At 37.9% G+C, this 288,358-nt stretch overlaps 4 protein-coding genes across 6 annotated transcripts in view; 3 read left to right on the top strand and 1 right to left on the bottom strand.

Annotated features, from left to right (window-relative positions):
* The window catches only part of LOC121296434 (lymphoid enhancer-binding factor 1-like), a 67,248-nt gene extending 45,120 nt beyond the window's left edge, over window positions 1-22,128 (top strand). Inside the window, exons 3-11 of one of the 3 annotated variants that reach the window (XM_041222008.1) lie at window positions 4,293-4,425; window positions 9,072-9,168; window positions 9,500-9,583; window positions 10,897-11,016; window positions 12,235-12,397; window positions 14,558-14,665; window positions 16,179-16,227; window positions 16,969-17,009; window positions 21,988-22,128. In XM_041222008.1, the coding sequence (XP_041077942.1) occupies window positions 4,293-4,425; window positions 9,072-9,168; window positions 9,500-9,583; window positions 10,897-11,016; window positions 12,235-12,397; window positions 14,558-14,665; window positions 16,179-16,227; window positions 16,969-17,003 (789 nt within the window). In that variant the 3' untranslated portion in view covers window positions 17,004-17,009; window positions 21,988-22,128. Of the gene's footprint in view, window positions 1-4,292; window positions 4,426-9,071; window positions 9,169-9,499; window positions 9,584-10,896; window positions 11,017-12,234; window positions 12,398-14,557; window positions 14,666-16,178; window positions 16,228-16,968; window positions 17,010-18,540; window positions 20,759-21,987 lie in introns of those variants that run through there. The other 2 variants (XM_041222018.1, XM_041222027.1) reach the window with 2 other exon arrangements.
* A 26,186-nt stretch (window positions 22,129-48,314) lies between these two features.
* LOC121296427 (phosphatidylcholine:ceramide cholinephosphotransferase 2-like) lies at window positions 48,315-124,400 on the bottom strand. Its single transcript, XM_041221997.1, has 6 exons — window positions 124,335-124,400; window positions 67,396-68,062; window positions 65,539-65,656; window positions 60,474-60,627; window positions 52,343-52,509; window positions 48,315-49,836 (listed from the first exon to the last, which is right to left on the bottom strand). Exons 2-6 carry the CDS (start codon window positions 67,869-67,871, stop codon window positions 49,651-49,653), a joined length of 1,101 nt encoding a protein of 366 aa, XP_041077931.1. The 5' UTR covers window positions 67,872-68,062; window positions 124,335-124,400; the 3' UTR covers window positions 48,315-49,650.
* A 10,077-nt stretch (window positions 124,401-134,477) lies between these two features.
* Window positions 134,478-171,008, top strand: LOC121296422 (bifunctional 3'-phosphoadenosine 5'-phosphosulfate synthase 1). Its single transcript, XM_041221984.1, has 12 exons — window positions 134,478-134,714; window positions 137,716-137,830; window positions 142,268-142,503; window positions 144,190-144,328; window positions 144,852-144,970; window positions 151,002-151,115; window positions 151,733-151,844; window positions 155,118-155,323; window positions 159,888-160,023; window positions 160,624-160,892; window positions 165,205-165,434; window positions 170,256-171,008. The coding sequence occupies exons 1-12, from the start codon at window positions 134,655-134,657 to the stop codon at window positions 170,392-170,394; spliced, it is 1,875 nt and encodes a 624-aa protein (XP_041077918.1). The 5' UTR covers window positions 134,478-134,654; the 3' UTR covers window positions 170,395-171,008.
* Window positions 171,009-248,998: 77,990 nt separating this feature from the next.
* LOC121296417 (dickkopf-related protein 2-like) lies at window positions 248,999-277,973 on the top strand. The gene is made up of 4 exons (XM_041221970.1): window positions 248,999-249,605; window positions 270,624-270,774; window positions 273,106-273,252; window positions 275,403-277,973. The coding sequence occupies exons 1-4, from the start codon at window positions 249,393-249,395 to the stop codon at window positions 275,651-275,653; spliced, it is 762 nt and encodes a 253-aa protein (XP_041077904.1). The 5' UTR covers window positions 248,999-249,392; the 3' UTR covers window positions 275,654-277,973.
* The last annotated feature ends 10,385 nt before the right edge of the window (window positions 277,974-288,358 follow it).

The raw sequence follows: 288,358 nt of genomic DNA, 5'->3' as shown, positions 1-288,358 counted from the left end.
TAGTTTTTACAGCAAGGGTATTCTCAAACAGCTACAGAACCACAGGCACCCTATCGGCCGCAGGGGTCGTGGTGAGCCGTGGATTCCCCTGCCGACCTAAGCCTTCCCTACCCGTTCAGCGCTCGGCCAATTGTGCGCCACCCTCTAGGAACACCCAGTCACGGTCAGCTGTGACATAGCCTGGACTCAACCCTGCGATCCCCAGACTATAAGGCACATCTTGCACTCCACGTGGAGTGCTTTTACTGGATGCACCACTCGGGAGACCCCCTCGATGGATGTCTTTTGTGTTAGCTGCAGAGTTGTATGTTGTTCGTCTTAACTGATTTATGGCTGTCTGTGGTTGCTTGTGTTGCCTTGCCCCTTCCACTGGTTGTAAGTGGGTGGGAGGGAGTGCATAGTTAGGGTTAATCCCTACTTTTGTCGTTTTTAAGATCAACCCTAACTGATGCATTAACAAAGTTTTTTTTGAAAAGAATATATAACAGTGCCATGGGAGAATGCTATGGATGAGGTGTATGAGAGGAAGAAACTTCGGTATGCTCAACTAGCTGCTGAAGCGGAACAGCAAGGATGGAGAGTCCGGGTTTACCCAGTCGAGGTGGGTTGTTGAGGATTTGTGGCACACTCTCTCTACAACCCAGTTTCTCAGAGACATCAGATTCAGTGGTCAAGAGTTGCGATGCACAGTGAAGAACTTATCTGAAGCAGCAGAGGAGCAACAACTGGCTGTGGTTGAGACTGAAAGATCTGGTTGGGGATTTCAAGCACAATTGAAAGAAAGCAACGTTGATGCATGTGTACGTCAGCTGGACTGAGCTGAGTGGGGGACAGAGGAGGGTGATGCTGTGATGCCAGAGTCACCGTCGAGCCCTCTTGAGGTGTCATGGGCTTGTCGACGAAACACCAAGGATGGAAGGTGCCCACTTGAAGACCCCAGAGATGTACTCTACTGAGCTCAGTCCAGTCTGTTGTCATGCTGAGGCGCTGGGGAGAGCGTACTGTGGTTGATCCCCAGAGCCAGCATCACAGCTGTTGTGCAAAATAAAGCTGATCCCTTGAGCCAACATTACACTATAGCCATCAACACCAGGCAGAAGGATACCTATATCATCAGAATGAAAGGAAACTCAAATGGGTCACATCATTTTACTCTAAAAATGCATCTTAGTTGGGGCTTATCTTGGCGAGAGCCGAGTCTAAAATCAGCGTGAAGTTTTAACACCTACTCTCGTGTAATGGAAATCCTTGTATAGAATCATTATATATACAGTGCAGAGAAAGTTTGTGAATACCAATGATAATTATGGATATTCCATAGTTTTACTTGAATCAAAACCAATCTTTTCTTTAATATACAATAGGGTTTATATTAACCAATTCCATGTCTTTTAACCCTTTGCGGTCCATTTATTCAGCTCCTGTCAGGCACATCAGGTCCAATTTATTTTCACACTAAGGTTTATTTTACACACGCTGTTTTAAAATATATTTTTCCCAAATAACTGGTTTAAAGGTTGCAATGCTAGGCGACATCAGTACTGCCTCTCCAGCCAAGCCCCACCCCGTGGTCGCTGTATTTTTCACATACCTCTTTATAGACGTGCATACTGATCAATCCTCTCTTGATCACTCGTTTTATCGCCAAAGACCTCAATAATGCGATCCAAGTCATTATTTTTTTACTGTAACATCTCAAAAAGCTCTGCAAATGTCTGTGATATTCTTTGAGCGCTGGATGACTGGAAAACTTCTAGAGACCTGTGCTTTACGTCTTTTCGATGATGTCGGACAGGGTCAAACATTGGACTGGAAAGGGAAAATCGTAATGTCGGACCTGGTCCGGCATTGGATCACAAAAGGTTAAAACAAAATGATGTACGAATTAGACAAACAATAAGTACTTAAGATTCAGGGTATGTGAAAAAGTAAGTGAACCCCTGGATTTATCAGCTCAATTAAGGGGATAATTAGAATCAGGTGTTTAAATAATTAGGCAGATCTTCAGGGGTGAGTGTGGGAGGCCCCACCCTATATAAAGATCACAAACTTTGGGCTTGGTCTTCACCATACAGGTGTGTGGAAACACATCATGGCACTATCAAAAGAAATCTCTGAGGACCTCAGAAAAACAGTTATTGATGTTCATCAGTCTAGAAAGGGTTACAAAACCATTTCTAAGGATTTGGGGCTCCACCAATCCACTGTCAGACAGATAGTCTACAAATGGAGAAAGTTCAAGACCACAGTCACTCTACCCAGTAGCGGTCGTCCTACCAAAATCTCTGCAAGAACAAACCAGAAAATCATCAAGGAAGTCACAAAGAACCCCAGAGTAACATCCAAGGATCTGCAGGCCACTCTCGCCTTGACTAATGTGAGTGTTCATGACTCAACTATCAGAAAAAGACTGAACAAGAAGGGTGTTCATGGAAGGATAGCCAGGAGGAAACCACTGCTCTCTAAAAAGAACATTTCTGCCTGTCTGAAGTTCGCCAAAGAGCACATAGATGATCCACAGGACTTCTGGAACAGTGTTCTCTGGACAGGCGAAACGTTATGATTGGCAAAAACCAAACAGTGTGTTCGAACAGAAGAACCTCATCCCAACAGTCAAGCATGATGGTGGGAGTGTAATGTTTTGGGGCTGCTTTGCTGCCTCAGGACCTGGACGGCTTGCCATCATTGACACAACCATGAATTCTGCATTGTATCAGAAGATTGTAGAGGAGAATGTCAGGCCATCAATCCATTAGCTGAAGCAGAACAGAAACATACAAGCAGATCTACAAATGAATGGCTGCAGAAGAAGAAATTCAGCGTTTTTAGAATAACCTAGTCAAAGTCCGGACCTAAACCCCATTGAAATGTTGTGGCAGGACCTGAAGCGAGCTGTCCATGCAAGGAAGCCCTCAAATGTCACAGAGCTGAAACAGTTCTGTAAGGAGGAATGGGCCAAAATTCCTTAAAATCAATGTGAGAGACTGACCAACAGTTACAGGAAACGCTTAATTGAAGTAATTGCTGCTCAAGGGGATGCCACCAGTTACTGAAATCTAAAGGTTCGCATACTTTTTCACAAATGGATATTGAATGTTGAATTTTGTGGATAAATAAGTGTTGAAAAAGAATCATGTTTTTGTGTCATTTGCGTAATCAGATTATCTTTATCTATTATTATGACTTGGATTAAGATCTAATAACATTTTAAATTTTAAATCTGTGAAAATCATAAGGGGTTCACAAACTTTCCCGGCACTGTTTGTGTAATTTATTTATTTATTTTTATTTATTTATTTATTTATTTTAAATAAATAAATCTAGAACATATCAGATTTCCAGTGGGGTCCTAACTTTACAGCTGGTTGTGACTGAGGGAGGTAAAGCAGCTTGCCCAAGGTCACACTGCAGTCCTGATTTTGAAAGCAATGTGCAAGGAAGTACACAGAGTTCCTGCTTTTTGTGAGCTTGTGTACTCGCTCATCTCTTGATTCCCAGCTAGTCGCTCTTTCCTTCTAAGCACCACTGTCTCCTTAAATTTTCGATCTTGGAAATTCATTGTTCAGTTTGGCCAATATTTAGCGAATTCTTTTTTACTGTAGCCTACTTAGTACACAATTAATAAAAAACAGAACAGAAACAGAAGCGCTACAGAAATCATTTTTTAATTTACATAAAAATATAATTGTACTTACTGCAATTTTTAATTTTATTTTTATAGTCTTTTCCTTCTGTTTTTAACATCCAGATTTGTGTTTCTTTTTATTTGGAGGGTCCAGAGGTTGAGCAGGTTTCGTTTTTGATGGTTTAAAAATTATAATAGGTGTTATGACAATAAACTTTATGATAATGACAAAATGCCTGTCAAAAGAAAGTCTTCATTGTTGGAAAGTATGACAGGAATGTGCCAATTATAGAATGTCTTTAATTGGCATATTTTGTATAATTGTATGTCAAGATCAGCCAATAGCTTTTGGCTTTATGAAGAACTGAGGAGGATGGAAGCCAATTAGGAGTGAAAAAGAGATGGGACTAAGGGAACAGGACACAAGCAGGAAAAGAGAAAAGTGGAAAAGAGTGAAAAGTTTCACTGCGTGCATACAGCTTAGTTTAGTAACAACTAAACATTTCTAGCCCTAAAGGCTGTTTTGAGTAGGATAGTCGGCACAGAAATAGTACATTTTTTACAATTTTATTTCTGTATGTGTGTGGCTTTGAATAAATGTAGTCATTTCAGCCTAAGAAAAGCTGCATATTTCATGGCCACTCTTTCTTCTGTCTTTCTGCTGCAGTCAAACAAGGTACCAGTGGTCCAGCCATCGCATGCAGTTCACCCACTTACTCCTCTGATCACCTACAGCGATGAGCACTTTGCACCCGGGCCTCACTCGGGACACCACCCCCAAGAAGTCGACTCCAAACAAGGTAAAGCAGAGACGCATATCAGATTTGCCTACTTTGGCAAGGGGTGATTCACCCCAAGGGTCCATCAGCATTTTTTGCAAGCTCTGCAAATATACTCTCTGATGGTAAAACTTGTCAAGAATGCAAAAATATTTTGGCGCTATCTTTTAACATTGCTAAATTTATTAGCTAAAACTTTGTAAAATTCTGAAGTAATACTAGAATAAATCTAAGAAATAAGATTTCTTATTGCAAAGCTGTTTGAGCCATTCCAGGTTTTACTGTGAGCTTTATTAGCAACAGTGTCTAGGTAACAAACTCTGTTCTTTGTAAGCCCTGTACTCAGACCTTTGTAAAACCTGTCAGCTTTGCAGTAAGAAATCTTATTTAGAGTCCTGATTTTCTTAGATTTATTCTAGTTTTACTTCAGTATTTGATCGAGTGCTTTAATTGAAGAGTGAATGTACTTTAACAATCAAATACAGCACAAATTACATCCTGTACTGCTTCAGTATAGAACATGGATTGGTTTGTTAAAATTAAGGCACTCCATATTGTTTGGGACTTGGGAATCCAAGTTAGTAGGTAGCCGATTTGATCCCAAGGAGAGAGTTGCATATGGATCAGTCTAAAATTAGCATCATAAACATGATGACTAGGGAGCTGCCAGTCTCCTGGAGAAAATACCAGTACTATAAAGCCATTCAGTTTGCTATGTGCTGCACAGTAGAATTGCAATAGGGTTATTAGAAAATGTATTATAAAACAGGACATGGTGAGATATCACAGCTGCTTTCTAACACTGGAGGTTTAACAGTGTGTATTTTCTTGTTTTTAAAGTAACATTCAGTTTCACAGCTCACATTTTATTGCACAAGTTTAAAACATTTGTGTTAGTTTTATTTAAACCTATAATTAAGGTACATGGTAATGTACAGGTGCACAAAATTGGCTTTTCTACAGCAACCACAATGTGTTAAACAAGGTATATTCCACTGTATTTCACACCTCATTATAATTACTGTTTTCTTTCTCACAGGAGTTTTGTGGTCAGCTATACTTTAAGCACACATGCTTTTCATTTAGGTTAAAAAAGTTAAATGATACACCATTTTGCCAGAAGAAGAGTTGACCTTGAGTAGGTTTCAAAGCCATTTACCCTATTATTGGCAGTAGTTCCTGCGTCTGAGCCAGCTCCACGTGTGTGTGTGTGTGTGTGTGTGTGTGTGTGTGTGTGTGTGTGTGTGTGTGTGTGTGTGTGTGTGTGTGTGTGTGTGTTTGTTGTGTGTGTGTGTGTGTGTGTGTGTGTGTGGTGTGTGTGTGTGTGTGTGTGTGTTTTTTTTTTTTCCCCTTCCACCCAACATTCACCATATACTACTTTAAAAGCAGAATCAACCAAACAGGATGTAATTTCACAGTTACTTTTCGGGGTATAAAATAGCCAGTCAAGGCCAAAAGCATTAAATATTTCATAGATATCATCTAGAGGCAGTTATATAGTGCTCACTCGCTAACAAGGCTCTTGGTTATAACAGCATGTCTGTATTACCTATACTAGTGATTCATGAAATAACTTCTGTTTCTGTCTCTCCCTTTTGATACAATATCTGAACTAAAGAAAAGCTGTGCTGGCACTTTATAACACAGGCATCTTATTCAGCATTTGTTTTATAACTAAGTAAATGTTAGGCCTGTTACATGGTTATCTTTCCTAATGCATTTACTTTTTTGCTGCGAGAGGAGCTGTGGGTTTCTCCAGGAGACGAGACGCTTCCGCTTCACTTCAGCCCCGCTCCGGCAGCCAAACCTGGGGCGAGCTCATTCCCTCTTCCCCTCTCCCAGCCCACTCTCCTTCTCGCACTTGGTTTGCTTGTCTGCCGCTTTGAACTGATCTCCCGGGCGCTGATAAGCCAGGCTATTTTATAGTTTAAAAACTGCTAATTAAAATGATCCATGAGTGGGAATGTTACCTTTTTTTTGTTTGTGAAAAATATATAGCGTTGATTACATGGTGCTTTATGCATGGTTAATTCACAAAAAGTTTCATTTTTGCTTCACTATATGTGCATTATAGAGAGGAAGTTATTTTATTTTGTATTTGACAGATGTGTTTGTGTCCCATGGTGCCCCCCCCCCCCCCCCCCCCCCCCCCCCCCCCCGTTTATAACGCTCTTCGGTTATAATGCTTATGTTGTGTGTCCTCTGAGACCCACATTATAGCGAGGGAGCAGTGAGTGTGTGTGTGTGTAAATGTGAAATATACTTAAAGCAAAATAACACATTACACTCAAAGGTTTGCAGTGGCCAACTTTCCTTTTCCAAAATCATATTTGCATTAAAATAATGATCTTAAAAAATGACTTTAGACAGGTGCTGGTTTCAGATAAACAGACATGATATTTTAAAGAGTCTCTTCTCTGTTTATTCTGCAAACAGTCTCAATCTCCTGACTATCAAACTGTCCACTTTTCAGAGAAGAGCAAGGGGTTTTTCATCGTATTATCAAAAATAAAATTCATTTGTACAGTTTGGTCTTTTTCCTTAATTTCTTTTATGGAAGGGTGTAGCAGGGTGGTAGGAAAGCCCTGCTTACGTGTATTGTTTGTTTATTTTAGAACAGGGTTTCCCCCTCTGCCCCTGTCTTATTTCGTGGTTTGTTTATTATGATTTGTGTTTGTATTTATTGTATGATGGTGAAGCACCGTGTGTGTGTGTGTTGTTTTTGCAGCGTGAATGGGAAGCCCATCCACGTTTTAATTAAAACTTGTGCAGAAGGTGGCCATATGTGTTTATTTTTGTTTAATTATTTTATTTAATTTTGTGTTATTTAATAAACGTCGCACGCCGTGCCTGTAAACTGCAGTTACCTGTGTGCTTCCTTCTTCTGGTATGACGTTACCGCTCGGCCATTTCCTGCCACAAAGGGATTAGTGGCATTATTGATGGAATTGTGGGTCTACTTTTATCCAGCTTTTGGACAATGCACAAAGGGGATGAACCAAATATAGCTAGCATGTGACTTACTGGTATGCAGAAATTGCCTTTTAAGAAGTATTTATCGACAGATTGCCATTGATTGGTACTGAACTGTAAATGAGGGAAGGGCAGCGTTTCTTGTTTTGAAATCAATAGATTAGTGAATGGATTTATTGAATACAAGCCAGTAAATACTACTTTTAAAGTTCCACATGTGATAAAAATGATACTTCAGCATCAAGGATTACTTAAAACAACTTTTAAGAAAACTTAGCTTCGAGAATTCATGCCAGCATACCATTTTATTTAAAACCCATTGTGCCTTCTGTGGTTCTGTTTTCTCCTTTTGTATTTCCATTGTCACTGTATCAGCAGTGGCAAACACCAGGAGGCACAAATCAAGATAAGCCACCAGGAGGTGCTCATATGACCATCAGTGGGGGACAAGTTGATCATGGAACTAGAATTGTATTCCAAAAATATTAACCACAAACTACAGGATAATCAAACTAACAAATGCTAAGTTCTGTATTGTAGAATATGTGTCTCCAATAGGGAGTAGGAGTCTTGACTGGGGAGTAACAGGTAGAGATTTAGTATGGTTAAATCATACCTTGTGTTAGTTAGTTATTTATTTAGTTATTTATGTATTTTTTTAAAATTGTGTGCCTGTGTTTGCAGAAGTTTACAGTTTGCTTCACTGTACAGACCAGCTCTGTATCACAACTGTAAAATGAAGTTTAAAACTAGTGCAGCATCCCTGATTTTGAAGTCACTGTATGTTTTGTAATTACAAACGGATTGTTCTGTCGGACCTTTAGGGGTTTGTCTTTGACAGGTGATCTGTTACTGTTTCTCCCTTGCAATGGTGTCCTGTAACAGTGCCGCCCCTGCGGTAGTGTAACACCTCAAAATGCTGATGTTCAGGACAGGTATAAAGTAACGTCAGGAGGCTTCCTTTTTTTGTGATTGGAAATGCTGCTGGCGAAAGTACTCCCCCCTGTTACATCTCTCAACCAACATGCCCGGGGGACATGAGTTTTTTATTTTTTATTTTTTAGGTAAATCATTAAAACAAAAAGAAAAAAAGGCAGCGATCAGTTTGGGATTAGGATTTTGTTTTAATCTCGATGCAGTTATAGCTCTAGGGCTTTGTGTATATGGGATGTCAGTTGATGGATCCTTTTTGGTGAGGCTTTATTTTCCTTTTAAATACTACACATGCAAAAGATGTTGACCTTGAAGCCCAAAGGAATCGGCTTGATGAAGCGCTTAGTGTAAACTGTAGTGACAATCATGAGCCAAATGAATCGTATCAAGTGTGAGCAATGTGAGACAGAAAAGGATTCTTAATTAACTACTGATCCTTAGTGGTAACGAATTTCAAAAACCTGTCTAGCCTTTAGGGAAACCGCAGAAAACAGACAAGGTCTCATTTTCTTTCCATCTTGCATCTTGCTGTTTGTGTTGTCGTGTCTGTGTAATTTACACGTAACACTGTTTATTTTGTATATTTTAGCAAATCTCTTTTTTTTTTTTTTTTTTCCACTAGCAAATTTAACAACTGCTCAGACAAAGGGAAGCTAGAATGTCACTGTAATTTTATGTATGCTGGAGAGGAATGTGATGGTTTTTGTGAACGGCGATGCTTTTAACTGGCTTGTTTGTCCTACTGTCCGGCTTCCTTCTAGGCATACATAGACATCATCATCATCCTGTTCCTGACATGGCCAATTTTTATTCACTGTCGCCTGGAGGAGTTGAACAGATTACCCCGCCTCTTGGGTGGTAAGTTCCTTGCCTTTATTTCTTATGACATTTCTGTGTTTTTCGCTTTTTTTAAACCGTACAACTGGAGCAATTGTCATGGATAGCAGAAAAGTCAAGCATTTCAGAAACTAAATTGTGTTTGGCTGGTTTTGGTTAAGTTATTTTGCTCACTCTCTAGGCTAATGGGTAATACCTAGACATTTCTCTCCTTCTTTTTTAAACCTTAAAACTAAATGTTTTGCACTCTATCAAAACAAAAGCACTTAACAGCATGGGTAGGTCAGCAATTCATGATTGCACAGGATCAAGGATTCAGTGGTTTGATGGGCCCTTTTCTTTGTGACCTCAGGCAAGGTCAGCCTATGTATCCAATCTCAAGTGGTTTCAGACAACAGTACCCCTCCACTCTCCCAGGTGACACCCCCATGTCCAGGTAGGTGCAGGAGGCGAGGTGGTGCAGGCACTTTCCTGCTTTTATCTCTAAGCACCTCTGCTTCACTGCAGCAATGCCTGGGCCACTCAGCAGCAGAACATACCCACACATATAGTCATGGTGGTGGTTGTTGTTGCTACTCCTTATTACTCACTCTGATGCCTCTTGGGAGGGTGTTCAATATTAATAACGAAATGTATATACCAACATATAGTATGTTATACTAAATACATCTAGGGATTTTTACTGTCATTCAAAGGGAAGGGAGAAGAGCAGCTTTTTTGGTTATTGTTACTTTGTTGAGGGATCACAACCACTGTTCTCGTCTACCATCTACAATATATGACTGTTTTTAATTGTTTTTATAATACGGGTACATGTTTAGTTAGTGTTCTATTAACACCTCCCTATGCAGTTTTATATTATTATTTAAGAAATGTTAGCAACCCTAGTCACTTGAATAGTCTTGCTGGTAGCAACCATTTACATTAATAGCTGAGTGGAGGGGAAGCAGCAAATTGTCTGCTTGCTATGAGGGAAGGTGTAATTCAGGTATGTGATTCCACCATACTGTTTCTGCTGTGTGACTCAAGCCTTCCTTTATTGTTTACTAGACATCTTGGCGATAGTTGATTTATGATCTGCAGCATTACTGAAGGTTTTACATGTCCAATAACTATCCCTTGAAAAATTACCAATAGAATAAAGAGGGGTAGCCAATCTACAAAAAATCTGCAACTATATATGTATATATAATTTTTTTTCACCTAAATATATTTTACATTCTCTACCAAATTTGATTTCTGTTTTCTTAAGTTAAACTGTGTAAACTGTCGCACAAAACAAACAGGAAAATGTAGTTTCTGTGAACTCAAGTTAGCGTGTCACTTGTAAGAATGACTCCTTGAACAATTTTTAGTCATTCTCCCTCTGATTAAAACTACACCTTTTTCCAAGAACAAAGAATTTAACTGGTTTAAAATGATAAAGAATTAAGAAATATCAGAAATCCATAAGGTTTGCCTGTTTTAATGAGCCCCAACATACAGAAAACAAATGTTTCATTTCTGAAAGAGAGTTTGTTTTCTTTTTTGCATTCCTGTGCTGTGTTGGTGGGCGATGGGTATAAAGGAAGTGCTGTCTTCTGTATTTTAGTGGCAGACTTTTTGTTGAATTTGCACCCTTGCAACAATTCACTTGCTGGGGCTGGGTGGGATAGAATGAGCTAGCAAAACTATTTCTGTTGCTAAAGCTATTGTAAGGCATTTGTTTGATACATTTTAGTATGTTTTAGATTTGTATTCATTTTGTAGGTTTTCACATCACATGGTGCCAGGTCCCCCTGGACCCCATGCAACTGGCATCCCTCACCCTGCCATTGTGAACGCTCAAGTCAAGCACGAACACCCGCACGACCATGACCTAATGCACATGTAAGTGGCTTGCTGTTCCTGGGGGGGGTGCACAATGGAGTATTTTATGCCTCTTAGTCTCCCAGATCTTACAACTAAGGCATGCTGTCTCTTTTCTCTGTTGGTTTTTCGTGTTATTGTTATAACCTGCTGCGAAAGTGGTAATATTATAAATCACAGCATACTGGGCTAGAGTGGTTACATCAAAGCCATCAATAAATATTTTCTGTGGGGATGCACATTTATTTGGTGCCATCTGAAATAAGGAGTTGCTCACCTTTTTTAAAGCCTAAAAAAGAAGCACTAGCACGGTAATAGCTTTTTGTGATTATTCTGACTTGGCTTTAAGTACATTCCAACTCGTCCCTTCTAAGCAGATTTGAGACCCGCTATAAAAAGGCAGACTTTCTGTCTTTGGGTGTTTTTCATGGGATGTAGATGTGATTTTTGCTACCTTAAATTGCTTTTCTTTGCTAAGCAATTTTGTTTATTCTGTAAGCTTAGAAGTGCAAAGGTGTTGTGCAAGGTGCATTTTCTTTTCGTCTCAGTAGAACTATATGACATGGGAAGAATTGAGCAGTTTATCTTAAGTTAGTTAAAAAAAAAAAACAAACAAACAAACAAACAAAAAAAAACACAAGCATATACCAGTATAATTACCAAATCCTTAAATACAGAATTCCTTTTTGATAGATATTTGCACGTCTCCTCCATAATCGGTTGTTTTTTTTTCTCATCAGAATGTAGACATTGCAAAGGTATTGCACGCTTCAGGCATGATTTGTTCTGTAATCTAGATGCTGTATTTGTCCTGACATTTTGTGTTATGCACTGCTTCGAGCTCCTCATGGGAATGAGACTTCTGCATCACTAGGCTTCCAAGCAAAATAAATCAGTAAGATATGGACACTCAACATGGGTACATGTTGTATTTGTTACATTCTAAATGACAGAAATCAAATTGAAGGAAGTACTAGATTCTTTGCTGGCTAGATCACGCCAGCAATTCTACACAAAATCTAACTAATAGAAAATATAACATTTGAGTCTGATGGGTGTGCATTGTTCTCATCTGCGCCTATTTATCCTCATTTTATTTTGCACAATTATCACATCAGCCTGCCACCTGTTTGTTTATTTTTATTCTACACTTTGTTGTCTCCATGGGAGCTGGCATCTTTATCTGGCATGTGTTTTCATTTTCTTTTCTCTCCCCCCTGCCCTTATTTTTTCTTTTAGGAAACCTCAACATGAACAGAGAAAAGAGCAAGAGCCCAAAAGACCTCACATCAAGAAGCCTCTAAATGCTTTTATGTTGTACATGAAAGAAATGAGAGCAAACGTAGTAGCGGAGTGTACGCTGAAGGAAAGTGCAGCCATCAATCAGATCCTGGGGAGGAGGGTGGGTACCGCCAGGCTAAGTCATATAACCATTGAGGAGTTCATGTTTTTAATTGGCATCTCTTTAGGAAACAATATTATGCATAATTGCTTGTACTTTCCGTCTGAATTTTAGCCCAAAATATACCTCTATAAAAAAAAGCTAAATTAAAGAGCTGAATCTGCAACTTATTATTATTATTATTATTATTTATTATTATTATTATTAACAAATAAAAAGAAAACAATACAAACTTGATTTATAAAGCCCTATTGTGCTTTTATAAATAACTACAGTGGCTTGTGAAAGTATTGACCCCCCCTGGCAATTTTCCTATTTTGTTTCCTTACAACCTGGAATTAAAATGGATTTTTATTTGGATTTCATGTAATTGGACATACACAAAATAGTCCAAATTGGTGAAGTGAAATGAAAAAAATAACTTGTTTCAAAAAATTCTAAAAAATAAATAACGGAAAAGTGGTGCATGCATATGTATTCACCCCCTTTGCTATTAAGCCTCTAAATAAGATCTGGTGCAACCAATTACCTTCAGAAGTCACATAATTAGTTAAATAAAGTCCACCTGTGTGCAATCTAAGTGTCACATGATCTGTCACGTGATCTCAGTATATATACACCTGTTCTGAATGGCCCCAGAGTCTGCAACACCACTAAGCAAGGGGCACCACCAAGCAAGCGGCACCATGAAGACCAAGGAGCTCTCCAAACAGGTCAGGGTTGGGTTATAAAAAAATATCCGAAACTTTGAACATCCCACGGAGCACCATTAAAGCCATTATTAAAAAATGGAAAGAATATGGCACCACAACAAACCTGGCAAGAGAGGGCCGCCCACCAAAACTCACGGACCAGGCAAGGACGACATTAATCAGAGAGGCAACAAAGAGACCAAAGATCACCCTAAGGAGCTGCAAAGCTTCACAGTGGAGATTGGAGTATCTGTCCATAGGACCACTTTAAGCCGTACACTCCACAAAGCTGGGCTTTACGGAAGAGTAGCCAGAAAAGTCATTGCTTAAAGAAAAAAATAAGTAAACAATTTTGGTGTTCGCCAAAAGGCATGTGGGAGACTCCCCAAACATATGGAAGAAGGTACTCTGATCAGATGAGACTAAAATTGAGCTTTTTGGACATCAAGGAAAACGCTATGTCTGGCTCAAACCCAACACCTCTCATCACCCCAAGAACACCATCCCAACAGTGACGCATGGTGGTGGCAGCATCATGCTGTGGGGATGTTTTTCATCGGCAGGGACTGGGAAACTGGTCAGAATTGAAGGAATGATGGATGGCGCTAAATACAGGGAAATTCTTGAGGGAAACCTGTTTCAGTCTTCCAGAGATTTGAGACTGGGACGGAGGTTGTCCTTCCAGCAGGACAATGACCCTAAGCATACTGCTAAAGCAACACTCGAGTGGTTTAAGGGGAAACATTTAAATGTCTTGGAATGGCCTAGTCAAAGCCCAGACCTCAATCCAATTGAGAATCTGTGGTATGACTTAGATTGCTGTACACCAGCGGAACCCATCCAACTTGAAGGAGCTGGAGCAGTTTTGCCTTAAAGAATGGGCAAACATCCCAGTGGCTAGATGTGCCAAGCTTATAGATACATACCCCAAGAGACTTGCAGCTGTAATTGCTGCAAAAGGTGGCTCTACAAAGTATTGACTTTTGGGGGGGGGGGGTGAACGCACACTCAAGTTTTCTGTTTTTTTGTCTTTTCTTGTTTGTTTCACAATAAAAAATATTTTGCATCTTTAAAGTGGTAGGCATGTTGTGTAAATGAAATGATACAAACCCCCAAAAAATCAATTTTAATTCCAGGTTGTAAGGCAACAAAATAGGAAAAATGCCAAGGGGGGTCAATACTTTTGCAAGCCACTGTACACAGAAGGTATTAAAGCTAGGCCTTTTTTGCCACAGCAACATACAGTTGCAGGCATGTATTTGCTAAAAACATTCAAGCCTGATAAATTGAAACCTAGTGTTTTTGATATCAAATCAGTTATAACTGGTGCATTTTGTTAACTCGATTTGAAATTGAAACAGTTTACTGTAATAACACCACAAATCTTTTTTGGAATGAATGTGAAAGTACATGCAGATTAACAGTTTTGTTTCTCTCTCCTCTCTCTCAATCACTTTGTATGAAACAGTGGCATGCACTGTCTCGGGAAGAACAAGCTAAATATTATGAATTGGCCCGCAAGGAAAGGCAGCTTCACATGCAGCTTTACCCAGGCTGGTCTGCAAGAGACAATTATGTAAGTACCTATACAGATTGGAAAAGGAGAGGTGAATGGCTGTAAACTTCTAAACTATATTTCAGTACAGGGTTGCATAAAAAGTCGCAACAACATATAGTATTTATTTTTGAGCCTTATACCTTTTTTTAGACAAGTTTTATTTCTGGTCCTAATTAACGTACGATAGTGATCTATGTGACATTGCAGCTAGGTAAAACGGGTTTGTGTTATATAGTAGTGATTCTTTTAATGAGCTAAGGCCCTTACACTTGATAACCTTGGCATAGATGCCACTACCTTTTTAGGATTCATTGAAAAATGTCTCAATTGTACCTTTTTGAAATACTGTTCTCTTTTGGTGGGGTGTGTATAATTCTAGGTCATCCAGTTCTATATGTTTATTAGTAAAGCTAGATAAACTTAAGGGTTAAGATGTACTCGCCCACTGCTCATCACACAGTCAAGTAACAAAGCTCATAAACAAATGTTTGTGTTTGTCAAACCATTATTTTGGTATGTATGTATGTATGCCTGCATGTGTGTGGGAACGTATGAGTGATGTTGTCAAAAGTGTGGCTCCAGCACTCGTATTCACTACACCGTTTAGAGTTAGGCTTGTGGTGTTTACCTGCCTCCTTTGGGTACCTTGGGCATTTTCCCTTTTTTTTTTCTTCACTTTCACCCCCACCCTGGTTTTGTTGCTGCGTGGCAGTGTTTGCAGCGTCTGCTTTTAAAAGATGGGTTTGAATATGCCGCACACTAGGAGCATAGAGAGGCTAATCACTGCAACTTCAGAAAAAAAAAAGAATTTATGCAGATTCATCAGAAGTCAGTTTTGTTTGTTGTTCTTGTTCTTGTTTTATTTTTATTTTTTCCAAACATAGAAACATATGCATTAAATATATACATTGGATTTTTAAAAATAACTTAATTGAATCAACAGTGAAAACAATAACTGATATATGACTGTTAAAAGGCATATTCACAAATAGTAAATACGATTGTCACTCAGTTCACAATTGATAATTGTTTTTACCTCTCCCAGTGTACTGCAGTGTAAAAGGTATTGTTCAGCTACTTTCAAAGCCATTTTGTTGGTAACATGGTTATTCTTGTATTAATTAGGGTTGAGGATGTTGATACTTTTGGCTGATTTCTTTACCACTTTCCTTGTTTTAAGTATCAGTTTTTCTTCAGTGTGCTGCTTCATGGTTATCCATTTTATATATATATATATATATATATATATATATATATATATATATATATATATATATATCATATATAATATATATAAAACTGACGTTTGCAACGTTAGATATAGATATGACTGCCTAGTAACAAAAGGTGGAAACAGTAGGGGTTTCCGGGGTGGAAAATATTCCAGAACAAAATGGGGAGAAATTTTAGGGCTGTCCAACTGGTGGTGGGTAAGCATTGCAAACTTGAATTAAAAAATAAAAAAAAAAAGTGGTTTAGTGAGTATGAGTGCTGGAGCCACACCTCAAGTGTTCACCTGGATATTTTAAAGGGAAAGAAGAAGAAGAGGAAGAGAGAGAAGATCCAGGAAACCACTTCAGGTAATTGCACAGCCTTCACTTCAGTCTTCACCATATCCAGCTGTTTAAACATGCTGCACTGCTAGTTAGCTAATGTTGTTTTCTAGTTCTTAGCTTGAGTAAAGAAAAAACTATTATAATAGGGGATATTGCAGTAATGTGAATTATAAATAATGATTTCAGCTAATTAGATGTGGAGTTTTATTGTGTGGATTTTGACGCTTTTTCTTCTATTATTGTTAGTATTAGAGTTCCCTCTTGTCTTGATTCCATGCTTTTTTTCCTCCATCTGTCCAACCTCTTAGCCTCCAAATGGAGGTGTTTGGCCTTCATGGAATAAATATGTGGCGCCCGTCTTGCAGGTATATTATGGTGACAGGTCCTTGTGTGACTTGATTCACATCCAGCACCGTTGTGCACACTACTGGGTTTTTTTTCTGTCGTCGTCTCCAACCACCCCAGTGCTCACCACTCTCTACAGTACGTGGCCTTGTGGGATTAGTCTGTGAAGACATTTTATTTTAACTGGTGTAATGTTTTTATAAATTCCATATCTGTGTAGTAAGTCCCAATATTTACCATTCAGAAAGAAAATCATATGATGGTTTACAAAGCCAATTGGGTGCGGAAGACCCATTTAAAAGGTCTTTTCATGGTTTTAAGTCCTCTTTTGCTTAAAACCCAAAAAACTATGCACAGATGTAGGGTATATTTCTGTATGCAGAAAAAGTTCATTATTAAAAAGGACTGAATTTTCTGCAGGTACAGGCCAGAGAATGAAAACTGCGTACATCTGAGCAATGGTAAGGAAATCTAAATTATTTCTCCCTGACATTCTTCTATGTGTTTGTTTTTATTGTATTGAGTTCAAGAAAAGTTTTTAATCTTTTAAATTGAGTTAAAATGCACTCTAATTGACAGTGGTTTTACAGACTAATCCTTAACGTCTGCCTTAAAAACATAAAGATTGTATCTTTAGAACCGTCAAAGTTTTTTTTACATTCATTATGAAGATATAATGAGGAGAACATTTAAAATAAATATTCTGTGTTACCTGGGAGTAGCAATGTATGATATATTTTAATTTGCAACCACTTTGGCGAATATCTTGCTCTGAGCAAGTCATTTTTGTGCTTTTGATAGAAAAAAAAACACAAAAAAACCCCATATAACATAAAGTTTAAAAACAAGAGGAGGCCTTTCAGCCCATTTTGCTCGTTTAGTTGTTTTAGTAGCTTATTGATGCCAGAATATCATCAAGCAGCTTCTTGAAGGATCCCAGGGTGTCGGCTTAAACAGCAGTACTGGGGAGTTGGTTCTAGATTCCCACGATTCAGTGTTTTAATTTATGTTTGGGTGTAGCGGGGTATTTATTGTACCTTATCTTGAACTTGACACAGAATAAGCTAGTTTTTTTTTGTTTGTTTGTTTTTTGCTTTGTTCTCTTTGGAAATAAGGGGAAAACAAATAACATTAAATAATACTGAGCCGGCCATTAGCAGTGCCTGGTGGAGAACAGATTGCCATCCAGTTTGATTCATTGTAACATACTAAAACTAATATGCATAATTCCAAGAATACAACAAAACTACACAAAAAATACACAATTTGCATATCCTAATAGCAGGATTGAAGTTGGCTTGGCAGACTGCATTAACATCACTACATGAACACATTTTTGGCTATTTTTCTTTTATCCTTGCTCTCGCTTTTAGTCTGTAACATGGATTGCATTAAGTGGTAGTTTTATTTTTTGTTGAACTGATGCTTTTATGTTATTTTTTTAGTTCAAGTTTAATTTCTTACCACATCTTGCATTTTGTAAAGGCAGTAATGGGTGTCTTTATTGGCATTCTCTGGAATTCCCAAGATTAAAAAAGTGTCAGGGGCTGATCTTCCCCCTTAAAGTCTTAGTTACAACTCTTGCTGTTGGTGTACCAGCATGGGCAGAAAATTTACTCCACAGTGACTGTGAACATAATATACAGATGGCTGTAAAATTAAAATTAATTTAATGTACTAGCAAATAACCACCTGTGCAGATTTTAAAAGTGCAATCAAGAATAAGGGTATATAGTTAATAAAACCTAAACAGTGTAATTTTACACGTGCCACTCAAGTAAGTGAATGAAATGGTAAAGATGGAAGAATCGGCAATGGGGATAGCCCTTGTTCGCTCATCGTTCCAGCAATCCATTTGTTTAAAAGAAAAAAAAATGTATTGCTTCATCAGATGTGTCTATTTTTAAATTGTAGCGTGTAGGGCCAATTTAATTTGCCTCCCACCCACAATTGTAGTTCACCATTGTTAATTTCCTCCCTTTGAACATGCAGTCTGGATGAAAGTCATCCAGGTGAGAGAGAGGAAGCAGCGTCTGTTTTTATTGTGGGATTTGCGTCTGCTGGAAGTATGTGTTTGGAGAGACTGCGCCTCCTTTGTGGATGCAGCCCAAGCTTCTTTCCCCCCTCCCCTCCCACCACGCTGCAGAATGCGACTCGCAGCACTTTCTTTGAAGCCTAACCGCAGCAGAAGGAGCAGTCATTGTGCTCTTTGATTGTGCCGCCTTGGCCTGTGGATTGGGCCTTGCTGGAGCTTGCCTGGTTTGGCTAGACTTCAGCTACGGCCCCCAGCAACGTCTCAGATGTGGGCAATTCCCAGTCTATTCTGCACATGCCTGTGGTTTCTTGGAGGGATCCTGATGTGACCCTTTTTTTATATGTCTCTGATTTGTGAGACGGGGAAGCTGGCTTGTCCCAACTGAGACTCAAAAGGATTCCATTTGCTGAACATTAAGCCAAATGTATTTTTTGTTAATTTCAAAGGAAACACTTACATATTACATGCTTAGTTGGTCTGTTTTAAGTTCTTTCACCTTGTCTGTCAGTTTTTTTTTCAGCTTGAATCTTTTTGTCTCTTGCCTAACTTATGTACACATACATATATACACAGTATTTTTCTATATGAAACATACCTTTCTTATTTTGCTTTTTTCTGTTGCTGTGTTAAACTTCAGTTGGGATTTTGTAAATTCGCCCGCGATGGTTTATTCTTCTAGATGACTCTCGCTTGTATACAATGAGCTGCAAACAGCTGCCTGTGGGTTAATAATGCTCTTGGCCTCTGGTACCCAAAGATTAAATGTGACAAACATCCAGTGCAGATATTTACTTCTCTTCTGTAATGCCTCCTATAAAATGAAGTGTTTCAAAGGCAGTTAGTAATGAGTGTTTTACAGATTACATCACCATAATTGGTTGCATGTAGATTCCAAGTCTGTACAGAAACCATTCTCTGATTTCTAAAAGATATATAGGAATAACCATTTTGATGGATAGAGTTTTTCACAATAAACTAGAATATTGACCTCTTTAAGAGGTGGCTTCTGTTTTTAACAGTTGCAGGGTCAAAACTCCATCTATCATTGTAGGTTAATCCATGGGATGTCAGTACCATGTTTGTTCTAAAAGTCTTTTGTTTAAATTAGATATCAATTTTCCTGTAAGCTGGTATTTTATACAAATAAAATATCTATGTGGGCACTTCTTTGATGTGCTAATCATGCTAATGGAGTTTTTTCCAGATTTAGAGTAGACATGACAACAGTTTTCATTCAGTGGGATAAAACTAAAAGTCCTGGAACTGAAGATGGAGAAGGGAGTACCGCAGCTCTTGCTTGATTCATCTTAAGGGTAAAGGAGGCAATTGAGAAACGTGAGGCCGCTCTAGTTATCTTAACTTCCCTACTTCAAAGGTAGCCTACTGCCCGACCAGGAGAAAACAGATCTTAAACAGAAGAGTGTTTCATTTCCTCTGCGTCAGCCAGCATTCCTGAGTGCTAATGGGGAGTAGCTCTGAATCCCGGAGTTTGTGTCGAAGCGGCTGTGAAACTCTGGCCTGGCGCCCCAAGGCCTTTCTACAACAGGAAGTTGAGTGTTTTCATCTGAGGCAGAGAGGAAAACCTTCCCAGGAAGAGCGAGTCAGACTAGAGCTTTGAAATCCTGGGATGAAAAGGGACGGGGTAAATAAAAGCGGCAGGGTGCTCTCTTCAGCGAATCCTGCCTGTTTTCTAAGATCAGGGTTGGGAAAGGTACCTCTCCTACCTCTCTTGATCCACATGTGGTTAAGTAGTCTGGACATAAGGAAATACTGAGGCTTTCAATCTCATCTCAAAGGGTGGGATGGAGTTGTAAATCTCACAAATAGTGTGTGTGTGTGTTTAATTTGGACATATACTCCTGTGAAAAGAAAATATGTTTGTATTGCTAATTAGTAGTTTGCTTTGAAAAATGATTTCCGTTTTGTATTTTATCAGGTATGAACACCTAAAAGAAGTCACACTAAATATACATGTTTCTTTTATTTTCAAGATTTTTGTTTTGGCTTGCAACGTTACTAGATAATCCAACACTTTGCTATTCAATACAAAGATTTGTCTGTGATCTCAATTGTGATAGGTCATTGGCCTGGCCATCTAGAGCAGGGCTTCTCAAACTCAGCCCTGGGGACCCCTCGTGTCATCTGGTTTTCATTCCAACTGAGCTCTCAATTACTTAACTAAACCCTTAATTAAACTGATAATTTGCTTAATTAGACCTTTCTGCTTGTTTTCAGCTGTTAAACAGTTGCAGATTTCAGGTTAGCTATAACATTTTATAAGTACCTTGAACTCTGCAGCTGTTTAAGAGCTGAAAATAATTAAGTCTAACTAAGCAAATTAATAGTTCAGTTAAGGGTCTAGTTAAGTTATTGAGATCTCAGTTGGAATGAAAACCACAAGACATGGGGGGGCCAAGGACCTGGTTTGAGAAGCCCTAGATGAAAGCCATGCAGTTAAACAGTGGATGTGGCAGGTTTGTTATTGTCCATGTCCTGATGGAAGTTCTTTTGATTATGTGAATATTGGCATTTTATCAATTTGTCTACTATTATTGTGTTTTACCAAAAGCACATACTGTACAGTAACCACGGTGGAGGTCTAAAATTACTAATAATTGTGTAACAAGCACATGAGTATTTATGCTATAAAATAACCTTTGTTGTGACATGGGAATGTCCATTTTTTACAGTTTTAAATTTCAGATTGACTTTTTATCCCAGTAAATATGATGTTACTCGTAACAGAAGAGAATATTCCTCCCGAGACATCGTTGATAAATGATGCAGAATTTGCAGATCAATACTCAATGTGTGTCTGCAGACACTGATTTTGTAATTTTAAGGGAAAATAAGAAATAGCACTCCACAGTACAATAAAGGAACAGTGTCGGGTCTGCTACCCAGGTTTGTGTGACCTGCAGTCACTGGAGCTGGAGTATTTGAAGTCTGTTGGATTTTTAAATGCAGTGTACTACTTTACAGTAAATAGCAAATTGTAAAATAAAGGCTGGGTTTTGTTTGACTTTTAATTCTCAAAGGATCTGTATTCACTTGTGAACTGGATAGAAAATAAATTAATGCATTTTATTTTCTGACAAATGCAGAAGTTTAGGGTTTGAATAGTAAATTGAGTTCTAAATTGACAAAGAATGGTGTCTGTTGTACATATAGCTGGGTTAATCCTGAAAGATCTGAAACCCGTTCACTCTGTACATGCAGCCTGAACTACTACTTGTATTGTACATTATTTTTAACCCTTGGATTTGTTTTGTGTTTCCCCTCACAAATCAATATTATTGTACAGATACATTGTCTTTGGAATGTACTATTCTACATAAATTCAATGCTGTTTTAATCTGGACGTGAGATGTTTTAAATATCTTTATTTATTTTTTTTTTGCCAGGAGGAAATATATGTGTTCTCCACATGCAAATCAAAGACAGCAGCTCTGGGCCACCTTTTAGAGATGGAAGCCTGCTAGATTCAACTGCACAGTCACTCCCAAAGGAAACCAGTGTTTTTTTGTTTTTTTTTCCCCCAACTCTGCAGTGTTCCTCACGGTGCTTTCAACTGCTTGAGAGACACTGAACTGTACCCCTACACATTTAATCGTCTGAAGCATCCCTTCCTGTTTCCACTTGACAACTGTTAAGACCTTACAGTCGAACTGATCCCCCAGGTGACCGCTGATGAATGAGCACACCCCCAGGTTTCTCCTGTTATGGACCATGGGTTCTCCACTGCCTTTTACAATGTTACAATTACTGAACTGGGGAACCTCCACCACCACCACTACCCACCCACCACCCCCCCCCCCCCCCCCCCCCCCCCCCCCACCCCACCCCCCCCCCCTACTTGAGACCACACTTGACATTACTGACCTTGAACTAGACAAATGACTGGAACCATCTGCTTCCACTTGGGTCACACCGGGCACAGACTACACTGCCACACAACACGTTAAAGGGATATGTGTTCTTGTTTAAAGAAAACAAACTGGTTCAAAAGGATCCATATTGATTTTTAGCTTTTGTTTTTAAATTTAAGTTGAATGCTTTTTATATTTGAATTGTTTTAGTTAATTCATGGTGTATATTTTAGTGGCTGTTTTTTATTTTATAATATGTTTATTATTATTATTGTTGTTGTTGTTAATTTTTTTTTTTTATAAAAAGAAATAAGCTTTGGAGACAGGAAGGCCCAACTTTTTTTCTGCTGGTGTCTCAGAGGAAAGGAGAAAGGATTTTTTGATAACTATTTGTAACAAATAGTGACCTCTCAGTCTTTGCAAAGTGTACAACAGAGCTCAGTATGTGTACTTTTTTTTAAATTAGTTGTCAGGAGTTGTCAGTTGCTGGTATTTTTTTGCAGGTGATTTTACAAAAACGTGCTGCTTAGCTACGCAAAGACTTTTTTTTTTTTTTTTTTTTTTTTTTTTTTTTTTTTTTCTCCACAAACAAATTGAAAAAATACCCCAGCACTTGGCAATCTTTGTTGCTTTTTATTGTAATGTATTTATGTTTTTCATAGCTTAGTGTCTTATGGCATTTCTGCTCCATGCAAGCATTTCTTTATCATTTTATTTTAGTATTTTAATGATACAAACTTTTTTTTTGTTCAACTTGATGCAGCCTTTTTGTCATGTTTCAACATTAAATGTGCTGAAAGTAAATGTTTCTCGTTTTTTTAAGAAAATTCAATAAAAAGCCACATTGACTGAAAACTGAGTTCCAGAAAATATTTTTTGTAAGTTAATATTTTGGCAGATGCATGGAAATTTGTACTATTATTTTGCCGCACTTGCCTTGCTCCCCATCATACTTCTGAAACTTTTTGCCTTGTATTGCCACCTGCTGATAGAAAACCATAACATATTGGTGGTTTCACCTTGAACTAACAGGTAACGTTTACAGCACCTGTCAACTGAGCATCTACTATCCACACTTTTGAAAGTCTGCAGATCTTGCTGTTTTGCCCTTCATGCCTGAAACTGACATACAACAGCAAATCACAGCATTTATGTATTATATAAAAATAATTATTTGTTTGTGACATTGCAGAGATCCTTCTTCTTTTGCATATTGTTGCTGAATAGTTGAACATGACAGCCACAGCATACATACAGGGGTTCACATAACCTTTATTATTAGGTTCTCACATCAGTACCAGCAGAAATTATTTGGTATTTGCCTGCTTGTAAATATTATATTACAATTTCAAATACATTGTGTGGGGGCTCCCAAGTGACGTATCCAGTAAAGGCACGCGGTGGACGGGAGTTCCCAGTAGGTGGTACACAGTTGGCCAAGCGCCACCCAGAATGGGAGGGGCTTAGGTTGGCCAGGTTGTCCTCGGCTCACCGCATACCAGTGACCCCTGTAGCCTGGCCGGGCGCCTACGGGCCTGCCTGTAAGTGGCCTAGAGCAGCTTTGGTCCTCCTCCGCTGTAGTTCTGAAGGTAGCTGTATGGTGGGCCTGCAGAGTGAAAAGAATTGGACGGCTGATGGCACGTTTCAGAGGACGTGCGTGCTCGTCGTCTTCCTTCCTGAGTCCGCACAAGGGTTGCGGTGGTGAGCCATGCTTAAAATTAGGCATTTCAAATTGAGGAGAAAATAAGGTTAAAAAAAACAATTGGCGACTCCAAGTTTATAAATAAATAAATAGTGAATTGTGTGGTTTGTGTGTGGGTGGGGATTGGCAGTGATGGGGTTAATTTCCTATCCCTGCCAAATACATGGGAGAATGTGGCTGGAGCCTTAATTGAATGGTTAATTAGTCTCCAACCACATGGCATTTAAGGAGAGGAAAATCCTTTGTTGGAGAGAAGGGAGTTTGGTGAGTGTTTACACTGTCAGTTTTTGCTGTTATTATTTTGAAACTCAGCCTACAACTGTTTAGTCTTTTGTTTGAACCTTTACTTTGGCCCTTGAGCAGGTTATTTTGTTTCTGGGTTTGTTTGTGGTGTTCATGACTTGTTTTGTTGAACTGTTTTATTTTGCTTTGTGAGCAGTGTTTTTTTTTTTTTATTATTTATTTGTGTTAAATAAATGCATGCCCCAGCACTTAAACCGACAGTCCAATTCTGATTCTCCTTCATACCTTCAACACCCAGCTAGCCTGTCACTGGTCATTATCGAAGTCTCTGTCTAGCTCCACCTCCTTCAACAGTTCAGATAATTGGGATGTCAAGGATCAGAGGTGCGACATTAAATTCTGGCACCATGTTTAATTTATTGTTGTTGTTATGTATTCATTGGTAAACCTAGATGACAGTTTTTTATTGAGTCTAGACTACTCAAATGACACACCTGCACACATACACAGGAGAGGAGGTTTCTGTTGTGTGAGAAGTTGTAAGGGGGCTTGATTAGGGCGGTATTTAATAATTTAGTGCCAGGCAGAAGGCCCTCTGGATGACCCAGAAGCTCTCTTGCACATCCATTCCAGATCGTTGTTAGAATTTTGTTGACTGATTTACTGGTTGACAGGAATCAATATCAGCAATGGTCAGTTTATATAATGGATAGGTGCCTAAGCTATTTAAAACAAGCCTTCAAAGAGAATACATCTTTTTCATAATTTAAAACATACTTAACCTTGCTAGGCTGCTATCGGATTTATAAATCCTCTACCGACTACTGCACGCAATTATTTTGTCTTTTTTTGTTATACTCTCTTGGTCTTATTAATAGGAACACTTGTCAATATTAATAATGCAGATATCTTGTTTTTAACAGCAAACCAAAGAATAAAATGAATGCTGCAGTGTGTGTCTGTGTACAAAAGTTAGTAAATACTGTAGTAGAAAATATTCATGCTGCTTGAGAACTGGTAGTGAACCTACATTGAATACATAAGTGCCTTCATCAAAAAAGGAAGCAATCTACTCAGAAAAAGAATACTCGGGTTCAGAAGCATTTAATCTCGAAAGGGGGGAGGGAGAAATCAACAAAAAAACAGAAGGAAGACTACATCAAATCAAGGGCAACAACTCAGGTAAGACAGCCATTAAATGTGTTTATCTAAATGTTAGAAGTCTCAAAAACAAAATGTTAGAACTTGAAGCTACTGCACTAACAAGTAACTATGATGCGATACGTGTTACAGAAACATGGTTATACGACAGTGGTGGAGATGAAAATAATATTAGTGGGTACAGTGGCTTGTGAAAGTATTGACCCCCCTTGGCATTTTTCCTATTTTGTTTCCTTACAACCTGGAATTAAAATGGATTTTTATTTGGATTTCATGTAATTTGGACATACACAAAATAGTCCAAATTGGTGAAGTGAAATGAAAAAAATAACTTGTTTGAAAAAATTCTAAAAAATAAATAACGGAAAAGTGGTGCATGCATATGTATTCACCCCCTTTGCTATTAAGCCTTTAAATAAGATCTGGTGCTACCAATTACCTTCAGAAGTCACATAATTAGTTAAATAAAGTCCACCTGTGTGCAATCTAAGTGTCACATGATCTGTCATCTGTCACATGATCTCAGTATCTATACACCTGTTCTGAAAGGCCCCAGAGTCTGCAACACCACTAAGCAAGGGGCACCACCAAGCAAGCGGCACCATGAAGACCAAGGAGCTCTCCAAACAGGTCAGGGACAATGTTGTGGAGAAGTACAGATCAGGGTTGGGTTATAAAAAAATGTCAGAAACTTTGAACATCCCGTGGAGCACATTTAAATGTCTTGGAATGGCCTAGTCAAAGCCAGCGGAACCCATCCAACTTGAAGGAGCTGGAGCAGTTTTGCCTTGAAGAATGGGCAAAAATCCCAGTGGCTGGATGTGCCAAGCTTATAGATACATACCCCAAGAGACTTGCAGCTGTAATTGCTGCAAAAGGTGGCTCTACAAAGTATTGACTTTGGTTATGCACGCTCAAGTTTTCTGTTTTTTTGTCTTATTTTCTTGTTTGTTTCACAATAAAAAATATTTTGCATCTTCAAAGTGGTAGGCATGTTGTGTAAATCAAATGATACAAACCCCCAAAAAATCAATTTTAATTCCAGGTTGTAAGGCAACAAAATAGGAAAAATGCCAAGGGGGGTCAATATTTTCTCAAGCCACTGTATAGGAAAGACAGGCAGGACAGAAGACACGGAGGGGTAGCGCTATACATCAAATATAGACTTGAAGCCCAGGTGCTAAATCTGGAAAAAAAACTAATGCAGAATCAATATGGGTCCAAAATAATGGACAAAGACTCAAAGGGCATAATAATAGGGGTATGCTATAGACTGCCAAATTAAAAACACTGAGCAAATTAATCTCTTATAGAATGACATTAGAAATGCATGTAGCAAAGGAGAAGCCATACTAATGGGGGATTTCAACTTCCCCATGTAAAATGGGAAAACCCGATGGGGAGCATGACAGCTGACAATGGCAGAAACGAGAAATGACTGCTTCCTAGCGCAATTTGTCAATGAACAGACTAGAGGGAGGGCGTGCCTCGATTTTAGTCTTTTCAAATAAGGAAGACAGAATAAGTAAAACAGCGGTTAGTGAACCATTGACAAACTCTCATTTGTAGTGTTAATTAAAACCCGAAAAGTAACAACTAAAGCTAAAGTTTACAATTTTAAAAAGGCAAACTATGAAAGAAAGAATGAAACAGACTAACATAAGTAGATTGGAGTAAAATAGAGAAAACATCCACAGGAAAAGGATGGCTATTTGTAGTAGTACTATAGGTGCAAAACAGTTACATCCTAAAAGTAGACAAATCAAAATCTGAAAGAAAATGGTTTAATAGATCAATTTAGAGAAAAAAAGGCACTTTACAGAGCATTTAAAAAGGACCAAGAACAAAGTACTCAGAAAGAGTACATGGAACTGCAAACACAAGTCAAAAAGGCCAAGAGAAAAATCAAAATGAGCATTGTCAAGGGGGCTAAAACCAATTCCAAAAAGCTTTTCCAATATTATAACAGCAAAAGAACATTCAAGGAGAAAGTAAACTGTCTAAGAGATACAAATGACAAAATCATAGATGAAGAGAAAAAAAATAGCAAATATATTAAATAATTTTCACACGTTTTTATAAAGGAGGATATGGACAACATGCCTCACATGTCAGATTGTTCCTATCCAGTTTTAAACAACTTTAGCATAACTGTGGCAGAAGTGTTAAAGGAACTAGGAGCTCTTAAAATAAATAAATCCCCTGGGCCGGATGAGATCCTCCCAATCGTACTCAAACATATGAAAGAAGTTATTTACAAGCTGCTAACCAAGATCATGCAACAGCTTCTTAACACAGGGGTTGTACCGACAGACTGGAGAATTGCAAATGTAATACCGATCCACAAACAGGGAGACAAAACAGAGCCAGGTAACTACAGACCAAAAAGCCTGACTTCTATTATATGTAAACTTATGAAAACTATTATAATATCCAAAACGGAAAATTATCTATATGGTAATAGTATCCGGGGAGACAGTCAGCATGGTTTTAAGAAAGGGAGATCGTGTCTAACTAACTTGCTTGATTTTTTTGAGGATGCAACATCGACAATGGATAATTGCAAAGGATGGTTTATTTAGATTTCCAGAAAGCTTTTGACAAAGTCCTGCATAAAAGATTCATTCTCAAACTGAAGAGAGCATTGATTCAAGGAAATGCATGCACATGGGTTAGGGTGTGGTTATCGTGTAGAAAACAAAGTACTGATGAGAGGAGAAAGCTCAAAATGGAGCGAGGTAACCAGTGGAGTATCACAGGGATCAGTAATAGGTCCTATGCTTTTCCTAATCTACATTAATGACTTAGATTCTGGCATAGTATGCAAACTTGTTAACTTTGCAAACAACACAAAAATTGGAGTACTGGCAAACACTGTTGCAGCAGCAAAGGTCATTCAAAATGATCTAGACAGCGTTCAGAATTGGGCAGACACGTGACCAATGATATTTTAATAGAGAAGTGTAAGGTACTCCACGCAGGCAATAAAAATATACATTATAAATACCATATGGGAGATTGGATATTTAGTGAAAACTGTTGAATTTAAATCAAGGGAAGTAATGTTAAAACTGTACAATGCATTAGTAAGACCTCATCTACAATATTATGTTCAGTTCTGGTCACCTTGCTACAAAAAGGAAATAGCTGCTCTACAAAGCCTGGGATTGTATCATTTGATACCATGTTGCTGTGTATTTTTAGATATTATGGCTCCCTCATGAGACAACAAACTAAATTGCAGCTCATAACATATATCTGAGAATTGCATGTACAGTAGAACCCCCAGAGTTATTAACACCAAAGTTACAAACTGACTGACCGACCTACTGAATCCTCCACTTTCAACTGGAAGTGTGCAATCACTCAACCATGAGTGCAATGCAACCATAGGCAGTCATGAACAAGGCTAAATTATTGTACCAGTAAATATATCCAGAAAGGTGAGGCAGATTTCATAGCAAGTACAGGCAATTTTACTAGGAACATTTACTTTTAAGCAGTTTTTTTTTTTTTTTTTTTTTGATAAAGGAGGCAAGCTGCATGATGCTAACCCAGGTTTATATGGATGTTTAAATCTGTGTCTTGCTACAGTTACGATTTCAATGGTAAATTTAAATGCAGTCCCCCCCCCCATTTATAATACTGTTTTAAAGACTTTAGAACCATAATAATGAGTATTGTATTACTGTACTGTATCCTTGTATTATTCGCCAGATTGAGGGTGCAGATAGCAGATAGCAGGTGCAGGGGGGCGCAGATCTTAACCTATATATAATGCCTATAGAAAGTCTACACCCCCTTTCAAAATGTTTACTTTTTGTTGCCTTATAGCCTGGAATTAAAATGCATTATTTATTTATTTTTTTCATTTATCTACATATCCTACCCCCCAACTTCCAAGTGAAAAAAATATTCTAGAAATTTATATAAAATTAATTAAAAATAAAAACTGAAATAGCTTGGTTGGATAAGTGTCCACCCCCCTTGTAATAGCAATCCTAAATTAGCTCGGGTGTAAACAATCGCCTTCAAAATCACACACCAAGTGGCCTCCACCTGTGTTAAATTGTAGTTATTCACATGATTTCAAGATAAATTCAGTAGTTCATGTGGTTCCCTCTGTTAAGTAGTGCATTTCAAAGCAAAGACTTAACCATGAGCACCAAGGAGCTTTCAAAAGAACTCCGGGACAAAGTTGTTGAAAGGCATAGATCGGGATGGCTATAAAAAAAAAATATCAAAGGCCTTGAATATCCCTTGGAGCACTGTCAAAATGATTATTAAGAAGTGGAAGGTGTATGGCACCACAAAGACCCTGCCTAGGTCAGGCCATCAATCCAAACTGGATGACTTAGCAAGAAGGCGTCTGATCAGAGAGGCTACCAAGAGGCCAATGGCAACTTTGCAAGAGCTATAGGCTTTAATGGCCAAGACTGGCCAAGAATAGTATGCATGTGACAACAATATCCCAAGCACTCCACAAATCTTACCTGTATGGTAGGGTGCCAAGAAGGAAGCCATTACTCAAGAAAGCCCACCTTGAATCCCGTTTGAAGTATGCAAAAAAACACGCAGGAGATTCTGTAGCCATGTGGCAAAAAGTTTTGTGGAACTTTTTGGCCTAAATGCAAAGCGTTATGTTTGGCGCAAACCCAACACAGCGCATCACCCAAAGAACACCATCCCTACTGTGAAGCATGGTGGTGGCAGCATCATGCTATGGGGATGTTTCTGATCGGCAGGGACTGGGGCACTTGTCAGGATAGAAGGGAAAATGAATGGAGCAAAGTAGAGAGAAGTCCTTGAGGACAACTTGCTGCCCTCTGCAAGAAAGCTAAAACTGGGACAAAAGTTCACCTTTCAGCATGACAATGACCCAAAGCACACAGCCAAAGGTACACTGGAGTGGCTAAGGAACAAAAAGGTAAATGTCCTTGAGTGGCCCAGTCAGAGCCCTGACCTACATCTAATTGAAAATTTGTGGCATGACTTGAAGATTGCTGTCTGTCAAAGCTCCCCAAGGAACTTGATAGAGCTTGAACAGTTTTGTAAAGAAGAATGGTAAAATATTGCAAAATCTAGGTATGCAAAGTTGGTAGAGACCTATCCCAATAGACTCACAGCTGTAATTGCTGCCAAAGGTGCTTCCACCAAGTATTAACTCAGGGGGTGGAGATCCAATTATGATCTTTCAGTTTTGTATTTTTAATGTACAGTTTTGTTCTCTATAAAACCTTTTTCCCCTTAATAGTGTCGAGTATGGTGTGTAGATAAGTGGAAAAAAATCCTCATTTAAATGCTTGAAACTCTGAGGCACTCAAACAACAAAATGTGAAAAAAAGTTCAAGGGGGTGTAGACTGTCTGTAGGCACTGTATATATTAACTTAAAGCAAATCTTACTGCTGACATGTCGACGTTTCTAGACTGGTGCCTTTTATTTGAGCTTGTCATTCTGTAGCACACAAAAAAAGCCACAGTCCCTCCCTCAGCTTCTGTTTTACGTTGAAATCTCCTTTCTTGGTAACAGTTTACCACATTCTTCCTTAGACTTAGTCTTTTGAGAATGCTATACTGTCTGATAGAAGACTTTGTTGGCTTTCATTTAGTTTATATTCCCTAAAGGTACTATCAGCTGTAGGTACACAAACCTCCATCTTTCAAGTCATCTTGACTTCCCACTGTAGTTCAGGAAAGCAAAGAAAAATAATTTTGTTGTAGTGATTTGGTTTTATAGGAAAACCTTTTGGAAATGTATAACAACTATTTTAAAAGTATCTATGAGGAAATATATATGACCTAAGAAATACATTTCATTATAACACAGTAATCATTTTCATGAACAGAGAAGATATTTGTGTCATTAGCATAAAGATCAATTAAATGACTGTATCTTCATCTTGTATTCTGTAACTATTACGTGTTACTGATATTACATTTCCAATCATTGTACAAGCCAGTGACCACAATCTACAATGTCGGAGCACATTTTGTATGCTTCCACTGTCTGGCACATGATAATCATTGACATTACTATGATGGGTTTAAGGAATACAAAAATCCAGGTAGTGGGCTGCAAGCTGCTATGCCGGAAGTAATTCGTGAAGTTACTGCACCAGGAGTTTCGGTTGGACACATAGTGTTGTCCCGTCTAAGTGAATCCTTATTAAACATCACAGAAGTGTGTAAGATTTGTATGTGTATATGTACTTCATGAAAGGATTAGGACAACTAATGTAGGTCAGCAGTTCATAAATTAAATAGTGTTTAATGTTTTATGGACATTTAATTTATTCACATCTTTTGTGAATTGAGCCTTAATTCCAAATTGTATGTGCAATCATGCTTTTGAAATATATATATATATATATATATATATATATATATATATATATATATATATATATATATATATATATATATATATATATATATGTGTGTGTGTGTGTTAATAGCCTAATACATATTAATAAATGCAAAAGGTTTTTACAAGAAATATATATTCTTCATTAACTAAAGTGTTGCTGTTTGCAAAACAAGTACTTGGTAACTGACTTGTTTAATAAAAATATCCTTGTCATCTAAAACATATTTTATAATTCCTCATTCATAGTGTTATGTTATACAGCTAGAGCACTATCTAATTCATTTCTGACTTAACAGCAATTGAGCAAATTGCCATGAAACGGCTCAATTCAGCAAGAAAGTAACAAAGACAATGAATGTTATTTCAGAGACAAACTTGTTTTTATAGGAGCATCACATAATAAAGGACGCTCTAGCAGCAAGTAAATGGGTGGAGCAAAACAAGCATCTGTTTTTAGGAAATGTCTTGGAGCCATCGGTACTCGCAATGGAGAAGAGTGATGTGAAAAATGCCATTTAACTATCAAAATGTACATCTGGGCGGTGAAGAGGGCGGTGTACCATTCTAGTACACTTTCACGGAGAGGGCAGATATGGACATGTTCCTCTTGGAGATGAGAGCCAAACAGGGACTTGTTGTATGTACATCTTTGAATGATGATTAAGAGTTAGAAGTAGAAGCAGCTTAAGTAGAGCAGTAGGATATATAATTTGATTTGAAGAACTAAAATCACATTTAATTGAGTAAGGCACAATGCACATACCATTTTAAAAATACTGCAAAGAAAGGTTAGTGTACATAAGAGCTAGCAATTCAATATGTTGGGAAAAAGACAATGTTAATGTATTAGTATATTCCTGTATATAGTTTTGGACTGTGATATAGTTTTTATATATCAGAGTGGCTTTGACAAAGGTATAGGTATTCACTGTCTTTAAAATCAGAGCAAGAGTACTTTTCAATAATAGGACTAATACAAAAGACACATTCTATAGAAAATAAAGCACAATGTTAGTAACGATGCATTTGTTTCTGCGAAGTTCAATCAGAACAATACCCTAGGCCGAGAGAGTAATGATGAAGGAAACTAGTTCACATATTAAATGGACAACAGTGTGGAAACATACTTGGGGGCTTGCAAGAATTCCTCAGTGGGAAACGATGAGTCAGGTGGCACCTATATATTGAGTGGATTAATACAGTAATATAATACAGCTGGGGGGGTCAACTGCCAGAGACATTGGTCCACAAAAACAAAAGTATACATGAGAACATTAATGAAACCACAAACCCCCCAGCATGGTGACTCCTATCTGAAAGAATTGGTAAGCCATTAAAATCACCTAAATCAAAAGGTTCTGTGAAGATTTCTTTTCTGTTGTAAAGTCATCTGTCAAAGTGCCTACTCTGGGATATAACCCCTGAAATACCCAGTTACTTATTCAATTTGTGCTGCATTTGCTGTTCGTGAATAAGAAGCTGGAATGTACTATCTGTGCCATGTTTGCCCGCTGTTGTCCTATCAAAACCAGTTTTGGGCCGGGGTAAATACTCATGGGTGAATGTAGAAGGGGTGTGAGTAATTCACTGACCAGGAGACAGACAGGTGTAATTGAAAACACTACACAGGTGCCCAGTTTTATTTCAGGGGCGCGTTTGGTTTCTTTAGCCCGCAGAGGGCGCTGTTCGTCCGTAGTCTGCTTACCAACTATGGTAAACAGAACCGTGGGAATACCAAGCAAGGGTAAACAGTTCAGGTGCACTCGCAGGTTCTTCAAAACAATACTAAAAAAATCGAAGGCACAAAGAAACAGGAAAAATAAAACAGTAACAAAACTACAAAGAAAAGGTGTTGCACTCTGCAGCAATATCCCGGTTGCCGCTGCCCGTGCGACCCGGATCACCGTCCTACACTGCCGGCTATCTAGCCTGCTCAGCTATCCTTATTCAGGGATCTGCCCAAGGGTTCCCCTCCCTCACTGTCTCGCTCTGAACCTCCATTCCGTTCCGTTCGGTCGTGGACCAGCATTTCCGCGCACTCTACGCGTTTAAAAGGGCAGATCTGAGGAAAAAACAGAGCGTTAATTTATAGGGCTAACAATCTCCCAAGACGCGCCTCTCAGCCATTCAGAGAGGGGGAAAGTCCACACACCCACTTTCCCACCTCCCCATGTCACTGCGATGTCACTGCGAAGTAGAAGTGCTTATAGTTAATATATGAACTTAGAAAAAGTCAAGAACAGACAACATCGAATCTTTAACACAGGCAGAGTAATTTAAATTTTAAAAGTGAAAACCTTCAAAAGGACTACCGCAGCGGTTCTAGTTTTATAACCTAGACAATCTGAGTTGACTAGACGAAGACTGACCCTAACAACATCCATTGACAAACTCGACTAAACATCTCACCATTTCAGTCAACTGGACGAAAAGAACAACAATTAGACCAGACTAAACTTACAGAACGTTTTCGTCAACCTGACAAATAAAAAAATGCAGACTGAATTAACACTGTGGTGTATATGTATAAGTGTATGGAGGAGAAGGGGTGTCAGGTACCACAGACAAGTGTTAGGGGGCGTGGTCCAAAAAGTTTGAGAAGCACTGATCTAATGGATATTCTTTGCTAGTTGATGCTATAAATACCTGACCAAAGTGTGATTATTTTCAAGGAAGGTCCAAAATTAGCTGACAATGTTAAATGGTTTAATAAGTATCACAAGTAACTATCTTACCTCTTTCATGTAGTCTTATGGCTTCCATCATTAAGGGCACGAGTAGTCTGTTTACAATAAATCCAGGGGTATCCTATAGGGGAGAAAATGAGATCGATAGATAGATAGGTAGGGAGGAAAGAGAGGCAGCACTTATTTTAAAAAGTGGAATACTTCAATGTTTGACTAATATAAAGCACCGATGAAGTTTTTTTTTTTTTTTTTTTTTTAATCTGAGAATTCAGTTTTAATTAAACAAACAAATGATCTTGGTGGGGAACATAAACAACAATTCATACCATCCATGTTACGTACTGATCTCAATTCCACCTACAGGTACAGTTAGATTTTAGACTGCAGCAAAATGGTATGTGACAATATTGTAGAACCCAGAATAGTGTTGCTGCTAAATAATAATTTAGATTCTGTACACACTCATTTCAATTATTACTTTTGACAGCTTATCGAATGAGTAGAGTGGGGCATTGTCTCTTCCAGATTGCTTGCAGAGTCTTAGAACCCAGGCATCTTGTCATTTCTGTCAAAGATTGTATAAAAGTAAAATAGGTATAAAGGAAGCTCTACTGATCTTACTTTGCAAGACACAGGATATTTCCCTAATGCTTTGCTGTAATCCAGCAGAGCATCAAACGTTTGACTTGTCATCAGTGTCTGAATGACCTAGAAATAGAAATAAATGTTCAGAGTTATTGTATACAAAAATATGGATCTGTCTTTTTTTTTTTGTAAAGGGAGCAAACCGACAACTAAGCTAACTACTATCCAGGTTCTTCTGCATGTGTAGTTTGAAGTTTTTAACCCCATCTCACATACATGGGTCTGAATTTGCCCTTCCCCTGTGTGTATTTGTGTGTTATATGTTGCATGTGGTGTGTTAATATTGGTGTATAGGTATTGGTGCACAGGATATCAATTGATCTGTGTAGCACAAGTGATTTAAAATATATAGCTGTATTTAGGCACAGGGATTGATCACTTCATGTGTATTTAACGTATTTAATAGTATGTGAGCATGGTGTTGCACAAATTAGTTCACGTGCTGGGATTCATGTGAACAATTAATTAGTAATTGAATCCCGGCACAACAGTATATATATAGATGCACATTTTACTCACTTGGAGTTTTGTGTTCAGTGAGTGGAGAATGGGTGTGGAGAAGGAGAAAACAGAAAAAAGAAAGTAAATAACAATTGATTTGACTCACTGTGTTTGTTTGTCTGTTCATCCACTTTTGGTTTAGCGTTAGTCCATTTTGTTTGTCTGTTTTGGCCAACACGCCGTTTTCTTTTAAAAAGTGTTTTTGTCTGTTTAAACTTTTACAATAAGCACACTGAGCACCACAGCGTCTCAGTTTTTACCTGGCAGTACTGTCTGCGTGTGTACTTCTTTCTGGCCTGGCGCCACTCTACAGTCAGCCTGTTCACAATCACACGTGCAATTTCTGGATCTTATCATTTCCAATCCATCTACTTAACTCCACCAGCTTCATTAAGGGAACTGGGCTGAAAAAGTGAAGGCCCCTAAATCTATCTTGTCTGGATGTAGAATTTGCGATTTCAGTGATAGGCAGTCAGTGAAGAGGTGTTGCTGGCAAATACAGTGTGCCTGGAAACGGAACAAAGATAAACCAAGTCACACCAGGGTGTTTTATATCCTTTACCTAAACCAGAAAAAGTATTAAGAATGAGTTGCACAAAACCTTCATATATTATGTAGTAACAGTGGGTCAATCCAGTAAAAATACACCAGAACCCAAAATAATAATAATTACCATTAGGGAATATACTGAGTCCATCACATAAACCACCACACAATTCAGCAACAGACTCCTTCACAGACAAAAGACAAGGGGGTGAGCCCTGCAAAGACGGAAGATAAAATAAGTTAAACAGGACAACTTGGCCCTCACTTTTTATTTGTATTGCTACTAGTTCCAACTGCTATCAATATGAGGGACCATGTCCCTTTTGTGGATCTCACATCTTTACATGGCTGGTCTATTTATTCTAACTTGCTGTTTCAGTACATGTGAAACGTTTTGGATAGGTGTGAGATAGAGGGGTACTTATTCTGGGGCAAACTTGCCAGAGTTTTGAAAAGTTCATGTCTAACCTGCAGGTTCTCCACAGCAGCCTCCAGCACCAGGTCAGTACTGTGAACCACAGACACAGCATCTGTGCTTGTTGTCAAGTTCTTCATGGTCTTCTGAATGAATGCTGCTCCAGCCTCAGATACTGAATCCAAAAAATACCAAACACAGACACAAAAAAAGGGTGTTTGTACTGCAGACTATGGAAACAGTCATCTTTGCTCCCCAGCATATTGTTTCTCACTTTGTATTCAAACAACCATGCTTTTATAGAGCTGCAACATTTTTTTTTTTTTACATAACACATCTTGCACCCAAGATTAAAAAATGTAAAAGCCCTATAATGGTTGGACTTTTCACTTTCACACTTAGTAGTCAGATAAAACCTACATTACAAGTTGTATTATTCCTTCTTGGTTGTGGCTAGTGCTTATCAACAGTGAGAGATAATTGCACTACAGTCAGGCACCATGACAGCTTCTCTCAGAGCTTTGTGAGCGTGCCTTAAGAATGACCAGAGCACCATCTGCCCAGAGCTTAAAGTGTCTTTTACGTTTTTCCAAATGTTGTGAAATAGTTTCTACATGACACACTTTTTTTTTTTTTTTTTTTAAGTATCAATAAACAGTTAAAGACTTTGATTTGTGAAATTTGTTGACAGTAATTTTAACTCCAACTGTAGGTAACTGCTTCTTGCATCACACATATTTTTTATAAGGGCCTACATTTTATGTTCCAAATGTTTATAGAATATGTGATTAAGTGTGGTTGCAGTGGGGCTTCTAGATATTGTAAATAAAGTTTTACTTGTCTACAAACTTCTTTGCAATTCACTTCAGACTGGCTTCGATACCGTTGGCAGATTTCTTCAGCATGTCTTCTGCCTGGTCCACCAGCACCACTGTGTGGCCAGTTGAACAGCAACCTAGTAATATAGAAAAAAGCGAGTGACACAGCACTCAAAGGTGTGTTTATATATATATATATATATATATATATATATATATATATATATATATATATATATATATATATAGTGCACCCCCCCCCCCCCCCCCCCCCCAGTGGCTCCAAAATTATTCCCCCCCCCCCCCCCCCCCCCCCCCCCCCCTTGGACTTTTCCACATTTTATTGTGTTACAATATGGGATCAGAATGGATTTAATTAGGGGTTTTTGCCACTGAGCAACACAAAAAAGTCCATAATGTCAAAGTGAAAAAAAAAATCTACAAGTTGTTTTAAATTAATTACAAATATAAAACAGAAAATAATTGATTGCATAAGTATTCACCCCCTTTGCTATGACACACCTAAATAAGCTCTGGTGCAACCAGTTGTCTTTAGAAGTAACATAATTAGTTGAATGGAGTTCATCTTTGTGCAATTAAGGTGTTTCTCATGATTTCAAGTTAAATATACCTGTCTCTGGGAGGTCCCACAGTTGGTTAGTACATTTCCTAACAAACACTACATCATGAAGATAAAAGAACATTGAAAGCAAATCCGGAATAAGTTTCTTCAAAAGCACCAATCAGGGGTAGGATATAAGAACATTTCCAAGGCATTGAATATCCCCCGGAGCACAATAAAGTCCTTTATTAAGAAATGGAGAGAATATGGCACAACTGTGAATCTTTCTAGAACAGGCCTTCCTCAAAAATAGTATCCGGGTGAGAAGGGCACTAGTCAGGGAGGCCACCAAGAGGCCTATGGCAACTCTAAAGGAATTATAGTCTTCCACGGCTGAGCTGGGAGACAATGTGCTTATGGTAACAATAGCCCCGGTGCTTCACAAAACTGGCTTTTATGGGAGAGTGGCAAAAAGAAAGCCATTGTTGAAAAATATATTGGCTAGAGTGCCAGAAGGCATGTGCGAGACTCTGAGACCAAGTGGAAGAAGATTCTATGGTCTGATGAGACCAAAGTGAGTTTTGTGGTGCAAGACTAACACCGCACATCATCTTTCACTTTGCCATTATGGATTTTTTTTGTGTTGATCAGTGGCAAAAACTCCTAATTAAATCCATTTTGTTTCCATGTTGTAACACAATAAAATGTGGAAAAGTCCAAGGGGGGTGAATACTTTTGAGAGCCACTGTATATATATTGTGAGCAGGGACAGGGTTAATTTCCTCCCTGCTAGAAAAAAAAAAAACAAAAAAAACATGTGTCGGTGTTGTGTTTAAGGGTTTAATTAATTATATTTGTGTTAAATGTTTTATTATTAGTTATCCCCTGCACCTGGTGATTATTGTAAATTATAACCAGGTGCAGGGTATTTACGAAAGACAGCCAGTTTATTCAGGGCTGCTTAGGAGACGTAAGGTGTAAGGTGTAAGGTGTGAGGTGTGTACCGTTTCTAAAGCAATTGCAAGCGAGTACTGTGTTTTAACGTGTGTATTTGTCTACCGGTAAACAGTTTAGCTGTCTGATTTGGTAGTCAGGGTGATCCTATCTGTGAAGGTAGTGTTCCAAAGGAGCTAGGTGTTTATTTTGTGTGTATTCTTAAAAAGTGCATGTCAGTGCTGGAAAAATCAATTTTTGTGTCCTGGGTCCTGTTTTAAAGGGGCAACGAACCGCAGTGAGTTGCAAAGCTCAGTTACTATATATATATATATATATATATATATATATATATATATATATATATATATATATATATATATATATATATATATAAATGTGTGTGTGTGTACCATTATATAGCTAGTTTCCTTCAAAGTTGAATGCATTGGTTACCAGAATCTAATATGTTTACTTGTATAGGTTTTGTATTAGCAAGGCCAGTTAAAAGTTAATAAACATCCTGGCAATAGGGTACATGTATCTATCTGTCCTACAGACATCTCCCTTGGATTTATGGTAGTTTTAACACCACCAATGGGATCAAAATCATAAGCATCAATTACAAAATAAAACCCAGCATCATGTTATCGTGTGCAGGAGCTGTACTGTTTTTAGACAGAATAATCACATTTACCATAGACTCGGAGTGGGAAGGTCACAGAGTGGTCCCGATCACATGTGCAACCACAGACCTGTGTTGACAGAGCCGTACCGATCATTGAGCGCCACCCCCCCCGGCCACCCTTGGAACGTGCAGTTAGCTAATAAAAAATTATAATAAAAATGGTTCAAAATCCGTGTAATTGCCCAATGGAATGCATCAATAGAAATGAAGATTAGAGCCTACAAATGTACTTTTATTGCCTTCAGTGATGCAAAGTCATTGATGCCACGGTCATCATTCAGAGAGTTGGCCAATGCAAACTCAATGGATATAATGGCTAGAGTAGACAAGCATTCAATTTCAGCTTTCTGAAACTTGTTAGAGAACTTGCAAACTTGCTGTGTCACTTGAAACCTTGACCTACCTGCTTGAAAAATCATACTGTTGGAAAATGTTTATTTGCATATAAATAATTATTTTATGTAAAGATTGGAATTAAGTTTAGGTTACCAATAATCACTATCGTAATTACAACTAGAATTGCCAGGCAGTTTCACGGCTCCCAAGCCCCAGTATCAGTACCTGTCTAAGCGTGTTTAGTTCTCAATATGCCAAGTTTAAAATCAGCAACTTCAACAGTTCCACAAAAGATGATTTTGAAAGTTATTTTTTTCCAGAAATGCATCAGGTGGTGTCACAAAGATGGCTGTAGTGGGTGACGTCCAGAACCAGGAAATAAACAACAGAGAGGTGGAGTTGGGTGGACCTGAGCGATTGGTTTCGCTCAGCATTTTTATTGAATGAACAAAACAGTAAATAAAAAGGTTGCAACAAACAAAAAACACAGGACACGGCACTTTCGCCAAATTAAAGAGACAAACAAAACGGACTACACAGACAAACACGGTGAGCTGATATTTTAACTATTAACTATTATTATAACCTCCGTCTCCAATCCTGTTCTCCACTCACTGAACAGACAACCCCAAGTGAGTGAAAACATGTGGCTTTATGCAGCTGTACCGAGACTCGATTGCTAATCAATCAGTCAATTGGAGTCGCGGTACAACTGCACTTGAATTAATAAAGTGCAATTCCCCATGCTCACATTTTATTACATTTTACTTGCACTTGAAGTGCTGTGCAATCCTTGTGCCTAAATACAAATATACATTTTAAACTCTCGTGTTACACAACCCCAGGCACTGCGGAACAACTGGCAACCCCAGGCGATGTGGAGCAACTGGCAACCCCAGGCGAAGCCAGACAGGCACCCTTGGGCGAAATGAGGCAGGCATCCTTAGGCGAAGATGTGTAGGGAGTAAGGACAAGCTGGGATGCAGGTTTTAGCCCACTTCTCGGCCACTGCGGCTGGGCGGTTCTTCCCAGTGCTTCCCTCAGCAGCCTATGTACGGGCTGCTGAGGACCACCAGCATGTATTCCTGGTCGTTCTGGTGAAGGGAGAGGCAGCTCCTGCTCCTCTCCCCCTGATGGTGATGGAGGCAGAGGCAGCTCCAGCTCCTCTCCTCGTGATGGTGGGGGAAGTGATACTAGCAGGCATTCATCCTTTGCTGGTGGGGGAAGTGATACCAGCAGGCATTCATCCTCTGCTGGTGGGGGAAGTAATACCAGCAGGCATTCATCCACTGCTGGTGGGGGAAGTAATACCAGCAGGCATTCATCCTCTGCTGGTGGACGGGGACCCAGTAGGCATTCACCCTCTGCTGGTGGATGGGGACCCAGCAGGCATTCACCCTGTGCTGGTGGACAAGGACCCAGCAGGCATTCACCCTCTGCTGGTGGACAAGGACCCAGCAAGCATTCACCCTCTGCTGGTGGAGGTGGCGGAGGCAGAGGCAGCTCCTACTGCTTTGCTCCTGCCAATGGAGTTGGTGGAGGCGTGTAGTCTCCTGGCGATGGAGGTGGGAGAGACGTGTAGTCTACTCTTATTACAGGGGACTGGTGCGGCTCTCCCTCACTGGCAGGGGACTGGTGTGGCTCTTCCTCACTGGCAGTGGAAGGTGATGGAAGCAGAGGAAGCACCTGCTCATCTCCTCCAGGTGGTGACGGTGGGGGAAGTGATACCACCAGGCACTCACCCTCTGCTGGTGGAGATGGGGACAGCAGACATTCTTCATCTGCTGGTGGAAGTGGGAAAAACTCCCTCTCGGACTTTGGATCCCCGCGGTCCCTCCATCTGGGTGCAGGACTTTCGTGGTCCCCCCATCTGGGTGCTGGACTCTCGTGGTCCCCGCGCCTGGGCACTGGAAACCCTGCTACCTGGGCTGCTGTTCTGTTTATAGCTGCCTCCAGGTAGCAGAGGACCAACTCCACACCTACCTCCAGGGAGTTTGGGGTGTGTTCCCTCTCATATGCCTCCCATCACTCCCTGTCCATCAGCCACAGGACCCGGGTGGCTATGGGCATGGACTGGGCCTCTAGCTCAGCATTGTCCTGGACCCAGTCCCTCAGCCTGATGGCATCTTCTGACATTTTTTTTTGTTGTTGTTGTGTTTTTTTTTTTTAATTTTTAAAATTTTTATTTTTTAAACAAGAAACTGTGATTCCTGCTCTGCGTCTAGGAGGCGCTGGTAATCCCACAATGACACCACGTGTCACAAAGACTGCTTTAGTGGGTGACGTCAGACCAGAAACAGGAACCAGGAAATAAACAACAGAGAGGTGGAGCTGAGCGATTGGTTTCTCTCAGCATTTAATGAATGAACAGAACAGTAAATAAAAAGGTTGCAACAAACAAAAATCACAGGACACGGCACTTTCACCAAATTAAAGAGACAAACATAACAGACTACACAGACAAACACGGTGAGCTGATATTTTAACTATTAACTATTATTATAACCTCCGTCTCCAATCCCGTTCTCCACTCACCGAACAGACAACCCCAAGCGAGTGAAAACATGCGGCTTTATGCAGCTGTACTGAGACTCGATTGCTAATCAATCATTCAGTTGGAGTCGCGGTACAAATGCACATGAATTAATAAAGTGCAGTTCGCTGTGCTCACATTTTATTACATTTTACTTGTGCGTGAAGTGCTGTGTAATCCTTGTTCCTAAATACAAATACACATTTTAAACACTCGTATTACACAGACCTGTTTATATTCCGTGTACCAATGACTATACACCAGCATTAACACACAACATACAACACAAAAGACACATAGGGGCAGGGCACTTTGTCACAGGCGGCCATCTTGTTTAACACACAAATGCCATTTTTGAAAAAGTAAATTTTACCGACACAGGCACGATGGTTTCCAAGGTTGGAGTGTCTCAAGTGAACTATTTTTAAACGGAAGCAGTTTTAAATATGAGAAAAAAATGTGGCAAAAAAGGAGTGGCAGCCATATTGTTTTATGAAACAAAACAATTTTAACATATTCGTATTCCGCTGTCACCGGAACAATGACTACCAAGTTTGGAGTCTGTTGGTCAGGCAGTTTTCAAATAAAAGCAGTCTGCTTTTAAGGGTGCGTTTTGGTGAAATTTGTGGCAGCCATTTTACTGTTGAATTGTATCACAGCAACTTCTGTTTTGCAAGCAGGTTTGGATGATGATAATATCTGCCAAGTGTCAGATCAATCACTTCAACTGTGCCAAAGAAGAACATTTCGGGAGGTTTCAAGAAGAAATGCGTCACACGGCCCCATTTCAGTTTAACACCAGTTTCTTAAAGGTCAGTTGTATTGCTAGTGTCAAGACACCACCCAGGGAACATTAATAATGTTGATGATGCATATTTTTGTTCTTGAACAACTGTATACCCATTCATAAAGTGCTTTACGACAGTCGCCTGTATTCTCAGATCACTTTATGAATAGCAATATGGAAGACTTTTGTTAGTTTTAAACAAAATTTGTTTTATTACAGCAGTCGGCAAGTACTTTTATGAATAGGGCCCTGTAACAAAAATAAAATGATCTTTGGTGGTAAATCTCCCTCCCCATCTGTGAGGGTGCTAAGTAATGGGAACAGTGTACCCTGGACTGTTTGGCTCGACAATTAATTCCCAGGGTTAAAAGGAAGTCGGTCATCTAGAAAGGGGTCGCAGCTCCGGTGCACTAACTCATCCACCATGAAGGGAAACGATGTGGAAGCCGCGGGTTGGCGGAGCAGCTGCAATCGTTTACCAAGGAATCATGTGTGATGTAATCTGTCCCTTCGTTTGGGTTAAGAACAACCTGGAAGGACCTGTGTCTGTGAAATCATATTGTGTGTATTTGTTTGTTTTGTCTCAAATTGTTTCTTGTTATTTTAGTAGACAGCTAAACATGCCCGGAGCTTTCGCCAGAGGCCAGCAGAAACCCGGACAGCACCACGAGCACTACAGCACTCACCCAGGACTGGTGACCGTGTTTGTGTATTGTGTGTGTACTATTGACTGTGTTTATTATTTGGAACTGCAATTACTTTATTGCCTGGGAAATATTATTCACGGTTACCAGACCAGGATTATAAATAAAACCACTTACACTTGGTTACCATTGTCTGCCTTTCATTTAATCACTGCATCACTCCTGCACCTGAACACTGCAAGCCACTTTGCCACAGAGACAAGATTGGTATGGTTGCACACTCATAATTCTCGTCTGGACTTGACCACTACAATTATGCATCAGATTCCTCTTGCATTTTGTTTTAAGATCTTTTTTTCATGTATTAAACCAAAACATTAAACAACACAACGCAGTTCGTCACATAGGGCCCGAGAAGCAAAGCGTTTACGACAGCCAGAGAGGTCATTTTTGGAGGAGATTCACCTTCACGACTGTTTTTCGTAATCTGAGCAAAACTGGTCAGGAAGGAGAACAGTCTGAAAACCCAGTTTCTGACACTTCGAGGACTGTGATGCAGATAAAGGCATGACCTAATCAGCATGACTCCCGTGCTAGAATTAAAAGGGTTGGTGCGGCTATTTCTTCCATTATACCCACTGCTCTTCTATCTTATCTTTCTCCTTACCCAGCAAGTCTAGTCTGTTTACTCCACCTATTCTACCTTGCATTCTCATCTGTGTATTGTTTGACATCCTGGAATGACGTAAAAAGTCATTTTCGTCATTACCATATAGGTTTCATTTACATACAGGTTCATTTCTTCCGCCACTTTTATGTTAATTTCACCCTTTCCGCCTTTCAGAAAACAACAGAATGGTCTTTGATTCTCTGGTGGAAAACACGGTTAGAATAAAACAGCTAGAGATGGTGAGCTCATAGTGTGTCTCCATCAGGTGTTGCAGCGATTGTCAATTAGAAAACATAGCGTTATCATATTATTTAAGTGGGCGACCAACCTCAGTTTATGTCATTGCTGTTAACTATGTCCAGACATTAATTTATAAAGTGCCTTATGGTCAGCACCTGTTTTTGGAAAAAGCTTTGCTGTGCATAATACATAATACACTTGTGTATTTATATTGTGATTCTACTAAATGTAAGCATTTTAACAGATTCAGGTTTCTGTGGCTTATGGAATATTAAATAATAATGTATTGTATCATAATGAAGTAAAACGAAAATGTAACCATCCAATTATGATGTGACTTTAAGCACAGGACGTTAATAGGCAATAGGAAGGATACTATATATGTAGCTTTGTAAAATCTGCACTGTGTCCTGAATTGAAATACATTATTTTTTTTTTTTTTAATCAAACAAGCCAACACCCAAAAGATATTCATCACAATAATAAGGGTATCAGTAAGGTTACTCAGGTAACACATTGAACTGTGAAGATAATCTTCAACTTTTTGTTTTATAGAGTTAGGGTTACCACTTTCAAATGACCAGAGGACTCCCTAAGGTTACATAACATGAGTCAGGGTATCCCATATCAAAATAATTGTCAGAGAAAGTATATTCCTAGAACATAGAAAAGGGTCAGAAAGAAAAAAAAAAACAAATACATGCAAGATAAATAATAATAATAATAATAATAATAATAATAATAATAATAATATAATAATAATAATAATAATAATAATAAATAGTTGGAACTTTCTTGGTTTAAATAGTACATTTTATTCTTAATAATTGGTTGGAAAAATGTTAACAGAACTGTAATAAAATATTACATTGAAGGTGTTTATTGTATACAGTATATTCACAATTAACTAAATAGAATAGTCTCACTAGTGTAGACTAGTCATCAACTGTTAAACCCTTTAAGACAAACATCAAAATACATTTCCACAGGATTTAAAGCTGATGTACAGTCACATGTAGGTTTTTATATAAACATTATTTATCAATGAGCATATATAACTTTATACATGTACACTAAAAAAATACTATAATACATATTAACAATGATTGTTGCATATCCATATGACTATCCCTTACACATTAAACATCTCAATTGATCTGTAAACGTTACATCTGTTTTCCATTAAAACAAGTGGTCAAACCCTTAAATTCCTTTTTTGGAAAATGCACAGGATTAAGCAACCGCAAATGCGATCCAGAACAAGTCTTAATAATTTAACTCTTTGTTTTAAAAAAAAAAAAAACTAAACGAAAAACAGTTGGTGCTTTTTTTTGCCCATAAACTATGTGACATGTTTTAAATATATCTATCTGCAAATATTCCCTTCACAGAAAATACTGTTTTCTGTTGATTGTGCATTGTTTCCAAGACAGAACTGAAATTAACCTCAATGGACAAACAGGATGTCATTTGAAGACACATATTACCTTGGCTGCATAGTAATATCAAGACAAGAGTTGTTAACACATAAAATAAATGCTTTTCCCCTGTGAGGAACATACCCAGCTGGCTTCAAAGACCCAGATTAGTATGAATATAGACTAGTAACATTCAGGGTTTGAAACCAGCTGACAGGCAAGTATGAACTGACTTGACAAGAACTTTTCCAGACTTTACTTTTTTTTTTTAATATAAGATCTCCAGAGCCAAACTACAAAGCAACACAGACAAATGTGGCAATTTGGCTCTGGAGTTGCAAAGTAATTCACGAGACATATCTGGTTTCTGTTACTAAACGGTTCAGATCACTAGAAACCAATGAGGTATAGATTAATGATATAAACAGAGAAGGATCTGCATGCTTCCCCAGGGTTGGCTTACTTAAACTTAAAAAGAAGAAATGCAGTGGAAAGAAGTACACGTGAGGGCAGGTTTTTCTGTTTAAGAACAGAAGTATTAAGATGTATCCCTGGTAAGATCATTAAAATTGAAGGTACTGTGGGTTCCACAGAAATCATATATATATATATATATATATATATATATATATATATATATATATATATATATATATAATTATACCTGTGACACGTGCTATCTGAGACTGTTTTCAAATTAAAGATTTCTTGCCTTCATTTTTACCATTATTCAAGTACCTTTGAAACTAAGCCAAATAAAACAATATACATTTCATGGTGCATATGTTTCATTTCAGTGTTAAAAGTGACATTTGGAACACTGTAAAATAACTAAACCTGCCAAATTACAGTGTGTTCTGGTTTTTGCTTCTTTTTAACACTCCATTCATCCTTGTATGACTTTGCATGTATCTTATGGAATTGCATAACTTGGGTGTAAAACCAATCGATTGTTTACAAAACAAACACAAAAATAAGATATTACTTACACAGAAAATAGTTCTCATGTAAACCACCGTAAACCTTTGGACAGCTCATTTTACTTTGAAGTTGCAAAAACCTATCAAAAAACAAATCTGTTTTCTACAAAACAAAACAGTTGCTACACAGTAGACTCCAAAAGAATTCAAATCATGGTTCTGCAGCTGGTTTTGCTATCTTATATGTCTATGGAATATAAGCTGTGTAATGTAACACAATGAACTCTTTTGCCTTCCTATACATGCTCTAACAGATATTTCAGCAGTATCTAAGTGGAATGAAGACCATCTCCCAAATAAAAAGGAGGCAATGCTTTAAGCCATTGGTCTCCAGCCCTGGTCCTGGAGAGCTCTCAGTTACTTAATTTAACCAAATATTGGCTTAATTAGTCAAGATTAACATGTGTTCTAGATATTCAGCCATTGATGATGTAAAGACACCTATAAAATCTGCACGATTGGGGCTTTTCAGGACCTGGGTTGGAGATCCCCGCTTTAAACTAACTGGTTCTGCCAAAATAAAAGATCCCAGGATGAGCTGTATTATTCTTTTTTTTTTTTTTTTTTTTTAAATACATTTTGGCACTTTTAAAATATAAGTATTTGCCTGGATTCTTAGCCTGTCTTGCAATCTAGTAACTCCTAAATTAACCCATTATGCCAAACTCATGTTATGTACAACAGTGATTTTTCATGTGATTAAATGTCTTATGGCCACTGGAGGTAAAATAGTTTTCGACTTCAGAGCCTATCTTTAAGGACATGATGAAGTAGTCATCTTATGCAAACCCCCCCCCCCCACCCCCCCCACCCCCCCCCAACCTCCCCCCCCCCCCCCACCCCCCCCACCCCCCCCCCCCACCCCCCCCACACCCCCCCCCCCCCCCCCCCCCCAACACCCCCCCCCCCCCCCCCCCCCCCACCCCCGAATTAAAGAAACCCCCCCGCCCCCCCCCCCCGCCCCCCCCCCCCCCCCCCCCCCCCCATTCTTTCTTTGTGGTACAGAGTTTCCAATTTCAGTTAGAATTTGATATGATATGCTAAGCCACTTTGCTTTCTGCTGTGAAAAAGGCTTCAAAAATGTTAAAAGTTATGATAACTTAATAGAATTGAAAGCTGAATGAAACAATAAGAGACAGTGGGCACTGAAGAAGGAACTGAAGCTAATAATATAAGCAAGGGAAACAGATGTTAAAGTAATTGTAGTTAACAAAATAATACATTTTCCACATCCAGCCCTATATAGACCTTAAATGTGTAGTTTTGCAAGAAATCATTTTTTTTTAGAAAACATGTACTTTAGTACATTTGGAACTACACTAGGTAAAAGAAAACGGATTGCGGGCCTTGCTTTCTGATGGTCTCGCACTTGTAATGTCACCTGGAGAGTGAAATTGTCCCCTTCCTTAAGGTATGTCTTTACTGTTAGTAACCAACCAGATGCCTCCCCTAAATAACTTCATGCTTTGCAGCCAGTAAGAAATATCATTCTGAGGTGAAATCACGAAGGAAGTGCAAGTGTCCTGTTATGGAAGGTAAGCATACTGAGAACCTTCTTTTATCTGTTGCAGTGGTGTTGGCCTTCCACTCTCCATCTTAGTTCTAAACCTGTTCTAAATTGTTTAACCAATTAAACCTCAATCAGTAATTGTACCCGATAACCCTACATATCTAAATTAAATTACATATTTTAAAATAAAAATACTGTACATGTTTGTGATATAATGTTTAGTTGAAACTGTACATTTGAGGCCTATATTGATCGGTATTTTAGATCAGTACTTATAGTAGTTTTTTTTTTTTTTTAGGGTACAACCACATTAAAAACACTTTACCTTAAAAGAAAGATATATATGTCAAGTTTAGATTTTCAAGTTCAAGTTTAACCTTTTGCCTGTTTTGTCTTTAAAATATGTAACAATATGGAATTGAGTTACATATTATTTTATTATTTTAAGTTTTACAGACACCCACTGACTCACTCAGTCTCACATACATTCTCAAGCACTTTCTCACAGAAATTCTAATATAAATAATTTTTTTTCCTTCAGTGTGTGTGTGTATATATATATAAATGAACAAACAAAAAGCAAATGCATTTAAGACCTGCTAGAAAAATATTCTTATTTAGCAGTTATTTTGTTTGTAGATCCACTTATTGGGTAATATATTATCAGCACTTATTTGTTACATTTCTTTGGCATGAACTGCCAGTGTTTTGGTCTCTAGTATTTTTCAAAGTGTTTAGTGTACTGTGAAAAAAAACCCCAAGGTATTCCACTCCACAGCAAGAGTTGTGTGTGTGTGTGTGTGTGTGTGCTTTACTGTCTCCTGGCGTTCTGAACCATGGAATAGTTTTTACAGGAGGACTTGAAGCAGCTGGGAGGCCAGCTGATTGGCCAAGAGAAGGAGCAAGGCACCCGGGTCTGCACGTTCTTCTCAAAGAACCAGAACACTGGGTTCCACCAGCTCCGAGTCAGGTAGTTTTGAGGGGAGGACCTCAGTGTCTGGAAACAAACAAAGAAATACATTATTTAAATAAGGGAAGAGGTGGACAGTATGGACATACATTACTGTCCTGTATTAATGGCTGTTTTAAATCAGTCTATCATGTTTTGGTAATAGGAAACATTGGGCCCTACTCAAAAAACCTTAGGGACAGTTTAGGGACTGTTTTTCAAAGAGTGTTTCTAAAAATGATCTTTGGTTAAACAGTGCTTTCTAAAATGAGAAACTCTCTCAAAACAACTTAGTGTTATATGGGCTGAAAAGTTGTTGTTTATTAGTCAAAAACAGTTGTTAACAAAACTTTGCTTACAACATTCAGTACACTGTGAACTGGCCCAAGAAAACATGTTGAAAAGCTGAATACCGGTACTTAATGTATTACAAAGGTTGTAGTATGTAGCTGTGAACAGTAGATGGCACTGAAGCACAATTACATTGTCTCAGTCAAGAGGTAACATGTTTTACCTTTGTGAAATATTAGCTAATCATAAATTCTATAGAGAAACTATTATGTTATATTATATGTTTTCTCTGAAGAGACTGGTCCTTTGGAAACCCAAGAGTTGGCTATTAAGTCATTTTTTACTTACCAAATTTGTGTTCCAAACATAGACGCTCACAGTCCAAAATCTAATTTTTTTAATTAGTTTATTGTAAATACTAAAAATCTGGAGCTGCCCTTCAGATCTAGATGTCTGACACAGACATACGCAACATAGGCTTGATCAGCCCAAGTGTTTTTATATTAGTAAACTTGATACTGCTGGCAGTTACTTTTATAGAGAACAATTTAGCTGATCTAGTCTGTGTCATGATATAATCTATGGCAAGCAACTAGAACTGAAGAGCAGCTCCTGAACGCCGGTGAAAACACCTTGACACAAGAAATAATAAATACAGTATTTCATTATTTGCAATTAAAAACACTCTGAATGATTGCAATCATATAATCAAATCAAAAACGACACAAAAAAAACTCTCACACAAAATCACAAGAGTTAAATTACACAAATAAAGGCTTGAATTATTTATGAGGCTTTTGAATTATACATTTGTACTAGGTATTTTAAATCCTAGTTTTTATCCAATATTTTATGTTAGATAATTACGTAGACAATTCTGGGTTGGGGGAAAGCTGCATTTGCATCAAAAACACATACAAGAAGGTAATTTATTTGTATGCGGTAAAATCAAACTTTAAATGAGTACTTGTGTGTGAGGCGAGAGTGTATTAAATGGAATGTCCAGACAGTAAATTATGTGTACAGAAATAAAATAATTTATTTTTATTATCTATACACAACAAAATAATTAAATAACAAAAGAAAACAAAATAGTGTGAGGGAAGGAGTGCAGGGGTGAAATCCAAAACCGATCGTGATAACTCGTCTTTAATCGTCTTCGTGGTAAGCCATACATAAACAAAAAAAGACAAAAGAAATGTTAGTGTTTTTTTTTTTTTTTTTTTAAATCCCGCTGCACCAAACTAGTCTCTCCCTCCACCCGTTACCTATTTTACTTTCGGACCAACCCCGAACACAGTAGTACATTCCCTTTAGTATGTAATGTCCCGCCTCTGTAGTCAGTGGAACACCAATCCACAACTGACAAGTGTCCTTATCCTTCACTTGACTCCAGTGGCTGGAATTTACATACTCGTACTTCCACCCCTCACCAAGATGCCGCCCCTCAAAAGATGACTTTTGCCATGGTCACGAGATCTTGGTAAGGGAAGTCCCGAGTTGGTTTGATGCCATCTACTGTTGGGAGGCTGAATCACAGACTGAAATCCCTTTGACTCATCACATCGTGGTACATCCGGTAAAGGCACTCCGCGTGGAGTGCATGATGAGCACTATAGCCTGGACGTCGCCGGTTTGAGTCCAGGCTATTCCACTGCCAACCGTGGACGGGAGTTCCCAGGGGGCGGAGCACAATTGGCTGAGCACCACCTGGGGGGGGCTTGGGTTGGCCAGGGTGTCCTCGGCTCACTGCCCATCAGCGACCCCAATTGTCTAGGCGGGGACCTGTGGGCTTGCCTGTAAGCTGCCCAGAGCTGTGTTGTCCTCTGAGGTGGCTGCATGGTGGGTCTGCAGTGTGAAAAGAAGCGGTCGGCTGATGGCACATGCTTCGGAAGACAGCATGTGTTCGTCTTCGTAGCTCCCGAGTCAGCACGGGGGTGGTAGCGGTGAGCTGAGCCTAAAAATAACTGTCTATTCCAAATTGGGAGAAAAAAATGATAAAAACAATTGCCGGCAACTCAATTAAAAATTAAATAAATAAATGAATACTCTTGCTCTTAAAGAAATCAGATCTGCCAATGAGAGAACCTGCTCTCTTTCAGCCACTGAAAATCTTATTAGATGGTATAGCCTGTCTCATTGCATTTAGGAAGAATGTATCTTTTACATGTGTTGCAACCGAACAATTCCATGTCAGTGACTGGAAAATCCTTTCATAGAGGTGCAAGGGAATTTAATTCAGTTGACTAACTTTTTGCCTCACCTGTATATTGGCCATGGTGTGGTACCACCAAAAGAGTCTGGTGGTGATGTAGTATGCAATGACCACATCCACAGTGTAGTGTTCGTGACCCAGCAGGATGCACACCACTCCCACAGCACTCAGCAGCCAGCACAGCAAGTGGTACCACCAGAAACGACTGGGTGAATCTGCAGGTGCAAAAACACACTGTATGAGCTAGAGCAATAGTATTGTTACTCGGGAATAAACACATGAAATATGATAAAACCCAGCAGCCAAGTTAGCTGAAACACACAAGATCAATTGTGCACTTGAAATGCTTACAGCTGTTAATTGATGCCATGAAACAGGTAAAAGTTACCTTTTACAGCAAGGATTAAAACTTTAAAGAATTAGGTAGCAATTTAGAAACCTACCAACCTTTTAATTATCCCTGGCTTATGGGAGCAGGTAGCTTTAACTTGATCTTATACTTTAAATACAACATAAAAAAGAGGTTAAAAAATACTGAAGCTAATGAAATAAAGAAAAACACGGATTTATAAAATGCTTGGACGTACACCTTTAGACTATCAGAGATTTTTGAATGAGATGTTGACAGTGGGTCTAAACACTCCTTTTCACACTGTGACAGGGTACATCCTGCCCCTGTGCATATTATGTTTAGTATTATTTTTTACTTGCACTATTATTTAAATGCAGGGCGAGCGAAGTGTTGTCCTCCATTGTGTGTTATTGTTTTATGTTTGTGATTTAGTACGCGAGAATCCTCGACTGTCAGCTAGTGTGGCCGAGGGGTTAATAAGATAATTGATAGCTAGTTAGTCACTCGGCCACCACTACAAGAAATCTATAGCTTTTGCAGACAAGGGAGTGTGTTAGAGCTGAGCTGAAGTGAGACGTGTCACATGTAAAACAAACTTCAAAAAGGTATTCCCAAGTGGACACTCATTTTGTTCTGTTTTTTTTTTTTTCCCCAGAGCATCGTCGCGCCGGTAAGAGAATATGGTATTTTCAAGCAGGCTGCTTTGTATCTAACGTATCAAAGAGGTTAGACTACTGTAGAGTAACAATAATGGCTCATACAGGTACTACTGTATTGCGTTGGAATAATTCTCTTCATCCTTGATATTTGTATATCTGCGTGCAAACGGCTTTGCTTTGTGTGTAGCTATAGGCGACAATTGCAGAAATCAACACTGTCATGTTGCAAAGTTTCTAATGCAGTGCACTGAAGCTTGTCATGGTTTGAATACTTTGTGCATCAAAATAGCTCATCACAACAACAGGAAGGCTGTAAAATATGACAAGAAAATATGTAAAATATTTTCTATTGAAATAAGTCTTTCAGTTCACTACAGATAAGCCTCTATGAAACATATGTTAGTGAATAACACAACATTTATGAAGTTGTTTTCACATTTGTGAAGTTCATTTCTTTAATGTACATTTTATGTTTTTAGCAATAATGAAATACAATAGTTTCAGGTCTACAGGTGCCAATTTAATTTCTTAAAAAAATGTACATTGATAGTTGAGTACTGTACATGATACAAATACTGTAGTTTAAAATTACAAAAAAGAATTACGCCCTTGTTTCACAGAAGTGTGTTTTATCATGTAAAGTTTAAGAAAATAGACAATGGAGTGTACTGGTATTCAAGATTAATGCTATTTGTTGCATACGTGTGTCAGCTTGTGAAAGCAATACAATGAATTCGGTCAGTACAATGAATAAAGACAATGAATACAGGAAATCAGTCAGTCTGGAAGAAGGCGAGACTCCGTTGCAAGAACGTATTGACCTGGAAACGACATAGCAGCCGCAGATTGTAAAGGCAGCTGCACTTGTTTACCAAGGGGTCATGAGTGACAGCATATAAGGGGGAATCGTAATCTGTTCCTTCGCTTTGGTTACGAAATATAACCCGGAAGGACCCGTGCAGTAATTGTGAGATATCGTGAGTGTTTGTTTGACTTGTCTATAATTGTTAATTGTGTTTTCATAGACAGCTAACATGTTTTGGAGCTGTCGTTAAGGGCCAGCATAAAACCAGGAACAGCACTACACTATTATCATGCATTAAACTGTAACACCCACCACAAGCACTACAGCAAACACACCCAGGAATGGTGATCATGTTTGTATATTAAGAACATAAGAACATAAGAAAGTTTACAAACGAGAGGAGGCCATTCGGCCCATCTTGCTCGTTTGGTTGTTAGTAGCTTATTGATCCCAGAATCTCATCAAGCAGCTTCTTGAAGGATCCCAGGGTGTCAGCTTCAACAACATTACTGGGGAGCTGATTTCAGACCCTCACAATTCTCTGTGTAAAAAAGTGCCTCCTATTTTCTGTTCTGAAGCCCCTTTGTCTAATCTCCATTTGTGACCCCTGGTCCTCGTTTCTTTTTTCAGGCTGAAAAAGTCCCTTGGGTCGACACTGTCGATACCTTTTAGAATTTTGAATGCTTGAATTAGGTCGCCACATAGTCTTCTTTGTTCAAGACTGAACAGATTCAATTCTTTTAGACTGTCTGCATATGACATGCCTTTTAAGCCCGGAATAATTCTGGTCGCTCTTCTTTGCACTCTTTCTAGAGCAGCATAGCGAGGTGACCAGAACTGCACACAATATTCAGTTGTACAGTTTTAACATTACTTCCCTTGATTTAAATTCGACACTTTTCACAATGTATCCGAGCATCTTGTTAGCCTTTTTTATAGCTTCCCCACATTATCTAGATGAAGACATTTCTGAGTCAACAAAAACTCCTATTGTGGGAGAGATACCTGTGTTTATTGTTTGGGACTGTAAGGAACTCTCTTTGGCTAAGTCACCTGTTAATCTCTACTTTCCTATAAAAGCTAGATCACAACACCCATGTTTCATCTCGCGTTTGCCTTTTGGCCTTTGTCTTTAGCATTCAGCAATTCAAATTCGCCTTGACTGACAAGCTATTAAAAAAAAATAAAAACACAAAAAAACAACATCTCCTGTCAAGTAACATCTTGAAAATCCAAAGCATTGATATGGACAACCTGTTTAATCAATCCTCGACGGAGTCCGAGGATATCCAGCCTGAACAGCAATCTCCTACCGGCAACTTAATGCCGCAGCTTGTTCAATACAATCTTTCACCTGCAATACCAAGCCCCAATCTGGTGCTGTCCCATCCAAAACGACAGGGTTCCAGGCAGAGACCGGCTCCAGCACCAAACCAACTCATCTGCTGGCTGGTCGCCAGAATCTTGAAAGCCCTCTTTGACTCCGGGACCCAAATCCCCCCAAACTGAGGAAGTAATGCTCTATTCCTAACGCTTTGCAAAAGCATCGCGGCAGGGCCCATCTACCCCCTTCCATCCAAGCACCACCGTGCAACTCCAAGAGGCCAGCAGGCCTGCTACGGTTCAGTAGCCGCCTCTGCCCCAGGTCCAGCAATGGAGGCTTACATAGCACCAACTCAAGTACAAACCTGTCCGACTGATTCAAACCTCCAGACACAGATTCCAGCTCCAGCCAAATCAGCAGAAATCAGTGTACCTCATCAGCAAATATTCAAGGACATTACAGCATTTATGCAAACATTTGCGGATAACATCTCAACCATAAATACTCGTCTCGATGGCTCCCTCCTACCCTCAAGCAGCACTCCTTCTTTATCTACAACATACCAAAAATTACACCAGTGTTCAGCCTGTCACCATCTACTGTTGCAGGAATTCAGTCAAGCTCCACTACCAGGCGCCACACCGTATCTGCTCCACTCCACCGCCAAATCATCGAGGGTAAGGATACTAATCTCATATAAATCCTCATTGCAGCATCCAAATTCATTGACCACTGGGTTGTAAATTGTGGAGATGTATCAGTCACCTTAAAATCCATTGACCCCCACCTGCTAAAAGATCTTACTTTTGGTGAATTTGTTTCAGCATTTTCAGTATACTGGGACATTTTGTGCACCGCATTTCTCCATCGCCGCGAGGACCTGGATTCATATTTAACATACGTAGTAGAGCTATCAGTGATATACGGAGGGACAATGTTTTAAGAGTATCATAAAAGTTTTTCAGCCAAGGCAGCAATATCGGACAACAACATCAACTGTGGCACACCTGATCACGACTTATTCAACCGGATCTTTGGTGGATTGCAGGCTCACTCATGCGGGGTCTGTGCGTCTACAGAACACTCCACTAACCTCTACCCAAAAAAAGCCATTGCAACCGGCCCAGCTCTACCCAATCTCCTAGGACCCCCCTCGCTTCAGTAGCAGACTGTCAGCCGCAAATCTGATCCACGCATCTGCACCCCCCCAACGCCTCATACAACAGGGACAAATACACATGACCAGTTAAGTTTGCTGGAGAAAGACAGATTTGTAATAACTTTAACAGGTCATCCTGTTTTAACTCCAACTGCAGATTCATGCACGTATGCAATTTCTGCAGTGACACGCACTCCAGGATAATCTGCCCTCTGCAAAGAAAAAAAAATGACAATCTTTACTGACAGTTTCCACACCCATCAATGCAGACGCTCTCACTGAAGCTCTCCACACCTGACTAGCAGTTCACACAGCACCAAATAGACAAGCTACAACACAGCTTACATACAGGTATCACCAGCCTCCTCCTTCATTTGCAAAAACCTCAGATCCGCCACTTCGGAACCACCCTCATTCAAAAAGAAATCGAAAAGGACTTTATTGCTAGCCCCTTCCCCTCCCCACCATTCCCGGAATACAGAATCAACTCAATTGGCATAGCTACATGAACAATATCAGGGAAAAAGCACATTATAAGCGATCTGTCAGCTCCTGGTCAATCCGCCTGCAGTATTAATCCACTAATTCCCCAAGAACAGTTCTCACTACAATACATCACTTTATCAGACGCCATTAAATTCATAAAAATAGCAGGGCATGCCGCATGGCTGGCAAAAGCCGACATCACAGACGAATTTAAAGTGATGACCATCCATCCCTCTCTAAGGCACCTATTCGGAATTTCCTGGCAAGGTGCATATTACTTTTCATTGCAATTAACCTTCGGCTGCTGGATCAGCCTCAAAATATTCGATTCACTTTCAGACGCACTCTGCTGGATCCTTTTAAATGAATACCACTTACCATTTCTCTTGTACCTTCTGAATAATTTCCTCCTCATACTTCTAGTATCACAACCTCCAGCCCAAGCTATCTCAAAACCAAAAATGTTGTTCTCAAGCCTATTAAAACATTCCAAAAAGCAAAAACAATCAAAAAGAGAGAACTCCTCTCTCTCCTCTCTGATTTCAATTATGCGATACACATCATTCCCCAAGGGAGGACATTCATATCACGTCTCCTAACCCTCTCTAATACCACGCAAAATCACAAGCCTCCATCCATATGGAAAAGGTAGGAAATGTCATCATGCAATTAACAAGTTTAACAGGCTCCTTTCCGTTTTTAAGTAATGCCCATCAGTTTACAGTGTGTTAAAAGGGGGGGATTTGGAAATAAACCTATTAGAAGAAACTTAAAGGGTTTGCCTATGTGGATTACAATTTACCAGACTTAATAACTACTTCAGAAGGAAATTCCTCTTTCCGCAATCAGGGCAGCTTCTAAACTAAACTCAGAAAAGCTGATTAGCGGGCTTCATTTACTGCACACAGTCAAGATAGGATATTTAATGCATTTCACCACCTAGTAATAGGTTAATAGTAGAAAATCCTAGTATCTATTAATCACGGCACACTAATGATCCAAGCATTAACTGCAATAGAAAAAATATACAGAACAAATACCATGTCATATTAAATGGTAAGAAATTACATATTTTGAGAAATATTCTATGAAGTAACCAGTTACAAATAGAAATTTTGAGATATGTTTTCATACAGGAAGGGCCTGGTTTGCAGGGCCTGGAGGATAGCATAGAGATAGAGTGAGAAAGAAAGGGGAAATCAAAGAGAGAAGATGCAGTTTCTTATGCAGAAAATGGACTAGATTTGCAGCAGTAATCAGCAATAAAATAGAATCTCAGAATTTGATATTATTGAATTGCTATTGTGTAATATAATAACTATGCTTGTTGTGTAGAAATGAAATTACAAAGACAATAAGATCATTGTAGCAAAGTGGTTTGCAGTGCGCAGGTTTAGAGGCGATGCTGTGCTTAAGAGAATGACAACAACGTTACTGGTAAAATCATTGTTTATTTTGTAATCCAAAGTCACTTGACAACAGTAAATAATAAAGTTAACTGGCAATATACAATGATGCGTATTGCTCAGTGACAACACAGGGTTCAGTCTAGAAATAATAAACACAGTTCTGAATCCACAAACAATATACAAACACGGTCCAAAGTCTAAAGTGAGTGCTGTAGTGCTCGTGGTGTAAATACAATTAATCGTGAAACAAGTGCAGAGATGTCCGTGTTTGTGCTGGCCTGTAGCGACAGCTCTGGATCATGTTAGCCGTCTAATAACAACAAACAAGTATATAATTAGACACAACAAAACACTCACAATATATATAACACAGTTCTCCTTCCAGGTTAGTGTTAACCATAACAAATGAACAGATCACCTCGCTACGTCCCCTTATATACCGTCAATCACACCCCCCCTTGGTTAACAATTGCAACCGCTCCTCCAATCCACTGCTGCCACACAGTTTCCCTTCCGGGTCAATGATTTACTGCACCGTAGCTCCGCCCCCTTTTCTAAATGGCAGACTTCCGCCGAACCCTGGGAATAAATTGTCTGGCCTTCCAATCCAGAGCACTCTGTTCCCTTTACATAGCACCCTCAAAGGTCAGGGGGTGGGGGGAGATTCCACTCTGAATATCATCATTAGTCTCTGCATTCACTTTCAATATATTAGATGAAACATTGCCAAAGTCAAAAAATAAAAACCCTAGAGTTTCCCCGTAGCTTGGAAGTTATTCACAATAGTTCCACACTGTCCCAGTTTAAGGACTTAAAAACCTGGTCACCTTATTCAAAGGAGCAAGACGAATGCTGTTTACTTTGAACCATGCTGAAGGTTCTCGCGTCCTTTATTTGTTTGTTTATTTTGGCTATCGTGCCGTTTTCTTTTGTTATTTTAACCTTTGTAAATATGGCTCCGGATGAATTTCCTGGTCTGACATCACCCCACAAGCCATTCTGCCACACACACCCATTATTCTCAGACGGGCTCTATTCCAGTAAAAATACTTTTTACTTAAAATACATAATCAGTGTGAGTGCCTCAGATTAAACCAAAAACTTGTATTCAATCAATGACAATGTACACATTGCAATGTGATTAGTAATTAATTATAAATATCTGTCACGTGAGCTGTTATTGTTGCTGTTTCTTGTAATGGAATCTTGCTGGAAGTTAAATGTGAATCTCATGTCATGTGAATAACTTCTGCAAAAAAAGTGTGCTAGGAGGTGGAGTTGGAACTGGTTTCAAACAATGCGAACTACAGTAAATACTCCCAGACAAGCTCAACAAAATTAGGTATTACGCCCCATAAGAGCATAAAAAAATCTGCCCTTTCTAACCCACAGAGGAAACACATTGAGGAGGGGCTATAATACTGTAAATCCTATTATAAAAACTTACATGTGAAATCTGGTTGTTGTTTTGCACTAGTGCAATCCACTAAGATTTTAAAACGAGTGCAATACAAAATCCACTGACTAAATAAAAATAAAATAGAAGTTCAGACTATCAAAGAGCTAAGAGCTAAGCATTTGCTAAGCAACTAATATAACTATTGGTGAAAGAAACCAACAAATATTTTATTTCAAGAGTAATAACCTACTGCAGTTTGATAAAGAAAAAAAGTCAGCCATTTTAGAGACTTCAAGGGTAACACACAACAAATTCACCAATGCACTATACCTGCAATGATTGAAGTTTGTAAAACAAAGAGACCTAAAGATGTAAGAAGTTCATTATTTGGCAACAGAGTGGATGGTGTCAAACAAATATAAATGTTGTAACTCCTTAACACCAAGGCTTAAAGGAGTTAAACTGCTGTTTAGCTTACTGAAAATGTGTAAACGTGGCAACAGGCATGGACCTGATGCTGCATGAGAGAAATCTTCCTTACTGTTTCTATTACACTCTATCAGGGGAAATGTCATGCAATACTTACATTCCTTGATGAACAAGTAAGTCAATGTCAGCATCACAGTGTGTCCGCTGTAGAGGAAGTCGCCACACAAGATGTGTGAGCCGGTGATGGACAGGCCGCCGCCCGAAATCAGTTTCAGAATCCTCTGCAGCTTGGCTTGGGAGTCTCCATGCAGCTGTGGGGAAGAGGGAAGGGTGTGTACTGTGCTGTTATTTATAAAATATACAGCAGCAAGTAAATTTCCCATTGAGTCAATGATGACACAATTTTACCCCAGACATCAACCTTCCCTTTCAGATAACCTTTGGCTTGGAAATAATGACATGGCATTCTGAGGACTTCCCTCCTTAACATAGTCATCTTGTGAATATCTTTAGTTCATACATAAATATGGACACATTAGAAATTATTAGGTTATTATCATAACCCTGGTTCCCTGAAATAGAAATGCAACTATTACCTAATGGGAGATATCTCTTATAGCCAGAATTACTTGAGCACTTATATCAAAGCTGCTCCTTTAAGAGCCCCGTATGTGTAAGACGTCATCTCCGCACCCAGGAGAAAAATAGGCCGGCAGCATTAGAGTGAACACAGTGACCTTAAAGGGTAATGTTTGCATTTCTAGTACGAAATGTAACCATTACCGAATGGGATACAATACCAAGCCATCGCAAGTGAAAGACTTGCAGCACCGGCAGATGTGCTAAAAAGGAAGATAAACTGCCTTAGCATTCTGGCCATGAGGTTTCATGGCCGTTGTTAGAGTCATGCCCTGAAAAGGAGGGCCGAAACAAAACTGTAGAGTAACCAGCTTTGATGGTGGTAAGCACCCAGGTGTTTGAGGTGCGTGATCATCAATAATCCTGGGAGGGTGGCAATGCTGGTGTAACAGAGAGTGGGGACTCTGTTGACCACACTGCAGAGGACGAATGGGGTGAGTCATGCTGCGCCAGTGTTAGAGATGTAGAGCGGTCCATTGAACAGCGGGCCAGCCTGCTTTCCAGTGTCCTCTTAACAAAATAAGCAAAAGACGTGCAATAGCTTCAGTCTTTAACTGCTCCTTCTGCATGCTCTCTTCACAGGCAGTGGATGCACCTATCATTCTTATCCTCTGCTGGAATGTTTGTTTATCTTGCAACAAGCACAAAAGTGAAACCCATGCATCGTGCAAGGTTGAAAAAACAGTTCAGCCATGCAATGTATGTGCATAAGAGCAGACAGTAAGATGACTGGTGCTGAAGCCTGATTTGTACACACAGTACACAAAAATGGAGCACTGGTAACAGTCTTGGTGTCAAACTGGACTAACCTGGACTAAATCATTGGTACAGATTATGATATGAACCAGATGGCTGGTACCAACCTTGGTACTAATAAAGGTGACTGGTGCCTACTTTGGTACCGACCAGGTCACTGGTAAAGGCTCTGGTAGCGGCACTGGTACAGACCATGTGACTTGTATAGGCTTTGGTACTGACTCGTACCAACCAGGTGACCAGTACCCGCTCTGCTACCAACCAGGTGATGGTCGCAGGTTCTGGTACCAACCAGGTGACTGGTACAGAATTTGGTACCGGTCAGGTGACTAGTACCGGCTCTGGTACCGACCAGGTGACTGGTACAGACTTTGGTACCAGCCAGGTGTCTGGTACCGGCTCTGGTACCGGCTCTGGTACCGACCATGTGACTGGTACAGACTTTGGTACTGGCCAGGTGACTGGTGCCGGCTCTGGTACCGACCAGGTGACTGGTACAGACTTTGGTACCAGCCAGGTGTCTGGTACTGGCTCTGGTACCGACCATGTGACTGGTACAGACTTTGGTACTGGCCAGGTGACTGGTGCCGGCTCTGGTACCGACCAGGTGACTGGTACAGACTTTGGTACCAGCCAGGTGACTGGTACCGGCTCTGGTACCGACCAGGTGACTTGTACCGGCTTTGGTACCAACCAGGTGGCATGCAGGTGAAGACCTGAAAAAGCCACTGGCAAACGGCAAGCATGCACTGTAAAACAGACAGGGGCTGCAGTTGCCTGCTAACTAGAAAAAATCTAGGAGTCTTCGTTGTCAGTGCAGCAAAGCTAATACAGCAACGGCACGGAATTCAAAAGGCTCCTGCCAATTCGACAGCACAGTGCAGATAAAAAGCCGTTAACACTGGGAGAGTCTCTGTAGTGTAAAAAGCTGACTGGAAAAAACCAGACCGCTAGCACAGTATACCGTCTGTGAAAAGAGGCAGACTCTAGGACAGGGAGACGGCCTACGCATGCGCTGGGTTCCTGAAAGAAAAACAGAAAATAATTAGAAACTATCTATCTATCTATCTATCTATCTATCTATCTATCTATCTATCTATCTATCTTCTATCTATCTAATCTAATCTATCTATCTATCTATCTATCTATCTATCTATCTATCTATCTATCTATCTATCTATCTATCTATCTATCTATCTATCTATCTATCTATCTATCTGTTTGCAGAAGTATTCACCCCCTACCAATAATGTCACATTTTGATAAAAATTACAAATACTGTATATAGTTTTTCAAACAAATTTTTTTTATTCAAAGCTATAGTGGTTAAACTGAACACTGTTCTATGAGGACGTTAAATGTCAGCAAAATTACAAAGAAAATGTACAAAATGAAATTTACTGGTTGCATAAGTATTCAGCACCTTTTTCTATATGTCTGTAGTATCATCTACATACTTTTTCGCAAACTCCACACGTGCTTTAAGAGTAATGGCTTCTTTCTTGCCACCCGTCCAGCTTTGTGTAGGGACTGGCTTATTGTTGATGTGTGAACACTGACCCACCTCAGATACAGAAATTTGCAGCTCTCTCAAGGTCACTGTTGGCTTCAGAGTGACATCCCAAACCAGTTTCCTGCTTGCCTGGCTGCTCAGTTTGGGAGGGCGACCTGATCTGGGTAGTGTCTGGTGGCATGATGCATATTCTACTTCTTAATGATGGACTTCATTGTGCTGAGAGGCATAATAAGCACCTCTGAAATTTTCTTGTACCCTTCTCCTGCTCTACTGCTTTATCCGACTTGTTTCGAAAGTTCTTTGGTCTTCATGGTTGCTTTAGTGGATCATTATGTGAGTTGCAGCTTGAAAGTCTTTATATACCTGAAGGAAATTATCTACAAGTTAAACCACTTTGAGTACACACAGGCTGAAACTATTTCACTAATTGTGTGACCTTTCAAACAAATCATTTGCACCTGAGCTGATTTAGGGCTGCAGTAGCAAAGGGTTTGAATACTTTTGCAACTGAGATTAATCTGTTTTTCTCTGTAAATCTTACTTATTCTATATGCATTTTTTTTTTTTAACTTTATCAATGTGGAGTAGTTTGTCTAATTTTGAAAGTGTTCTGGAGTATGCTCAGGTACCAACAAAATGTGAAAACTTTGCAGGGGGGTGAATACTTCTGCAAAGCACTGTATTTATGAAAAGGCATTAGCAAAAAGAGCCAAGTAGCAAGGAAGAGAGTGTGAACTTAGCCACAACAAGGTACTGAATCCCAGGGAAGGAGCAGGGAAAGCCGTCAGCTTCGCGCAGGGCACAAGGCCTCAAAACCTAAAGCTAAGAAGAATTATTGCTTAAAAAGCTACATAAAATATGAAATAAGACAGAGAAAAAGTGAATTAAATCAACTTCTCCATAGTTATGACTTAAAATAATCTACTTCACCGAATAAGCTGTGTAGGATGTGTGCAACCAGTCAGCAAAAATGATGGGAAAGCAAAAGGATCTATGTTGCAAGAGGTATTGTAGTGGGTGCCCACATATCCCTCAACGCAGTGGCTGCATTGACTAATGTGTCCAAGTAGACAATTATCTAGGTGCTCCTGGAATGGCAACATTAGCAGAAAATCACCACCAGAAGAAATACAGTGGAACTCTGAACAGTGGCACCATACGGCACTGACCAACAGACACCTGATACAAAACACAAAAAACAGAAAGTACTTTGACAGACAATACGGCACTGTACGGCATCCTTTTTAAAATCGTAGTGTGACAGGGCAAGTGAACTCTGTTCAGGAAAATGTCCACCTCCCACCAGCAGGAGGGGTCTGGGGAACTGACTGTCTTTGTGGCTCTGCCAACAGGGTTAACATCATGTAGGAGTCAGCCTGATAGGAGGCATGTGAGAGGTAATTGTCTGCGCCTGTCCCTGAGCTCACCCATTAGAGAGGAAGACTGCAGAGCTGGGGTTATGGCGCATATAAAGCCAGCTGCTTTACCTGTCAGGTTAGTGCTTCTGTCTTTACAGAAAGAAACAAGTTACAGGTTCCAGAAGAACTAGAGACCGGTACCTGCTTAACCTGAGAGATTTCTTTCTTTTCCTCTGCCGTCTTAGCAGAATAGCGCTCGCTCCGCAGCATCCTCAGTTGTATATAGTGTTCGTCCTTCTTTGTGAAAAAGATAATCACTTGTAAATATTGTTTTCCACCAGTTGTGGCTTAAACCACAAATAAAGACTTTTGTTGTTTTTGGACTCTGTTGTTATTGCTTGCCTTTACTGGCAGTAGGCTGTCTAGTAAAAAAACACTGTGTTGTAGCAGTGGCTCAATCTGCTTATAATGATCAAACTGATCATTTTATTGCAGGCAATTTACTTCAATCCATCAGTTCTTGTCACTTCCCTTTGTCGAATTGAAAATGGTTTTAAAACATCCATACACTACATAAAGAATCAGAGTTTATTTATTTATTTATTTTTTGAACTAACTCAGAACTTTATGCCCATCTACTGTAAATACAAAAGATAAAGTAAAAAAAAAAACATCTGATCACTCATTAAATGTAAAAACAAAATGTACTTGGATAAATGCCTGATTTTCACTGGAAAGGCACTACATCTGCCAGCACTATTTTAGGATGGCCCAGGCCTTGCAATCCTGGCAAGTCTTGCATGGCTAACTTCAAGTTAAGAAGCATTTCAACCCTTTAACCCTTTTAGCAGCCCAAGTAACCATGTATTTTAAATTAGAAAGTGTACACTGAAAGTTTTCATAGAATACATTATACAGCATAGTCTCCAGTCCTCTACTAGAGACAAATATACCTTTGGAGCACATTTCATGTGCATTCCAGGCACAGGTAGCGTTGTAACATACATGGTCATGCACCTGTACAGGTAAAGGGTTCCCATTATGAAGAAAAACCTTCTTGCTGCTATTGACCTGAAAAACAACAAAACAATACACACATATCAGTATTCTGTACAAACACCACAACACAAGCCACCGGTACTCTATTCCTACATTTTACAGCCATTTTACCATGGCCTGCTTACTGTATTGTTGTTTCATCTCAATATACAGTTAAACCTGTATAAACAGCCACATGAATTTTTCCCCCCAGGAAAATGGAATGGCAGAGGCACTTTGAATAAGTAGCCACAAATGTTTGGTTCTTTAATTCAGGTTTACTTCTAAAACACTGGTGCAGTGTTTACAAACTCATTACCATCCTCCTGCACTGAAACTGCTCCTGATATATCTTTTGTGTGATATTTGCATGCCTTTAGCTAACAATCAACAAAGGCATGCAGCTAACTGCTAGAGCTTGCCAGAGGAGTCTTTGAGCTGGATGAGTCATCTGCTAGGTGTTGTATTCTAATAAGCCATGAACACATGGTGCTGCTGGTTTTCTGTTTGTCATCAATACACCATTGGAGTATGTTGATAAAAATAATATTTCAGTGACACTTATCTACTAAACATGCCGTGAGTCATTCAATCATATTTTAAAATATAAAAATAGCAGTAAAATAGCTTCATAAAAAGACAATTAAGTCAAATTAAGGAAAAAAAGGATGTACTTTTCTCCTCATTTGAAATGTGCTACAAATCACAGGTTACAGTCAATGGCATACTCCTTATTTTTAGCCAAACACAATTTATTCCAAGAATCTCAAAGTCTTTAAATAGGGTTTACCCTTGCAGCTTTGTATCACTCCTTCAGTGTCATTTTATTAACTCCTAAAAATGGAATACTGTATGTAAAGGAAAGAACTATTGCAAACATCCCAAAAAAGTGAATAACCTATAGCTCTACTTATAAACTACAGGTCCTAATAAACATCACTAGTATACTGCTGTGTGGGAAAAAGATTAGAAAAATACTAACACACAGTAAAGTATAGTAAAAGTATGCTACACTGCCATAGTGTGTCATGAAAGTTGACTGTGAGCACTAGCAATGGAAGCTTTTCAGGTAGTGATGCTGATATGTACAGGTACCAGTAAATGTTAAAAAGCCCCTCTTACTTAAAACCACATATATTTTATTTTGTTGTTACTGTGCATAGTCTTGTAACACTGGTCTAAAGAAGAGAATAAATTGCTACGTTAATGCCAGAGCTTCTTATCTATACTGAACACCTGCTGAAACTGACACAAATTGTCAAATCACTGCTTCACAACATTTTACTCAACAAGTTCCAAACCCCTGAATATCTACGTGGTAAGTTTTTGGCCTGACAAAGGATCAACTATGCCAATAATAACACAAGATGTACTGTAATACATGGATATACTGTAGTTAATATAAAGCCCCTGCTAAATAGCCACCTGGGGGTCCAGTAGAAAAAAATACTATTGGCTCTACATTGACCGACATCTGGAGAGTCAAATCGTCCCTTCCCCTCAAAAGCCATCTTTTCAATTATTAATCAACCATCTGTAGCCCCAAATGACAGACATTATTTGCTGCCAGTGACATGCTTTGACCAAGCAGACAGTGCTGATGTGACCCAAGAAATGAAACAGTAACAGACTACCTAAAAATAAGGCATGTAAATCTGAGCATATATGCTCTGTATAAGGAATGGAAGAGTACAGCAAGTAAAATGTAGGTGATCGTAATAGTGAAAAGTTGCTTTTGATGCTCGGTATATAAACCAACATTTGATACTTACTTGTATCGGAGGAACAGCCACTGGCAGCACCACAGTCCTACTAAAATCATCCCATTTATTTCTGATATAGAAAAAGCCCATTCAACTCGACCAACGTAATCAAAAAACTTATCGGGCAGAGGTGGGCTGGTCTCTTTGGCTGGGACTCTCTCGTGCACCACAGTGATCATGACCGTGGTTAGTACCAGGTTGAAGAGGGCATAGACAAAGGCAATGCCTGTTTTCCACCATTCCAGTGGCAGCCGGTTCTTTGGTTCAGGCACAGAGATCTTAATGTAGTCCCGGTGCTTCCTGCTGCTTTTCCTCAGGCCGTTGGGTAAAGTGCTTTGCTTGGGCTGACTTTGGCTTCCTTCATCGTTGCCTGATGGGCTGCTCCTTTTGAATTCGTTCGAGAGGTCACTGGCATGCTGTTCCATATGCACATCTAGTTGTGTGTCAACAGAATGTACTTCGCGTAGGAGCTGTGGTGAAGCCATATATCGTCTTTAGGTTTAGGTGGTTGTTCAAGTTTTGTATGAGGTATAAAAGCTGAGAGCTTCAAATTGTAAGATCTGTCCCGTTCTTTTCAGGTATAAGACGGCTACCCACAGTATAATAAGGTTAATGGAGTCTGAAGCTGTCCTGTAATATCGTCAGGTCTTCCAGAGAAACAGAAATGATAAAACCCCTGAAACGGAATTAAAAATAACAGTGAGTACCTTATAAAAGAGGGAAATACATACTGAACCAGACACTATTTTTTTGCTATCTGAAGTTTCTAGATTATGAGTGAAGACATGGTAAGATTTTGTAAGGCTGAGTAAGGATATTAAGTATGCTATATTATTTGTAAAAAAAGGGCTATTTGCTCTAAGCATTCTTGAGAATGTCTTAAGGTTTTATGTACAGTGATGAGCTTGGAGCAGGTTGAGCAACTAACAAAAACTGCAGAGTAGATAATGCATGGAACTATTTTCACTTTTATTTTTAAGAACTGCTTTGTCTCCATACAATCATCAATGTAATTGCTCTGCTTCTTAACAGGCACATATAATGAGTAGGTGTCTTGCAATGAGGAAAAAAGAATAATCTTAAAGTATCAATGTTGTTGTTACCCACTACTAGTTCAGGGAGTATTTACTTATGCTTGTCTCAATGTGTACTCTTATGTACTTATGTTACTTTGACACACACCAATACATTCAAAACAGACATACTGCTACACACTCTCTTCTGAGGGGATACTTTATTTAAACAGAAAAGAGAGTCTCTCTCCAAAGACACATGATATATTTTAGGAAAAAGAACAATTCTGCAAAAAAGACCAAATTTAAGTGCAATGCCAATAACCCAGCAATAAAAAAAAAAACTCTAAATTGGTCTCCTGTTTCTATTTTAATCTACACTCACTCCAGCCAAGGTTGTGCTATTTGTGTATGAGTTATGGATTTGCTATTGAAAAGGAGCATTGATGCAGAACTGTGCGAATCCAGAACTGTGCACAGCTACTGTATTCTCCTTTGAATATCCCATATTTGGTAGCACTAGCCACTTGCAAAATTTGGTAACATTTATTAATTTTGTCCTTTTAAAAACAAACAAATGCAAATGTCAGAATATGTTTCCAAAATAAAGGACAATGGCCGGTTTTCCACGCAGTTTAGAACCTCGAAATGACCACTCCTGTGTCATGACTTATGTGGTCCAGCACACACATACCATACCATGCACATTCCTCAAGCTATAGGAAGTGCAAGCCTAAAACATTGTACAAATTTAAAGGGGGTTAAATCACCTTCAAACCAAAAAGCCATACATATGACCAAAAAAGTTTTTTTTGCATGGAAACATATCCAAAAGCCTTACATTATACTCACGAGACTTGAGTGAAAATACAGTTTGTGACGTCACCTCACGCAACTTTCTACTATAATTAAAGGCTGTATCAAGCAATCCTTAATTATCTTTATATACTTGTGTCTGATCCAGGTTGAATAATTTCCAACTTTTTGTAACAAGAGAAACAGCTGCACATTTTGCCGTTTGTTTACATGTCATTTTGTAGCAATGAGGTGCACTCGTGGAAATCAGAATACAGAACAATTCAATGATATGGAGGTGGTTCTGGAAAGATTTAATAAACCAATCATTGTCCCTCGAGACGCTGATTGGTTTATTAGACAAGTCGTTTTTTTTTTTTTTTTTTTTTACAAAACAGTACTGTATCCATTGTGAATAAACGGCTATTGGTGCAAAGAAGGTGTTCTTTTAAGTGAAGTTTCTGTTCCTTTAGCCACAGCATTTACAACGGGAAAAATCTGTTTAGAAGCGAGTAGTTTTCCAGATTTACAATTATACTGTATTTACAGTATAATTGTAAATCTCGAAAAACTACTCACTTCTAAATCTTTTGTAGTCATCTTTGTATTACTTTAGTATAAATATTTCATCATCTTTTCATTCATCTTTTGTTCTGAATGATTTTTTTTTTATTTTTTTTTTTATATAAGTCGTGCCGTGACAAAGTACTGTGGTAGCACACTCTCTGATTTGTAAATGTAACAAGGTCATTCACCTGCAAAGTAAACATCAATCAAGCATTTTTATATACACAATACACATAAATGCATTATGTTATTCATCTACTCACTACTTGAACATCATGATTAAGCCCAGTTTGTAAGGTTTTGAGTGTCACCGGAATGGATTTTTTTCATTATGCCATTTTTTTTTGTAAGAATAATAATTCATTTTAAATACGCTCCTAAAATGTTAATTGTAGCCTACTATGATTTCTCAATAAATGAACAGTCTCTGTACAATTAGCAATATTGACATTCAGCAGGCTGGACATGCAACTGCATAAAAACAGCCAAAAATTACAGTTAAAAGAATTGTTTGTCCCGCCTCAGCTAACTTATGATTGGACTGCTGCAGAGAAAACTCAGGTCTTTTGATTGGTTGATCGTATCACCGGTCTGACTTTAGGAAAACGTTATCATGCCTTTCACAGCAAGAGTCGGTGTTTGGCTCTCCGAACTGCAGCTGCCCACCCCTCACCCGTAATGCACAGCGACCTATGGAATAGCCAAATAAAGCAATAGGCCTCAAGATGGGTGTATGACGTATCTATACAATTCATTTACAGATGTGTGGCAACACACAGCAAAAATAACAGGCAGGACCCCCCTCCCCGCTTCATCCTTCTCTCAATCTACATTTCCATACTTTGATGGTACACGTTGGATGCCGATATGCCTGTATAGCAGTGAAGAACACACATAACTGTATATGTAAACACACTACCGCTGTCCATTATATCAACACAGTGATAAAACACATAACTGATCAGCCCATCTGGATTGGGGGGGGGGGGGAGGTTGGGATTGGGGTTCTGTACTATTGTACGTTTGTACTATTGTACCCAACTCCAGAGTGGACTGTTACTCCGACACTATTTGAGCCAGTGGTGCGCAGTTATTGGAACTAGAGCATCGCAATTATTGGTAAAGGATCATTTGCTTATCATGCCCCATGGTCCTGGAATAAGTTCCAGTCCAAACTAAAGCTGCAGACCCAGATATCTTTATTGCAATTTAAGAGTAAACTGCATGATTTTGAGACAGGGTTGTAATTGTTTTAAATAGTTGATTACTTTTGTGTATTTTGTTTTAAATGTGATATATTGTTTTAAATGTGATTTGCCTGTGTCTTAATTGTATTTTATTGTGTATCTGTTCTTGTTGTCCGATTGACTTGCTGCTACCTGCTTGGCTAGATCACACTCGTAAAAGAGGTTTTAATCTCAACGTGACTACGAAGTTATATATATATACCAGGATCACACATATTGTCGGCCACTCCCCCCATTATGCGCGATGCATATATTTTATTTCTGCACAGCACCGAATGGATTGTGATGTGCAAAAGGATGTTTCGAATCTGGCACCTTGGCCCAATTTCGGCACAATGGCCACATGCAACGCGAATACCTTTTGAATATCGGGCCCACCGTACGTTATGGTTTAATTTTCAAGCACTGGTTCTGTCTTTGTGAAGTAAGCTTCATTATGATTTACATGTAGCTCTGATTGGTGAAGTTTCAAAATCTAACTACAAATTGGTTTTGAAAGCCTATGACCATACACCCTGAACTGACTACATTTGGACATGAATAACCTTTAAACAAAATAGAAGCCGTGCCTATACTATTGTTATTTTTGGTCTGCTTTTAAAACTGTCAAGTTAATTCCCTAAAAGCATTAAACACAAAGCTTGGCACTCTGTGGATAAGTACAGTACACCAAATTGAGTTTAGATATACAGCACATTGTATCTCATGCATATTGGCTACTGTTAGAAAATACAAAGCTGCAGACTGAAAAATTATATTTTGAAATTGAATACCTACATGTCTTCAGCCATTTTCTTTTTTAGAAAGAAGAGCTTGTGGGCCAGTTTGTTTCTTAAGTTTTTTTTTAGCAAGAATGGCACACACACCCTCCCTCCCACCATATGTCACTCTTTGCTACTACAAAATTATGTACCTGTACATTAACATAAATAAAGCTAATATAAATGTAACACATAAAAAGCAAAACATTTCTACGTTGCCTTCTAAACCTTCAAAAATACTGAATGTAAACATTATTATTATTTTTTTTTTTATCATACATCATATTTTAAAGATGTCTGGCTTATCAGCTCTGGGGAAAAAAAAAATCTGTTATCTAACAAATACACAGAAATAACACATTCTTTCAATTGTTTGCATTAGTGGGGTTATTGGGTGGTACAGATCTCTATATTTAATCTAAACATGATTTAAAATGTTACTTTGATGACATGAAAGTCTTTACATGATATGCCAATTTCCTAATCTATGCTTGAAAAACATCTGTTGCTTGATAAAGTAACATCTTTATTGTTTTCAATTGCATTACTAAGGCAGTGTCAATGCATTTTCAAATTTTGTTTACTCTTTAAAATGAGAGAGAGAGAGAGAGAGAGAGAGAGAGAGAGAGAGAGAGAGAGAGAGAGAGAGAGAGAGAGAGAGAGAGAGAGAGAGAGCACTCTAAGGAAATATAACGATAATGTTGTGTCTCTTTCCTTATGAAAGCATTGTAAAGTACAGACAGGCAAAGCATATTAATGCACATGGCAAGCCATTGCAAATGGCTATGGTAAATGCTTAAACTACAGTCCTCATTTAACGTGGTAAACATTTATGAGACAGTACATTATTTACGAAGTACTGAATTATGCAGCCTCACTCTCTGTAACAGATTGATCTTAAAAAGGTATGTATTATAAACCTCAGGGATCCGCTCAGCTAAACATGTTCCCAGTAGAGCAGTCATTATTCTGACCAAAATATAACATTAACACATTTTAAAAATGTCTTCATACACAAAAAAAACATTGGTTCATTAATTATATATATATATATATATATATATATATATATATATATATATATATATATATATATATATATATATATATATATATATATATATAGCCAGTCAAACTCCCAACCCTGTTTCAGTTCTTTCAGCACCAGCCAATCCACGCCCCACCTCCAACAAGTTTCGAGTCAGACTCAATACTACACAGACTATTCAACAATTGTACATGTCCAGATAAATTATAATAAGAAAGAGTAAGACCCCAATAAATAAATAAATATGTTAGCAATAATAATATTTAAATAATACTACTATAATAATAATAATAATAATAATAATAATAATAATAATAATAATAATAATAACAACGTTTTATCTATGTGTATGTCGTTTTTGTATTTTTTTCTATTCGAATTAGGTTTTAAAGTTTTTTTTAAAGAGAAAATAAATAAATAAATCGTTTTCTAATAGCAACAGAGCCCTCTCGATGTGGGCTCTACCGTGTGGTAGATGACCACGACTGGAGTTATGCGCCCCGAGCCGAAGGCGAGTAGAGCTGCATTGACGGGCTCTATCGCTGAAATATATACAGGGGGCATCGCAAAATTAACTCTAATCAGAGACTGGGAGAGGGATGGGACTGTACTGTAAAATGTCCTGCATAAATGTTGAGTGTGAGTCTGTGCAAGAATGGCTAGTGCGTGCTGCTCTCTCTCTCTTTTACGTGGGTGACGGCTTGATTGGCCCGCTCGGGCGCTTTAATGTGTATTTTATTTTGTGTGAAAGAGAGCAGAATGTCACGTTAGCGAATAGGGAGAAGGAACCAAATCGCCAGAGCTCATTTACATAATGTGTTTTGAATGGACCAGTGGTGTGAGACATGGAGGGAAAGCGGGAGATATAAAAATGGGCAATGCGCTGCCGTCTGGCTGTTATGAGTGTGAGTAGTCAGAAGGAGAACTAAAGGCAATAATTAAAAGAGTAAAAGACAGCACTGAAAGAGCATTAACATTCATAAATAAAAACAGTAGTATAACTGCTTTTCACTGCATGTTGTCTCCGGTGTTTAATTTCTTCCCACTATGAACCCGCCTAAGGCAGATCGTTACACTGGTGTCAGAAGTAAAATGGGATCTAAATGGAAAACACGGAAGACACCAGACGAGTTCCACAGGAGGGAGCAGACCCAGAACCCGAGGTCCCATTCGGGAGCAGACATTGGGTGATGTCTTGGCTGAAGGTGACACCGGTGTTCAGGACACTCTGGAGGACAGAGAGGGAAGGACCGCCGGATGGCAGATCCAGACACCGTGACCACCACCACCCTCCCCCCCGGTAAGGGCTGAAGCACGGGACAGCTCAAGGAAGAGTGAGACACCACACGCTACATTGGAACCACTACCCCCATCGACAAGGGCTGCAACGCGAGACAACCCCGGAAGGAGAGATGCCTACTAGCACAGACTACCGACCCTCTTCACCGAAATGGCCAAGACTGAAACTACCCTGGTTCAATGTCACAGCCTCGCTGGAGGCCTTCCTTCGAGCTATCAGCCGTGGAACACGACTGGACGGAGCGCAAGAAAGCCATCTACCTAGCTGATCTTACTGAAGTGACTGTTCGGCAACTGTGAACCACACCTCACTCTTCAAGACCAACTCCAGCTAAGGAAGAGGGCACGGAGGGAGAAACTGGTGACATTGGCTGCCGCCATTGCATGATTAGCAAGACAGGCTTACAGCGACAAACCCAACAGCTTTAGTCGCACCCTGGAGGAAGAGGCGAGCCAAGAGATAACAATTCAGGCAGTGCTACAGGATGAACGGTTCACACCACGCTGCCGGTTGAACCACCCTGCCTATCATTCCCACCTTGACAAGGGAGAAGAACCAGATCACACCTCTACTCCCAGAGTGAGAGCCACCGCCAGAGTGGCAGGAAACTGGACTGAGCCTGTGTAGGAGGGGAATCACTGCCCCTTCAGCTCAACCCCCTTGCCACCCCTTACCAACCCCCATGGTGGGACGGACCGGAGAGGGAACCTTCCTTCATTCTGCAGTTCACATCTAAGGAATACCATGCTGTGAACAGGCTGGCTGTAGGGGTGACGTCAGGCCAGAAAGGAACACACAGAATGGCAGTACTGGCAGGTGAAACTGCCACATACCTCCCTCCTTGTGCTGACAGCTCCCAGGCTGACTCCTTCAACCGGGGCAGTCCTGGCCGCGGTCATGCTAGCCACAATGCTGCTGTCAGCAGATGTGCTGACAATGTCAAAGCTGGCTCCTCCAACATCGGAAGTCCCAGCACTGGTGCACGAGCATCCCTCTCCGATGGTGGACAGGCATCCCTGGGCAGTGAAGCCAGGAGGGGAGCCCCTGGCCCAGAAGGCAGCAATGGAAGCTCCACTTCTCCCTCTGGTGATGGAGTCAAGACCAGTCGTGGTGCTCTCTTCGCGGCTGGGGTATTTTCCCCCATGCTCCCCTCAGCAGCCTATGCAGTGGCTGCTGAGGAATGCTGCATCATGTCCCCCTTGTGCTGGAAGTGGGAGCATCAGGCAGTCTCCCTCTTGTGGTGGAGGTGGAAACAGCTCCCTCTTGGATTTGGGTTCTCGGCCTTGCCCCTTCTTGGGTGCTGGACACTTGTGCTCCCCCCTCTGGATGCTGGTAGCTCATGCTCCCCCCGTCTGGGTGCTGGACGTACTGCCCCCCCCCGGGCGTTGGACACACGGGCCCCCCCTTTTCTGGGCACTGGACGCACGGGCTCCCCCTTTCTGGGTGCTAGTTCCACGGCTGTGTGCCCATATGCCCCACAGCCGTGGCACAACTCCACCGTGAGGTTCCTTAAAAAGACATCCCAACCATCATCCCTAACCTCCTCCTTCTGTTGCTGTGGTTGCTGTTGCTGCTGTAGCCTTCCTTTCCCGCTTCTCCTCACCTTCCTCAGCTGGGATCGTTCCTCCTCCTCCTCTTGGAAGGGGCAGATCGCCACTCTGTGTCCGTACACCCCGCAGTCAAGGCACCAGTCTTGTTCCTCGAGGCCCCTAAGGAGGTCCTCCAGCTCACTGCAGCTATCTCTCCAGCTCCAGCTTTCCATTTTATTATTTTTTTTCCTCCGCAGTGCTCTTCCTGGCCTGAGTCTTGGAGGCGCTGTTCTCCCGGCACTACTGGTGGGTGAAACTGAGACACCGCGGTGCTCAGTGTTTCATTAACACTCAGACAATAAAAAGTTGAACAAAAACAGCACACAGCATTTTGGGCCAAAATAAATAGACAAACAAAAACTGACTACCACTGAACAAACATTGGATGAATAGACAAACAAACACGGGGAGTCAAAACAAAGAAACAAGTATCGTACTAGTCCTTCCAGCATAATATAGCAGTTGTTAAATTATTTTCTTTTAGTTTTTAATTCTCTCCTCTCCACACCTATTTTCCACTCACCGAACACACAACTCTGAGTTAGTGAAACACAGCATCTTTTATGCAGGTGTATAGAGACTCGATTGCTCTATCAATCATTCAATTTGGAATCTTGGTAAATCTGCACGTGAACTAACTTATGCACTTCCCCGAGCTCACATACAAATACCCCTTTTAATCTGTACGTGAAGTGATTGTGCAATCCTTGTGTCTAAATGCAATTATATTTTAAATCACTTGTGCTACACAGACTCATTTATATCACGTGCACCAACATTAACATACCACACGCAACACATAACATAAAATCCACACATGGGAGGGGCACACTGCCACAAATGCACAGCACTCATCGATACCGGGTCGTCCATCACGACTGTGATACACAGAGCCAGGACTGACTGGAAGGAGCGTGTCGACCCCATCTCGATACAACTGAGAACCGTTACTGGCAAGCTGGCCCCAATAAAAGGGAGAGGATGGCAGAAGGTGGAATATGGAGTAGTCAGCAGGTTCCATGAGGTCTGGCTGGCTACTGTACAAGACCCTTCCATCTTAGGTTTGGATTTCCTTCAGCGTAAGGGGACCTACTCGACTTGCACCATGGAAACACAGCAGCTCTGTCAGTCCGACTCCCGAGGGCTCCCCCCTCCAATACAACAGGAGGTGCATCATTAGCCAGGAGTTCAAACCCCGCACCCCACCCCTGCAGACAATGCAGACAGCCGTGGGCACTGCCAATTGTATTCCAGGTCACCTTCGTTGCATGGCCTGAAGAAACCGGCCACACTCACCTTGTCCAGCATGTGATCAACACGGGAAAAACCCGTCGTCTCCGCCAGCAACCATGCCGCCTCCCCCTGGCCTGGCAAGGAGCTGCGGATCGCATATTGAGAGACACTTGGATAGCCCCTGGGCCTCTGCGGTGGTGCTTGTACTCAAGAAGGATGGGACTTGGCAATTTACATTGATTACCGCCATCTCAACGAGGCCACAAAAAAATACTCCTACCCCCTGCCCTGCATTGACGAGTCACTGGACCTGGTTGCTGGTTCAGCATGGTTTAGCTCCCTGGACCTTTGCAGCGGGTACTGGCAGGTCGTGCTCACCCCTGAAGCCCGCCCCAAGACCGTCCTCTCCACTGGGGGGAGGATTGTGGCAGTTCAACGTGCCTGGACAAGAGCTCCAGGACTTGGACAATCTGAACCTTAAGGTCCATGATGTCCCATGCCTGCTTCGAGTGATTCACCCGTCTCGCAAGCGTGAAACTCAGCCTTGCTTGTCATCACGATGGAGTGTTCACCGAACATCAAATGCACTGAGCACTGTGTGCACTGACCACCACGTGGTGTTGGATGGCAAAATCGTATTCTTTGAGTTACCACGGCGATCACACACACTGTCATCCTTTCACATGAATGGGGTCTGAAGTACTACAAGTTCTTTTGCTTAAACACAAAAGACAAAATGATGTAGCCTAACAATCGTTTTGATAAGTAGAACTATAAAATGGCTTACTTTCACCTCTCAGTATAAGTACAGACAACTTCTAGATAAAGAATATTACAGTACTGTGTGTCCTGTGGTTTACTAGCAGTGCATTATGTGATGTACATTTTTATGTCTCTATATAATTTGTGGCTCTTGTAATTTATAATCTGCAGATTTCATCCCACAGAGCATATTTTGCTCATGCAAAATCCCATAGACAGCAGTAAACACTGGTTTTTCACGGTCATATTAGAGTCTGATCAAGGTCTACTACAAAATGAGTCTTGTGTGAATCATGTTGGGTTTTTGCATGTGAACTATAAATGCTTTCCATCTTAAACAAAATGGTTGTAAAACACAAATAATAACACGATATGCCCTGAAAGCAGAATCACTGTAATTTTGCTTTAACATAATGGCTGCCTTCCAGGGTGTGTTTATTTAAAACATCTGAGTATACTTTTCAGGGATGTGTGTTTAGTGTTTCCATTCAATACTTACTGTGCAGAGGAAACAGAAATGTGTATACAGTATAATGATGTGCAATTCAAAAATTGACCTAATGTAGTTTGTCTAAGTTTGATATAGATTTATGACCATGAGTCATACATTAATGGCACTGAGTGCAATAGTGAGCTGCTGAAAGCAACCGTTTTGAATTTCATGCAATGTTTCTTTCCTTATTTTTAGGTTAATAGTGCAAATGATTCATATAAAAAAAACTGAATGTATGAGTTCAAGTCTTATGCAATCAGAGTCCCAATTCAAGCCAAGTGGATAACACATAAATAAACGTGTTAATAAATCACTTTTTAATTCAATCCCAGTGGCAGGAAACAAGACATGAATCAGTTGGGTATGCAGTCCTCTTACTCAGAAGTGCTTACCCATTTTCTGGAGTTTTAGGATGAAGAACACAAAACAGCAAACAGGAAACACCTTAATACTTTGTTCAATTCTCAATTTCACATACCAAGGTATAATGTTAAATGACAACTTTTAGACAGGTGGTTGAATATCTCTATTATTGTTAAGACTGTGGCCAAAGCACAAAATGGTAAGTGAGGTGCATTGAGGGAACAATAACTACCACTAACTATGTTCATCCTACATAGTGGGAGATGGATCCCCCCACCCACAAGGAAAAAAAAACAAAACATAAAAACACCCACAGTACCATTCATTATGTGCTATCTGTTATGTTGTGAGTCGGGTTCATTGCGTAACATAGTTTTACTTTTGCTTTCTCTAAGCTCAACAGTAAATATAGAGTAAATGCATAAACAATAAAGATAAAAGTATATGAAAGTAACATTTGGCAATATAGGGACAAACACGAGCATGATAAGATTGTAATAATGTGCAAGTATTTTTCTTCAATGCTCGATCTAACATACAGTATAGGCTTTGTAAATTACTGATGTACAGTGCATAGGCAATAGACACAGTCCACATGTTGTGTGTAATTCATAACTGAAAATATTTTACAATTAATTTATTAACATAACCTTCTGCTGGCTATGTGTGAAGTCATATATTTCCTTCCACTTATTTCCACATTGTCCTTGTGTGATTTATTACACAATTCTTTATGCAAAAGGAAACGTTATTATGTGGTAAAGTGTGGCCAAGTATATTTCCCTGAGACACCAACTCTCAATCCACAGTTCCAATGCAGTTATCTCTATTTGCTACACTGTACTTTTCTCATCTGTAAGTGCCAAAGACTGCCTTGCAAGGCTCCCTGTCCTGAAAAAGCTCCCCTGTTCATGCACAAGTTTGGAGGACTTCTTAGCTGGAAGTGTACACCCATTTTCATGTGTCACTTCCTTAATTTTGAACACATATTCCCATTTTATTGTATTGACCAATTTGAGTGTGTAGTGGCCTGGGGATATAAACATTTGTAGCAAAATGTTTTAAGATTGGTAAAGTATATTCTAGCAGTATGTCATATGTGTTTTATTGTGTTTAACTCCATATATAGTGCTTAGTAAACAATTCAAATGTTATTCTGTTACCAATTCTCCTACACAGTACATCTTCAAAACCATGTAAATATATAGCAAATTAATTCTTTTTTTTTTTTTTTTTTTTTTTTTAAATGGATAGAAATTTGGCAAAACTGGTAACTTATCATGGTGGCTGACACAAATTCAAAATGTAACCTGTAAAAGGTGACATGAAATCTTGTTTTATCTGTAGTTTCATTTTTAATCCTTGCATATTATATTTATTAGAATTAATTTAATCTGGATTTTGGTTTAACTGAGGAATAATGTTAATATGGGTTACCAGCCCAAGCAGGCTAAATTCTAGGTTGGTCATTTGACCCTCTTAGAATTGTTATTTATTTATTTTAAATAAAAAGAGCAATAAGAGATTTTTTTTTTTTTTATTTTTTTTTTTTTAGTTCAAATTTCAAGTGTGTAGATCCAACTACAATTTGGCCAATTTGTGGAGAAAATTAAGTAAGTTTAATAGGCTTCTAACGATAATAATCACATGTTTATCGATTGGGACCCCATGATAACAAATTGATAATATTTTAATGAAATTGAATATTTAGAAAAAATTGAATACTGCTTTGAGGTAATCCATCCCATCTATCAACGCTCTGATTAGGTGCTATTGGAGATGCCATCATTTAAATTATCAACCAAATTAAATTAAATAAAAAATGTGTCTTGTATACACTACGGGTCAAAAGTTTTAGAACACCTCCATTTTTCCAGTTTTTATTGAAATTTACGCAGTTTAATATCTCAATGTACTCGGAAATTAAAGCATAGAACAAATAAACAATTGGAGATAAAAAAGAAATCATGGAATCATTTTGTTTAACAAAATGTAATCTAAATTTTTGACTCAGCAAAGTAGCTACCTTTTGCAGATATATCAGCCGAACACACTCTTGGCAGTCTTTCTACAATGGAAATCAAATATTGTTCGGAAAGTTCTTCCCAACACTGTTGCAGAAGTTCCCACAAATTTGTTGAACTCGTAGGTTGCTTTCCTTTCACCCTTCTGTCCAATTCATCCCAAACCAACTCCGTATTACAAAGGAGGATACGGACAACACGTCATCCAGTTCTTATCCAGTTTTAAATAACTTTAGCATAAACGAGGCAGAAGTGTTAAAGGGACTAGGAGCTCTTAAAATAAACAGATCCACTGGGCCGGATGAGATCCTCCCAAAATAGTACTCAAAGAAATGAAAGAAGTTATTACAAACCACTAACCAAGATCATGCAACAGTCTCTTGTCACAGGGGTGGTACCGACAGGCTGGAAAATTGCAAACGTAATACCGATCCACAAAAAGGGAAACAAAACTGAACCAGGTAACTACAGACCAGTAAGCCTGACTTCTATTATATGCAAACTTATGGAAACTATAATAAGATCCAAAATGGAAAATTACCTATATGGTAACACTGTCCTGGGAGACAGTCAACATGATTTTAGGAAAGGGAGATCGTGTCTAATTAACTAGCTTGATTTTTTTGAGGATGCAACATCGATAATGGATAAGTGCAAAGCATATGACATGGTTTATTTAGATTTCCAGAAAGCTTTTGACAAAGTCCTGCATAAAAGATTAATTCTCAAACTGAACGCAGTATGGATTCAAGGAAACACATGTACATGGATTAGGGAGTGGTTAACATGTAGAAAACAGAAAGTACTGATTAGAGGAGAAACCTCAGAATGGAGTGTGGTAACCAGTAGAGAACAGGGATCAGTATTAGGTCCTCTGCTATTCCTAATCTACATTAATGATTTAGATTCTGGTATAGTTTGCAAACTTGTTAAATTTGCAGATGACACAACAATAGGAGGAGTGGCAAACACTGTTGCAGCAGCAAAGTTCATTCAAAATGATCTAGACAAGATTCAGAACTGGGCAGACACATGGCAAATGACATTTAATAGAGAAAAGTGTAAGGTACTGTACGCAGGAAATAAAAATGTGCATTATAAATATCATATGGGAGATACTGAAATTGGAGAAGGAATCTATGAAAAAGACTTTTTGTTGACTCAGAAATAACTTTATCTAGACAATGTGGGGAAGCTATAAAAAAAAGGCCAACAAGATGCTCGGATACATTGTGAGAAGTGTTGAATTTAAATCAAGGGAAGTAATGTTAAAATTATTCAATGCATTAGTAAGCTCTCATCTTGAATATTATTTTCAGTTCTGGTCACCTCGCTATAAAAAAGATATTGCTGCTCTAGAAAGAGTGCAAAGAAGAGCGACCAGAATTATTCCGGGTTTAAAAGGCATGTCTTATGCAGACAGGCTAAAAGAACTGAATCTGTTCAGTCTTGAACAAAGAAGACTACGAGGCGACCTAATTCAAGCATTCAAAATTCTAAAAGGTATTGACAATGTCGATCCAAGGGACTTTTTCAGCCTGAAAAAAGAAACAAGGACCAGGGGTCACAAATGCAGATTACACAACGGGGCATTCAGGACAGAAAATGGGAGGCACTTTTTTACACAGAGAATCGTGAGGGTCTGGAATCAACTCCCCAGTAATGTTGTTGAAGCTGACACCCTGGGATCTTTCAAGAAGCTGCGTGATGAGATTATGGGATCAACAAGCTACTAACAACCAAACGAGCAAGATGGGCCGAATGGCCTCCTCTCGTTTGTAAACTTTCTTATGTTCTTATGTTGTTATGATGGGGTTTAAGTCTGGAGACTGTGCTGGCCATTCCATGATTTGAAGCCTACCATCTTATTCTTTTTTTCTAAGGTAGTTCTGACATAGCCTGGAGGTATGTTTTGGGTCATTATCTTGCTGTAGGATGAACCTATGACCAACTAGGCGTATACCAGAGGGTATTGCATGGTGCTGCAAAATGCTGTGGTAGCCGTTTTGGTTCAGGGTGCCACTCACTCTGTGCAAGTCGCCAACTCTGGATCCAGCAAAAGAGCCCCAGACCATCACGCTTCCTCCTCCATGTTTGACAGTTGGTGTCACACACCGAGGAACCATCCTTTCGCCTATTTGACGGCGTACAAAAACCCTGCGTGATGAACCGAAGATTTCAAATTTTGATTCATCGGTCCATAAGACCTTCTTCCAGTCTTCAGTAGTCAACTGGCGGTGCTTCATGGCCCAGGCAAGCCTCTTTTTCTTATTTTGCCATCTTAGCAATGGCTTTCTTATTGCCACTCGACCTGTCAAAACTGCAGCTCGAAGTCTTCTCTTCACAGTTGAAACTGAGACTTGCTTACTTCGACCAGTGTTAAGCTGTGCTTGAAACTGTTGTCCTGTGAGCTGCCTATAACGCAAGCTGTTGACTCTCAGAAACTTGTCTTCTGATTCGGTTGTGGCTTTGGGTCTGCCAGACCTCTTCCTGTCAGAGTTTCCTCCAGTTTCCAAGTGCCTTTTGATGGTGTAGGAAACTATACTCACAGATACCTTGGCTTTCTTTGCAATTTCTCTAAAGGAAAGACCTACACTTTTAAGGGTTATAATGGTCTGTCTGTCTTCCTTTGTTAATTGCCTTTTTCTCGCCATTATGATAGCAATATACTACTTCCTGCAGTACAATACTGTCCAAATAATGCTTAAGAGGGTGTAGTAACACAGTTTGTTCCAACACTGCTTTTATACAGCTAGAGGGTTTGTAAGTAATCAACAAAAGTTGGGACACCTGTAGGAATTGTTAGCATCAACTTTCAAGGCTTAATTTGCTTCCATTGCTGCAGAACAGCTGTAAGTTGTTAACCCATTACTTGTTCCCTGAAAAAGGCCTTTTTGTATAACTCTGAAATGTACATTACTTTTCAGTTTTTGGTAACCTAAACTTTTTTTTTTAACCTCTGGCAGTTTACCGCTTACCTTTGTACCATTTCAGGTTATTCACTGGACTTGACCTGCTTAAATTTCAATAAAAACTGGAAAAATGGGGGTGTTCTAAAACTTTTGACCGGTAGTGTATATTAACTTAGTTCTTACACATTAGACACAACAATGAAGATCTTCAATTGATTCTTTATACGCACACTTATACGCGAAACACTTGTTATATCCTACTACTACGTCTCTCGTTCTCATTGGACGAAACCGATTACACAAAATAAAATGTATAATGAAACAAAATTTAGTCAGGGTTGACATCGGTAGATAGAACTCGTTGTGATTATTATCAACTACAATGATGTTGACACTGCACGGCGACAAAGTCTATATAGATATATATATATATATATATATATATATATATATATATATATATATATATATATATATATATATATATATATATATATATATATATATATATATATATATATATATATATATATATATATATATCTTATATATTATATATATATTTTTTTTTACCTTTTCGTTTTGAAGCAATGCACTACCGCAACCTTTTTCGTTTTTGATTGCTGTCTGAGTCTAAATGACTCTGGTTCGACATATGTGATCCAATGAAACATTGCAGGTTATACAAAATAGTTTGCCACCAGTAGAATGCTAAATTAGTGTACATGATCTGCTGCAGTAATTATTGTACATTTTTTAATTAATTTTGGACACTTGTTCACTCGCTTAACAATATCAGTTGAGATCTCCTAGGCTACTAAACCCACCCCAGATGTCTATACCTACTAATCAGAGAGGAGAACACAGAGTAAGAAATCCTGTCCACCTGGACTGATACACAACTTAATTGGATTTAAGTGCAGGGTAAAAGTACACAAAATAGATATGAATTTCATGGTCCATGTTGCGTTTTGCATGGCCGTGTAATAGGTAAGGCCTTAGTAATGTACTGTATAAGTGCAAGCGAATCCACGTGGGTGAAATGCTTCTCTCAGCACTCCAGCATGTGACACATTTGTGGTTGTGACATGGTATGTAGCTTGATTAGGCCTATACATGTATAAAAGAGATATTCTACATGTCCTGGTTGCAATGTGGGCAATAAGTCAATTAATAATAAATTCACATACTGTATATATATGAAAGAGATATTATACATATTCAAGTATGGAGACACAAAATAAAATTATCAACTCTGGAGTTGTCATTGTTGAAAGTTCCGTTGCAGGAAAGGGTAGGCTACCTCTAATGCACTGTTTAGAAAAATGAAGATATAGTTGTATTCACTGAAGATAATGCAAATCTAACTGGCTATGCAAAGTTATGTAAAGTTCTGATTAAAATATGGCAGCAAAAAGTGAAATGCATCTCTGTAGCCGCGGCACACTGGAAGGGACTGCTGCTTTCAATAGCAGAAGCTAGGCCATTTACAGCACTATTTTTAAACACTGCTATCTTCTAGCCTGCCTGCAAAACAAGGAGTGCGAGGGCTCAGAACCAGAGGGTGTAAGTGGCATTTTTGTCAAAATGGCATATTATACATCAAATTAAAGCACTTGATGAGATCTATCTAGTGCCAAAAGAACTTACGTGAAATCACAAAATGCATTGAATAAAGTGAGAAAGTAATAAAGACACAACTGCAGAATCTAGGTAAACTTAAGTGTCAGGAGAGTGTAGCTAGCACACTTATGCCCTCCTGGCACCGAGTGTTGCATTGTGGGATGGCTGAGTGACATCAGATGAGTCAAAATGGCTGAAAAAAGTTGTAAAATAGTTTTATGTAAAAGTTTTGTGTAAAACAATATCTAACAATATTCTAAATTTTACTCAGTTATTGAGGATTCAAGCAATGAATTCATGACAGAATAAGAACCAGGCCATGTCAACTGTAGAGAATCTTGTAAATTATATTTTACAGTAGTATTTTTAAGTATAATTTATGAAATATGACTGTATATGTGAAGATTTATATTTTAAAAGATATATATTGATTTATTAATTGTTTTTATATTGAAGAAAAACAAGTCTGGGATAGAACTAGTGAAGAAAACCACACTTATCTGCAATGGGTATTTACTTCATTGTGTTATTATGGAAAATCGAACTTTTAAGCAAAATGTCTGTTGCTGTTCATACTTTTTGAAGTTTCAAATTCAAATATATTTTAAACTCTTTAATTTTGTTCAAAATCATACTGATACTGTGCATGTACTGATAAATGGCAATTGAACTCGAACAATCAAAATCTTATTTTTGCTCTCCTGTAAAATTATGAAAATGTCACTTACACCCCTCTGGTCCTAAGCCCTCGAATTATCATCTTGGGACGCTTGGAGTACACTGTCTAAATAAAGCTTTTTGACTCACATCATCATGGTCTTTATGTTTTGTTGTATTAAAATCCACTACCATGGCCACTGCCGTGCATGGAAGGGTTTATTATCCAAAGCACAGGGGCGGTACCTATAGCGGTTGTAGTGCTTCAGTAAAATATGTACTGAATACCTAATGTACAAGACAGTGTAAGAGAAGTGCCATGGTAGAATATTAGAAACATACAAAATATACGCCAACACTAATCATTTTAATTTCGAAAACTGAGCACCGTCCACCGTCCATCTATACAACGTATTTTTAAACTACATGTGAATGTTTTATTTAATTTATATGGATTACCTGTAAAAAACAGGATTTTCAATCAGATATAATTAAACAAGTAGCTATGGTGACGTCACCAGTAAATTATGCAAATTAGTACCAGCGAAGGTTCGAACCTTCCTTTGGTAATGTGTTCCGAAAGTTTGAAGGTCAAAATGTACCATTGCAGCCCTATTGTCATATTCAGTGTGACTCCTCCAGTGAAGGAAATGTATTATTATTTTTTTAATAACAATAATAATAATAATAATAATAATAATAATAATAATAATAATAATAATAATAATAATTTTTATATAGCGCCTTTCATGGTGGACCACCATCACAAAGCATGTTACAAGATATGAGACCAGGGTGTGTGAACTATGCATCAGCTGCATAATCACTTACAACAATGTCTCACCCGAAAGACGGAGCACAAGGAGGTTAACCAGGTGGTCACACAGCGAGTCAGTGTCTGAGGTGGGATTTAAACCAAGGACCTCCTGGTTAAAAGCACATTTCTTTAACCACTGGACCACAAAGCTTCCTTTGCATTGCATTCTTCTCAGTTGTATTTCCCTTTATATAAATATTACGCTAAACATATATAAACACTATAATTTGCCATACAAACATTCTCCTGTCACATTACAATCAATATGAAACAAAAGAAAACAAATAAAAACATATTTACAGCAACCTTTCAAATTAAGGTGTGTGTTTCTGCTGTGCAAAATATAAGTCGGCTTTTAGTGTTTCCAGATATCTCCATCTGGCTTTAAATGAGTACTAGGTGGATATTTTCCATTAAACACTGTATAAAGAAAACAATCCCTTGTGACACAAAACTCTCTGGTGTACTTTACTCTTAGAAAACCCTAACCACATGAGGAAAGAGGTTCCTTGTTACGAGAAAAAAAATTATAATATTACTACAAAAATGACATTTGAATAAATAATTATTTTGAATTTAAAAAAGCATTTTTGGCAGTGTGTTCATGTCTGAATGAAACACAGCTTTTACAGATTATAGACAAATGATCTTCAACGGAAGAAGCACTACCAAAGCAATGTACTGTACAGTACTGTAATTGATAATAAGGGGCAATGGTATCAACAGGGCTGCTGTAATAACATGACTCACAACGACAGACATATTTATCATGGTATGCATTCTCCAATATAATGGTAATGCATTTCAAGTTGGGCACTATAGCTTAAGTTGATCACAGTACAGCGTAAGGCAGTTAATACAGGTTTTGTTATGTTACAAAACCAAAAAGTACAACATAGCAACTTATTTTGAAAGATGAACAACATGTGATTTATAGTTATTACAAATACGTTTCACCATATCTCATTAAATGCCTTCTCACACAATAGGTCATCATTAACTAATCTGATCTTACCTTCATGGAAGTCATATAAAGGGCCACAAGACCTTTAATGACACCAAATTTATAGGCTATACTTAAGTGTTGCATATATGGCACAATTGAGCAGTGATACAGGTAGTAGAGCAATTTAAATTATATAAAGTCTTTTAACCATCCAAAACGACAGACTGCTAGTGCAGTATAGAAAAAAAATAAATAATGGAGCAAAACTATTAACTGATGAAGGCACAGGCTGACATTTGTCTACTTGACCCTCAGTAAAATAATAATTAAAAAGGGTTGGATTTTCCCCAATTTAAAACACATACCAGTGTATAATTATCTACAGCATGGACTGAAGACCACGATGAAACTGCACAGCTACACCCTGGAAAAAGCCACTCTGGCACTACTATTCCTTCAAGTAGGGATCAGCACATCACCATTATTACAGAGCAGACAGGCATCATGGGTGGGCACTGTTCTCAGCCAAAAAGCCTTGATTCTGTTCACACCAAATAACATGCTTCACAGCTTACTAATACTAGACTTTGCTAAGACCTTTCTGTAGTGGTTTTAATGCTATCAAGTAGCACTGGTATATTTTCCCTGAACAGCAATCAGAGAACAGCTTCAATGCACGTGGTCCAGCAGGGTGAAGCAGTATCCAAAATGACTGAGGAAATAATAATACTTGTCGTTGAAAAAAATACCCAGAGCTTTATGACAATTACAAAGATACAGATTTGAAAGACAATATATGGAAGCCCATTTCGAAGGAACTGGATAAGCCCGGTGTGTATGATTTATTGCCATAGGTGTTGAAATACAGTTAGAGAAGACACTCATAATTACTACATCATGTTGATGAATATGTACCAGTTTTGATCATAGTTTTGCCAATAGCAATTTTTAATAGTTTTATTGATCTGGCAGTTTTCAAACCTGTTGCATTGCCTCTGTGTCACTTCTGGTGTGTATGGTCACATCACTGCAAAAGTGTCTCGTCGCCAGTTAAAAAATGTGTGGAGACCGTAAGTCTTTGTGAAATACGTGGTTCAGCAATGAACATCTGTTTTTGTTTCAAATCAAACTTAGGCCTAGTATCCATACTTATGTCAGACTATTTCCAGTAACACAAAACTGTACTGTATGATTCAAAAATGAATTTTCACAATATATAGAGTTTCCTTTTAAAGGTATAGTGTTCCACACGGCTAAATATATTCTGCATTTGAGAAGGCTATTACTGCATGATCTAAGTCATTTACGGCACAATGGAATCATAAAGCATAGCATTATGTCCAATCCTGAGTTTAAAACTAAGTCTGAAAATGCTTTCTGATGAAGTTATAGACACATAAAGCTAACCATAAAGGACAACTTTCACTCACTTTCCAGCTGTGATTCCCGATCCTCGTATCATTTAGCCTTGTAATTCTTAACCTCTTTGCATGCAGATATATAATATTTCACATTCTGCATCAGTTTTACTACTCTCTGTTATAAACATAAAGGAAATGGAGTTATTATTTTAAATGTTATAATAAATTGTTGAAATGCCTTGGGTCAGGTGTGTAATTAGCCAAAATGAGTCATTCATTCACAAATAAGCAAACACAACTGCATAGCATACATTAAACTAGCACAGGCGGTTACAGATGGAGGTGGCTTAGACAATTTGTTGATCTTTTTAAATTAAAGACATAGTAAAATTATTGCCTTCTTACTTATCTGATACTCGTGATGTAATTGATTTACTTTCCAAACATTCTATACCTATACCTCGTTCTATTTTGCATGTAAGCCTAATAATCAGCCTACTAATTAAGTGAATTTATATTCTCATCTAATTATTTTTTATTTAAAAACAAATACTTTTTACAAATACAAAGTACAGCTATGGGCTCAGCCTTTGCATCAAATTAAGCAAATCTTTTTATGGGCTACTGGGAAAGCCAAAATATGAATGACATTGCCTGTAATCCACTCTTACAGCATGCTATGGTTTGGAAACGATACAGTGATGACATATTATTAGTATGGATAGGATCGGAAAAGATTTATTTTTGTTCAAAGATGATATAAATAACACTAGACCAACTTTAAAATGTAGTCTGAAATTCATTTTTTGGGCGTGTTGATCATGGTAAAAACCTCATGGCCAACTCTTAACATTAAAATGGAATTGCAGTAATACTTCTGACTTTCAAATTAAAGTGAACGAGATGCAAAACCGGTTCTATTCTATAGAGGCTATGTGATGGAGTGTCCCTCCCCTTTTGTATACTATTATGATATTGGATCTTGTTTATTATTTGCAGCGTGGATGAGTGAGATGCCAGCCGCCATTCTTATTTTGTGATTTTAAATGCAGGTATGAAAATCCGTGCAGAATGTGACCGAGGGATAATTCAATAATTAATAGCTAGTTTAATCCCTTGGTCACAAATTATAAAAGGCTGTAGCTGTCTGCGCTCAGGGGTTGAGAGGAGTTCAGGGGTGAACGAGAGTGGAGACAAGAGGTTAGAATTGCTAAAGGTACTGGTTCTAAAACCAGCATGATACTTATTATTTAGAATTATTTGTTTGTTTGGCCAACGCGCCCTTTGTTTTGTGTGTCTTTTGTTTGAGATCAAATCTTTAGCTTGTTTATTAATAAATATACTGAAAGCAATAGCGTCTCAGTTTTCACCCGCCAGCCCTTGTTGTGGAGTGTGTTTCAGGTCTGATGCCACCCCTGCAAAGCCATCTTTCTCACATGCTGCAATACAAATCTATAAGATATATCACTAAAAAGAATGGATAGTATAGGCCATAGTGAACTTTTGAACTCCAAAAAAAGTAACAATTTAACTACAGATAGAATTACATTAGTTACGGAGTACAATTATATTTCCAATGACATTAAAATAATTATTTAAAAACATTAGAAAATATTAGAATGTGATCCACAATTACGTCCGTTTGCTATTACGCCTCCTAGATTTTGCTATAGAAGGGGTAGGAAGATCAAATATTCTTCAGTGTTCTCATTGTATAACTCTCCAACTACAAATAGCAATTGGCTTAATAGAACAACCAAGATCCATAGTAATTGTCGATGTGCAAGAGGTATTAATTATTCAAATATTTATAATGTTAAATATTTTACACATCCAGATTCCGATTGTAAATATACCATACAAAGTGTTATCAACAGTAGCACAACCCATGTGGTATTCACGCTTAAGTGTCCTTGTGGCCTGATCTGTGTCGGCCAAAAAATCTGTATAGCAGAGCATAAGGCAGCTATACTGAATAACAACATGGACCATGCAATCGCAAGACACTATAAAGCTTTTAATCGTAGTTCTACATCAAGTCTCAATTTTATAGGCCTCAAGAAATATTCAGGCCCAAATTTATAAAAGGGGAAAAACCTACCACAAAAAGCCACGTAATGTGTGTGTTCAGTACGGCCGCACTCAGCGTCAAAATAATGACCTGTTTTATAAGACTAAATGTGCTTTCACACAGAGGAGTTACGACTGTTCAGAATCGCCACTGAAGAGGCACTGAACCGTCAATACTGCTTGTGTGAAAGGCTATACCGCCACTGAAGTGCTATAGTGGGTGTGGTTTCAAAGTCAACATGCCACGTCACTAAAGCGTAGTGAGGCAAGGGGTACTGAGGCATAGCCACGGAACCTCTGGGCGTGCAGAGTCACAGTGCTGGTACCGTCAGTTAAAAACTTCATAAAATGCTTTCTTTATAAAATCTCAACACAGCTGTATTAAATCTGCATGTTCTTGCGTGCGCTAAAAAGAGACTGCCAAGTTTGTAGATTTCAGGTTGAGTACCTTTAAATAAGATGACACTGGCTGCAACTCTATTTTTTTATATATATATATATATATATATATATATATATATATATATATACACAGCTCTGGAAAAAATTAAGAGACCACTGCAAAATGATCAGTTTCTCTGGTTTTACTATTTATAGGTATGTGTTTGGGTAAAATGAACATTTTTGTTTTATTCTATAAACTACTGACAACATTTCTCCCAAATTCCAAATAAAAATATTGTCATTTAGAGCATTTATTTGCAGAAAATGACAACTGGTCAAAATAACAAAAAAAGATGCAGTGTTGTCAGACCTTGAATAATGCAAAGAAAATAAGTTCATATTCATTTTTAAACAACACAATACTAATGTTTTAACTTAGGAAGAGTTCAGAAATCAATATTTGGTGGAATAACTCTGATTTTCAATCACAGCTTTCATGCGTCTTGGCATGCTCTCCACCAGTCTTTCACATCGATGTTGGGTGACCTTATGCCACTCCTGGCGCAAAAATTCAAGCAGCTCGGCTTTGTTTGATGGCTTGTGACCATCCATCTTCCTCTTGATCACATTCCAGAGATTTTCAATGGGGTTCAGGTCTGGAGATTGGGCTGGCCATGACAGGGTCTTGATCTGGTGGTCCTCCATCCACACCTTGATTGACCTGGCTGTGTGGCATGGAGCATTGTCATGCTGGAAAAACCAATCCTCAGAGTTGGGGAACATTGTCAGAGCAGAAGGAAGCAAGTTTTCTTCCAGGACAACCTTGTACTTGGCTTGATTCATGCGTCCTTCACAAAGACAAATCTGCCCGATTCCAGCTTTGCTGAAGCACCCCAGATCATCATCGATCCTCCACCACATTTCACAGCGTGTGCGAGACACTGTGGCTTGTAGGCCTCTCCAGGTCTCCATCTAACCATTAGACGACCAGGTGTTGGGCAAAGCTGAAAATTGGACTCATCAGAGAAGATGACCTTACTCCAGTCCTCTACGGTCCAATCCTTATTGTCTTTTGCAAACCTAACAGCCTGGCTCTTCTTTGCTTCTCATTGATGAAGGGTTTTTTTCTAGCTTTGCACGACTTCAGCCCTGCCCCTAGCAGCCTGTTTCAAACCGTCCTCGCCGTGCACTTCACCCCAGCTGCCATTTGCCGTTCTTTCTGTAGGTCACTTGATGTCATCCTACAGTTGCTGAGTGACATTCGAATGAGTTGGCGGTCATCCCGGTCAGTGGAGAGTCGTTTTCACCCTCTGCCGGTCTGTAGCTTTGTTGTCCCCAATGTGTGCTGCTTGACCTTGTTCTTATGAACCGCCATCTTTGAAATTTTAAGGATGGAAGCAACCTGACGCTCACTGTATCCCTCTGCCAGTAAAGCCAGAATTAAACCCTTCTTTTCCTCACTCAAAACTTTCCTTTTCAACTCTTTGGGCATGATCAATTGTTATTTTTTGATTCCAATTACTTTTGAGGTACTGCTAGCATTGTTTTGCCATCCAGCTGGTCCTATTGCAAGAGGATAGTGATGACCACAGGAGTGGTTTTTATACTTTTCCTCGTTAAATAAGATTTGGTTCAGGTGATCCCCTAATCAGTACCTCATTCAGTAGAATGAGGTGTGCCTGTGTTGGAATTCAACAGACACTGGAATGGAATGACTGCCATACATGTAGAGATGCTGATTTAAGAAAAATTTGCAGTGGTCTCTTAATTTTTTCCAGAGCTGTATATGTTGTATGTTTTCTCTTGACTCCTGGATGTAAAGCAAATTGCCCCTTGGGGATATTAAAGACTTAAAGACTTAATCTACTCTTCTACTATTTGGTTAACAATCAGGCCTGATTTAGCCAAGCCATGCCCAATATAAATCTGACTAACTTTGGCCCTTACCATCAGAGTGAAGTTGTCAGCACATAGGTTCTAGAGCAGAGCTTCTCAAACTCGGTCCTGGGGACCCCCTGTGGCTGCTGGTTTTCATTCCAACCGAGCTCTCGGTTACTTAACTAGACCCTTAATTGAACAGATAATTTGCTTAAACAGACCTTTTTACTTCTTTTCAGCTCCTGAACAGTTGCATATTTCAAGTTAGCTATAACATTTTGTAAGTAACTACAACTGTTTAAGAGCTGAAAACAAGTAAAAAGGTCTAATTAAGCAAATTATCAGTTCAATTAAGGGTCTAGTTAAGTAATTAAGAGCTTGGTTGGAATGAAAACCAGCAGCCACAGGGGATCCCCAGAACTAAGTTTGAGAAGCCCTGTTCTAGAGGCACATCATGCCACGATCAAAAGAAATTCCTGAAGACCTCCGAAAAAAAGTTGTTGCTGCCTATCAGTCTGGAAAGGGTTACAAAGCCATTTTTAAGGCTCTGGGGGTCCATCAAACCACAGTCAGAGCCATATTGTCCAAATGGAGAAAGTTTGGGACAGTAGTGAATCTTCCCAGGAGTGGCCGTCCTGCCAAAATCTCTCCAAGAGCAAGGCGTAAAATCATCCAGGAAGTCATAAAGTTCCCTAAAACAACATCCATGGATCTGCAGACCTCTCTCACCTCAGCTAAGGTCAGTGTTCATGACTCCACCATCAGAAAGACACTGGGCAAAAATGGGATTTATAACAGAGTAGCAAGGCAGAAACAACTGCTCACTTAGAAGAACATGAATGTTCATCTCAAGTTTTCCAAAAAGCACCTGGATGATCCCCAAGAGTTCTGGAACAATGTTCTATGGACAGATGAGCCAAAAGTGTAACTTTTTGGCCAACATGGCCCCATTATGTCTAGCGAAAACCAAACACTACATTCCACAGTAAGAACCTCATAACAAACAGTGAAGCATGGTGTTAGTAGTGTCATGATTTGGGGATGCTTTGCTTCTTCAGGACCTGGACGACTTGCCATCATTTGAAGGAACCATGAATTCTGCTCTGTATCAGAGAATTCTACAGGAGAATGTCAGACCATCCGTCCGTGAGCTGAAGCTGAAGCACAGCTGGGTCATGCAGTGAACAATGATCCGAAACACACAAGCAAGTTTACATCAAAATGGTTGAAGAACAAGAAATTTTAAGTTTTGGAATGCCCTAGTCAAACGTCCAGACCTAAACCCCATTGAGATGTTGTGGCAGGACCTGAAACGAGCAGTTTATGCTTGAAACTCCACAAATGTCACTGAGTTGAAGCAGTTCTGCATGAAGTAGTAGGCCCAAATTCCTCCACAGCACTGTGAGAGACTGATCAATAACTACAGGAAGCGCTGGGTTGCAGTTATTGCTGCTAAAGGTGGCGTAACCAATTATTGAGTCTAAGGGGCGATTACTTTTTTACACGGGGCATTGGGTGTTGAATAACTTTCTTTAATAAATAAATAAAATAAGTATCAAAAATTAGTGTTATTTGTTCACTCAGAGTCCCTTTTATCCAATATTAGATTTTGGTTGAAGATCTGATACCATTCAGCGTCAAACATATGCAAAAATGCAGAAAATCACAGGGGGCAAATACTTTTTCACAGTACTATATATATATATATATATATATATATATATATATATATATATATATATATATATATATATATATAAAATCTTGCATATTACACAGAGATGTTTTTCATTTGACCTTTTTGAAACGGCGGCATAACTTTTAGCGAGGCAGTAAATAAGTGCAAGGTATTTTTAATTTCTAGCAAATACGAACATCTAAATTTTATATCCGAATACATGTCAAAAAATATTCGTCACAATATTTGGATATTTGTCCCAGCACTACATTTATGTCGAAAACATGTAAGAAAAGTTTAATAATAATTTAAAGAAAAAAAAAGAAAAAACACACACACACACACACACACACACACACACACAGCTGAATTCCATTTTCATTACATTAAATTAGACCTGCTGAATTCCATTTGCATTTTGGCACCAACCTACCAAATTCCATTTGACCTGCTAAGTTCCTTTTTGCATTTTTGGTATCGACCTGGTAAATTCCAAAAGGAACTTGGTGCCAGAAACAGCAGGTGTGATGCTAATTAGCACACGCACGAACTTGCAGAATAAATAACTGTTGTGAATTGTAAGAAAATGCATTTGAGAGCAAAACCATTTTATGACATTTTTAACTTTCATAGCTGAAAAGGTGCAGGGGCTATGCCTTGTCAAGCCCAGAGGTGCCGGGGCTGAGCCCCAGCAAGTCCAGCACAAATTAACCACCGATTATATTACCTCCTCTTTTAGAAACTGAAGCCCAGAGTTATAAAAGGATTGCGCATGTTTTATAACCGTAAAACGGGCACTCTGGTTTCTGAATTCTTGGATGGGATTTATAAAACACACCCAATGGCATAAACATGCAATTAACACGTGATTTGCGGGGGCAATGTGTCTGTGAGCTGTAGCCCTTGATGCCTATATAATTCTGTATATGCATATGTAATTCTGGGGCATTTCTGAACGAAACCACTAAAATTGGGAGGGGATTCTGCAAGTGAGGCCTATTAAAAATTCTGTCTAATTTATTAAAGATGCCGGTAATCGCGGTTCTTGTATTTGCTTGATTATTTTAAGAACTCTGAAAAACAGGCATTAAATTTGCTGCAGTCAGACAGTAGGCTAAGTAAAAGGCAAGGTGATGTGGGAGACTTATCTGCAGCAAGAAGGAGACATCGTTTTTAAAAGGCAAACAAACATTTAATAAGATTTTGCAAAGAGCTCATTTTTTAACCCTTCTGATCAAGTCAGTTTTTAAATTACGGTTTATAATACCGGTACTGTATTGTTTTGCAAACTCCAATTTTCAATACATGTTTCATAGCTTACATGACAAAACAGAAAGTCTGCAAATACAGAACATAGAATCCATGTACAAAAGGTTGTTAGAAGCACCTAAAAAGGTCTCCCCACAGTGGCAAAGCAAGGGCCTAAAGAGCCTTTACTTCTTAGATTGTAGGCATTATTAAAAGAACAGTGGAAGAGATTAAGAAAAGATGGAATGATATTCCGTGGTGCACAAAATAAAAAGTCAGATATACAATGAGGGCTCACCCTCCATCGCTATTTTAGTAATGCCTACAGAATGTATTTTGGCATTCTGGTATTTAACAATAGTAGCTCAGGCAGTATTGTTAAATTCAAGATGAAAAAATGGTAAAAAAACAGAGGGACAGGTGACGCAGTTAGTTTGTAGCTAGAGCAATTATAGTTTTTCGACCATATATATCTACAGATATGCTTTAAAATCATACATATAGTAAGAAATACAGACAAACATTAGAAATAAGAGAGTGTAACTATATAAAACTTTAAGAAGATATAAGTCGTCATTAAACTGAAGACTGCTCATATGCAGCTGTATTGTTGCTGGACAACATTGGAAGGATTATCCACCTGTTTGACTGCCATGGATGTAAGTAATAAAACATATTGTTTCTGAAGTCTGAAAAGTCTATATGCCTGTAATTATTCTATACGAAATAAGAAGAACTAATATGCGATGCACAGTAAATGGATGATACATCGTAATGTATAACCAACCTCTGAAGTGGTACATTTGTTTATTAAGAAGCCACCAAGCATTCCAGATTTTATTTATTTGTTGTAACACATTTTCATGTGTTACAAGTACAGCTGGTACCCAACTCTCCAATTCCATATTGGTAAATTTCAGTTTTTGCTGCAGAGCATCCTCAGCGACAGCGAGTGGAAGCGACAGCGAGTGGGAAAAGTACAGGCGTGGAAAAGTACAGAGCAGTTTCGAAGCAGAAAGAAGAAATTGCATCTTGCATTGCTTTAATCAGAAAACAGAGGACATTGGGGAAACACAGCAGCAGCTCAAAGTCAAACAGCCGCGTGTGTTTTTCTGATAACAAACAAGCTGAAACTCGGAGCAGCTGATTCAAATTCAGCGCCGTTCTGAGACACGGGCGAGGGGAGGAGCCAACAGCACAGCAGAACAACGCAGTTAAACGAGGCAGTCTTCCCAGCGACAGCGAGTGGGAGAAGTACAGGCGTGGAAAAGTACAGAGCAGTTTCGAAGCAGAAAGGAGAAATTGCATCTTGAATTGCTTTAATCAGAAAACAGAGGACATTGGGGAAACACAGCAGCAGCTCAAAGTCAAACAGCCGCGTGTGTTTTTCTGATAACAAACAAGCTGAAACTCGGAGCAGCTGATTCAAATTCAGCGCCGTTTTGAGACACGGGCGAGGGGAGGAGCCAACAGCACAGCAGAACAACGCAGTTAAACGAGGCAGTCTTCCCAGCGACAGCAAGTGGAAGCGACAGCGAGTGGGAGAAGTACAGGCATGGAAAAGTACAGAGCAGTTTTGAAGCAGTTTGAAAGCAGGTTGACGGCTGCAGAAGAAACTAAACTTCAAAAAAAAAAAAACCTCAACATGGTCTTCAAGCCAGTAATCTGTGACACCTGCTTGATGTGGGAAATCCGAGAAAACCCAGCGGAGCTAAACCAAGTGTGCGTAAAGTGCCGCGCGATCCAGGATTTGCATAAACTAGTAAGTATGCTAGAAATGGAGCTGGAAGAAGTGAGACAGCAACAGGATCTTGAGGAACTGGCACACCCACAATTCATGGAAGTCTGCATCACCCCTAACAGACTGAAAGCCACCAGGGAGATAGAAGGTCAGAACAGCTGGGTTCAGGTAGGCAGAAGCAGGGAAAAAAAGAAACTTTGTCAAACACAACCACCAGAAATCAAAACAACCAACAGATTTGAGTCACTTCAGAATTTTGATGAGCAGAACCAACAACAAGAGAATGAAAGGAACAACATCCAGGACCCTATTGACAGTGGTGACCAGACAGCAAAAAGAAGGGAGGTCATGATTGTTGGGGACTCCATATTGAGAAACACAGCAAGTTCAATTCGCAGTTTGGACCCCCTTACTACAACAGTGTGCTGCCTTCCGGGAGCCTCGGTCAAGCACATCACTGAAAACGTGGACAGGCTCCTAGAACGAACAGGAGACGACCCGGTAGTAGTCGTCCACATCGGTACAAACAACATTGGAAGAGACAGACCAAAATCCCTGCAAAACAAATTCAGAGAGCTAGGAAGGAAATTAAAAGAGAAAACCAAAACTGTGGTATTTTCTGGTATACTACCCGCACCTTGCAAAGGACCATATGGACAGCTGGAAATAATTAATCAAAACGAATGGCTGAAGACGTGGTGCACACGGGAAGGCTTCACCTATCTTGATCATTGGACCACATTCTACAACGAGGACTATCTGTATAGACGGGATGGACTGCATTTAAATAACAAGGGAACTAGTCTACTCGGAGAAAAGATCCTCGAGCAGGTTCGGAAGCATTTAAACTAGAAAGGAAGGGGGGAGAAATCAACAAAAAAACAGAAGGGAGACCGCATCAAAACAAGAACAACAACTCAGGTAAGACAACCATTAAATGTATTTATCTAAATGCTAGAAGTATCAGAAACAAAATTCTAGAACTTGAAGCTACTGCACTAACAGGTAACTATGATGTGATAGGTGTTACAGAAACATGGTTATCTGAGAGTGATGGGGACGAATATAATATTTGTGGGTATACACTGTATAGGAAAGACAGGCAGGACAGAAGAGGAGGAGGGGTAGCGCTATACATAAGAAACAGTCTTGAAGCCCAGGTGTTAAACCTGGACAAAGAAAATAAAACCGAATCAATATGGGTCAGAATAACGGACAAAAATTCAAAAGGCATAATAATAGGAGCATGCTATAGACCGCCAGATTCAGATGGTGAGCAAAATAATCTGTTATACAATGACATTAGAAATGTGTGTAGCAAAGGAGAAGCCATACTAATGGGGGATTTCAACTTCCCCCAAATAAAATGGGAAAACCCGGTGGGTAGCGCGAAGGATGAAATAGAAATGGTGGAAATGACAAATGACTGCTTCCTAACACAATTTGTGAAGGCACCCACTAGAGGGGAGGCATGCCTTGATTTAGTCTTTTCAAATAACGAAGATAGAATAACTAAAACAGAGGTCAGAGAACCACTGGCAAACTCAGACCACAACATGGTCTCATTTGAAGTGTTTTTTAAATCCCCAAAAGTAAAGACTAAAGCTAAGGTTTACAATTTTAGAAAAGCAAACTATGAAGGTATGAAACAGAGACTAACAGAAGTAGATTGGAGTAAAATAGAGAAAACACCCACAGAAGAAGGATGGTTGTTCTTCAAAAATGTAGTACTAGAGGCGCAAAACAATTACATCCCTAAAGTAGACAAATCTAAATGTAAAACTAAATTGCCAAAATGGTTTAATAGATCAATTAAAAAAAAAATATTCAGCGAAAAAAGGCACTTTACAGAGCATTAAAAAAGGACCAAAAAGAAAGTACGCAGAAAGAGTACACAGAACTGCAAACGCAAGTCAAAAAGGAAGTTAGAAAGGCCAAGAGAGAAATAGAAATAAACATTGCTAAGGGAGCTAAAACCAATTCCAAAATGTTTTTCCAATATTACAACAGCAAGAGAACATTCAAAGAGGAGATTAAATGTTTAAGAGATACAAATGGCAAAATCATAGAGGAAGAAAAAAAAATAGCAAATATGTTAAATGATTACTTTTCACAAGTTTTTACAAAGGAAGATACTGACAACATGCCCCACATGTCATCCAGTTCCTATCCAGTTTTAAATAACTTTAGCATAACTGAGGCAGAAGTGTTAAAGGGACTAGGAGCTCTTAAAATAAACAAATCCCCTGGGCCGGATGAGATCCTCCCAGTAGTACTCAAAGAAATGAAAGAAGTAATTTACAAACCGCTAACCAAGATCATGCAGCAGTCTCTTGACACAGGGGTGGTACCGACAGACTGGAAAATTGCAAACGTAATACCGATCCACAAAAAGGGAAACAAAACTGAACCAGGTAACTACAGACCAGTAAGCCTGACTTCTATTATATGCAAACTTATGGAAACTATAATAAGATCCAAAATGGAAAATTACCTATATGGTAACAGGGTACTGGGAGACAGTCAACATGGTTTTAGGAAAGGGAGATCGTGTCTAACTAACTTGCTTGATTTTTTTGAGGATGCAACATCGATAATGGATAATTGCAAAGCATATGACATGGTTTATTTAGATTTCCAGAAAGCTTTTGACAAAGTCCCGCACAAAAGATTAATTCTCAAACTGAACGCAGTTGGGATTCAAGGAAACACATGTACATGGATTAGGGAGTGGTTAACATGTAGAAAACAGAAAGTACTGATTAGAGGAAAAACCTCAGAATGGAGTGTGGTAACCAGTGGTGTACCACAGGGATCAGTATTAGGTCCTCTGCTATTCCTAATCTACATTAATGATTTAGATTCTGGTATAGTAAGCAAACTTGTTAAATTTGCAGACGACACAAAAGTAGGAGGAGTGGCAAACACTGTTGCAGCAGCAAAGGTCATTCAAAATGATCTAGACAAGATTCAGAACTGGGCAGACACATGGCAAATGACATTTAATAGAGAAAAGTGTAAGGTACTGCACGCAGGAAATAAAAATGTACATTATAAATATCATATGGGAGATATTGAAATTGGAGAAGGAATCTATGAAAAAGACCTAGGAGTTTTTGTTGACTCAGAAATGTCTTCATCTAGGCAATGTGGGGAAGCTATAAAAAAGGCTAACAAGATGCTCGGATACATTGTGAAAAGTGTTGAATTTAAATCAAGGGAAGTAATGTTAAAACTGTACAATGCACTAGTAAGACCTCATATTGAATATTGTGTGCAGTTCTGGTCACCTCGCTATAAAAAAGATATTGCTGCTCTAGAAAGAGTGCAAAGAAGAGCGACCAGAATTATTCCGGGCTTAAAAGGCATGTCATATGCAGACAGGCTAAAAGAATTGAATCTGTTCAGTCTTGAACAAAGAAGACTACGTGGCGACCTAATTCAAGCATTCAAAATTCTAAAAGGTATTGACAGTGTCGACCCAAGGGACTTTTTCAGCCTGAAAAAAGAAACAAGGACCAGGGGTCACAAATGGAGTTTAGAAAAAGGGGCATTCAGAACAGAAAATAGGAGACACTTTTTTACACAGAGAATTGTGAGGGTCTGGAATCAACTCCCCAGTAATGTTGTTGAAGCTGACACCCTGGGATCCTTCAAGAAGCTGCTTGATGAGATTTTGGGATCAATAAGCTACTAACAACCAAACGAGCAAGATGGGCCGAATGGCCTCCTCTTGTTTGTAAACTTTCTTATGTTCTTATGTTCTTATGTTCTTATTACCATGGCTAGTACCAGGCTGAGGTCTCTGTGTGCCATTCATTTTCGTTTGGAATGTGTAGCCTACACACGGAGGGTTGACCCAAACCCGCTATTTATTGTGAGAGGTGTGTAATTATCCACCTCTGATTGCGGTGAGGAGTATTTAAATTGGCTGATTGCAGAATCATCTGCTTTACCTAATTACACCATTTCCACTCTGAAACGTTTTAACGAGTTTGTAAAATATCCTTTCAAACAGCATGAAATTGTGTAATCTAAGCCGGTGTAATATCGTCCTAACACTTCACACAGCCAAAGAGATCGCGCGAGTACACCTTTCTAACCTGTCAATCAACATATTGTTCTCATGGCAACAACAGACTGTTCTTGTGCAATCTGAAACACTGACGAGACCTGACACATGCACGCAGTGCTTAATTTGTAAAGAAAGAGGTGCCGGGGCGCAAGCAATGACAATAATACAGACCCTAAGAAGCGCATATTCAAAATCATAACTCGTTTATTTGAAAGAATATTGTACTTACTTGTGTTAGATGTTTACAATCACGTATTATACATCTTATACAAAGTAGTAGTACGTGCAGAGAAATTAATTAAAGGTAAATGCAGGACAAATAATTAAAAATAAAAAGCGTGTATACATGTTTTGTTATGGGTTTGCATTTAAATGGTTTAAAAAACAAAAAACGCACCCCAACAACACTGGTTTGACCCATGGTCTGCACTATTATCAGTGATGTATATGCAATAGAAGCCGCTGGTAGATTACAAAAACGATTAATTAAACTTAGGCCAGGTAGTTGTTAACTTAGTATGTTTTTATTCTGTATGAATTAAATTATATTCATTGAGAAAGGCAAGAGAACCAGATCCTTATTATTTGTATTGTTTTGGTTTAATACAATGTAGCAGGCTAATGTTCCTATTGAAATAGGCAACAATATATATTTGTTTCATTAAAAAAGTTGTTGAAATTAATGTTCAGCTTTCATACTTTGTTGTGTACTACTCATTTAATCTAACCAGGTAGTGTAAGAAGTTGCTTGTGTTGTTCATGACGTTTTTCAAATCAAGTAAACTTATTTCTGTGTAAAAAAAACATACATACTATATATATATATATATATATATATATATATATATATATATATATATATATATATATATATATATATATATATAATACAGCAGCAATACATACATGCATAGCAATAACAACAACCCAGTCACATGACCATCAGGGAAATGCAAATAAGCAAGGGGTCTACCCAGTTGGTTCACAACAGGTAATCGTGATCAACTGTCTGTGGCTAAGCATCAATATGTACACATTTATTTTAAAAAATCGCTAGCTAATGGAATGAAAGATTTCTTGAACCTAACAGTTCCACACCTGGGGAGGCAAAACCTGCGCTCTGAAGGCAGCAACTGGAACTCACCAGAGAGAGGGTGGTGGGAGTCCAGAAAAAAAGACTGGGCCTTTCGAGAGACTCTCACTTGATACAGACGAGAAAGATCATGGAGAGTAACATCAATTCTCTTACAGCTTTGTTTGACAATGTTGCCCAGTTTATTTTTGTCTTTCACACTAAGATTGCCAAACCAGAACATGGCAAAGGTTATGGCAGACTCAATAAACAAAGAATAAAACACTTTGATCAGTGTAGTGTCTACATTAAAACTCTGCAGCTTCCTCAAGAAGAATAATCTTTGGTTACCCTTTTTGCAGATGAAATCAGTGTTGCAGTGTGATCAGAGCTTCCCTTGCTCAGCTCACCCTCCACCTTGTCTTTGTATCTGAGTTTAGCCAACTTTATCTCCCTTTTAACATTCTTTTGGACCTCACCATTTTGTACACTGTGCCCTGGGTAAAAAGTCAACTTCTTCTGGTTAGGAACACCTTTAAGTGATTTACTGATCCAGGGTTTACTATTGGGGAATTTAGTACAAGTTTTACAAGGAATAACCATATTTTCACAGAAGGTAATGTAACAAGTTACTGTGTCAGTTAGTTTATCTAAATCAGCACATTAAATAGACAGATAGTCTTTAAATAGATCCCAATCCATGCACTCATAACAATCCTTCAGTTCTTATATGGAATTCTCAGTCCAGACTGGAACATTCCTGCGTTCCGTTTTCTCCCTCTTCGAGGCCAATTTATAAGTCAGAGTCAAGTGCACAATGTTATGGTCAGAAGTGCTCAGTGGGGCTTTTGCACTGGATTTATAAGCCCCTCTGATGGAACCATAACAAAGATCCTGAACTTTACCATGTCTCGTCGGACAGATAACATACTGATGAAAGTTACTTAGAGCCTTATATTCAAACAGCCTTATATTCACTTTTTCTCACCTGAAGATTGTATGTTTGATTACCTTGCACACCAAACAAATGAAAGAAGAACCAAACTTTGGTGTCATTTTTTCTCTCAGACTCCCTGTATATACTACTATAACCCACAAAAAGATCTCACCAAATTCAATGTGAAAAATTTGCAAAAATGCAGAAAATCAGAAAGGGTGCAAATACTTTTTTCATGGTACTGTATAAAAAAAAAAAAAAAAAAAAAAAAACACAGGATCAACACAGCAGCTCTTCAGTCTATTTAAAGGTTTTAGACAGGAAAAAGCAAACAAAGCAGGCTATGCACATGCAAGCATAGTGCTCTCTATGAAAAGCTATGTGTCAAAAAAGCGTTGTGCTGCTTTAGCGCGAATGAGAATCTCATGACAGAAAAAAGGCTAGCACATCATTTAGTTCCCATGCAGCATTATCAGTGTGGAGTGCAGGATGTCCCCGATAGCCTGGAGTTCGCAGGTTCGAATCCAGGCTATGTCATCGCTGACCATGACCAGGGGTTCCCAGAGGGAGGCACACAATTGGCCGAGTGCCGCCTGGGTAGGGAGGACTTAGGTCGGGAGGGCAATCCACAGTTCACCGTGCACCAGCGACCCCTGTGGCTGATAGGCCACCTGCGGGTCTGCAGTGGAGCCATTCAGATCTGGGTTGTCCTCCAGCCCTATGGGTCTGACGGCTTCACTGTGGATCCGCAGTACGAAAAATGACGGCTTGGCAGGAACACATGTTTCAGCCTCCATTTCCACAGGGTTGGGGGTTGCAGTGGTGAACCAAGAATAATAATAACACAACTGGTGATTCTAAATTGGGAAGAAAACTAGGTAAAAATCATTGACAATGATTAAATAAAAAAAGAAAGAAAATTTTTCAGGCGTATCTCCGGAACCATGACACACAGACGCTACATTTAAGGTGTAGTTGGCGTCGCAATAACAGCATCAGTGTACACAACAACTTTCATAGCTTTACTCATTTCAATCATCACTGATGCTTTGAACATGGGTAAAGTAAGTACAATGTGTAATTACTATTTTCTATTTAGTTTTTGCTTGTTAGAAGGGTTTCCTTATTAGAATGGTACAAACCGAGGCACTTGTATGCTACAGGTGTGGCCATCTTGGATTTCTCCGATGGGTGGGAGGGACTCTTATTTGAACTCATAGATCAACAACCCCTAGGGCTACGGACTCGAGGGAGGTTACTTTCAGTGCACAAGGGTATTAGCTAACTAATTGCTTTTATAAGTATATCATCTTTTTATTTTTAGACTTACAAATGTCTCAACTAACGTTATGTTAGCCTGTTTACCATAATGTGTTCCTGTATGCAAGTTTCTCTATATACTCAATTATTTTCTCAATGTTTTACAGACCAAAACAACAATACAGTCCCCCTTCTGTCTGCTAAACACCAAATATTTAGCGGAACATCTAACAGATGCCCATAAATTGAAGAGCCAGCCTGAGCTTAAAGCAGATTTCTGCAAGGCAAGGGGAATGAAAGTATAAAGCCTTCCAGTTTTCACAGCTTTCTATCTAAATATTGACAAATACAACCTCTAATCAATATTCATAATTCTTTTCCAGAAATGCAAAAGAGAAAAAGGGAGGAACAGGAGAGGTGGAGGAGGTGGAGGAGCAGGGGGAGAGGGGAAGTAAGAGGAGGTGCAGGAGGGAGGAGGAGCAGGGGAGAGAGGAAGGAAGAGGAGCAGAAGGGAGGAAGAGGAAGGAGCAGGAGGGAAGAGGAGGAAAAGGGGGAGGAGCAAGGGAAGGGGGAGTTAGGGGTCCAAAAAAAAGTAAATCTTGAAAGTACAATGAAAAGACTGGAAAATAAATGTGCAATACAATTACACCACATGGAGAAGGTGAAGAAATTGGAGGAACTGCACTCAGCAGGGGACATCTCTGGTAGCCTGTCAGCCCCTCCTCCATGCACAGAGGCGGCGTGAAAACAAAGAACATAAGTTCAAAAGAAATGACACCTAGTCCCTAGGTTTTCTATGTGAAATTATTACTAGGCAATGTATGTAAATGTATAATCCTGCTTATTCAACTTTTCTTTTCTTCCAGTCAAAGCACTTAAAATGTACTATTTATACCTGTTCAGTCAAAGCCCAGTAACAAAGAGATACAAAACAGTAGACAGAGCACGCAACATGTCCGGCTGTTCCTCCTCCACATGGCCACAGCTGGGGGGTTGTGATGAATATGACTTTAAGAACACAATTCATATCAAAACAACTTTCAAAATACAATACATTGCTCACCTTCACCTGGCCATATCTTCTTTTCAAACCGATATTGTATTTTCTCTACAAAGAATCATAATGTCTGATTTTGTATTTGAACAGGTTGATGACCACAGAACAGCTACCATATACGACAGGGCCTTCCTGGCGTTATCAACAACTGAGTGTAGCTGGCTGGGGGAGGTGGTCCTTCCACACTCTCCACCAACCGCCTCCTCGGTGAGCCCTTTAAGTATTATCATCTCATATCTAGACCCATAAAATGTATACTCACTGTGCCTCTGAAAAAACCTTATCCTGTAAATTCATGTCAATGTTTAAAATGCACCTTCCTGTATGAATGGTGTCAGGGAAAAAGTTTTAATGCTATGTCTATTTCCTCTCTTCAAACAGCTACCCGGAAGCCGCATGCCCTCATCTTCACCCCACTGCTATCCCCTCAGAGAGTGTTTGTTAAAAGAAAACCTTACCAGCTGCTCTCGGTGAGCCCCGTTGACATAACCATCTCACATTCAAAGATGTTGTTGCTCCGATGAGATGAATGGTGTCAGACAGAAAGTGCATACTGGTAACGACTGATGTAGCCATCATGTCTCTTGTAACTTATGTGCACACTTTTTCCTCCCTTAAAGGAGCCACCTGAGGCAGAAGAGCCATAGAGGAAGAAGAGGTACAAAAAGCAGACCATGAGAAGGCACAGGAGCCAAATGGCAAGGATGGCTTGTGAGGTGATGTCACCGACCCGGAAGGAGACAGACACAGACAGCACTGGGGTATGAAACGATGATGCGCATATTTATTAATTAATTACATTTAAACAAAACAAAACACTTTACCAAAGAAACCGGCATGAGGGCCAAAACAGAAATAAAAAACATAACAAGAAACAAACAAATATCATGCTAATTTAAGCAAGCACACGTAGCAATTGTCTACTTTTTCTTTACCTCCTCTCTCTACTCCTGTTCTCCACTCACGAACACTCCCAACCTAGTTTATGCAGCTGTGATCAGAGTATCAGCCGGAGTGTGTCAGAACACAGTTTTACATCAACATTTTTATGTGAGCAAGGGGAGGCAAAAAACAATTTTTTATGAATAGCTGTCAGTTTTGGTTCTCTGGAAACATAAGTGATAGAGACACATTCAAAGTATGGATCAGGATGATAGACTAAAACTGCGTAACAACTTTTTCCACTCTTCAAACAGGAAGAACTACTACTGCTGAGCCCTCTTCCCTGAGGTGCGGAAAGCAGAAACATGCAGCAAGCCATTTTTTTTTTCAGTGGATAACCGAACAAAAACACTATGCATTTTACCAAGTATCACTACTGTTATTTCTGCACTTTCCTTTCACAGAGAAATGCAAGGCATAAAATAGAGTACCACCTCAAATTCAAAAACTACCTATGTCATGTGTTTCAGGAGGACATTGCCAATGGAGGCATTGTGAATGCAAGAGAAAGTTGCATCACCATTTCTGCCAGCTGTATAGACAAAGATGTGTTATGGTTTTCACTCTTCTTTTACACAACACCTACAGCACATATGATCAATAGAGTACAAAAAATATTCCATTACACTCAACTACTTCAAAACACCACTAAACATCTCTGTATAGTGCATAACTACATAGCAGCACCTAATGTGTTAATTTTTGTCTTTCGGATTGTCGAAGTCCTCCAAACACAGCCTATTTTTTTGCAATCATGGAAACAACTCCACCACCTAACTGCAGAAAATGTAAGATCTCAAATAAGGGAAGCAATCTATAAACAAAAAAAATTGTGATTTTGTATATAGTTATTTACTGTTCCCCTGTTTCCAAACTGTTGGAATTTATGAAAATAGTTGTTTCTATTGTAAATAGATATTTGTTAATAGTTATTTATTTTGTAAATGTGTCAATAAATCTTGTCTACCCGAGTGGTGCATCAAAGATAACGTTTGTCTTTTTTTCCTGTGTCAGCAGATACCCTCACCTATAATACATGCTTTAAACAGTTCACTTTAGTACTTATTACTGTTTTTAAATTGTTAAATTGTGTAATAAATTTAAACATTTATACCACTGGTCAAAAACTAAAAGGGTAGTGTGATGGGATTTAAGTAATGGGAACAGAGTACTCCAGACTAATTGACCTGACACTTCGTTCCGAGGGTTAAAAGGAAGTCAGTCATGTAGAAAAGAGACAGAGATTCGGTACACTAACTCACTGACCCGGAAGGGAAATGATGTGGCAGCCGTGGATTGGAGGTGTGGCTGCAATCGTTTACCAAGGGGTCATGAGTGACGGTATAAGTAGGGGTCGAAGCGATTTTATCTGTTCTTTCTTTTTGGTAAAGTGACCCGGAAGGACTGTGCAAGCACAAATGATCACTCCCCTCAGCCTCGCCCACTTCTATCGAGGAAATCGGGGCTTGCTCATGCTGTCTGCCGCCACGTTCAGCCAATCACAGCTTTCTGGCTGGGGGCTTCACGCTTTACAGAAACAATGGGCTGAAGTTAGTTACTTATTCCCAATTCGAGGGCTGAAGTTAATTACTTATTCCCAATTCAAGGGCTGAAGTTGGTTACTTATTCCCGATTCAAGGGCAGAAGTTGGTTACTTATTCCCAATTCGAGTGTTGAAGTTAGTTACTTATTCGCAGTTACGTATTGAATATTAGCTCACATTCTAAGGAGGAAGTCACACAGTATGGATGTGCCACCTGAAGCAGGGTATCATTTTAAAGCTTGAGCATTTCTCTTCAATATAAAGTGGATTGCAGAGTGGCACAAATAAGCATGCACAGGCTATGCTGTGAAATATATACACACACACACAGACACACACTTGTTTTCCTGCATATAAGAGCACATTGTCAGGGTTTTGCCACCTCAAGCTGTGTGATGTTGAAGGTTAAGCAATTGTCTTGCAAATAGAGTATGGTTAGTAGTGGCATGTACATTACTATTAAATGTTAGCTTGCGTAGTTCAGGAGGCGTGCAGCAAGGGGGTTTCCAATTTCCTGTCAATTAGTACCTATTTACTATTTAAGCCCTGATCACTTGCACCTTTGCTGTCTAGCGTTTCGTTTTTGTAGCACACGCTCAGACGCTGTCTTTTCGTGCTTCTCCACTAATCTACACTTTGTTGCCTTTCACTGGAGGTCAATTCTCTGCACAGCGCTCCCAAGATATTATCAAATATTTTCCTACCTGCTCCAGTGCTGCTTCTCATCATTCAGCTTCTCCATTCGGCTGCAGGAGCTCCAGCGTTAGTCTTTCCTGCTCTTTCCAGCCTCCAGCCCAGCAACAGCACCATTCAAACCACAGCTTCATTTCTCATCTCGTTCGCGTCTTCATTAGACAAACTGGCCCTCCATTAAAATCTCTAAAGCTCCTTCAACAAGACACAGACATTCCCGTCATCAGCGTTTGCCTTGCCATAGCTCCTCTATTTAATCCACCATAAAGATCTGTCAGCTGAACATTCCTTTACTCTTCGCTTGCAATCAAGCGCCCCTCCTCCGCTCACAGAGCCAGCAAAATTACCGTTCCTTCATGGGATCCTGCCCTGTGCTTCAACTGGCTACGTTCAACGTTTTAGGGACCTGTCCATTCAGTTTCGTGCTCCGTTTCGCCGTGTGGTGACTTGTGCTTTCGACTCGTCACAACAAGGTCCAACAACACTGCTGTTTTGCAACTTTTCCACCAGCGCTTCTCAGTCCGTGGCTACCACGGCAACGCCCGCATTGCGTGACTGCGGGGAGTGGTAAGTAACCATGGTGACCAGGCAGCTTAATCTGCACTGCAAGCTCTGTGCTCAGTACTGTAATTTTCTGGTTTGCTTGCTGCTGCACTTTTACAACCTGCGAGGGCTCGTTCAACTCACCGAATTGTGACATCTAAATACTGCGTTAACGTATTCATATACATGACTGACTGTCCTAAAACATTTAACGAAGATATTAAAATCTAAAGAGTACGCAATTGTTGTTCTACACCGACAAGGATTTTAATCACAATAACCAAATATTCTACCCGACATCACTCAAGCCAATGGTTAATTCTAATCATAACCGCTAGATGGCAGTATAACACCACAAATTTTATACAGTCTCTAAGCTGGTTTGCTATCACTGTGAAGCTCACATGCTCCAGCTTTTCTACACATCCAGCAGTTTGTTGTCATTCCGAGGGATTTATAGGATACCCCCTCCTCCTCAACCTTTTGTAGCAACTGACATTCTCCAATTTCAACAGTTCCCCTCTTCAAGGACCTGGTCATGAAGCAACCTTACTCAGCTGTTTGAGATGCTCAGTATCTACCATCATAGTAACATCCTGCTTTCCTGCATCACACATCCATTCCTGTGAGTTATTCCTGTTCCCAGATTCGTGTTTCCTCATCTGGCGCTGCTCCTCCAGTCTGACCAGCTTCATCAAAGTCATCATTTCATCAACGCGAGCAGCTAGTCAGTCATGGAACCATGTCCTAAGATTTATCAATGTTCCAGTCAATGTCCTCCTACCCCCAATAGACAATAAACTGCTCCCGACCAATCAAAAGGTTTTGCAGATGCCTCGGATCAACAAATTCTTCATCCTCTCTGGTTCTGCAGCTGTCTCAGATCTCTGCAATCTTCATCTCTGCCCAAAAGCAGCCCCATCTCTGGCTCCATCTAAATCGGCCTTAACACCGAAAGACCAATATCTACTGCATTCAGCAGATCCCTACTCTCTGCAGCAGACCACCGCACTCTACCGATGGTAGTCCTCCGTTCTCTATTGCAGATCTCTGCTTCAGCAGATCTCTGCTCTCACAGCTGGGCCTCTGCACACTACTGACAGCACTCCATTGTTTCCTTCCTTAGACCTCTGCTCTGTTCAGTAGATCCCGCCCTCTACTGTTAATTGCTCCTCACTACAGCAGATCTCCACTCCCTCTTCAGATCAGTTCACTACTGCAGCTGCAAAGTCGCTCTAGTTTACTGTTGAAGTCTGCAGCTGCACTTCTCCAGAGCCAACAATGCTCCAGCCTTCCTCCAATATGCAGATCGTGACAGTATTCCCACAATCAAAGCTAACACTAATCTCCATCTAATCAAAATATGGGGCACTTCTTCAGCAATCCTATTCCTCCCAAATGTTACAGTATTAATACTTGGTTTGAAACGTGGTACGAGACTAGAAATCTGTCCTGATTATGAGTTAAGGATTTCCACTATTAAGAGAATAACCAGTGTTGCGAAACCCAAATCCCTGAATGTGAGTTTTCCTTTTCCATTTCAAGCAGACATGATAGTAGCAAACCGCTGATCGATCCTGTATTAACTAACACATAGAAAGGGGGCATCTCATCTTTGCCCTCATCTCTAGAACACGGGGCGCAAAGGCGCTGTGCTTCCCCAGTAGCCGATTCATGTTCGTTCAGTCCAGCTGCCACCTCAGCCCTCAGTTCCAGCTCTTCTTCTGCCTCTACTTTCGGTATCCAAGTTCAGTCAGTTGGTCCCACTTGATTCCACAACCCCCATTCAGAATCCTCAGCTTCTCCAGATGTTATTTAACTGAAACCTACTCTCAGTTACCCCCTTCAATCTGCTCAGCATTACATGTCTGCAGCCCTCCACCTTGTTCAAGAGCTCCTATTCTACGGCCTGCTCAGCGTCTTCAATCCTCTGCGCCCAGATTCGAATAATTATAGCCCTTCAATCAAAACCTGGCTCTCATGGTCCATGCTAGGGATTCTCTCCAACTCCCTCCAGTCTCTCCATATTCAGCATTCCGCCTGACCCTCTGTGAGATTCTTAAGAGCTTTCCCCCTGCCTCACCTTCCCGTCTGTCTATATCAACATATATTCTCCATTTGCTAATTTCCACTCTTCTGAAAAACCACTTCTCCCCCTACAATGATTTACCCATGGAGATCAGCTGCCTCTCGGCCTCCTTCCATGCTTACTCCATCACTTGGCTGCGTACCTCAAGACGGATCAATTCAGCGCGGTTGGTCCACTCACACACCAAGTATCAAGTTCCCTATCTCCATTTTCAAGGTATCTCCACAGCAGGAAACCCCTCCTCCCACTCCCCTCCTCAGACCATCTGTTATTGATTCCTCTCACTCCTATCATTACTCGCCTCGTCTCGAGCAGACCTCCCTCCATTCCTCCACCCTTGCCTCCAAGCAGGCCTCCTTCCTCTCCACCCTCGCCTCGTGAGTAGGCCTCCCTCCTCAACTCCACCCTCTCCTCCAGAGCAGGCCTCCCTCCCCGCCTCCTTGCATGGCCCCCTCCTCTACACCCTCGCCTCCTCGCAGGCCTCACTCCTCGACTCCACCCTCTCCTCCGAGCAGACCTCCCTCCTCTCCACCCTCGCAGGCCTCCCTCCTCTCCTCCAGAGCAGGCCTCCCCCCTCAACTCTCCCCTTCCCCCCCCAGCCTGATCACGAATGTGGGGGAACTGGTCCTCCTCTGCAGTGGATTCCTACATTCATTCATCCTTCCCTCATAGTTGCTGCTCCTTCTAAATATGCTAGAATCATCTCTACTCTTCAGAAAGGCTGCTTCTCCCCCTACGAGGATCTACTCATGGAGACCATCTGCCTCACAGACTTCTTTGGCTTTCTCAGAAGCTCAGAATTCACAGTTCCCTCAGCTTCTTGCTTCCCCTTGGTAAGTATTCGTTTATGTGACCTCTCTTCTATTTCCAACTCCTATTTTCTTATTCGGCTGCGCACTTCAAAGAAAGACCAACTCCGGCATGGTCAATTCATTCAGCTTTCAAGGACCAAGTCTGCTATCTGCCCCTTTTCAGCAAAGTCAAGATATCTGTCATGCAGGAAACCCTGCCCCCCACCCCCCAGACCCTCTATTCATCAATTCTTCCAGATCTATCGTCACTTGTCTCTGGTTCTCAACCCACCTCTCCACCCTCCTCTCCAGGACAGGCCTCCCTCCTCAGCTATATTCACTCCATTCATTCCGTATCGGTGCAGCCACCGTTGCAAGGGCCAGCATCAGTCAGAGCCTGATCAAGACCATGGGGCGCTGGTCCTGTTCTGCAGTGGATTCTTATGTTCATTCATCTCCCTCTGACATAGTTGCAGCCCATTCCAAAATTGCTAGTATGCCTGAAGTGGGGGCTACCTGTCTGCCGGAGCCATAGAGGTTTTCCCCTAATTAGCTTCAAGGGGTTTTTTCCTCTCCACTGAGCAGCAGGTATACACACAGTCATACCCTACTAATTTACTAACCATTCTCCTGTTTGTCCCGTTTGTCTTTCTAGTCTTTTGTTTATGTTATGCGCTGGCATGTGCTCTTTTGTTTGTCTCACGGTGTGGGAGATTTGGTGAAGTGCCGGGGGTCCATCCTTTTGGGGGGCAAGTGATCATCACTTCCCCGACCTCAGGGCAGGCTTCAGCCTCCCTTGACCTTCAGGGGGGTTCTCACCGTGTGAGTCAGAGCGGACCCCCGGCCACACTCTGTTCTTTCGCAGCTCCTGCGCTTATCTTGCCTCACTCAAGGCTGTTCTATACTCTGTCTCAGTTCGGGACGTGGCTACTCATGCTAACCTCTATGCCTTGTTCTTATCTCAGGTCCCAGGCAGCGTGAAGTCTCGGCCAATTGGTAGTCTAACGAGCGCCCCTTTACAGAAGTCTCAGATGCTGGCTACCTCTCCCTCTCTCTCTCTCTCTCCTTTCGTGTCCCATTCTTCCAGGACCATCTTCCTCCGAGGGGCGGCTTCACGAGTCATAACCCTCATATATGTTTTTGGTTGCTAGGTCCGTCGGCCCTGAGCTTGTGTCGGCATCGCCGCCCTCAGTCAGTGACCACTTTCTGTATCCTGTCTCCGGTTGCTAGGCCTTTGACCCTGAGCTCGTGTCAGCATTACCGTCCTCAGTCAGTGACCACTCCTGTTTCCTGTCTTCAGTTGCTAGGCCTCCGGCCCTGGGCTCATGTCGGCATCGCCGCCCTCAGTCAGTGACCACTTTCTGTATCCTGTCTTCGGTTGCTGGGTCCTTCGCCCCTGGGCTCGTGTCGGCATCGCCGCTCTTAGTCAGTGACCACTTTCTATCCTAGCTTCCATGTCCAGCTTCGCTGGTCTGCTACTAGAGTGGGCCTCACCTGCTCTTCTACCCTAGGTCCGGTCCTTTCTAGCTGGCACTCTGTCCTACTAACCGCTCCCTTCTGCTTCTTCTGGCCTATCTCTACCCCCAGCTCACGCCTCGTGAAATGCTATTTAGTATGAAAATTAGAGCAAGTATTATGAATTGTAAGAAAAAAAGGGCCTTGTTTGATAAGATATTTAATTAAAAAGTCACATGTTGTTTTGAACTAAGCAACAAATACAGCATGTGAAATATATTAATTTATAATAAACACTTAAAAGGTACAAAATCATATAACTTATGAAAATATGTCTTGTGTTCTTCTTTGAATGAAATTTTACATGACACAACAACACATACATGTTATCAAGCAGTAGCCTGGTACATGCAATGCACATTTCAGTAAATTAAATTTCACTACTAATGTTACTATAAAGTGTGTTGTTTACATCACTACTCAAACCTGTACGTAAATTGCATTACACATTGCAGCTTTTATTTTGTGATTTTCTTTTTTCAATTATCTGGAAGTCTTTCATTAGGCCATCATATAAAATCCAACTACTCTTTCTTTGTATTACGGATATAAAGTGGTTTCCACTGTTTACTGTTGACTGTTGCTCCAAAAAGTGTGTACCTAAAATAAAACACATTGTTTGTGTGTGTGAAGTACATTAACAAATATATTTTGTTGTAGACTTTAATCCACATTAATGGAGAGTAGAAGAAATTAAACATTTATACAAAGACTAAAAAAGAAAGCTGGTGAAAAAAATACCAAAATCATAAATGAAAAGTCAGATAGCAGTCTTTTCATAAATCAATGTTTCAAGGATCGTAGATGTCAGTCTTTTTTTAAATTTAATTTCAGAGTATTACTGTTATTGATCCTACCACAGAAAAAAAAAAAAACATAAATAAAATAACACAAACATTTTAGTCAACAGTCCTTTTATAGAATGATGCAGTGAGATTCAAAAATGTTATTATTTTTGTATTTATTAAATATTTACTGCCCAAACAACCTCTGATATAAGTCCACATTAGCGTATAATGACCTTAACGTAATGTGTGTGTGGGATTAAGTAACTAACTTCAGCCTTGAATTGAGAACACATAACTAACTTCAGCCCGTTCCTTCAGTAAAGCTTGTTCCTTTTGTTCAACTCGTCCTTAGAAACTACATTAAATGTAAGTCTACACAAACCAGATTATGCGTGCGATCATAGTAATCTCTATGGAAAGCCATCTGGGACAAAAACAGATTGTGCTGCTTTAGAGGGAGTCATAATCTCATGGGACAGAAAAAAAAGACAAGCAAGTCACTTCCTGAAAATGTTGTGTAGCGATTTTTATATTGAGTGTACATATTATATATATTTTCTTGAAACCTTCTGTTATGTGGAATGTAATAAACGAGAACTAAAACGGTGAGTTGTTTTCCCCTTTACAACAGCATTTCCACGTTGCTTTTATTCGACATGTTTAAAGTTAAATTACAGTTTTCGTTTGCTGCTACAAAAAGGCCCTTGTCCACCTCATGTTATTACTGCACTTTCTGAAAACGTGTCTATGGCCACGGGTTAATGCGAAGAAATGGAAATGGCAAAGGAATGAAAAAAATGAAAAAAATTGGTAAAATGCATTGTCACCTTTTGAGTTGTTTACTATTTATTTCGGGAATAAACAAAACAATGTTTAACTTGAATATTCGAACAAATATTTAAATTATGAGTGAATATATTAGTGCTGGGACAAACACAGGATTTTCATGTTCGGATATTTGCTCAGAATTTAAATATTCGTTCAGATATTCATTCATTTTCAAAAAGTAACAAAAGCCATTATATTACTAAGAACGCAGGCAGAGACATCATAGCAGCAGGGGCAGGGGGGTGTGGCCTCTGAGTGTGTGCTTTTATTTTACTGCAACTTGTTACAATATGTAACACGCTACAGTAGAAAAATATTGTGAAAATATATACCTAAAATCTATATAAAAAGCACTATACAATATTTCCAGCAAGCTGGGCACTGTTTAAGTGAGGCATTTCAGAATGACGTGCATGTCTTTTTTCTGTCCTATGGCTTTCCACAGAGATCACTATGCGTACACGCACATAATCTGGTTTGTTTACTTTTTGCTGTCTAAAACTTTAAATAGAAGCTCAAGAGCTGCTGTGTTGATCCTTTGGGTTTTTCTGTATATTATATATATATATATATATATATATATATATATATATATATATATATATATATATATATATATACACACACACACACACACACACACACACACACACACACACACACATATATACATATATATATACATACACACACAGCTCTGGAAAAACTTAAGAGACCACTGCAAATTTTTCTTAAATCAGCATCTCTACATGTATGGCAGCCATTCCATTCCAGTGTCTGTTGAATTCCAACACAGGCACACCTCATTCTGCTGAATGAGGTACTGATTACGGGATCACCTGAACCAAATCTTATTTAACGAGGAAAAGTATAAAAACCACTCCTGTGGTCATCACTATCCTCTTGCAATAGGACCAGCTGGATGGCAAAACAATGCTAGCAGTACCTCAAAAGTAATTGGAATAAAAAAATAACTATTGATCATGCCCAAAGAGTTGAAAAGGAAAGTTTTTAGTGAGGAAAAGAAGGGTTCAGTTCTGGCTTTACTGGCAGAGCGATACAGTGAGCGTCGGGTTGCTTCCATCCTTAAAATTTCAAAGACGGTGGTTCATAAGCACAAGGTCAAGCAGCACACATTGGGGACAACAAATCTACAGACCGGCAGAGGGTGAAAACGACTCTCCACTGACCGGGATGACCGCCAACTCATTCGAATGTCACTCAGCAACCGTAGGATGACATCAAGTGACCTACAGAAAGAACGGCAAACGGGGGGTGAAGTGCACGGCGAGGACGGTTTGAAACAGGTTCCTAGGGGCAGGGCTGAAGTTGTGCAAAGATAGAAAAAAGCCCTTCATCAATGAGAAGCAAAGAAGAGCCAGGCTTTTAGGTTTGCAAAAGACCATAAGGATTGGACTGTAGAGGACTGGAGTAAGGTCATCTTCTCTGATGAGTCCAATTTTCAGCTTTGCCCAACACCTGTCGTCTAATGGTTAGACGGAGACCTGGAGAGGCCTACAAGCCACAGTGTCTCGCACCCACTGTGAAATGTTGTGGAGGATCGATGATGATCTGGGGGTGCTTCAGCAAGGCTGGAATCGGGCAGCTTTGGCATGAATCAAGCCAAGTACAAGGTTGTCCTGGAAGAAAACTTGCTTCCTTCTGTTCTGACAATGTTCCCCAACTCTGAGGATTGTTTTTTCCAGCAGGACAATGCTCCATGCTACACAGCCAGGTCAATCAAGGTGTGGATAGAGGACCACCAGATCAAGACCCTGTCATGCCCAGCCCAATCTCCAGACCTGAACCCCATTGATAACCTCTGGAATGTGATCAAGAGGAAGATGGATGGTCACAAGCCATCAAACAAAGCCGAGCTGCTTGAATTTTTGCGCTAGGAGTGGCATAAAGTCACCCAACATCAATGTGAAAGACTGGTGGAGAGCATGCCATGAAAGCTGTGATCAGGGTTATTCCACCAAATATTGATTTCTGAACTCTTAGTATTGTGTTGTTTAAAAATGAATATGAACTTATTTTCTTTGCATTATTCGAGGTCTGACAACACTGCATCTTTTTTTGTTATTTTGACCCGTTGTCATTTTCTGCAAATAAATGCTCTAAATGACAATATTTTTATTTGGAATTTGGGAGAAATGTTGTCAGTAGTTTATAGAATAAAACAAAAATGTTCATTTTACCCAAACACATACATATAAATAGTAAAACCAGAGAAACTGATAATTTTGCAGTGGTCTCTTAATTTTTTCCAGAGCTGTGTATATATATATATATATATATATATATATATATATATATATATATATATATATATATATATATATATATATATATATATTAATCTCACTTATCACACACAGAGCTTTTTCTCATTTCCCATTTTTTAAACTATTGCACAACTTCTGGTGAGGCGGCAAATAAGTGCAAGGTATTTTCGTCATTTGTAGCAAATACAAACATCTGATTTTTCTATCCGAATTAACGTCTAAAAATATTAGTTCAGATATTAGAATATTTGTCCCAACACTAACTTATATATGTACATATGGCTTGTAACGATAACAGTAATAATCCAATTATTTATTGATTGGGACCCCACGATAACAAATCAATAATATTTTAAGGAAATCAAATATTCCATTAAATGAAAAATGTGTCTTGCATATATTAATTTACTGTCAAGAATGTAATCTGTGTTGTTGCTTCTAAAAGTTACCAAGAATGTGTGCCTGTGAACAAATATAGTTTGATGATGCAGAGATCAAGAGTAACCTGCTAGCTTGTTAATGTATTTTATACATATTTTGTTTTAAATCAGTTCCAACTGTAGCCGACTTGAGCAAAACTAATAATATTTAACATTACTACATTGTAATGTGCCACTATATATAAATATAAAGTAGACAAATATCATGGAAAAATATATAATATCTAAACAATATCTAAAATCTATATAAAAAAAATCACTACACAACATTTCCAGCAAGCTGGGCACTGTTTAAGTGAGGCATTTCAGAATGATGTGCATGTCTTTTTTTTAATTGCTGTGTGAGTCTAAATGCCGCTGGATCATAGATTGACGTATGTGATCCAATGAAACACTGCAGGTTGTACAAAATAGAATGCTAACCACTAGAATGCTAAATTATTGTACACGATCCGCTGCAGTAATTATTGTAGATTTTCATTTTGGACACTCACAAATTGTTCACTTGCTAAACAATATCAGTTAAGACCTGCTAGGATACTAAAAGCACCCATGATTCCCATATCTACCAATCAGTGAGGAGTGCCCAGAGTGGTTATTGGCTGCTATTAAGTGTTAATCAATAAATCCTGTCCAGTTTTCTTTTTGAAATTGAAACAAGCTTATAATCACATCAGGAACCTGGACTGATGCACATAACTTAATTGGATTTAAGTGCAGGGTAAAAGTACACAAAATAGACAGTTTTCACAGTGAAGAATGAATTTCATGGTCTGTGTCACATTTTTTACATCCGTGTAATAGGTAAGGTCTTAGTAATGTACTGTATAAGTGTAAGCGAATCCACGTGGGCGAAACACTTCACTGAGCAATCCAGCATGTGACGCATTTTTGGTTGCGACTTGGTATATAGATTGATTAGGCCTATACATGTATGAAAGAGATATTCTACATGTCTTGGTTGCGATGAGGGCAGTAAACCAATTAATAGTAAATCCACATACGTGTATGAAAGAGATTATACATATTCCAATATGGAAGTATTTCATATTATGCATATTCCGGTATATCAAGTTGTTGCTGTGGAAAGTTCCGTTGCAGGAAAGGGGAGGCTACCTCTAGTGTACTGTTTGGGAAAATTACGATATAGTTATATTCACTGAAGATAATGCAAATCTAAGTGGCTATGCAGTCATGTAAAGTTTTGATTAAAATATAACAGCAAAAAGTGAACTTCAGCTACGCAGCTGCGGCACACAAAGGCACTGCTGTTTTTGCTAGCAGAAGATGGGCCACGTAATTCATAAATTGTAACGAACAGCAAATTAAAAACAAATGAGATCAAATTATTTCCATGTGAACAGGTCATAATGTTAATGTAGTTTTCAAACCTTGTTTTTTTTCTCCTTTGGACAGTGGGGTTAACATTTTATTAATATTATTTTTTTTCTTAATTTACCATTATGTATACAATGGAAATCTGTTAGATTTTACACAAAACAAGGCAAATGCTAGTGATGGCAGGAATATGAAAATTTTAGGTTTTTTATACCATCCTGTAACAGGGAGAGATCTCTGCTGACTCTGCTGGCGTGTTCACGAGCTGCAGGAAGAGGGCAGCAGTCGTCCAACAACCGTCTGCGAGTCATGGCAGTGACACGGGGAGGTGGGAAAGTGGGTGTGTGGACTTTCCCCCTCTCTGAATGGCTGAGAGGCGCATCTTGGGAGATTGTTAGCCCTATAAATTAACGCTCTGTTGTTTCCTCAGATCTGCCCTTTTAAACGCGCAGAGAGCGCAGAAACGCTGGTCCACGACCAAACGAAACGGAGGTTCAGAGCGAGACAGTGAGGGAGGGGAACCCTTGGGCATATCCCTGAATAAGGATAGCTGAGCAGGCTAGGTAGCCGGCAGCGTAGGACGGTGATCCGGGTCGCACGGGCAGCGGCGACCGGGATACTGCTGCAGAGTGCAGCACCTTTTCTTTGTAGTTTTGTTACTGTTTTATTTTTCTTGTTTCTTTGTGCCTTCGATTTTTGCAGTATTGTTTTGAAGCACCTGCGAGTGCACCTGAACTGTTTACCATTGCTTGGTATTCCCGTGGTTCTGTTTATCATAGTTGGTAAGCAGACCACGGACCAACAGCGCCCTCTGCGGGCTAAAGAAACCCAACGCGCCCCTGAAATAAAACTGGGCACCTGTGTGGTGTTTTCAATTACACCTGTCTGTCTCCTGGTCAGTGAATTACCCACACCCCTTCCACACATACTCTATAAAAAGAGAACTATTATTATTATTATTGTTTCTTTAAACTGTTGTTGTGAGCATTTTAACTCGATAATGACTGATAACCGTTGTTAGAATTTGCATGATAATCGCTGTCAATGTCAGGGTTCGATTTACTATATATATATAAAAAATTAGTGGAGACTCCTTAGAGGAGGCAAGGGAGGCAGTGCCTCCTCAAAATTTCAAAGTGATAAAATGTAGTTTTATAATATAATAATGTTCAATAAAAGAAAAACTAATATATTGTCTAAAATGGAAGAAAAAATGACATTTTAACTAAAACCTCAGCTTCATTCCTATCTTAACCTCTTCAACTCCAGATGCAAAAATTAATGTGCACTCGAGGTACCATATTTTTTAACTATTGTAATTGGTTTATATTCAATTCAGTAAAGCAAAACAGACACTATATTTTATTTTTGTATGAACAGAAACAAACATTATATATATATCAGCAAACTGTATACACAGTAACACATAACAGAAATATTCACTTAAAAAAATGTCAAATAAAATGAAATATTGTGTGTATACTTTAGATAGTTGATTGTTTCCTGCGGTATCTCCAACTCTTTTCAATGTCTTCACAGACAGAGGGATTTTTGCATGGAATACAATTGGACAATAAAGTCACTGGATGATTTCGATCTCTCTCTCTCCCGATTACAAAACACACATCACATTACTAACACTGCCTTCGAGCATAATGTCAGAGAGAGAAGGAACCTGAGCTGCAAATCTCAGTATAAAGGGGAGGCAGCCGGAGTGCTGAGTTTGTTTGTTTATTTGTGTAGCTGAGGACTAGCGAGTCGAGAGCTGCAGCCACAGAGCCAGCACGACTAGCACTGCAGAGCCCAGCACCGCACAACAGAGCACCACTGTACTACAACCGGAGCACTTTCTTGTGCACCTGTGGATTGCTGTACTGTGTTAGGTTTTCACAAAATAATGCCGTAAAACGGTGGGTTTTCAATCCCAAACAAAAAGGTTTCGCAAAATAACAACACAGTACAGTGATTATTATTTTAAAAATTGACTATTTTCTAATTATAAGACTGTTTGGACATTCACTTTATACAAAGAGATCAGATTTCTGCTGATTGGAAACACCGCTCAGCGTGTACCAGATAAACTACTATTCCCAGAAGACACGGCATGCCTGTATGCCCATTGCATTGTAACACCTGTAGCTTCAGTAAAGTCAAATATATTTACAAAGTTTCATATTATGATACCACTCCCTTTCTCTGGAAACAAATCTAGTTGTTGGTGTTGTTTTTTTCTCTGTTAGTGTTTGTTGGAAGTCGTATTTATATTATTTCAGTCCTTAAACCCCAGCAGTATTTGTTTATTTTCCCCAACTCACTCACTAATTCACTCACTTTTTGCCTGTAGTACAGCATATCATTATTTTGTTTGTCATTTAAGTTGAGCAAATTTAAGTCGATAGGATGTTCTTTTTTTTTTTCCTGCCTTTCTCCTTCCTTAACAACTTTATCTAGAAAATATTGTATGCAAAGTATATTAGTGATGTGGCCTTGAAATCTAAATACTATATTCATGTTGTATACAATTCATTTTTAAACATACACTAGCGGTGTGTAACAGTTAAGTATGTTATAATAAACTATGATGGGCTATTGTTTTCTTTTCACTGTTGTCTAGTGGAGAAAATGCGTTTAACAGCCGAATTGGGGTAAAACATGTTTAGACCGCATTAGCAGATCTCTTGATCTAACTCTCCTGCTACTATGTACTGGACTTACGTGACCTAAGCACAACGTTACTGGATCCTCAGCTGATGCACTATTGCACTACTAATATGTCATAGCTAGAACTTGTTGTAATCCTAACTTGTTGCATATTAGTTTGTATTGTAATTTAATAGTATTATTTGCACTAACTGTAAACAATACTATATTTAAATATAGCATTGTAACCCTCTAACACCTATAATTCTTTTTGGCTAAAGGTGTCTACCAAATAAATAAATAAATAAATAATATGAAAAGTGTTGTCTGTCAGAATACAACAACATTCTATTGTTGCTGGGGTTAAATGGACACCAAGCCCTCTGCCTTTTTTCTGCCTCCCCATTTTTTTTTTTTGGCCAACAGCCACCACTGATTGATTGATTATATATATATATATATATATATAGGAATGGAACCACTAAAGATAAATGTTACTACAAAACATCAGCACCTTGCTGAATATATATATATATATATTAGCTCAGAGCCAGCTGCCCAACGTTTCGATATGTTGTACATATCTTTCTCAAGGGAATCTGTGTTTGAATCAAAACATTGGAGGTATTTATAGGTGTTTGATGGCATGACAACTACTTGTTATTGTTTATATTTAAATCCATGATTTATTCTTACATGATGTAATGGTGTTCTATATGTGACATCACTTTTACTTATATCTTTAAATCTATATTAATTCTAATTAACATTATTTTATATAAACTTATATTTATATTATCATGCAATGCTGACTCTGAGGATCAGCCTTTATATGGTCTCCCCAGCGCATCAGCATATATATATAAACACTTCACAAGACTACCCATGCAGGTAAAGCTAACAAAACTGATCTTTACAAAGATGCAAGATTTATCTTAATCACAACAGAAAACTAGGATGCAAATGGACTCTGCACTATTTAGCATGATGGACCTTGTGTTTGTAACCTTTTAAAATACCAAAAAAAACCTTACTTGGTTAAATAAAATGTGATAATAAAACATCCATGAATTACTGTAGGCTACGCTGTACAAGTCATTTTAGGCCAACATACAGCTAGCTTTAATGTCAATAGTATAACACAACTTAACCAGGAACTGTTGTCAAATGTAATAAATGCAAATCCCTGCTGACAATGTTTCCTCACACAAAATACCTGTCTATACACGATATAACCACAGCAGTATGTTATCCATATACATTTTTTAAAATGGTAAAAACAACAAAACACACAATTATCATTAACTAGTTTAAAAAAAAAAAAAAAAAAAAAAAAAAAAAAAAAAAAAAAGACCTCGGAAAGTTACTCTAAGTAAGATTCGCTTTCCTTGATTGCTTTGGGACTTTCAGGGACACTCGCCAATGAGCATGCAGGCAATTTCCACATTCAAAGTACTATACATTACTTACACATGCTGCCACCTAACGCGACAAAACAAAACAAAACAAAAAAAACTTTAATATCATTGAACACTGAACACCTGGGTCGATAGAGAGGGACATTAACATTAAATCTTGATTTGGTCGTCACGCACGCACCTTATTTCCTTGTAAATTCTGCTCCCAACCTCAGCCTGTGCTGCGCCTCTTCTCCGACTGTTTCTGTTGGGTATTATAAGAGCAGTGTTTACAGTGTGGTGGAATGATAAAGCGCAGCCTCGCAGTCTCCGCCTCCTGCTCCTTGACATCACTTCACAAACACAGTGACTCGAGAACTCCCAGTCAGCTCGTGCACATGTCGCTGCATCCAGGCAGGTAGAAAAACGAGTTAGTAACACAAATTGTTTTCTAGCAGATGTATGCTGTGCGTAACGATAGACTGAGTAAGTAAATAAATAAATAAAAAGCTCACAACATTCATTAGCGAGTTTAAAAGCCCGGTGTTTTTTCTGGGAACGTTTGAAGATGGTTAGACATGGAAAATGATGATATGATATATGATATATGATATTGAAGTGGGACAAAAAATAAATATATGAAGTGCTGCCAGCAAGCTGTTAAGCAACGGTTTGATACGTGTAATTAATTGTAAGCATGAACTTGATCTGAATAAACTTAGAACTAAAGGCTGAACAACAACATTCTAGCAGTGTGTTTCACACTATCTTTCCAGTTGTTTTCTAAGACGTTTTGTCAGTTTACAACCTCCGGGTCACCCAGATTACTGTCAGTACCAACAACTATCATTGAAAGTGCCTGCTTTTTTCCAATGCGCTCCTCTGATACCCTGTAAACCAAACCAGTTTGCTCCACTTTGCTCAGTAGCTCTTGTTATTGTAAAGGTTTATATTTTACTTACTTTCACTATCATTGGACAGTTTTTACAAAAACAACAACAAACTTATAACCCTGTTTCTGGGGATATTTATCCACACCAAGTAAAAAAACAAAACAGTCATCTTTTAATTAACTGGTGTCCAATTTAATGATCTAAACAGTGGCAGATCTTAGCTTGGACTCTGACACTAGCACATGTTATAGGTAACTGACTTGTATGCAAACAAGCACAAGAAGAGCAGATACTGTACAAAATAATTGATAAATACCCTGTATTAGCATGTTCATACATCCAGAGATGTATGAACATGCTATTATTTTCCTGTATTGAGAATGACGTGGTGTTTTCACTGGTATGTGGGTGCAGTAACATATTGTCCCCCAGCTACAGCATGGCTACGTGCTATACTCCTCCTCACAACTGGAAAACTACACTAAATCTAAATCCTATACATTTGTTGGGCACCAGAATATTACTATCAATTGCCTTTCCTTGTCCGCCTGGTCCGAGTTGGCACCAGTTCCTCCCCAATCACACCTTGACTATAGCTTGACTGTTACTCTTGCTTCAAAAGAACTTCAGAATATTTATTTTATGAATTACTGTTTGAGTAATTGAAATAAAAACAACACGAAATGATTGCAAACATGCACAAAATATAAGGGGACAGTACAAAAAAAAAGTATACAGTATAGATTGCAGATTTTAGCTTTGGGGGCATGCTGGTAGGTAGTTTTCCCAGTAGTTTTCCCAGTTTTACCAGAAATCCACACTGCTGACGGTATAGTTGAGGTATTTAAATACAATTCTTTTGCCGTTTCCTTGTCTGTCACTCATCACTCATTCAGCTATGTAATTCAAGAATGAAATAAAGCATGTCATTCTAAGCTGTATGCAGAAGTGAATCAAAGTGTGGTTTTGAAAAGCATTCCTCTGTTTATATTCATAACCGTAGACATGCACTGATGAACAGAGGACTGTCACTAGCATTGCGTGTAACTGTGTTGACAGATGCTAAACATTTCAACACAAACCTGTAAACCTGAAATAAATTTTAAAAAAATTGATAAAATCATTTTAAAAATGAGTATATATAGTAAGTTACTTATTAAACATTACCAACTTTGTAACATAATGTATTTTTTCATTACATGTTTAAGTCCTTTTATGAGCACCTTGAATTGATTTCTCTGTAAATACTACAGTTACAGCTGTCATACCAATGTATTACCCTGCACTTGGAACAACGATAAAGTGGTCCTCTTATGATTGCACTGTATCCTATATCATTCTATCTTTCTACTAATGGCTAATACCATTGTAGTTGCAATTACGTATTATATTACCACTTCAAGATCATTTGCTAAGAGAAATTAAAATCAACATAATAGCTAATGAAACTTCATTAAACAAATCCTCCCCACTTTAGCCTCTCATCTGCCAGGCAGAAGGATAAATATACATTCCTGTATTCTAATTCTCATGAGAAAGAGGTTTTGTAGTACCATGTGACAGAGAGCGAATTAATCCTAGTCAACAATCTGCCCCCCGATCTGTGAGGACGCAGTATAACAGGAACAGTGTCCCTCGTACTGAATGGTTTGGCAGTTCATTCCAGGGTCAGTCGGAAGCCGGCCATCCAGGAAGGGGGCGGAGTCACAATACCAAAGTCACTGTCCTAGTACAGTAAGCGATGTGTCAGTCATGGATTGAAGGAGACGTGAGTGAACTAGCTACTGGAGGGGGTGTGACTAAGGGTATTTTAGGGGATGTGACGATGCAATCTGTTCCTTTGTTAGGGTTTTACGAAAAGACCAGGAAGGAATAAAAACTAAACCATGAGTGTTTGTATTTGTTTTGTTAACCACTGTTTATTTGTATTTAGTAGACGGCTAAGACACAAAGCCATGCTTGTATTATTGTATTATTATTTCGGGATTGAAATCCTGTTTTGCTTAGCTGTGCAATTACACATTGCTGTGTAGTTGTCAGGATTATTATTTGATGGTGCCAAACTGTGACAATAATTAAAAGAACTGTTTGGACTGTGAACAGACTGTTATTGTTGTTGTTTGAGCACTGCCTCACCTCTACACCTGCACATTACTAACAACTTTGCCACATACCGGTGTCACGGGAAATAAGTTAGTGCTTGCCTTTTTGAGCCTTTCTGCACACGCGCGAATTTTAGAAGTTAAAGGCAAGGTTCTGTGGAGATTTATCCAAGATTTTTTACAGATGCCATTTGTATTTTTTTTTAAGAAACATAAACAGGTATTGCAAACCATATTTTTTTTTGTCTACAAATGTTACGTTTGACATCATATTTATCGAAGTGTATTGCAGACATTATTTTTCTGTTTAAAAAAGTAACATTTGTCGTCTTATTTATCGAAGTGTAAATGTACGTTTAAGGTTTTTTTTTTATAAATACATTTTATTTAATGTAAAGCGCTCGCTGTGTGGATGTGCAGTGTGGTTTTTAGCAAAAATAAATATTTTAAAACATTATTTTGTCAGTATAATTTATGTTTATGCAGAGTTAAAATCACTACTTGCCAAATGTTTATTTCCTTTCAAAAATGTTGCGTCATATCATACATACTGTGGCGTAAGCAAACATAAACGTTTATTCTAGGCTCAAGTGTAATTATTCTAGGCTCAAGTTTAACTAAGTTATTGATTTCACAGTAAAATGCTCGGTTGTTTTTTTTTTTTTTTTTAAATAAATGTTATGGGGAATGGGTACAAACACTTTTATTGATACAGAGAATACTTTTTGACATTTTAATCAAGTCTACATGTGGGAATATCTAAATCTGTTTTAATATATACAGAAAACGTATACGTTTTTAGTGAAAGATGGTGGTTTAAGAGCTATATTGATAGATAATTTGAGAAATGCACAAAACGATTGGCTTCCTAAACATACTTTCATATGCTCATATGAAGAAACACACACATACTTCATATATATGGATGTGTGTATACACACCTGTATTATGAATGATAAATGAGAGTGCAGTACTTACAGATCGATGCTTGTGATGCGGTCTGTTTTAGTTTTTTGTATATTTTATAAAAATTAATTGTTTTACATTTTGCGCCTTTTTTGGGGTGGGCCTGGGCAGTGTACATTATAGAGGGGAGGGGTTTGTGACAGCTGTAATAATCTAATTGCACATAAAAATAAATCTTAAAGCTTAATTGTTTCTGATATGTTGTAACCAATATACAGAAGACTATCGTATTTATTTCACTTTCGATAATATCTGTACAAAGAAAACCTATAATGTAAATATCCGGCGATTACAAACTTAAAATGACAACTCTGATGATCTGATGATAGTTTAAACTGGGAATGTAAAATGATAGATATTGTCAAATTATTTAAGAATTGTTATTATAATGATTTAACACAAATATAATGCACATAAAAATAAATCCCATGACCACGTCTTTGCAGTAGCTTAAAGTTAACCGCAATTATTAAATAAAATACAACATGATACAATAAAAAGTGTTATTAATATTATAACAATGTGTTTTTTCGATTTTAACCATATATAACGTAGCTTTAATAAAGATCCTGACAACATTTTTAAAAGTAAAACAATTTTCAGAATTAAAGTTTACAGACAGAAAATGGAGATGGTTCAACCTTGCCTTTAAATTCTAAAATCCGCACGTGCGCAGAAAGGCTCAAAAAGGCAATGCTAACTTATTTCACGGCTAACTTATTTCCCGTGACACCGGCATAAATTATATTCTAGGCCTGAGAATATCTTTTCTCCCAGAAGTTATGGAAACAATGTGTTTTGACTGCCAGATTTACCATTGTGAACTTTTATAAAGATTGATATATTATGGACTGGTTTGGTTGTTAATAATGCATATTATAGTATATTGAACCAGTCCATAATATCTGGTAATATTAATTTTATGTCATTTAATTGTGATTGTTGATTTGCTTTATATCTTACATAAGAGCCTCCCAATAGTACTCAAGGAAATGAAAGAAGTTATTTACAAACCGCTACCAAAATCATGCAACAGTCTCTTGAAACGGGTTGCACCGATAGACTGGAAAATTGCAAAGGTAATACCGATCCACATAAAGGCAGATAAAACCAAACCAGGTAACTACAGAGCAGTAAGCCTGACTTCTATTATATGTAAACTTATGTAAACTATAATAACATAACATCCAAAATGTAAAATTACCTATACGGTAACAGTATCCTGGGAGAAAGTCAGCATGGTTTTAGGAAAGGAGGATCGTGTCTAACTAACCTACTTGATTATTTTGAGGAGGCAATATTGACAATGGATAATTGCAAAGCATATGACAGGGTTTATTTACATTTCCAGAAAGCTTTTGACAAAGTCCTGCGTAAAAAAAGATTAATTCTCAAACTGAGCACAGTAGGGATTCAAGAAAATGCACATGGATGAGGGAGTGGTTAACAAGTAGAAAACATAAAGTACTGATCAGAGGAGAAAACTCAAAATTGAGAGAAGTAACCTATAGAGTACCACAGGGATCAGTATTAGGTCCTCTGCTATTCCTAATCTACATTAATGATTTAGATTCTGGTATAGTAAACAAATTTGTTAAATTTGCAGACAACACAAAAATAGGAGTGACAAACACTGTTTCAGCAGCAAAGGTCATTAAAAATGATCTAGACAGCATTCAGAACTGGGCAGACACATGACAAATGACATTTAATAGAGAAAAGTGTAAGGTACTGCATGCAGGCAATACAAAATGTGCATTATAAATACCATATGGGAGATACTGAAATTGAAGAAGGAATCTATGAAAAAGAGTTTATGTTGACTCAGAAATGTCTTCATAGATAATATGGGGAAGCTATAAAAAAAGGCCAACAAAATGCTCGGATATATAGTGAAAGCTGTTGAATTTAAATCAAGAGAAGTAACATTAAAACTTTACAATGCATTAGTAAGACCTCATCTAGAATATTGTGTTTAGTTCTGGTCACCTCGCTATAAAAAAGATATTGCTGCTGTAGAAAGAGTGCAAAGAAGAGCGACCAGAATTATTCCAGGTTTAAAAGGCATGTCATATGAGGACAGGCTAAAAGTATCGAATATATTCAGTCTTGAACAAAGAAGACTATGCAGCAATCTGATTCAAGCATTAAAAATGTTAAAAGTTATTGACAATGTCGACCCAAGGGACGTTTTCAACCAGAAAAACAGTAAATATGAAGCACTTTTTTACACAGAGAATTGTGAGGGTCTGGAACCAACTCCCCTGTAATGTTGTTGAAGCTGACACCCTAGGATCCTTCAAGAAGCTGCTTGATGAGATTCTGCGATCAATCGGCTACTAACAACCAAACAAGCAAGATGGGCCAAATGGCCTCTCATTTGTAAACTTTCTTATGTTCTTAAGTCTTTTGACCTTGCCATGCAAGATCCATCTGAACCTAAAAGTATGTATATATAAATCAGATAGAAGTGGTTAAGTCATTGAAGTGTGGGATATTGCAAGGGTAGTGATTTACGCAAGCAACCACCAGACACAGCCCTCTAAAGGGATGACTGAGCTAAAACAACTTCTGGCTATTAATTTACCTTCTGTTTTAAACTCTAGTTAAATGCTACTTGAGTTAAGATTAACTGTATATGTCACCTTCTGGTGAGCATGGATTCTAAGTACTCTATGTTTTCTTTATTACTATGCGGTACTGTGGAAAAGAGGTTTGCAGTGTGCAGGTGCAGAAGTGATGCGTTGATCAATGGAAAGGCAGACAACAAGAATTCAACTTCAAGGAGGTCTAATTATAAATCCCAGGCAATACACAGCAATGATTCTGGGATCAATAAGCTACTAACAACCAAATGAGCAAGATGGGCCGAATGGCCTCCTCTCATTTGTAAACTTTCTTATGTTCTTATGTTCTTATAAGTGTTAAACCTATACTTTTTGGATTATGATAAAAATAGATTACAACAGTAATGTGCTTGATTTGGTAAATATTCAATTGAATAATATGTTATAGATTTTAACATAAGAATATTGTTCTTTCTCCTAGTATGCATATATGTTGAAGAATATTGTTAGACTACTGTATTGCTGAACCCAGAACAGTAGTATTACTGTTTGCTGAACAATATTTGTGTTATTTCGACATATTCCAGATTGTGAATTGTAAGGGAAAGACGCATTTAAGTGGAGCACAGAATAGAAAGATACAGGATGTTAGGATGTTAACAATTCCAAAGCTCTCTTCCTACTTCACACATCTACCACCCACACAAGAAGAAGATGATAACACATTAATGCAGGGTAGGCAAATGAAGGCAAGGATGTGCTTTGTTCAGAGCATGTGCTTTGTGAAAGGAAGGGCATGTGAGGGACAGCCTGGAACATTACAGATAAAGGTAAAAGTAAATATTTTATTGTATAGTTATTAAAGAAATTGATGACATTATTATACATTATAAAATTATAACATATTTTGTTAAGGGCACTTCAGTAATAGTTTTTTGTTTGTTTGTGTTTTGAGGACATAGAGGCCCAGCAAAATAATTTTACCTACGGGCCCAAGGTAGCCTTAATTAGAGCCCTGGTTATAAAAGTAAGTGTCATGTTGTGAACCTTTACTGTGGATCGCGTTCCTTTTCTACTGCTGACAATACACAGTAGCTGTTAAAATCGTGTCTGGTATAGTCACTGGCACCCAACACTATATTTAAGATAATTCAAGAAAATACAAGCATTTATTGAACATTAGCCACTAATTAATATGACAAAGACCAAAATTCACAATTTCTGGTAATTTAACAAATTATTTATGAAAAATAAAATAACACTTAAGAAATTTTAAATATTTGTTTATGACACAAGTATTGGCATATTTACATTACAAGTTAGCAAACATTTACTAGCACTAATTTAAAAATGAATTGATTGAAAAAAACATTACACAGTGCAAAGTCAGCAGCCAGAAAAAGAGGTAATTATTTCCAACATCTGTTGAAGAACATTTTGGCAATGCAGCAGATGATGGTCAAGACAAAGCAGTTGGATTCACATTTGAGAAAAGCTCTCTTAGCAAAATACAACAAAGGAAATGGCTACAGAACAATATCAAAGAAATATGTAATACCAAAATCCACAATCAGAGCAATAATCAAGAAGTACCACAGAACACATTCAACTGAAACAATTGCAAGAAGTGAACGGCCAAAGAAAATGATGGGATTAACAGGACTTAAAGCATGATTTAGAAGCATCAGACATAATAGTGCAAGAAATAACTGTATAGAAGCACCTGAACATGGAACAGTTGTACACATAGACCTCATTGCAAACCACTTTTAAAGCAAATTAATAAGGCCAAGAAATATGAACAGGAATCTGAAGCATTATTCAACAACATGATTTAGTTCAATCAGACTAAAATATAACATTTCCCCCAAAATGTACCACATTTGGAGAAAAAATAAGAAAACCTTCAATGAAGAAAACCTTGTACATGCATATAAACGTGGAATCGGTTAGATTATAATGTGGGGGTGTTTTAGCTGTTCAGGTACTGGAGGCATCGATGTGATTGAAGATCGACTGAATGCATCCATGTATCAAGACATTCTACAAAGTACAATGATACCATCTGAGCATAGGCTGACTGGCAGAAAGTTTATCTTCCAAATCGACAACAACCCAAACCATGTGGTTAGATTCACTGGAATTCTTCACTGGAAAAGCTGCAGCTAAGCATTGTGTATCCAGTCTTTCTGAGCTGAAGGACATATGCAAGAGAGAATGGGACCAGATTTCTCCAACAAGATGTAACATACTGGTTAAGAATTATAATAGATGTCTGCAAGCCACAATAAAAACAAAATGAGATCACACAAAATACTAAAGCAGGGATGCCAATACTTTTGCCATAAACAAATACCTTAAATGAAATATGTTTGTTTTTTTTTATAAAAATTATTTATGAAATTGCTAGAATGTGTTCATTATTATTATTATTATTATTATTATTATTATTATTATTATTATTATTACCCGCATGGACCTCTCAGAACTACATTTTCCATCCTCCTCCTGCTCACTGGTAAATCCATCTCAGTGACATATGTGATTGAGAGGTCCATGCGGGTATATGTCAAGCCATCTTGAGGCAGGGAATGCAATTTAAAAGTTTTTAAAAAGTGGTAAAAATGTGTGTGTGTGTGTGTGTATATATATATATAAAATACACACACCTTACGTAAACAGTTGTAGCAACACATGGGAAAATGTAACAATAAAATAAAAAGGTCCTGATGTACCATTTAAGAGTTCAGACTTTTTGTTGAGTAGGCCAGTTTTGTAAGACTTACTGGAAGAAAAATACCCACTTTTCCTCAACCACGATAAAAAAAAAAAAAAAAAAAAAAGTATTGGACACATGGTTAATATCTAGGGTTCTGTTTTCCGGTACTTATTTTTAGCTATTTTCAAGTTATATGTAAATTGTTTTTTTCAGGGCTCTCGCTTTTCATATAGGCCCCTACTGTATTTGCTGCCACTCAGTAGTTGGGATGAGTATAAAGAATTCAGAACAAATCAATGTGAGATATAAGGTGTATATCAGGGTTATACTCGCATTGTATCAGGGGTATTTTATCAATTAAAACCGAAAACTAATATTATTATTATTAAGCAGTTATAGTTTAATAAATTATTGTCCTTAATCTGTTACTTTGAATTGTGGTATAATTAGTGTAAGGTGACAATACTTTCAACAGATTATCATAATAATACGTTTTTTTTTGTTGTATTTTTTTTTTGAGGTGGCAAAAATCTTCAGTTTAAAATTGCTGTATATGACTTTTAATGTTACAGGAAACATCAACAACTACAGTTAATGTAAAACTACACTTCCCAGAAGCCATTTCAACGCCATTGACGCGACACTTCCTTTGCCTTTGCAGACTGTACCACCTCGTGGCGAAGTCAAGCATCTACTTTTCATTCTAAAATCTTTTCGATGTCTTTTTAATTGGATTCACACACACACACAATTTCTGGACTAAGGTTTTTTTTTTAGTTCAGAGTAGTGCCAGAGGCAACATTTGTTTTCTGCCACGTCGATTATCCTGCCAGAGTTCCACACAAACCAGAAAACGTGTTTGTGTATTTTATGTAATCTAGAGATGACGTGTCTTCATTTGTTAACAGATTAGTATGTTTTTTTTTTTTTTCAAGTTTAGTAATATAATATCTAAAATTGTGTTACATTTACTGTGTTACATTTTTTACAGCAGTAAATGAAAAAATATATAATAGAACCTGAACGCCTACAGTGAAGACTAACCCCCCCCCCCCCCCCCCCGGCTAAAACCTCACTTCCGATGTTAAACTCACCCCCACAGGCTAAAACCTCACTTCCGATGTTAAACTCACTGTAATTTCAGTCCTTTACATTCCAGCTCATCTCGTTCAGAGGCGAGTGGGTAGTGTGTTATTGTAAGAAAAGAACACAATACTGATACTGTACTTGTGCATACGTTGAAATTGTTACAATTCTACACTGCTAAACGCTGCCATGGAGACTCCTGGAGGTTCTCACAAGAAAGCGAAACTGAACAACACTGTGAAGAACTGGGTGAGTCTTGAGTATCCCGTTTTCGCTTTCGTCATCACACACACACACACACACACACAGTGATGGCGTGTACGATTTCAGTATTTACTTTCTAGCAGTGTGGACCGAAGTGTTCCAAAATATATCTATTTCCTTTGTTATTACACTATGTGTCCCGACACAGAGGCAGCGTTTAAGCTTGGTAATTATTTGAATTTCGAGATTGAAAAGCTTTACCTGCAGGCTACATTCATTCTTAATATGAACTAGTTTTCTTGCAAGTTACTTGATAGTTCCACATCGTTGAAAACAGGCCCGCGTAGTTGTAACTTTCTATTTCATGTTCCTTTTTATTAAAGCAGTAGTTTAAAAAACACATCTTAAACAATATGATATTTACATACCGGTACACTTAAAGAATAAGGGCTGTTTTGGATACGAAAGCACAATAGAAACTATTAAAAATAAGAACAATCCAATTAGTCTTTTATATAACAATAACCATTTCCCAGTTATTGTATTTAAAGACAATGAAGAAAATCCGAATAATTTTGTATAATAAAGCTAATCAAAACAAATCTAAAACGGTAAAAAAAAAAAAAAAAAAAAAAAAAAGTTTAAAGTCAACAGTAAAATGTAAACTAGAGAATTAAACATGCCTAGGACAGAGAATTCAAAACAAAGGTAAAAGACCCAAAATGGTAATGGTACCAAGTGCCATCATGCAAAGGAAGCCAATACATAGACTAAATGACAAAATAAACAACGCACCCTGAAATGAGTGGTTAAGTCAGTGTGGTTACATGAGTTATGGTATGATATTATACAAAGTAATGGCTTTTATAAAACCAGTAGATTGTGAGCTCTGACAAGCTTTTATGAAAATATTGAGAAACATTTTTTGTTGCAGAATGTGTATTAAGTTTCTTTGTGTTACAACATATTCTTGAGTCCAGGGTTTTTTTTGTAGTTCTGAATGGTGGAGTTTCTATGCATGTTTTTTTTTTTGCTTGAGGCATTTGCTTGAGAAATATCTCATGCAAAATGCTTTTTCGGGTTTCCATTCGCTCCGTTTATTTTACTTGAAAACAGGGCTTTTCACCCGATGTTATGTAAATGAAGGGGAAAGGTGGGGGTTTGATGTGTAAATTAGCTAGGAGTAAAGTTCTCTTGCTGTTTTCGCAGATGGCTTGTGAAAGTATTGTTTCCATGCACACACAGAGAACTGGTACACGAGAGGATCTAAGCTGCTATTTCTAAATACCTTGTGTCTGGTTGTTTAATAATATGTTGTACTGCTCTTGCCCAAATTGTTTTTCATGTCTTTAGTGGTGTGTCATGTCATAGTAGTGAATGTTGTTTTAACTAATTTATCTTATGACTCATTAATTAAAAATTAATGGTATAAAATGAAACTGATCAACAGGTATTGCAGATCGCCATGGCTGAAAACCGGCAAATACATTATATATTTCCCTTTCATTCAGGCAATACAGCATATAGGGGATCATGTGATGCTGCATATACTACTTTCCTGGCTTAAGAAACCCTAGTGTCTTTCCGGACGGCTGACTGCTGCTGAGAAAGCCTTTAACACCACGCTTGGGCAAATATGGGTAATGGGCACTTGAAAGGGAGGTGGCGGATACTGATGAAACAGACTTAAGTGCAGCATGAGTTAGTTCCCATAATTGCCACTGCCTTTGGTATCCTGCACAAACTCTTGTCAACAACAAAATTAGATGTTCAGGAATCAATACCTGTGAGACAGACAGGGGGAAGGTTACCTCAGCTGTCAGTTTCAATTGGACAGCAGTGATATGAGGAGGCTCGTGCTGTCAGAGATGCTCTCCTTTCTTATAAGTTGGATTTACCGTCTTATTAAATGTTAATGATGCAAACAAAACACAATACGTTCATTTGCAATTTTATTTGTTCAGTTCTGAGAGGGCATCAACAACTTGTTGGTAAATGTTTGTCGCGCTGTTTTGGGGGATTGAGTTGGCTCAGTTCACCAGTTATATTTATTAACATGCTGGCCAGACACGCGTTGCCTTCAGACATTGCTGGGATCAAAAAAAGTACAGGAATTCATTGAGTTACAGACTTTTAAGCAGCCCACTTGCTCTTTGTGTTTAACTTTTAGCGTAGTTTTTACATCAAGTGTATTCTCAGCTGCTTTAATACGATAACAAGTGTACACCACAGGTCATGGTATATTTGTAAGTGGTTTTATAGAAACTCTAAACCCACTTGAGATATACAGCATGACAGAAAAGACACATAGCAAAAAAACAACAATAAAAAAGCTGCCCCCATTATTATTTAAGGTAAAATATACCACTGCTAACTGTAAAACCACCTACTTTCAGCTGTCCTTGGAACACACAGTAACAACTGACCAGTTCCCTTGCAATATTTACTGCTGTCTCTCATAAGGACAAACAAGCTAATTTACATCTTCACATGAAACTAGGGTTTCCATGTGAAATGGGCATGGTTTTCCTGTGTTTTTATTCATTCACGCAAGTAAATTAAATTTACCCTATCCCTCTCTTTGGCTGTTTTTTTCGGCCACAAACCTGGTTCGCATGAGTAATTCTCCCAAACATGCACGCGCATTGCCTCTTCACGTGTAAATAGCCCTGCATGGAAACTGGCCCATTGATGGATAACTATGATATATACAGTAAATCTGTGTGAACTGTTTTTCACAAGCATATTTTAGTTATTGCGTTTCCTCAGGGGTCAAAATTAGTGATATTTGATAGTTTTTGACAGACCCCTAACAATGTAGGAGTCTAGAGTTGAAAGATTTGTGCATGAAAATACTGACAAAGATTGTTTTGGTACTCGCTAAACATCTTGTTTGGCACTAAGATTGTTCTGTTTTTGTATAATACTGGGATTGTGAAAAGCACTTTTAGTAATAGATTATTTACAAAACTTTTTTTTTTTTTTTTTTTTTTAAATGCCTTATTATACTTGATTCTCTTTTAATTTGATACGTGTTTTTTTTCAGGGAATGCAAAGAGCAACCAATGTGACCTATCAGGCACACCATGTCAGCAGAAACAAACGTGGCCAAGTGGTTGGAACAAGAGGTGGATTTCGTGGTTGTACAGTGTGGCTAACAGGTATTTTATGTGGTGTTATTGTACTAGTAAAAAAAATATAGTTGTTAATAATCAACAGTCTAATTTTCATATAACTAAGTTCAATCAATTCCAGCATGATTTCTGTGAAATCTGTATAGGAGGGAAATTAATTTGGAAAACTCAAGTGCTCCTCCCTGGCACTCAATCAGTTCCATTGTTGTAAAGTAAGTCAACCTAACACCCATGGTCTAGCTCCAGTTGATCTTACAATCTTGGCAAGCTTATCACTATTAATCCGTATAAATATTTAAAAGCACCATGTGTGTAATTCCTTTTTTTTTTTAAATTATTTAGAATATCAAAATACAAAATTGTATTTGTTTTACATGAAAAGTTGTCTGTTTTAGTAGAAATACTTATTCTTTGAGAAATATTTTTCAACTTCTTCATGTGGTATACCCCAGCGTTCCCCAAGTATACTTTATTCTAACTTTCTCTATGCTTTTGTCATGTACAATTATGTGACTGAACAACATGTACAAATAATTAACCTATTCACAGCTGTGTAGACTAACACTGCACCTTTAACCTCTTTTCAATAATGTAGGACCATTATGAGATCTATAAACATAATCACCTGGGGCTGGTTGTACTAACGAGATCAAAAAAACAAATTGGATCTGGGATCACTGGAGTGGGATCATGCAAAGGGGTTTTACTAAGTGGCTTCATTGATCCGTAGTCTTGATCCAATCTTGGAGCTGCACACGCCGTAACTAGGGAAATTAAGCAGTGAGAAGCTAACATACATGGTTGTTGTAACATGGAAAAAAGAAATAACAGCAGATATTATTCTGCTTGGTTTATGATCTGTCTGTTTACAGTGCACATTCTGTGCGCTTGAGCGACTAAATTCACAAGTCTATGTTCTGTTAGTTCATAAGGATTAGCAGAGGAAGTGGGAAGGGGGGGAGTTAACTGACACACCCAAAATAATAAACACAACAATAGCTGGTTAACATAAACGGTGATTTCTTGCTGACAAGCCATTTACAAGGCTACCTCAAACACACATCATCGCACCTTTTGAACACGGCTCAGTTGGGGTACACACACACACACACACACACACACACACACATTTCTTTCATTTCTGGGTATTAAGAAACCTGAACTTTTTTGTTCCGATCATGCAACAACATGGGCGGACGTTCTTAACTTACAGTAAGAAGGAATAAATCCTTAACTATCTTTCCAACAGTAATCTCACACACCTCCAACACCCTGTCTATCTGGGGAAACAGGATAAGATCTGGTTACTTTGAATTTCAAAGAACCCTTTGAATTGCAGGCTTTGGCTGGGTGGGGGGCACGTGAAAATGCCAACACCCATTAACAGGTCACTTTACCATTGGTTACGCACCAGAAACGGGAGGGGAACCGCCCTGTGTTAAGGGGTATTTAACATCTTGTAAAGTCGTAATAACTTGGAATCTGTATATTCTGTGCTTGGGACGTGATTACATGCATGTATTATAATAAACCTATTATTAATTGAACATAAGGACTTTGTATTTTCTTAAGAAACATTGGAACTCACTCTTAAATCAACATCAGTGGCGCATAGTTTAAAGATCCCGACTGTCAAATTTGTATACATCCTGAGAGCACAGTAATGTTACGAAGAAATGGCAAACGGATGGACTGATATAAGCCAAACAATGTAAATCCAGGTTACTGTATGCAAAGCACTTTATGTCCAAAAAAAAAAAGTTTTATTTACTAATGTCTTTACAGTAAGATTTCTAATGGTCTAAATGCATTTTAATGTTTCATATTAAACTGAAATAGTAAACCTTAAAAACAAAAACAATGTTGTCTTGTACAAGTAAGTAGACATAACATTAGTAAAAATAACTTTTTACACAATACACCAAATTAATCACAAATGTTGCTCATTTAAAATTGTGTTGGGTGTTTAAGTACATTGCATCTCTATTTATATTTAATTACGGAACGTTTATACATTTTCCAAAAACTTTAGGCCATGTTTTAATAGACATTTTAAAACTTAATAAGTAAACAATTGCCATAACGTACATTGTCGTAATATGATGCCTAGAACACAATATAGTCCTAATAAAGTTGAGTTCTTACGTGTAATCAACAAGAGCATGTTTTAAAGTTTGGAACTTACTGTTGGTAGCTTGGTGGTGTTTACATTGTTGTCTAACACTGCGATTTGAAGTTGAAGCTACATCTGGATGAATGGAAGCTGAAAGTACTTTTTAAAAACACTTGTTATACCAACACAGTACTACAGGTGCACTCCACTTACAGCGGACCCCAAGGGATAATGGAAATCAATAGGCTTGCTACTTTTAATCAATAAATAAGCTTGATGCTTTTCGATATTGTGCTGATCCTAAGTTCAGTTTCGGCTCAGAATCTGATCCTATTTCGATCTTGCTTCAGATCGAATGTTTTAAAACTGTCGTTTCTACCTCTATGGACAGTGCTGCTCATGAACTTTACAGTTTGGAATGTGTCGTATAATAGAATAATAATAAGTGAACCACAATCTTTCAGAATTATTTAAAAGTATAAATGCTCCGGTAAACATAAATAAAAATCACAATACTCACACTTTGATGGTTTTTGTTTTATTTCCCTTTTTAAAAAAAAGACCATTTTAGAAATATCATCAAGCGTTTTAAAAGTGGTAAAGATTGACTCAAAATATTAATTTAGTCGAAAATACACATTTAAGTGTGTAAGAGTAGTTGAAAACATACCATGTACATGTTGAGTTTATTCATCATGTGACTTCAATCACAAGCCTCTGCTGAAACTGAACATGGCAGCTGCACCAATGGAAAAAAAAAGTAAAAAACAGCTAAAAAATACTGCGTTCTATGCTGAAAAACTAATGTACTAGTAATAGGCCTACTTCACCTAGCATATTACTTCTTCTGTGGAACTGTCCAAGATAACTGAGAAATATTTAGCAGTGGCCATTCTGGTTAACTGGGCTGGACTGTGGTTCCTCACAATAGCGTGTGTACACTACTGTGCCTGTTTAGAATTTCTGTAGTTTTTCCCCACATTTAATCCTTTTGCCTCATCCAGGTCACACATCCATTCAAAATCAGAATACGGTCATGCATGCTTTTCAAGGATGTGAGCTGTTCTCAAAAGCACTGTTAGCTTTAAAATCAGAGGTATTTATGGTGTGCAGTAATTGTCAAGCTTTTGATGAGATGTCTTTGACACTCAGGACTACTGAGACACAGACATCAGGTAAATGGGCGAGCGTTAGTTTCTAATCCTGTTTATGTGATGCAAAATAAAGGATTGCAGCATGCTATAACACAGTAAACCTGCTGTCACTTTACAGGTTACGAATAAGACTTTGTAGTTGAAGTTCATTCATATATATATATATATATATATATATATATATATATATATATATTTATATAACATATATATATGTATATATATATACATATATATATATATATATATATCTATATATATTATATGTATATATTATATTATATATAATACACACATATATATATATATATATATATAGTATATATATGTATAATATATATATTATAAAATATAGTATACATATACATATTATAGTATATAATGTATACATAAGATATATACTATATTGTGAAAGATCCTTTCACGGTTCATTGCCCCTTTTAAAATAGACCCAGGAAACAGAAATGGATTTTTAAGCGCTGATGCGCACTTTTAATAAACACCAATCAAAAATCAAACAAAACAAAACAAACAAACACCTATCTCCTTCTTTGGAGCACTAAATGTTACACACAGGACTCCCTCACTACTATCCCGGACAGCTAAGCTGTTTACCGGTACCCAAAAACATAAAACTCACACAGGTTTCCTACAGCACTTTACCTTGACTGCTTGGAAGCAGACCACACCTTCTGCCTCCCTACGCACAGCAGCCCTGAACAAACTGCCTATCTCTCTTAAATACCCTGCACCTGGCTCTAATTTCCAACTAACACCAGGTGCAGGGGATTACTGACCAATAAAACAATTAAGACAGTTGCATTTTCACATGTTTTGGCAGGGAAGGATTTTAACCCCCTCCTTGCTACCTTACTATATATATATATATATATATATATATATATATATATATATATATATATATATATATATATATATATATATATATATATATATATATTATAAGACACACACACACACACACACACAAAATCATTAGGACAAGCTCACAAGTTGGGTTGTCCTAAAAAGGATCCTGATCCTTTTTAGGACAACCCAACACGTCAGAAGATCAAGATTGGAGCCTGGATCCAGGATTGGGTGCCTTGCTGGTTTCTTTTGTTATATCTGTACCTGTTTTTACAGTTCAGTGCTTTATAGTTATGGTTGTTCTTGTTTTTTGTTTTTGCCTGTCAGGTCTGTCTGGAGCAGGCAAGACCACGGTGAGCATGGCTATAGAGGAGCATTTGGTTTGCCATGGCATTCCCTGCTACACTCTGGATGGCGACAATATCCGCCAAGGTCTGAACAAAAATCTTGGTTTCACTCCAGAAGACCGAGAAGAAAATATCCGCCGGATTGCTGAAGTGGCCAGGCTTTTTGCAGATGCGGGTCTTGTTTGCATTGCCAGTTTTATTTCTCCATACAACAGGGTAAGATTCTGATTTGTAGGGCTGCAATGAAGAGTACATTTTGACCTTTGAAGTTTCTGAAAACATTACTGAAGGAAGGTTCGAACCTTCAATGGTACTAATTTGCATAATTTACTGGTGACGTCACCAGAGCTACTAGTTTATATTTGATTGAAAATCCTATTTTTAAGGAAAGCCATATACATTGAATAAAACAGTCACTTGTCATTTTAAAATACATTGTATAGAACAGTAATCATGTTTTTATAATTTAAATACACAATTGATGCTGCTTGCGATATACTGTATACAGTAAGCTTGCATTGCAGCAGCAACAACTGCAGCTTTATTTAGCAGTCACCGTTCTAAGCAGGTTGTCAGTCACATTTTACTACTAATACAGATAATAGTATTAGTAATAGTAGTAGTAATAATACGACGACTACTACTACTATGACTACTATTATTATTATTATTATTAACAACAACAGGAACTTACGCTTGTCAAGTGACCTCAGAGATTGGTTGTGCCTCCGTGATACATCAACAGTCGCTTGCACACTTTGCATTCTGCTTTTTTTTTTTTTTTTGGTCGTCTGGGCATTAAACAAAAAAAATCCCATACAGCAGAAGGGGTTTTGAGACATTTCTTTCAGTACAGCTTACTATACAACGCTTTGCTGTCGAGATGGCGAATAAAGAAATTCAGGTTCTGCCTGAATTATGTTACACTGTCTTGTACACTAGGTATTCAGTACATGTTTTAAGGAAACATTACAACTGCTATAGGTACCCCACCACCAGTGCTTTGGCATAATATACTCTGTTAGAATACACAGCAGCGGCAACATATAGAGTTGCTATGTATAATGATTTGGTAGTGGATTTTAATACAACAACCTTTGTTTAAGTAAAACGCATTATACAAACCAAAAGATCAAATTTTTCATGTGAGTGACATTTAATATGTGATTTATAGTATTCACACATTGTTAAACCTTTTCTATTAACAGAGAAAAAAAAACAAAACAAAACATGTAGTCCATGAATGCCTCCTGACAAACCTTCGAAGGTTTAAAACTACTTTTGAATTCCTGGCTAGCGAACAAACCTTCGAACTCAGCCCTACTGGTTTGGTTCAGAATGGGTAAAGGTTACCGTTCAAGTTAAAAATGTTTCATGGCTTAACAATGAAATGTTCTAGATAATATGATTATTAAAAATGCCTGTGTAAAATAATGGCTTTAGATACCAGAATACAGATTCTAGGTATTTCTTTAATTTTATTTCAGCTTTATGTGGTTGTTTATAGTTATGTTGAACCATACATTCACATAATTTTAAAGCAAGTGCCCTATTCACAAGAAAAACACTTCACTTTGCTATATGCATTTTTGACCTTTTAAACACAGCAGTGAAATTGTGTAAAACAAAAGTTATGCCTAGTGAGGCTCAAATTGTCTTGATTAGATGGGGTGGGGTTTAGGTCACACAATGGCTGTAGCTGTGTTATGATAGCCATGTTTTGTTCATATTTCTATGGTAATATTCACTAAATTAGAAATATTAGGGTACAAAAGTGTTTGTATAACATTTTGTAGAATCTTACAAATAAACATTAAATGCCCCCATGGTTACACATTGTTTTAGTTTGCTCTTGTCATGGCCTGCATTTATTTTTATTTTTTTATTTTTTTTTTAATTCAGGACCGTGTGAATGCCAGGAAGATCCATGAAGCTACAGGCCTGCCATTCTTCGAGGTGTTTGTTGATGCTCCATTGGATGTTTGTGAACAGAGGGATGTCAAAGGATTATATAAAAGGGCCAGGGCAGGAGAAATAAGAGGTAGGCCTCTTTAACGTCCTCTCTTGGTTTTGACAAGGCAGCAACTTTTTTTTTTTTTTTTTTTTTTTTTTTTTTTGAAATTAGGTATTGTTATATGGAGGTGCCTCTCCCTATGTCACACTACAGTTTTACATATACATAGAGAACCATTGTGATGACATTTTAAACAACAAGGTGATAATATTATACAATATATAGTTTGTTAAACCGTGTGTTTGATAAGTGGTAATTTTATATAATAACCAAAGAAAGCCAACCACAAAATAATGGCTTTACTTTGAACATGCAAATTAATCACAATTACCTATCACTTTACATAGTGTTGCTGCCCTGTCTCTGTCTGTGAATATGTGCTACAAATGAGGGGATATTATTTTCCATTTTATTTAGACCTACATTTTCCATTTCGTGAAAAGAACCTTACAGTACAGTATTTGCAGTGGAAGTGACATGTGTATAACTGTTGAATAAAAGTGTATATTTGGAGAATTGGGAAGCCTCATGTACTTTTCTCCCTTTACAGGTTTTACTGGCATTGACTCTGAATATGAAACGCCAGAAGCCCCTGAACTGGTGTTAAAGACTGATTCCTCTAGTGTAAATGAATGTATCCAGCAGGTTATTGACCTTTTGCAAGAAAAGGTAAGGATGTTTTACTGTCTTCCAGCAGTGACCCCCCCCCCCCATGAGACCCATTGTGAGGGTCTGGAATCAACTCCCCAGTAATGTTGTTGAAGCTGACACCCTGGGATCCTTCAAGAAGCTGCTTGATGAGATTTTGGGATCAATAAGCTACTAACAACCAAACGAGCAAGATGGGCCGAATGGCCTCCTCTCATTTGTAAACTTTCTTATGTTCTTATGTTCTTATGAGACACTATCTTCATGTGGGGATTGAGCTTGCGATTCTCGACGATCCCTAAAGCTGTGGTGGCAGGAATGTATTCTCCAAGTAGGTTGTACCAAGTAAGACAGTTTCTGGGTGAGAGGCCAGAGTAGTGGTGTCTCCTACGTTATTAGCAGTTACTTTAACGTTTTCGTTGGGCTAGCATCTCGGCTATACAAAATAGATTTTTGCTACTTAAACATCAACACTATTTACTGGTCCTGTCAAGCACCTGGTAGCAACTACATCAAGTGTCGGAAACCTTATTTCAACGTTCTCTTCCCCACATTGCAAGGTCACGCATGTCATTGGTCACACTATGTGAATGAATCACAGACACCTTGTATTTTGTCAAGATATGCATGATACGAGGTGCATACTGCTGTAAGATGCTTAGCTCTTCAAGGGCAACTGGTGACTGGCACAAATCAAGTAAATCCCCGATGCATGAACTGTGGGACGATCCCTTTCTTCAAAAAATGAAAGTTAGTCCTGTGTGTGGTTTAAGTGAAACAAAGCTGGCTCGAACCAACTGTTCCAGTGTGTTATGACTCTACTGGGTAGAATGCATGGATTCTTTCCTTTTATCCTGTAGGTGCATACGTAGGCGAGCTTTGCGAGCGGGGCAGGCTGTAAATGCTTGTTTCACAGCTACAACCAAGTTGTTCACTTAAGTTTTTTACTTCACACATCACCAGCTAGGTTCAGCAGATGAGCTACACACAAGCTTTGTTTATCTTTTATCTCCATGACATGCTTTTCAGATACCTTCAACGAGTATCATTTTTATAGCTGAGAAGCAGTTGGTGTAATTCCAACGTTTTTCATGTTACATTCCAAATACTTCTTCAGAGCCATGTTGTCAGTTGCATGCAGGGGCATGTTTGCTGTACAGAAAGCTTCAATAAGCTTTAAATGCTCTATTCGTCTATGAAGTTGTTCATCTGTTTTGACTTGAAACATCTCTGACACTTTTTTCTGCAGTTGCCGTTCTTTCCTGTTTTCGGATTGCCTCTCTCTTCCGTTTGTGGGACAGTGTCTCCAAATGTTTATTGCAGCTTGATTCACAAGTGTAATCCACTGGTACATTTCAAGATGAGCAAAACAATAAACCTCAGCTTTCGTGAAACACGTTTTTTGGATAGTGTGCATATCTTGCTTTTGCGCTGATATTAGCCGTTTTTCTCATTTTTGTCAGTGTCAAGGGCTGCAATGGCACCTGAGAAAAGTATGGTGTCGAAGCTAGTTCAAAACATGTAATTACACTATGTAACACAATTTTAGTTCCTGGGTAGTAAGTGTTATTTCCTAATTGCTTATGCCTCAAAAGTATAGAAAATGGCTATTATTACCCACAAACTTTGCTTTTGTGACTAGGACAGTGATATTTCAAAATATCACTATTTCCAATGGAAAAATGGGCAAATGTGTGTCTTTTCGTTCACATAAAGTCAGAAAAAAACAACATATGAATCCAAATTAACATGTATTTATACTAAAGTAATACAAAAGATTTAGAAGTGAGGAGTTTTGAGATTTACGATTATACTGTAAATACAGTATAATCGTAAATGTTGAAAAACTACTAAAAGAACTAAAAGAATAATAGCCATTTTCTATACTTTTGAGGCATAAGGAATTAGGAAATAACACTTACTACCCAGGAACAAAAAAAAAAGTGTTATTTATTTGAATTGATAAATGATTTTGTTGTTTTTTTTAAAATGTGGAATGTAATGTTAATAAGAAACACTTTCCAATATAATCATACAGATTAAACACAATTTATTGACATCCCTGCAAGTCACGCACATCAGCAGAAATCGTGGACACTAGTAAAAGTCACGAAATCCGTGACACCCGCAACCACCGTGACTAAATCCCAGTCCTAACCATTACGAATCAAACCAAAATCAGGTTTGCAGAAGACTGGTGAACCTCCAACAGGTTCCTTATAAAGTAGCAATTCTCATTAGCAAGGATAAGACTGATAGTCTACTCAAGTGGGAACCTATTAGCAATCAACTTATCGGAGCAAGATTCAAAGCTAAGTATAGTACAGTGTTATGCTCCAGTAAAAGAAGCAGGTGAAGAAGACAAGAATAGCCTTTATGAATTACTCCAACAAGTGATTGAAAAATACAGATGCATAATCATATATTACTTGTAGGAACTTTGACCCTCAAGCTTAGGAGAAACAAGAGGTAGGTAGGAAAAAGTTAAATGTCAGCAAGTTACTAGACCCTAAAATAAAAGCCAAGTTCACCATAAAACTCAGGAATAGGTTCAGCGCCCTGAGGAATGAATCTGTAGAAGAAGCCTGGACCACTTTACAGTGAAGTCAGTAAGAAAACTCTGGGATACCAGAAACAGTCCTAGAAATAATGGTTGTTGGTAGATACATGGAACAGAATTGAAGAATGTGTAAAGCTCAGACAAATACTAAAGACCAAGTAGGGAAGAATGAAGCAGCTAGAGAAAATCTGCTGTGAGAAAACAAAATAGTAAAGAGGTGTGCCAGAAGGGATAAAAATAACCTTTTTAGGTCAAAAGGCAGGAGATGCGGAGCAGGTAGCAATAAAGGGTGACCTGAGCACTGTCTACAGTAAATATGTGGAACCTGCAGTTTGAACAGCATGCCAGTTAAGGACGGAAGGCTACTGACAACCACCACAGAACAGTCAGAGAGGTGGAAAGAGCACTTCACAGAAGTTCTGCATAGACAGACCTCAAGTTCCAGCTATTGAGTTATCAGAACAAAACCACCTAGACATACCTGTACCGCTCTCAATAACAAACCTGGACCTGAACAGGCAGGCGTAAGGGTGGGATGCTTGGACCAGCTTTTCACACTGAGAAACATCATCGAACAGTGCTTGGAGTGAATGCTCCACTGTGCATTAACTTCTTTGATTTCCAGAAAGCATTTAATAGTGTGTACACAGAGAGCCTGTGGTTCATTTTGAGGTCCTATGGTATATTAATATCAAGTCTTATGATGTGTCTTAAGCTCAATTTGTATGTGACAAAAAAATGACCAAATGGGTAGGTAAATCTGAAAATTTGTTTGCCATCTGTGAAATGTAGTCTCATGTCAATTGTCCATTTCTTTTTAGCCCAGATAATTCTCAGTAGTGTCCTGAAACACACATGCTCCGATTTCCTGTATATATATATATATATATATATATATATTTACAGGAAATCGGGGCCTGTTGTGTCTTTTTAGTGCCGTGCAAAACGGCTATATCAGTGTTATGTTAGAATTTTTTTTTTTTTACAAAAAACCGTAATAGAATATTAACATTTGTATGATCTGTCCTGAGAGTCTACGCTTCAGTAAAATGCCCAGATTGGGCATAACCAGATTGTGGATGGCCAAAAAAAAAAAAAAAAAAAAAAAAAAACATAATTGGTGACTCTTTTAAAAAAAAAAAAAAAAAAAAAAATGAATGCTTTGAACAAAGCATTTGGAAATATGTATGCAAATACATATCACAGAAGGGATTAAACGGTTATTCGATGTTGTCAAGGAGCCGGCAGCATAGTTAGTAAGGTCTCTAAAGACATCAGAGATAGACTAGTGAAGCCAAGTACACCTTCTGACAACTTAAGGGTTTTTAGCTGGAAGTTCAAGATAAGATTGTACAACAGTAATGTGAAGTCAGTCTTACTGTACGGGTATGGTGCTGGAGGGCTACAAAGCAATACATAAGAAAGATCTCCAGCTTTCACACAACCAGTCTGCTGAGGATCTGCCAAATTTTCTAGCCAAGGAAGATCCCCAATGAGGAGCTCCTTCAAATTACCACAATTAAGCATATCGCCATGAAGATCAGACCACGGAGGTGGTGATGGTTGACCTGCATCATTTTAAGTAATTACTTAACGCTGTGCAATGTACCCACTTTTTTTAATTACAAGAAATACATTTTGTAAATACATTTAGTAATGTACGAGTGTATGTAAATGTATTCATTTAATTAAAATAAATAGCCTTTTATTGAGCGGAAATAGAAATGTGATTTTGACCTACCAGAGAAAAGTTTCTCCATTTTACTTTTTAAATTATTATTTTTTTTTCCATCACCAGTTCTTTTTAGCAGATCCAGAGATAATGATCAAATATGATTGGCTAGAAGTGAGTCTGTTGCCCTCTTATCAGCAACATAGAACGGTGTTAAAAGTGGGATATTTTATTTCTAGGTCTTTTCTTTGAATTGTGAGTAGTATGGTTATGCCCAGTAGATGGAGGTATAGGGATGCAGTTGTGTTTGATAACATGTAGACTATTTCTTTGTATATACTGTACCTATACAAGTCAGGGATACACATTTTTACCTGAGTTGCATGATTGTTATTATTTCTATCTAGTATATCCTTCCAAGGCTTGTCCCTTCAACCATATACCATACATATACAGTTCTTAGAGAAGTTGTGAACTTATGGCTCATTCTTTGCTTTTTTTGAGCGTTTTTTGCAAATACTTACAAATGTAAACATCACAGTGTTCTCCCTAGATATGTGATCGATTTGAAGTTTAGCTGATCAAAGTATTTGAATGTTAACTCTTTTTCAGTGTAGTTACATTATATCTGAATATCTTTTCTGCCACACCTGGTGTGGAGTTTTGGGAGGAGTATAGAGTTTGCACACAATGTGTATGCTGGTTATAATTTAGGTGTTGACTGGAAATATCTGTTGTGAAGATGTATAAGAAGCCTCAACTGTACATTGCTTTATTTTTGTGAAGCTCACCTTCAGTGGATCATCGGTGGATCATGTCAGCCCAGTTTCTTAATTCTCTGAGATGCACAGGCAGCTGACACAGTGTATTCTGTTTTACTCTATAACAGTGAAAAGGGGCTTTCTACTTGCTGTCTCTCACTGTTTATTATTTAGAATTCAATGGGAATGAAACAGAGATAAATAATAACACCCGCAGTAACATGTTTTGTAAATCCTGGACGTAAAGTTTTTTTGTATTTTAATTTTCGAATACACATACTTTACTAAAGGGTTAAATGATTAAACTGTTCTACTTTACATCAAAATAATAGCTTATATAATACAAAATTGTTTACATTCAGTAACATTTTATTAAATGCAATACATACTTTCTGCTACACGAAACCTGAAAAATAGTGTAGTACAGAGTATATGTTAAACCACTGAATGTCAATAACTAAGTCAAGTTCAATATAGTTTTAATATGTGCATTTCAACCACCGCCATTACCCATAGCTACAGTTTTGGTATCACCCTGCACTTTTAAGAATGCCTGTTTTTTTTTTTTTTTTTTTTTTCGGGGGGGGGGGGGGGTTGTAATGTAAGGTGATTTGAGTAATTTGGAGCTATAGAAAAAAATAATAAATGATTTAGTATGTATTTATACAATGGGCTGCAGCAACAGGCTTTGTGTTGCCATTTATATTTGTTGCAGTACAAGACAGATTATACGATTTAGTAATTTTCTAATAGATTATTCAAATAAACGATTACGTATGCCCTCCCTAGTTCTGTATTTCATGTAAATACTAGAAAGTTTAGGTGAATTTGTCAAAACAAATTCAGTAATTGGTATCTGCTGGCATAATTTGGAGATCTGGCACTGGAATTAAGAATTTAATCATTTTGAGATGTGCCATCTGTATTTAATAAACATTGCATAATTGTTCTTGCATAATGTATATTTAAAAGTACTCAAACAAACAATAAAAACATGTCTTGGCATCTGTACTTAACAGCCTTCCAAAGGCACTGACTTTTTGTTTTGTTGCGCAACAGGACATTGTCCCAGTGGATGCCTCGTATGAAGTTAAAGAGCTATATGCACCTGAGAACAAGCTGGACCTGGCAAAGACTGATGCACAAACTTTACCAGCACTGGAGATTAACAAGGTAAGCCACAAATAGGTTGTAAATCATACATTGAAGCCATACCTATCTTGTGCAAGTCTTGAAACTAATTGTAACTTTTTAGTCTGATCAAATAATAATTTGAGACCTGTACTGGAATGTACAGTAATTCTACCACACCTTCAGTTTGATGTCTTATAGCCTTCCGTAGATTTAGGTGCTCTGTGTATATGTTTTTGAAGGAAGTATATAGTCAAAGTGTTTGTTTACTTCTGTAAGAACAGGCATACTGATAGGCACATATTGTATTTAGAGAACATGACTCAAGTGCATATATTTCCAAACTAGTTATACATTAACTTCGCTGTTGTCTTGTAAAATAAATGAGTACAACCAAACATGATAAGCAACAGGGTGTATTTGTACAGTGTCCCTTATTTGCTTCCCTGACTCTCGAAGCCCATCTGTTCTTTTGTAGCTCCTATTTATATACAGGTACTCTGTTGTGGGATAGATACCCCTCCAAGTCTTTTAAAATACAACTATTTTATAGCTTAATATGCTGTAAGTATCACTTTGCACAAGAAAACACTGGACTTTGTTTTAAATTGAATTGTGTTAGGAGAGGCATAGTAATGCTCTGATTCTCTTTCTGGCAGGTTGACATGCAGTGGGTTCAGGTTCTGGCAGAAGGCTGGGCTACTCCACTGAATGGCTTCATGAGGGAGAGGGAATACCTTCAGTGTCTTCATTTCGACTGCCTCTTAGACGGTAAAGACTTAATGACTTGGGCCACCAAGGTTTGGACATGGAGCTACTTATCTTTGGCCTTTCCTAGCACAAGTGAATATACAGTACTCATATATAAGGAATACATATCAAGGAGATGTCTAGTAAGTGCATATTTCAAGGCGAATAATATGTAATATATCATCTAGACAAATGTATCTGTAACAGAGAAACCTGCGTTTTGTCACACTTTTAAAGTGTCCCCCCTTTACTAGTCAGTTTGATTAGTTAACATAGCAACCGTAATCTGTCCAGTAGTATATAAACAGGGTTTTCGGTTTTAATTGATAAAATACCCCTGATACAATGCGAGTATAACCCTGATATACACCTTATATCTCACATTGATTTGTTCTGAATTCTTTATACTCATCCCAACTGCTGAGTGGCATCAAATACAGTAGGGGCCTATATGAAAAGCGAGAGCCCTGAAAAAAAACAATTTACATATAACTTGAAAATAGCTAAAAATAAGTACCGGAAAACAGAACCCTAGATATTAACCATGTGTCCAATTTTTTTTTTTTTTTTTTTTTTTTTTTTTTTATCGTGGTTGAGGAAAAGTGGGTATTTTTCTTCCAGTAAGTCTTACAAAACTGGCCTACTCAACAAAAAGTCTGAACTCTTAAATGGTACATCAGGACCTTTTTATTTTATTGTTACATTTTCCCATGTGTTGCTACAACTGTTTACGTAAGGTGTGTGTATTGTATATATATATATATATATATATATATATATATATATATATATATATATATATATATATATATATATATATATATATATACACACACACACACACATTTTTACCACTTTTTAAAAACTTTTAAATTGCATTCCCTGCCTCAAGATGGCTTGACATATACCCGCATGGACCTCTCAATCACATATGTCACTGAGATGGATTTACCAGTGAGCAGGAGGAGGATGGAAAATGTAGTTCTGAGAGGTCCATGCGGGTAGTAATAATAATAATAATAATAATAAATAATAATTTAGCTTATACATAAAAGTACTCATTTAGCTTGCATTTAAATCTTCGGAACAAGCACATTGTTTTGGGGTTTACAATCTGCAACATCCTTTCCACCAGTCAATGAAATATTGGTTTTCCTCTCACATCCAATTCTACCTAAATAAAATAAATGTGTTGGCACTTGTACCACCAGGGGTCCCCTTTGCACTGTACAAAGTCCAAAGCACAGTGTGCTGGCAGCACACCTGGAATTTTTTATATTGAGTCCCCATTGAAAGATGGCTATATATTCTTGAGGTTGCAGAAAGAATCATGTTGACTATGTAATTTTCTACATCACAGAGTTGAAAAAAATGCTGCATTATTTTCTGGGAAGGAAGAAAAGAACCATCAAAAGGTTTAAAAAAAAAAAAAAAATTATCCTTTTGAAGCTGATGCAGAACAATTCTTGCTACTTAAATTACATTCAGAAAACTTCCATAACCACCTGTCTGTCACAATACAGTACCATTTAAGCCAACAGTGCAGGTACTTGTTCTTTTTATGTTAGAAATTCTTAAGTGGATTAAACATTAGACATGTCTGTCAAGTTTTCAACCTTCTCTGAGTGGTTTTATGCTACCTAGTCAGAGAAAGAACCTGTTCAGTCTTCTCACAATCAATACCTGTCTGAACTTCAAACACAGGTTTATTGTGTATTTTGGTTTAAATATTACAAATTAGACACACTTGCACTTAACTTACTTTTAAAGGCAAAAAACAAGCAAAGACACTTCTTCTTAATAATTCACAAAACTTTGGTTTATCTCGAACGCTGTTTAGATCAATTGCAGGGACTCCATTATGTAATTCCAAAAAGAATTTGGGTTCTGATAACTACATTAGATCTGCAGTAGACTTTCATTAATCAGTGTTTCGATAACACTATGTAACACAATTTTTGTTCCTGGGTAGTCAAGTGTTATTTCCTAATTGCTTATGCCTCAAAAGTATAGAAAATGGCTATTATTCCCCACAAGCTTTGCTTTTGTGACCAGGACAGTGATATTTCAAAATATCACTATTTCCAATGGGAAAACAGGCAAATGTGTGTCTTTTCGTTCACATAAAGTCAGAAAAAAACAACATATGAATCCAAATTAACATGTATTTATACTAAAGTAATACCAAAATGACTACAAAAGATTTAGAAGTGAGTAGTTTTTCGAGATTTACGATTGTACTGTAAATACCAGGTCCGATATTACAATTTTCCCTTTCCAGTCCGATGTCGGACTCTGTCTGACATCATCAAAAAGACATAAAGCACAAGTCTCTAGTTTTTTCTGCAGAAAAAGCTGAGAAAACCATTCAATGGCTGAGTGAGACCAATAGGAGCCAAATGAAACCGAAAAAAAAAAAAAAATGCGTATCTCACAGACCCATGCATTACAGAGATAACACGGACATAACAAAGGAGATAGCTGCTTCTGCACCCAGCACTTAAAGAATATCACAGACATTTGCAGAGCTTTTTGAGATGTTATAGTAATAAAATAATGATTTGGATCGCATTATTTAAGAGTTTGGTGATAAAACGAATGACCAGCTGCGGATTTATCAGTATCCATGTCTATAAAGAGGAATGTGAAAAATACAGCGAAGAAGGGGTGGGGCTTGGCTGGAGATACAGTACTGAGTGTCCTTTTGTGATTTCAATACCTTTTTAAACCTGTGTTGCGCTTAAAAATAAGCTATTTTAAACGGTATGTGTAAATAAACAGCATGTGTGAAAATAGTTTTTAGTACTACTGCAATGTCGTTGCAAAAGTGAGGGGGGCGTGTGCCCTGTGTAAATTACGCCTACGCGTGTAGGCATTTTTGCTAAAATTCTTATTCGCCGCTATTGAAAATGGCTATTCTGACTTCCATTCTGTAAATGTATTGTAATTCCCATGCTGCCATGTAAGGTTACTGTTTACCCACAACCCTGCTATCTACAGTGCCAAAAATAAGAATTTTAAACTACTGATCGAAGACATCTATAACAGCACGTTTCCACTAAATATAAATAATAACGTTATGAGATGAAATTATCTCGTGATCTCGACACAACAAAGTGTTTAGTCTTTTTTTGTTTGTTTTTTTGTTTGTTTTTTGTTGTTTATTTCCCGATGGCCTTGCCACTGTAAACATGGGCTTTTAAAGCAACATCAATTTAAATATTTAAACCACACAGGGCTGTATAACCTAATGGCAAATATATATATATTTTTTTTTTTTCTTGCCTTTTATAGGAGGAGTCATTAACTTGTCGGTGCCGATCGTACTACCTGTGACAAGCGAGGACAAAGAGAAGCTGGACGGCTGCACTGCCTTTGCGCTGGTCTATGGGGGGCGCCGGGTGGCCGTTCTCCGCAACCCTGAGTTCTACGAGCACAGGAAAGAGGAACGTTGTGCGAGGCAGTGGGGGACGACGTGCAAAGAACACCCGTACATCAAGGTTACAGCTGAAACCTTTTAAAACCCTGTTTGATAAATTACATTCTGTCAGTGTTGATTGGAGGAGGGCTGCAGTGGCTTATGGGCACCAGCTGGACCAGACTTTATTTTTATCTTTACAAAGAAATTGTAATCTCTTTATCTTTGTTTCTTTGCAGATGTATTATATTATTCCCCACCCCCACCTCCCCTTTTTCTTTCCTGAACTGGATCTTATTAAGAAGCGTTCTGTTTAGTACCTTTCTAGATGTTAACTTTTTATATTCCACCAGTTTTATTGTCAGGCTTTTCCCCAGGAAATCATACCACAGTTTGTGGAATTGATTGCATGTGGAGCCTTACATTTTGTACTACTCCCTTTTCCATCCACTGAGCAGAGAGAGATAGCACAGGCAGTGGTACTCCAAACATTTTTGGCCTCTCATTTCTGAAAGGTTGCCTTTTGCCAAGTGGATTTGTGTGTATACAAAAGCTGATGTGGTCCAAGCTAAATATATGTTTTATTGTCCCAGCATGACATGACTAGTGGTGTGTTGGACATTTTTGTTTTTACTAGTCTTAAACAGGCTAAGACTAAGTATACAGCTATTAATCAAATATTTGTTTGATCTGTGGCGAGTGCAGCACAAAATGTAGTTTCATAACGGAAAACAACCTAGTATCAAGACCAAGGTTAAACATAATAGTGTCCATCTGCTTTGCTTAACATGTGATAACCTTTTGTTGGCCTTTTAAATAAATATATATGGTTTTGGTGAATACCTAAACCTTGATGTAGTACTTAGGGGGTTTGTAAATACAGTGTTGGTAAGGTAATAATCATACCAATATAATACATTTTTTGCCGATATTTTCTTTGATTTTCCCATAATAGTGTAGCTTTAATTGAAAACCCCACCTTTGCATTTAATATGCAAATACATTCTTCCTAGTTGGTTACTTAATAGACTGACCATAATTTCTGACCAAAATTTGCCTAACCAGAGAATTAATTAAATTTGTAATTATGAAATAGTGAAATAAAAAGGGCACGGAATATAAGAATCTAAGGCTGTGCATCTTTTTTTCTGGTACTATGCAGTTGACTATATAACACATCAGTATAGTTAGTGTTTCATAAACCCAGGACTGCAGACAAACCTTTTGCCTTGGGAGTCAATGGCTCCTAGGCCAAAAAAAGAATGGTCGTCAAATCCAATTACTGAATGCCACTTCAAGAGCAAATTTGTTCTCATATTCAACTGCTTAAAATACAACAACTTGCAAAGACACTAAAGTGCTACTAAAACAGTAACCGATTGTCTGTACTCACTTGTTTGTTGCCTGTTATGCTGAATGGTTAATCTTTGCAGCTCATGACTCAGCAGGTTTATATTTTAAATATTTGTGTTGTGTATGGAATTGGTGGCCGCACCTTTTAATTGTGTACAGTTGTAATATGGGAAATAGCATGCAGCAGCTCCAGTGCTCATAGTAGTCCTGATCTGACAGCATGTAACACAGACAGCATTTATGATTACATGTTAACATTTATTTTTCAGTAAACGCAAGTTTAAATTGCAGTGAGTTCATTCTGCTTTTTACGATATTAAATACACCACAGCAAGCTCATTGTCATATAGTGTAGATATTTTCATTAGTACCATCTGAGAGCAAAATTTTCTGAATGGTGTGGTTTTTTTGTGTGGTTTTTTTGTTTTGTTTTTATTTTACTGCGCTTAAGTAAGCTGCAGTACATTTTGATTTTTTTATTTTCTAAATGTTTTTTTTTTTTCTCTGTAGTACACTTCAAAAATTACAGTCCCAAGTAATGTATATGTGTTCTGCTTTCACCTTTCTTAAAATGGTCAGTTTGAGAAATAAACTTGTTTTCCCCACAACAGCCCATGGTTGATACAAAGCGCATGCTAGATTACTGTTTTTCATTATGAAGACATATTATCAGCTCATCATCTAACTATAGAATCTGCTGCTAATTAAATCATCCTTAAACTCCTGGCGGTAAACAATGTAACCGAATCTGTTATATCTGGGTTAGTTGCAGCAGCTAAAGAAGGTGCAACAGACAAAAAAAATCTGTTTGTGTTGGTCAGCTTTATTTAGGCACCCTATGGTTTGACTGGCGAAAGATAACGTTGGTTAATTGGAGTTCACAAAGAAAACTTTTAGCTTTTCACTTACTTTTTTGTTTGACTGAACTTTTTGCTGCACTACAGCCCTTTTATTAAAATGTATATTAATTTATTTATTTAAGTTTTATATAAGTTTTCAGGGCATTTCGTTAATGGCATGTCATGGAACACCCGAACCTTAAGTGTATTTGTATTCTTGAATGCAACTGTTAATTTTAAGTGAAATTGTTATACAGCAGTACTCGCAAACGCTTGATCACCATCATAACTGTTACATGAAACTTGGGTTACTGTATTCTGCTGGTGTTAATACAGCACCTCTCTGCACTTGCAAGCATTTTTATTCCATCAAATTGTACCGTCCTTCTTGCACTTCAGTTTATTAGAACAAGCGATTTTTTTTTTTTTTTTTTTTAAATATATACAGACAGATGTCATAGCAGAGTCATAAATATTGTCACATGCTTTTAAAGGGAGAGGCAGCATTTTTGTGTTACAGGCAGGGCCTGTCTTAAGCTGTGTGGGGCCAAGGTGGTGGTGATTAAGTGCGGAGTCCAGAACATCAAATGAATGCTACAGTAGCAACCGTATCTTAGTTAGTATATAGATGCATCATGTAATCATATGCATATTAAGATACAGTAAATGATATTAAAATGTTAATGAATACTCGTTTCAGTTTGTTAGACTTCATCATTTTATATAATTCACAACTTCAGAGCACTCGGAATTATAGTATTCCATTCAGACACGGTATTTTACTGTGTAAAAATAAAATAAAATCTAATTCACAAAATGATGAACAATATTAAAAACAATTGTGCTGTGTATATATATTTATATAATCTCTTAATACCAACATTGTCATATTAAAAAACTCAAGTCGGCAGATTTGAGTAGCCCAAACGTTTGACATGTTAACAGACAATAGCTTGTTAATTTATTGTATTAATGGATTCAGTTTACATTAGCTGCATCAACTGATTTAACATAAATCCGTGATTATATGCATCTAACTAAAGCATGGTATTTTTTTTTAATCAACATGTGTTTATAAATCAGCAAACCTTAACTTTTGCGGTAAATGAAGAGGCTTGCCAACACAAAACATTATTTTACAATGTATTATTACCCGTTAAGTCTACTTTTGCGCACATACCTTTTTGACTTGCTGAACAAAGATTTAATTGATAACTGTTTAGAAGTGTGTTGCAACATGTTTGCTACCACTTTCCTACATGACACGAATCTTCTCTCCTGTATATGTGGATAAGTGTGGGCGGGTCATGTGAGTAGTCCAGACCCAATGACCCGCTATGGAATAGTATAAATAAATAGACTTGTCTACAGGTGGCAAACTTTAATGTTGCTGGCGCTATATGAGGTAAACCAGATTTGCTCCCCTGAGCGTTTTATGCACACGTAATGACGCACTAAATCTCATGGCAGTCCAGTTGAGCGTGGGACCACCTATACGGTGGGAGCCCTAGGCGGCCACCTTGCTTGCCCTGGTTACAGGTGGCTTACCCCAAAAAAACAGTTGGCAAAATTTTTCTTTTGTTGCATTTACAACCATTTTAGTCATTCTAGTATGGCGCCATGCATAAACCACTTTTTTAATAGTGTAGCATTTTCTGCTGTGTAAGGCTTCTTCACAATAGCATCCAATTTAATGTGTATTCCAAACCATTTAAAACTAAACATAATCATGTACGGTATCAAGAAAGTGATCAAGAAAGCTAAAATAAATCCAAATATTTGATGTGTGGATACTGGGATTTCCGGCAAGTCTGGATTCAAAGCTAAAAGATTTTACCCTCATTTGACTAAACTATTTGTGGTTGTATTAAGATGTCCCTATTTTTATTTATTTTTGCATAAAAGAACCGTACATTTTTTGGCAGGCAGGAACCAATTCTTACAGAAATTCCAAGTATGCATAATTTTAGAATAATTCAATTTAGAGTTCAATGAGTAAATGCCACTTTTAAAGTTCTTGTTGGTTTATTGTGTTGTTAACTCAATTCAAGACAATATGGAGTTGTTCAGACACCTAAAAACTTTTATATCCATATAGGGTAAAAAAAAAAAAAAAAAAGTATTGTGTTTTCAATCTAAGCGTGTGCACTGTTCAGTAGTTTTATAGACTCTGCACTGGTTAATTCCAATGCAAGTTACTTTGTACAGCTAGCATAACATCACTTTAGTGTCAAAGAAAACTACAAAACATGAGTTAAGGAAAATATTATGAACCATGTACCAGGATGTATCTAAACACCCCAGCTGTTTTGACCAGTGCCAGTTAGATCAGTTACATTTTAAAAGTCATTTCTCCCACCCATAAGGTGCCCCTACTTATATTTTTGCATTCACCGAATGGAGGACTACTTTTTCATGACACTTGTGCCATTCATTTTCTTAACCCTGTTGTAGATGGTAATGGAGAGTGGAGACTGGCTTGTTGGCGGTGACCTTCAAGTTCTAGATCGAATCTATTGGCATGATGGGCTCGACCAGTATCGTCTCACTCCTGCCGAGCTGAAGCAGAAATTCAAGGAGATGAATGCTGGTACAGTGTGTGTGTGTGTGTGTGTGTGTGTGTGTGTCTATATATGCCATGTGTGTGTGTTGTGTTGTATATTGGTCTATATGATATATATATATATATATATAGGTAATATATATATATACAGTATATATATATATATAAACACCACACACACCACACACACACTCTATATATATATATATACACACACACAATTTCCTACACATGCATGTTAAATTTTTCATCAGATGTGACTCACAGAAATTCATAATAAACTGATCAAAACAACTGATATGCACACAAGCAGCTTTGTAGGTTATCTTTATGCTCAACCTTAAAGATAGCTGTTGCCCCCTTTTTTCCACAAATATTTTGTCACATTTTATATAGCTGATTTTTTTAATACAAACATTTGCTTTGTAGTGCATTATTAATAGGTAGAAATGGTCTTGTGTGCAGGTTCCTCTTTGGCAATTAATTATTTTCACATATTTTTCTAGATGCTGTTTTTGCATTCCAGCTACGTAACCCTGTTCACAATGGACATGCCTTGTTGATGCAGGACACCCACAAACGTCTAATTAACCGTGGCTATAGACGCCCAGTCACATATTTTTCTAGATGCTGTTTTTGCATTCCAGCTACGTAACCCTGTTCACAATGGACATGCCTTGTTGATGCAGGACACCCACAAACGTCTAATTAACCGTGGCTATAGACGCCCAGTCCTTCTGCTCCATCCTCTTGGTGGCTGGACCAAGGATGATGATGTTCCACTTTCATGGCGCATGAAGCAACATGCAGCAGTGCTGGAGGAAGGCATTCTTAACCCAGAGAATACTGTAGTGGCTATTTTCCCATCTCCCATGATGTACGCTGGGCCAACTGAGGTAAACAGTACTGCATTAACCACTGTTTGTGATTATGAACGTTTTGATTTGTCAACAGCAGAAGAAATATGAAGAAGTAAAATGCAACTTCCAAATCACATAGATACTACTTTTTCACTCATGAATGCTTTACCAAAACAAAATGCAGCTGCTTTTAAATTAATACAATTTAGCTTTTTTAAATTTTAAGCCTGTTTTTAAAAAACAGGTCTTGGAATAAGTAGCTCTTTGATGCAGTTTAAACAGAAAATCATAGCACTTAAAAGCATTCTGCAAACAAACCAACTCGGCATGTATTAATTTGTAATGGCTCCAGCTATGGTCCACAGAAAACCTTTAACTGTGCTTTTAGTACCTTGTAAAAATACAGATTTTTGAGGAATTAAAATGGCTTTGTTTTTAAATGGGGAGCTTACTGTTTGGCACCCTGTTGTCGTTAACTTAAGCTGGTAAATCCAGTGGGGTTGCCAGTCCAAAGGGTCATTCATGTGTGAAAATTTAAGCAACGTGTGTGCTATTCTTTGATTTTGGAATTGGATCTTGTTTTAGTTTTTCTTCAGTGGTTGCTCTGCACACTGTCCAATGACATCAGAGGCTGCCAATAGTGTTGTGGCCAGTTAATGAAAAAAATGCAGCTGTCTTTTAATCTTTAAGTGAAGGTAATTTTGGTGCCAGATTTTGTTTTTGTTGAACTGATTTAGAGAGCTACATGCTATAAAGTATGGTGAAAGGCGGGAAGTGAAGACTGTCTGAGCATCTGAGAAAAGTGCACATCTGCTCGGGGAAAAATTGAAACTGTCTTATTCACATTGTTTTTTTGGAAACAAACCATCAGAAATATAAGAAAATGCTGAATGTATTCAACACCAGTACCAGCTGAATGATTGTCTAAAGGGAAATAAGTGTCAGTAACCAAAGATTGTGGTAACAAAACATAATGAATAGATGTTGGATTCAAAACAATTGACAATGACCAGTCTGTTAATTTTTGTTTTATATTTATAGTACCCATACATGATACTGTATAAAATATACTAGTGTACATTAATACTGTAAGTCGGTGAAATACTGTAATTAGGTTAGCATTGTATACCAGTGGAAAATGTATTAAGGTCTACAACCAGGTGATTTACATTTACAATCAAACAATTTACGTATCTTATATTATTTGTTGATTATTTTCTATATAAAATTATCTACTTGCCATTCTTAAATGGCTACTTCACGCAATGGAATGGAATCTGCACCGGAGGGAAAGCATATGAAGGGGTCACTGGGCCCTGATGATTGGGACATCCATTTGGCAGAGGTTGCACGCATCAGTTCAGGAACAAATTGACGCAGCTTTTACGGCTTGTAATTCAAAACGGAACTGAAACAGCTACTATCCTCAGTGCTCTTAAACAAGAGGTCTCTGATATTGTTTCCTCTTTGAGATCTAGCTAACCCCTAGGGAGGATATCACCAGAGCTGATCTTTGCCAACAAAAAGATGAAATTAATCAATGCAACGCTCGTATTGATGCTATGCAGGACAAGGTGGCGGACCTTGAGGACAGAAATCGGCGCTGTAACGTCAGACTGGTGGGGCTTCCTGAAGGGGCTGAAGGCGATGCTCCCATCCACTTTCTTCAGCAGAAAATTGGTATCCGACCCTGAAACCATCCAACGACCACCCTTTTCTAGAGTTAAATATAGCACATCGAGTATACGCAGGAGGCCCTCGGAATTCCAGTGAACCACACTCCATGATATTTCAATGCCTTTGTTACACTGATCGACAACGATTCCTCCAAACTGCTCGAAAATCTGCTCCGATCATCGTTCAGGGACAAAGGCTCTCTTCATGTGGATTACACTGCTGTCGCCGCTGCAAAGAGGAGGGCCTTTAGTGAAGTGAGAACGAAGCTTCGCTCCCAGGGAGTGGGCAGTTTCTTGGTGTATCCAGATATCTTGAAGGTCAGGTCTTGAAGGTGAATACATGGGCTACTAGATTATATGCATTATATGCATGTTGTTTACACTTGTTCAATTTGCAGTCATTTTTCCTACTCTCAGGATGGTTTAGCTCACAACAAGCCCCCTCAGAGTAGTCTGGTACACAATGACAATTGTTGGATTGGTGGGGAGGGAGGCTGAGATTTGGGTGTAGATAGGGAGCAGAATCAGCGAGTGAGAGGAACTACAGATGTTAACTGAGACTTGAGATTTATGATATTCAGTGTGCTCCTTCTGGCTCTTCTTTTATCATCCTAAATTTTTGTAACCACGTCTCAGTTTATTTTATTGTATTTTTTCAATTACTATGCTACTGTCCTATAGGATATTGCCATGTAATGAGTCATGTAATGAGTCTTTTCACATCTTTGTTTTCTGAGTGCTACGTCCTTTACTCGTTCACTCGCTCTGATCTTTATTCCTGTCTTGGACCATGGCTAATGTTGTCATTAACTCCTAGAATTTACGAGGGGCCAGTCGTCCTATATATGAACACAGTGCTTAGATTTTCTCCTGAAGAAAAAAAGATTGACATTGCATGTTTTCAGGAAACTCATTTTGGTTTCAAGTGATGTTTGCTCATTTTCAAAATAAACATTACAAGGTAACTGCATATTCCTCTGCTCAGAGTAAGCATGAGGGCATCCTTATTCTTGCCAAGAGACAGTTGTACCTCAAAGTCTGTCTCCAAGGTAATGATTAGGAGGGGAGATTCAAGCTATGTGACTTCACTGTTGAATAACGTAGAGGTTTGTATTGCCGCTCTCTATGCACAAAATATCTTAGACGCACAGTTTTTCGACCAAATGAAACATACATTGGCCTCATTGGGGAGTATCACTGTTATAGTGGCACAGTTGTTTGAGTAAAATTAGGTGCATGTTGTTGATGTTTGTATTTGTGTATTTTTTTTATTGTAATGTCTCCCCCATTTCCCTATTCCCAAAGGGTGGGGAAAAGAAAAGGAAAATCAATACAAACAGTTGTTCACAAAAAAGTCTACAACCAGCAGTTTAACTTACAGGGAGTTACAACCCACATAGTATAGTATAGTCACCATTCTGTTATGATTAACCCTGTTAACACTACTGTAAGTAACTTTACAGAAAGATATACTTCTGTTCCAGACCTATATAAAGAACTGCAGTGCTTAAAGAGTTACTATGCAAGTTCAAATGTATTAGCCTTAGAGTAAAAGATTACCAGAAAGAAAAAAAGTTCTGCTTAACTAATGGTTTCATGATTTGATATGAAACATTGCTGTTATAATAATCTCTTTCTGAAATTTTAGTAAAAACACTTTATGCTGTATTTAAAAGCTCTGCATGTTACGGCTCTCGACTTGATTTTGTTGACATATCTGTCACTTCAAGACGGAAGGCTGCCAATTTAAAAAGGAAGCATGGAGCCAGATGGCACACAATCCTCATGTTGTTCTGGCCATAAAATGTAACCAAGTTTCCAGTCAGACCAATAAATTAAGTCCCCTTCGTTTTCAAGAAGATTGTTCTGCTTTGGCAGAAAGGGCTGAGACAGGCATAAATGTTGTGACTTTTTTTTTTTTTTTTTTTTTTTTAACAAACCGTTTAGTACATGATGCTACACGAAGTGAAGCTTGCCATGGATTATAATACATTTCAGACTTGTGTTGGTTGTTTTATTTATTGCTTTTCTGGTTGTTTACAGTTCTAGTTTTTATTAGGGGTTTAGATCTACACACGTTACTTAACAACTCAAGATCAGCTGTAGTATTCTAAAAATCTAATTTCAGGCTGGGATGGCTATACTGCACTGATTTATACATGATACATTAATAATAATAAGATATAGATTTATCAAAAAATCTTGATGCATCCTACATGGTTTGTATTCTGATTCAGAGTTTATGTAGTGCAGTGTATAATTTGAATAAATGCATTGTTTGATAATTGAATACATGTACCAATTTATCTCATTAATGCCTTTTAACAAGGCAGCTGATTTATAAAATTATAATTTTACTTTTTGACATCTTTTACGGTTATAAGAACAGTAGTCTATAGGGTCCATTTTGTTCACATCATTGTATAGTGACATGCTTATTGTATCCTTTTGAGAGCAGAACAGGTTGCGTAAACTAGCCAAACTGTACAGGCTGGATGGATTTTTGTTTTCTGTAAATGGTCTTCTAAAAGGTCTGGTCAGATTAATCCTGATTAATTATGGTATGATAACCAATTACATTAGCTGCAGCTAGTGATGCAGTGGTACTTGCCTATAGTAGATTCTGCATAGGGTTTTGTAAGCTGTTAATTGTAATGGATTTTATTTTACAGGTGCAGTGGCACTGTAGAGCTCGCATGGTTACTGGAGCAAACTTCTATATTGTTGGCCGTGACCCGGCTGGAATGCCTCACCCTGAAACTGGGAAGGACCTGTACGAGCCAACACATGGTGCTAAAGTGCTGACAATGGCCCCTGGCCTGATTACTTTGGAAATCATTCCTTTCAAGGTTGCAGCTTATAATAAGAAAAAACAGTGCATGGATTTCTATGACCCTAAAAAGTAAGTATAATTGTATGTTAACAAGGAGAGATTTCAACAATTTATCTCGGCCAACTTTTCTTTTTAAATATTTTCTAATATCTCTCATCCCACGGCTGGGGGTGCATTACGAGTACTCAAGCACGACAAATTTTGAGTTCTTGAGTACGGGAATGCTAGTCCAATAAAATTTGTGAGTTCTCACTCTTGCAGCCAAGTAAGGTAGCAAGGGAAGAGATTAAAAAACTTTACTTTTTTTAAATTAATTGAATACACTTACCCATTGCATATTGTAGGAATATAAGGATCTAATAATATGTTTATACAAACAAACTTGGATACTTTCTTATTTAAAATGCACCTTTTTAATGCAGTTCATGTACTTTGTTTTCTTTATCTGCATTGTGGTGAGCTGGAGGTTTTGATGCCAAATTGTTATTAATTACACACATGTGAGGGCATTGTAGACTCTCTTGACTAATGAATATCATGCAGTCCTACAATGTTTGAATAATGAATGATGTTTCAGCTAGTTGTAAAGTTAAATTCCCAGTCTTGGCAGGGATTAAAGTCACTCTGAGTAGACATTGTTCTTGAAAAGGCTGATTTAAAGGACCGCCCTGTTTATACTGTGTATACTTTATATAAGAAGTTTTTCAGTGCCAGTAAAATTTCAAATAGTGTAATTTATGCAAGATATTGGTAATATGAACTTGACTTTACCTCCCTGAGGTTTCCTAAAATGTTTGATTTTGCATTTCCCTTTCAAGTATGAAATGTTATACATTACCGATTGGGATATACCTGCGTAGCCCTATTTGTACCTGACATGAATGCTGGTCATCTGCAATGACTGGGGCTCTCGGTGAACTGCCTCAAAAGCTGTCTGCCCCCTTCCCAGACAGCCACCTATCTGGTGGTGTATTTGGACTCAAGGTCTATGATCACCCCTCTGTTGGTTAACTGCCGCCGCTGTTCCAAAAGATTATAGGTCTCCTCCACATGCGTCCTCTCCAGGCCTGGTTCAATCACAGGGTTTTTCAACCTGCTGCTGATCAACTCAGTCTGCTCGTCGTGTCTTTTCACTATATGAAAACCCTTTCATGGTGGAAACACCCAGCTCACCTGTAATTTGGCGCAGCACCACAAGGAGAGAGGTCATTACTACAGACGCATCCAACCTGGGCTGGGGCTATATGGATCTAGCATGGAGTACGGGGAGTGTCTCCACCTCAGTCTTTTGGAACTGCGGGCAGTTAACCTGGCCCTGCAGAATTTTTCCGGGGCTTAAAAAGGAGACAACATGGCTGTGGTGGTCTATATAAATCACCAATTTGGTCTCCAGTCCCACAACCTCCATTGTGTTGACAACAAGCTTCAGCTCTGGGCCAACAAAAAACTCCTGTCCCTAAAGGCAGTTAATCTGGTAGGAGCGACCAACTGGGCAACAGACCTCTTTTCAAGAGATGGGCCCCACAGTTCGGAGTGGTGGATTCACTGCCCCCCCTGGATCTCCCTGCTGGAGGGCGGGCGTCCATAAGGCATAGATGCCTTCCCACTGCTGGTGTTGCTGACAGAAAATCCGACAAGGACGGGCTCTGCTGTTCTTGGTAACCCCAAATTGGCCTAGGAGAACCTGGTTCTCTGCACTGGTCCAGCACCTGTATAGTCAGCCTTGGAAGCTGCCTGCACGTTGTGACCTGCTCAGCTGTGGCATCCCGACCCAGTGAGCCTACAGTTGTGGGTTTGGTTCCTGAGCAGCTACAACGAAGACAAGCCAGGGCTGCTTCTACCAGAGTCAGTATACAGGGTCACAGTTAGCTCTCGCCCAGATAGTTACCTATCTAAGGGTCTGCCCGGACTCGGGAGACACGTGCTCATCTGTGTGGACAACACGTCTGTGGTGTCCTACATTAACCACCAAGGTGGTGGTTTGTGGTCACCCGGTCTCTACCTTGTGGCCCACAAGCTTCTGCTGTGGGCAAAAGAGAACCTCCTCTCTCTCCAGGCAGTTCATCTACCCGGGGTGTTCAACTGAGCTGCGGATCTCCTCCCAAGGGAGACTCCATACCGAGGTCTTAAGGCTCATTTGGGAAAGATTCGGTAGTGCAAAGGTAGACCTCTTTGCCTCTCAGGAGTTTACATACTATCCCCTGTGGATCTCCATAGCAGGAGAGGGGGGGACCTCTATGGGTAGATTCACTGGCACACCTGTGGCCAGCGCATCTACTCTGCGTTCCCACCATTCACGCTGCTCCCACTATGTCTGGAGAAGGTCAGGCAGGACCAGGCCAGGGTTCTCCTACTAGCCTCCACGTCGCACTGCTCTGACGAGAAGTCTTTGGTATAAGTTTTCAGGTTCGGGTGTCTTAAAGGGAAACATCCATTTGTACTGGTTAATATTTATATTTCAGAGAACCAGGGTTATGATAATAACCTAACCTTTTACACTTAACCCTTTCAGGACCAAGCATTTTTCGGTGGGATGCTTCCCAGGACCAGGTGTTTTTTGGCTATATTTGACACTTCCTATAAAAATTCACAAAAAAAAAAAAAAAAAAGATTAAAGTAGGAAATTGTATTCTTTTTTTCAGAATACTCTGGGCAACATTATAAAGTATTTCAGAAACCATACAGACTTTCAACTTTTTTTTTTTTTTGTTAAAAAATGTTAAGTATTTTTTATTATGTCTTCTGTTTAGAGGTACATGTGTAAAAACATTTTATTCTATGACCCGAGGGACCTTACAATACTTCCTGAAGTATGTGTTTCAAGCCTGTAGCCTGTGCTGCAAATTACGGTGGCCCTGTAAGTCATCAACACAAAGTGACTACAAAAGATTTAGAAGTGAGTAGTTTTTCGAGATTTATGATTATTTATTATACTATACTCTTCTAAATCTTTTGTAGTCATTTTTGTATTACTTTAGTATAAATACATGTTAATTTGGATTCATATGTTGTTTTTTTCTGACTTTATATGAACAAAAGACACAAAAGCTCCCGTTTTATCATTGGAAATAGTGATATTTCAAAATACCACTGTCCTGGTCACAAAAGCAAAGTTTGTGGGGAATAATAGCCATTTTCTATACTTCTGAGGCATAAGCAATTAGGAAATAACACTTACTACCCAGGAACAAAAAAAAAAAAATAAATTGTTACACGGTGTAATGTAAGGATTATTGCCCATATTGTCAAACGGATAACACAGCAATAACTATCCATGATGTGGTATGGAACAGAAAAACCAGAGCACTTGCTCTTCCTACAGTGATTTAGAGGACAGATCTCAAACCCCAGTGCACTAGAGCAAACATTTTGAAAAGAGCTTTGAAACAGACTTTAAAGTTGAGTAAAAAGTTGTCCGGATATTAAGTCAAAAGAAAAGTTACAGGTACGTTATTTAAACAGTTGTAGCAACACGTGGGGACACCTATTTTTTTCAGAACCCTGCTAATTACTCTTTAAGATGATGTGTGTTAGATTGTCAAAGCTTGACCAAAACCCCTATTTAGTGTACTTTTGTTGATGGACATGACAATTGATCTACGTCCTATTGAATCCATTGTTTCACCCAGAGGATTGTCAGAAGTGTGCTATCTGTTATGATGGCTTTGTGATTTAAACATCTAAAAACAAGGAGCTGGCCCAAGATTGGCATGTTCCTTTTGTAGCTGTATTGAGTGGAGAAAAGGTGGTTCTACCTTGGCTGAACTGCAACTTGTGAAAAAAGAATAATTGCCACTGCCATTTCTCAGCTATTTTTTGTTCTGCTGAGAAATATGCCTACAGTACTTAAAATAGACATACCAGCATAACAAATAAAGTGATGTGTTGGGTATCATCAGTAATACTTTATACTCCAATTGGATGGATCACTTTATTTTTGGTGTAAAATAATTCCATCAAAATCGATACTTTTACGGATCCTGAGTAAAACATTATTAAAACAGCTTTCTGTTTTTAAATGGTGATCATATTGGAATAGGAATGACTATTAAAGATTTTACATCCTGGAACACATATCTGTACATAGATATGGTTATTTTTCTAGAATCTGTAAAGACCAGGTCAAGTGTGGTCATGGTATACATTTGGTCTCTCTAAAAATGTAACATTTAGTACAATGGTGCTTTTTGATAGTGCTTTTTAAATAATCAGGTACATCTAGAATATGTTTCTACCTGTTAAATGAATCTGGGAAGCAGGGTTAGGACTTGATAGTGCTGCTGACACCAAGTACAACATGTTAACACTCACTAATGCTGGGAACAAGAATATGCAGATCCAGGAAGTTGGCCAGGGAGTTATTTATTTGCAGCAGAAACTTAAGCTTGGTAGCTGGTGCTTGGGAACTATCGAGTGTGAGCATGTATTTTTTAAATTTATTTTTATTTTAATGTTTGTTGGCACTTTCTTTTTTTTCCCCCAGAGTTTGCAAGAAAATGGCTTGGCATAGTCAAATTAAGTGTCCTAAACATATAGTGTGTATACACAGACACACATTATATCTATCTGTCTATCTATCTGTCTGTCTATCTGTCTATCTATCTATCACATGTTTTTTAATTGTATTTTTTTCAATGAAACTACATAGTCAGGCCACACAAGAATGCAACTGTCAGAAAAGAAAAAACAAACATGTTACATAATTCTTTGCTGATAAACACAAGCTGTTTTTGTTTTAACCAAGAATTGGTAAGTTATTAAAATTATGGAATTGTGAAATTGTGCATCTTGTTATATACAAATTACAAATATAAAAATTAGTTAGTCAAGGGTTTTTCTCATTTAATGTGTTTTTTTTTTTTTTTTTTTTTTTTTTTTTTTTTCCCCCAGCCATGAAGATTTTGACTTCATCTCTGGAACACGTATGCGTAAAATGGCACGTGAGGGCCAGAATCCACCAGCGGGTTTCATGGCTCCCAAAGCTTGGGCTGTTTTGGCTGATTACTATAAAACCTTGCAGAAAGATTAAGTTTTATTAAGTGCAGAACAATCTTTTAACATGTAGTGTATTTCACGGGGACCACACAATTACTATTCCCACTACTTTGTTGTGATGTATGTCAGGAAGTTATTTCCCAAATGCAGAACTATGCTCCTAACCCTATCAATGTCTTATGGGTTCTATTATATGTTGGCACCTAACAAAGTAGTGTTTTTATGGGTGTGTTTTAATATGGCTGCAAAATGTCCTACCTTTCTGTTACAGTACTGTATAAAAATGAAAAACCAATGCAATTATGTTAACTTTTTAAAATGGAATATGCAACAGTAATATTGCTCTACTAAAATAGCTTGACTATTTGGGAGAAATATGGATTGACATTTCACCCATCACATTTCCTGTCAATTGCCTTTCCTTGTCATTCAAGGACATTAAAAAATTTAAGATAGTGTACATTTTTTAAAAATCTTAATCATGTTAAAGTTACATAACTACATACATCACATGTCTAATTAAGGCCATTTTAAGCTTTGAATCCTACTCCTAATGTAATCCGGGAAACATGATGATTTTATTTTTTTTAATTTTTCAAATTGGCTGTTTTGAATTTATATTTCTTTTATTTTCTTTCTTTAAGCCCCCCATATACATATTGATTATATATATATATATATATATATATATATATATATATATATATATCTATATAGATATTTTATATATATATGGTCTTTTATATCTTGTATATAAAGAGAAAGGAGAAGTTATAGAGACCAGGAAAAATAAACATATTTTCTCTTTCCTCTTCATAAAAGATGCCGTATTACAGCAGGTCAGTAATAAATAACCTGAGTTACTAAAGGACAGACTGTCTTATTTTGTAACCTTATTGTATGTCTAACAGCATGACAATAAAGATCTATATTGACATTGTTTCAGTAGTCACAAGTGCTTTTGTCAAGTAACATAAAACCTTTTTTTTTTTTTTTTTTTTAATCTCATATTTATAGAATAAAGTATATTTTAATTATTTTGAAAGCTGCGTTCAGTTTTGGATTGTCTCCTTGTTTAGACACTGGCTTGAATAACAAAACCAAAAAAGGTTTGGCACAACAGGCAGTGTGCACCTTGCATGTAGTCTTAAGAGACAAGGACTGAACTAACTCTGCTCCCTCAGACTCAAGAGCTGTTTCCACAGCACAAAGTTGCCATTCTCGGGTGTATGCTTAGATATGTTTGTTTTTTTTAGCACTGTGTTCTTGAGCTTAGTAATTGTCTTCACCAACAGTATTGGTCAAATTTGCCAAGTGATTTGAAGTACTTTCCTGATTTCGATCCCTGTGTTCAGTGTGTTAAACCTGTGTTAAAATGCCTACCCCATTACCATTAAAGATTGTACAGTATCGAAATTACTGATGACTTGAAAATACATTTTACTCTGTGTTCAGATTAGAGGATAAGTTACTTCCAGACCCAAAACCTTATCTGGAGCGCTGCCTGGAACCAATGAAATGTTTCTGATTGAACAGTTTGGATTTTAGCAGCCATGTTATGAATTGAGAAGACATTTTGACAGGAAGACCCGAAGCATAACCGATGTGAAATGAAAACAGCTAGTCAAAACTGATTTATGACCAGCGACATGTTAACAAAAATATCAAAACAATCACAAATTACGTTGAAAGAATATCCTGCAAGAATACGTACAACAAAGCAAGAAGCTAGGGAAAGTAATGTGTTTTAAACCCGTTCATTTACATTTTAATATTACTTTGTTTTGATGTACACCATATACTATAGCTTTGTGGTGGGAATTGATAAAAAAGTATGAGAAAAAAATACGTTTTTTTATTGAAGGAATTTGTGACTTCAACAACACCTGCAGCTGTATCTGGGATGAGAGAGCAGTTAATGGGTCAGGATGCACACCGTGTGAACCATGGAATTATCCGAAACAGGTGGACCACCTTGGCAGCAATCCCCAGGACATCAAAAAGCAAACAAGCAACCAGAATCCAACATTACAGCATGCTACCGAACGCCTACAGGTCTAGTTACCTATTCCTCGTTTCATAAATTGGCAGGACAGTTTCTGTAAACCTGTCTCCCTTTCATGTAAAATGCAAAATTAATCTGTGGTAGACTAAATCAATTAATGCTTTAATTTCTGTGGATTGGAAATTTGATCATGGCATTTTATGAAGTCATGTGCTGGACTGTGCTGTGTTATATCAAATTTTGTGAATTGACTATGGTGTCACCACATTACGTATTCAATTCCCACAAGGTGTTGTTTATAGTTGCCATGACGTTTGTTGAAAACCTCCAACTAAGTTAGGGCTGAACAATAAACCAGCTATGCTGGGCTAATTCTCTTTCTAAACTCAATGCCCATTTCTACCCCTTTTACAGACCAGATGTGTCTGGAGGGCAAATTTGAGGTAATATTGCTGGCTGGATCATTTGACTGTCATTTTTGGAGGGAGGAGGGGGGGGGACATCTCAAATGTCATTGGAAATCTTCCCGGCAGTTCTTTTTAAATGCATGGATACATTCTGAAACCTTATTATGCAGTGGTCAGGCTGCTCATTTTCATTCCCACACAGTCTGCAACTGCTGGAAATTCCTTTGATTTTTAGGTCGTCTTTCCACAAAAAGTAAACTGTTGACTACCAGATTCTATAAATAATACACAAAGTTTTTCATGTACAGTACTGTGCAAAAGTTTTAGGCAGGTGTGAAAAAATGCTGTAAAGTAAGAATGCTTTCAAAAATAGACATGTTAATAGTTTATATTTATCAATTAACTAAATGCAAAGTGAGTGAACAGAAGAAAAATCTAAATCAAATCAATATTTGGTGTGACCACCCTTTGCTTTCAAAACAGCATCAATTCTTCTAGGTACACTTGCACACAGTTTTTGAAGGAACTCGGCAGGTAGGTTGGCCTAAACATCTTGGAGCACTAACCACAGTTCTTCTGTGGATTTAGGCAGCCTCAGTTGCTTCTCTCTCTTCATGTAATCCCAGACAGACTCGATGATGTTGAGATCAGGGCTCTGTGGGGGCCATACCATCACTTCCAGGACTCCTTGTTCTTCTTTACACTGAAGATAGTTCTTAATGACTTTCACTGTATGTTCGGGGTCGTTGTCATGCTGCAGAATAAATTTGGGGCCAATCAGATGCCTCCCTGATGGTATTACATGATGGATAAGTATTTGCCTGTACTTCTCAGCATTGAGGAGACCATTAATTCTGACCAAATCCCCAACTCCATTTGTAGAAATGCAGCCCCAAACTTGCAAGGAACCTCCACCATGCTTCACTGTTGCCTGCAGATATTCATTTGTGTAACGCTCTCCAGCCCTTCGGTGAACAAACTGCCTTCTGCTACAGCCAAATATTTCAAATTTTGACTCATCAGTCCAGAGCACCTGCTGCCATTTTTCTGCACCCCAGTTCCTGTGTTTTCATGCATAGTTGAGTCGCTTGGCCTTGTTTCCACGTTGGAGGTATGGCTTTTTGGCCACAAGTCTTCCATGAAGGCCACTTCTGACCAGACTTCTCCAGACAGTAGATGGATCCCACTGTTTTCTGACAATTTTGAGCTGATGGCGTTGCTGGACATCTTCCGATTGCGAAGAGAAGTAAACATGATGTGTCTTTCATCTGCTGCAGTAAGTTTCCTTGGCCGACCACTGCGTCTACAGTTCTCAACTTTGCCAGTTTCTTTGTGCTTCTTCAAAAGAGCTTGGACAGCACATCTGGAAACCCCTGTCTGCCTTGAAATTTCTGCCTGGGAGAGACCTTGCTGATGCAGTATAACTACCTTGTGTCTTGTTGCTGTGCTCAGTCTTGCCATGGTGTATGACTTTTGATAGTAAACTGTCTTCAGCAACCTCACCTTGTTAGCTGAGTTTGGCTGTTCCTCACCCAGTTTTATTCCTCCTACACAGCTGTTTCTGTTTCAGTTAATGATTGTGTTTCAACCTACATATTGAATTGATGATCATTAGCACCTGTTTGGTATAATTATTTAATCAGACACCTGACTATATGCCTACAAAATCCCTGACTTTGTGCAAGTGTACCTAGAAGAATTGATGCTGTTTTGAAGGCAAAGGGTGGTCACACCAAATATGGATTTGATTTAGATTTTTCTTCTGTTCACTCACTTTGCATTTAGTTAATTGATAAATATAAACTATTAACATGTCTATTTTTGAAAGCATTCGTACTTTACAGCATTTTTTCACACCTGCCTAAAACTTTTGCACAGTACTGTATTTATTTATTCAGCTTCTCTATTATTATTTTTTTTTTAGGTGAAGCACCATTTTCAATAGTGTGTCATGGCATTTAGCAGCAGTGTTACAGAAATGTTATTGTAATTCACATATTTAAATTATATAAATAAAATATTTGTAATATGATACAAATTTATTTAATTTCAGTTCAGATGTAATTACATTGTTTTGCCCTGCTATATAAAAATACATATGTGATTAACATTTGTGAATACATATAATAATAAAACCAGTGGTCTACTCCTACCTTACAGCTGTTGATATTGTTATTATTATTTAAAGTAATTCAATACTATTGATATGAAGGCTGTGTAGTAGTAATTGTAGAGATTTTGTACTAAGGGTGCATTTGGAAAAGTTTGTTTCAAAGGGGGGTGAAATTACAATACCAGCGCACAGTGCACCCCTAAACTCCACCTTGCTCGGTCTACTCCAGAGCAAGTCCCAAAGGTAAAATATGCTGAAGACTTTATTATTCAAAGTGTATATAGCAAAGGATTAAAGAGGGGACTGATGTATTTAAAAATTTGAACTGTAAATATTACAATGTTACAATAGCACATGAATAGAAACAGTTGCACATTCTAATCAACCAAGGATAAAACAAGACAAAGGGTCACCTACTGTACCTCCAGTTCTATTTGTTAGTCTTTAAAGGCAGGCTACATCAATTGTGTGACCTTCGATTGGGTGATTTGTAGTAATGTGATGAGCTGGTTTTCCAAGGAAGACTGGTCACCAGAGCTGAGTTTGGTGGGCCTAAGTTTTCTAGCCTCTTTTTAGCACAACAACTTTCAAGTCTCTGGAATTGGAAAACTGCTTAATTACCATAAAAATGTAAAACTTTTAAATGAGCACGCACAGTGATCTTTTATGTTTGGCTAAGTCAAATTCTGATGAATAGCTGGTATCCACCAAAGGGCAGGACATTTGTGAAAAAGCTTCATTCTTACTGCACATTCCTTTAAATATTAATAATATGAATAACGATTAATAATAAAATGCATGCACAGAATGTGAGATCAAAGTGAGAAATTAAGTCATGCATTTGTGTCATGTAAGCATGTGTTACTTGAAAACATTTCAGCAAAACATTCACTTAAACATGGAAGTACACCACACATGTCAAAACAAATGCTTTTACAAAATAATTGCAATACACCCCCAAAAGTGCAATCAAATTGCCTTCTGGTTTGCAAAGTGAGTGACAGGAATCAATTACCTCTGCTATTTTTCAGTGTGAGTCTCTGTACAGTATATCCCCTGGTTGCAGTGTGTGCTTTGCACTGATGTTTTGGATTTATTTATTAGATTTATTCTTACTATCTATAAAAGTTATAAATGCCCCACCAGTGAAAGGACAAGATCCATTCAGTGTTTAAACTATCTGCTCAAGGGGATTTGGGGTTTCAGATGCCAAATATGAGAATATTTAATTTCCTAATGACACTTAACATTGTTCTTTACAATCAAAAGCAATGGACCCATTCCATCCCTAGAATCTTGTTTTCATTAGACTCTTTGTTCCTAGTTCAAACTAGGAAATATAATATATATTAGAATATTTTATATTTCCTAGTTTGAACTTCATAACACACATCCTTCTGTAGAATTAAAAGTCGGAAGTGTGTTTGGATTTTGAAGCATGGGGAACATGTATTAGTTGCCCTGCTATGAAATGCTAAAATAATACAAAGGGATAGTAAATCCTAGAAAATGTGTGGCAAAGTAAAACCACCTGAAAAAATAAGAAAGCGCATGGAAAAATGGGTTGGTGGGCTTTGGAAAGCAAAACTTAATTCGATTTTATGGTTCATCCAACAGTTAATCATCAAGGTAAAATAATTTCCAAGGATTTTTCAACCTTGTTCCTAAACATAACTTTCATGTGGGTATTCAGAAAGTTGTCTGATATAGTTTTGCCTTTATTTTATAGACCCCAAAACGCCATATAAATTCATCTTGGCCCGTGAAAGAAAACTGTCATACTGGACCAACTGTGTCTTTGTTTAGTATTTACTGTTCAACAGATGTTAACTACACTTAAACATACAGCAAGTAAAAAAGAAAAAGCCAATATTCGCATTAATTGATTTTAAATTAAATTCACTGTTGGTGCCGAGACATTACAGCAGGCATCTACCATCTTTTAGAGCCCACTAGAATTGGGAGCTGATTCGCTGACGGAACTGAATCGTTTCTAACATCAAATGAGCATTCATTATTGACCCAAAAAATTGAAAGAGAACATGAATACTTACCTAAAGTTGCAGAGTAAACAAGAGATTATGGAATTGGTAAAACAGTATGGTTGCTTGTCAGTGGTCACTGATGCCCAAGATCAGTATGGGTTACACATTGTATTTGTTTTGCAAGGCCTAAATGGTGAACATGAATCTGACGTACAAGAACTGAAAGCTGTCCTTGCAGATATACTTTACCTGCAGACTGTTAATTACAACACCGTTTCACAAGCTATTGTAAAGTGCTTAAATACAATTTGTCTATTTGCAGTTTAAAAAAAATAATGATAATCTGTACACATAATTTATAAAATAGTTCCGTGCATATTCTGTGAAATATGTCACTTTACCTGTGACACTGGCATGAAATAAAAAAATAAAATAAAAATCAGCGATTTTCACAGGCCTTAGTCATATCATGAAAAAGGGCAAAATTTAGAGTATAATTAAAACCACAACAATGGATAACAGTTATGTTACAGTAGTTTTTCAGCCTTAAAAACTGGAAGCATCCTGCTACAACAGGAATAAAATGCTATAACCACCATCATTTGAGAGAATCACATCTGACCTGATTCCAAGACAAAAAATATCTTTAAAAAGAATACATTTTAAACCATAAGCCACCACCAGCAGCACTGACTGCAGTTGGTCCGGCAATTTATCATTGAGATACAGAAGCAATGGTGATCAGTAATCTTACAAAAAGGTATCCAAACACTAGCCAATAATGGTCAACAGCCTTCAGTAGAGAGACATTCAGTCTATCCATTAAATCATGTATAACCACATATATAGAACAGTAAAGAAGAAATTGAGACTTATATTTTGGAGGGCAAGGGGGAATGTATATATCTGTCTTGATTTAGCCAAGATTTTTAGTTTTACTCGTGATCTATTTTAATCATTTGTTTGGCCTCACTTTCACAGCACGAGCTGTGAAAGAACAGGTGTGGCCAGGGGTCCCCTCTGATCTACGAGGAACCTGTGTGGCGTAGGCCCGGCCAGAGGAGTGAGACTCACATCCCCCCCAGAGGGAGCCCTGTGCGGGCAATGCGGTGAAGGATGAAGAAGTGGAGGAGGAGGGAGGTGGAGGGCAAACGCAAAACGAAAGACAAGAGCAGGAAGCAGTGCACAGCTTAAATATAGTAGAGAGAGAGATTGACAGCTCAGATGACAGATAACAGGCTAAGTCATCCCACAGGTGAATGCCTTCTACGGCACCCCACTGAACTACGCTTTAAAGGCTACATTTAAATGCATTTCTAACAGGTTAGAGACCAAGGTACAGACAAAACATATCAATATTGTAGCAACTAACATTGATTGCAAACACCATAAAATAGCAATGGAAATATTAAAAGCAATATAAATAGCACATGAAGATATTTTATAAATCTTAAATATATTAAAACTGCCAATGGATACAGGAGCTGTACATTATATTCAATGATTAAAAATCTCTCCTTGGTACAGGAATCATAACTTTATTCTCAAACACAATACTAATTAATCAACAATCCTTTTAGAAACTCATTCTATAACATAATGCTTGTGTGGTCTACATTTTATTTGTAGTGTATTGGCACTGAGAATCAAAGACTGTTTTTACCTTATATTGATGCAATGTGCGATGGAAGCTTCTTGTGAAGGCTGACATATTTTTTCTTGTTGGTAGGAAATATCGACAGACGCTTTGTTTAAACACATAATAGAAGTCAAGCAGGGATCAAAAAACATACAGAGGCAGAAAGGTTTGGGGCAATAGACAGTTAATTCCTTTAAAAACAACTGGTTTTATTTTATTTTACAAAACCTTCAAGTCTGGTTGTACAAATATGCATTTGAAAGCTTTGTTAATCCCCATGCCAGAAACAGAGATTCAAGCACTGACAACTGTGATTTCAATCAGTCAATGGTCTTTTAAAAACTTTGCAGAATTTAAACACTTATCTATAATAACCACAAACACCTATTCATGAATGTGGAAGTAAAGTGACAAGTCAAGTCATAATAACATGTTGCAGTAATTGGAGTATAATTGGAGGATGCACTGTAATCTCTTCAAATTTTCATAAACAGTGGTGGAGAAATGTTTGTGATTCCTGTGCTAGGGCTCTGTAATTTCTACATCCAAAGTTCTTGAATCCTGCGATTGCCCTTTAAAAGGTAAGTGCAGTTTATTTATACAATGGTATCTTTTATAGGGCTGTTATCAAAGTTTATCACAGTACCTGCACTGTCCTATTGAGCTTAAAACACAACATTGAAGTATAAAGCAGATTTAAATATGCAAAACATTTATTAAAACACACTGACTTTTACAGTAGAAATTCCTAGAACAAGCTACTGTAAGATAAATAAGAGTTTTAAAACATCCTGGTCTTAATGCATTTTTAATTACATTAGTTTAAGGCCTTACTACTGGGGAAAAGCAAATACTCAAAAAGTAGCCTGGAATTAATAATGCTAGTATTTTGCTGAAGTGTTCCAGAGTCACTACAGTGTTTACAAGAAATGCATTAGTTGTTCCCATGTTGTCCATATCGAAGCATTTTGTTTTAACATATTCTTGATTTTTTATTCACACATAATAGGTTTATAAACTAAGGAATGTCTTTAAGCTTTAATCAATCATACATCAGGAAATGGTTGGGAGTTCCACGCTGCCTCAGCAGAGTGGGACTTTATCGTAAAGTATACTGCATCTACCAATCTCTGCTCTAACCGAGGACTTTAAGTGCTCCAAAGTCCGCAGTCCAATCACCTGCAACATTAAGGCACATTTTGACAGGATGTAAGGTGGGTCTTAGCCAAGGACGGTTTACTTGGCTCGATGCCTTAGCATTGGAAGACAAGCGTTACCTGGCCAATAAGTTGCCTCCAGTTCCATCAAAGCATTTCACACAAAAGACAATATTTCTCCATCCAGGAGAGCAACCACCAAGAAAAAGTGTTAAAACAAAGCCTCGCCCAGGACAACTGGAAGCAGCTAGAGACTGGAAGATGCTGGCAGATGTTGGTCAATGGCTTATTTTTCCAACTGAGATTGCCACCACTAAGGTTGAACCAGACATTGTCTTGTGGTCTGGATCGCACGCCTTGTTCATCTGGTAGAGTTAACAGTGCCATGGGAAGATGCTGTGGATGAGGCGTATGACAGGAAGAAACTTCAGTATGCTCAACTAGCTGCTGAAGTGGAACAGCAAGGATGGAGAGTCCGAGTTTACCCAGTGGAGGTGGCTTGTCGATGATTTGTGGCACACACTACAACCCAGTTTCTCAGAGATGTCGGGTTCAGTGGCCAAGAGTTGCATTGCACAGTGAAGAACTTATCTGAAGCAGCAAAAAGGAGCAGCAACTGGCTGTGGTTGAGACAGAAAGATTCTGGATGGGGATCTCAAGCACAATAGAAAGAAAGCAACGCTGATGTACAGGTAAGTAAGCTCGGCTGAGCTGAGTGGGGGATGGAGGGGGTGATGCTGGGATACCAGAATCACTGTTGAGCCCTCTTGAGGTGTAATGGACTAGTTAACGAAACAGAGAGGATGGAAGGTGCCCACTTTAAGTCCCCAGAGATGTACCCTACTTAGCTCAATCCAGATGGTTGTCATGCTGATTCGCTGGGGAGACCGCACTGGGTTGATCCCTGGAGCCAGCATTGTAGCCGTTGTGTGTGCTGATGCGCTGGGGAGGCAAAATGAGCTGATCCCTGGAGCCAGCATTACACTTCAGCAATCAACACCAGACAGAAGGATATCTACGTCATCAGATGGAAAACAACGTAAATGGATGGAGATGCAGATGGATCACATTACTTTACTGCAAAGCTATGTCTTATTGGTGCTTATCTTGGCGAGAGGCGAGTTCAAATCAGCATGAAGTTCAACATCTACTCTCATGTAATGGAAATCATTTTCCAGCTTTTACTTGGGAACATACAGCAGGAGAAACATTTCTTTTCTTCTAAAGATTGCGGTGTATCCAGTTCATACTCCCTCCTGCAACAAGATCAGGATACACTGCAGAGTTTTTTTTTCCTGGTGAGTAAATGTTGAGAAACGTTTTGCCTAGCTGATTTTTGACCACGTACTGTGTGATTACAAATGTCACAGGAGTCAGCAACATGTTTAAAAATATAACCCTTGCGATATGGACACAGCAAAGGTAATGAAATGTGTTTCTTGTAAACTTTGCAGGGCGTTCTGTAACACATTAATTCCTTCAAAATCAAATGTCTTAGTACTGATTCTACATAAAATAGATGAAGAAATAAAAAAAAAAAAACTACACATGTTCTCAGTACTATAAAAAGTGTGCTCTGCCTCAAGTTTCTTTTTCAGTATTCTGGAGTACATCAATATTTATGTAACCTCATTGTATTACATACTCAGTGTATTTCATTTGTATTCTTACTTTTCTAGGGAAAAAAAATGAACTAACTGCTTCACTGCCTGTGAAGTTCATGTGTTCCTCTTCCACAGCAGTCAACATTTAAAAAAGATAAATATGGTGGTAAAATATTGTACATTCATTACCTAATCTGTATCTCAATCACTCATTCAAGTAAATATTTGTATTAAACCTAGTAGAGTCAGGTGAAAAAAATAAGCTCATGACTGGAAGTCATGCTTTGAAAGTAAGTGCAGTGGTCTATCCAATCATCAGCATAAAGCAAGGGTATAGACAGACAGTAACACCTTACATTGAAATATATAAAATTATACTAAGAACAGCTAGAAAGTCATTATCACTGTCACTACACCTTGTTTTGAACAACATGAAGTCTGTATCACATTTTGCAAACAAGTTCTTCTTTTATCACCCTGCTTATTCTGATCAAATGTCTTTTTTAATGTATCTGTATTGACTTATGAATACTCAAAATTGTTCTTGAACGGACATGTAATATCTAACCCTAATTGTGTGATTTCACTTACACTGTTTGCAACATAAGATACCATATCATCTTGATATTTCTTTTCTAAGTCTGTATCTTATTTTATTCATGCTTCTGCTGCTTAAAGCTTCAAACATGATGCTGTTTGACAAAAATCAAACAAAAACATATTCCTCCTACATAGTGACATCAGACTATAACGCTATTTTATACAGCAGACAAACTATAGTTTTACTGAAATTAAAGTAAACCCTATTGTCTGCTATAGAAAAAAAAACACATCTATTAGGAAAGTTTTCCCCTTTGGGATCAGAAGCAGGAGGTCGTACATTTTATACATTTATGGTAGCGTTGCTTATGGTAGTATAAGCTATAGATTGAGATCTATAGCTTATATGAAATATTCCTAAATGTGAATATTGTCAAAATGAAAAATAGTAAATTCTGTAGATATATATATAATACAATACATGTTTTAAAAGAACATCTTTTAAGGCCTTGTTTTGGTTTAGTTTTATTTGCCTGTTATGGTTTTTTATGAAATCCAGGTATGTAACTGTACTCCGACTGTAAGACTGATGACCAGCAATCTCCTTGGGACCTACCTCTAAGCAGCTTCCACGCATTCTCAATAGAGAATCTGGACTTGCCTTTAATGAGTGACATAATAATCTGGAATTTTTTTCAATTTATTTTCTTTATTTTGTGATCAAATGCTTAGTGGAGAGAATACAAAAACATATAATTTTAAATACAATACAATAATTCCCAGGGTCATCCCCCCACCCAAAACCAAACCACCTTCCATAAAAACCATCCCCCACAAAGGAGCTTCCAAACTAATATCAGTCAGATAAAACTGAAGAAGGATTAATCAAAGATCTAATAGAGTCTGCAGCTGATCCCCAGGCCTGCACAGTTCTCTCCCCAGCACCATGGACACGAGCAGTAGAAAGGTATATAAATTAGGGGGTCCATTGACGGTAGGGGATGGAATGCAGAGGTTGCCAACGAAGAACTGTCATTGGTTTTAGCTGCTGTGAGACCAGCCAGCCAGATCCGTTTCTGCTGCAATAATAGATTGAGGGATTCATTCACTAATAATATCTTAGCAGGGCTAGGGATATTCTACTCAAGAACAGTGACAAAGTTGAAGAGACCCAATCCCAAAACACAGGCACAACGGGATACTCCCAAACCATATGTAAAAAGCTCCCAACAGTATCTAGGGGACAGTATGCACACGCAGGGGTAGGGATACCTTTCATTTGGTAGCATCTGCAAGTTAAATAAGTTCTATGAAGATCATTAAAATTAATAAGCTGATGGTTAGGATTTTTAGAATAGTTTCCCAGCAGATTTTTTCATTTTCAATAGATAAATCCCTATTCCAGATAGTGTTAACCACCAAAGGTTTATATGATGACTTATGGAAATGAACATAAAATGAGGAAACCCCCTGTGTCTAACATGTCATGTAGTGCATGTGAAGGCAAGTCTGTCCCCCATGGAACCCCATAGGCACTCACTGCGAACGAAGTCGAAGCTACAAGAAGAAAGAGGAACCTGGCAAATCGTATTGCAATTGTAGATCTTGGAATGTGCGAAGCTGTTTATCTTTGCAAATATCTGCAAAATTATGTATCCCTTTGTCTCTCCATTGTGAAAATAAAAAGGGTGAACCACCTGACGAGAGCGAACCAATGAAAAATAGGAGTATGAGAAAACCATTTGCTTTGGTGTTTAATATGCTTTTCCACTAAGCTCCAAATTGTGGGTAAAGACCATAGGGCCAAAACGAAGATTACATCACTTGAGAGGAACAGCAGAGTAAAGTAAGTCTTATTGTCAATGTGGATATACTAGGTTTGTCTCTAACGATCACCAAGAAACTGAGCATTAGGATCAAGCCAAACAGTAAAGCACAAATGACCAAAAATAGTTCTTAAAGTTTGGTAATGACAAACCCCCAGTGGATTTCTCACACTGTAGACCACTTGAGACGCAGACACTTCCCCCTCCATATGAATTTAGAATTCATACAGTGCAATTTATTCCAGTATTCAGTAGGGGGAGCGGGAGGCAGCATAGAGCTAAAGAAATGAATGCATGGTAATATATTCATTTTTATTGTGGAGATGCAGGCTTGAGGTGAGATAGGGAGATGCAGCCATCTATTTAAATCAGCTTCCACCTTTTTAAATATCTTATTACATTTTTTAAATTTCTTATTGAGTCAGTGTGGTGGACTGCAAGGAGGGGAGAATGTCTACCCCAAGATATTTAAAAAGTTTAACCACCGGAATGTCTAAAGGTAAAACTATGTCCTTCATTGCAGCATTCAAGGACATTAGAACAGACTTACACCAATTCATTTTGTATCCTAAAAACTGAAATCATCAAAAATAGACAACAGGTGGGAGAGTGATTGGGGAACATTATTAACAAATAACAATGCATCATCGGCATAAAGTGAAAAATAGTCATGTGTATTATTGAGAGTAATGTCGGAATGAGTGGTAGATTGGTGGATAGCCTGAGCTAATGGTTCAAGTTACAGGGCAAACAGCAGAGGGGATAGTGGGCAGCCCTGATGAGTACCCCTAGAAATAACAAACTGGGATGAGCATTTACTACCTGTGAGGACCATCACAGTGGGATTGGCATATAGAGTTTTAACTACATTAATAAACTCAGTACCTTGACCCATATAGTCTAGAGTCGACCAGAGGTATTCCCATTCAAGATGATCGAAAGACTTTTCAGCATCTAAAGAAAGAACAGCACACGGGGTGTCAACATCCATGGCCATGTGAATAATATGAAGAAGGCGGCAAACATTACACCGTGTAACAAATGTATTTATTTTTTTTGTTCCTGGGTAGTAAGTGTTATTTCCTAATTGCTTATGCTTCAAAAGTATAGAAACTGGCTATTATTCCCCACAAACTTTGCTTTTGTGACCAGGACAGTGATATTTCAAAATATCACTATTCACTATCACTAATCTCTTCTAAATCTTACTCATTACTCACTTCTAAATCTTTTGTAGTCATTCTTTCTATTACTTTAGTATAAATACATGTTAATTTGGATTCATATGTTGTTTTTTTCTGACTTTATGTGAACGAAAAGACACACATTTGCCTGTTTTCCCATTGGAAATAGTGATATTTTGAAATATCACTGTCCTGGTCACAAAAGCAAAGTTTGTGGGGAATAATAGCCATTTTCTATACTTTTGAGGCATAAGCAATTAGGAAATAACATTTACTACCCAGGAACAAAAATTGTGTTACATAGTGTTATCAGAGGCTGGTCGAGTCTTAATGAAGCCTGTTTGATTGTGATGAGTTAGTTTAGTCATGGGGGCTTCCAGGCGGCACGATAACACCTTGGCATAAAGCTTAACATCTGCATTTATCAATGAGATAGGTTGGTAACTTGCACATATGGCAGGATCTTTATCTTAATTGAGTAACAAGGAAAATTAACATCTCTGCGGAAAGAGCCCTTGTCTATAGTAGTATGTATCATTTTCAATAATAATGGTCCCAATTGATTCCAAAAAGTAAGAAAAAACTCAGATAGGATACCACCAAATCCTAGGGATTTGCCTCTGCTCATATCCTGTAAAGCCTCCTTTAATTCATCCAAGGAGATTGGAGCATCAAATGCAGTTGATTCATCAGCTGACAGGCATGGCAAATTAAGTTTTTGAAGGAATTGTTTACAATTATCTTTATCAAAAAGAACCTCAGAGCTGTAAAGCTTAGAATAAAAGAAGCGAAATTCAGAGTTTGTTTGAACAGGGTCAGACAATATATCTCCCTGCGTGGTCTTACTAGACGAAATGTCTGCGAAACGTTCGTTACGATAGTCTCATAGCAAGGATATGACTAGCTCTGCTAGAGTTGATGTTGGTATAGCAGTTTTGATGTTGTTCCTGTACTCCATTTTGTGTTCTGCCTGCAGCAAAGTTGCTACGTATAGTGTCCATGTCAGAGCGTATGTCCCTGATATCGACAGTGAGTCCAGACATTAATTCCTTCAGCTGACCGACAAGCCATTTGACAAGGGTTTTCATTAAAAAATAAAAAAAACATTTTTAAGAGAATATAGATTGAGAAAAAGTTGAAAAAATAGGCATGAATACGAGAGCTCAGTGCCTACATGACCATCTTTGATTAGCACCAACTGGAAGTTCCCTTCATTTTAGTTTTTTAAATAAACAAGGCATGATCAAATTAATTTGGGACTTTATAACAAAGGGGGTTGAGGACCAGCTGCAACCACCATGAGTATTGAATTTGCCATTGGTTTAAACCAACAGCCTAAGACTGTGCTCCTTGAAAACCATTTACCTATTTTTCTCATGCACATATTCCTCATAACTCTAGTTACCAGGCCTATTGGCAGCTGTAAGCCATATGGTCATGCATTGAAGGCTGAAAACAAGGTGGCTACATTAAAAACTCTAGAGCTAGTCTAGTACTCTGTAACCTGCTCAACATACAAGACAGTACTCTTTAGAAAGTAACCATTTTCCTTTTTCTGTAGTTCTTCCTTGTTTTGCGGAAGCTTATCAAATGGGCTGGAGAGCACATTTGGAAGCAAAACAGGCCCTAGAAAACTGGAATGCATCCACAGTGGATTAGACCTTGCCTGGAGCAGATATTGTTTTCAATCAGGCCATGGAAGAAATTACTGTACAAGGCCTGCACAACTAATTAGGTTCCAAGGATACTGTGTAGAAGATGCTTTGATGAAATGATTTAAAGGAAGAATAATAAAATAAAGGCACGCATAACTGTTGTCAACAGAAGAACAAATTTAAAGAGCCAGTATCTCATCTATATACAGTAAGTTAAAACAATACCTGTGAGTTGTAATACACATTGCTGTTGTTTTCTTGTGTTTCTGGTTCACCTGAAATAATTTTTTGGGAAATACATTACCTGGACCTGATACTGTTCTCAAGTGTTTATTCCAGATTAATGATAAATGAGGACTGAATGATGAATGAGGATGGCTGCTGGTATGGGAGAATGTTTGCTTGGATGTGGCTGTAGATGTTGGCTTACACTGAGATGTACCAGGTTTTTCCTAAAGGAAGGAGAGCTAATCTATCTAGGCAGTGGAATTACTTTTGCTGTAGAGTAGGTGATTTGATGGACAGCATGAGTGGTCCAATCCAAATCTATGGATGTCCGGTACAGGTGCATCACTGTCCAAACAGTGGACTGGTATGTGGCTGGTCCACTTTCTATATTTTATACAAACACTGGGCCCACTAGCTTTTTTCTGTCTGTTTTAAAGTGGTTGGAACAATGGCAATGTCGGAAACATACACAGTGTGTAAAACACTGCATACCGCTAAGACCTTAAGCACTCACTTTTTTAAAAGCTCTACAGTAAAAAAAAAAAAGAAAATGCATTTCACGGAACAGGAATAAGACTGTGAGGAGTAAGCCTTGGCAGTTGAAATGGGGATTATGTGCTTGTGACTTCAGGAAGCTGACATGCTTTCCCCTTGGCTTGCAGAGAACCACCCCCATGGAGGTGAGACTGAACTGATTGGCCTCCAAGGCTGGGAAGCAAGCTTTACTCCCCCCCCCCCCCCCCCCAGGAGAAAAAGGAAGAAAAGGATAGATGGTACATTTTTGAAGACTGGAAGTCACCCCGACTAATAAGGAATGCCTACACTTCAGGAGATCGGCACAGCCAAACCTCCGAGACAGAGCCACGCGGGGCGACAGGAATTCTGAAAAAGAGAAGGAAATTAACATGCAAAGGGGCCAGAGAGCAACACTGGCATAGATGAAAGCAAGTTGTTAGTAAAGAATAGAAGGTTTCCCCCTAGCTCAGGAAGAACCGCCCTCTCAGAGGTGAGACTGAACTGATCAGCCTCCAAAGCTGGGGAGCATGTATGCTGCCCCTAGGAGGAACAAGTGATAAAAAACTGAGATTTGAGAAAAGTGCAGGGTTGCCCCCTGGCCTAGGGAGATGCTGCCCTCTCGGAGGTGGGGCCGAATTGATTGGTCTCCAAGGCTGGGGAGCATGAATGCTGCCCCTAGGGGGAACTTGGAATGATAGAGAAATTGTTCAAATAGATTTGGCTGGGGAGTCCCCGCTCGCTTTCAAAGTTGAGGCCAGCTCTGTTGGGCCTAAGGTTGGGTACTTCACTTGTTAGGAATATCACTTGCCCCCAAAAGAGGACCCCAGCTCTCTGCATCTGTGCCACCAATTCAAAGCAGAAAGGTTAATAAGAAAATATAGATTCATTATTGACAACCAATACTACAACTTTTTTTTTTTTTAAGGACTAATCTAACCTGCTAAGCAGATAGAAAAAAACCCACCTGATTTGGAGGAAACCTCTTGTGGTCTAGGTGGAGAGATGGCCCCCACTCCAGGCATGCTAGCTATATTCTGTTGGGCTGAATAAATATCAGGAAGTTAAGAACAAATTTAAGATTCCACAGCGGTACATTTTTTTGATAAGGAACTGGTTAACATTAGCTTTAGCTGCCGAGGTTGCCGCACCTATATGGAAGGAATGAGGGGAATAGAATTGAGGGGACAGACCAGCTTTATGATAGTTTTGTGTTATCATATCATGGTTAGCATTGATGGAGAGCATCAGAAGGGTTGGAGGGGTTGCGGCAGGAAAGATAGTGGAATAGGGAAGAATAAGAACAAAGAGGAGATTTGAGTTTACAGAGGAATACAAATTGACCCTGATAGAGCTGGTCTGTTTTGAAGATACAAAGAAAGAGGAGATAGTGTGAATCGAAGACTAAAGAGCGGTCACAGGAACAAAGGCCCAAGGATGGAAAACTGAAAGTAGAGGGGACAGTGAATTTGGAACAGTGAAGAAAACCAAACAAAGTCTGAAAGACAAAGAGAATCCATGACTATATACACCATAAGCGTTTGCATGGAGGCCACTCAAAAACCAATTATTATTATTTATTTACTAGCAGACGCCCTTACCCAGGGTGACACAGTTTTATACAAAATAAAATACATTTCAAGAATTACAGTACAATTAAGAGCAAGATACAAAATACAATGACTTCAGTCCTAATAAGAGCAAATACCAAACACAGTACAATTTGATATCGGGGCAGTTCAAGAGCAGATAACAGTGTTAATATTTACCTTAGGGTTAGATACGAGTGCAGAGGAAATACAATAAACTACAAGTTGGGTTAAGTGCAGGATTAAATACAATAAAATAGGGAGCAGATAAGTGCAAGTTAAAGTGCATTAAAGGCAGGGTGCTATATTGTCCAGAAGGAAAGAGTTGAGTTTTACAGGTGTTATCTGAAGAGGTGTGTCTTCAGGAGGCACCGGAAGGTGGTCAGGGACTGGGCAGTCCTGACGACCGTAGGAAGATTGTTCCACCACTGCGGGGTGAGGGTGTAGAAGTAGCGGGCTCTGGAGGCAGGGGAGTGTAGAGGAGGTACAGCTACAGCTTCTAGTGCAGACAAGCGGAGAGGTTGGGTTGGGGTATAGGATGAGATGAGGGTCTGGAGGTAGCTGGGTGCAGTCTGGTCAAGGCATTGGTAGGCGAGTACAAGAGTCAGGTCAGGATCAGTTTGGGAACAGTCTATGAGGGTGTTATCTAAAGCTATTCAGAATGCTGCTTTGGCATATATGACAGAGCTCAATGATATTAAAGAAATAATAGTCCATCTCAATCTCCTATCAGCTGACAGTGGGGGCAATCTTCAGAAAGAACTTCACAGAGAACAGAAAATGCAAGAAAGAATTCATCAAGAGTTACATTTCTTTTGCAATCTAGGATCAGGGGATTTAAGAGCAACAGATACATCTCTGCAGTCACCTATCCTATAATCCAGAAATTTAGAGGTAAAAATAAGGATTGAGACCAGGTTAACATCTTTATCTTCAATAATATTTTGGCTAATTTGAGGAGAAATAATGTGTTGGTGGACAACTGAAGCAGAGGAGGAGCCAGATGTAGAGGCAGTCGCAAAAGTGAAGGTTGGCAGCTGGACAGCGGGGTCGGGTGCTACTGACATAGCAGACACTGTGGTGACTGATGCAGTGGAGGGGCGGGCTGCTGGTTCCACATGTGTAATTCTATAATTGAGCACTTCCAGATTGTCAGAGAGTGAGAAAACACAAGCATCAAGAGGTTGAATTAAATGTTTAGTGTCATTGAATATATGTAGACGCAAGTCAAAGAAATCTGACATGGCAGGGTCAGTAGGTACAGCTAGTTCTAGGAATGAATACGAGCAGTAGAATCAAAAGCTAGCCCTGAGGGGGAGGAGTATTCACTGACAAGCCTGGTTCACAGAACTGATGCTTGGCTGAGATGGGCTAGCAGTATAAAGAACATTTTAAAAAATCTGGTTGCTCCCTGCTGGAATTGGGATTCATTTCTTAATGAAGCAAGCGACAATGCCAGATGGAGGAGAAACAAAAGGACGGATGTATTTCTTTAACACTAGAACTGCCAAAATATCTGACTAGTTACAAACGCCACAGTGGTTCATTTGGTGTCTATATTTTAAAACAGCGTCGATATGAAAATTAGAAACAAACAATCGGATACATATATAACATGTGCACATCAAAAACGCCATATATACATTGAAACATTTTTACATTTTTTTTTAAAAGAGCACATACTGTATACATAAATATAAAAAAACTATAATAAAATAAACATTACAGAATATAAAACTGTATAAACAGGTGTAGAAAGTTGTATGCACATACAATAGCATAAAAATAGCATAAAACAAAAATCTAACATAATGTATGCAACGTGAATGCGCTTTGAGGGAAACAGAGTTCAAAGGCACATCTATTACAGCTGTGTAACTAGTACAATCCACCCAGAAAACACACTTTTCAACTTTACCAGTGCATGTACCACAGTATTTTCACAATGGGCGCAGATAGCTAAAGTTTTGTTTCTGTTGCATTTAACAACCCGGCATAGTCTTTTCTTCTGTGTGCCAGTGGGCACAGTGCTGGCTGAAGGTTGAGGGGCATTTGCAAGCTAGCTTGCGCTTCTCTAATCAAAATGTTTCTGCTGTAGCTCCAGGGCTAGGTGCAAAATTAAGTCCCTCTGGGAGATGGTGTTCCCGGTGCACTCCTTGTACAAAACAAAAGCCAAGTCTAAAACATTATAAAAAACAACTACAGGCCATCTGCGAGAATCACCTTTGACAAAAATTTGACTAAATTGTCAGCTATTTGATTCAAATATTTAGTAACACTTAAGAATGGACATGTGCGAGAAATTCACAAATGCAGAGAAATTTTTATTTTAATTTCTAAAACGGTTGAAAACACTGTCATGGCAGTTCCAGTGTTAACCCTTTGTGGACCTATGTCAGACCAGGACATTACAATTTTCCCTTTCCAGTCCGATGTCGGACCCTGTCTGACATCACCGAAAAGACGTAAAGCACAGGTCTCTAGTTGTTTTTTCTCTGGTAAAAGCTGAGAAAACCTTTCAATGGCAGAGTGAGACCGATAAGAGCCAAATGAAGCCGAAAAAAAGACGTATCTCACAGCCCCATACATTACACAGATAACATGGACATAAACAAAGGAGATAGCTGCTTCTGCATCCAGTGCTTAAAGAATATCACAGACATTTGCAGTATGTTATAGTAATAAAATAATGACTTGGATCGCATTATTGAGGAGTTTGGTGATAAAATGAGTGATCAGGAGAGGATTTATCCATATGCACGTCTATAAAGAAGTATGTGAAAAATACAGCGAACAAGGGATGGGTCTTGACTGGAGATACAATACTGAGTATCCTTTTGTGATTCAATGCCTTTTTTTTAAACCTGTTTTACTCTAAAAAAAAAAATTAAACAACGCGTGTGAAAATAAATTGGACCTGACGCCTCTGACAAGTGCCGAATATATGGTCTGCAGAGGGTTAAAGAGTTTTTTTTTTCCCATGGATTTTTAGATGAGGAATGACCAGTTGTAGAAGAAATGCAGTCGGCCAGAGTCCGAAGAGAGAATAGTATGAGTTTGCAGAGCTGAATGGCATACACAAATGCAAAAACCAGACAGAGAATGTTCAACCCAGGGCCTAAATAGGAGGTGAATTGATAGATTGGCTTGATTAACTAGGAAGGAACACCTACACCTGCTCCCTGAATAACACACAATTGTTACAAAAAAGGTCTTTACTTTATTGAGAAGGTCAGTATATAAAAGACATTATACAGCAGGACAAAAATCAACATAATGCTTATGCAACAAAATCCCATAATGTGTTTTATCATGTATTCCCAAATGTGTTTTTACTGAAGACTCTCGTTGCACTTCCTCCATTTCATTTTCTTCTGAGAAGTATTTTGCAGTGGCAGCTATCACATGAACCCCACATACGCTTGTACTGTGGCCTGAGAAGAGTCTCTGGGAGCAATCGATTTCTGGTAGCAGTGACAGTGCCTCCAATGGTGCTAAATAAGCTTTCTGTTTGCAGGTTTGGCCATGTACTTCAGTGAGGCACTGTGAACTTTCCACTATTCTAGTGGATTAAGTGGGAGTGCATTGTAGCGGGCTATTTCAAACTAATGTCATACATGGAGGTTTCTAACACACAGTTTAAGTTTTCATATTAAATTGAAACAACAAACTTAAAACGGTACCAAAAAATGACCTTTTTTTTTTTTTTTTTTTTTTTTTTAATACGGTTATACAAAAATAATGTTACCTTAAAAATATAGACATCAATAGAATGCACTATTTACACTATTATTATACCAAATAAATCACGATATATTGCTTAAATATGTACAATATATTGATATAGCATTTAGGTTCATCGTGCAGACTCTTGCATTTCTATTATTAAACAACCAGACATGAGCCATTTACAAATCACAGCTTTATTACAAGAGCTTAACACTGCTTTAAACGGTTTCACTCAAACAAGATGTCACCTGACAACCATAGAGTTCCAGGTGAGATTCTCTCCTGTACCTGTTCTCTATGCATGGAACCACATTGTCCCGAGCTATCTGAGAAAACAGCACGAGAACGCTATGCATGGCTAATTTGCATGTTGACCTTCTCCTTTCCCCTCATTTGCATGATGTCAGGTGAAAAGAGGGTCTGCGAAAAAAATAAACTGAAATGTATAGGGACATTTTTCATTTGGATCAAACACAATGTCTCAAGTAAAATTAGAACCCACACCGAAACTCCCCCAATGTTAAAAAACGTGTTTTACTAAACATTTTTAAACTAAGAAATAAACAATTACCATAACCAATATTATCGTAATATTTTCATAATGAATGTGAGTTCTTAACTGTAAACAGGAATATGTTTAAAGCTTGGAATTTAATATTTGTAGCTTGGTGTTGTTTGAGGTTCAAGCTACATCTGCATCTTTTGCATAGCACATAGATAGCAACTGAAACTACTTTTTAACAACATAAAAATTAATATTACAATCTGCAATAGAAAAATGTGGAAATACAGTACAACTATTTCAAAGCAATTGGCCTAAACCTAACTTGTGAATGGGCATCAGTGACAGCAGTCAATATGTCAAATTGAACAAATACTTAGATCAATTATGTTAATTGAGAGCTTAAGTTGGAATGAAAACCAAAAGACCCCGCGGCCCTCGAGGATTGGAGTTTGACACCCCTGCAGCCCCTGAACTCATAGTGAAAGCAACATATCAAAAAGTAAAAACACAATATTTGAGTAATTGCAATAAGAACTCAGAAGGAGTGTAAATGTCACAAAAGAGAAACTGTAAGAAAAACTAAGAAGCTACTGTACTTAAAAATTTAAAAATATATATATATATATATATATACAATATGATTTGTGAACATGTGTCACGAATAGTTTGGGTGCAATTGGCCTAACCCTAACCCTAACCTTTCTGGTTGACGATGACATGAAAGCTTTAATGAGTTATCTTTTCAGTCGATTTAAAAAAAATTATATTAACATACTTGCAGTCTATCAGCATTACCTTTTTTGGTCTTACATTCCCTCATGTGTCTGCTGATGAGAAATATGTATCATTACATGGAAAAGTCATTTTATTTTGACAATATCCAGGGATTTTTTGCTTTTCTTGTGGATTCATTTTAGCACCAGTCATTTCAACATTTTGTGGGCTGTGCCCCCAAAATCTCTCTCTCTCTCTATCTTTTTTTCTTAATGTGGCCAGTTATGTGTGTACTGACATATTGATGTTCCTTTCATACCCACATTTGTTGCTTATTGATGGTCAGAACATGGTTGTATTCAGTTGAATATTTAGTACGAAAGGTATTGCACTGTAGGTACCTAACATGAAATAAAATACACTACTGGTACTGTTTTTCTGAAAAATTAAACATGTAGAGATTTTGGTTTGTGATGTCTGTAAGTTTGAAGAATGTGTGTTAATAAATAAGCTCAGATTACCTAATAATATTTTCATTATCAAATTGTTTACCCATTGGTCAAAAAGGGGTATTTACTATAACCGTTCAATATTATGTGAACCTACAACATTAATCATTTGATGCTATTATTAATACAGTACTCTATACACAGTCACATAAACCCTCAATTCTACATGACACCTTCATTATCAGGTATGGGGCTTGTCCCAAACCCAATGAGTTTATACCTTTTGTTTTACAAAGGCTGGCTCATGAGTTACAAAAACAAAACTGAAAAATGCAAATAAAATCTCCACATATGTTGCATATATTGTATTTCATGAAAATTATATTGTCTTCCAGGTCTCCCCATCTAACATTTGGCTTTATACAGAGGATGAAATTATCTGCTCTTTTTTCACTTTCAAAGTTATTGCAAATATGAGACTTCTGTGGCTTGTGGCTTGCTGCTTGGAGGTTTCTATTCTTTCTTCACCACCACCGCAAACTCTTTGCTGAATGTCTCTTTGGTTTAAATTATTCCCAAAGCATATTGAGAATGTACAGCAACAAATGTTGTCAGAACCTGTTGATTGCTGTCACTGATGCCCATTCACAAGGGGAGAGAGGGCCCATGCAGCCACATTAGAAATACCGAGCCAACCAACCTTAGAATAGTAGGGGTTTAAAAATGTGAAGCTTGGCTGTGGTTCTGAGAAACACAAAGTCAACCATGCTTTTCTAACTCAACTTCTTGCCCACTAATCCAATTTAATACAGTTTTAAACAACCTCTGTCTCTGCACCATCACCAATTATTAATCAAATTATTGATCCAATTTCTTCTCATGGGGAGGGCAGTAACAGATCACTGGTCTGTCCTCTTGTCAGTCAGGATGAGTTTTTAAGTAATGACATTGAGTAGACTTACTGCCAAATTCAATCATGCTCATGTCATGTGGGGGACTCATGGCAATGTTAAATATTATTTAATATAACTAATGTTTCTCTTTTTACCCCTTTATAGGTTCTTTGGATTTTGGGTTACCCACCCAGACCACCAGCCAATGCGAAAGGAGGGACCACCACAAATAAGAATCAATGATTTTGTTTTTTTCAACACGAATGCTGAACAATGACACAGCACAAATCAATTCTTACTAAAAAACCACAAGGGGGCAAGACATTAACCAATTAAACAGAAAAGACAATCTAAACTAACTAATTATTTAATACATTTAAAAAGCCGTTATAATTCCTAAAACTATAAATACAAACCTAAATGTTACACTATTAATAGCTAAAACCTAAATGTATAAGTATCATTATTACTTTTTACATATATTCCAGTATTTATTACTTCACTTACAAATTGCATGTGAAGTAATAAGTACTAGAATATATGTAATTAATATAATGCAATTGTTGACACAAACTGTGCTTAGTTGGATTACGTGTCTTAGAATAAACTAGTCAAAAGAGACATGTTTATTATTTTCTTACACATCGTGTTATAGGCTGTTTTCAATTATTAATTATTTAGTTAATGAACACGTTAACTGAAAGCAGAAGGTTGCCATTCAAACTTGCTCTTTTTATAATAGACTTTGCTAGTCTTTAGGGACTGAATTATTTTATTTTATAATTTAAATGTTGACTGAAACATACCACAATTATGACTAATAGAAGGATAAAAGATGTATCATGCTGTTAATCAGTTCTCCCTCTCAATGTCTCTTTATTAAATGTATACAGTTCAAGACATCTCTCTAGAGACACTTTCCAGCACCTGGTGGATGCAGTGATCAAGGAAAGCAGTTGCCCAACATGATATTATGTTCAGGTCCTAATAAAGTGTCCAGGCAGTGTAATAATCTAATTATTTTTATAAGCTACGCGTATTCATTTTAAATCAGGACAAAATGAGTAAATGTGTGTTCCAATTCATATATATTCCTGTCCAGCAGTGGCTGGATTTTGTTTTAAATACAAATCACAAATTAACACAGGAAATATACCAGCTTTCTATGTTTATACTTTTTTAAATATAGATAAGGTAACATAAAATGTAATGGCGTTCTGTCCTTGAGCACGGTAGAACACCCAATTATTTATCCTGGCTAACATCCAATTACCATGGAAACAACAGACAGAATGTCAGTTGTTATTACCTATTTTCATTTTATAGTACTTAAGAGTAAGAACTACCTTACCAGGTCAAACCTAAAACCATCTGGAGTTATCACATCCCTCAGACCAATAAAAGTACAGAGGCATTAATCATATAAAAGGAAAAGTCTAACTTTCCCTTTCAGGAAATATAAAAACATTATTCTATACTGGAAAAAATATATATCTTATATAATTAGAAACCTCAGAACTTTCACCCACCAATCAGGAAGCTGCATTGCAGGGCACTAGCACATAGTAGATGGCTGAGGGACATCCATATAGAATGTCTAACTTTAAAAAAGTGAAAGTAAACGAAAGCTAGGTTTCAGCCCATTGCATTGCACAGCCAGTTAGACTTGGGCTTTGATACAGCAAAGCTGCTTCAAACTCTTCTGGTCTTTTGGGACCGGGTTTCAAGCCACTGTTCCTGAAAAAGTGTCTTTGTGCCCACATGTTTAATAAGTGGCTGCCATATGTCACCTATGATCTAGAAAAATTGTAAAATCACTCGATGTATCAATGTCTTTAAGAAGAGGTAGCTTCAATAATAAGTTTTTATATAACCTTTGTTAAGTTGCTTCCACCTGTTGCTCTTCAGTTCTAGCTGGCTGTCATAGATATATGTAATTTAATTTACATCAGCGTCTTTATGGAAGTAAGAGCCAGCACAATATAGTGATCTGCAATTTTGGAAACTTTGTGCACTAGGTGGTGCTAGCGCTTACTATTGTAAAAGAGACTTTGGTTGATCTAGACCAGGGGTGTCAAACTTAGTTCCTGGAGGGCTGCAGGGTCTTCTGGCTTTCGTTCCACCTGAGCTCTCAATTACTTAATTGGTCTAATTATTTGATTAATTGGACACATTTAACACTTCTCTTCAGGTCTCAAAATGTTTCGTAGGTAGTGTACCTTGAATCAAGTCCATTTTTAAAACCATCAAGTGTAAAAGACCTTGAAAAATATTAAATATGTCAATTGAACAAATACTTAGATCAATTATGTTAATTGAGATCTTAAGTTGGAATGAAAACCAAAAGACCCCGCGGCCCTCGAGGATTGGAGTTTAACACCCCTGCAGCCCCTGAACTCATAGTGAAAGCAACTTATCAAAAAGTAAAAACACAATATTTGAGTAATTGCAATAAGAACTCAGAAGGAGTGTAAACGTCACAAAAGAGAAACTGTAAGAAAAACTAAGAAGCTACTGTACTTTGAAATTAAAAATAAAAAAATATATATATATATATATATATATATATATATATATATATATATATATATATATATATATATATATATACAATATGATTTGTGAACATGTGTCACGAATAGTTTGGGTGGTGATGTCAGACCCGGAAAGTGCTGCTTGATTATAAATAAACAGATTTAACAAAAGTAAAACACTTTATAAAACAAAAAGGCATGCCGGCCAAAACAAACAAGTATCGTGCTGTTGTACCCCATCACACATCTCACCCCTTGTGTGTAGCACACATGGCCTTAAAGGCAACCTCCCCCCTTAACCCTTTGCAGTCCTATGTCGGACCAGGTCCGACATTACAATTTTTCCTTTCCAGTCCATTGTCGGACCCTGTCCGACATCATCAAAAAGACTTAAAGCACAGGTCTCTAGTCGTTTTTTCTCTGGAAAAAGCCGAGAAAATCTTTCAATGACAGAGTGAGACCAATAGGAGCCGAATGAAACTGAAAAAAGGGGCGTATATCATAACCCCATGCATTACAGAGATAACATGGACATACAAAGGAGATAGCTGCTTCTGCATCCAGTGCTTAAAGAATATCACAGACATTTGCAGTATGTTATAGTAATAAAATAATGACTTGGGTCGCATTATTGAGGAGTTTGGTGATAAAACGAGTGATCAGGAGTGGATTTATCAGTATGCACGTCTATAAAGACGTATGTGAAAAACACAGCGAACAAGGGGTGGGGCTTGGCTGTAGATACAGTAATGAGTGTTTCTTGCGATTCAATGCCTTCTGAACCTGTTCTACTATGAAAAAAAATTATTTTAAACAGCGCGTGTAAAATATACAGCGTGTGTAAAAATAAATTGGACCTGACACATGCCTGACGAGCACTGAATAAATGGACTGCAAAAGGTTAAAAGCCCAAAAGTCTTGGTCAGGGTCCTGAGCCAAGCATTGAGACATCAATGGACCCATGGGTGGTAATGTTGAGGCTGGCTCCTCCAGCCAGAACAATTCTGTCAGCGTAAAACCTGACAGTGGGCAAGGTCCTCATCCAGTCGCCCCACTTGCAGTGGAAAGGCTAACAGCGGGGTGGAATGCTCCGGCAGCTAAAACTCTGCTAAGGGCAACGCTGGCAGTGGCAATGCAGACCGCGGAAATGCTGTCCGCAGATCTGCTGACAGTGCCTTGGCTGGCTCCTCCAGCTGGAGAAATCCTGTCAATGGCAATGCTGACCACGGCAAGGCTGACAGCGGAAATGCTGACAGCGGAGCGAGGTCCTCCTCCCACGGCACCACTGGCAGCGGAATGGCTGCCAATGGCAATACTGTTAGCAGAACTGCTCCTCCAGCAAAGGCAGGAGTGGTAGTGAACATACTGCCAGTGGCAACGCTGGCAGCAGAAAGGCGGACAATGGTGTGTCATACTCCTCCAGAGCCCACAGCAAATCCCCGGGGGTCAGTAGCAAATGACCCTCGTACTGGCAACTGGTGCTCCTTCTTATTCCTGGAGGAGGGGCAGTTGACCACAAAGTGGCCCCATTCCTCGCAGACAGGATACATGTTCAGGGCATCAAGAGTGCTAAGGTAGAAATTCCAGCTACCCTCCGGTCGTCCTTCTTCGTCCTCTCTGGGATGGGGGAGGTTGATGCGGAGTGGCCCCCTTCTGCTCAGGACGGGCACCAACTCGAGGCCTCAAAAAAAGCAGAAGTAGGTGTCCCAGCAGCCCTCCTCCTGTGCTTGGTCAGGGGAGACATGCCTCACCTCTCCACAGCGGAAGAACCACTCCTTCTAGGCAAGTGAGGCAAACGTCCAGTGTGGCAGAGACTTGCGACCAGCGCCGTTCTGTTGTTGCCCCACCTTCTTCTGGACCCATTCTTATTTATTTATTTATTTATTTATAATATTCTCTTTCTTCTTCTTCTTCTTCTTCAAAAAATATAAATAAATAAATAAATAAATAAATAAAAAAAAAATCAACACTTTTTCCCCCAAAAAAAAAAAAAAAAAAACAATTAAAAAAATGCCTGCAGTACTTTTCTGGTCTGACTTGGCGGAGGCGTTGTTTATCCCATGCAGGACATCATATGTGAACAGGATGTCTTGTGGTGACGTCAGACCAGGAAGGATAATGACAATAGTTTTGGTGAATGTGCTGCTTGTGCATTTTAATTTTAAATAAAAAGATTTAACAAAGCAGAAACAATTTATAAAACAAAAAGGCACATTGGTAAAAACAAATAATAACTAAAACAAGTATTGTGCTGGTGTTGAACCACCATGGTAATACTATAGCAATGTCTCTTGCCATTGTAATTCCCAAAAATCCCAGTATTGTCTACAAGTTTTCAACTACAGCAATGTTTGTGACCTCAGTGGTTTTCCTGACTATGATCATTTCTGTTACGTGGTTGAAGTAAATTGTTTGATTATAAAAGTATGTTTGTCATATGTGACCATAGAAGAAATGGCATATGTGATTGTTCAAGATTAAAAATTACAGAGTTGTTTAATTAAGGGTGCATAAATCACGAGTGTCCTGAAGTGACACAGCCCCAGCACAATAATGAGAAATAAAGCTTTCATCAAGCATTCATCCACAGCTTAAAACACTTTATCATGAATGAGACACGCAATAAAACAAAATGAACTGCTCAGTTCCATAAAACCACATAACCTAGTAACTCCTTAAAAGTACAGTACAAATTACAAAAAAAATCTATTTTTCAATTTATTTACTTTTAGTTGATTAACTTTCATATCTAGTATTTTTAAATTAAATATAATGTATTTGTAAAACAAACAGGTGTATTCATTTGTTATGTAATTAACTGTTATATTCACACATTTGAAATAATGTATTTAACATTATGCACACTTAAATGGTAGTCTTTCTTTTCTTGACCTCAATTGCTTTTGAACACTTTGCGGACCGTCAATCAGAGGGCAATATTTTCATCAACCATTATCAAATACAAAACACATAACAAATAGACTTGGTCATTTTACATTATTACAACGATGATGGTTTTTGTTATTAAAGTGAATATTTCCACAATTCAATAACAAATGTGTTTTTTTTTATTTTTTATTATGTATTCTAATTTTGTATTTCATGTCTGCATTAGTCCAATTTATTTATATAGAGACTTTCCTACTTCAGTATCTTAAGGTGCTTTACAAGTCAATAAAAACAAGTTACAATAAAATAAATTAAAACAATTAAAAAACACGAACATGAAAAAGTTACAGTTAAATTAATCGAAAGAACAAGGAAAAAAACTTCAATATTAGTAGAGAAATAAAAAGAGAGTACAAAATGTGTACAAAATGCCAGTCTAAAAAGTGGGTTTTTAATCTTGACTTATAAATATTAAGTGACTCAGCATCTGTAATTTCAGATGGTAGTTTATTCCACAATCTGGGAGCATTATAAACAGAAGCTCTTTCTCCTTTCCTTTTCGTCCTAATCTTTGGGAGGGACAAGATCAGAATCGGCCGACCTTAAAGCATGTCTAGATAAATATAAGGACAACAGCTATTTTAGATAATCAGGTACTGGGGCCATGAAGTGTTTTGTAACTCTAAATCATACTGGAAGTCAGTGTAGAGAAGACAGCGTGCGAGTTATGTGGTCACTTTTATTTATTTATTTATTTATTTATTAAGCACTCATGCTGCTGCATTTTGAACAAGCTGTAACCCTGAAAAGACGCTGTCTGGTAACCCAGCAAAAAAGAGCATTGCAATAATTAAGTCTAGATGTGACAAAAGCATGAATTAGCGTATTAGAATCAAGCAATGAAGACAAGAAATAATCTCAGCAATATTTCGTAGATGATAAAAGGACACTTTGGTGACATTACGGATATGAGCCTCAAAACATACATTTTTGGCGTCTGGCTCTAAAGTTAAATTACCACACTCTGTTTTAAGAGAATTGGCAGATAAGACTTCTGTCTTATCTGAGTTTAACTTACATCATACAGACACAATTAAATCAGAGACTGCAGAGATATCCCCACGTTTCACAGAAATATAAAGCTGTGTGTCATCAGCATAGCTGTGAAAATATATACTATGTTTTACGAAATATCTCCCCCAGCGGTAGCATGTATAAATAAAGATCAAATAATATGGGACCAAGAATTGAACCCTGGGGAACCCCACAGGTCATTGTAGATAACCCTAGTGCTGAATCTCCCAAGGAAACAAAATTACATCTATTAGTAAGATATGACTTAAACCAGTTTAGTACAGTTCCAGACAACCTTAATCAGTTTTTAAGGAAATCCATTGAAATGGTATGATCAACAGTATCAAATGCTGCACTTAGGTCTAATAAAACCAGAATGGAAATGACCCAGAGTCTGCATTTACCAGTAAGTCATTTAGGACTCTAACCAGTGCAGGTGTACTCTACTATGAGCGGGTTAAAAACCTGAACAACTTTATCGTTATGCAATTAAAGTTAAGTTGATTGGCTACTCCAAGGTGTCTTAACTATATATATATATATATATATATATATATATATATATATATATATATATATATATATATATATATATATATATATATATATATATATATATAAGCTTAAAAAAAAAAAAAAAACACTGCAGTTTTAAAAGCATTTGGTACTCTTCCAGTTGACAAAGATCTGTTAATAATTTCTAAAACAAAGTCACATAGATCACTAAAAATGCCTTTAAGGAATTTTGTTGGAATCGGATCTAAAAAACATGTGGAAAAGTTAATCTTTATCCTAACATTCAGATCTTGTAATGTAATAAGAGAAAATGATTTCATGAAAGAAATCGTTGGTCTAATCAGCACATAAGATCAGAACCATCCTGAAAAAATATGATTCCTAATGTAAGTAATTTTATTTAGAAAAATAATTAAGAAATGCCTTACAGTTAGCTGGTGTGGCTTTGATATGATGGGGGTGGGTAACTAATTAGAGGATGGGTTACCTAATTTAGTAGTAGTAATCTTTTAAGACTCAACTTGACAAAGTTTTGAGATCAATCAGCTACTAAGAACTGGATGAGAGTAGATGGGCTGAATGGCACCACACACAGAGCAATTTTGAATAACCAGTCAACCTAAATAGCATGTCTTTGGACCATGGGGGAAACCAAGGTACCTGGAAAAAGCCCATGCAGACATAGGGAGTACATGCAAACTCCACACAGACAGACCTCTAGGCTGGAATTGAACCCAGGACCCTGGTGCTGTGGGGCAGTGGCACTGACCACCACACCACTGTGCTGCATATTATGACTCCTCGTTCTCCAGTGCCTACATAATGATTACATCCAAATTATTAAAAAATTTGATAATTCTTCAGAGACTTTTCAGCAGATATCCAATTTGGTACTATAATCCTTTCTCCAAACTCTAAATAGCAGCAACCAAAACACAATGGCACAGTTGCCACCTCTTAATCCATCCACCCTCTGATCTGTTGGTTAGCATGGTTTCCTAACCAAACATGCTACAGTACCACTATTGTTGGTAAGCCCTTCTAGTTTTTTTTTCATTACTGCTGATGGTCTTTCATCTTCCCTTTTGACTGATTTGCATACAGACATCAATTGCTGGCCGTTATGCAGTGATAAACAGGCAAACAAGCAAAGCTGGTCTGTTGTTTAATGGGTATTCAGACACATAATAGTGAAGTGTCCTTTACATTTCAAACAGGTACTGAGTGAATGGAAGGCATTATAAACAACTTTAGGTATGGGTGAATGCACAAGATGAAATTTGATAATTTCTAACAGACCCTGATTAGCACTAATCTTGGATTATCTTATCTAAATTTACGTTAGGTAGATGAACATTAGTGCTAATAGCGGTTTGTAAAATCAGCGGTTTTGGTGTTTTTGTTCTATATTACAGTTTATGTTGCATAACGGATCATATTTACATGTAACAATGCCTGCTCTGTCTCTTTTTTACACAAGTATAAAACTGGTACTTCAAAGATTTCAAAAGCATAACTTTGACTTGCTCTTCTCAGATATCCAACAGGAGCAGTCTGTTGGCAGATATGACTATAAACAGAATCATCTGTTTGTACAACAATATTAGATTTTAATTATTTGCAGACATAAAAAGTATATAAAATTCTACCCGTGATGTTAGTTTTACTCTGTAGTTTTGTTCATAAGAGTGACAATAATGTTCTTTTGAATGCCATCCAAAACAACACTGCATACGACCAGCATAGCCTACTATCTAGAGAGTTTTAAAACAGGCTGAATATAAATTTGTAGGTCAGATGAGTACGGAATATATAACTGTTTTTTCCTCAGTAATTTTTCATCATTCTCTCTGTTATTTCAAGCAATTTTCCAATCAATTGCTCAGTGCCTCAGGGTTAAAGAAACAGACAACAAGTTATTTATAAAAGGCATACTAATTCTGGGCCTTTCAAAGTATAATAAAACATTGTCTTTCTGGAAACTACTCTGGACATACATTAACTGGACCTGAGAGGCATAACAGACTTTAGATATGCATACCTTATGTTATGATATGTTGGATCTTTGTGTCAGTATGGCTTGATTCCAATACTGACACATAAACAATTGAAACAACTTAAATGTAAGATTATTGCACGACATGCACATGCTTACCAAAGAAAAAGTCCATTCGGAAGTTATGTTGGAAATCTGCAACAATTCAGCAATGACCCATAATATCATCATTCAGGACTGATCCTCATGAGACATCATCAGAATTTTGTGAAGCTTTGTATATCACCACCAGCCATCTGGTCCTGACCATTGTGACAGAAATTGGCAGTTTTATTTAAATTTGTTTTTAACAGTACAGCATACATGTCAGGGGGGATAAGTTTTGCATCCTAAATAACCCTTTAAAGTTTACCATAGTAAAGGCAGAGCAAAGTGTAATAAAGCATATGGAAAGCATGGTAAAGCATAAGTAAGCATTGAAAAGAATAGCAAGGTATGGTAAAGCATATTAATAAACATGGCAATCAGGGTTAACTATGGTAAATGCATAGTATAGCCATGGGAAAAGCATGGTAAAACTGCAAAACACTGTGGTAAACTTTAATAAGGGTAATCAGTCAATGTTTTTGCTGTCCCACACCAACATTCTAGTAACATTTTCTGGCATGCAGTTGGAATCATTAATCACTAATCAAAACTTGTCTTAAAATGATGGTCTACAAAGGATAGCTCGCTAAAGTCACTGAAACAGGAGGTAACTTGCTATGGCAATTTTAGTTTCAAGAATCATAACAGTGTTGCAAGTTGCCTGGCAATTTTAGTTTCAAGAATCATAACAGTGTTGCAAGTTGCCTTATGTCACAATGGTTTGCACAAGAAAAACATTGTGTTGTTTTTTTGTTTTTTTTTTTTTTTTTTTTTTGTTGGGGGGGGGGGGGGGGGCACACTCCATCTCTTTCCACAACCTGCAACCATTTTAGTGGGTTAGAGGAGCAACCCTAAGACAACTTGTATATTCAAAGGTTCTAACAACACCCTTGGGGAAAATGGTATTCTCTGTGTTGTAAACTTTTGTCATTAAAGTTTGCACAGTAACCACAGGATAAACAAATGCAAAAACTGTAACGTGATCCAGGCTCTGCAGGCCCTTTTTGTCTTTTATGTCTCAACCAAATCCAAAGGACAAAAAAATCATACCCTACCCTTACTTCAATAATGACCAATTTAGGACAAATGTTTCTCAACCACTCTCGCAGTGACACCACAACTTACACTTTCAGAAAGTTTAATAAGTAGGTAATAACACACAGGAAGACACGTGGTTGTACTGAGGCAAACCAAACCTCAAGTGGCATGAGGTGCAGCCAGAAGCCTTCAGCCACCTGAGTAGTGTATTGTCTCATCTCAGTACACCTTCAAATGTACGTTGTTGTGCTAATAAAATGGTCTATATAATACAAAATAACAGAATGCTCAGTTTGTCTGGGCCATTTTCCAATTTTATGTAAACCTCATATCAGTCGATGAACTTCTGACAGCCACATGTAAAACAATTCCAATATTTGTCTTTTTTTCCCTGTACCAGTTTAGAAGTGAATTTAGGTTAAGCCAAATACAACTGTGCTACACAAAGTCCAAAATGATATGTCAAAGGGAAATGGTACATTTCACAATCCCAGAACTTTACTGTTATCAAAAGTGTCTGGCTTTTTTCCATACCCAGTTGGTGTGACTTATACAGTAGATACCTACAGTGCTGTAGATCTCTACCAGATCAAAAGTGTACCTCTCATAATGTGTTACACAGCTGAGCCCAAGTGAAGAGATCAATAAGATAAACTCATTTAAATAGATAGCTGTGATTTTCTAAAATAAACCCTTTTTTTCTAGTTTGCCTCCCATAAGCACTTGATAAAAGTAAAATCCCTGTTCCTTTAATCAATATATAAAAGTCATTTTTTTGGTAGACTTTACATGCTCTCTAACTCTGTACAGATCCCAATCTGGAAGTCTTTAGGTCAGCCTTTGTTCTCAGTGGAAATGGCAACAGTGACATCACTGTAGAGAACAGACTCTGCATTTTTATGTGATCGGTTATGTTTAAAATTTCTAATCGGTGCTGGGCAAAGTAACATCTAATCTCCCATTGTCTTCTCATCCTTGAGGTGGAGATATCAATGCCCCACAGCCAGACTGGCCCAATTATATTGATATTATAAGTTACATCCCCGTTAGATTCTATTAGTAGCCATTGCATTTATATTATCTTTTAAGCCAGTATATTTGTTAACACCTTCGGCTTCACAAGCTACAAAGAAAACACAAGACAGCAATCTTTTTCATCTTAAAATTAAAGGTGTGTGACACCTATAAAGATATTTTTAAAAATGCATATGTTAAATATAAATATGAGATATGATATGTATATATAACAGTCTTCTGGATCCAGGTGTGTAAGTATGGACTGGAGAGGAGGGCTATAGTGTAAAATTATTGACCTGAGGGAAGGCTATTGTTACCGACAGGGGGCTATAATGCTCGAAGCTGCATAATGCTCGAGCATTTCATTTTCCACTATGGCGGAGTCTGCAGAACATAATTAATGTATGAATATAGGAGGCTGTGTGTTCCAGTGGTTAAAAAAATGGGCTTGTAACGAGGAGGGGCCTGGTTCAAATCCCAGCTCAGCCATTGACTCATTGTGTGACCCTGAACAAGTCTTGTGCTCTGTCCTTTGGGTGAGACATTGTTATAAGTGACTCTGCAGCTGATGCATAGTTCACACACCCTAGTCTTGTATCTTGTAAAGCGCTTTGTGATGAAAGGTGCTATAAATAAATAAAAAAAAAGGTGGGATAGTAAATACAACTTTATATATTATTGTTTAAATATAGCTGAATAAATAACAAAAACATTTTTTTGAAGTTCATGTCGCATAGTTAGCAAGGTTTTTCTCCATCTCTGTCTGGTTTGCTGACTGCTGAATAATCCAGTTTACATCCCGACGGTCATATTTGTTTTTGTTGAGTTTAATTTGTTTGAATTTCAGAAAGTCAGAAAACAGTGACAGTGATGTTTTAATCACCATTTTAGTGTTCGGAGTATCTTTCTTTTGTAGTATGTTTTTATGGTAAAGTGGTTTGCAGTGGGCAGGTGTAGAGGTGATGCAGTGCTCAGTAATAATGAACACAACAAAGTTCATGGTGAAAAACAGCTCTTTATTTTTGCTACAAATAACAGTAACTGGCCCTACACAATGATATGTATGGCACAGCTAAAACCCACATGGTTCATTCCCGAATAATAATACTAATATATAAACACACACACGATCACAAGTCCAATAATGAGTGCTCCTAGTGCAAGTGATGAATTATACAGCAGTTAGTGAAACTAAAGCAAAGTGGTGCTGTCTGGGGTTGGTGCTGGCTTTCAGTGACAGCTCCAGGATAGTTCAGCCGTCTAGCAATGACAAGTACAATTATTAATAGACAGACAAAAACAACATGAAAAACACTCATGGTTAACTCACACTCATACATCCTTTACAGGTCTTTCCATAACCATAACAAAGGAACAGATTGCTCGGCCACATCCCCTGATATACCTTCAGTCACGCCCCCTTCGGTAGCGAATGAAATCATGTATCCTCCAATCCATGACTGACTCGTCGCCTACCGCATTAAGGCTATGACTTCTGGTGTTGTGACTCCACCCCCTTTCTGGATAGCCGACTTCCGACTGACCCTAGAATGAACTGCCAAACCATCCAGTCCGGGGGACACTGTTCCTGTTATACAGTGGCCTCACAGGTTGGGAGGGAGATTGTTGACTAATATTCATTTGCTGTCTGTCACAGTTTTGTAATTCATTTTCTGTTGAATCACAGAATTGCTACTGAGCAGTTTTTTTTTCACATTTCTTCAATTTCTCTTGAGGGGTGAAGAGGAAAGGTGCTCCTTTGAAAATAGGTGGGACTGACAGTGATGTGAACCAATTACATGACAGATGGAGACTAATGCCTGGTGGTATAAGGGCAATTTTTATTTTTGCTTCTATGATGAGGTTTTAAACAACAGAATTAACAACCACGGATTTATGCATTTATTTATAATAAAGAACAGACGAACATAAAAAAGTTTACAAACGAAAGGAGGCCATTTGGGCCATCTTGCTCCTTTAGTTGTTAATAGCTTATTGATCCAGAATATCATCAAGCAGCATCTTGAAGGATCCCAGGGTGTCAGCTTCAACAGCATTACTGGGGAGTTTGTTCCAGCCTGCCACAATTCTCTGTGTAAAAAAGTGCCTCATATTTTCTGTTCTGAATTCCCCTTTATCTAATCTCCATTTGTGACCCCTGGTCCTTGTTTCTTTTTACAGGGTGAAAAAGTCCCTTGGGTCGACATTGTCAATACCTTTTAGAATTTTGAATGCTTGAATCAGATCACCGTGTGGTCTTCTTTGTTCAAGACTGAATAGATTCAATTCTTTAAGCCTGTCTGCATATGACATGCCTTTCAAACCCGGAATAATTCTGGTCGCTCTTCTTTGCACTCTTTCACTCATATCCTTTTTGTAGCGAGGTGACCAGAACTGAACACAATATTCTAGATGAGATCTTACTAATGCATTTTAAAGTTTTAACATTACTTCCCTTGATTTAAATTCAAGACTTTTCATTTTATATCTGAGCATTTTGTTTGTCTTTTTTATAGGAAACCTATATCAGACCTAAGTCTGGATTGAGTCATACAGTCTATCTGGGTTGGATGCCCACAGGGAAAGCTTCTTAGATTAGGAAGAAAAATTGAAGGGGTTTCTTCAACTCACCGTACCACAGCAACCCCATACTAGTCATGGGCTAGAAAAGGCAGACAGAGAGCACCTTACAGGTTCAGTAGTTAGTGATCACAGAGTGAAAAGAAGCATTTGGCTTGTCCATTGACCTTCAGTTAGTGGTGTTGATGTTCAAATTTGGGCATTTCAGATCGAGATGAAAGTCTAAGGAGAACACAAGATTTAGAATATCTGTAGCTCTATATGCAAAACTGTAACTCACTTTAGATAAATACACATTTCTCACCTAAACACAGTCTGCCATTAAGTCCAATGCAATTTCTCAGGCAGTGACTACCAGTTGTGAAAAACAGTGTGGCTCAGATGACCAAACTAATTTCACTTGTGACTTGAGCTGGAATATTAAATTGATATGAAAGCATTTTGAAAGCGTTTCTGCAATTGTTCTACTATACTGTAGCCTATTAGAGCTTAGCCTTGATGTATGACAATTGCCCCTAGGAAACAGTGTGTAAATAAAGAATGTGGTTTATCCCAGACAGGACCACTGACGGACATACATCCTTTGATTCCAGGAATGCTTGCTTTCATGTGGCTAGAGTCCGACTAAAGGAAAACTTGTTATAATCCGAGTCATTTGGGGATGACGGAGGACCTTTTATTTTTTTGATGCAACACTTGTGTCGTGACTACTAAGTAAAGGGCTACTTCATCCTCTTTGGCAATAGGAGAGGTAGAACTAATTATCTTCTGGCTGCCACTTCCACTTGGACAGCATCCTCTGACAACTGCCGGCAAATGATTCCCCAGGATTCCTGTGTACATGTTTCAGATTATAATGGTTAATATTAATATAAACTGTAATACCAGATGTTCATAAAATGTGTTTTTTATTTAATAGTTTCATGGAGAGGCCCTACAGTCTGTTAATACAGATTTGAGTTATCCTGCTATTTATTAGCTGTATCATACTGAAAATATGATTCAATATTATTTACCGTATCTGTCTATAAGGAGGTTATGCATGATTCAAGCGAAATGCGTCTTTTTAAGAAATCTTTGTTTTTTTTAATATCATTTTTTATATAGTACTCATAGAAGGTGAAGCACAATTGAATTGGTTAGTTAGGTACGTTAAGTCTTCGCCTTAAAATACTTTACTATATCATGAACTTTCTAGAATAGAGATTGACAACTGTGCGAATATTGTAGTGGTATGGTGATGCAGACCAATATCTACTGATAGCACTGGTAAAAACTAAATAATAATAGTAAATATTACACGTCTCTACTTGTACTTTACATTGCATTCAGTCAAATCCAACATCAGAACTGGGCAAATCACACCACTTCAAATGAGAACACGGAGGTATGCAGTTGCAAAGCTTGATCTCAAGATAGTAATTCTCTGAATCTAGCTATTTAATTTAGGGTTAAACATAATTTTTCCATACATTGCCCTTGTTATATAAACAGAATACTCCAGCAATGTTTTTTGAGTATCCTATAAAGCAGTCTTTGAGGTTGATATCAAATTTCAGAACTTTGGACAGAGCACTAGTGTCACTGTCTACGCAAGTGGCCATGTGGGGGGTGTATTATTATTATTATTATTATTATTATTATTATTATTATTATTATTATTATTATTACTTGGCAAATGCACTTATCCATGGAAACTTACAGTTCTAGTAAAGTATCATATTACAAAAATCTCACAATACAAAATATCACGTAATAGATAATAGCAGATCTATGCACCCTGTGTTTGGGAATTTAATATATTAATATTAAGACAGCTAATAATAGGTGCAGAGAGTTCTCCTATTGGGGTGGGGTGGGGGGGGGGGTTAACTGTTAAAATCAGTCACTATCTCACAATGATCAGAGAGAGGGATTGCAATAAAGTACAATACATGTGTACTGTATCTATTGAATAGTTTGTTTTTTTCTTAAACCTATATTCAAAAAGCCTAATCAACTATACTATATGTACAGTAAAAAAGGGCAAGTAGTTCTCTGAGCATGTCAAAGACAGTCAAGAAACTCAATTAAAGGAGATGAGTGATAATAATGGTATACTCTGTAAAGCCAAGTATAGAAATCTAACAGTAAGTGGATTGGGACAAATCTAATTAGGTATTAGTGTTATTAAGAGTTGTGATGCACTAATGTGATTGGCACTCAGAATACTGTGCCTTTGTGCAATAGGACGACATTTGTCAAAGCAGGGAGATGACTGCGATATGGAAGCCATATTAATTTATAAATCAAAGGAACATTTCCACATCATTTGTTATGTGAAACTGAGTCTGGATCATATATTGTTGCTGTGTTGACAGGGGTAGTGGCTGATCTACAGTACTATGGGAGATGCTTGAATATGAACCTAGAAAGAACCACTATCACCTTACAGGGGGAAAAAGAAACAACCAAAAAGCTAATAATTATAAATTCAAGTCTATTAGAAGCAACTACAATTTTTCTGAGAGTGCTGTCTCTCCCTCGGAATGCCATTGTATTTAACATTCTATATAAGCAACCTAAATAAGTTGTTACTGATCTACTCAATTCCAGCATCAGATGGCAAGGTGCATGCTAGTGCATGACAACACTACTCTGTGGTTGGATTACAATATGTAACAAAACAGCACATGGAATTGGTAGTATTTTTTATTTTTTTACAATTCTGTAGTCAACTTTATGCATTCTAATTTCACTTTCCGATTAATTTCCTCAAGGTAAATAAAAAAAGACACCTTCTACTAATTATAAAGATTTTACTGTAAAATAACCACATATCTACTAAATAGTCACCTATTCAAAAGTGTCTAAAATTTCTAAAAAAAAATTCAAAGCATATGGCCCACATACTGTACTTAAAGGAAACCTGGTGGTATTTAGGTTTTGGCCATTACAACATGTCGGCGTTTCTTCTATTATATTCTGTTAATTCCAGGTAAGTATAAGTTTATAATGGTCTTTATAACCCTTTTCCTACAGGTTGTTTTGGATTTCAAACTGACCACCCGGACCTTCCCAATGAGTGTACAGAAACAACACGAACAGGCCTACTTTCTCCTTCTATTCACCCATGCTGTTGTACAAATAATAACACACACTCTTAACAAATAAATACATAACCCAAAAATACAAAATAAGCAACACAAGTGTCTCCATTTGGGTAATCAACATAAATAAAGTGTGAAACCTAACAAGCGCAAACGAAACCAAATTAAAACCAGAAAAATATTTCTAGTGTTCCTTTTGTTTGTTAAAAGCAATTTAACAATCAGGATTGAGACCTGCATAGTTTCACCAAGTTTATTGATGGTAATAGTGTTTTTGTCTTATACAAAATCAACTGAACCAAATATAGACAGCGTGGGAAACGTTTGGTTTTAATATCTTAGCTGTCTGTTAAGGTTTCACGCACTGATGTTAGATAATCAATATAAGGCATATCACTCAGACTAAATCTGGTTCATATCAAATAAAAAATGACAAATACATTATGTAATTGTAACAGTCATAACAATGGCATGTATATGAGTCTGAGATAATGTTTGGTCATCCTCATTCTCCATCATTAGCTTGAAATCATTATGCAACAGCTGACACATTGATCAATATCTGTTGACCGCAGCGTGGACAGACAATGACACAAGAGGCCCACAGCTTTTCCGTGAATAAGAGACCAGAGGTTTTTTCACAGAGGAGAACACCCCCTTGTAAGATATGGCTATAGATGGTAATTTGCGATTTATTATCTGTGCTGGTGCAGCATCCTCACAAAACTGAAGAGTTTATTGTAAAAACCTGGATCATCTGGCAACCATGGTGGCTGAAGTAAGCGTCTTACAGCAAAAAAACATGGCAACATATGTCACAAAGCTGTTACAACCCATTAATAAAAAATAATAATAATCATAATTAAAATAACCAATTAGAAAATGAAATAAGCACGTTCCGGTTCAATTTGAAGACGACCAACAACATACTTAGGGGATATGCCTGCCTATTGGTAGGTATTTACTGAGCTCTTATAGGGTCCTATTGGTCAGAGTAGGCACTGGTGCATTAGCTGCCCCCTGGTGCTTCAGTAGCAGTGCCGGCTGTAGACAGGAACTCCCAGGAGGTGGCGCACAATTGGCTGAGTGCTGCCCGGGGAGGGGGGGAGGGGGAGGTTAGGGGGCTTAGGTCAGTCTGTAGATTGACCCCTGTAGACTGCCCAGAGCTGTGTTGTCCTCCAATGCTGTAGCTCTGGTTTGGCTGCATGGCGGACCTGCACAGTGAAAAGACGAGGTCGGCTGACAGCACATTCTTCGGAGGACAGCGTGTGTTCGTCTTTGCTGCTCCCGAGTCAGAGCAGGAGTGTTAGCAGTAAGCTGAGCCTAAGTACAATTGGACATTTCAAATTGGGAGGAACATGGGGTAAAATTAATAAAATAAAAAAAAAAGAGAAGAAAGGGCTACCATGGGCTGACTATTTTGATCCCTCTGTAGGCGGGACCGAGGATGTCATCCCAGGAAGGGGCCTATCGGCAGCTCTGATATAAAAAGCTCAGTAAATATCTACCAATAGGCAGGCATATTCCATAAGTATGTTGTTGGTCCTCCTCTCCTTCAGGGAACCAGGGTTACGGTAAGTAGCCTAAAGTTATGTTCATAACCCCCACACAACCTTAACAATTATCCTTTACAAGTGATTCATATACACATGCTCTCTGCTTTACCAGTGTCTGAGAAATGTGGTCAGGAAAGCACTGATAAAATGCTTGAAGCTATGCTTGACAGCACATTTTTGGTTGTTGTCTGTGAATCTAGCCCATAATGTGCTTTAAAATATTTTAATCAGTATGTGGCAGGGAGTGCTCCCCACCACAGAGTTTGTTTTTGTTAAAAATGGCAGCTGTGTTTTTGTACAGTGTTTTATTTGGAGAAATAACACCACCCCAAGGTGGTACCATTGCTGGTAGCTCAGTGGTGGCAAATGGTATTGGACTTGAGTTTTTTTGTATAAATAAATAAAACCTGGACACTTGTGAAGACTTTTGCAGCCACAATCTCTTTCTCTCTTTCACTCTCAACCAGCAGACTCACACCTTTTTATATGGTAAAAAGAAATATGATATACATTGCAGTGAAGAAATACGGTGAAGCCACCTTACAGCTGCAAATCATGTCAGTCTTTAAGAGAAGCAGCTGGTTGGCCACTAAATGGAAAGAAGAACCCAAAGGGGTGGGAAAAATCTCATTCTCCAAGAAAGTGCAGAACGGTCTGAGAGCCAGGCCAGCAGATAGAGATTTTTTCAACCTAGTGAGGTAGAGGACCACTGCAACTAAACTGAAAATTGATTTTTCAGTTGATTCCATTCCATATTATTATATACATTGAGATAAATACTGGATAATCAATTGCATAATTATTCCTTATTATATACATTGAGATAAATACTGGATAATTGATTACATAATTACATTTTTGTAGTGTGCATAGTTAATAACATTATTTAAGTTTATCAACAAAACTGACCTTCCTTGCTATTGACTGTATTTCTGCCAAAGACAAGCAGTGGGGGTGCTCTTCTTTTCCTTGTGTTAACCAGCATCTGATTTGCTGGTCCGAGCCTGACTACCAGCAAATCAGTACACACCACGAGCCAACTTAGATCCAGAGCTGGTCGACAAGCTTGTATTCTTGGCAAGCAGCATGTAAATAAATTGTGCACATTGAAGAATACAGATTTTATATAGTTTGTGGTTCTTTGGAGTTTCAAAATGAACTGTTAAACCTGGGAATAATACTGTTTATGTTTTATTTTAGTTTTGGGTTTCCTGATTGATGACCACATTTAGTTGATGTAAGTATAGTCAGTGCCACTCACAGCTGATAAAACATTTTTATGCTGGTACACCTGCTGTACCACATGCAAAGCTATATTGCAGTTAATTACCCATTGCATTCCATTCTTGTGCACAAGCTTTTACTGAACAGCAATGATATTAAAATAATCACATCAGTGGGAGGGAACAACAATTTCACTATCATTGACATTTTTCGAACAATAATATTTTGTGTGCCCAATTAATCGATTGCTATTTCGAGGCTTAACTGACAGCCCTAGTGTAGTAGTAGATAACATGTTTCATAATTAAAATATATTTTTGCTAAAACCTTTTATTCCCCCATGCATGTGCATGGTGTGGATAATTTATGGAATCATTTTGTTAGCACGATAACATAGTACTAACTGGAGCTCCATAGTAAAGATTGTAGTTCTGGGTGTGCTGCTTATAAAGTACAAGGAATGTGAGATAAACCCACCGCAATGTTTGTTGTAGTTTAATGCTACATTGGTTGAAAATAATTTGCATATGAAAGTCTTAGCTCAACAGCATATAAAGACTGAACGTCAACCCCAATTGTGCCTTCAAGTGGTGGGGTGAAGAACTGATACACCAGATGTCTCTCTGTTAGCTGGGTGGAAACTACAGCTGGATTAATATAAGTGATGGTATTTAGATTGGCCACTGTTTAGATCAGAGGTCTCCAATACTCATCCTAGAGGGCCGGTATCCCTTCTGGTTTCTGTTTCAACTGCGCCCTAAATTACTTAATTGGACCAATTAAGTGCTTACTAGCTTAATTGGTCCAATTAAGTAATTTAGTTGGAACAAAAACCAGGAGGGATATCGGCCCTCAAGGAACAAGGATGGAGACCCCTAGTTTTGATCATTAACATAGAGCCGATGTTAGGATTTTCTCCATTCATTTTCTTTAACTCTTTGAGTAGTACGAACGTACCGGTATCTTCGCTGCTCTCTGGTCCCCAATCTTGTTTTTGTTTTTCTAAAAACCTTTTTTAATTCCCCCCCATGCATGGTTGCCAATGGGGGTGTGCTAATTTTTGGAAAATCATATTTTTTTGTTAGCCAAAACGATAAAAACTAGTCCTAACCTGGACCAATAATAAAAAGAATGTAGGTTCGGGGGTGTGCTGCTCATAGTGGAATTGTGGGGGGAAGATAAACCCCCACCCCCGCCCTAATGTCTTACATTGGGATTGTTCCATATGAAAGATACATAAAAACTCATCAACCCCCCCTTGTGGCATAGAAAACTGACGAGAGACCAGTGGTCCCCTCATGTCATGCTTTCATGGTCAGCTGGGTGGAAACTACAGACCTTGAAATTTTGATCTAAGTGGGGGAAATGGTATTTAGTTGGCCACTGACTAAGGATCAATAACCCACTAACAACCAAACGAGCAAGATGGGTCAATGGCCTCCTATCATTTGGAAACTTCCTTATGTTCTTTTTCTTATATTTCTGTTCTAACTGAGCATTCTGATCCTGTTACCTACATTGCAAGGACTTTTACGTAGAGGAACCTTTTTACTGTATCCTGAAAGGTAAAAATCACTTTTGAAAATGTTAACAAGGTATAACAATGTCAAGACTTGAAACATGGTGCAAAACACTACAGCATCAGTCAAACATGATATTCTTCATAGAATAATATATATATATATATATATATATTATATATATATATAATATAGACTATATATATATATATATAATATATATATATGACAATATAATATACTTTTATGCCCTATAATATATATAGTCAGGTTTTGCTGAAACCCATGCCACCTGGATAATATTCATGTTCAGCCAAAAGTTATTCTAAACCATTGACAATTTGACTGAGGAACAAGCTCTATTTTTTTTTCTTTTTTTTTTTAGATGAAAGGTGCACAACGTTCAGCTCTTCAGAGGCAGCAATGAGAAAAAACAATGTCTGCTGAGAAGCCACGTCCCTTCCAGCTGTTACAGCGCTGAGACGGATAAACTCTTGGAGCCAGTGTTTTGATGAGACCTTATTTTCATTATTTAGCACATCACTACGTTGTACTCAAAGCACAGTAGGGAAGTGCACTGGAATCTCACAAACCTGTTGGAGACAGACATGGAATTCAATTTAAGCAAGCTTCTTCACTCACAAGCCATCCCACAAATATCTTAGCAAATACTACTACACATCATTAAATCAATAAATAATGCAGACTATGCGAAACCCAACGAGAAGCCACTTGGAAACACTATATTCTCAGAATTTGGTACCCATTTTCTTTTATTTGAGTTAAAAAAAGGGGGGGGGGGGGGGGGGCGGGGGGAGGGGGGGGGGTATTCAAGTAGTGCTGATTTAAACTGTGTCAGATAACAGTTTGCTTTGAAGCCTAACTCCAGTTTGCTTTTTTTCATCTGCATCCCTGAAATAATATGTCTCTGACCTCAACACACATTGCAATGATCTGCAAACTTGTTTAATCTCACTATGCTGTGTAAATCTTCTGTCAGTCTATTGTAATGTTTATCCTGTTAATTATATTCATGAGTGAGCTGCCTTGGGTTACATCCCTTGTATAGCGTGAACCTCTTGTATAACGTGCACCCTTTGTACTGCATGCACCCTTGTATAGTGCAGAAAATTCCATAGTATGCTATATATATTATTTTACCTTGGTTTTAAAATCTGTCTTCTGATTCATTAAAATGCACTGTAGCCCCCAAAATCCTTAACAACGGTTCATAGCAATGGTATATACTCATTGCAATCGCTTTAAGCAGGGCTGACACGGCCACCTTTCATATCACAAAGAAAAAATATAGCAGAAGCACATTTTCAAGGTTTAATATCCAGTCCATATGTGTGGTACTTCAGGTTTTGTGGAAAACTATTGTCCCCTCATGTTGATATCATGTCTTCCAGTGGACAATATAGCCCCTCAGCCTTCAACTGTGAGCAATACAATCTCCTGTCAGACACTATATCCCCCTTAGTGACAATAGTTTTCCATCATGCCTTAGCTCCAGTCCATATTTCTATACTATTACCTGAAAATACTGTGCACCTTGTATGTCATATGTAGCTGGTATGTTACATAAGAAATTGTCCTAAGTTTAAACTGTGCTTGTTATATTCATAAAATCATTGTATTCTATGCAGTTTGGAGAGAAAAAGTATATTGTTTGTGTATATAACACCGAATCTTTACAATGGCTACAAAAATATAAATGTATTGGTGTTTGTAGCTTTTTGAAATAAATCTTTTTTTTTGTCTAAGTTGTTTTCAAGGAATTTTGTATGTTTTGATAAAAAAATAAAAGGGCACTCTAAACAATCTAAGCATCTTTACAGTGGAGGTCTTTATAGGGGACGTCTTTATAGTGGTGGTCTTTATAGTGGAGGTCTGTATAGTAGTGGTCTGTATAGGGAAGGTCTTTATAGTGGAGGTCTTTATAGTGGCGGTCTTTATAGCGGAGGTCTGTATAGTAGTGGTCTGTATAGGGAAGGTCTTTATAGTGGAGGTCTTTATAGTGGTGGTCTTTATAGGAGAGGTCTTTATAGGGGAGTGTTTTATAGTGGAGGTCTTTGATGTACAAAGAAACAGTCCTTAAAATGTCAGATAGAACTTGGTTTTTGTTATCCACAGCTGCTGACACTGCCAAATAACAAGTCAGTATGGTATTTGCTCTAGCTTTTGATGAACAGTAAAAGTTTAGTTGTCTACTTTAATATAAGGGGTGAGATCAGAGGTTTTCAAACTGGAGGACACCAGTACTAGACTGGAAAATAAATGTTTCTGACTTCCAGGCGATTGTTAAAGCTCCCAGGTAAATGGCAGACTCAGTGGGCCTTCCCGATGATTGACTTGATCAACTACCCCAGGCAGTGATCATGTTTAATCTGACCAACCCCCTGTTAAATCTGACCAATCCCCGTCCACAGAGCTTGTGTCATTTCAAATCTCTCTTAGCTCAGCGACTCTATCACCCAGCCTAGTGCAGCGGTGGTGGTTTTTAATATCAAATACATTTTGATATAAACAAAAAGGTATACCAAGGCTGTAGCCAGCTATGAGGCACCCGAGACATGGACCTCGGTTAAAATCTTACAAATTATTTATTTACGCTGTCTTACACGTTGCTTAGGTGCACTTTATGGTCAAGTGCCTCTGTGATTTTTCATGGCTGGCAATTGCCCTGTAAACTGTAATAACAATACTGTAATAATAATAGTACACTCAGTTTAATTTAGGTTTGGCTGTGAAACAATTAAATGGGCTTTTATATCCTCCACGTCCTTACATTCTCATTTAAATGTGGAATGACGAATGAGAATAAGTGACTATGTATTGATGTTAATTCAATTACAAATAGTGATTGTAATATAGTGAATCCATTTTAAAAATATATAACTTTATTATAGATTATTCATTTATTTAAATGTTGCACCTTTGTCGCTCAAAGCTACAATATTGTAATGACCCGGCAATTTCCATTGTTGCAGGACTTATTGACTGTCCTCTTTGTTTGTCTTATATGTGCCACACCACTGGATAGATTGGGGGGGGGTTTGACAGTCTGTCTGGGTTCACCAATCCTGGACATGCATTTGTACCCCTTGATACCCCAAGCTGGAGGGAGACTGGGGTATGGATGGCATGCCCGGTATTGGTGAAGGCAGATGGAGGGCATGGTTTAATGCGAAGAGTTAAATAGGAGTGCTTGCCTGAGCACAGTTGTGTGAGTGAGTGACAGAGGCAGTCTCAGTGAGACAGACAGGTAGAGTGGAATATAATACAGAGAGAGAGAGAGAGAGAGAGAGAGAGAGAGAGAGAGAGAGAGAGAGAGATAGTTTTTTTTTTTTTTTTTTTTTTTTTTATGTATTGCTTTGGCGTGGCCATTAATGGTTTATTTGACCACTGCTAATAAATTGCTGAATTTGAGTACAAAGCTACAGCCTGTGTGGATCTGGCTTTCATTTTACATGCAATATTACAATATGTTGTTTTAGGAAAATCCTATTTTTATAAATATAGTACTGTTTAGTAGAAGGAGGTGGGGGGAGGTATTCATTTTCATTAATTTAACATTCTAGTGTAACAATTTTACACTAAAATAGTATTCCTTGTTATTTTTCTTAATCAGATGTTCAATCAAAACAATTTTCTTTCCTTAAAGGCATACTTTACATATTTTATATCATCTATATTTCAATTTTTCTTACCTTACCTTATCCTTTTACACATGTTCTGTATGTTTCTCTGATGTTTCCATATTGATCAGTATTCCCCATGCTAATTAACATTCCCAGCAAAGATTCTCCAAGGCTTATTGCGAGGACATGATGTGGTGAAGCTCATTAGTGTAGCATTCTTTAGTGCACAAATCATTTCCTATGGGCTACTTCTAGAGGCAACAGAGAATCTTATAGAACACACATCCTTATAGTAAAAGCATAGCAAATTGTAATAAAGCATGGTGAAATCATGGCAAAGCATAGGTAAGCATTGTAAAACACAGAGAGGTGAGATAAAGCATATCAAAAAAATAAAATAATTGAAACCATGGTAAACTACGGTAAATACATAATATAACTATTGTAAAAGCATGGGAAAACTACAAAAATATAGTGTAAATTTACCAGGGTAAACTTTAACAAGGAATCATAGAATATTAAACCTGTAAGAAATTATTGAAATTATTAGCCAAATATAGATGTACAGTATCATAGCTGCCACGTTGGATGACATCATCAACATACAAAACTGGTTTAAAAAAACTTTGTCTCTGAAATCGCTAGTCCGATTGAACCAAACATTGGCACACATGATCCTAGTGTGGTTGTTTTTAAAGGTTGTTCAAGGGAAGTTGCTACAATAAAAAAAAAAAAATGGGAAGATGGAAAATGCTAAAGAACTTATGTTATAAGTCATATGGTTTGGCCACCACATTGGATCGAAAAAACATTTAGCCTAAATGTAAAAATTCGTCTTTTGAAAACAGCTTATTGCAGATTGCTGGAAGTTGGTATAGTTGTTGAGGGATTGTCCAAGATTAACTGGTGTTCATAAGAAGCTGATAGGTTGTGTGGTATGGCGGTCATGCCACATGACATCAAAATCGTACGGTACGGACGTCATAATCACAAACTACAAAGATCTTGGTTAGGGTCATACTTACTATGGAACACATACAGTAACCCACGTATGCATTCTACACTGTTTGCTAAAGTGTTTGGTATTGGTATTGGTACTGGCATTCTGCACTATTTACTGTTACTGGTACTGGAAGCTGTAAAGTTGCTGGCAACTCTAGTCATTATTATTATTATTATTATTATTATTATTATTATTATACCCAAAACTTGAAATTTGTTCATACACGGTGTTACCAATCAACATGAAACTTGACAGGTATCATTCCATGTAGATTACAGTTCAGATGCAAAAACAATTGCACTGCTGTGTCAACCAAGATGGCAGTATGACGCATTTTTTGGAAAGTGGTTAACTGGTTGATCTGAAACTATGTCATCAGCAACCACATCCACTTCAGGTTTGTGAAACAGAAGTTGCTGTGAAAAATTTTACTACCAATTTAGGAGCCACCAAATTTGCCAAAATGTGTCCCAAACATCAAACTGCATCTGTTTACAAACCATTTAACGAACTAGCTCTAAACTTGGTAGGCATCATCCTGGGGACAATGGAATTCAAATATGGCAAAATGGTGTTCTTTTGTAAAACAAGATGACCACCAGACCTACATTTTCTTCTTAAATTTAAAGCCGCTTTAGTTGAAAAATGGTTCATTTGATTAACTCCAAAGTTGACAAGCATCATCCTCATGTCAATACAACTGAACTTTTTTAAAATGGTGTTTGTGTGTAAACCAATATGGCCACCTGACGCATTTCTTTAAAAACCTTTCAAAATCTTCAGTCAAACGTAAAACTAGCTTATAACTCCTTACAAAGTGCAGATAGGTTAATGGTTACTATGAAACACTTATAGGAAACCATATGTGCTCTATCCAAAAATTAGCTTGATCATGACCTTTGACCTCTCATTAAGGTTAAATGTAAAATTAGCTTTAAAGTTATAAAGCATCATGAGATAATGAACTAATGCAGCATTTTGAAAAGAAACTGCTGCATAAAACTGATTTGTTGCTGACACTTAATAACTAGGAGTAACTATACTGTACATAACCTACTGTATAATCTATTGTAGCTAGACAAAGAACCATTTTGTACAGAAAAGTGCAAATCAGTCACATTGTGAAGGTACAGAATTATTTGTACAGAAGTAAAAGCAGGTATGCAAAAGGTATCAACCCCAGTGCCAGCTGACACATGCAATGGTAGAGCTGTGCTCAAATCATGTGGAAAAAAAAAGTGCACTGTATGCAGGTATGTGATTTAGGAGAACACTTCTTTCTTTGATATTATGTTGTGATTGTAAACCCAATTTCCTTTATTTATTTATATTACCGTGTTTCAATTATGTCTGTATGAACGCAGTTGTCCTTTTTTTGTTTTCTCATTTGCATAATAAGCTTCTGCATCCTTTTTATGTCTGTAGGCTACATAAACACATTTATTTTCAATGTTGTGTTACTTATTTTGTTTGTACAGTTTTATTTAATCATAATATACCTGTATATAGATGCATTTCTGTTCAAAATTAGTTTTTCTTTATCTATTTTATGCAGTCAGCTGGTATATGTGCGTTTTAAAATTAGTCTCACTTATTTACAGATGTGTAGTATAGTACATACATATACCTGTACCTTCTGCTGACAGACAGCAAGACGGATCTCGGCTCATAACACCTGCTTTCCATCAGTGCTTTCTAGCATGCAATTTAAGGTGTGCTTCATGGTTAGCACGGTTTAGTAAATATCATCTGAATATCATTAGCCTCGTTAGTGCTCTCATGCCACTTCATTTGAATACATCACAATGCATTTTGCATATTCAACTAGGGTGACCAGATAGCAAGAGTGAAAAATCTGGACACTTTCAGTTGGTGAGGGGAGGAAAGAAACCTTGTGAACTACTGCACAACACAAGCAACGCCAACTATTCTTATCTTTCTTCTGTAGATAGGCTTTTTTTTATTCCTTCACCTTCCTGTGGGTATTGCACTTAGGCAAAAGCTAAAACTTAGACAAATGTAATTTTAAAAAAAAAATATTCCAAAGCTGTTAACTTTTTTCTTTACTGTTCAGATGACAACAATGTTTTAATCAGCCTATCAGTGCCTCTGTACTGCTTTTCTGTGACCTGCTGTACTGTAAGTAGCAGGTGGGACAAAGTCAGTGCTGCATTGTTTTGATTCTGGTTGCTAAAATCTAGTTTTCAGCATTAGACGTAAAATACCAAAAATGGACGACAAAGCAAAACAAGCAAAGTATATTTCAGCTGAAGATTGTGTCAAGACATTTCCCAAATAAACTGTGCATAACTATTTTAAGTTACATTATCTTGTAATGTGACTTAAAGAAAATACAATCAATCGCTATAACTTCAGAATCACACATTAAACAAAAGGCTACTACAGAGGCTGCTGAACAGAGCATAAAACAAACAACAGCTTTCAGAAAACAAACTGTAAAGTCAGCACAGGCAAAAAAGTATTCCTACGTTGGTTTTACCCAAGTTAAATCAGTACCTCAGGTACAATCAAGCCCAGCCTCTTCGTTTCAAACAACCTGCTGTTTACTTTTTAAATGTAATTAGAATTTTAGACCTGAATAGACAAGTTTTCTTTGTTTTGACTTGATACTGATAAAATAAATTACTGGATGGGACAAATAGCATGACAACGAACGTGCTGCATATATGGACTGTATTAAAGAATACCAGATACATCGGTATAACTTGGCAAAGCTTTGCCTTAAACTTCCAACCAATTCAGTAATGCAGACTCAATGTATGGGCAAATCCACACCAGACAGAGAGAATGTCGGCAGCAACTGTTGGGAGATGTTGCATGCTTGCCTTTTAACAAATGACACAACTCTTTTTTAGTAGGTAAGCAAGTACCACTGTGTTTAGGCTTTTATTCTTCTGCCTGATGTTGATGGCTGAAGTGTAATGCTGGCTCCAGGGATCAACTTATTTTGCCTCCCCAGTGCATCAGCACACACAACGGCTGTGATGTTGGCTCCGGAGATCAACCCAGTGCAGTCTCCCCAGTGCATCAGCATGACAACTGTCTGGATTGAGCTAAGTAGGGTACATCTCTGGGGTCTTCAACCTTTCATCCTCAATGTTTCGTCGACTAGCCCACAACACCTCAAGAGGACTCAACAGTGATTCTGGCATCCCAGCATCATCCCCCTTCGTCCCCCACTCAACTCAGCCCAGCTTACTTACCCATACATCAGCATTGCTTTCTTTCTATTGCACTTGATATCCCCAGCCAGAATCTTTCTGTATCAACCACAACCAGTTGCTGCTCCTTTCTGCTGCTTCACATAAGTTCTTCACTGTGCAACGCAACTTTTGACCACTGAACCCGACATCTCTGAGAAACCAGGTTGTAGAGTGTGCCACAAATCCTCAACAATTAGGATACCACAGTTTTTTCCTCCTACACGACTGCATCATCCCATGGCACTGTTAACTCTACCAGATGAACAAGGCATGTTGATCACAAGACAATGTCTGGTCCAAGGTTAGTGGTGGCAAACTCAGTTGGAAAAATAAGCCATTGACCAACTTCTGCTAGCATTTTCCAGTCTCTAGCAGCATCCAGTTGTCCTGGGAGAGGCTTGGTTTTAATACCTTTTCTTGGTGGTTGCTCTCCTGGATGGAGGAATATTGTCTTTTGTGTGTAATGCTTTGATGGAACTGGTGGCAATTTATTGGTCATGTTACTCTTGTCTTCCAATGCTAAGGCCAAACATCGCAGCACCTGCTCATGGCGCTCATGGTGGTGATGGGAGAACATCAGATGTTGATCTGATGAGAAAACTGATCCTGCTCTATTCCATTGTCCATAGCTCTTGCCAGCTGATCTTGCGTTCTTCTACACTCTCCCATCTCAACCATTCTCCCTGCTTGGCCTGGAATAACGTAAAGGTTTCCAACCATGCATTAACTGGTGGAATAAGGAGTATGTTTTGACCGTCTGTAAGGGTTATACAACTCCAACTCATTATCATATTTAAAGAAAGCTTGGAAATCAGTTGAAGTGTCATTGTAGTAGTTTAAGATTGTTTAGGTTAAGAAATGCCTGCTTGGCAATGTGGTGATATAACAGCCAGTGGCTCTGGAACTAGGGGTGCCGGGGGTTTTGGTGCAAGGCTTCCATCATATACAGGGGTTACAGTTTTGTTCAATGGCTTTCAGCACCCCCCACTTTAAATGCTGTTCCAGTGCCATTGATAACAGCATATAAAAATAAACATAAGATACCATTCATAGAGAATTATACGCATTGTATCTTCATAAACAATGTGCAATGTTATATATGTGTAATTTTGTAGAGACACATAAATCAAGTGGAAACTTTAGCAAAAAAAAAAAAAATATGCAAATGCAACAGTATCAAAGCTTTGGCACTGTTATTTTGTGGTTTTTGACTTGTGCTTTAATGTGAATTCACATATATTATAAGGAATATTTTCCAAAAATTAACATCTTGTTAAGATTTAAATGGTAATGATCTTCTGAAATTAATCATTAACATGCAAGCTCTTAAGCATACAAAAAATATTTATACAGTATGTAGAAATAAAAACATTTAAAATAGCATGATCATTTCAGTATGAGAAGTGTGAGGTTGTTATGTTTTCACTGTAGATTGTCATTAAATTGAACAGCTTTTTATGTTTGATTGGATCCTGCATTACAGATTTACTTACAGGTTGTTGAAATCAATATCAATCTGTATCATTTTAAAATAATTAATAATGGATTGAAAATAAAGTTTTTTAACAGCACATAAGAAATACATTTTATATCTTAGATACATTGATGACATATTCGGCATCTCATTTGACACTAGAAGAATGAAATGATTTCATTAATTTATTGACTAGTTCCATCCAGCTCTGAGGTATACATGGAACATCTCTAAAAGTGTATCATTTTTAAACATCACCATCATTCTACTATCAACACCACCATCTTCTACAGAGAAACAGACTCATTCATACCTGAGATACGACTCTTCACATCCATTTTTAAACATCACCATCACTGCTTCTAATTCTACCATCAACACCACCATCTTCTACAGAGAAACAGACCCTAATTCATACCTGAGATACGACTCTTCACATGCGAAAGCTTGTCGTGACTCATTCCATACTCTCAATTATTGAGACTGAGATGCATTTGCAGTGATGATAGTGACTTTTTAAACAAAATAAATGAATGTGTGTGTTTCTGAAACTGTGGTTTTCCAGACACAACCATAAGAGAAGCTCAGTTACGTGCATCTGCGATAAACAGAAATGACGTTTTGTATAAAAGCAACACACAATACTGATAACGTACCCCCCTAGTTCTTGCCTATCATCCTGTGACCAAAACAATACACATATCATACAAGGAAATGTTATAATTCTCCAACAAGATCCCTCTACAGCGCCTATTTTCAATAATCCACCATTGGTGTCTATGTTAGATTTGGTGTTTGGGGTGGGATAGGTCCTTGTGGCAGAGAGTGCCGCCCCTATGGATATTTCTGTGGTGTTTTGTTTGTTTTATTTTTGTTATTATGATTTATATCTATATATTATGGTGAAAGCCGAGGTTATTTTGTATTTGATTTATTGTTTGGCCGGACGAGCAAGATGCCGCCATGGTATTGTTTTGCTTTTATTATTTATAAAAACCTTGTGAAGATGCGTGACTGATCAGCTACTGATTATTTAACTAGCTGACGGTCACGCATCCTTATTAAACCCGTGCAAAATGTGACAGAGGGAAAATTGGATACTTATAGCTGGTTAATCCCTCGGTCATGGATATAAAAGCCAGCAGCTTTGCTTGTTCGAGGGAGTGTGTTCGAGAGTGGAGAACGTGTCTGGAGTAAGGAGGTAAAATTATAAAAGAAGTAACAATTGCTAAGCATGCTGGGTCTATACCAGCATGATACTTACCTGTTATTGTTTATTTGTTTGGTCATTCTGCCCTTTTGTTTCTGAGTGTTTTGCCTTGTTTAAACCAATTATTTTATTACTTAATAATGCACTGAGCATCGTAGCATCTCAGTTTGCCCCGCCAGTACCGCCTTGTTGTGGTTTCTGTTCCCTGGTCTAACGTCACCATACAGCCATCCCTATCACAGGACCATAATGAAGGTGGGGATCCAGGAGGTACAAGAGATAACACCGCCACCAGAACTGGTCTGAGAGGCCAGTATGGAGCGATCGCCAGGAGCTGGTTGCGATGAGGGAAGAGGAGAACGAGATGTCACCTGCATGAACTGAGAACACCTGCTACCAGGTTCCCAGAACTCATCGCCTTGCTCCAGGTCACATTGCCCTGTACAGCACCGCTATGACAGACTGCCACCTGCGGATACAGGGAGCTCAGAGGGGGGAGCTATGTAACGACCCGGCAGTCTGCCATTATACTTGTAAGATGGATTGTTCATTAAAATCCATAGCATATTTTTATAGAGATAATTATCTATTCGGGGATATCAAGTTATTTAGTGAGTAAGTAATCAGAGTGATGTTATCTGGCAACAAACTCCCCATACCCAGCTGTACTACTTTCCAAAATAAGAGAACATTATGGGGTACTTGCTTTGATTTACAGTAGTTTGGTATAATGCAATTGTACTGTCATTGTGACCAAGGTCATGTCAAATTGTGTTATGTGCTGTGTGGCTGTGATGAAATCAGACACCTTGACCTGGAGTACTGTATACACCGATGTGCAACAACCCGTGATCCATAATGATATGCATGCACTGCTCTGTGGTGAAGTGTGAATGCTTGGCTCGTGTATGAATGATATGAAATCAGAATTGAATTAAAGTGTTACTGAACATGCTATAGAGACAAAAAAGCACATTACCTGCCATTTCTGTCTGTTGTGTTGTACATGTTTCCACAATATCTTCATAATTGATTTCATGTTTAACATAAACTGTTTTTATATGTTTATTCTCAGATCTTTGGTCATAAATCACTTTGACATTGGGCAAGCATCAGGTCTTCAAGTGACTAGATGGGGCTGGCTCTCACTAATAGAAAGACACTTTGGAGGATATAGCCAATGTTACCGACTGTATGTCGATGGCAGGCAACTAGAACTGAAGAGCAGCTCCTGAACTAATCATCAAAGCACTGTGGGACTGTGGCAGAGCAAAGCGCTGCCCTTTTTAGATTGGCAGGGATGAGGTTAATTTCCCCTACCTGCCTGGGTTTATTATGTTCAGGTGGCTGGGGTTGATTAGTTGATTAGCTTAATTAACGATCAATCAGCGCCCAGCCACCTGACATAAAAGGAGGCCTCTGCTTCCTATTAAGAGGAGGGAGCTGAGGAAGCAGGTTGGTGTTTGTTTGTGTTTTTGAAATTTTCTAAATCTAGTGAAGGCATCGCCCAGCCTGGAAACCTTTATTTTTGTGAGTTTTGCGTTTTGCTTTATTTGTGTTTAAATATCTTTATTTTTTGCCCTTTTGCACTTTTATTTTGTGTTTTTGTAATAAAAGTATATATTTTTTTGAACTGCAGTCTGTCTCTGGGCCTCTATCCACTCGCCAGCCTGTCACAGGGACATATTCCCTGAATATGATATTAATACCTGAACATGTATTAATGATATAACAGGACTAATTAATGAAACTGCTGTGTCTCAGAAAAATGCAAACTGCTGTGTCTTAGGAAAAAAAGCAAACTGATGGGTCTTAAGAAAAAGGGCCCCTTAGTTCCTGGCAGGAATATTGAACTGAAGATGACCAGGGCTGGGAGGGGAGCATCTGGACTGGGTGAGGAAAATACAAGCAGTTTGGTGCAAGGAACACATACACTATGACAACAAGTCCCAACTGCAACAACAAGCTGCTGGAGAAAGGAAGCAGACAAAAGACAAATCTCAAAGATTTGTGAGTTAAAAAGGCAAGCAACACAAATGATCTCATGAAAGTGGCTACTCAGCAGAGTAAAAAGACTACAAATATCCAAACAAAACTGAACATTTTGCACTCCACATCGAATGCTAAACAAGCTGCTGTCACTCTGCTAAACAAAGCTACAACTCCAGGACTAAAAACAGAACCAAGAAGAGAAAGCAAGCTGCTAGCGAGTTATTACCCCAAGCAACGAGACTGAGGCCCAGCTGGAAACTGCTGTAAAACTTACAGCAACTGTTATCAGACAAACCAGTCTGGGTCTGCTGTACACCTAAAACCACAGTATCCAAAAGAAACTGTGCCCTGCTACCTGCATAGCTAAAAGATTCAGCGAAGAGGACAGAGTGGACGCTGTTGTGGATCCTATACCAAGGTCTGAAGACTTTGTTGCAGCTGCTTGTTGATTCTATCAAGAATTGAAAGCTTTGTTGCTGAGTTTGATCCAATGTAGGACTGAAGACTTTGTTGTGAGAGGAGAGCTTTTTGTACTGGACACTTCAACAGATTGAGTTTCCAAGCCAGCAGACCAAAAGTCTAAGCTTAATTCCAGTTGTATTTTCCTTTCATGGAACTAAATTAATTAATTGTAAAACATTTACATAGAATTGAACTGTTAATTATTTAGTTTGCACACTTTGCATGTGAATTAGCTTTTAGCGAAACTTAATGAAGTAACTATAAGTAATCTACTTCATATTGTTGTATGAAGAATTTTTTTAAAAGTAAACTTGCCATATACTTAATCTATATACCATTAATAAGCTTAATATGATATATTCTCAGATTGTCTCATCATTTCAGTTAGGCTGGGTGCGTGTGTGTGTGTGTGTGTGTGTGTGTGTGTGTGTGTGTGTGAGAAAGGTACTAATTAGTCACAGCCTGCTTGTTGTTGAAGTTGATGCCTTGTGTGTGAGGAGTCAGGCAGTGTCAAATTTCAATTGCCTGCTAGCCAGCATGAGTGCAGTGAGAGCTTTGGACTTGTGTTTGTACTTAGAGACTAAGAGATTTACTTTCTGACTTTTCTGATTTATGTTTATTTGTGTACTTAATAAAATACTACTATTGAACATTCCTTGTGTCTGCGTGTGTATGTGTGTTCATAGTAAATCCTTAATCTTTGTAACATGTCAATTAAATATTATTAATAAGAGAGCTGACAAACCCAGATAAACATTAAATGATCAATTATTGAACTGTTTTTTTCCAGTTTCTGTACCATTATTTACCGAGAAATGGATAAGGATTCGGAACAGATTTATGGATACATTTCCAGCAGTTTGCTTTGTGATTGATGACAGTAAGCTTTGATTTAAGGTAAGAAAAAATAAATAAAAAAAAAACAACATTTGAAAACTTGGTCATGTCATTTGTTATAGTTGTTTTGTAAGGGATTGGGATTTGGCATTATTACTGAACTACATACAAACGTTATGGAAAACTGTCCAGAAGCTACTGAGTGGGGTGTTCTTTCTACTGAAGCATCAAAGGTATGGTCTGATCAGACAAAGTAACTTAGCACTCAAACCTTGGTGCCTCCAAACAGGCCTGCTGTGGAGCAAATGGTTAACCACCTGCTTCACAGCTAAAAGGCCACTAAATTACATCCATATGGCAGCAAACAAAGGTACTGGAAAGCAAACATTGTTCAGCGTACTTTATTTATTACTCTGTGAACATACTTCCCTTTACCATTCACATTACAAGTTCAAGATTCCATGTTTATTGTTATGTGGTTAAGTCCTGTGATTGCTACATTAATGAAAGTGTTGTAAACATTAAAAAGGGCTGCCTTGCAAGAAGTATAGCCTGGTGCTACAACCTGCCCTTGGCTTGCTGATCATTATAAAATTCAGGGTGGGCCCAATAAAAAAGCTGGTCTGCACTTGACATTTGCGATTGATGTGTGTCAGGCTTGTAGGGGAAAGTTACTTTCATGATCCATTAACAAAAAACAGTTTGTAATGGATTATAGCAGCATGGGTAATTTTAAAGCTAGAAACCACAAATTCTTAACTCCGGTCCCCATTTTTACAGTCAGTAGAGGCAAAGTATAAAAGAATGCAAAGCTCTGACTATAAATCTAATGATCAATATAATTTTCCATTCAACCATATGGCTTGGATTTAGCAGGATAAAAAATACACATTATTGACATAAGTCTCTAGCAATACATTATCTGCTGTGTATCTATCTAAACACATTTTTCAGAACACTCCAACATTTTTTTTTTTTTAAGTATCTAAATTGTCGTTATGTAAACCGAGTCATTGGAATACTGATTCTGATATATTGCCTGTCATGCACATTAAGCAAGGCTAAATAAGAAATATCCAACATTTTTTTTTTTTTAAGTATCTAAATGCAGATTGCCTGTCATGCACATTAAGCCTCCATTGCCATGCCTTGTGGCAGAGTGTCCCACCCCTTTGTGTTTATTAGTGTTTTATGTTGTATGTAGTGTGTTAATGTTGGTGTTTATGTATAAAATACACGGGATAGAAATATGGGTTACGAGCACGAGTGTTTAAAATGTGTATGTGTATTTAGGCACGAGGATTGCACAGCACTTCACGTGCAGGTAAAATGTAATAATATGTTAGCACGGGGAATTGCACTTCATTAATTCACGTGCAGTTGTACCTCAACTCCAATTGAATGATTGATTAGCAATCTAGTCTCGGTACACCTGCATAAAAGCAACATGTTTTCACTCACTCTGGGTTGTGTGTTCATGAGTGGAGAACGGGGGAGAGAGAGGGAGATATCTAAATAACAATTGTTATTTCATGCTGGAAGCTCCAGCACGGTACTCGTTTTCTGTTCGTCCACTTGTTTGTCTCTTTGTTTAATGTTAGTATGTTTTGCTTGTCTGTTTATTTTGGCTCAAGTGCCGTGTTCTGTTTTGTTCAGCATCTTTATTTTCTGTTTGTTCGTTTATTAAATGCTGAGCGCAAGCAAGCGCTCAGCTTCACCAAAACTCCACGTCTCTGTCCTGTGTGTTGTTCTTCCGGGTCTGACGTCACCACTACAGTCATCCTGGTCACACCCCCTAAAATAGAAACCTGATACAGTACATGCTGTACCCCATGGGTATCAATATTTAGTAGGCTTAGGGCACAACTGAGACTTTGCCCTTTAGGTAAATACAGTGTGTGTTTGGGATTGTGCTGAACAGCATTTCTGGACAAATCATATTCTGTATGTTTTACTGGGTATGGCATGTTGGACCAGGATATTGAACACCATAACAGAACTTCATTCATTTTTAACAGTACTACAGAAGCTCCAACCTAAAGGGTCTCTTCTTTGGATTGACACACCCTCTTTTCTGAGATAAAACTTATCAGAAACTCAAGAAGATAAATGTTTTGGCAAATAATACTGTTCTTTTTACTCTACCTTCAGAAATCTGGGACATGCATCAACATAGGTACGCTGTATTTACACCTTTGCTACATCATTTATTACATATACCTACAACAAAATGATATGTCTGTGAAAGAAAATAATTGAAAACATTAAATACATGTTGTTAATTGTGGCAGGAAATGGCTTTGCGGGGACCCAGACCAGAAGAAGCACAACCAAAACAGAAGGTACGATGCAGTGGCGGGTGCACTGTTTTATTAAAGAACAAAAATAAACAAAATATTTGAACAAAAAATAGCACTTGCTCACAGAGCAAAATAAAAGGTTTGAAATAAAACAAATCTCGAACACAAAAAATAAACCCTAAGGTCAGGCTGAGCAACTGCCTTCACTGATCCTTATTTTCTTTTTTAAATATCTTTCTCGCTCTCCCGTTCTCCACTTCTGAACACCCCCCTCAACATGAAGAGAGCTGCAGGTATTTATACAGGTGACCATCTCCCGATGGCCACCTTCTGCATGGGTTTTAATAAGGTGGATGGGGCTTCCCATCCACGCTGCAAAACAAAACGCACGCCGGTTCGCCGTCATTTATAAACAAATACATTTTTAAAACAATAACACAAAAATGCACGGCTGCCCCGTCATACAAAATAATAAACACATACAAAATAACACAGGGGCGGAGGGGGAAACCCCGTTCTAAAAATAAACAAACAATATGATTCAACAGCAGGGCTTTCCTACCGCCCTGCTACAAAATGTATGGAGTTTGTTAACTTAATGGTTACTACATTTGATGGTTGTTCAAATTTAAAATGGAGCATCAAGGTAGAAAATAGATCTTGGGTGACTAATAATAGACCTCTTTCACCTGATTCATGGAATTCTGTCAACAAACCAAGGCAAGCCAAATTAAATATAAAACCTTTCTCTGTAAATGTCAATGCCTTTAGCGTGCTGTAATTCATTTTACAAGCTGTCCTTCATTAACCCCCAACAGTTGGCATGTCTACATTGTCCACTGAAACATTTCTAGTGGTTAAAAAAAAATCATGTTTAATAAAATAAATGTTTTTGGGGGGCAGGTGACTAATTTCATGCTGTAAGTTATTCTACAGTAGCAGAGAGTAACCCTTTTGGACAGTATGTGAGAATGGTAGAGGGTACAATTATGAGACACAAGAACATGAACAAGTCTTGATTTCCAGATATAAAAATAACCCATCTGTCTCTAATTTGAAGTATCTGTGTTTTTTTTTGTTTTGTTTTGTTTTTTTTTAGACTTTTGGTTGCATATTAACTTCAACTTCAACTTTGCTTTTCTCTGATTCCCATGTGCCTCCATGTGAGTAGAGTCAGGGCTGGCTTTACAATTCCAGTTGAACTTGAACAGCTGTACTGTGCCCTCTTATGTTAAATAGCCTTTCAGACGTACAGCTGCATTTATACTACCTAAACTGCCTAGGCTAGCTTAGAACTGTGTTAAAAGCATTAAATATAAACTGGGTACTATTCTCAACTTCTTTAAAGAAATGGATTCTATCCTGACCTGCACACATTGTAAAGTCTAACTCATGTTGGGTTCCATTTGTTTGACAGCACACATGGCTTTTGAATTTGTAACAAGACAATGTCAGGATGTGAGTGGTGCGAGTAAGGATACAATGTCCACAACTGCGGGTGTATTTCTAATTAATCTGTTTAATTTTAAAACTATCTCCTTTACCAACAATGGTATCGGGGATCAAACATGCAAAACATTGGAGACGGACATCTCGGGAGCTGAAGCTGGAGGATAATCCTGAGGCCTACAGTAGGAGGCAAATTGTGGTCTCCTGATATCACGATACAGACGCGGTACAATGTCGCAAATATACCATGGCTTAAAACCACTATGCCAGTCAACCGCCAGATGGTGCAAGGGTGCAAAATAAATATAAAATGTGCCTCTTTAGTGTGACATCAACTAGCAGGCTAATATATATGGCCAAAGTAATCAATACATTTTAAAACCTCTGTAAATTAAATTGTAAGAGGTTTTTTTGTTTGTTTGTGTGTTTGTTTTAAAAGAGTAAACAGCATGGCCTAATGTTCTGTTGGAAACACTATTCAGAAACTTTCTGAGAATGAGAAAGCTGCAGTTTCATTTGATTTCCTGTATTGCAGATCCCAACAAAATAAACAAAGCGATTTGTGTGCAGACATGCTATTTTATCATGTTCATATTATTACAGTAATAGTACTATAACAATAGTTGTAGTAATATACATGTGTGACAGGTGTGAGTGGTGTTGTGTATAAAACGATTGTCCAGACATGTATGTTCCCAAAAACGTCCGTGTTTTTAATAAACAAACAAAAAAGAACCAAAAACAAACAACCCTCTACTAGCAATGGTATCGGGGAGAACACGGCTGGTTTTCAGACCAAAACAAAGGAACAATAATCCAACAGTCTGTGTACGAAAGTGTGCTCTTTAATCCATAGGGTGGTGCTGGTGTCGTGTAGTGAGGGTAGTGCTCTGGTGATGTGAGCTGGCTCCGTGGCTGCAGCCGCTGGCTCTGCACTCCTCCTCTGCAACACACAACAAAACAACATGTAACAAAAACCAACAAAAACTACAGGCTCTGGCCGTCAGGTTTCACTTGTTCAGCGCAAAGCGGTGTACTGACGTAGCTGTTTCCCCTTTGTACCCATGACCTCCTCCCTACAATCAACTCACTGCCATGGTTTCCTCAATATAGGGCCGTCCTACAGCTGATCGCAAGGGAGTCGTTCCGGGTACGTGCAACTACGCGCTCCCCCTAATATGGTCACCTTCCTGTTTCCACCTACCATCAAAGCGGTCCATCTAGGAGGCAGCGTACCATCATGTTGATTACAATGTCTGGCAGAACGGTGGCACTGCATAGTACCTGGTCTCTAGCAGTTCATTCTCATAGTGACTCTACATGCGCTCAAGGAGTTACCTTGCAACTTAATAGATCCACCTGCTTCGTGCAGATGTGCAATTTGCCGCTTCAGGCTGTTAATGTTTCTCCATTGTTTTTCGTTCTGCAGCACAAGCTTTTTGAAAATAGAGTTCTTTGCCGGTTGAGCAGTTACAATGTGGGTTCGCTGCTGTACAGGTGAAATGTGGTCGGGCGATTGCGGTGAAGGGAACTGTGTGATAACATTTGCTTGTGTATGAAAATAAAACATATTTTAGTATAAGCAGTAGCTCACACTTTCCAAATAGCACAAGCTTGAAAGGGAATGTTAAAATTGAGTTTACTTATTTTGGAGCTGAAGTAGCCCAATACAACCTAAGCACTACACTTAGTCTACATATTTTATTGTTTTTAATATATTTTCAAAATGTTATACCACACAAGTATTCATGTGCTGTTTGTCTGTCTGTGTTCCAGGACCCCATTGTAAATGAGGCCTCTGTCTCAATGGGTAAATTTCCTAGTAAAATAAATAAATACAAAATTTGTAGCCTATTTCTAGCTGGATGGCAGCTTTCATTGTTACAAAGCTTATTTTTTCTTTTCTTCTGAACGTCATTTTTGATCTGCTGTCTCTTCTCTTTTAGATTAATAGATTAAAGAATTGCATCGGTACAGGACAAAAAATGAGAGCTTCCCAGTATTTAACAATAAAATATAATTTGTGAGCAAAATATAAAAAAATGCTTACACCCAAGCTTCATAATTTTCCCTGGAAAAGTTTCCTTCTCTTTTCCCTTCTTTCGGAGAACCACGTTGCTGCCCTGCTTCAATGCTCCAACGATATTTTTAGTCAAGATGATGTCAGTCTTGTTCGGTTCCTATCCAATGTAGGACACAAGGTCAAACATATCACCACAGTGTGAGAAGAAAGACTAAGGGATTAAGTCATCAATGAGTTATTTTCTTTTGATATTTAACCATGTTCCTGTTTTTACCCTGAATATCTCTTTACAGTCTCAATGACAGTTTTAGATAGAAGATTAGCCAACTAATGAGTCATAATGGAACGTCTAATGTGGAAATGTGAAAAACACGTAAGATAATGTGTTTAAAAACAAAAACATCAACACTCAGGCTACAGTATTTAACGTACTGAATGACACAATTGCCAAGCTCTGGTTTGTATTTCAAATAAAAGCTCAACTGTCAACTTTAAAGTTTAATAACTTTGGATGTACACATGACAGAAGCAAACTGTAAATGGTGCAAGATCCCAAAAATATATCCAAATTATTATTATTTTATTTTGTATTTTTTGTCTGCAATGTGTAAAAACAAAACAATTGTGTTGCATGTTCGGCTTGGCCAAGGTCATAATATTGATACTGCATCATAAAGAAAATACTGCTGCATACAGATTACCTTTCTGTCACAGAATATGTTCTTTAAAAAACTGTGGGAGAGACAGTACAAACCTTTCTTGTCATGTTTTAAGTTAAAGTTGCCAAATGTTCTGAGAAATTATAAATCAAATTCTGTTTTTACGTGTCAAACTGTAGGCTACCTCGAGTTTTGTTTTATTAGCTATTACTTACATAAGCAAATATTTGTGGAATGGTTTTAGTAGCCTCCCGTATATTTTTGTTTTCTTAAAAAAAGAAACGACAACTTACATTTTATAATAACTAGGAAAATGTAAAACCACCTTCACGTGCATAATGCATGTATCCATTCTTGGATGCTTTAACTTATTGATATAGACTACTGTACAGTTTATTTATTTTGGGCTATTGCCTTAGACAAAGGAGTTTACTAGAAGTTAGCTTTGCCCTTTCAGTATTCGTTAGTTTTAGCACATGACCTCGACCCTGCTATTAATCTATAGTCAAAGCAGTTTTTAACTAGGTATTGCCCTCTAGCAATCAGAAAGACACTTAACAAGCCACAACACAGTGACAACGTACTGTAAAACGTACAAAATCGCATTGTCTGGGGAAATGATAATGACTGCACCTGTACCTCAGGATTCCCAAGAGATTCTGGCCAAACAAGGAACTAACTTTATGTCAAATAGTCTACATCAAGTGTTTAATTGTTCTATTAGGACCTCCGTTTATCATCCACAAACGGACGGACTAGAGGAATAGTTTAATCAGACTTTAAAACAGATGCTGAGGAGGTTTGTCAATCAAGAACAGAAAAATTGGGCCAAATTCTTCCCTACCTGAAAGAGGGTTTTCTTCCTTTGAGGTATCACTGTTCTGGTAAGAGAGGGGTGGGAAGTAAGACTAATGACTCCAAAAATGTAGTTAAACATGTACTACTTTTGAGAAACCATCAGGAAGTGGTTGGTCATTTGGCACAAAATTATTTAAAACTGGCTCAGCATTGCCAGGAGCAAGTACAAAAAAAGCAAGACTTCTGACCTTTCAACCTAGAGACAAAGGACTGTTACTACTTCCCACATCGGAATCTAAATTATTTGCTAAGTGGCAGGGACTGTATGAGGTGACTCTGGCAATTGGTAAACTATGAGATTAGACAACCCAATCACCAGAATGAACACCACATTTATCATATCAATTTGTTAAAACCCTAGAAAGAAAAGGAGGTATATGCTTGCAACATCATCCCCAGAATTGCCTTGTGCCTGGTGAGTTTGAGTGGAAATAATTGAACATTCTAAAGTGGGGTTAAAAAAAACAAAAACATGAACAACCAGCTGACAGTAGGTTATAATGATAAAGTTTATTGACAAGCATGCTACTCACCAAAATATTTGTTATAGAATGCTCAATTAATTGAAACCACACATTTATATTCCCTGCTTCTGCAGTGCTCTGGTCCAGTTTCTTGTTAACTAATAATGGACCATTTTTTTTTCAAGAGAAATGAGACTGAATGACTTAATAAGAGCAATATGTGTGCTGCTGACAAGAAATAGTATGAATGTAAATGGATTTGTTTTGGTCTAGGAAGAAACTGACAAGGATGTCACTTAAGATTGTTTACATAACAAAGAGTTAGTACTTACACTTTATATGCACAAATCTGAGATTGATTAAGAATTAAATAACTAGCACAGCTTTCTTTGGCATCTCATCTTCAGTGGACCACCCTGTTTTGTTATGATGTCAGTACCATGCAATTATCTTCATAATTGTGTGAGAATACCAATGTCACAGGAAACTGGTAGACCATGAAAAAAGTAGAAATCACCTGTACTGCGCATGCACAAATTTCTTAAATTAAAGGGAACTTTAATTGTTGAACACCCTGTGTATCGGTTTGTGGCCGATTGCCGTCTTTGTTTTATATTTGTTTCCATAAAATTATGAACTATAGTGTGGGGTGGGGGGCAACCAAATTTGTGAACTTAAGTGTGTAGACTATGCCACTGGGGAATTGCACCCCAGAAATGATTTTTAAAAGAAAAGAAATTACACAAAATGTTCTTTCATTTGGGCCAGAGGACTTATAGAATGACCAGCACCACTCCCAAGCACAAAACCAAGAGACAGTGTTAAGGTTTACAAAAATTTATTAAGACAATGGGCAATTTTTTAATTTAGCAGCAATTTTCTGGTGAAAACTCAACATTTAGCAGAAGCAGATACTCTAAAAGAAAAACAATTAAAACAAAATTAACATCCTACAGTGAACCAACCTGAATACTTTCCGTGAAGTAAATAACTTTCAAATGTAAAATTCACACAAACGAAAAAAACAGAAAAGTCACAAAAATAATCAACTACCACTAAAAACTGGTAATTCTGAACAGCATCAATTTACTACACTGCCTAGTGGAGTGCAGGATGAGCCCTATAGCCTGGAGTCGCCGAAAAGAGGTGAGTGAGGAAGGGGTCCAGGGCTTATGTGGTAGGTTTGTGGCCCTGGAGGAGGGAGGAGAGCTCAGAGTCTGGGAGGGGAGAAGGAGAGTGAGTTAGTCAGGGACACAGAAATGTTGGGTTGGAGTGGGAGGGAGAGGTATTAAAGAGTTTGTGGATATCAGAGATTTTAGAGAAGAGGGAAAGTTGTCAGATGAGATAGAGGAGAGAGGAGGAGGGCGAGGGTTGAGGAGAGAGGAGAAGGTTGAAAATAGTTTCCGAGTGTTGTTAGTGGAGGATTGGATTATAGACTGGAAATAGAAGCATTTAGCAGAGGAGAGGGTGGTAAAGCTCTAGGGCATCAGGGAGTTTGGTTCTCTTCCATTTCTTTTCAGCAGAGTGCAGTTTGGTTCTTGCCAAGCGGAGCACAGAGGAGAGCCAGGGTTAGGGAGGGGAGGGGCGGGCAGGCCGGTATGTGAGGGAACAGAGGGAGTCAAGAGAGGAGGTGAGAGTTGTGGAGGCAAGGACAAAGGGGGAGAGAGAGTGGAGGTTACGGCAGGAGGTGATAGTGGGGGTATGTGGAGTAGGGAGAGAGAGGAGAGACAGAGAAAAAGAGATGAAATAGTGATCAGAGAGGTACAGAGGGGTGACAGAGAGGGTGGAAGGGAAGTAGGCCCTGGATAAGGTAAGGTCCAGTTGACGGCCAGCTTTGTGGGTAGGAGGGGATGGAGAGAGAGAGAAAAAAGGTGAAGGAGAGGAAAGAATCAGGGAGAGTGGGTGGGGTTGGAGAGATGGATATTGAAATCACCCAACAGGACAGTTGGGGTAGACAGAGAGGGGAGGGAGGAGGAGATAGACAAGTTCATCGAGAACGTGAGTGAGAGGTCCAGGCGGACAGAACAGTACAATGAGCAGGAGTTGACAGGGAGAGGTTAGTTGAACAGTGTGAAATTCCCTGAGCCGCAGGCCACGTGTCTTAAAAACCTTTTACCTATAGTCTGCGTACTTAGGAGATACACAAGAGGTGTTCACGGTGAGTGAGAGACATCAGAGGGGACAGAAAAGAGTAAGGAGGGAGAGAGGAAAAGACCAGTCCCACCTCCCCATCCAATGAGACGTGGAGTATGGGACAGGAAATAGAGAGAGAGCAGGGCAGCAAGAGTTACAGTGTTATCAGGATAGAGCCAGATTTCAGTGAAAGCAAGGAAATTGAAAGAGAGGTGGGAGGCAAAAGCAGAGATGAAATCAGCTTTGTTAGCAGAAGAGTGACAGTTCCAGAGGGCACCAAAGAGTGCAGGAGTGGAGAGAGTGGGAGGGGGGAGAGGCAGAGGGATGAGGTTAGAGGGGGAGCAGCAGTGGAGAGAGGGCAGAGGATGGAAGTTAGAGGACAGCATAACAGGGTTGTGAGAGACAGTCATAGCAGGACAGGTGAGACAGAAAGGTACAGTAGTAGTGGGAGCAGGAGCGATGGGGGGAGGGTACAGACCCCTCTAATAATTGGCGACTTCTAGAGCGCTGCTAGGTTCAGATTTTCTCCGACAGCTTTTCCTTGCACTCTCACTATGCAAGGGAACTGGTTAACAGTTGTTAAACTGTGCTAAAAACAATACATAAGCAATACAGTAGTTTCAATGCACTTTAATGGGATCACACAACTACAAAAAGCTGTGTGGAAACCAATCAAATTGCAAATCAACCTCTATTCAATTTATTCACACTCACCTGGTACTAATCACAAACAGTATATCACCTAAATCAATCTACTGTTCATATTATTAATAGAGGCCATTCCTCTCCCCCTGTAATTATGCAACTTCTTTGCCAGCTAGTCTGGATTTCAGTTATCAATAATTTATTTTGAAAGCCCAAAACCTTCCAGATATCTCTAATAACACTGCGACAGAGATCGAATGATTCTTGGTGTTAGATCTCCTTCATGACTTGTGACAGCGTTGTGTAAAGGGAACAGAGTAACAACAATTCATTCCCAGGGTTCGGCAGAAGTCAGCCATCTAAAAAGGGTGTAGAGCTACAGTACACTAAATCATTGACCAGAAAAGGAAACTACGTGGCATCCGCGGATTGGAGGAGGTCATGGTTGACAGTATAGAAGGGGACTTAGGGATGTGATCTGTTCCTTTATTTATGGTTATTCTGAAAAAGTTAAAATCAACTCTGCAGTGGAATCTTTCATTCCACAAAACAAAGTATTGCCAGCATGCCCGGAGTGGGAGCCATTTCTCCGCTATGCCCACCACTGCAAAGGAGGTGGGTTTTCCGTCATTTTTTTCTCCGAGAGGCGGGTTTTTCCTCTCCGCCCATTAATTCGAATTCCTCCCACAAAAAGTGGCAGGTTTTTTCCGGACATAGTGAGTATGAAAAAGTAATATGTTGGGTGTGTGTATATATATATATTATATATATATATATATATATATATATATATATATATATATATATATAATATAAATTGTAATGAATTATATGTGTATTTAGTCACTAACTTTCTTTTCTAACTAACAATTTTCTCTCTTTTTTGCTTTGGTGGCGCAGTTGCGGGCAACCAGGGGGCCTCTTTTTGGGGGCAAGTAAAGCTCACTTTCCGACCTTAGAGACTGACTACATCACATCGCCCTCCAAGAGGAAGGTTCCTGCTGGCCAGAGGGGACCCCCGGCCAACATGGGTAGTGGGAAGAGAACGCTTGGAATGTGACTGCCACCAATTAGAGCATACATGGATGACATGTCAATCATGACGAAACAGTAGCCTGCACTAATCAGTTATTGGGTAAACTAATCAATAACATTGAATGGGCACGAATGCAATTCAAACCCACTAAGTCAAGGAGCATTTCTATAATTAAAGGTAAAGTAATGGATAAGAGGGTCTACATTAACACTAGAAACCCCGCGGCAGTTGTGGTGTAGATATTTTTTTTTTCCCCAGCAATTTTCCTGGTCCTGCGACCAGTCAGCTTCAGGGGGCTGGTCAATGCTTGTTGCATTTCGATTCATTCTATAGAACAAAACGAGTGTTAACAGGCATTTTGTTCGGTTCATATTTTTCAGTTTAGGTTGTGAGTGACTTAATTATGAGGTATGAAGCGTTCTAGTGCCGCAAGAAAGTATTTTACTGGTGCTCAAAAGTGCCAGAATAAAGAGAAAGAGCAGATACTTAAAAGCAAGTTGCCAAAAATAACAACTCTATTTAGGCCTGCTACCGGTGATTCAGAATCAGCATCATCATCACATTAGCACTTAACCAGTGCTTCAATGCAGTGCGAGCAGTGTGTTAGTGCGAATGCACAATATCAGGCCCATGTCGGGAAAATCAGGGTTCCATCCCTGCATGGCCTGCAATGCCAACATCCCGCAAGAGGGCAAACATACCCTCTGCACGCTGTGCTTGGGCATTCAACATGCCACCTTTAGCCCTCGAGAGGGACATGGCATGTAATATCTGTGAGGCATTTCAGCCCCGAGTGAAAGAGCTATGAGGGCGAGCTCCATGTCCTCCATGGCCGGAGGTTCCCAGATTTCCCAGACTTCATGGAGGAAGTACGCTCCTCCTGCACCTCTTGCCTCCTTGGAAGGCACGGATAAGCTTGGCCTGGCAGGTTTCCCCCCGGTAGATTGCATCATCGCGACCCTTGTTAAGGCCTGGCTGGTGGGTGGTCTTGCCAGACCCAGCATGCCCAAACCCTCAATGCAGTGTGATGGAGACGCATTTAAAGTGAGCTTATGCAGCAGAAGCGCAAGCAACTCACTTAGCTAATACAGCGAGTGTGCTTACCGCATATTTGGATGGTGTACTGCTTGAGGCCCTGCTCCCTGAGCCTGTGGCCACAGAGTTGCGTCTCCTATCCAGCACACTGCTGCAGATCTCCGATCTCCAAGGGCAAGCGCTTGGCTGGAGTCTAGCTAGCTTAATTGTGGCTCGAAGACAGCTGTGGTTGACACAAGCCAGAGTTCCTGATGCGGATAAAGCAGCGCTGCTTGATGCGCCTATATCCTCAGGACATACTTTTGGGCCAGCTGTGGAGGAGATGTTGCAGAAATCCCACCTGGAACATGAGGCATTCCGTCAGGTGGCCATGTTGCTCCCTCCCCATGCCTCTGCATGGGGTAGGTCTAGCCGCTGGCAAGCTCCCCAGACTCAAACTGTCACCAGAACAGTTCCAGTTCCCACAGCTCCGCTTGGTGACCTAAGGCATCGCCTACAGGGCACATCAGCAGGTAACCGAACCCAACCACAAGGCAGAGGGAACGCAGGTCGTGGCCAGTCCACACACCACCATCACAAGAGGTGTTTTCAGGGCCAGCGCCCTAAACACTCACCTCAAACTGCACAGCCCCAGCCTCAGCAGCCCGAGCAGGACCCCTGAAGGCTAGCAGTTTCAGACCCCCTTTTCGGCACAACAGCTGCAGTACTGGCGCACTTGCACCTCAGACTCCTGGGTGCTCGCCACCGTGCAAAACAGGTATGCACTTCATTCCTGCTTCGGACCTCCTCCCTTTCAAGGTGTCACAAATACTTACATGACAGACCCCTCTACAAGCCTCAGTGAGCTGCAGGCGCTGTCTGTGCACAGCTCCTGCATGCGTATTTGGGAAGACAGCAGCAGGGTGTCGCTGTGCACCAACCCTGCTTTCCTCCCCAAGGTGACTGCAATCTTCCACTTTAATCAATCTGTGGAACTGGAGTCCTTTCATCTGCCTCTGTTTGCTTCGACGGAGGATGAGAGATTGAATTTCCTCTGCCCAGTGCAGACATGGCAGGCGCCCTATCGGCCACAGGAGTCGCTGATGCGCGGTGAGCTGTATATTCCCCTGCCGACCTAAGCCCTCCCTACCCGGGTAACGCTCGGTCAATTGCGCATCACCCCCGGGAGCTCCTGGTCACGGTTGGCTGTGACATAGCCTGGACTCAAACCTGCGATCCCCAGGCTATAGGGCACATCCGCATGGAACGCCTTTGCTGGATGCGCCACTCGGGAGCCCCACTATCACATACCTAATGTAGTGGTGGTTGCTTTCGAATTGAAACGGACATTAGGTTACTTACCGTAACCTTGGTTCCCTGAAAGAGAAGATGACCACCGACCACGAGGTCGCTTCGGTCACCCTCACGGGTTTGATTGAAAAAGAGGAAGAGCTTCCTTTCGGTGGCGGTTTTATGCCCCTCAGTGGGCAGGACCGAGTGTGTCATCCCAGGAAGGGGCCTGTCGGCAGCTCTGGTATAGAGAGCTCAGCAATACCTACCTGAAGGGCAGAAATATCCTATACCTAATGTAGTGGTGGTCGTCTTCTCTTTCAGGGAACCAGGGTTGCGATAAGTAACCTTACGTTTTTTTTGTTTTGTTTTGTTTTTCCATTATCAGTGACCGCGGCCCCCTTTGAGCAGGGAGCCGTGTGCAAGTCCACCTAGTGCAGATTCTGGGCTTGAGTATTATTACACACACATTTTACGCATGTTTAGACGAAAATATATATAGGTTACTAACAACAAAACACATTGACTAAATAAAACTAATAGGTTAAATGTATCAAATGTAGCTGGTTTTATTTATTTAAGCAGTGATTATAAAATATGTTATATGTACGTATGTATTAAATTGTTTGTTGATTTGATTGTGTTATAATAAAGGAGTGGTTTCAGTGTACGTAGCTATAGTGTTTTGGTCATGGAAGGGAGTGTTTTGAACGTGAATTAAAAGCGCAGCAGAGTGTTTTGAACGTGCTATGTTAATACATTTTATAGTAGGCCTATGTTATTGTCACAAAGACAGCTGGAGTGGGTGACATCAGATCAGAAACAGGAACCAGGAAATAAACGACAGAGAGGTGGAGTTGAGTGGAGCTGAGCAACTGGTACCGCTCAGCATTTAATAATTTAAACAAGCAGAAAATAAAAGGTTGCAAGACAAACAAAAACACAGGACACGGCACATTCGCCAAAACAAAGAGATGAAACAAAACGGACTAACACTAAACACGGTGAGCTGATATTTTTAACTATTATTATTATTCTTATGATTATTACCTCCATCTTCAATCCCATTCTCCACTCACCGAACACCCAACTCCGAGCCAGTGAAAATATGTAGCTTTTATGCAGCTGTACGGAGACTCGATTGCTAAACAATCATTCAATAGGAGTCACAGTACAACTGCAAGTTAATTAATAAAGTACAATTCCCTGAGTCATATATTATTAATTTTTACTTGCACGTGAAGTGCTGTGCAATCCTCGTGCCTAAATACAAATATACATTTTAAACACTCGTGTTACACAGACCCGTTTATATCCTGTATACCAATGACTATACACCAACATTAGCACAAAACATACAACACAAAATACACACAGGGGCGGGCACTTTGCCACATATACCCCCCCTTGTGCAAAGCACACATGGCCTCAATGGCCACCTCCCCCCTTAAAATCACAGAAGTCTCGCTCAAAGTCCTGGGCCAAGAACAGGGACTTTAAGGTGTCGATGGGCGGCAACGCTGCCAGTAGCCAGGCTGCTACTGGCCATGCTGTCAGCAGACATGCTGACAGTGGGGCGAATCTCTCCTCCCGCTGTACCACTGGCAGCGGAAATGCTGCCAATGGTACGGCTGTCAGCAGACATAGGTGAAGCGAGGCAGGCATCCTTTGGAGAAGCGAGGCAGGGAGTCAGGACAAGCTGGGGTGTGGGTGTTGGCCCTCTTCTCGGCCACTGCGATACCAGTAGGCACTCACCCCCTGTTGGTGGAGATGGGGATAGCAGGCATTCTTCCTCTGCTGGTGGAGATGGGGTCAGCAGATATTCTTCCTCTGCTGACGGAGGTGGCAACAGCAGTCCCTCGGGCTTTGGTTTCCCGCATTCCCCCCCGTGATTGGTACTGGTCAGCATTTAATAATTTACACAAGCAGAAAATAAAAGGTTGCAAGACAAACAAAAACATAGGAAACGGCACTCGCCAAAAAAAAAAAGACTAACACTGAACAAACACGGTGAGCTGATATTTTTAACTATTATTATTATTATTATTATTATTATTATTATTATTATTATTATTATTACCTCCGTCTCCAATCCCGTTCTCCACTCACTGAACACACAACCCCGAGTGAGTGAAAACATGCTGCTTTTATGCAGCTGTACCGAGACTCGATTGCTAATCAATCATTCAATTGGAGTCGCGGTACAACTGCACATGAATTAATAAAGTGCAATTCCCCATGCTCATATAGTATTACTTTTTACTTGCACATGAAGTGCTGTGCAATCCTCATGCCTTAATACATATATACGTTTTAAACACTCGCGTTACACAGACCCATTTATATCCCGTGTACCAATGACTATACACCAACATTAGTACACAACATACAACACAAAATACCCACAGGGCCGGGCACTTTGCCACAGTTATATACTCAACAATAAATAACTAATACTTAACCACATACAAAATAGATATCCATTGCAATATCAAGTGTCCAGGTTTTCTTCTGCAATAAAAGAAATGGAATACAACTGACACGAAACCACAGGGGAAGATAACATAATAAGTTGCACTAGTCTTTAACTTTCCATCTAAATCATGGACTCATATTTTATATTTGTTTATTGCCATGATTGCTTTAGTTAGATTGTATTGTTAGTTTGCTTTGTTTGTGTTTGATAGCTTTGTTAGGCCTGACTCTTGGTTATGTCGTTTGATCTTTTGAATGATTATCCATGATTGTATTATCTTAAACTGTGCCTTTAGGGGTTTGTTGTCAATTAGTCCAGCTGCTACTTGGCTACTATACTGATATACAGATTTATACTTCATCAACAAATATATCTTTTATTTTTATACGGCAGGTAAAATGATTTAAAACGATAAAATATTATTAGTAAAAAGCGGATCTGTTTTTCAAGGTGGAACAAACATCAAAATAAATAAGGCAATCCCATAGAAAATATGTAAACGTTATTGAAACATTCCATTCGTGCCTTGAGAAAAACGTTTTATCTTTCACAAGACATTTCCTCTATTGCAACAACACATAATATTGAATAATGAATCGTCCGTTGTTAAAAAGAACAGTGATACAATCAAAGATAAATGTCATAACAAGTGCGTCTTAATCAATGTGTCATATCTCAGAATTGTAACACATCATGTCCCATATGCTACCATCTAAAAAAAACTTCCTCTACGTGGTTTAACAAATTAAATTAAATGAGAATTAGGGGGCTTTCATTTTAATCAAAAAACAAATCATTCAAATATTAACAGGAAGGAAATTACATCACATAAGCATGCTAAACAAAACAGAAAATATGATCACATGTCTCTACCAGTATTTCATTCTATATTGTTAAGATAACTATGTTTTCTGATTGTTATTGACATCAGCAAACATACCTGTATACAGTTCCAGAACCGTTCCACCTCAGTTAGGACATAATATAATATTACCGGTCCTTTAAACTACATCATTGCAGTTATATTGTAGGATTATTTTAATGATTATTTATTTATCTCTCTCTCTCTCTCTCTCTCTCTCTCTCTCTCTCTCTCTCTCTCTCTCTATCTATATATATATATATATATATATAGAGAGAGAGAGAGACAGAGAGAGAGAGAGAGAGAGAGAGAGAGAGAGAGAGAGAGAGAGAGAGAGAGAGACGGAAACAAACAATAGTTTGTTAATAATATTTGTCATAAATAGATTATACATAAATGCATATTTGTTGTGTATTTTTATTTCTCTATATGGTATACCATTAGATAGCAGTATGGAAAAGTATTAAAAAGAAAAGAAAAAAAGTAATTATCCATTATCTTGCTACTTTTTAAGCCTAGTCTGTACAACTGTTTTAAATTAAAGGGGTTTGTTAAAGAAATAAATGTATATACTATAAAACGTTTTATCAGAGTTTTCGAATGTCAGTCTGGAAGAGGGCCTTCTGACTACAGTACAATGTTCTGCTGGAGCTCGTTTCTCCAGTCGAATCGTAGTTGGTATCGCGTTTCAATACGACAGGTAAGAGAGCAAATTATACCCTCAAGTCTGACAATGTAGGCTACTTGGAATGGTCGTGGGAATCCTATTTGCATAGTCATTAGTCATATAGGAGACAAACTATAGTTTGAAGTGACACCCCATTTTCTATCAATATGTATGCTGTATATGTAATTTGATATATTGATATATGTTTGAAACTGCACCATAAACATAACATTGTGTTACATAGACTAATAAATAGTTATTTAATAAGTCTAATTTAATATTTAACTAAATGTGTTAAAATACACACGACACAAAAAAAAAAAAAAAAAAAGAAAGAAATATAATAAGTCAAATTATTGGGTTGTGATCAGAGAGAAACCGGACAGGAAAATCAGGGATGGCATCTGCGGAAACAGCAACTAAAAAACCAAAACAAACAAAAAAAACCCATCATAGTAACAGAGCTAGCTTACAGATATTGCTAGAAGTACAAATTAATAATAAAAGAGGATCAAAACGACTGAAAATTGAAATAAGTGCTCACATAGCGGGCCATAACAAGCTAATAAAAATGGACAGGTTATCTAGCAGCTTGACAACCGCCCACCCTGGTACACATTCTCAGCAGAAGACTAGAGGGCCATTGGAATATTCGGGACATCTGCCACATACCCTCACTCTTAAGCAGTTCATTATCATTATTTGATCAGAAACCATGTCAAAGTTACTAAGCACACACCTTCCTAATACATTACAGCAGCTATGTTTCTCAAAGTATAACGAGGGAAACGACAGATAATACGACGAAATAGTGTGAGCAACTTTATAGAGAAACACTACTATCGTATATTCTGCTCCAGGCGTCGTACTGTCCTGGTATAGAAAGTACGAGACCTAGTTTCACTCTGTCAAATCTTGATGGGGGCGGAGGAAACAAACCCACCGTGGAACCTATAAAAACAAGGACCTGAGCTCATAAAATACCAGACTGCTTCGTTTAATACAGCGGGACACTTTGCTAGTGACAGATCTTAGATTAACGTCCAGATAATCACGTGCGTTTGAGGTCATAAACTCACGGTGACATTGCCTTTTTAGGGTATTCATTACATTACTTCAGAATGTTTTTTATTTGTTTCATTTGAATAATAATAATTGGGTATCCTGTATTTTATCGAGTCAATAGGTGTAACATAGATTTTTTGTCTATTAATTCAGAGAATCGGTTATAGTTTTAAGTTAGATTTGCATAGTTGTTTGTTTGTTTTTTGTTTTGTTTTGTTTTTTTAGTTTTTTTTTAAATTTAGCTTCTTTAGGTTTCCATATACTCCATTGCCCTTACAGATAAAAGTTTAATTGTATGTGAGTGTTTTGCGGTTAATTTTGGTATTGAAAATGTTGCTGCTGGTGTGGACTAGATGCTCGCGTTTCATACTTTTACTGGCTGCGGTCTTGAGAATGGGATATTCTCAAAGGGCTGCCATCCCTGGATCCAAGGTGAATTCCATCAAATCGTCTCTGCTGGGGCAAACTCCAACCCAGGCAGCCAACCGCACCATCACTTTCCCTGTGGGTGTCATCAGTAAGAAAGGAAACAACCCCGGCAAGGTAAGATCTGGGTTTTATCTTTCAAAAAATATTATTTTATCTTTCCAGATGTAGCTTTAAAAAAAAAAAGTTTCAAACACAGTTCTGTGCATTGGTTTAGTTTTTGATTTACGTATTTTGTTGTACCCACCTGACATCTGTCTTTAACAGGACAATCCCCAAATCTAGTAATTTAAACCATCAAATAAGAAAAAAAAAACAAAACAAAAAAAACATAGACTATGATATATTGTATTTAATATTCCATGTTTTTGTGTTATCTGTTTTTGTCAACATTTAAACGCAAAATGTTAAGTAAAAATATTGCATAAGTGGATTTTTATGTAAGCAAAATAAACTTATTAAAATCTTTATAACATTGTCAGACTGACAGAATTGTTTAACGCATTTTGCGTTTTGCAATAGGCTGCTATATAATGTAGTGGAATTTATGTTACAGTGCAGGATGCTTTAAAACAGCGTTCGCATTATGTGGCCTGCGCGGGTCGAATGTGGCTCGCGATGGCACTGTCTGCAGTCCTCGTCAAACATTTCTACGATGTTTCTGTATTTTCTTGAAAAGAAAAGACTTGGCTTATTACAAGTTAATCGTCTGCTCAATATGGGTACAAGCAGAGCACATCACAGCGCGGTGCTACTGTAGTTTAAGAACATGAAAACATGACCACCGCGCCCGAAAAACGCCAGCTGCATAACCCCCACTCAAGCAGAAATTAGGTAAGTCCCTTCAAATATAATAATAATAATAATAATAATAATAATAATAATAATAATAATATAATAATAATAATAATAATAATAATAATAAGTCGGGGTGGGTTTCATTAGCATACACGCTATATAACAACCACGTTAAGTTATGTGAACTGCGCTTAACGTGGCTAATGTGCTGAAAAACATGCTTACAAATTTTGCAGATATCAGGCTTAACACTTCCCAATACTATCCTAAAATAAATCATACTTGTGTAATTAAACTGCGCAGATAAAACGGGGAGAGTCGTGTTAATTGTGATACATTTTTATGGATTTATTTATTTTGGCATTGTTTTGTAATACACTCAGATGACTGAAAACAAAAATAGAAAAACAACGACATTTTATCTTCGATTTGAAACCATTTGTATGCATTTAAAAAAGGAATCCCAATAGATATCACTAAATAGGGGTAAACATAATAAGTATTGGGAAGTGTTAAGACTGATATTCGCAGAGTTTATAAGCATGTGTTTTACGTTTAAGCACAGTAAGCGTTTTAGGATGACCCTATAAACACACACACAGCCTGGTTTTCAGGAGGTGCGTTTTTACAGAGAAAATACAGTTCGCAATGGATTTGCACTGCGAGTTTTTTTTGCCACCTAATTATACGTCTCGATTTTCAATGGCATGTTAATTTGTCCTACTCGTAACGCCCTTTGCGGTGCCTGCTTATGACTGATTTAATTGAAACAACAATTGATTTCCAGTTTCGTTAACAAGCCAATTAGTCACATTTCAATAGTCTGGACATCCATTTAACTGGAAAACAACGAGATAGCGCACATATAGTCGCAAGAATTTTAATTCCTTGAATCTGGGGATATTGCAGCATGTGTGCAATCTATTACACCTAGCACGTTTGGGAAGCCAGACAACTGATCATATTTGTGTTTGGCTCTATTTTGTTCCACATCCCCAATTGGAAATAGTATATACCTTGCCCTACGGAAAAGTGCATCTGTGACATCAGTCAGCATCTTTGAGACCATCAGATGCCTGATCTGTTCCCAGCTGTTGTCTGGGTGGCACCCGTGGCATGAAAATTAAGGTCTACTGTAACCTTTACAGGTACAGGTATAGCGTGACTGCGGGCTGTTTGTGATGCTAAATCAAAATTAATGAGATTACACAGCTCTGTTATAGTGCCTATATCCAATCTGTATCTACGCATACCTTGTTTTATAGTTAGATCTAGAAATGTCTGATGGGGACGAAATATGCTGGGTTTAGTGTAGGGTCTTTTTTCCTCATCCCTTCCCTCTCGTGCTTGCAGTCGAAGAATTGGAAGCGTTTCGATGTTCTCCATTGTAGATTGTAGGAGTTATTTGCAAAATAGAAACAATTATGAATTTCAATTGCTTAACAAGCTGTAACGCGAGTGTATTTTCAAAAAAGCGAAAAGCCTAAAATTCCATTGCGCCACTGACTTTATTCGATTTTTGAAAATAGATTTTGCAACTTGTTTTGCGTCCAGTTTTTCCTTATGCCCCTTTTGAAAATAAGGATGATAATGGCAGTTTCACAGACCCTGGGTTAGTACTAGTCATGGACTACCCAGTGTTAATTTAGGTAAAGTAAACAAGGATTAGTGGTAATCTGGGTCTGTGAAACCAGCCAATAAAGCATAAATACTAACAGGATTCTATGCAGTAAGAGAGCTGCTAAAATATTGTATTTCACATATTTGTTTATCTCTATATATATATATATATATATATATATATATATATATATATATATATATATATATATATATATATATATATATATATATGTATGTATATGTGTGTGTCTATATATATAGGTATGTATTAATTGTATATATATAATATAGATATATCATATATATATATACATATATATATATATATATATTAAAGGAAAGTTGTTTTCAAAAACAATTTTCAAAAACAGATATTTATAAGAATATATTTTGAAATTTATTTATTTATGTATTTACCAAACGTTGCGTTTTCAGTGGCCATAACACATACTGGTTAGATTCGGAACACCTTTTCTATAGCCTTTATCGCCTGTTATATGTGGATTAAAAGTCACTATTATAAACGTTAAACTTGTACCAATAAATGTCCACAATAGACTTCAGAAAATCCCATTAAGGTGTTTAGGCTTACAGTATTTATAACTTTACATCCATTTATATAGTCTAGCCAATGTCTTGCTTTTAGCTATTATTATTATTATTATTATTATTATTATTATTATTATTATTATTATTATTATTATTATTATTATTATTACTGGTCTTTGAAATAAGAGTATCTCATAACTCAAAACTTTATGTAGCTGCTGTAGATAAACTCTGTAAATGAGTTACATGTTATTGCTTTAATCACTTCAAATTAAATTCAGTGGGCATTTAGCATACTAATAGGACAATCGCATACATTAACATTTCTATGCATGATCGTTTAACTTCTTCATTTGCCCAAGATAACACCTGATTGACTTCAAGGGGTCTCAGGCGTTTAGAGATGAACTGTTTCCAAAATCCAAGCTGGTGTTCTTTTGCAACAACAAAAGATTGTCTAAAAATCATTTTTATTCATTTATCGTTGCTGTAGTTTGAGGGTTTACAACACTTCTATTTTGTGAACCCGACACACCCAATAAAATACATTAAAAATTGCATAGCTATTTACAGGAAAAAATCACACTGTTTTCAAACAATTACAGTATTGCCAAGGCAAGTCTACAAGCTATATATCTTTAAATATCATATTATGCGTGTCTTGAAATAAAACTTAATTGATTATTTTCCTATCACTAAATAAGGTATGACACAAATACCTAAATCCTATAATTTTAACAAGCTCATATTCTTTTAATTGGCGGGTATATAATTGGCAAAGTCAATATATCACATTTATTTTTTTGCAACTGTTATTGTAAAGGTTTGAAGTTGATGCTACAAGACAAGCAACTGTTTTATATATAGTTGATGGTAAAGTTGTTTTTATTTATTTATTTATTTAGAATTTTACCTGGAAAATATTGGCACCAAATAGTTTTGAGGGCTAAATCAATACAATTTGAAAGAAAACATCAAAACATGCCTCCACAGTGTTTAGCCTTTTGTGTTCTCTATTTTACAATAAATAATACACCAGTTTGTTTATATTTTGGGGTGCACATTTTCTCTTCCTTGGAAACCTGCATAAATTTTAAAACAATACCACTTCTAACATAACGTTTACTTCAGTGAGATCGCTTGCATTTCAGAGTCCAATTTACAAAGGGATTAACTTCAGTTTTTCTGTTTGTTTGGGGGGGGTGTGAAAGTATGTGCTGTAGAATTGTTGTTCACTTTTCCATGGCCACCAGGTGTGGGCTAAATTTCTATACAACTACACTCTAAATAATATGAATATGAAAACAAGTTGCTTGTAACAATTAAGATGCATAATGCATGACAGGTTAATTCTGTGAGACATGGTTTTAAATTAAAAGTTCCTGTTTTGAAAAGGAAATAAATTGCATAATGCCTTATATTCACAACGCATTTACCCCAGTGCTACAGTGGCTCTCAAAAGTATTCACCCCCCCCTTGGACTTTTCCACATTTTATTGTGTTACAACGTGGAATCAAAATGGATTTAATTAGGAGTTTTTGCCTCTGATAAATACAAAAAAGTCCATAATGTCAAAGTGAAAAATAAAATCTACAAATTGTTCTAAATTAATTACAGATATAAAACAGAAAATAATGTATTGCATAAGTATTCACCCCCTTTGCTGTGACACACTTAAATAAGCTCTGGTGCAACCAGTTGTTTTTAGAATTAGTTGAATGGAGTCCACCTGTGTGCAATTAAGGTGTTTCACATGATTTCAGGTTAAATACATCTGTCTCTGGGAGGTCCAACAGTTGGTTAGTAGATTTCCTAACAAAAACTACATCATGAAGACGAAGGAACATTCAAAGCAAATCTGGAATAAGGTTCTTAAAAAAAGATATAAGAACATTTCCAAGGCATTGAATACCCCCCAGAATCTGTGAATCTGTCTAGAACAGGCCGTCCCCAAAAACTTTGAGTAGCCGGGCGAGAAGGGCATTAGTCAGGGAGGCCACCAAGAGGCCTATGGCAACTCTAAAGGAGTTACAGTCTTCCATGGCTGAGCTGGGAGGCAGTGTGCATACGGCAACAATAGCCCTGGTGCTTCACAAAACTGGCATTTATGGGAGATTGGCAAAAAGAAATCCTTTGTTGAAAAAAACTCACATCAGATCTCGGCTAGAGTTTGCCAGAAGGCATGTGGGAGACTCTGAGACCAAGTGGAAGAAGATTCTGTGGTCTCAAGAGACCAAAATAGAGCCTTTTGGCCTCAACGCACATCATCCTGAGAACACCATCCCTACCGTACAGCATGGTGGTGGCAGCATCATGTTATTGGGATGCTTCTCTGCGTCAGGGCCTGGAAAGCTCGTGAAGATAGAGGGCAAAATGGATGGAGCAAAGTACAGAGAAATCCTGGAGGAAAACCTGCTGAGGTCTGCAAGAAATCTGGGACTTGGGAGAAGATTCATCTTCCAGCAGGACAGTGACCCCAAACATACAGCCAAAGCCACACTGGAGTGGCTTAAAAACAAAATGGTGAATGTCCTGGAGTGGCCCAGTCAAAGCCCGGACCTGAATCCAATTGAGAGTATGTGTAAAGAGTTGAAAATTGCTGTTCACCAAAGGTCCCCATCCAACTTGACGGAGCAGTTTTGCAAAGTAGAATGGGCAAAAATTGCAGTGTCCAGATGTGCAAAGCTGGTAGAGACTTATCCAAATAGACTCATGGCTGTTAATTGTTGCCAAAGGTGCCTCTACCAAATATTGACTCAAGGGGGTGAATACTTATGCAATCAATTATTTTCAGTTTTGTATTTGTAATTAACTTAGAACAATTTGTAGATTTTATTTTTCAAAGAGGCAAAAGAGTGATATAAACTACTTTACAATGTGCCCTTCAGAGATACACATAAAATTAAATGAATATGAAGTGTTTTTATATTATTATTATGAATAGCATTTTAGTTTCACAGCAAGGTCCCAATGTAGATGTTTCTCAGATGGTTTAATTGGCATTTTGGTTACATTCAGTTTTTATAGAAGACATACCTTTTTTTATTGGAAATCTTGTTCATGTTTTACTTGTTGTCTTTCAAAGCTTCCTGTGCTAGTGGATGAAGCAGGTTTAGTCTACTTGATTAGACTAAAGTTAGTACACCTGCTATCCTCATTGCAGTGTACCAGAAGTTAATCATCACAGGTAAATCATTTGCTAAAGCAGATAAAACACGATCCTGATTGCAGCGTACCAAATCAGATTCGTAATGATCCTGTTCGTGGATTAACTTAATACTGTGAAGGATAAGACTAACTTAGTACTCTTGCTCGTCCGAAACATTTACTGCTTACAATGTTTTGTAGAGGCAGCTGCATTTTTCCCCGAAATGACTACATCTGAAAACTTTATTCTGTACATTTCTTATGTCCGTCACATTTGGGCAGTTAGATCTGTGAGAGTAAAGTATCGCACAATCAAGCAAAATGTGTTAATTCTGTAGGGTGGTGCAAAACCTTTGGCCAGAGCTATAACTTAGTCCTCATTATTGGTGTAACTTATTCCACTTGTTAAACCAATTACTGGGATCATCTGTTTTAAGGCTGTGGCGATTCATCGATTTCTCGATGCATCGTATTGTTTGACCACTATCGATAGTCAAGCCTGTGCATCGTTTTTGTGTAAAGGGTTTAAGTAAAGGAAAGCTTTTATTTTTTTATTAAATTTGGTATCGACTCCCCTCAGGTCTGACTCCTGAATCTTCATGCGATTGAGCTCACCTTCTCCCCTCTGCCCTGCACCCTGTGAGTGTTTACTGATGATATTGGATCTCTGCAGGAGTCTTCAAATAACACATCAAGTTAAGAGCATTGTACTATTTAACTAGCATTGTACAGTATCGACTGAACTACAGTGCCTTCCGATGTTTGGCAATTATTTTCTAAAGTAAGACGGTCAGAAAAGTAAAGAAAGTAATGTTTGGGATACTCCGGTAACACAGCTAATTTGCATGACCATTTAATGACATGCAGAGGTCGCGCTAGCCTTTAAAAATGTGCATTTGTAAAAAGCATACCATCTCAAAGTCTGTGTTTTCAATCATAACATCTGCATTTTTACATGTTGCATCAATGTAGTTATATTATTTTCCAGTGTAACTATTTCAGATTAATAAAGTTAACATTCAAAATAGTACACAGTATACATAATGGTAGTAGAAATAGACATATAGACAAGCCTACCATGAAACGTTTTCTTTTCAAAAAAATCCCCCGTTCTCGATGTAAAAATCAGTGTAGCAGAACATGTACCAATATCTCTGCGGGTAGCTGTCAACATCATAACGATTTACAGTTTTGCTGTTTAAAAGTTCTTTCAGTTTTCCTTTTAGCATCCAAGTTTGATTGGTTGTTACTCTGACTGGTATGGATTTAAACAAGGTTTTTTTTTTTGACTCCCAGCTGGTACAAATCCACATGAATAAGGTGAAAAAAAATGTAATTTTATATATTTAATTACTATGCATAATAGTTTTTAATGCGTTACTACCAATGTTACACGGTAACTCACAGCTCCACAAAATAATTGCGTTTTTTTTTTAAACTTTTAATAACGTCGATGAATCAATGCATTAGCTTTTAGATATATCGATAGTGAAAAATTAGGCATCGCCTAGCCTTAATCTGTTTGGTACACTGCAATCAGGATTAAATTAGTACAGATTTTCAGGATGTTTTAGTCTGGACTAAATCACTGGTATGCTGCAATTGACCCTTCAGGTTTAGTACATATTTAAAACTAGTATCCCACAATTGTGTCCAATTGTGCACTGAAATCAGATTATTTAATCTGTTTTCTATTCTGAAGCAAACATGCACCTATCAGCTAGTACCAGAACCTGGACCAGGTTTTAAATGTCATCAACATTTTGGAGCTAAACAAAAATTCCACATGATGTTTTTGTTATTCTGATTTATTATTCAAGAATTATTTTTCATTTTCAAAACTGTATGGTGCACTGTAAATTTAACATCTTCTAGCCCTTTAATTTGGCTCTTTATTCCGCAGCCTGTACAGGTCACATTATTCTTTTATTGTCCTGATGCAGGCTGTAGCTATATTAAACCATCTGTTTTTAGTGACTAATTTGTAAATGAATCCACATGGAGAAATATCTCCCATAACTAAATCATTTTGCTACCATATCATTAGCCCCTTTCACTTGTCAGTTGTTTGCTGAGCCTTGGTTCCTGTGTTCTTCTTCTTGTCGGTTTACAGTTTCTGCATCCAAAAGAAGCACACTCCCTAGTCATGCTCATCTGGATAGTGTTCTCCCTGCTTTCAAGTTGGCCTGAGGTGTGGCTTGTTGGGCAGTCTGGGCTTGTTGGGCAGTCTGGGCACGTGTGTCTGTCAATGTGCCTGTCTCTTTCCTCACAAGAATTCAGCTCATAGTTCTAGGCAGGCACACTGTCATGTGTTTTCTGTTAGGTGCATTCTTGCCCTAGCATGAAGTTCTTCCTTGAGTTGAGTTACTCTGCAAAACTGTCATTTGTGTAGCCCAGTTGCTCATCAAAGCCCCCCCTAAAAGGGTTGTCAAAATTGGTTGGAATTAATTCTGTTTGTTTGACAGCCCACAGTATAATTTCATTATTAAATCTGCTAGTAGCTCTTGTTTCGTAGCATGATTAGAGGCATTATGTCACTTCAGAAGCTGGTGCCTCAAGCAGCACTTATAGCAGGGCCTTATATCCTCCAGTTCTGTAACTCCCCAAGTAGAGTAGCTCTATTTAATCTTTCAAAATACATTAGTTTAGTTGCTTTCAATGCAATTTGATTTATCAGTATGCTAGAGCAACATGTTATTAAATAAATATTAATAGCGCTATTGTTGATTTTATGGTGTTACTGCTATTGCGACTTATTTTCTTATTTTTGCTTGGCTTTGGAAATCTTTAAGTAAGGGCTATAGTTCTTTTTCTTTCTTTTTAAAGTGTTGTGTTGTTTTTTGTCAAGATGCAATAGACAAGTCACAATGTATTCAATTTTTTCTGTTTTTAGATATTTTCAGACTTTTTGTAGAAACTAAATCATGTTTGCTCAAGAGCTCTGTTATTTAGTATACTGTTTGAAATGTGACTTGCCCGTGGTATTGCCCAACATGAACTCTTCTGGAGTTTTGATGGACTGAGGTGTCCTGAGAAGTGCTCAAATCTAATAGCAGCAGAGATGGGAATCATAGTGCATGCATGCTGTTCCCCTATTGCAACTAATGCTCCATGAACAGTTGGAGGTGAATTAAAAAAAAAAAAAGCAATCTGGTGTGTAATGGGATAACCAAAAGTTTAATTTATTTTGTTTTTGTGGTGTTATAACTGTTAAAAACTTAACATTAGAAATCTGCTCCGCAGCTAATCAGTTGGAGAAGGGTTTTAGAGCGGCTGAAATAAGAAATACACTTTTGTTCACTTTTAAAATCACAAAAGGTGAAAATGAGTGTACAAAGTTAATTTTAAATGTTCCCAAGGTTTTTGAAATATGTTTTTACCTCTCATTACCACAATAAACATATCACAAGTTCCATAGTGTTCTGCTGTGGTTCTTTTGGTTTTCCAGTCATTATTTTCCCTTTGACTTATGCCGGGAAAGCCCAATGATAAGTTTACTTTGTGTTACAGGTAACAGATACCACCTGAGCCTCATGCTTAATATCTATTGCACTTACAAAACTAAAAAAGTCATTTTTCAATTGCACAAGATGTGAGACTATGCACCTAGTGGGTGTAAGAAACACCATGTTTGTTATGGTATTTCTTACAGAAATATTTCTTACATCCGCTAGTGGTAATATTGCAAGGGGACGTGGTAAATGGTTACACCAAATGTGGCAGGCTGGCGAGTGGATAGAGGCCCAGAGACAGTCTGCAGTTCAAAAAAAATACTAATTTTATTATAAATAACACAAAACAAAAGTGCACAATGGCAAAATAAAGGGATTTAAACAAAAAAAAAACAATACAAAAACAAACTTACAAAAACAAGGTTTCCATTCTGGGCAATGCCTTCACTGGATTCAAATTTACCAAACCAAAACCAACAAACACAAACCTGCTTCCTCAGCTCCCTCCTCCTAAATGAGAAGCAAAGACCTTTTATGTCAGGTGGCTGGGCGCTGATTGATCGTTAATTAACCTAATCAACCCCAGCCATCTGAACATAATAAACCCAGGCAGGTAGGAGAAATTAAGGCGGCGACGGCTCCCTCTAGTGGCGAAGGCAGCCCGGCTCCCTCTAGTGGGAGAGGCAGCGGACCCTCGGCAACCCTAGAAACCAAAAAGGAGACACCAGCAGTCCTAGGCGATGCGAAGCAACAGGCAACCCCGGGCGATGCGAAGAAGCAGGCATCCTTGGGCCATAGCTCCTCCCCTCTGGGCTCTGAGAGCGGCGGCTCCTCCCTCTCGGGCTCTGAGAGCGGCGGCTCCTCCCTCTCGGGCTCTGAGAGCGGCGGCTCCTCTCTCTCGGGCTCCGAGAGTGGCGGCTTCTCCCTCTGCTCTGAGAGCGGCGGCTCCTCCCTCTCGGGCTCTGAGAGCGGCGGCTCCTCCCTCTCGGGCTCTGAGAGCGGCGGCTCCTCCCTCTCGGGCTCTGAGAGCGGCTGCTCCTCCCTCTCTGGGCTCTGAGAGCGGCGGCTCCTCCCTCTCTGGGCTCTGGGAGCGGCGGCTCCTCCCTCTCTGGGCTCTGGGAGCGGCGGCTCCTCCCTCTCTGGGCTCTGGGAGCGGCGGCTCCTCCCTCTCTGGGCTCTGAGAGCGGCGGCTCCTCCCCTCTCTGGGCTCTGGGAGCGGCGGCTCCTCCCCTCTCTGGGCTCTGGGAGCGGCGGCTCCTCCCCTCTCTGGCTCTGGGAGCGGCGGCTCCTCCCCTCTCTGGCTCTGGGAGCGGCGGCTCCTCCCTCTCTGGCTCTGGGAGCGACGGCAGCTCCTCACCCCTCTCTGGCTCTGGGAGCGACGGCAGCTCCTCACCCCTCTCTGGCTCTGGGAGTGACAGCAGCTCCTCACCCCTCTCTGGCTCTGGGAGCAACAGCAGCTCCTGTGGAGGCGTGGGTTCGAATCCCACTACTGACACCAAATGTGGCAGGCTGGCGAGTGGATAGAGGCCCAGAGACAGTCTGCAGTTCAAAAAAAAATACTAATTTTATTATAAATAACACAAAACAAAAGTGCACAATGGCAAAATAAAGGGATTTAAACACAAAAATAAACCCAATACAAAAACAAACTTACAAAAACAAGGTTTCCAGGCTGGGCAATGCCTTCACTGGATTCAAATTTACCAAACCAAAACCAACAAACACAAACCTGCTTCCTCAGCTCCCTCCTCCTAAATGAGAAGCAAAGACCTTTTATGTCAGGTGGCTGGGCGCTGATTGATCGTTAATTAACCTAATCAACTAATCAACCCCAGCCACCTGAACATAATAAACCCAGGCAGGTAGGAGAAAATTAATCCCATCCCTGCCAATTTAAAAAGGGCAGAGCTTTGCTCTGCCACACCAAATGTAATGGACTTTCTTCTGTGAGCACAGTTGAGCACAAGGGACGATTTAAAAAGTCACCAGGATGTGATGACTGAAACAGAAAATGACACAGTGTGAATCTAAACAGAAAAAGGATACAGTCAGTTAAGATAACTCTTAACATACACACTCGTAACAAGTTGATCCTGAAGGTCAGCTGCTGAGAGACCTGCAATTTCTACTTTACCCCCAGGGAGACCACTCACATTAGCTATGATAAGTGATTCAAGAAATCTGTGTTCAAGATTTAGTAAGCTACAGTAGCACTAGCCAGGCTTAACCTGTATAACGGAAGCTTATCTAAATTGGACTGTTGAAGTTTATTTTTATTATTTTTGTGTTTGATTATCTATATGCTGGTTTCCACCTAACGTTTACATGTTTTTCACATACAGTCAGACGATTGTGGATTTTTATTTCTGGAGGCTTGTACTTTTGCATTGTACATTAAGCGAGATGACAAAGATATATGTGTTAAAGACAAAACTATAAGTTACACTTAATGGCATCATTTCAAGTGTGGCAATGTGACAGGTGAAGACAACCTGGGCAACCCAGTTTAATACAGAGGAAAACAGTAGGAAACTGAACCTGTGATGTAATTAAAGAATTCATTGAACTGATGCCAAGCGTTACGTTTTGTTTTTTAACTGTTGCCAAGACCTGAAGGGCTTCAGTGTGGTTAAATGATACTAAAGAAGTGTCTTGTGTCTAAGGATGTATTATTTTTTGTGTTCAAAGGGCATGTGGATCTATAAAACTAACAGCAAGAGAACAGAGACTGTGTTTGTAGCTTACAGGGAGTGTGGCAGGTTCCTGCATAACATCTCATAACAGTTTTAGAGGGACATCTCAGGTCTACAGTCAGTAGTAGCAGTATTCTATGTCCTATTCTGTGATTGAACTATGTTCCTAATACATTACAGGCATAGAAGAAAACAAAAACAAAAACAGATTTCAATTTACAGTACTTCAGTAACAAAACTGTGTCTGCATAAAACATATCTTGTTGAATTGAATTACATGGTTTTGGGTCTTATTAGCAAGGCAAGCTCTCCTTTTACAGGTGTACACTAGAACAGTTATCTGCGGGTGGAGGCCAGTGCAGAAAATTGAAGAAAAAAAAAAGTATATATATTTTAATTGAATACCCATTAATTCAGCACTGTTATTAACCAATTGCGGTCCTATTTCAGACCAGGTCCAACATTACAATTTTCCATTTCCAGTCCGATATCGGACCCTGTCAAGCATCAAGCACAGGTCTCTAGTCGTTTTTTCTCCGGAAAAAGCCGAGAAAACCATTCATTGGCCGAGTGAGACAGATAAGAGCCGAGAGAAGCCAAAACAAAAAGGGGGGCTTGTCTGAGCAATACACATAGCCCCAGCACCACAGAGATAACACGGACACAAACAAAGAAGATTAAGCAATCCAGCGCTCAAAGAATATTACAGACATTTGCAGAGCTTTTTGAGATGTTATAGTAATAAAATAATCACTTGGATCGCATTATTGAGGAGGTTGGTGATAAAACGAGTGAGAGGATTTATCAGTATGCACGACTATGAAGAGGTATGTGAAAAATACAGCGAACAAGGCATGGGGCTTGGCTGGAGATGCAGTACTGAGTGTCCTTTTGCGATGCAGTGCCTTTTAAACTTGGGTTACTCTGAAAAAAAAAAAAAATTAAACAGCACGTGTGAAAATAAATTGGACCAGACGCATCCGACAAGCACTGAATAAATGGACCACAAAAGGTTAAATCTTTAGCAGGGTTGTGTACCTTGAACACCTAAACTAACATTTTTTATGTAAGTTAGATATGCCTGTGTTAGAGCTGAGGATGCACACATTGCTGGCTACTCAATCTGGCATCTCTGAATAGAAATATGTCTTAGATTAAATATTGATTTATGAAATAGCAAGGGACATGGTTAATGCATAAGTGGGGTGCGGAAAACCAAAATCTTTTAAAAGCATAGAAGAGTGTAATAGAGCATAGTGAAATCATGGTAAAGGATGGATAAGCATTGTTAGGCTCAGATAGGTATTGTATGGTAAGCATGGAAACTGCAAAATTACTGTGCAAATTTACCATGATAAACTTTTATAAGGGTTACTGTAGTTTAATTTCAAAGCCTTCGACCACTGTTGAAAGACTTTTTGCATGTGGTTATCAGTGCTCAAATTACAGGGGGGGGGTTTGCCCCTTTACTTTTCACCAGGATGCTTGAAATGTGTTTGCTATGGGAAGATTTTCTATCTTGCCAGATATTTCTTGCTTTTATATTTTGTGGGGAAAGTCTGTTTTTTGTCAACATACTTGTAAGCAAGACAGTTATCAAACTGATTTACCTCTACCTTTAAATATTTGCGGGTGGGCATTGTAGAACGGAACACGCTTTCTGCAGTGTACATGGACATCCCCTTACAATCAAACTGCTGTTTCGGCTGCACGCAGTATGAATGACTGGAGTTGCAACCAGTCAAACTGCAGTATGAATGTAAACCTGTGCAGCAAGTTTGAATTTCTTGTGAAGAGTCGTGATTAAGAAGACTGGACTGGACCACATCATGTGATAAAAACTCCTCCGAAAGAAATCGGTAAGTTTTTTTTTTTTTTTCTTAAATACCTACTTATATATAATTAACAATTACAGTGACTAACACCACAAACCAATGCTTGTTTCGTTACTCATTTTCGTGTATTGGGTAAAGGCCCATTGTTCGACTGAAAACATGTTACTAGATTATCACCCGATCAACACATTGTCAGCGTCCAATTGACCCTAGTATTTTTGCAGAAATGGAGTTGTTTCAGGTGGATTTCTTGAATATATGCATGTTTACGACGTTGTTTTCTTAAAAGTAAACCAGAAGTAATAACTAACTGAAACACTTCATCTCCTATTTCTGCTATTGTCATGAATATTATTGCTCCTGTATTCATAGTTAATCTAGAGCTGGAGCTGCATTTTTTAATGTGTGTATAATGTGTTAAAATGTATACTTGTCTTGAATAATAGTGCTCCCAAAATCCTTAATTACTGTTTGAGCTGCTGCTGAATGTATGGGGTGCTTTGTTAATATAGTTTGTAATCAGTTAATTTAGAATGTCAGATAGTTTATTAACATACACTTGCCTATTGATTTTTTCATACTTATTCTGTTCATTTCATATGTTGATGCATGTGTGTCATGACATAAGTAATAAATACATTTGTATTTATTGATTCATATTGTGATTGGCCTTGGCATATTGTGCCGGGGGTAAACTCTGTCTGACTCTTAGAGAATACTTTGCTTGCTTCCCGAGGGGTGTTCTCTTAGCCAGAGACAACTGTATTGACAAATTTGTTTTTCCAAGGTGCACGCTACAAGGATGGAAATAAGACTCTCCTTGTATAGGAGTTTGAACCGTGTCATTTTTTACGAGCTGCAGGCACTTGCTTTTTTTCTGCTTCATCAGTATAATGTTTACAAAGCCTGCCGCTCGTAAACTCTGAAATGGCTCAAACTGCAGTGCAATGAGTGTCTTATTTCAATTATGCAGATTTATTCTGGCATCTGGTATTATAAAATACATGTGTTTAAATAATTATAAGCACTGTAATACACTGTAAAAAAGTGGTGTACTGTTCCTTCCAGACAATACAGAAACGACCTACTGGGGTTGTTATTTGTTGAGCTCTGTTTTGGTGTTTTGTCCGATGAACGCATGTTGAGTCTATATTGCTTTCCTCTATAATATTGCAATGTAACTCTCATTCTGTTATTTATTGACTGCATATTTATAAACGCGTTTGCTCAACATATATATATATATATATATATATATATATATATATATATATATATATATATATATATATATATATATATATATATGTTTGTGCGTGCGTGTGTGTGTGTGTGTGCATGCGTGCTTGCATGTGTGTGTGTGTATCCCATTTATTTATTATAAAAGCTGATCTAATTTTTCAAGTCTAGCTTTTTGTATGTTTTGGTGAGATGACAATAGAAAAAAATAAGTCCCCATTTTTCACTGGATGTGGCATTCTTGCCTCATTTTAATAAAGCACAAGAAGTCCAATTGTTTCTAAGTAAAGTTTCCATTGTTTTTATAATATATTATATTAATTACAAAATCATTATTAAAAGACTAATTTGAGATTAAAGTTTTGTTGAATTTTCAGAAGACTCCACCTTTATCAAAGCTAAGCTTAATTATTCTAACGGGTGAAAGGAACAGTGTCTTATTGTAGCTACTGTAGGTAAAACTTAGACGTCCATTCTACGACATGTGAAAATAACAGCATTCTTATAACTTACTTTTGTAAGATTTCATACCTGTGTATCTCAGTGATATTCATTTGTTTGAGATGTAATACAAGCTAAAAAATAGTATGCTAATTTAGGTCAATGGTAATTAGTAATGCAATATTTACTGTGTTGACTCGCTTTGTTTCCTTAAAGAAAAAATGCAAGCATAAAGAAATCAAACATGGAAAATATGTTGTTTTGTATCAGTAGTGCATCCTGGAATATTGTGATTACATACTGGAGTTCGTATATGCTTGTGAATGTGAGGAAAACATTGATTGGCTGTGCTAACAGTCACTTCGAGCTCACATTTTGGGGCCCCCTTACTTATTGTCCCATAATCCGAGCACTGGTGTTTACACTACCAGTGGCTTACCTCACTTGGTAAACATTAGTTTTCTTACAGCACCAATGATTTTATTTGTTACTTCTGTGAGTGGGTATCAAATACTGTATACATGCCACAGCTGCTTACATCAGTTCTTTTTAATGATATTTTAACAAATTGTTTTGTTTAATTTAGTGCGGAAATAATTAAGCAAGTGGAATTTATTTAACGGTGCTAATAAAAATGACTTTTTTTTTCATTACAGGTTAAACTAGTCAATATACATAATTAACTAATTAAGAAAATACAACTGCATACCTTCTTGCCACCTGATAAAAACAAACTATATTAAAAAAAAAAAGCTATTCAAAGAAAAAAAAGGTCATAGAGAACAGATAATAACACTTTTTTGTACAGCGCTTAAAAAAGAATTTGACTGCCTTTATACAGTCCTAGCATCAAACACAAATCGAGTCCTTACGTCTGTCATTTTACCTCATTGTGTAACGTCTGTATCCCTCATCATCTAGCCAGGATGTCGAGAGACGCTAACGTACCTGAGCCCCATGAGGACGAGCAATAACTGTATTAACAGACTAAATAGGGGAGAAGGGAAAAAAAATTGTTTGATAACAAATCTTCACCCTCCACAGGCTGTGACTATGGCATTTTTAAAAACATGACAAGATAAATTGCACTTAATAGTTTTATGTCATTGGCTTTCAAAGGGTATTTTGTGTAACTGTGGAGCCTCAGTTGTGGTAAGTTTCTGGTTGTGATGTAATCAATCCAAGACTCAAAGCCAGAAATCACAGATAGGGATCACACAAGGCTGCAAGGGTTTGCGGTGTGTTGTTTGAGATAACAGGCCATTTTAAAAAGGGAACAATACACCTCTGAACACTTTTGTGTTACTTGTATACAGGGCATTGTGGCTTCCTCGGTTCTGTCTGTAATGTATATTACTTTACAGAGGTCTATCTTTTACTATAAGGTTGCGGTATGAAGTTGGAATATGTTCGTCAAGCTGGGAGTGTAGGCGATTGCTTTGGCATATACCAAGTACCAAGCCTAGAGTAAAGTAGTTTGAAATGGAATATGAGGAGTTCTGTGTAGTTTTTAATTGATGCACTCTTCAGGAAGTATTTCACATGTCTTAGTTCTATACATAACATTATTTACTTGGTTATGTGGAATCAAAGTTTTTTTTTTTGTTTGTTTTTTTTTTTTATTTAAAATGTGTATTTCAGTTGCACTATACTGTTCAGACACATAATTATTGGGAGTATAACAAATAAGTTTACAATGTGCTTTTCACAACATGGGGTTTCTAATCTTTGGCTACAAAGGTTAATTTGCACCATTTAATGATTCTGGAAGGAAAACAACGACAACAAAAAACTTTAATTGCTACAAATATAGAGGGAATATAATATATAAAGGCACATGGATGTTTAATATAAGGAAGAAACACATATATTTTTAGTCCTGTAACATAATACCAGATAAAGTGTATATTTTTATCTATTCAAGGTATCTTTACCTCAGTTTAATGGCCTAAATGACATCACAGTATTTAAACCCATTACTTTTTATATGGATTCAAAATACTATTACTTACTGATCAGTTGTTAATAACAGAAACAACTTTTAAAGCATCATGTTAAATATTAAAACTTTATAAACAGTTCAAGTAAGCTGTTGCTCAAATACCTTCTAACAACAAAGATTAATCTTTTGTTGTCAGATGCAAAGTACTGCAGGCTGTATTAATACAATTGCAGATACACATTTAAGTGTGTTACTCAGTGCCATCTCTTGCCTCAATTATAATTTGAATAAAGTGATCAAAGGTATAGATATACGTTACTGGGATTCACATACAAAATAATGATTCACTTAAGAAGGATGATATTCTCTGTGTTTTGATCATTTACATTGAAGCTTAGTGGTGCCTTTTGGCTGAACCTGTTCTCTTGTTTACAATACAATACAATACGTGCATATCATGTTTGTGCCACCAAGAAACTGCAGAGAAACAAATATTGCAAGTCATATATATCAGGTCATGAAAAGTGTAGTTGAGCAGAGCGATTTAATTAAAATCATCAACTGGTGGATTTTGGTTTTAAGGAAGTAGAAAAATATATTTTTTATGTTTTATATATTCCAGACAGGACAAGCATCACAATTAACATAGGTCAGTCTGACCTTTGTATCTTCTGTAGAAGATTTATTATTATTATTATTATTATTATTATTATTATTATTATTATTATTATTATTATTATTATTATTAATTACTTTTTGTGTATTTTTAAGGAGTCCTGGAATTCTTTTACTTCCACAGTGACACTCAGGGTCTTCCAGAGTGAACCTGGGGCAGACTGGGAAAATGCATACCTCAAATTGAAGAACAAAGAGGGCACCAGCTGATAATATGTATTACTAGTAAATAGGGTTTAAATACTTTGTTAGTTATGTCATATCCAGATTGTTTTTTAAATAAACTGACTCCTCTGCTGCAGCTGAATTGTATAACAAGTCAAACATAAGAATTCTACTACAACAACTACGACTGTTACAAACACATTATTATAAGTAAGGCTTAGCCCAGTTATTAGTCACTATGGCCTCATTCTATCTTGGTATAATTGCTTCCGTACTGGGACACAACTCATAAAATACCACAGGCGCCCAAATAAAACAGTGGGTGATATAACCAGCAGTAAATCCTGGGATTGGTTTTAGTAATTACCCCTTAATTCAATTGCTACAATACCAATGCAAGGTTGCTCACAACTGACTGTGACCATAAACCTAAGTGTGGTGCTGGAAAGCCTCACTTCTCCATTGTTTAACTCTCCAGGGAAGATTTAGGGGTGTGCATTTCAGATAAGAAAGGCCCACTTTTGTGGTAAACTGGTGAAACTGGCTTCTGATTTTATTAAATTTTCCTAGAAAACTACGCCAAAACAAGTACTTGGGAGACCAGTAAGCATTTATTGGGTTACAGAGTTCTACAGTGGTCTCGTAATTTGAAATATCACTGCTGGTCTGAGTTTGACAATGTTTTTGTCTCAATATAATTATTAACTACGGCTTTGAGTTGTTGTTAATAAAATGTAGGGGTATGATCCTGAGAATGATAAACTGTCACATACCAGGCTTTTCATTTGTTATAAAACTGCTCTGGGGCAAAGTTTGGATGTACTCTTTGTGCTACTGCACAGTTTCTAGTTTCAAACTATATTACCGTATTATAGACACATTATATATTAAGCACCCATAAAACTTGTTTTGTCATTCCTATAGCAACAATATGACTTTGCACTGTAGTGTACTGCCAAAATACTGTAAAAGTTGATTTGCAGTCCCTTCCCTATATCAAGCTTCTGCTTAGCAATGTGATTCGCCCAGTTATTCTGTCGTTTGATTTGAATGAATTCTAAGTAGATTCCAAAATGAGATCTGGAGATCTAATGCTTTAAGTACTAATTCAAATATCTGGATATAGTATCAAATTCTAGAACCCACATCAGCACTGTTTCAATCTATTGTAATCTACAATACCAAAACACCTGGAAGGTGGAGCCTCTTTTAGTTGATGCAAACCCCCCAATAACGTAATGATATTTTGGGACAAAAATGTAGTAGACACAATTGACTTGAATGCAGTGTATTTTTATTTCGATTTGGTAAGGATCTGAATGAATTTGAAGCCAGTCTTCATTGCTAAGTTGTTTTGTGCAGTGCTGTACAATCTCACTTGCTTTAGTGTTCTAGAAGCCCTTTCTCTGATATTTGACACTTCATACTGTAGCTGATTTGTTTGGTCTGCTCAAACTCAAATCCAACTTGTCAAGTAGCTGATCAAAAAGACTACAGATGAATTGCCTGATGAAGATCTGTAATTATAAAAGCACTAATTAGTAATGACAACCACAATGGTATTTTTCTTTTTCTAAGTTAATTGTAAAGGGCTGTGTCTAGAATATTTATAACTTCTTGTGAATTACCAAGCTGAATGGAGTAGTTCTGAAACCCAGTCCTGAGGACACCCTGTGCCTTGTGGTTTTTATTCTAACTGAGCTCTCAGTTACTTAACTAGACCCTTAATTGAACTATTAATTTGCGTAATTAGACCTTTTTAATTGTTTTCAGCGCTCTAAACAGTTGCAGAGTTTAAGTTACTTATAAAATGTTGTAGCTAACACGAAATCTGCAACTATTTCAGAGATGAAAACAAGCAAAAAGGTCTAATTAAGCAAACTATCAGTTAAATTAAGGGTCTAGTTAAGTAATTGAGAACTCAGTTGGAATGAAAACCAGCAGACAGAGATGGTCCCCAGGACCGAGTTTGAGAAGACCTGGATAAAGATAAATCAGAGATAATTGGTAACTCAAAAAAAGCAAACAAATGATTCTTGTCTCAAACTGTATTTGTGCACTAATATTTTGTCTTACAGATATAAATAAAGTGTTTTTCCAGTTACCCACAGTAAAACTGTTATATAAGGCTTGTACAGCTCCATGGGAGTCCAGTGGTATACGGTGTGCAAATTATTTTGTTATTTTGATAAAGGATCATTTATAAGGGTTTAACATATATATATATATATATATATATATATATATATATATATATATATATATAAGGATATTTGCCCCTCTATCAAATGTTACAGTGGGAAAAGCTTTACAAATATTTACTGGGAAATGAGAAAACAGGATGGATATGCTTGGGACTGAGGTATGGAGAACAGATCTGTGTGAAAATGAAGGCAGACAAATCTAGCTTTCAGAGACACTCAATAGTGTGAGCAAGCTCAGTGAGAGAAGCAAATCTTTCCAAGCAGGAGCTGTTAAAACAAAACGTTATACTCTTTCTTCCGGGGCAAAGGCAGGCATTGACTTTTCTTTTTATTTCTGTACAGTGTGTAACTTTCTCTCTTTTTATATCAAGGTTTACCCTTGCAGCAGTGATAAGGAATGCAGTGTTGGGGGCTATTGCCACAGTCCTAACCAAGGTCCTTCTAGATGCCTGGCTTGCAGGAGGAAGAAGAAGCGTTGTCATAGAGATGGCATGTGCTGCCCTGGAAACCGCTGCAGCAATGGTATTTACTCCTTCAAATACATTAGTTCTGTGTTTTTTATGTAAATTATTTATTTTCCTAAATGCATATAATGCTTTAAATGATATAGCATTGGTATGCTGGTGTATAGAAAGAGTTTCATTCAAAAGACCTTTATCATTAAAATAAGTTAGACACTTTTTTTCGGAAATATAACTTTTACTATGAAAAAAAAAAATTTATAAAGATGTTATTAATATACAGGGTGACCAGGAAGGTACTATTAAGAAGATCTAAAAATTAATTACTTCCGGTTTTACAGTTCTTATGGACTGTGGACAAATCTGTCATGAGTCAATTTTTGATAAAAATCACAGCACATTTTATTCTTTATCCAAGACCAATATATTGATATATGCTAAAGACCCCATCCTTTTGTTTTAAATTAGAAACATACTTACATTAATTTGTCGACTACATTATTGGAACCACATCTGCAGTCATTTTTAAATAGTACTGTTGTATAAAACTGACTCAACATTGCTATTATGGAAAAGTAATTTATTAGGTATAACACCTATTCAACAATGTTCCACAAATGGCAGCAGTATGCTTTCGTAGTTATATACTTGCTGACATTTACACGTTTTAAGCATTTGTTTTCAGTGTTTCCACATGTGTCGTTAACCAAGAAGTGCCAGCTGTTTCAATCCACCGCTCACACTGATAATGTTCCTGGTCTGTCTTCCTACACTTCCATCAGTCTGTCCAAATATCTAATAAAAACCAGCCTGTAAGAAGCTGAAAAAACTAATATTGGCGAGTCCTTGTAAAACATTTGGATACATTGAAATATAATTTGTAAACGGAATTGAACTTGTAGTTCTGAAGCTCCAAAGATGTGGTACGGAATAGGAGAGCCACTCTTCCACCAGTGATTTAGAGGACAGACTTCAAACCCCAGTGCACTAGAGCGGACATTTTGAGAAGAGCTTTGAAACAAACCTTAAAGTTGTAAGTGTAAAAAGTTGTCAGGATGTTAACAGTGAAAAGAAAAATGACAGTGATTTAAAGAGTTGTAGTAACATGGGGATGTATAACACTGTATTTTTTGGAACCCTGCTAATTGTTCTTTAAGCAACGCAATAATCTGAAGGTTTTCCCACAAACAAGATTACAGCTCAAAAACTGAATGCTTACACAAATCCAACAAACTAAAGGGGGTCAAAATGATTCACAACTAAAAGTTTCAAACCTATATATATTTATATATATATATATATATATATATATATATATATATATATATATATATAAAATGGGTATTTTAAATACTCTATCCTGATTGGTCAAAACAGGTCACATGGAATGTTGATATTACAGCATATCACCATGGGTCGGCACTTTTTTCAAAAACGGGCAAATCAGTGGCAGATATCCATACACCTAGAATTTAAAAAGAAAAACGGCAGACATATTGGAATTTAACGCAAATTAACAATGGTATCATGTTTTCTGCTGTGCCATGCATTGTTTAAAATTGTTTCTTAACACTGGCCCAGTAGTTCTCCACATTACCAAGCTGTAAATTGCAATCAGTTTGATAAGTATTCCATGCAAATAACATCTTTCTTGCCACTGTGAAGCTGTAGCACAAATCTGTTATGGATACCTCTTGTTACTACCCCGGATAACAAAGGATTATTTTAAAAAAAAACGCACTCTCACCTGATACTATTGCAGGTCTTGTGAGGAAGGGTCTGCGTGATTTAATGGCAGTCTTATTTGTGCTGCGTGATTTAAAGGCAGACTCATTTGTGCTTTGTCATGATGAAAATGTGCAGTAATATTTTACTTTAATAAATAAACCAGTAATTACAAGAAGTGTAACGAATCGAAACTGCGCTTTCAATGGCAATGTTCAATTCACCATCTGAAGTTATTTTTTAATTAATGCATTTTTGGTTTTATTTTTTTATGTTGTAAGGGACTATTTTTTCTAAGTTCAGGCAAAGGTGGAAGGATATTTTATAAAAAATAACTTTTTTGTTATTTAAAACATGTTTTTATGTTTTTGGTTTTTTTTATTTTTTTAATGTTGGTTGATCCATTTTATGTGCAATAAGGCACTTCAGGGTGTAGGATATACTCTAATATCCACACGCCCCGAGCGGTTAAAGCCACTCGGCTCCGCCTTGTGACTTATAATGCATATAACATGAATATTACGTGTGTGGATCCTATATATATATATATTTATATATATAATATATATATAGATATATATATATATATATATATCTACAATTAATAAGTTTTTGTTAAGATCTAATATTCAAGGACATGACCTATTTTTTCTTTCTTTTTCTTTAGGTATCTGTATTGCTGTATCTGAGAGCATTCTTACTGGACATATCCCAGCTATTGAAGGGCACGACAAGAGCAATGGACAGCTGTCTACCAGTGACATGGGATGGCAGAACCTTGGGAAAACGCAGTCCAAGCTACCGAATGTAAAAGGTTGGTGTCTCAGATATTTTAAAGGGGATTAGTTTGTATTATACATGAGTACTTGATTAGCTTATAATCATTTTACTTTCCACATTTTTTTTCTTTTTGTTCACTTGACCTTCATGGAAATTACGAAAGCTGAATCATTATCTTCAGTTAGTCACTGTTATTAACAGCATATTATACAACTGACGCCAACCCTCATCCGTCAACCGTCATTACAGTTATACCAGCACCCCTCTAGCAGAGATCACTGCATGGGGTGCAGACAAAACTACTTTAGACTGCTGTTATAGCAGCACAAGTTTAAAGTCGACCAGCAAAAAAAAAAAATATAAAAAATATATATATATATATATATATATATATATATATATATATATATATATATATATTATATATATGACATATACTGTTAACACTGACTCATAATTTTAATGCTTTAGTTACAGCCATACTCTATCTGGGTAATGCACACTTAGTCTAAACAAACAGAAAACAACAATATTGGTAATAAAGAAAACAAAGTTAAAAGTAGATATAAACATAAACAATTCATAACTTACTATATCAGCTTATCAGTTTAAGTTACAAGTACACTACATGATTGACAGGATTGTGAAGTATGATTTAAAGGCAGACTTTGATAAAGAGATAGCAAATGGGTTAAGATTGCCAACAGATACATGTGGGGGATTCCGTTGTACTCCTGTCTTCAATATTGCATTAAACTATTAGAGACTAAAGAAACTGCTGAAGAAATAGATAACAAGGTTACACTATTAACGCTCACAGGCATTTCAAATGGATTAGTGATTTTCTTCTTAAAGTAACTTGGTGAAAAAATATATTTATTTTATATATAGTACAGTAACAAACTAAAACAACAACTTTGACAGCATTTTTAATTAATCATGAAAAGATGTGCCTATCCTTTTTCTCTTTATGTGTTCTCTGTTTTTTTTAATATATTTCTCTTCAAAAGTGAACCGTTTATCAATAGTGATCAATAACGACCCCTAACAATACCGTATTGACGATAATCTCGTTAGGGTGTGATTGATTTTATTTATATTACATTTATCCAAATGAGGCATTACAACATATGTCTTTCAAACAGCATTTTGTTGAAATATCCTGGGCCCCCTGAGCATGGTTGCGTGTGAAAAGCTCTCTGGCACGAGAAGCGAAAATACCATTTCATTCCACAAAAAAAATCAACAAGACTGATTTTCTTCAATAAATATTTTCTTTACTAATTATAACCTTTTAAAGAATAATATAAACCACCTGACAGGAATGTTACGTTCCGCTTAACTGGATTATAATTTGCTAAGACCTGACTAAGAAAACATTACTCAGACAGATGTGCTAAGATTCTGGCAGTGAGTTTCTGTAAGCAATGCACTAAGTTATCAGATCAATCATGCTAGCACTGCCTAATAAGATATTTCAACGGTCACATTCATTTAATATTGTTGTTATTAAAGCACAGATATTTGCCAGACAAAACTGGCAGTATTATTCAAATATTACCCCAAACTTGCCATTTTCTTCAGTTCATTGTGGTGGGAATGATTAATTATATATATTCTGAAGAATACAAATACAAGCTCATTTGCAGTGACCAAACAATGCAAATCTGTTTTCAAGACTTCAGCAACAGATAAAGGGATATCCTTCCTGGACCACAATGAAAGCGGGAACATATGAGATTGTTAAAATTGAGATAACAAATAAAAACAAGGCATACCAACCCATATAGTCGATACAGAGAAAAAAAAGAGTGACATACTTTTTGGCTTGAGTTTATTATGGGTTTCTATTGCTGATTACATTTAGATATGAAACAGATACATAGATATAAGAATCCGATATTTCCGCATGACTAGAGTCTACACTTGTTTCCAAGAACTTATAAAATGAATAATCCAGCATATGCTCCACATGTTAGAAAACATAAATCTCTCAGAATTTATTACTTACTTATTCAAGGTAAACTGCTGAAAGATGGCAAGGACTAAGTTCACCTCTCTGCAAAGCACTTGAACTGAACTTTTACCTCCCTTTTCTTGAACACCAGCCATTCCAGCTGATTATCTTGATTTATAGATGCAATATTTTAACTTATTTTTGTCTTTTTTTTTTCCCCCCTTAAGGTCACGAGGGCGATTCCTGTCTCCGTTCTTCTGACTGTGCAGAAGGCTTCTGCTGTGCTCGCCATTTCTGGACCAAAATCTGCAAGCCAGTCCTTCGCTTGGGGGAGGTGTGCACAAAACAACGGAAAAAGGGCTCCCACGGCCTGGAAATCTTCCAGCGCTGTGACTGTGCAAAAGGACTTTCTTGTAAAATCTGGAAGGATGCCACTTCCTCTTCAAAATCCAGACTCCACGTTTGTCAGAAAATATAAAGGAGTATAGCTCATGCTTTTATAACTGTGAAATTTAAGTATTTAAAATAATGAGATAAGGTGGGTTTTCCTGTGGTTGACTGCTTGCCATTTCATGTTCGTGAAATGCACAAGTGACGGGTGTTGGGTTGCAGTAGTGTTGGTCGTTAGACAATCTACTTTGTGGCTTCTGAAATGTAAATAATGTTATCTTATATTAGTGCCATTTTGAAACCACACAAACAGTTTTTCTTGCCAAATGACCTGCAATGAGGCTATTTATCTGTCTGAATCCAAGCCGTAGCTTGCTTTTGACACTGTTGACAAGATCCAGCTTTGCAACAGAGACACTAAATGTTATTACTTACTCAAGAAATTTCACAACATGCGTTTGTGTGACAGGGTCACATGAGTTGTGGCATTCCATTATTTACAGTAGTGTAATTGGTAGCCTGTTCATAGGATAAGAAAAATATCTTAAAATAATAATAGGTAGAAAAAATAGTAAGAAACTGCCAATAAACAAACTGCTGAAAGCTGTAACTGAATTGATTAAACTGTTGTTTACTCTTTCAGGGAAAAAAATGCCTTAATAATAGTGTGCAGTGTTTTAGCCACAGTCCACAATCATTGTAGGAATCAGGCTGTATATTTACAAATATGTCCAGGTATATAACCACATTTTTTGAAAGCAGACCAGAAAGCTTAATGTTTTGCTTAATATATTTTGTATGTGTATTCTTAAATCACACTACGCAAAATACATATATATATATTTTTTAGTTTATAAATGAATTAATCAGCATCTGGTTTATAGTGGAATGCTGCTTCAAGGACTTGATGCAGAGCTTGGCTACACTATTGTATGAAGTAGTTGTTTTTCATACATGATTCCATCTAGGGTTGAATAATATTTTTGGTCTCCCTTTTGAGTCTTGATTATTTATAGTATGGGACAATAATCAATAATAATAATGGTATTATCTGTGAATAGCATGGCAGTTATCTAAACTGTAAAGGATAAGCACCAATGCAGCAGAGAGGTTTTGTTCTGTATTTTCGTTTATACTAACTACTTATTTCTGATTTATCCATTGGGGGTGGCGAGGATCAGACTTAATTAAAATGGGCAAGGGAAAGGGACTGGTACTTTAATGAACCTTCCCGTCTTTTGTAGAAGAAAGTAGTAGTTTGGATTTATTTTGAAAAAAGAAAAAGGGGAAAAAAGAATGAGCTAATAACTAGCAAGTCATGGGAATTAAAACATGATTTAGGTAATTGTGATCATTTTTAGCTTAAGATCAATAACTGCAAATGTCATTACATTCCAACCCTAGTATTAATGGCTGAGCTAATTTGCTGGAATTTCTCATTTCTGTTTTCAATCAATCAGAAGCTTGTTGTTCTATATCAGATCGATTTCATATACAGATAGCATAGTTTAGTAGTGTGGACCTCTTTTAAACTGAAAATGTTATTTTCTTCATGTGGACGTGGTTCCCGTGCTGTATTTTTCTATTAGACTGTGCTTTCATACTCAGCTATCCTGTTTGTAATTTAACTAATGGTTTTATCCTGCTTTAACAATGTGTGGCAAACGATCAATCTCCCTTTTTAAATGTAAATCTTTTTTGAAGGATCTAGCTGGCATTTAATCATTTTTTATAATTATAGATAGTTTTCAAAGGGCATTATTTTGTATTATATGGTCAAATACAAAGATTCCGGAGGTTATGGCTTTATATCATTCAATTTATTATTCTATAATTCCCAACTTTCTTCATTGTAGAACTGAAAGCAATACGCTTTTTAATGTAAATAAAATGTCCGCTATTGCCAATGTATTTATGGATCAAGATTATATTGTGTACAGTTTTGCACTTGTGTTGTATTGTAAGAAGGGGATATTTTGTGTTTAAGAATATATTCTTTGTGGTAAGCACTAAATGTACAAGCAGTACTGATAGAGACTATTTTAAAATGAAATAAGTAGATAATAATGACCTTCAGTCTTTTGCTGCGTATATAACTATTCTCAAATAAGAAATACATTAGAGCTACATCTAACCATGCTGAAAATAAATATATTAAACCACATTAGGAATTATTTGTGATTTCCTCAGTATGAACTTTAAATGAATTTACTGGTATTGGTTCCTATCTGGGATTGATACTGTCAGTGTTGTACCAATTACTCAGTATATAGAAACCTGAAACACTGTTGCTGATGCTTTTGGTGTAACTGGCAGTTGGCTAATTAGAGCTGTTAATATTTAGTTTTTTATTTTTTTTTATTGTTGTGTATTTGCTTCTGTATGAATAAACGTGTTTGTATTTTGTATTCCCGTTGTTACTTGTACTGTTTTGTTAAGTGCTGTAATAAACTTCTAGTGAAGTTATTTATGAACATTGACAGCAACAAAGTGAGTAGGCAAAGGAAGTACCTTTTATCCATAGTAAAAGTGTAGAATTGTCTCAGCATTTCCAGGACAAACATAATGTTGCCCAATTAGGGGTGTTGTTATTTTTAACATTTCAACAATGAACACAATCATTTTTCAACCAAGGAGACTACCCTTTACTGTGGATTCTCATAAGATACATAAATTAAACTTAAAAAAAAAAGCGTTTTGATTGGCAAATTAATATGTCAATCAAATTTGGTAGACAGTGCCGTGAACTGGCAGATAGTTCAACAAATGAAAACTGTAAATAATGAGACTTAACTGTAACAATGGTTGAATTACTTGTAAAAAAAATAAAATAATAATAATAATAATAGATAAAATATGTGTTTTTATTAACTGTGTTAGGTGATGACATTCTGTTATATATGATTTTAATGAAAACCATTTTTCACTGATCAAAGAAATTTATTATCTTTCAAAATCCTCATCCGCATGGAAGCAGGTAGCGCAATGCTAGAGTTGAACTGACATCACAGAATCCCTTTACAAGTTAATAAAAGCAATCAAGGTTAATTAAAAAAAAAAAAAAATTAAAGAGGAGTAGAAAATCCTGACTTTTTGCATTAAGGAGGACATACTGTATACGGTACATTCAGTGGTAGTCAAAACGTAAATTTTTGTTCAGCCAAAAAAAGGTTTGGATGTGAGGACAGTCCATAGTCTAAAAGCATTTAAGGCTCTATTAAAACACATTTATGATATCTGCTTTTTAATATAACTGCTAATTATCAACATATCTCTTTGGTGGTTCTTGTGGTATTGCATTAACACATTTTAAGGCAATGGTACCTGAGTCCAGGCATCCATTAATATCCAAGAAGTATTGCAGTTCAAATTAGGGTTACACACATGTGGCAAAGTGCCCGCCCCTGTGTGTACTTTGTGTTGTGTGTTAATGTTGGTGTATAGTCATTGGTACATGGGATATAAACAGGTCTGTGTAACACAAGTGTTTAAAATATATATTTGTATTTAGGCGCGAGGATTGCACAGCACTTCACGTGCAAGTAAAATGTAATAATATGTGAGCACGGGGAATTGCATGTTATTAATTTATGTGCAGCTGTACCGCGACTCCAGTTGAATGATTGATTAGCAATAGAGTCTCGGTATGCTGCATGTTTTCACCCACTGTGGGTTGGGTGTTCGGTGAGTGGAGAATGGGATTGGAGACGGAGGTAATAAATAATAAAATAATAACGTAAGGTTAAAATATCTGCTCACCGTGTTAGTCCGTTTTGTTTGTCTCTTTTGTTTTGGCGAATGTGCTGTGTCCTGTGTTTTTTGTTTGTTTGTTACAACCTTTTTATTTACTGTTCTGTTCACTCAATAAATGCTGAGCGAAACCATTCGCTCAGATCTACCAAACTCCACCTCTCTGTGTTTCTTTCCAGGTTCCTGTTTCTGGTCTGACATCCCCCACTCCCCCGTCTTTGTGACAACGCTGCATAAGCTATACCTTGAAAACACATCATCACCAAGCACCATAAAGGCTCCATGTGGCTTTCACTCATGTGGCTTCTTTTGTTTTGGCCTCCTCCTCCCCTGCCACCACCTTGCAGCGTGCCTTGTCCTGGGGGGAGTTGGGTTCCACTTCCACTTCCTATCTGCAGCACTAGGGTACATGATATCATTCATGTTTTTTCCTAGCCGGCCTTGCACACGTACCCACGGACAAGGTTTATCATTCATCATTAAATCATACGTTCAATTGCAAATCAATAAATCATCACATTGCGGATTCTCCATTCTGTAATATGGGAGATACTGAAATTGAAGAAGGAATATATAAAAAGGATCTAGGAGTTTATTTTGGTAAGCTATAAAAAACCCAACAAAATGCTCAGCTATATAGTGGAAAGTGTTGAATTTAAATCAAGGGAAGTAATGCTAAAACTTTACAATGCATTAGTAAGACCTTATCTAGAATATTGTGTTCAGTTCTGGTCACTTTACTTCAAAAAGAATATTGCTGCTCTAGAAAGAGTGCAAAGGTATTATTCCTGATTTAAAAGGTATGTCATATGCAGGTATGACTGGCTAAAGAATTGAATCTATTCAGCCTTGAACAAAGAAGACTACGCGGCGATCTGATTCAAGCATTCAAAATTCTAAAATGTATTGACAATGTCAACCCAGCAGACTTTTTCGACCTGAAAAAAGAAACAAGGAACAGGTGTCACAAATGGAGATTAGATAAAGGGGCATTCAAAACAGAGAATTGTGGGAGTCTGGAACAAACTCTTCAGTAATGTTGTTGAAGCTGACAACATGGGATCCTTCAAGAAGCTGCTTGATGAGATTTTGGGATCAAAAAGCTACTAACAACCAAATGAGCAAGATGGGCTGAATGGCCTCCCCTCGTTTGTAACTTTTGTTATGTTCTTATGTTCTTATTGTCTTCTTAATGAGAACGTTATGTACTAGTAGTGGTAGTTGTCACATTCTTCTGTGTCACTAAGTGCCTCTCTGTTAAATGGGTATGTTATCATTATCAACTGCTTAGCATCAGGTTAAGTGTTAACTATAAACTGTCTATACATGTTTAATCTATACATCATTTTTTATTACTACTATACATATTTTCTTTTCCATTTTAACTAAAGAAAATATCACTATGTGCAAACCAATTAGGTTTTTTTTATTTTTTTTATTTGACAAGCTAATTGGTTTTGGTCAAAATATATTCTAAGTTTAAAGCTGTCGATGTTTTCGTTTCAGGGTCCTATTATGAAGCATGTCGAGGCATATTTCTGGAAGGAATAATAATATACACCTAAGAAGCTTAGCAGTTATAAATAGATGTGACAATAAGACATGATTACATTTCAATTGACATTTTAAGGTGAGTGTTGTCTTATAATCACATTGACCAATATATAACTTGGTTAAAATTATCATTGGATGGCTAAATAGAGTTTTGAGTGTACAACACAGCAATGCAGAAACATTAAAACAATGTGCTTATGTGTTTAATTATAAACAGTTTGCGCATAGATATATATATATATATGCTTGCTTTCAAGATGGATTCTTGTTAATTTGTTCAAAAACAACAATAACAAATAACATACAAATAGACAACCAGAATATAAGTTCTTAAGACTCCTTCTTTATCATCATTTGAAATAAAACACTTTACGCTGTTTTCAATAGAAGAGTTACAGCTAATAATAATGACACATAACATACAGTACTTGCATAACAGTAAAAGCTCACTCACAAAATTGAACAGCCAGTCCAGTATTTGTATAACGGTAATAATTCTTCAGTCACAAAATTTAACAGTAAGTACGTACAGTCACGGCCCACAGTCTTCTTTCCCATTGCTAACCATAACCATAGCAAGGGGAAAGAAGATCACTGATTGGCTGGAGAGGATGCCAAGGCATACCAATCTCCCACTAGCAAAAGACAATGTGAGAGTGATGTTTACTTTTCTGTTTCAGTTTATTTTTCAGCATTATTTTGCAACAAAATTACATATAAATAATAGAAGCATTATAGTCACATTAAAAGTTACGGCAACTTATAAAAGGGTTGTGGTTTGTGTCAAAAATTGCGGTTTCTGCAACAAATTCACGGCCCATGATTTTCTTGTGTACACACACACACACACACACACACACACACACACACACACACACACACACACACACACACACACACACACACACACACACACACACTGTGTGTATATATATATATATAGATATATATATATATATAATATATATATATATATATATATATATATATATATATATTACCTTGTCGTTCATAGTATTACTAATTCTGTAACTAATTCAGCACATCATGCACTAATCAAACTATATACAATGGAACTTTGTAGAATACAACATCAACAGTAGACCAAGAGAAAGTCTGATTTGGTTGGTCGTGTTCAAGGAGAAAGCAAGAACATATTTGATTGATTAAAGCCTTATTTATACATCTTAGGAAGGTGCCTAGAAATAGGATTCCAATCAAAGGTTTTCTTTCTTCTACACCGGATCACATACCGCATCCATTTCCGAAAGATGGTTCTAATAATCGTTGTAACTCCACATATCTGCAGGCAAGTAAAACCGTTCGAGCACCCACTGATGGAAGTCTAAAAGTGGGCAATTAATTACACTGTTCCACTGACTGGCAAAGATCAACTTACAGAAATGACTACATAAATAGGTTTTAAAATGCGTAGCAAAATGGAAAACATGCAGGATATTAGTTTATTACAGGAAAATGAGGTCCCATAAATAGATTTTGAGGAACTCGTTTTTTTAAGTAACTAGCACCATGTTTGCAAATTGAGCTGGAAAATGTAAAAAGAGAAAGCATATGCTGTACAGTATGTTCTCAACCCCTTTTTTTCAGTTTTTACAGATTTTCACCCAATTTCACCAGCTTGAAACTCAGGCAGTTGTTAGCATCCACAACGAATAGAAGCGATAACTGCTTTTTATCTTAAATGAAAAAAACAACAACAACAACAACAACAAAACATTTATTTTGAATGTTTTATATGCTTATAATAAGTTTTCTGTGAAAAAAGAAGACTCAAACAATGGCTGAAAAACAGCCTAATGTAGGACATTGAAACTTACCGTCATTCAGCAATTGAGTGCTCATAAACTTTTGTTACAGAATTTGTAGCAACCAATCGTGTATTTGGTTACTGCCATCTTAAATCCTTTGCTCTGATACCAAGGAACTGAGCGACATTGTCATTGACATTGTCATTTGATTGATAATACCACATTTATCCTGCCTTAGCTAAGGACATTTGCATTGTATCCTTAAACTGTGAATTTTACTTTGTATCCTTAAAGCCAAACTGTTATAATGCATATACATTAGCTCAAGGGTGAAATTCTCAACAAAAAAGTGCAGGCACTGCACTCATATACACAGCCAGGTGTAAACATTTAAAAAAATATTGCCAATTTGAGTGCCAATGAAAACATATTTATAAAATGTATAGATATCTGTAGACAATATTTTTTTTAATACAAAAGCCTTAAAAATAACTGATAAAATATAACCAATTCACCACAAAACAAAGAAGCTTAAAATACTGAAAGCTTTGTAACATCTGCATGTATGCAATCATGTTCTGTAATATAACACTTAAATCAAGCCTTAAATTATAATTATTACTAAATATTACACTATGTAGTAACTGCTGTAGAGAGGGAGTTTTGTTTCAAGATATCCTTAAAAAAGAGGTGTTATTATAAAAATAAAAATAAAACACTGCTATAAAAGAAAATGATACAAAAAGGTCTTAGTCAAACAATGCACAATAGAGGCTGACACTGTTAATGTAACAGGCACTACTATTAAAAAAATGATATACAGTAGAACACCAGAGTTACAAACACCAAACTTACAAACTGACTGGTCTACCGAACACCCCCTTTCAACTGGAAGTGTGCAATCACTCAATCATGCGTGAAATGCAACAGATTGGCGCTCCTATAAGTGGTGTGCTGGTCATAGAGAAGGCAACATTACTGTGCCAACAAATGTATTCAGAAAGAGAAGGCAGATTTCAAAGCAAGTGTGGGCGACTTTACTGGGAACATTTTAGTTTTAAACAAAGCACAGGTTTTCTTTCTCAAGCCAAAGGAGGCTGAATGAATGTGCAAGCTGCACGAAAAACAAGCACAACGTTAACCCAGGTTTTCCTGGATGTTTAAATCTGTGTTTTTGCTACAGTTATGATTTAAATGGTAGCTTCAGTTTAGCCTTTTTCCATTTATAGTACTGTTTTAAAGACTATAACAGGGGTGCCCAATCCTGGTCCTGGAGGGCCGGTGTCCCTTTCGGTTTTTGTTCCAGCTGTACATTAAATTGGACCAATTAAGCTTCTAATAAGTGCTTGTTTGGCCTAATTAAGTAATTTAGGGGACAGTTGGAACAAAAGCCAGGAGAGGACACCTGGCCCTCCAGGACCAGGATTGGGCACCCCTGCTTTAGAACCATAACAATATGAGTATTGCATTACTGTGCTGTATCCGTATTTTATTGTTCAGATTGAGAGTGTAGCTAGCAGGTACACAAATTTATTGAAACCATTGAAAACTAATCTTCAGAGTTACGGGCATTTGGACTTACCATTCCCAAGGGGTTCATGACTCTGAGGTTGTACTGTACTTGACTTGGCCATTTTAATCTTCGTAGAATTCTCTGAAATCATCCCCATACTTTCCAGACCCTGGGTACTCACCTACAACAGGACTTGGCCATGCTACAATAATAGCCTTGGATTAGAATATATATATATATATATATATATATATATATATATATATATATATATATATATATATATATATATATATCCATGTTGTTTTAATTATTTTACTTATTACTTATCCCATAGTTATATATTATGTGTGCTTCTCTGTTTCCATTCTGTCTTTATTAATTACAATGCACTACTCCAGAAAAGAAAAATGGTTTTGAAAAGGCTTCTCAAAGCTGAACGAGATGATATGTGATGGAATTATGTCAGTGGTTTACTGCACACTTTCTTCAACTGATTTTTCATCGTGGCATGATCATCGTCACCGTACGCTTTCAGGAGACGTTTTTTAAACAGATTTGCTAGTCAGCAGGGCAAACACTTTAGTTAACACTCTACCACTCTATGTTATGAATCAGCTTAAAACTGTTTAAAAATGCAATATGTTTAATTTATTAAGGAAACAAAGAAACCACAAACAACAGCTGCCCCATCAACACGGAGAAGTGAAATAAAGATTTACCATCATTGAATGCTTTCAGATCTGCAATACAAGTGTTGTTTAACAGTTACTTGTAATTTTAAAAACATATTTCACACTCTTAAATAACAACTTTTGAATCATTAACCGACTTTTAATTTAACAGTTTAATTTAACGTGACAAAACTTGCGTGGACACAAACATGACTTTAATTTTTATCTTCGTGAGAGTAACATTCAAAAATGTATTAGTTTCATTGTGTTGTACATTAAGAAAGGAAATATATAATATTTTTCTCTTTAGAGCAGTTCCCAGAATTCATTAATACACACACACACACACACACACACACACACACACACACACACACACACACACACACACACACACACACACCCACACTATTCATAGCTATTGAATGTTCTCATTCACCCGATTAACTGCGGGATTATTTGTTATGAATAAAATACAATTCAATAATTTAGCCTTTTTTTGGCCTATTTAACAAATGCCTAGAACTTTATTTTATTCACGAAAACAGACTTTAAGTCATTCATGAGTTTTGTGAATAGGGTCTTATCTATCCAAGATTACAGAACGGATTCGTTTAACTGTTTACACTAGTTTCAATTTGGACTGTCGCTGAGTGAATATGTGATTGCAACACAAATTAAAAAGCGATAAATGATAGACTTATCTGATGCTCGGTTTTAGTTTAGAGCTAAGATTTCTTAGCTGTATACTAAGCAGAGCAGGCTTAATAGTTTTCACATTAACTGCAAAACTATTTCCTTTTATTTAAAAATTTAATTAAAATTAACAAAAATATTTATACATTTCTTATAGATTTTCAACTCACTCATTAATGTCAAAAATATTTATAGCAAGAAAAAACAATGGCTTTACATTTGGTAAATACATTTACGTTAACAATCATTTATTTTAAGTGCAATAAGAGGCTTAACTAGTGTTCATCGGTAACCCAATATTTCACCATAAATTACCTGGTTTTATAATATTTTTTACTGATAAATTCCTGGCAAATTTGATATGTATACATATATACATATATAAAAGGTCCTGTGGTGTTTTTTTTATGGGGTAATATACAAAATGCACGTTATACAAGAGGTGTTACTACATTCCAAAAATTACACCGAGGACACATTCACATTGCTCCATAACATTTTATTACAAAACTACAATGTTTCATATCCTTAGCACTAGGTCATGTATTCAATCCAAATAACAACGGCTTACAATGGAGCCTAAGCAGTTTTAAATGTTTTGTGTGTTATGCTGTCTAACTACTTTTAATGCAATTTTGTTGATCAACTGTTATGATTCAGGGAGTTTCAAAATCAGATAATGTCAGCCAGTCTAACAGTTTGTTGTGTATTGGAATGTTATGATGAAACAGGCGGACATTCTGTGTTTTTGTATTATACAATATGTATTCGTGCAATACAGAGTTTTTTTTTGGGGGGGGGGGTTCACAGTGGAATTTCTCAAGCATGGTATAATCTTACATAACTACTCCTTTTTAAACTATTTTATATTAAATTACAAAAAAACTTTTACAAATTTCCTGATAAATATAAATTCAACCACATTTAAAAAAAAAAAAAAAACTTGATTTGCCAATTGTAAAATTTAGGACTATTTATTACAGTTAAGTTTAACTGAAGAACCTAAACAATAAGTACATTTGCCAACAATTGCTGTCAATTATTTAAAAAAAGAAATATGGTAATTAAAGTGACTTTGTTTTGTTTTGTTTTTGTAATTTTCAGTCTTGATTTCCACAATTGGGATATTTAGTTAACATTCAGGAAAAACATAGCCATAGGCAAATATCATAATTGGTTGCATGCTATGATTCAATTTAGTTTCGAGTTCCTTTGTGTTAAAAATTATATATATATATATATATATATATATATATATATATATATATATATATATATATATATATATATATAACACACACACACACACTATTGCTTTCAACCAGTCGGAAGGTATGTTCTTTCTATAATATATTGCTTTTATTTTGGATTTAATTTAATTAAAAGTTAAGCCATAAAAACGTCAACTATGTTTGAGCCTTTCTTCAAATATTAGCCTCCAGCTAAAATGTAATTAGCTACTTATTCAACTCAATCTTGTCTTTGGTGTAATATCCTTGTCTAACTAAAGTTAAACAAAATTAAATTAAACTAATTATTTGGAGCATTTGATACTAGAAATACATATTTATTCCCTCATGACCCCAGGCATTAATATATATATACCCTTAATTTGTATTTACATATTTATTTAATTTTATATATACATTTTGAAACCTTTGGAGTGGACATTTACATTTTATGTTTAAAGAGGATCAAGCTAGAAAAGGATTTTAAATCACGGTGATTCAATCGAATCAGCTACCTTAACCTATGCACTAGGCCGTCATTGGACACTCTCTGGTGAAGCATTCAGGAAAAGCATTCACTTTAGTTTTGTGGGAGAATGTACAAGGACTTTTGGACAAAAGACTATTTTAAAATGTAAAGCCCAGTGATGCCTTGATAAAGAAGACCAAGTCTGCCACATACCACGCTCTTGAGGGGACACAGTAAAAAAAGGTTAGAATATATATTAATGAATTACTATATGTAGATACAGTACAAATATGGTAGGCTTGGTGGTCCAGTGGTTAAAGAAAAGGGCTTGATACCAGGAGGCTCCTGATTCAAATCCCAGCTCAGCCATTGACTCACTGTGTGTGACCTTGAGCAAGTCACTTAACCTCCTTGTGCTCCGTCCATTGGATGAGATTCAAAAACTGAGGTCCTATTGTAAGAGAGCAGTTGTTGATGCATAGTTCACCCCCTAGGACTTCTCTGTATATGAAAGTCTAGGTATCGTTAAGACCAGCACCCCCCTGCCCCCCTCAAAAAAAAGGATTTTCAAATGTTGGCAGGTATGTATTAATCATATGTTAATTATCCTAAAGTGATAACATGTTTGGTTTTTAATGACCTTGAATAACACACCATCCATTATTTTCATTATTTTTCTTCTTAAACCTTAGGAACAAAGGTTAGTATACACCTAATCTGTTCCATCATTTATCGTCCGGACGATAAAGTGTTAACACTCTGATATTGCCTTTATACTTGGTATACTGCTTAATTAACACTTGCGTCTTAGGATAAACTCTTCTATTGCCATGAATGCAGATAATGTTAGTCCCTGGTCTATGACAGAACTTTGTCTTCACTACCAGTTTTGCCTTAACAAGGGTTTTCATACTTCCCGAGTCAACCAATGCCTCAGTTTTGACCCCATTTATCTCGACTTGCACTAAAAAGGATCCAATATCAAGTACCCCAGCTCCTGCTACTATACACAACTTGGCTCTTCTTCTATGTTAGCATGACAAGATCTAGCAACATGACCCACTCCCCACATTTATAACACTGTACATGGGAGATGACATAGCATTTGGTAACACATTATTATCTTTAAACTCCCACAG

This window comes from Polyodon spathula, chromosome 2, assembly GCF_017654505.1.
Source record: "Polyodon spathula isolate WHYD16114869_AA chromosome 2, ASM1765450v1, whole genome shotgun sequence".
NCBI lineage: Eukaryota > Metazoa > Chordata > Actinopteri > Acipenseriformes > Polyodontidae > Polyodon > Polyodon spathula.
The sequence above is the reverse complement of the archived record's forward strand: the minus strand, read 5'-3'. Positions and strand labels throughout refer to the sequence as shown.

What these genes read in the sequence shown, in the direction of transcription:
- LOC121296427 (XM_041221997.1), bottom strand. Translation starts at nt 67,871, where the DNA reads ATGGCTTCACCACAGCTCCTACGCGAAGTACATTCTGTTGACACACAA. An exon ending in TGGCTGTTCCTCCGATACAA is followed by an intron (nt 65,657 to 67,395) that starts GTAAGTATCAAA and finishes GTTGTTTTTCAG; the next exon opens with GTCAATAGCAGCAAGAAGGT. An exon ending in ACATGAAATGTGCTCCAAAG is followed by an intron (nt 60,628 to 65,538) that starts GTATATTTGTCT and finishes TCTTCCCCACAG; the next exon opens with CTGCATGGAGACTCCCAAGC.
- LOC121296422 (XM_041221984.1), top strand. Translation starts at nt 134,655, where the DNA reads ATGGAGACTCCTGGAGGTTCTCACAAGAAAGCGAAACTGAACAACACT. An exon ending in CAGGGCAGGAGAAATAAGAG is followed by an intron (nt 144,329 to 144,851) that starts GTAGGCCTCTTT and finishes CTCCCTTTACAG; the next exon opens with GTTTTACTGGCATTGACTCT. An exon ending in CAGCACTGGAGATTAACAAG is followed by an intron (nt 151,116 to 151,732) that starts GTAAGCCACAAA and finishes TCTTTCTGGCAG; the next exon opens with GTTGACATGCAGTGGGTTCA.
- LOC121296417 (XM_041221970.1), top strand. Translation starts at nt 249,393, where the DNA reads ATGTTGCTGCTGGTGTGGACTAGATGCTCGCGTTTCATACTTTTACTG. An exon ending in TGGAAACCGCTGCAGCAATG is followed by an intron (nt 270,775 to 273,105) that starts GTATTTACTCCT and finishes CTTTTTCTTTAG; the next exon opens with GTATCTGTATTGCTGTATCT. An exon ending in CAAGCTACCGAATGTAAAAG is followed by an intron (nt 273,253 to 275,402) that starts GTTGGTGTCTCA and finishes TCCCCCCTTAAG; the next exon opens with GTCACGAGGGCGATTCCTGT.